Source organism: Prionailurus bengalensis, chromosome C2, assembly GCF_016509475.1.
Source record: "Prionailurus bengalensis isolate Pbe53 chromosome C2, Fcat_Pben_1.1_paternal_pri, whole genome shotgun sequence".
Taxonomy (NCBI): domain Eukaryota; kingdom Metazoa; phylum Chordata; class Mammalia; order Carnivora; family Felidae; genus Prionailurus; species Prionailurus bengalensis.
In genome coordinates this window covers 105,290,196-105,578,553 of record NC_057350.1, presented here as the reverse complement: position 1 = coordinate 105,578,553, position 288,358 = coordinate 105,290,196, and the positions used below count along the sequence as shown (strand labels likewise).

At 37.6% G+C, this 288,358-nt stretch overlaps 4 protein-coding genes and 1 long non-coding RNA gene across 10 annotated transcripts; 2 read left to right on the top strand and 3 right to left on the bottom strand.

The window, feature by feature from the left end:
• The first annotated feature begins 21,489 nt into the window (after positions 1-21,489).
• Positions 21,490-25,974, top strand: CC2H3orf80 (chromosome C2 C3orf80 homolog). The gene is made up of 2 exons (XM_043595017.1): positions 21,490-22,824; positions 25,955-25,974. Exon 1 carries the CDS (start codon positions 21,726-21,728, stop codon positions 22,464-22,466), a length of 741 nt encoding a protein of 246 aa, XP_043450952.1. The 5' UTR covers positions 21,490-21,725; the 3' UTR covers positions 22,467-22,824; positions 25,955-25,974.
• Positions 25,975-53,376: 27,402 nt separating this feature from the next.
• Positions 53,377-192,668, bottom strand: IFT80 (intraflagellar transport 80). 3 transcript variants are annotated; one of them, XM_043595011.1, is made up of 20 exons: positions 192,553-192,667; positions 177,155-177,237; positions 174,465-174,686; positions 164,735-164,845; positions 162,936-163,004; positions 149,805-149,914; positions 146,012-146,101; positions 145,131-145,268; positions 109,896-110,075; positions 99,059-99,177; positions 94,984-95,058; positions 90,392-90,555; positions 74,749-74,813; positions 72,271-72,406; positions 71,832-71,979; positions 70,570-70,741; positions 68,831-68,920; positions 68,575-68,747; positions 63,829-63,952; positions 53,377-54,906 (listed from the first exon to the last, which is right to left on the bottom strand). In XM_043595011.1, exons 2-20 carry the CDS (start codon positions 177,189-177,191, stop codon positions 54,796-54,798), a joined length of 2,334 nt encoding a protein of 777 aa, XP_043450946.1. In that variant the 5' UTR covers positions 177,192-177,237; positions 192,553-192,667; the 3' UTR covers positions 53,377-54,795. The 3 variants fall into 3 exon arrangements, with proteins under 3 accessions (XP_043450946.1, XP_043450948.1, XP_043450947.1); XM_043595013.1 differs by lacking the exons at positions 174,465-174,686; positions 177,155-177,237 and adding an exon at positions 158,881-158,999 and having other exon boundaries at positions 192,553-192,641; XM_043595012.1 differs by lacking the exons at positions 162,936-163,004; positions 164,735-164,845 and having other exon boundaries at positions 192,553-192,668.
• Positions 192,669-192,685: 17 nt separating this feature from the next.
• On the top strand, positions 192,686-239,137 carry SMC4 (structural maintenance of chromosomes 4). 2 transcript variants are annotated; one of them, XM_043595008.1, is made up of 24 exons: positions 192,686-193,158; positions 194,305-194,448; positions 195,329-195,507; positions 195,953-196,144; positions 197,626-197,802; positions 205,556-205,720; positions 205,989-206,116; positions 212,881-213,021; positions 213,811-213,961; positions 215,325-215,489; positions 218,049-218,282; positions 219,255-219,440; positions 221,167-221,328; positions 226,306-226,531; positions 226,852-226,931; positions 227,733-227,885; positions 229,071-229,197; positions 233,714-233,903; positions 235,184-235,328; positions 235,603-235,776; positions 236,215-236,397; positions 236,539-236,771; positions 237,300-237,483; positions 237,958-239,137. In XM_043595008.1, exons 2-24 carry the CDS (start codon positions 194,310-194,312, stop codon positions 238,108-238,110), a joined length of 3,867 nt encoding a protein of 1,288 aa, XP_043450943.1. In that variant the 5' UTR covers positions 192,686-193,158; positions 194,305-194,309; the 3' UTR covers positions 238,111-239,137. The 2 variants fall into 2 exon arrangements, with proteins under 2 accessions (XP_043450943.1, XP_043450945.1); XM_043595010.1 differs by lacking the exon at positions 192,686-193,158 and adding an exon at positions 193,317-193,828.
• A 323-nt stretch (positions 239,138-239,460) lies between these two features.
• On the bottom strand, positions 239,461-253,173 carry LOC122491787. Its single transcript, XR_006299444.1, has 3 exons — positions 253,156-253,173; positions 243,652-243,653; positions 239,461-240,179 (listed from the first exon to the last, which is right to left on the bottom strand). It is a non-coding gene; the product is annotated as an uncharacterized LOC122491787 (long non-coding RNA).
• On the bottom strand, positions 240,355-252,583 carry TRIM59 (tripartite motif containing 59). Of its 3 annotated transcripts, none has more exons than XM_043595016.1 (4): positions 252,293-252,583; positions 251,379-251,859; positions 250,346-250,419; positions 240,355-242,604 (listed from the first exon to the last, which is right to left on the bottom strand). In XM_043595016.1, exon 4 carries the CDS (start codon positions 242,599-242,601, stop codon positions 241,390-241,392), a length of 1,212 nt encoding a protein of 403 aa, XP_043450951.1. In that variant the 5' UTR covers positions 242,602-242,604; positions 250,346-250,419; positions 251,379-251,859; positions 252,293-252,583; the 3' UTR covers positions 240,355-241,389. The 3 variants fall into 3 exon arrangements, with proteins under 3 accessions (XP_043450951.1, XP_043450949.1, XP_043450950.1); XM_043595014.1 differs by having other exon boundaries at positions 250,342-250,419; positions 252,293-252,581; XM_043595015.1 differs by having other exon boundaries at positions 250,342-250,419; positions 251,379-252,581.
• Positions 253,174-288,358: the final 35,185 nt, after the last annotated feature.

Genomic DNA, 288,358 nt, shown 5'->3' with positions numbered 1-288,358 from the left:
GAGAAGGGGCCTGGATCCTTGGGGTCTTCATGACCTGTGGTATCTGTCCTACTGTCTACCCCAGAATTCCTTGGTGCATGAAATAAATTAATCCCTTTACTTATTTCAGCCACCGTCAGTCACATCTCCTCTTGCATACAGCCCAACGCCACCCTTAAATGATACAGAACACGAAAGGTCTTAGAGAGTGTCCACCTTCTCAAGGTCTCAATTCTATAGCACAGACACAGAGTGAGAGACAATTTGCTTAGTTTAAAAATGGCCATTACACCTAAACTACTTTTACTCTTAAGCAAAAAGTCATGTTACTTGCTGTGGAAGGGTTCCCCACAGGGCTTATACTTTGACAGAATCACCTAGAGCCTAGCTACTTGCTTAAGGTTATGGATCTTGAACAACTGTGCTAATATTTAACTACCAATGAGATCCCAAACTGCCTCACCAAAGCTGGCTAGGTGAAAGGCCTAGTGTGCTCAAGCATGTAAGGGTGGGGAGCTGAGAGTACAGTTGTATGGAACAGAGGCTCAATAAACCTCAGCAGCTTTCTTAAAAGATATGATCTCTCTCAATAACTAGCCCCAGAATCTATGCTGCCAGGGTGGGGGTAGGGACAGTTACTTCTCTTGCAGCCTTCACTTCCTCACTTGCCCTCTAAGTCTCCTTTCTACATCCACACTCCTACACTTACAGGGAAGAGACTAAGTGTTAGCCATCCTTATGTCCCCTGCACCTAGCAGAGAATCTGGCAGAAAGTAGGTGCTCACTAAATATTCGTTAAATGAATGAACACACACTTGTCCTCCCTCTTGGCTCACACTCATCTACATGGACCCACCATCTGTGCAGTGAGAAATCTAATTTGTTCTACTTACTAAATTATTTTCTTCTCTTACTACCTTCTCCAGGTGACCCTACTGCCATTCCTACCTTCAATGCTGGTGTTAAGAAAGAGAAATGGGAAAACAATGGGAGAGATTTATAGATTGAGGGAGGTGACTTTTTGTTTTTAAGGACATGTGCATCTGTGGATGGTAGTAATCTAGTAGAGCAGGACAGGTTGAAGATTCAGAGGAGAGAGAGGAGAAACAAAAGGAAAAGGTCCTTGAGAAGGTGAAAGGGGACTTGAGTCAGGGCCCAAGTGGGGGCTGACCATTGAAAGAAGGAAAAGTACTTCCTCTACTGAAACAGGAGAGAAGGCAGGCCTATGTGTCAGTAGACTCGTAAGTTTGGCTTCTATTTTCCTAATAAAATAGAAAATGAGATCCTCAGCTGAGAATACCAGAAGCAGTAAAGGTACGGAAAGTTGAGAAAGAGGAGCTAGTTTCTGAGATCCAGTCAACCCATCAAACTGTCTTAACTGTCTAATACCAACTTACACAGAAAATGGGCATGGGGTTATTTTCTTGCACGAAATCAAAGTAAGTTTCTGCAGTCTCCCCCTACATTTCAGCATCATCAATTCCTACCTTTGTCCTTGTGATGGTAAGGGAAGAAGAGGCAGAGAGTCTAATTTGGGCTACAGCAAGTGAAATTTGGGAAATTCAGAGAAGTCAAAATGAAGCCACCTAGAACCTAAAATATGGCGATTGAGAGAAGCAAAGATTTAATAAGTAGTTTTGAGGTCTCTGGGCATCCTTTGGCAAAGCTTCCAACGCTTCTATAAGACTTATAGTAGAAACAGTAATCTTAACATCCCAAGATTATAGTAATTTTACCTTAGTCAACCCCAATCCATTCTACATGGTGACATTAATAGAGATATTCTAAAATACAGGGGTAGGAGTGTAGGAGGTAGGGAAAAAAACTATGGGGTAGTTTTCCCTGTTTAGACCCCACAAAATTCTCTAGGAATACCTCCTAGCACACTGCAGGGAAGGGAAAGAAGGGAAGGGAAGGGAAGGGAAGGGAAGGGAAGGGAAGGGAAGGGAAGGGAAGGGAAGAAGAGTCATCTCCAAAAAGAGGGTAGGTAGGAATTGCATTCTGGCCCAGAACCAAGAATGAGGAGGGGCCTGAACTTAGATCTAGTCCCGAGGAACCATGATTCTTGGGTTCACTTGTACACAGAGAGAAGGCTATGAGGCCCACAACTTGTGTGCAGAACTGAAGAACAATACTGACTTACATTATTCAAGAAAGCCCATGCCTATCCCCTGCTAATTCAGCCGCTGCTGTGGTTAATTCCCATCTTCTTTCTCCTTTGTCTATACTTCTCCCAGTCAGAACTTCTACATCTTCTTCCCTCTTCTCAAAGTGATCCCAGGGAGGGAAAAATCTAGATAAATCCATAATCTCAACTTAAGTTTCAAATATTTGACCATGCCTCTTCTCCTGTCAAAGTGACTGACACTTGTAACATCAGAAATTTGTGGAGTTTCTGTGGAAGTAGTCTTGTGGTGGGTGCCTTTGTAATGGAATTTTATCCACTTGAAAAGACTGCTATTTGTTAAGGAATTAAGATTAATGAGTTAATATGCTTTTATGATGGGAAAAGAGATAACTTTGAAATCTATATTTGGCCTTCTTTTATTGAAATATAAAATCACTGGCAGAGCATCTGGATGGTCTCAAAGCAGCAGTTGGCCAGAGTATGGGACTCAGTGGCTTTTGAAAGTGCACATTTATGTATTTAAAAAAAATTTTTTTTAATGTTTATTTTTGAGAGCGAGAGAGAGGGAGACAGAGACAGAGGGTGCGAGCGGGGGAGGAGCAGGGAGAGAGAGCGAGACACAGAATCCGAAGCAGGCTCCAGACTCTGAGCTGTCAGCACAGAGCCCAACGTGGGACTCTAACCCACAAACTGCGAGATCATGATCCGAGCTGAAGTCGGACGCTTAACCGACTGAGCCACCCAGGCGCCCCTGAAAGTGCACATGTACTTTTAAACGAAAAATAAAAAGAAGAATGTTGGAGCGTAGGTAGCGGTGGTTATGCCGAGAAAATGTGCCTAGAGTAATCTGACATCATGGGAAATATCCTAGATCATTTGGCAGAGGAAATCCAGTGCTTCCACCAAGGGTGGTAGGAGATAATTCTAAGGAATTTAATGTATTAAAAGAAAAAAAGTAAGAGAGCAAAAGTAGAGAGAAAACAACAAAGGATGTTGAGACACCAAATATATATCTGCCCTTGGATCACAATTTTCTCTGCCACTGGGCATCTAACCACCCCTCTCCCATATATATTCATCTTCATTCACCTTTGACTCTCCAGTGATTTCCAATGGATTGTGGTTAGAATCCTAACAGATCTTGTCCAATGGTCTTCAATCAGGATCCCAATGAAAGACAAGCCAAGAACCCCATTTGCTCCTACTCTATTTGGAATACCTCCACATTCGCTCAACTTTCTATTAATGCCACTGACTTTGGAATTCTGGATAACAAATATAAGAAAGTGGTTCTGTTGTCAAGCATCCTGAATAGCTCCTTGTTATCATCACCAAGATCTTAAGTGATGTGTTGTCCCCCTTGTGAGCTCATTAATCTCTGCTTTCCAGGGGGAGCTGTACAGTTACAAAGAATGACTCAGTGGAGGTCTGTAACAGCTGTCTGACTGTAGTACCACCAGGCCACAAGCACACTTTCCTGAGTGGACCGGGAATGCATATTAGGGGCAGGCAGGGCAGGCAACAGGGGGTTTGAGCTAATCAAAGTACAATGCTTGTTTAGAATTTATTGACGTGTTGTTAAATGTGTTGCAGTTTTTCCTAGTATGATGGCCATTTGTTTATTGATTTTTCAAAAGAGCTTTCAATATTGTGGTTTGTTTATCATGGGGGTTTGAGCTGTTGAAAGTTGACCTCAAAATTGATGTAATTAACTGGTTTTCGTTTGCTCTGCTTAATTGATGTTGTATTGCAGACAAAAAAAGTGTGTGTGGAGGGGGGGGTATCCTTTTATAGTTAGCTGGATATTGTTTTTGGCTTTTAGAGCCTTCTGGTTACTCAACAATAACTTTCCAAATGTTAGCTCCACTTTGATTATTAGCTTTATGATTACTTTGCCATTATGCCTAATCAACAGCTGTGCGGAAACTCATTTTAATCATATTTTTCCTGCTTAGAAATTAGCACATGAAGCATAATTACTACCAAAGAGCTCTCCAGTTCTGATTGGCTGCCTCCTGTCTAGCATTATTGAAAATAAAAAATGAAAACAAACTTAAAGAACACATAAGGCTTTTATTTTTACTTCATAAATAAAGTATGAACTCTTGACTTTTTTTCCCATCTGGAGGCTGACAATGAGTTTCTCATTTCTCTATCCTGAGACCAAACATTTTTACCAGATGACAGTTATTTCATGAACTAGATTAGGTAAACTAGATTAAAGGTGATCTTTACAGCATGTGACTTAAACCGCCACAGAGTTGTGAAGGATGGCAACATTTCTTAATTCCTTCTCCAGAATTTAAATAATGGACTTTTCCTTTCTACATATTTCATAGAAGGATCAGAACTTTGCACAAGACTGGGGCTGGAATGCCTCAGAGAGACCATCGAATCTAGGGCTTGATTGTGGAGTAGATGTACCCCAGAGGGCTTCCAGAAATTCCCAAGGAGACCATGGCTCCAAAGAAGTTAAGACCCATAGAACGAATCCACCTCTTTTGTTTTACAAAACTAGAAGCTAAGAGGGCCTCAGAGTCAGTGGTGGCAGAGGCAGGATTGAGAAGCAAGGTTCTCAGGACTTCCTGTGTCTCAGAGAAGCCACCACTTTCTCTCATCTGGCATCACTGTCAGCACCTCTTCCTGGAGGTTCAGCACCCCTCATGACACTGCCCTCTGACTTCTGCTTTGACAATAAATTTGGATGAGGGTATGATGTGCAGTGAGATCCATTGGACAAATGAGCCATTCCGACCTCAAACAGTGACCAAAGATGATGGACGGTTGTTTGTTTCCCTGGTACCACTGATATTGAGTGCAGTCAGGAATTTATGAGCCATGGTTTATAAAAACTCCACTTCCAAAATGAAATGGTGGGTGTACAACACCATCAAGGACCAGCCATGCAATTAAGCACCGGTCTTTAGATTTAAATGCTTTTGGGATGCCAAAGATTGTCATACTATTAACCAGTAACAGTTTGGAAGCTGTTGGAAGTACAATCCATATAACTTTATATAATTTCCTTGGGTTTCAGAAGTTATTGATACTTGATTATGAAATAATCTTACAACATTGGAATAAACATGGGAAGAATAGGTGAAACCTTCATTGTCTAGAATATCTTTTTTTTTAAAGATTTTATTTTTAATTAATCTCCACACCCAACACTGGGCTTGAATTTACAACCCTGAGATCAAGAGTTGCATGCCCCACCAACTGAGTCGGCCAGGGGTCCCCATGGTCTAGGATATCTTACAGGTCTGAACATCAAAACAAACAAGCAAATAACCTACAGAGCTGATACACTGGAAAGCAACGTTGCTCAAACTTTATGTGTTAGAATCACCAGGAGGTTTACAACACACAGATTGCTAAAGCCTACCCTGAAGTTTCTCATTCAGTAGATCTGGGATAGGGCCTGAGAATTTGCAGTTCTAGCACGTCTCCAAATGAGCCTGATGCTGCTGATCCAGGGATCACACTTTAAGAACCACTTGTCCAAAGCTAATAATTATCAACTGCTACTGGCTTTACAGTACCATCTTCACACTCACATATACCACTAACACTTGAATTAAATGCTTCTGAAATGCCTATGCCTAAGCAGTCATCTGTCTGTCTGCCTCACCTTCCATTATACACACATCTGCCCCTTCCTCTTGTTCCCTCTCCCCAGCCATACACACAGCCTGCATTCCTTTAGGACGGGGGGAAGGACAAGGGCAAAGGAGATTGATTTCTTTTTTGGATCTCCCACAAAGTCTAGCATAGTGTCTGTAAAGCTTGTTGCCTTGATTTGCAATGGAACAAAATTCAAGATAAGGGGGATAAGGGACTTTAAAAATCCACTCAGGCTTTAAGGTTTCATTATTCATCATCTCCATGGCAGGCACGGGTTAGCTGTTCACTAACTCCATTTCCCCCTGTCAATCCAGTGTACATAGCTGGATTATACTTTCCAGCCTCTCCTGGAGTAAGATGTAGTCTTGTGACTGATTCCAAGTCAATGGAATGTGCATCGTTTCTGGGACTGACCCCCAAACACCACCCACACAGGATCCTCCTTGTTCGTCCCTCTCCAGTGGCTGTAGACAGTTTAGCAGATAAAATGCTGGTGAAGGACCCTAACATGAATGCAGCCTGGCTTCCCAAAGCACTGCTTGAAGGAGAATTGCTCCAATCAGGACCTGTTTTGAACTTTCTTTTTTTTTTTTTTTTTTAATTTTTTTTTTCAACGTTTATTTATTTTTGGGACAGAGAGAGACAGAGCATGAACGGGGGAGGGGCAGAGAGAGAGGGAGACACAGAATCAGAAACAGGCTCCAGGCTCTGAGCCATCAGCCCAGAGCCTGACGCGGGGCTCGAACTCACGGACCGCGAGATCGTGACCTGGCTGAAGTCGGACGCTTAAGCGACTGCGCCACCCAGGCGCCCCGGTTTTGAACTTTCTAATGGCTACAAGTAAACTTCTATCGTCCACTAAGATTTTGGGAGTGCCTGTCTATCCTAGCCTTAAATGATTCTACAGCCACAGCTCTTATTTCACAGGTGTCTAGACTGCGGAAATGGCATCTGTGGGGTCTTCTTGTTTCTGACTCTCTCTCTCTCCCTATTTGTGAGCATCCAACTCATTGTGTCTTGATGTAAATGGCTTCCGCTGTCACAGTAAGAAACTCCTCAAAGCCTTTAAGCCTGCCACCAACTGACAACTCTTACCCTGTTTTCCATGCGGTCCACATCCTATGGCTAACCATCTAAGTTAAGCACCTCTTTGAACACAGAACTGTTCATTAAGCACCCCCAATATGCCTATACAGTCCTGGACGTCTTCAGGAGAGGACTTACAGAGAGGTCAGTGCCCTGAGGTCTGCAATCCTGCTGCATGAGTTCTATTTGTCTCTCCTGGCCCTGAAGAATTCAGATTCCCTGGGGCTCTCATTCTGGCTGAAAATATGATTAGGAGGTTTACTCCCTATTTGTGCAAAAGAGTCCAGGAACTTGGCAGAGACTAATTGTTCCTGACTCTGAAGGCCCTAGCTAAGATCCTCTGGAGGCCCTTGTGAGGAAGAGAGAGGAACTATTGCTTTTGCAAGTGTCCTATGTCCAGGTGTTGTACTGGACACTTTATGTGCATTTTTTAAATTAGTGCCTGCCCTGAATCCTTCTGACTCCAAAGCTAGTGTTTTTTTCTAGCATAGCATATAGTTTCTCAAAAATCTTTCCAGGAATATGCCACACTGGGGAAACTCCAAACTCCTTGTGAGAGACACTCTTTTTTTTTTATTCTTTTAAGTTTATTTATTTATTTTGAGAAAGACAGAGAGAGTGTGGAGGGGTAGAGAGAGAAGGAGACAGAGAATCCCAAGCAGGCTCTACATTGCCAGCACAAACCCCGATGGGGGGCTCAAACCCACAAAACCATGAGATCATGACCTGAGCTGAAACCAAGAGTTGGACGCTTAACCAACTGAGCCCCCCAGGTGCCCCTTTAATTTTTTTAATATTTATTTATTTTTGAGGGAGACAGAAGGTGGGAGGAGGATCAGAGAGAGGAGGAGACACAGAATCCGAAGCAGGCTCCAGGCTCTGAGCTGTCAGCACAGAGCCCAACGTGGGGCTCAAAGTGGTGAACTGCCAGATCATGCATGACCTGAGCCCAAGTCAGATGCTTAACTGACTGAGCCACACAAGTGCCCCTAGACACTCCTTTTTTTTTTTTTTTTTTACCACCAGACCCCTAGTTGTGGTTTAGTTAGGTTTAGAATGTGCCCAACTACTAAACTACATGTCCCAGATCTCTTGCCACTAGGGGCTGGGTACACAACTCATCTTAGCTAATATGGTGTAAACACAATTGTTTAGGTAAAGCTTCTAGGAAAGCTCCCTAAGGCAATAGCAGATAGCTAGAATATAATTTTTTTCTTTATTTGTGTATGTCTTTTTAAAAATATTTTGTCCTTCTTTCTTCTTCCTGCCTGAAACTCAGATGTCATCACATCTGGAGGTGGAGGTGATATATTATAACCGTAGGGCAACAAAATGACATCACAGAACCGCATACCAGCTCCATGCTGCCTCCCTCTGGATTTCCTTTACATGAGAAAAAAATGAAAACACATATTTATTTAAGCCACCATTGCTTCAGGTTTTCCGTTACTTGCAGTCAAACAAGATTCTAAGTGCTTCCCCTTTGAAACAATATACTACAGAAATGGTAGTAGATCTCCCGGCTCTTCTTGCTAAAACACATACCAGCTCTTCTGGCTCCTCTTTTCTCCCAAACCACACCCTCTAGAGTTTCTCTGGAGGGTCCCTACTGATGGGACTGTGGAGCGTGCAGGCTGAGATCCCAGCACCGAATAGGCACCAGCCAAAAGGGCAGTGTTTGTCTCCGAATGGATTCACCCTCCCACTGCAACTGAATCCTCCTACCCCACTTGAGCAAGCAGCCAATTATGTATTTAAAAGGACACAGAACAGCACTTATATGCATATGCCTAAACTACTAAATCATGGCATAGGTAATGGTCTTTCAGCTTATTTCAAACAACTATCAAGATTCCCCAGTTACTCAGGAAGTTTTCCAAATGAGACTAACCTGGCTCTAATCATACCAGGGTCCTTGCAATAGTGACAGTAGTGAGGCATTGGACTTTGCATGGTTTCTTCAGCAGCAACCATTGCATGGAAACAAAGATGAACAGCATGAGAAGACTGTTTATGAGACACATTTGAAACGCCCCCAAGGGTTCACAGAAATAACTGGGGAGAGACATTTGCTCTGATTACTATGGCTGTGTAGTAAATCACCCCAAAACTTACAGGCTTAGAACAACAATAAGAATTCAGTTCCAGGAATTCAAATGGGGCACAGAAGGCTGGCTTGGCTTTGTTTCTCAGTGTCCACAGCCTCGGCTGGCAGACTAAAAGGCAGGAAGCTGGAATCATCAGAAGATTCATTCATTCACATGTCTGGTGGTTGATGCTGGCTGTTGGCTGGGGGCCTAGCTTGGGCTGTCATCTGGAGAATCCACATGAGGCCTCTCCATGTGGCCTGAGTTTCTCACAACATGGTTCTAAGGGCAAGTGTCCCAAGAGAGAGGACTGTATTACCTTTTATGACCTAGCCTTGGAAGTCATCCTGAGTCACTTCTCTATATCCTATTGGTTCAAAGGAAGGAACCATAAACTCCAGCTCTTTAGGGAGGCATGTTAATGTCACATTGCAAGAGCACATGAGATGGAATACGCACACACACACACACACACACACACACATCAGTACAGTTATCTTTGGAAAATACAATCTGCCACAACGTCGAAAAAATTTGGATGCCCTACTTTTATACTGGTGGGTGGGGGGTGGAGAGGGGAGGCAAGAGACAGGGATATACGGTTATTGCCATAGACCAAGTGAGAACTCAATGACCTATTCAATTTTATAGTTTGTATGTATTCTCAGGCCCTTGCAATCTTAGACAGTTTGGGCTATTATAACAAAGTACCACAGACTGGCTTATAGACAACAGAGATTTATTTCTCATAGTTCTGGAGGCTGGGAAATCCAAGATCAGGGTGCCAGCACAGTCGGGATGAGGACCCTCTATGGGGTGGCAGATTGCCAACTTCTCATTTCTTACTCACATGAGAGAAGGAGTAAGGGAGCTCTCTGGGGACCCTTTCATAAGAACACTAATTCCATTCATGAGGGCTTCACCCTCATGACCAAATCACCTCTTAAAGGTCTCATCTCCTAATATTTTCACATTTGGGGTTGGGATTTCAAAATATTAATTCTGAGGTGACACAAACATTCAATCCATTACACGTGCATTTATTCCATTCTTTGGACTATAAGATCTGTTGTCCACATTTGCATTATTATGTCTTTTCCTGTCCCAACTCCTCCTTCCAGCTCCGGCTCACATTTCTCCTCCTTGGTAGAGCTGACCGCCCCCCTCGCCCCCTTGCCTCTGCTGCTGCTCCTTGCCCTCCTCGCCAAGCTCACAGAATTCATTTCTGTTACACCTAAATGGTTATATTACTCCTAATCAACAGTAGTTAATATCAAACATCAGTGGGGGCATTATCTGAATATCCATTCTCTGATGTTCTTTTAAGCATCTAATATTTAAGTGTAAATTTCCAATTATATCTAGAAGTATATATTGACTTACTGTAACTACAAACCAAGATGCAGTAAACATGCTCGGAAGAGCTTGCCAAAATGTTACTCTTAAGAGCCTATTAAGGAGCTTTAATATTTTATTTTGGATTATGCAGATAAATTTTATAAACAAGGTTGTTAAAAAATAATGGGGATGAGAAAGCCTTTCTATTTCTTTCTTTATATCTAGGTAGGAGGATTAAAATACAAATCTAAGTCTTTACCCTACTGGGCAAGAAGTGGGGTGATTCTTGTTCAGTCCAGATTGATACAGAGACTCCCTGACTCCACGTCACTTCTCAGCAATGACCAACATCTACCGAGAGCCTAACATGTACCAGTTAACTTTAAGTACATCATCTCACTGCATTCTCACAATGATCTTGAAAAGGTACCATTATCCTAATTTCACAGAGCTAACAAATGGCACCACTTGGATATGAACTCGCACTTGCCTAATTCTAAAGCTCTGTACTTTAGACCACCCTGCACACCCTCTCTACTGATGCTGTGGTAGGTTACATGCTACAGCCTTTTTAGGTGGGAGTTCACCAGGCAGGCAGGGATCTCCAAGCCCTACTGGAAATAACAAGATCAGAGTTCAAATCTTAGCTCTTCTTTTTTTCTGTGACCTTGAACAAACCGCTCTCGAATCTCATTTTCTTCTACATCCTCTAAAATAATTTATTTATTGAGCACTTACTATATATCAAGTACTTTGAATTATCTCATTTAATCCTCACATAACCTTATAAATTATTACTATTATTTACTATTATTACTTCCATTTATAGAGGAGGAAACGGAGGTTTTGGGTAGTTAGGTGACCTGTCCAAGACTGTAGAACTGATGGCAGAGCCAGATAAACCCAGGTCTGTCTGACTCCACACCTTCAACTCCTGACCACCCACATAACTGTCCCTATTAACACTTCCTCATCCATCTTGTTATAACAAACATGATGATGTTTGTGCAAGCATTTTATAAATGTTAAGCACGAAACAAGTGTTAGCGATTATGATTCTGGTTATGATAGGAAAACTGTGCGGGAAAAGGAACATTGACTCTCTGGGAATAAATGTCCACATAAACAGAGAAGTCTGGAATTCTGGAGCCAGTGTTCTCTGGAACCAAACAAAGACCGGCAGCCAGAATGTTGTCTTATTAGACGGTTCCACTTAGCACTATCCATTTTGTTCAGCTTTAAGAAAAAGTAAATCACTGCAAATGTCTTTCCAAACTGCTTTAATTATAGATTAGCCTTGTCAATCTTAATAAAATTGTGCCTCTGTTTGAGGTTTATATATGGAAAAGTGCTCACAAGCAATTACTTTTATTTCCCAAGTCTGTCATTTAAAAAATTCTTACATTCACAGCTTGATCCCCCTAACTCTATTCTTAGACTCATTTTTAGTCTGACTCTGTCTACGACTAATTCATGGCCTCATGATATTGAACAATTTAAATGTCACATTAGTGACATAGTCATTGATTTTATATTTCTGTGCAGACTAGTAGACTTGAAGATGAAAACAGTGAAGACTGTACTAAAAATATGTATTTACTTCTGAATAATCTGATTTTATTATTAAAACAAGATGAACTTTTTAAAATTAAGAAATCTTCAAGATTCACAATTCTAGGGGTGCCTGGGTGGCTCAGTTGGTTCAGTGTCAGACTTCGGCTCAGGTCACGACCTCATGGTTTGTGGGTTTGAGCCCCGTGTTGGGCTCCATGCTAACAGTGTGGAGCCTGCTTGGGATTCTCTCTCTTGCTCTTCTTCTGCCCCTCCCCTACTGGCACTCTTTCTCTCTCTCTCAAAATAAATAAATAAACTTTAAAAAAATAATTAAAAAATAAAAATGTTCATGGTTCTACAGAATGCTCTTAATTGGTGGCGAACAGCCCTTTCAGATTTTCTTGTGGATTTACTGAAAAAGTGGTACTTGCTTTGTTACCCTGGCAAAACCCAGTCCATGGGAATTTAGCCTATACTGAAGAAACCTAGCTTCTTAAAATATTAACTGGAGTTTCAGCTAAGAAAAAAAGTGGCAGTGAAGGAGTGTGGGGGGAGTTCCTTAGTCACACAAGTTAGGAAAATGCTATCTTCTATTGTTCCCTCTTATAGGACCACAATGTACCTTAACAAATTAAAGGTTCTGAAAAATCCTGCAGTAGTGAAGCTCATGTAGGTTTCTATAACTGGACATTTCCCAAACTTATTTGACCACAAAATGATTTTTCCAAATAACAATAACATCACATAGAACTTATCCTCTGTGAGACTTTGGTAAAGGCTATTATAATTGATTCTGAAATAAAAACGTCTGGGGCAGACATCTTGGGATGTTCACCAACCACGTGAACATCCCAAGACATATTATAGCTAAGAGTATAATCTTTTTTATTTTTTTTAATTTTTAAAAAAATTTTTATGTTTGTTTATTTTTGAGAGACTGAGAGAGAGAGAGAGCACGAGCAGGGGAGGGGTAGAGAGAGAGAGAGAGAGACATAGAATCCAAAGCAGGCTCCAGGCTCTGAGCTATCAGCACAGAGCCTACACGGGGCTTGAACTCAGGGACTTCGAGATCATGACCTGAGCTAAAGTCGGATGCTCAAACAACTGAGCCACCCAGGTGCCCCAAGAGATTCACACTGAGAGTACATCCTAAAGGAACTTGGTGATGCAGAGTAACACTGAAAAGCTCGCAGCATACTCTAAAGACCCTACAAATTTGGCATTATTTATTTACATCATAACTTACTCCAGAAAGATTTGTTGTAACTTATTACATAAATATAAATGGCAAAATATGAATAAGACTCAAAACAAAAAATAAGTTGAATTAGAAAATCAAGGCTATAATAAAGAAAAAACATAAATATGGGGGGAAAAGAGGAGGGACCAGCACAAATGTCACTAAACTTTAAATTTAGTTCTGAGCTGTCCAGCAACCAAAGCAAAAAGGGATTCTTGGCCATTTACATAATTAACCATGATGAAAAAGAAGAAAGTTTTAACAGGTCCAGTCTATAAGGAAAACAAGGCTTTTTTGAGCTGAATTCTAAAAGTAATCATTCAAAGGGAGAATTTCATTGGAGACATAATGCCTCCAGCCATTTTCCAAATGCAGTAACAAATTTATGTGGCTAATTCTTATAGCATTGCCAATGATAAAGCTCAGGGCCAAATATTAAATTCTACAAAGTTAATGGGTTCCATTTGTCTTTGGCTGATTCAGGAAGACAAGTTACAAATCTAATAAAATCATGATAGCCCTAAGACAAATTAGCTTTGTACTTCACCATTTTCAAAATCAAACTAACAGGCAAGAAAAGATAATGCACTCTTTTTGGTTAAATAAAAATAGCTAACACTTACATAGACCTCACTATGTGCCAAGCAGTATTCTAAGCACTTTATATATATCCATTCATTTAATCTTCATAACCACTCTGTAAGGTAGGTATTACATCCTTTATTCTACAGATGGGGAAATACACACACAGAGATTCAGTGCTCAAGGTCACAGAGCAGTACTAACACTGTCTACTGTGCAGCAGTAGACAATTGAGGCCAACTAGCAACTGAGGCCAACTTTTCCATGTAGATGGGTGGGAGAAATGGGACTAGTCTTAGGCAACAGAGGGGGAAATACTACTCCCTTCAATCTATAGAATCAGAGGAATCATGTCATTTGTTATCACTGCATCCCGAGAGCTGTAGAAGATGGTTCAAGGCCACTGTATCAGTCAAGGTCCAACCAGAAAAAGAAATCATTCTGAGTATTTAAAACAGAGGGAATTAAATTAAATACAAGAAACTGGTTATGCAGAAAGAACTAAGAAACCCCCAGGAAAGTGTGAAGCAGTCCAGAGATTAGCAACAATGGGAAGGAAGGAGCCTGGGGGCTGGCATTACCTACAGCAAACCTGCCCATGGGAGCCATGATGGGAGCCATCAAAGAGCTCCAGGGCTCCCACTCAAGCTTCTCCCTTTACCCCTCTCCAATCTTCTACTGGCTGAACACTGCCAGAATCCCGATGCCCTCTAGGGATCAGACCTTCTATGATACAGGACAGAGCTGTGAAGGGTGAGAAATGGATCTAAAGCAAAAATGCCCAAGACTGGCCCAGGTGTTAACAGTATAAAAGTGAAATTCTGTCTTCCAGTAGCTGGAGCATATGGGCCCCTCAGAATGGCCAGTAAATAACAGCTTCAGAAAAACCAGGGAATAGTTTCTTAGGAGAGGGGTACATGTTGAAAATATAAACAGGCTCATAAACTTATGTAAATTAATTCCATAAAAATGCATTCAGTATCTATTGTGTCCAAGTTGCCAAGGCAGCCTCCTGCATGGTGTGGCCATGGCCCTTTGGAGTTCTGGAAGCTCTTCATGGATGTGCTCCCAACTCTAATCAACTCATGCTGTCCTATCTGAGCCCCACACCCATATGGTGGTGTCTGTCCCATGGAATGGTGAACAGAGTAGGTCCTGTGACTTGTGTGCAGCAGGATAAACCTTCCTGCAGGAGGTTAGAAGAGTGACCCAACAGCAAATCAGGACTATAGAAAGATGGCTTGCTTACAGGAACATTTGAGAAATTTGCCTCATGAATTTTGAATAGAACACAGGCAGACCGGGAGGAGTTGCATTCAAACAAAAACGCAGCCATGAGTGGGGAGGTAATGTGGGTGCAAGGGAACCCTTCAGGTGAGCCCTGCAAAGTCGTCAAAAGGGTGCCAGTACACAGAAAAATGGGAAACCACTGTTCTACAGAGGCACAGACACAACGCCTACTACTGTGAACTGATTTCTAGAAACCTGAAGATTAAGATATGAACACAACCTCCCGAAGCATGAGGTAGAAAATGAGAATTGCCGCAAATGGGAGATGGTGTTAAGGGGATTCCTAGAAAAAAGAAACAACTTCTAAATAAGGAAGGTGGACTTGGGGATGAGTAGTATAAATTATGGAGGGTAAGTGACATTGGAGTTGCATCTGATTTGGTTTTGACCTGCAGAGATGGGAAAAGAAAATTCCTGGTGGAGGGCACAGCCAAAGGGAAGGGACAACATCTCTAAAGCAGGGAGTTGGAGAGCCGAATCAGGCAGTCACTTATTGAAGTAAAGAGTGCAGGAAGGGAAGGGGTGGAAAATAGAAATGAAAAGGAAGATTAAGATCATACTCAAAAGGCCCTTTTAAAATTCATAGTCAGGTAAATCTACAATGGAAATTGTTAACTCACAATTTGAACGTTTGGTCTATATTGACAGCCTTTAAAGGCAAGTGTCTTGGAACACCATTGTCCGTGTCATTTAACGTTAGAAGCAGGACGCTGGGTACATGTTCCACAGCCCTATCCAGGGATTAATTGCTAGCTCAGAGACAGAGACACCAGTCCGGCTGCCCTGTAGCTATAAAGTCATAGGCAAGGTGCTGAGCAAGAACAAGCACTTCACACTCGATGCAGGTGTGCAGAGAATATTCAGAAGAAAGCATTAACAACCAATATTTCCTCATAATTAAAGGGAGGCAAAGGGTATATTACTAGTTTCAAGTTAAAATAATGGAGTGTAAAAATATTTCACCTTATTCATTTCATGCCATATGATTTTTCTTCCAATGTGAGCATTTGACTGGTACATCAACCTACTGACAAATATATTCTAACTTCAACAATCTGACCATTTAAAAAAAGAATGAGTGAGAATGAATTCATTCAGCTGATATAACTGGAATTCTAATTTCAGATCTTCTGGCTTCACTAAATATATCTCATAATATTTGCGGTTTAGTTTTTATATCTCCAGCAAAAAGGAGAGAGAGAGAGAGAGAGAGAGAGAGAGAACTTGCCATGAGAAATTGATAAATTGCTATAAAGCAAAATTTAAATTTAGAAGGCTACACCACTCATAAATAACATTGTATAGTCATTTTGTGTTTCAGAACCCAGTATAGCCTTACTTTTTCAAGCATATAACTTAGCATTATTGATGAGCACTGGACGGCTTAGTTCATGTATAGAGAATGGAATACAATGAAGGAGGGGAATTTCTTTTTTGTTTACAGAAATGCATACAAAAATGGCTGGCCTGTCATATTATCTAAATCATTATTAATGTGTTACTGAAAATGGCCAAAAAAGTGACAGAAATTATTTCCTCAGAAGAGTCTTGTATTCATGGTCTAGAACACAATCCAGTTCAACCCTCATTTTCCTTATAAATTGGCTGGTCTCTCATTGCAGCAGGGATTGTCAGAGAGATGACAAGTGCCTCCCCCACAGAGGCCCCTGAGCCATGCCCAAGTCAGGGAGTAAGATGCTTACTCACCCTCGTCGAGGAGCCCTGGATTCCACTTTCAGCGCAGCCACCCCTTTGCTCTGGCTCTAACCTCTCTTCACCTGGAAAAGGGGATAAGAATAACTTCAGCCCATCACACAGGAATGTAGTGAAGAGAAAACAAAACAATGCACACGGAAGTGCTCTGAAAAGCTGAAAGATCAAATACAAATGTAGATGTTAGTATCTTCATAAGGCCTTGAAAGTACTCAACATTTTGTTTCCAATTTCAAGCCTGGGAGAAAGATTTCTATTTCCTTGTGCATCTAATTTGAACAAAAGATACAAACATCTCACTTTGACTTTTCTCCTGCTTCAAGCATTTGGCTTGAAGAAGCGTTTTTGTCAGCAAGCTGCCAACTCATAGAGTTGAAAGGAAATCCAAACCTCATTCCAAGTCAGGGGTGTGGAGGTGGAGAGGATAGGAAACATTGCTGGAACTTTCCTGGTGCAAGAAGAAACTGTTCGGACTACAGAAGTAACTATAATCACACAACCTGTTACAGACCCTGCAGAGAACCAGATATGATTTAAAAATTGAACAACAGGAAGAGACGGCTTGACTCTTTCAAGCTAATCAAGGTGAGTATATCAATGTTGAGGTAGAAATTATGTAGGTTTTGCCCCCAAGCATGAGATGACGGTGAATTGTCTTCCCACCTTGGGAACTTGTTATCATGCAGTTTCCTCTGCCTGGAACACACCTTTCCTCTTCACCTTGTCTTTTCTTAAAGAGCCATTTTTTTTTAATTGATTTATTCTTGAGAGAGAGAGAGCAGGGGAGGGGCAGAGAGAGAGGGAGAGAAAGAATCCCAAGCAGGCTCTGCACTGTCAGTGCAGAGCCAGACCTGGGGCTTGAACCCACGAACTGTGGATCATGACCTGAGCTGAAATCAAGAGTCGGATGCTTGGGGCACCTGGGTGGCTCAGCTGGTTAAGTGTCTGACTTCGGCTCAGGTCATGATCTCCTGGTTCATGAGTTTGCGCCCCATGTCAGGCTCTATGCTGACAGCTCAGAGCCTGGAGCCTGTCTCTCTCTCTGCCCCTCTTCTGCTCATATTCCATTTCTCTCTCTCTCTCTCTCTCTCTCTCTCTCTCTCTCTCTCTCTCTCAAAAATAAACAAAACATTCAAAAAAAAGAGTTGGATGCTTAACCAACTGAGGCACCCCCTCAAGGAGCTATTTCTTAGGGAAGACTCTCCTGCTGACACCTCCACCACCCCCCATTCCAGTTCATGTTTCCAGTGTAAAAAATGTGAGCAAGCTAAACTCCTTTATAATCACTGACCATTGTTGGAATTAGTGATTCATTAATTTAACTGATGAGTGTCTGTTGTTCTTTCTCCCCTCTCCAGTAAGCTCTGTGAGGACAGGGAAGAGTTCGACTTTATAGAATCCCCACAACAGAATACAGCATCTCCTAACTCAGAGAGGGCCCTCATTAAATATTTATTAAATAAGTAATCAAAGAAATACGATCTGAAAAGAACGTCAAAGCAGTTTATTTCAGATCACAAATTATTTCTATATAAGCACATTGATGTAAATATATGCTGCATTACAATAAAATCCTTAATTAACTGTTGCTCAGGGAGAACATATTGCAAATGGAGGGAAACCATAAAATGAGAAGGTTAATAAATCAATTTTAATAACAAGTTAATAGTAAGGAAATATGTTGCACGCTCTGAATAAAGATTTCTTATGGATTGGATGGTTTCCAAGGTCCCAACTGCCCATGTTTAGACATTTTGAAGAAGGGACGTGAAAAGGGCAGAACAACTGCTTCCCAAGCTGGAAGGCACATCTCCTTGTCAGTGAACCTCAGAGAGAAACTCCCTTCTGGACCAGGTATCACGTGATAGAACAAAAAGTTACATGATGAGGCCACCCAATCTTTCTCAAGCTATTGGGACAGTTCCCAGAAGCGCAGGTAGGACAGCGGCCAGTTTTGTTGCATCCTGTTTACTTTCTTCTGTTTTAAAAAGTTGAAAAGTAGCGCTAATTTGACATTCATTCATACGAGTGTAAATAAATGAGGAGGATAAAATTTTCGAACAATATTATTTAAGCACTACGGCAAGATAAAAGTGTTCTTAACTGCTATCAAGCTATACTCCGAGACCAGTCTTTTTTTGGATAAAAGTCAGTTCCCACCCCCCTTCCGTCTGTTTTTTTTCTCTTGCACACACTTATTTACACCCAATTTGGTGCCAATTTTCAACAAAATTAGGTTTCCTTTTAATTTTTACATTACGATCTTCCTTTATCTTTCAGGTATTCTATGGGACATAGAACTATATGCTATCTTCCTCACTAACTGGAATTTATAACTATCTGTGAGCCAAGTCTGCCCCCACTCATTTGTGTGTTAAACAAATATAAAGAATAAGGACGCTGAGTAATAAAGATCATGTCTCTTCTGGAGCTTTTAAAGCTATAGTGTTTCTTTTTGTTCCTTCGAAAGGTTGTACGCGATAAATTACATTACAAATAAAAATGAATCAAGTGAGACTGAGAGGTCAGAGAAGAAATACAGAGGCGCCAGTTTCTGTAGAGGGTCTTTAATGGATGGTATTTTGAGGCTATCAATTTGGAAAGAAAAAAAGTAAGTAAAAGTCCATTTCATAGTCATTTTGCAGACCTCATCCTTTTCTTTGTTTTCATACAATTAACTCTGCCAGTGTTTTATTTTATACAAGATCTATGTTGATCTTCTACTCTGTCCTAATATTATGCAAACAAATTCTAACTCCTTAAAGGCAGACAGAAATTAAACCATTCAAATGCTGTTGTTTAGTAACTTCAAAATAACAATAAGTAAGGCATTTTCACCTATGTATCACCAGTCACGCCACTCCCCCTTAATTTTTGTCATTATTCCTACTACTACTAGCAGAAATCCTAAAAGATCAGATAATAAAGACCCAAACAGGCCTTTACATTTTTTTCAATTTCGTAACTAAAGCCCATCTCAAACTATGAACTGCCTTCATTCTTGAACTTACTTTAAAATTGTCAATTTGTTTTTTCTCTGGGAAAGTAAGAATAAGTCATGATCAAAGGGGAAACTGCCACTTGTTGCCCTTGATGGAGTCTCTCCTTCACTCCATCTAATGGCAAATGGGAGTGCAGATCTGGGTTTACTCAATGCCAGTGGAGGAATCCTTTTTTTCCCCCCATAACATCAAATATCTAGCAGAGTTCCTTGAATATAGAAAATGTTCAATGTAAATCTGGCAAAAAAAAAAAAAAGGAAGAGTGAATAAAAGAATAATGCAATTTTCATTGTTTAAAAATGAATCATTTCCACTCCTTTATCTGACTACGATTTGAAACCCATTGATAATCAAGCTTTACCAAATAGTTTTAATGACTCGGTACAGAGAAATAGACCAGGGTACAGAGAAATGTGGCTTTAGGAGAGCTTAGAAAGAAGGACCTGTGCTCAACCAAGTGTCATATGAAACTTGGCAGTGGCATTTCCAAGCTTCTCCAGAAGCAGAAAGGATTGTTTTAGAGTATAAGGCAAAGTAAGGTGTTCCCAGGAGCAGAAATATTTCAAATGTTTTCATTTAGGCAGGGCAAATGGCCTGTTTAAATCAAACGACCACCCCTAACCTTGGCTATTGGGGAGATACAGTGTGACTTACTCTGAGAAAAACCTGCTTTTATCTGGCCTACATCTGAATCCTGCTTGTCTCTATATTTTCCTTTGCTTTTACTTTTTTCTCTCATTGACTATGGAATTTCCTGTTTGATTTTTCTATAGGGGTCCTAGTGTTTAAGGGGTGAAGAAATGAATAAGTTCTAATCCTAAAAAGATAACTGTTTCAATCTGCCTTAATAAAAGCACAAGTTCCTGGCTTCTCCGCGGTGTCACTCTAAGACGCTTCTTGAGGCCACCACCCAGCAGATAAGTTGCTTACTGGTCAGGAACCGCGGTAACTCTCCTCCCTCCCGTGCACTAAGGGTCATCCCCAGGGAGTAGTGACTTCAAGGACAGGTCTTTCGTCCCCTGTGCTAAGTGAGAGCACAGACGTCCTTTAAAGACAAACTTTGCAAACAAGAATAACCTTGAGAAAGACCCTTATACGCAGATCAATGCTCAGGAACGGTGCCAACCACTTACAACTCCCCTTTGACATTTCACAGATGTGTTTCACGCTAGGGAAGAGGCCTCCATCTACACCGAAACCCAAATCCATGCTTTGTGTCTTGGGTGCAGTGGGGGACTTATCGGATGAGCCGCTGGGGAAATACGTGCCCCCTATGCTCTCTTTGGTCAACTAGAGTCACCTTGGCAGAGGGTTCCCCTGCCTCCCAGGGGATACTTCTGTGGTGCCTTGACCTAAGCCTCTCCCGGGAATTCTTTCTGTTCGGGAGGTCTTGTGGAGTGCAGCTTCACAGTCCCACGGATCTGCCCAGAACCATCCGGCGGTCCCCAGCCCCCAAGCTCTGGGACGGCTTCGGGGCTGCGCTAGCCATTAATGGACATCATCCATTTTTAATCAGAAAGATCAGAAGAAAGATGGTAAGCGAATCCCAGTCGCAAGTCAATTTAAATAACATTCCTAGGGAAATCCAATCACTTAAAACTGAGACACCTACGCGAGCAAGAGCCCCCGCCCGACTAGCAAGGAAGAGCGCGACGGCTGAATTAATCAAGATCAGGGGGCTCCAGAGCTGAGCGCGGAGCGTTAACCCTTCCAGCCCCGGAGAGTGACAAGGGGGCTTGCAAAAGCGCGGACGGCCAGGGCGAAGATGCCCACGGCAGCCACGCACAGGCTGCCTCTGCCATCTTGGGCGGCTCCGAACGCCCAGAGCTCTACCCCGGAGGCTGGGCGCTCGCGGTTAAGGTCAGAAGCTCAGGAAGCCGCTCCGGCTGCGAGGAGAGGCCGCCTCCCGCAGCCTCTGCGCGCCTTGGGCTCCTCCTTCCGCCCAAGCGTGGCCAAGTGAGGACTGCTCCGGCCGCAGGTAGCCGAGGCGCGGGAGGCGGCGCGCTGGACCCAGAGGAGCGCCCGGGGAGGGGCCGACGGACACGCGGACAGACGGATCCCCCAACCCCCGCCCGGGACATTAGCAACGGTCTGCGCGGGCCATGTGGGGGCCCGGGGTCACAGCCGAGGGCCTGTCGGTGGCGCCCGCACCGCCGCCGCTGCTGCCGCTGCTGCTACTGCTGACGCTGGCGCTCGTGGCGCCCTCGCGGGGCGGCGGGGGCTGCGCGGACCTGGCGTGTGGCGAGCGGGAGCGCTGCTGCGACGCGGCCAACGCCACAGCGGTGCGCTGCTGCAAGCTGCCGCTGCACGCCTTCCTCGACAACGTGGGCTGGTTCGTCCGCAAGCTCTCGGGGCTGCTTATCCTCCTAGTGCTCTTCGCCATCGGCTACTTCCTGCAGCGCATCATCTGCCCCAGCCCACGCAGGTACCCGCGCGGTCAGGCGCGGCCCGGGCAAGCACGACCCGGGCCGCCGGGGGGCGCGGGGCCGCCGGGGGCCGCGGGGCCGCCCGACGACGACGACGACTCGCCCGCGCTAATGCGCGACGAGGCGGCTGCCGGCTCCCAGGACTCACTGCTGGACAGTGGAGGCGGGGGCCGGGGAGGCGGAGGGCGCTCGGCCCCCTCCTGCGCCTCCGAGCACGAGCTTCGCGTAGTCTCGCCGGTCTTCCTGCAGCTGCCCAGCTACGAGGAGGTCAAGTACCTGCCCACCTACGAGGAGTCCATGCGGCTGCAGCAGCTCAGCCCCGGGGAGGTCGTGCTGCCCGTGTCGGTGCTTGGCCGCCCACGAGGCGGCGGCGCCGGGGAGTCAGACGGCGGGGAGGGCCGCTTCCCGCTCATCTGAGCGTCTACGGCCGCTCGAGGACCGCGCGGACAGAACGGGGCTAGGTGGGCTGCGGGTGGGACGCAACGGCCGAGGTGGTACCTGCCACCGCCAACTGCCTCAGACCCCGCCTGGTACCCGGGCCGAATCGCCTGTCGCTCGGCGACTGGGCTGGAGTCACTCCCGTTTCCCCCCCACCCCCGCCCCGTTCCTCCCACCCCCCCCCCCCCCACACCCCGAGATCTTAAGTTTCCCTACGTTTCATTCGGTTCAAGGAAACGTTAGGCGCGCGCGGCGGGGGCCACAGCAGCGGACAACCCAGGAGCGCAACTTCGAAGACCGTCCCTACCCTCAGCCTCTGCTCAGACTGTGTTCACTCGTAAGTGCCTGCTTTCCGAATCAAAGAGAACACGTGAGCCCTTTCTTGAGTCGGGAGAAAGGTAGCAACCTTTAGGGATGAAGGGAAAGGGACGCAGTTCCATACCTCTCCCTCTTGCCCAGACAGGTCACGGTCTCCGAAGGTAAGCCAAGGGCTAGGAGCCGTGGGGGTGAGCCACCACTGGAGACTGCTGCGCGCGGTCGGGGAGATCAGCTCCTAGGTATGATTGAATCCCTCCCTTACGGAGAACACCCACCCTCCACCAAAAAAAAACTTGCTATCTTCCTGGCCAAGTATAGTCACAGCTGATGGCTCACAATTTGATGAGGAATACCCAGGATATCCAGTTAGGGGGTGTACCTATTGAAGATACAGCATTTAGGTATATTGAAGACCGTATTTGTAATAAGGTACAGTTGGGCTTTTGATTTTTCAATTACTGAGAAGATATTTATATTTATTTGTCTTTTATTTTTATATTTTTACCATGGATTGAACGTATCAGGAGTGTGTGCAGTTAATGACATGATAATCGTCTTTTCCTCTTTTTTAGGTCTTAATGGCCTAAATTGTCATTATTGTTTAATAAAATGTTGGACATTATTTCATTTACAATGGGGGAAAAAAGGAGGCATGGTCAAACGAGAAAACATATGTGACATAAAACACATGACGGATATCTTATTTTCACTATTTGAGATGAATATATTTTATTTTTAGTACTGTGTCATAACATATAACTTTTTGTAATAACTATAGATTGTGTAGTCTAGGTCTCAATTGTGTCATTCACCACATAGTTATATGTAGAAATGATTGATACACGTATGCTGTACCATGAAGCATGATGTCATGCACTTTTCCCTCTATTTTAAAATACATTCCACAACATGATACAAAACATAAGAACTTGTGATGACTTGTGACTTCTCTTCAAAGCCATAATTGTGCAAGTAATGTACTACAGAAGGATTTAGTCAACCTATCCTAAGAAAAAAATAAATGTCATTGTATCAGTTCCACCATCCTATGAAATGTCCTTTAAGCAAATGGTAATTTAAAATAATATATTAAAATGCATATGTATAATGTACATATGTATATTGTCTATGTACAATATACACATTGTATACCATATAATTATTATACTTATGATTGTCATGAAAAGTAGGAAACAAAGGGTTTCTCTGCTTGTGGAAAGATGAGTGTTATTAAGAAAGATTTTACACGGGAACCACACATATGTACCTAGAAACACTGATTTTATGATTGAAAACTTTGACAGTCCTGAAATTGTATTAGAAGAAACTGATGATTAATTTGAGAAATGATTTAATTGAGAAGTTAATGTGAGAAAATGATTTAAACTTTTAAAGGCGAATAGAAAAAGTCTGGCAGTTCTAAGAAATCTTAAAATGTCTGAATTGTAATAGAACAGAATGGTTTACTCTAAAGTTCTAAAAGCTAATGACCCTGTCATTGAAATCATTTGAAGTGTATTAAATAGAAAAACATTAAAATCTTTCTGTAAATTGTATCAGATGTGTGACTATATGGTATGTATTAAAATATGAAATGTGTATCTTTGTTATTTATAAGCAGTCTTAAGCTGTGAGTTGGCAAAACAATGAGTTGAGACTACATGAATTGACAATGGCACAAGATTTAATGAAATCATAGCATATTGAATAATTGCGTATATTCACGTTAGTCAAACACTATAAATCTTAGTTTTACGTGTGGCTATCAATACTACCCACCATTCAAACAAACTGGAAAGTTGCCTTAATCTTTTAAATTATTTATCCTTTGAGGGTACACTGTTTTAGACACTTCTTCCAATTCACTATATCTGAAACATCAACATAAATATCCATATATATATCCATCCTGTATGTTGTTGCTATTACTAACATCTTGACCTTTGCAACAAAATCTTGTAAAAATATACTTATAATATGAATCAAGTATATTTCCTTTGTATCAACTATGGAACAATTCTCTCCCTAAAATTCAGAATGTCTGTAACGTAACACTAATCATGAAGGAGATTACACTAAATTTTAAAATTACAACAAACTATGTTTGGTTTTTTTCCTAGTCATCACACAAGCTTTTATGCACATCCCTCATTTAATAAAAATGAGTTTGACTCTGTGTTTTTCTTGCACTTCATTGATTTACCAAGCACAATTTTGTGGGAAAAAAATTCTTAAAAACTATTTTTATTAACAATGAATGAATGTGTTTCATGGTAACGCAAACACATATATAACATACCATGTTAATACAGAACCTGTGTATTCACATTGCTAAAATATCTGGATAGAAATATTTTTAAGGTACTACGGGCAGTATTTAGATGTTCAATTTTATAGATATTACCTGGAAATTATTTATTACATAGAACTAGTAGAGAATAGAAATGTAAAAAACATTAATGTAGAAAAGTTATTCTCTCACTTGAAAATAATTCATGATATGACGATTTTACTTATTTTCAATCTTTTATATATAGGTCAGAGCACAGGTATATACATATATATATATATATATATACACACACACATATATATACATATACACACACATATATGTATATATATGTGTATATATATTTATGTATGTATAAAATCACCAGTTGCTTAAAGACATGACTATTTTCTGTTTATATTTTTATATATTATATAATTATACATGTGTATACACACACACATATAAAATAATCTACTGCTTAAAAGCAATTTTGTTGTTGGTGTTCAATATCATAACAAAGGGGATAATGTCTTCTTGAGATAGAATGACAGTTTTAAGAGGCCATTAAATCAACCATGGAAAATGGCTTTGGCAATTATGCCAAAGGGCATGAGGTGTACTATATAAGGAAAACAAGATTCAATTGTAAAGGCTGAAGGGAATATTAAGGAAATGGCCTCGACAGTTTAAAAGACAATATGCTAAGTACCTTAATGTATTTTATGTATACAGTTTCTCTCAAGTGGAATTAATAAAGGAAACAGTTCATAGCTGGAACTTATTATGTTATAAACATGATGGTGTTCAGATTTATACAATGTTCTGTACTGATTTCTGTAAAAATTTTATGAACATAATTAATTTGGATTTCCAGATTGAAAGAAACAATGATGAATTGTTTTATTTTGAGCAGCCCAGCGTTAACCATCTCTGCAAAACTGTAAGTTGCTGACAACGAATCAGTGATAGAATATTTGGCAAGTTTATATCTGACCTCAGTTTACAATTTACTTTTTCATTCTCCTTTCATCCATTGGTAAAAGATGAAAAGCTAAGGGAAGGTATTTTATCAACAAAGAATGAATCAACAAGCAGCTAACTGTAAGGAATTAAGATATCCTTTCCTCCATAAAGATGGAGGAAAATTTTTTAAAAATAATTAAGACATCCTTCCATCTTTATGAAGGAAAGGATGTCTTAATTCCTTTTTTAAAATTTTGCCTATAAAGTAATCGAATGTCAAATAAAACCAATACTTTGATTATATTTAAATACATATAGAACCTAATTTTATTCATTTTCTTTTACTTACAGAATTTGCTTAAAAAAAAAAAAAAGATTTTATTTTTAAGTAGTCCCTACACTTGACGTGAGGTTGGAACTCACAACCCTGAGATCAAGCGTCGCTTGCTCCACTGACTAAGCCAGTCAGGCCGCCCTCAGTTTAAATTTTATGACAAAAATTATACTATGACGGACATTTATGTTTGCCATCAACCTAAAGATTATCACTTTTTTTTTCCTCTTCAACTTCTTAGCTAAGCACCTTCATTGTCTTGATTTCTCCTAGTTCTTATTTTCTTTCTTTGTATGTTGTTATTATCTTGCTTTGAATTCTCAGTAGATATTTTCACTGAAACACATCTTGTAGGACTCCAAGTTTCTCTTTTCTGTGATTTAGTATCACTCTGGTTATGGTTTGGCCTTTTGCACAGTTTCTTCTTTTGATAAATGTTATTTTTCTGAAGTGTTTTCTTTGTTTTTCTGTTTGCATCTGACTTCTCTTGGTTTCCAGTTTTGAGCCAGGTAGTTTTCCTTTTATTCATGGAAGGACTGTAAACATATTTTTCATTCTTATCCGTAGAGATTTTATCTTGTCACTGAGCAAATGATCGTATCTTTGCATCTCTCTAGAAAGAATTTTCATTTTTCTGGATCTCAAACGGTAATTCTTGATTTACCTTTTTATATTTTGCTTCCTCACTTGAAATTTTCTAGAGAGATTGTCAGCACTTTTCTCCCTGTCTTTCCCCTAAAAATGTGCCCTCTGCTATATTTATAAGGGCAGACAATTAGACCCTTGAATCTTAGTAGTGACAGGGACCTTATTTTGGCTTCCAAACCTCAAGGACATTATTTGTCCATTGACTGCTATATCTTTACGCTTCTAGGTTTTCCTCACAGGCATCTTTGTGGTTTCCTCTGTGTCTGTCATTTTATCTGAGGAATAGTTAACTGTTTTCTTCTCATTCTTGCTCACAGACATTCTACTTGTTATACTAGATAAAAGATCATATCCTTCTATTCTTATAGAGAGGACCTTATTTGAGCCTTTAGACCTCAAGGATAGTTTGATTTACCATTGATTGCTGTATCTTTTACATTCTTACAGATTTCTGCATGGGCTCTGAACTTCTGTATGTAGTATCAGAGTTTTACTGAGTAGATTAGACACTACCTCTAACTTTACATTTCTTTTATTCCTGCCTCTAGATGATCTTGAAGAATCCCTACTGTAGTGTTTAAGATTTTATCTGAGGAACTGTGAATAGTTTTATCTTCTGCCTCTTTGTTGGCTACGTTTGTTTCATCAGAGAAAGGATTAGAACTCTCCACGTTAACACCTGTTTTATTTTGGTTTGTGAGAATTTTTTTCTTATGTATTGACCAAAGATTTTACCAGATCAAAATTAATATTTATTATTTTTCTGTGTCCTAAAAGTATCTTCTCTTCATTTGTAGGTTTAGCTTTTTTCTTGCAAACTGTTCATTGGTTTGTCACATTTCTCCATGTGCATGACCCCTGTTGAGCTAGCCAAATGATCAGATTCCTATAGATTTACACCAGTTTACTTCTTCCTCTGATGTTACAGTCTGTGTCTTTTTTCCATAGCTCCATCTTCTGAGTTTTTCTCTTGGAAGCTCTTCACAGTATTCTTTTAATTTTTCTTTATTTGAAGTATTTCTGTTGACATAAGCATCTGAGACTCTAGAGTTCTATATCTGTGTCTGGGATATAGGGACAATGCTGACTCAGCTTTGCTTGAAAATTAACCTCATATTTCTTTACATTCATCTCTGCACATTACCTGTTGGACTAGGCAAGTGTTTAGATTCTTGAAACTTTTATGTTTTTTAGGGTAAATCTTGTTCTTTGAGTAACTCCATCTTGCATGTTCTTAGGCCACACATCTTCAGTTTGAGAGGCATTAATTTTGGATTCATATTCACAAGGACTACAAGAGTTTTCTTGGCTGAGATCTGGTCCATCCTTACTTTTGTGCACCGAATCAAACATTTCTTCAAATCCACTATAGTCACCTTCCAAACATCATGTCTTTTGTTTGAAGTCTTCAAGTGCATTTCTCTTTTTTCTTGATGGTTTCGATACAGTACTATTGGCTCCAGGTTTTCTTTGGTGTTTGTTTTTTTTTTAATGTTGTGTGGCTTTCTACATTTTCTTTTGATTGAAAAATATGTACACCATCCCGTGTATGTTCTAATATCTTTTCCTAATACTTGGTTTTCTTTTTTTTTTTTAATGTTTATTTATTTTTGAGAGAGAAAGAGAGTATGAGCAGGGGAGGGGCAGAGAGAGAGAGGGAGACGCAGAATCTGAAGCAGGCTCCAGGCTCTGAGCTGTCAGCATGGAGCCCGACGCAGGGCTCAAACTCACGAACTGTGAGACCATGACCTGAGCCAAAATCAGATGCTCAACCAACTGAGCCACCCAGGTGCCCCTCTACTACTTGGTTTTCCTGAGTATTTTTAACATCTTTTATTATAGCTATTTTAGGTTTTTCTTATAATCTCTCTGATGTATCTGAATCCTTCCTAAGTAAGGTTATGAGGAAGCTTTTAAAATTTGGAGTTGCTGTATCGTAATGCCTGCCGACTCTTCTACTGGCTGCACCTTAGCAGTTTTCCTAAGGTTTTCTTTCATGCCTGTAGGATTTTCTGCCAACTCCCACTTCTGCTTTGGAGCTGTCCTGAGGTTCTTGACACCTGTCAAGTCTTCTCCTGGGTTCTTTTCTTTAGGAGTTTTGTCTGTTGGTGCCCATTGGGTCTTCTCTAGGTTCAATCTTTTCCACAGAAGTTTTCAGAAGTTTCTTGATTGTTGGTTCAGCTAATTCACATTCTCCCTGGGACAGCTGGTAGCTATCCCTAGCTTCTTGTTGATTGTCTTATATTCTAAGGGTCCACCATTTGTTGTGTGATTTTCGTAAGGCCCTTGGTTCCTGTTGAGTCTTCCACTGGGTCCACTTTTCCTAGGTATTCCAAACAAACTCTTGATAGCCCTGAGTGAGGTTTTCACCTTTCCACATTTCCATCTGGGAGAGAAGGAGTTCTGGTTGCTTTTGCTCTCTGGTTGTATTGCTCGCTTTGGTGTTTTTATGAGCTCTTTGATGCCTTCAGATCTTGTATGGAGTCTGCCTTTTCCTCAGTTGTCCCCAGCGGTCTCCCAAGGGTTCTGAGATTTTCTAATGGTTATGATTTGTGCTTTGGACTGTTCTAAGCTTTTTGCGGATGTCACAACCACTTGTTTATTCCTCTAGTCCTGTTGGTGTTTGTAGGAATTCTCTGATACCTGCCAGGTCTCCCAAGGTTCTGGTTTCACTTTAGGTGTTTTCAGTAGCCTCCTGACACCTGCTAGAATTTCTACTGGTTCTGGGTTCAGCTTTCAAATGTTCCTAAGCTTTCTGTGAACATAATCATCATTTATTTGTTCCACTGGGTCTTCTGGTATTTATAGGAGCCGATAGCTGCCAGGTCGTCTTCCTTGGGTTCTGGTTTTATTTTAGGTGACTTAAGCATTCCTGTGAGGATTCGTAGTTTTTGCTGGGTCTGGTTTGTGCTTTGGCATATTCCTAAGCTTTCTGTGAAATGTATCACCATTTAGTTGTTCCTGTTTATTTTGGTGTTTGAGGGAGCTCTCTGATACCGGCCAAGTCTTCCACATGTTCAGGTGTTTGAAACCACTTCCTGAGGAGTGTTAGAGTTTCTACAGTTTCTGGACTGTTTGGGGGTCCTCCTAAGCTTTTTGTGGACACCTAATTTCATTTCAATCTGTTTATAATTAATAATTTCATAAGTGAATTTCTGAAACTTATAGTATTATGTGTGAGTTCTGGCAATTAATTTTGGTAAGTTAAATATCATTTCTAGCAACTCTACCTCAGATTTAAAATTTGGTAGGAATTTATATTGTAGCTATTTTTCCAAAGAGTGAAATGCAAACATGTGCACTATTTTAGACATAAGCTTGGCAGCTGCTGTGAGAAGTGGCACTATTCCCTTGCTACCATGATAATGATAACAATGATAACTATAATTCATTGGATGTTTACATGTGGCAGGCACTGTTCAAGGCATCTTTCATATATTATCTCATTTAAAATTCATAACAGGAGGAGCTAAGGACTAACCCCATTTTATAGATGAGAAAAGGGCAGCCAGAGAGGCTGAGTAGTGTGTCCAAAGTCACAGGGGTGATAAGTAGAAGATCCGGGAGGCAGATCCAGCCTCTCTGACTCCAGAGTTAGTACTCTTAACCACTAAATTTTCAACATGCAATTAATTTAACCTCGTAGAATATTTTATTATTAGAGCTGTGGCTATAGCTGCAAAGCGTCACATTAGAATCGTCTTTATTTTTTCACAAGCAAAATATGGTAGCTATTATTTGTTATTTGCTGCTCAAAGGAACTATTATTAGGGGTGCCTGGCTCAGTCAGTTGAGCATCTGACTCTTGATTTGGGCTCATATCATGATCCCCTGGTTCCATGAGTTCAAGCCCCACATTGAACTAATTCTGTGCTGTTAGCACAGAGCCTGCTTGGGATTCTCTCTCTCCCTCTCCCTCTGCCCCTCCCACTGCTCGCATGCTAGCTTTCTCTCTCTCTCTCTCTCTCTCTCTCTCTCTCTCTCCCCTCTACCCCCCCTAAAATAAAATTTTAATTTAAAAAGGTCAAAATTAAAGGAACTATTATTAAAAATATAATGGAATCTAGGCCAGAAATCTTTAATGACTCATAAAATTGTTTGTGGAAACTCATAAATGTTTTATGGATAAAACCTGAAATGGTCAAGAAAAACAACTCATATTGTTTTTTTGTGTTTCGTTCAGCCAGTTCCTTCAACACCCAAGTGTGCCTCCTTCCTGGTCTGACTTCATTAATTTTAAAAATTGAAAAACATTTCTTTAAAATAGCTGGCAAATCTTGTCCAGTATCTTAAAAAAATAATAAAAATAAAGAAAAAAACCAAAGGTTTTTGTATGCTCAGCATAAAAATGAGAAATGTCGAGTCTAACATTATAACTAAATCCTCAATGCCAGCTAATATGGAAACAAGGACAAAATAGCTTCCTAAATTAAGATTGTATTTATATGCTTGTGGTGGAATATGGTTGGTAGAACCTCCTACAGAATAACATAATGATTTAGAGTTGACTGCCCATGTGAATCTCCAGACTCTAGATTTACTAGTTATGTGACCATAAGCAAGTTGCATGGCTTCCTAAGCCTGTTTTCTCTTCTGTAAAGTGGGGAGACTACCCACCTCAGATGGTTGTAATATTAAAGTATGTATAGGAAGCACTTAACATTCATGGGGCCTGAGACATAAAAATGTATTTCAAGTGCCAGTGTATACACACTGGTTGACACTGGGTTCTTGGTATGAAATTCAGATAAAGTTGTGGAAATTCAACAACTTTCCCAGTTAATCATGGGCATCGATGATTTGTGGATTAAGAGTAGAAACACTTTGGGGCGCCTGGGTGGCGCAGTCGGTTAAGCGTCCAACTTCAGCCAGGTCACGATCTCGCGGTCCGTGAGTTCGAGCCCCGCGTCAGGCTCTGGGCTGATGGCTCGGAGCCTGGAGCCTGTTTCCGATTCTGTGTCTCCCTCTCTCTCTGCCCCTCCCCCGTTCACGCTCTGTCTCTCTCTGTCCCAAAAATAAACGTTCAAAAAAAGAAAATTTAAAAAAAAAAAAAAAAGAGTAGAAACACTTTGATGAAAAACAAAAATTAACTGCACTTTAAAAAGTTGTCACCTCTTTTTAATGACTGGTTTTGGCTGAGGTGATAGGCTGTGGGTGAAAGATTATGTAGGAAAAGAGAAATGGGATTTGGACAGACAAGGAAGAGTTGGAGTGGCAGACTAAATAAAATGGGAAGGGTTGAGAGTGTGGATACCTTGATGTCAAGGAGCAAGTGTAGTGGGAGAAAGGTAAGAAGTGCTAGAGGTAGGCCAGTGGAGTAGGAGACTGGGATACTGGATCTTGAGACTTCACATATAGAGAAGCTGTGGGTGAGGACAAAGTTGAAGAAGTGGTCTTGGAAGTGGGTCCTAGAGAGTGGACACAAGGCCTGTAGAAATAGAAGAGGGTTCAGGTTTCTGGGGGAATATAAGGACAAGTAGAGAAGAGCAAGTCAGTGATGGCAAATGCATGGCCCAATGAACATTGAAACCCACCTCAGGTATGATAGAACTGAGTCTGACATAAAAGTGTTTAGACATTTCTAATTTTTAACCTGAAGAAGAGAAAGCCAAGGGAATATAACTGTCATGAAATATTTAAAAGGCAAACTTATAGAAGTGAAATTAATCTTTTTTTTTTAAATAGGGCTCCAGAAGGTGGAATGTAAAGGTAAAAAAAAAAAAATCAAACTACAAATACATCAATTTTCCCATCTTCCCATCCACTCATCCATACACTATTGGTTCAGCCACCCAACCATTCTGTAACTTACACTGAAACTGATTTGAGGTCGTTTGCAAAAAGGGCACACAAAACAAGATCCTCAAAAAGTAATTAAAGGAACCAAGGCAAAAGGGAAAAGCAAAGCTGCAAAAATAAGGTCATACCTTGGTTCTGAGTTTTATAGCAGGAAATAAAAAGTTCAGTTAAAAGATTCAGTGTTTGTAAGTAAAAACCAGAGGTGCTTGAGAGAAGCATAAATCTTCCTGGTACTGAAATCTGGAAGAAGTTTCTCCTGTAAGTTCTCATAAAGAGGACACTGTAGGGACACCTGGCTGGCCCAGTTGGTAGAGCATGCAACTCTTTTTTTTTTTTTTTTTAAGTTTATTTATTTATTTTGAAAGGGGTGGAAGGGGCAGAGAGACAGGGAGAGAGAATCCCAAGCAGGCTCTGCACTGTCAATAACAGAGGCCACTGCAGGGCTTGATCCCACAAAATGTGAGATCATGACCTAAGCCAAGATCAGGAGTCAGAGGCTCAATTGATTGAGCCTCCTAGGTGCCCCAGAACATGTGACTCTGGATCTTGGGGTCATAAATTCATGTTGGGCGTAGAACTTACTAAAAAAAAAAGGTGGGGGGCACCTGAGTGTCTCAGTTGGTTAAACAGTTGAGTCTTGATTTCAGCCCAGGTTATGATCCCAAGGTTTGTGGGTTCAAGCCCTGCATTGGGCTCTGCATTGATAGTACAGAGCCTGCTTGGGATTCTCTCTGTCACTCTCTCTGCCTCTCCCCCATTCACATGTGTTCTTTCTCAAAATAAATAACTTTAAAAAACACTGTAATGTCAAGAATGACATATTCAACCATTTTTACACTAAGTATGTTACATAGGGCTTTTAAACATGAGATCCTCAGTATAGGCATAATATTGTAGATCAGTACAATTTTGCAAGGAACTTAAATAATGTAGTTCAGTAACTCTTAACTCCGAATGACTTGGTCCAATCCCAAAACAGGTTATAGTCTAAGGAATATATAGTCATATAACTTCCAAATACTTCTTCCAAATATTTCCCCCAAGTGTTTCAAAAGTCATTTTTGTTGTTTTTTAACATTACAAAAATGGTATTTAAATACACACATTGACCCTAAAGACTCTACCAAAAAAAAAAAACCTGTTAGAACTAATAAATAAAGTCAGTAAAGTTGCAGGACACAAAAAATTGTACACCCTTAAAATGAACTATCAGAGAAATTAAGAAAACTATCTCACAATTGCATCAAAAAGAAAAATATACCTAGGAATAAATTTAACCAAAGAAGTGGAAGATCTGTACACTGAAAACTATAAGACACTGATGAAAGAAACTGAAAAAGACACAAATAAATGAAATGATATTCTGCTCATCAATTGGAAGAATTGATATTGTTAAAATGGCCATATTACCCAAAGTGGTGATTCAATGCAATCCCTACAAAATTCCAATGTCATTTTTCACAGAAATAGAGCAGTCCCAAAATTTGTATGGGAACACAAAAGACTTAAATAGCAAAAGCAATCTTGAGAAAGAAGAACAAAGCTGGAGGTATCACACTTCCTGATTTAAAACCATATTATGGGGTGCCTGGGTGGCTCAGTCGGTTAAGCAGCCGACTTTGGCTCAGGTCATGATCTCGCGGTCCGTGAGTTTGAGCCCCACGTCGGGCTCTGTGCTGACAGCTCAGAGCCTGGAGCCTGTTTCGGATTCTGTGTCTCCCTCTCTCTGACCCTCCCCCGTTCATGCTCTGTCTCTGTCTCAAAAATAAATAAACGTTAAAAAAAAAACAAACCATATTACACAACTATAGTAATCAAAACAGCATGGTATTGACATAAAAACAGACAATAGATCAATGCAACAGAATAGAGATCCCAGAAGAAAAACCACATATATATGTCAATTAATTTATGACAAAGGAACCAAAAGTGTACAATGGAGAAAGGACAGTTTCTTCAATAAAAGGTGTTGGGAAAACAGGACACATGTCACATGCAGACGAATGAAAGTGAACCTCTAATACCATACACAAATACAACTCAAATGGGTTAAAGACTTGAACATAAGAGCTGACACCATAAAACTCTTGGAAGAAAACATAGGGATGAAGCACCTAGACATAGGTTTAGGCAATGATTTTTTGGATTTGACACCAAAAGCAAAGTCAACAAAAGCAAAAATCAACAAGTGGGACTACATCAAACTAAAAAGCTGCTTTCTGTACAGCAAAGAAAATAAACAAAATGAAAAGCCAACCTACAGAATGGGGAAAAAATGGCAAATCATGTATTTGCTAAAGAGTTTAATATCCAAAACATAAAAAGAATTCATACTACTCCATAGGAAAAAAAAAATCCTATTTTATTTTTTAAAATTTTTTTTTCAACGTTTTTTATTTATTTTGGGACAGAGAGAGACAGAGCATGAACGGGGGAGGGGCAGAGAGAGAGGGAGACACAGAATCGGAAACAGGCTCCAGGCTCTGAGCCATCAGCCCAGAGCCCGATGCGGGGCTCGAACTCACGGACCGCGAGATCGTGACCTGGCTGAAGTCGGACGCTTAACCGACTGCGCCACCCAGGCGCCCCAAAAATCCTATTTTAAAAATGGGCAGAGGGGGGCGCCTGGGTGGCTCAGTTGGTTAAGTGTCCAACTTGGGCTCGGGTCACGATCTTGCAGTTTGTGAGTTTGAGCCCCGCGTCAGGCTCTGTGCTGACAACTCAGAGCCTGGAGCCTGCTTCTGATTCTGTGTCTCCCTCTCTCTCTGCCCCTCCCCTGTTCACGCTCTGTCTCTCAATAATAAATAAACGTTAAAAAAAAATAAAAAATAAAAATAAAAATGGGCATAGGATCTGAAAAGACATTTTTCCAAAGAAGACATGAGTACAACAGGTACATGAAAAGGTGCTCAAGATCACTACTCATCAGGGAAATGCAAATCAAAATCACAATGAGATATCACCTCACAACTGTTAGAATAGGTATTCTTGTCTAGAATGACAAAAAATAACAAGTGTTGGTGAGAATGTGGAGAAAAGGGAACACTTGTGCACTGATGGGAATGTAAATTGGTGCAGCCACTGTGGAAAACAGTATGGAGGAGCCTCAAAAAATTAAAACTAGAAATACCACATGATCAAACAATCCCACTTCAGGATATTTAACCAAAGGAAATAAAATCACTATCTTGAAAAGATATCTATACTTCCATGTTCACTGTAGCATTATGTACAATGGCCAAGCCATGGAAACAACAGATGAATGGATAAGGAAATTGGATATACATAATGGAATATTATTCAGACATAAGAAAGAAGGAAATCCTGCCATTTGTGATAATATGGATGGACCTTAGGGCATTGTGCTAAATGAAACAGATGAGACAAAGATGAATACTATATGACCTGACTTACATGCAAACCTAAAAAAGACAAACTCATAAATACAGAGAAAAAATGGGTGGTGGGCAGAGTTAGGGAGGGGAGATAAAATGGGTGAAGGTGGTCAAAGGATACAAACTTCCAGTTATAAGATAAGTAAGTCCTGGGGATCTACCCTACAGCATGGTGACTATAGTTTATAATACTGCATGGTATATATATATATTTTTTAATTTCTTTTTTTCAACATTTATTTATTTTTGGGACAGAGAGAGACAGAGCATGAACGGGGGATGGGCAGAGAGAGAGGGAGACACAGAATCGGAAACAGGCTCCAGACTCTGAGCCATCAGCCCAGAGCCTGACGCGGGGCTCGAACTCACGGACCGCGAGATCGTGACCTGGCTGAAGTTGGACGCTTAACCGACTGCGCCACCCAGGCGCCCCTCTGCATGGTATATTTGAAAGTTGCTAAGAGAGCAGATCTTAAAAATTCTTATCACAAGGAAAAAATTTTTGTAACTGTGTGTGGTGATGGATGTTAACTATACTTACTGTGATCATTTTGCAATATATACAAATATCAAATCATTATGTTTTCCACCTAAAACTAATATGTTATATGTCAATTATATCTCAGTTAAGAGAAAACTCACTTCCCAAGCAGTGGACCAGGTTGTTGAGGATCATGATCCCAGATCCACTGCTTGTTAGGGCTGTGGTTTCAGTTGAATTGTTTAACTTCTTTGTGCCTCAATTTCCTCTTCGGAAGCTAGAAGTAGTGCATCAGAGGGTAAAACTCTTAGAGCCTTGCACTCAGTAAAATCTATATGTGAGGTGGCTGGTATTGTCACTGTAAATGGATTTAAAAGAGGAAGGGTCAAGGCTGACTTAGGCCATGAAGGAGTTTTCTTCATTGAGCTCTGAAGAGCTCTGAATTCCAGAATGTGTCAAAAGCCAACCTTTAGTACTTGCCAAAAGCCTTAAAATATACATAGACTTGATTGAGCAGTTCCCCCATGAAGAATATATCCTATGGAAATAATCAAGGGCCTATGCAAAAATTTGATTACAAGAGATACCCATTTGAAACACTGCTCTAATGGTGAAGTATTGAAATATTGAAAACTCCCTAATTATCCAATAGTAGGACACAGATTAAATAAATTCTGCTCCATCACACAGAGTCATGCTTAGCTTTTAAAATAATGTGTAAAGACACCTATTAATATGGGAGAACGTCCATGATATGTCATTAAATGAAAGGAACCAGTAATAAAATCATGTAACAAACACAGACGAGAAAATTTCTGTTTTTAAACCCATATTTCATGCCACTACACTGAGATATTCCAACAAATGTATAGAATTTTCCAGCCCTTTTATGTTTAAAATTTCAATTACTCAGATACTAACAAGTATATCTTCCTTTAAAAAAAGAAAACATTATGAATAATACTTTTAGGGAGGGGCCAAGATGGTGGAGCAGAATAGATGGTCTCTACTTCTCTCTTCCCTGAAATGCAACTACATCAGCAACAAATGATTTTGCACACCTAGAAAATTGATCTGAGGATTAACACAACAATCTGCATAACTTGAGCCACAGAACTCAGCAGGTATGCGGTGTGGAGAGGTGAACTAGGGGAGAGAGAAGCCCTGGAGGGTAGGGAACTGTTTTTGTTTGCAGAGAGAGGACAGAGACTGTGGGGAGAGTACAGGAAAGCACTCCCCCTGAAAGCAGCTGGAAAGAAAGAGAGAGTGGAAACACCCACATGGGCTGAATAAGAAAGGGAGAAAAGAGAAAGGAGAGGGTTTCAATACCATTAGGACTCTATAAATAGGAGACACAGAGTTCGAAATTCCACAGTTCAATACCTGGTGGTGCTCTGGTGGGAAGCAGACAGCGAAGTCCGAAGTCCGAGGGGTCCTGGGCCACACAGGGAGAGGTGGTTTCCCTGCAGGGAGGATATTTTATAGAGAGGGTGCAGCCTCCCCACAGGAAAAGGTCCCGGCAGACCCCAGAGAATAGTCCTGGTGTTGGAACAAGGACTCTGGAGTGAGGTGAAGCCTGGCGCCAGTCTTGTGTTGTGATTTGCCATAATCTCTAAACTTCTGCTGCTGCCCAATTGCGTGAACTTTTTCTGGGGTGGGCTGGCACCAAGACGCAATCTCTGGGCCTCTGCAGCAGCGCGATCACTCGAGTGTTCCTGGGGGGTAAACCGGGACCCGGCCATTGCTCGGTGAGACCCTCCCCTAGAGGATCGGAGTGGGCCAAAGCTGCAGGGCCTTCAGAAGTGAGTGGTTAGGAAACAGCCCCGTTGGATAAAATTTGGGAGAGAGGTGCTGCCTGGCAGGCTGACGGCTTGGACATGGACATGGACAGTGTAGAAGCAGGCGTGGACGGAAGCCAGAGACAAAGGAGGAGTGTCTGGTGGCTAGTCGCTGAGAGCACAGATTCTGATGCTAGCGACTGGGAAACTGGGTGACTCCATTTTCTCTTCTCCCATGACTGCACATACATGCACACGAGCGCCACACCAATCTACCACCATAAGCTAAGAAACGCCACCTAGTGGAGAATGGAGCCGTTACATTGAGCCCCGTCCAACTGCGGCAACCGAGCCCTACAGGACAACCAATAGTCTCTCCACCTGCTTAGTGTACAGACTATAAAGTGCTTCATAGTTTGACTTCTAGGGGAAACTGGATGTAATTTCATTCAGATTTCATCCTGTTCACTGGTCCAACTATTCATTTTTTTTCTTTTGCTTTTCTTTTCTTATTCTTGGATACAGATAGTGAAAATTTTTTTTCTGTTTTTATTAAAAAAATTTAACTATATTCTTTATTTCTTTTTGTAAATTTTCATTCTATTTTACCTTATTTCATTTTATTCTATTTTATTGTATACTTTTTTTTTAAAGTTTTCTTCCTTTTTTTTCTTTCCTTTTCTCTCTATTCTATCAAGCTTCTTTCAGCAACCAGATCAAAACACATCTAGGATATAGCTTCCTTTATTTTATTTTTTGTGTTGTTTTAAATTTTTTAATTTTTAATGTTTATTTTAGTAATTCTTTTGCTTCTTCCAAAATGATGAAAAGAAGGAATTCATCCCAAAAGAAAGAACAGGAAGAAATGACAGCCAAGGACTTAATAAATACAGATATAAGCAAGATGTCTGAACTAGAATTTAAAATCACATTAATAAGAATACTAGCTGGGGTTGACAAAAGCATAGACTCCCTTTCTGCAGATATAAAAGAAGTAAAATCAAGTCAGGACGAAATTAGAAATGCTATAACTGAGATGCAACCTCAAATGGATGCCACAGAGGCAGGGATGGATGTAGCAGAGCAGTGAATCAGCAATATAGAAGACAAAATTATGGAGAATAATGAAGCAGAAAAAAGAGGGAAACTAAGGCGAAAGAGCAGGATATAAGAATTAGAGAACTCAGTGACTCATTAAAAGGAATAACAGCTGAATTATAGGAGTCCCAGAAGATGAAGAGAGAGAAAAAGGGGTAGAAGGTTTATGTGAACAAATCATAGCAGAAAACTTTCCTAAACTGGGGAAAGACACAGACATCAAAATCCAAGAAGCACAGGGAACTCCCATTAGATTCAACAAAAATAGACCATCAACAAGGCATATCATAGTCAAATTCACAAAATACACAGACAAGGATAGAATTATGAAAGCAGCAAGGGAAAAAAAAGTACTTAAACTATAAGGGAAGACAGATCAAGTTCAGAGCAGACCTATTCACAGAAACTTGGCAGGCCAGAAAAGAGTGGCAGGATACATTGAATGTGCTGAAACAGAAAAATATGCAGCCAAGAATTCTTTATCCAGCAAGGCTATCATTCAAAATAGAAGGAGAGATAAAGAGTTTCCCAGACAAGCAAGAACTAAAGGAGTTCGTGACCACTAAGCCAGCCCTGCAAGAAATTTTAAGGGGGACTCTCTAAGGGTAGAAAAGATGAAGCAAAACAAAAAAGAACAAAAGCAGCAAACACTAGAAAGGACCAGAGAACATCACCAGGAACTCCAACGCTACAGGTAACACAATGGTAATAAATTCATATCTTTCAGTACTCATTCTACATGTCAATGGACTAAATGCCCCAAACAAAAGACATAGGGTAACAGAATGGATAAGAAAACAAGATCCATCTATATTCTGTTTACAAGAGACCCATTTTAGACCTAAAGGCACCATCAGATTGAAAGCAGATGAAGAACCATCTATCATACTAATGGTCACCAAAAGAAAGTTGGAGTAGCCATACTTATATCAGACAATCTAGATTTTAAAATAAAAACTATAATAAGAGATGAAGAAGAGCATTATATCATAATCAAGGGGTCTATCCACCAAGAAGATCTAACAATTATAAACATTTGTGCCCCCAACCCACATGCAAGCACCTAAATATATAAATCAATTAATCACAAACATAAAGAAACTCATTGACAATAATATCATAATAGTAGGGGACTTCAACACCCCACTTACAGCATGGACAATAGATCATCTAAGCAGAAAATCAACAAGGAAACAATGGCTTTGAATGACACACTGGACAAGATGGACTTAACAAATATTCAGAACATTTCATCCTAAAGCAGCAGAATACACATTCTTCTCGAGTGCACATGGAACATTCTCTGGAGTAGTCACATACTGGGACACAAATCAGCTTTCAACAAGTACAAAAAGCTTGAGATCATACCGTGCATATTTTCAGACCACAACACTATGAAACTCACAATCAACCACCAGAAAAAATTTGGAAAGACAACAAATACTTGGAGATTAAAGAACATCCTACTAACCAAGAATGAATGGGTTAATAACCAAGAAGGTTAAGAACAAATTAAAAAGTACATAGAAGCCAGTGAAACACCACAGCCCCAAAATTCTGGGGTGCAGCAAAAGCGGTCATAAAAGGGAAGCATATAGCAATGTAGGCTTTCCTAAAAAGAACGAAAGGTCTCAGATACACAACCTAACGTTACACCTTAAAAGTTGGTAAAAGAACAGCAAATAAAACCCAAAACCAGCAGAAGAAGGAAAATAATAAAGATTAGAACAGAAATCAATGCTATTGAAACCAAAAAATAAACAAACAAACAAAACAAAAACAGAAAACAGTAGAACAGATAAATGAAACCAGGGGCTGGTTCTTTGAAAGAATTAACAAAATTGATAGACTCCTAGCCAGATTGATCAAAAAGAAAAAGGAAAGGACCCAAATCAATAAAATCACAAATGAAAGAGGAGAGATCACAACCAACACTGCAGAAACACAATAAGAAGAGAGTATTATGAACAGTTATATGCCAACAAATTGGGCAATCTGGAAGAAATGGATAAATTCCTAGAAACATATAAACTACCAAAACTGATATAGGAGGAAATAGAAAATTTGAACAGAATCATAACCAGTAAAGAAATTGAATTGGTAATCAAAAATCTCCCCAAAACACAGGAGTCCAGAGCTGGATGGCTTTCCAGGGGACTTCTACCAAACATTTAAAGAAGAGTTAACACCTATTCTTTTGAAGCTGTTTCAAAAAATATAAATGGAAGGAAAACTTCCAAACTCATTCTATGAGGCCAGCATTACCTTGATTCCAAAACCATACAAAGACTCCACAAAAAAGAACTACAGACCAATTTCCCTAATGAACATGGATGCAAAAAATTCTCAACAAGATACTAGCCAACCGGATCCAACAATATATTAAAAGAATTATGCACCACAACCAAGTGGGATTTATTGTTGGTATGCAGGGCTGGTTCAATATCCACAAATCAATCAATGTGATACATCACATTAATCAAAGAAAGGATAAGAACCACATGATTCTCTCAGATGCAAAGAAAGCATTTTACACAATACAGCATCCTTTCTTGATAAAAACCCTCAAGAAAGTAGGGATAGAAGGATCATACCTCAAGATCCTAAAACCCATATATGAAAGACCCACAGCTAATATCCTCAATGGGGAAATATTGAGAGCTTTCCCCCTAAGGTCAGGAACATGACAGGGATGTCCACTCTTGCCACCGTTATTCAACATAGTATTGGAAGTCCTAGCCTCAGCAATCAGATAACACAAAGAAATAAAAGGCATCCCTGGGTGTCTCAGTCCATTAGTCATCTGACGAGGCTCAGATCATGATCTCATCGTTCACAAATTCGAGCCACACGTCGGGCTGTGCTGACAGCTCAGAGCCTGGAGCCTGCTTTGGATTCTGTGTGTGTGTGTGTCTCTCTCTCTGCCACTCCCCTGCTTGTGCTCAGTCTCTTTCTGTCAAAAATAAACACTTTTTAAAAAGTTAAAAAAAAAATAAAAGTCATCCAAATTGGCAAGGAGGAAGTCAAAGTTTCACTCTTCATAGATAACATGATACTCTATATGGAAAATGCAAACGATTCCACCAAAATGCTGCTAGAACTGATCCATGAATTCAGCAAAGTCACAGGGTGTAAAATCAATGCACAGAAATGAGTTGCATTTCTATACACCAATAATGAAGCAGCAGAAAGAGATATCAAGGAATCAATCCCATTTACAATTGCACCAAAACCCATAAAATACCTAGGAATAAATCTAACCAAAAAGGTGAAAAACCTATACACTGAAAACTATAGAAATCTTATGAAAGAAATTGAAGAAGGCACAAAAAATGGAAAAATATTCCATGCCCATGGATTAGAAGAACAAATATTGTTAAAATATTGATACTACCCAAAGCAATCTACATATTCAAATGCAATCCCTATCAAAATAACACCAGCATTCTTTACAGAGCTAGAACAAACAATCCCAAAATTTGTATGGAACCAGAAAAGACCACGAATAGCCAAAGCAATCCTGGAAAAGAAAACCAAGGCTGGAGGCTTCACAATTCCGGATTTCAAGCTGTATTACAAAGCTGTAATCATTAAGACAAGTACCGTACTGGCACAAAAACAGACACTCAGATCAATGGAACAGAATAGAGAACCCAGAAATGGACCACAAACATATAGCCAACTAATCTTTGACAAAGTAGGAAAGAATATCCAATGGAATAAAGACAGTCTCTTCAACAAATGGTGCTGGGAAAACTGGATAGCGACATGTAGAAGATTGAACCTGGACCACTTTTTGACACCATACACAAAAAGAAACTCAAAATGGATGAAAGACCTAAATGTAAGACTGGAAGCCATCAGAATCCTTGAGAAGAAAGCAGGCAAAAACCTCTTTGACCTCGGCCACAGCAACTTCTTACTCAACATGTCTCTGGAGGCAAGGGAAACAAAAGCAAAAATGTACTATTGGGACCTCATCAAGATAAAAAGCTTCTGCATGGTGAAGGAAACAATCAGCAAAACTAAAAGGCAACCGACAGAATTGAAGAAGATATTTGCAAATGACCTATCAGTAAAGGGTTAGTATCCAAAATCTATAAAGAACTTATCAAACTCAACACCCAAAAAGCAAATAATCCCATGAAGAAATGGGGAAAAGACATGAATAGACACTTCTCTAAAGAAGACATTCAGATGCCCAACCGACACATGAAAAAATGCTCAACATCACTTGTCACCAGGGAAATACAAATCAAAACCACAATGAGATACCACTTCACACCAGTCAGAATGGCTAACATTAACAACTCAGGCAACAACAGATGTTGGCAAGGATATGGAAAAAGAGGAACTCTTTTGCACTGCTGGTGGGAATGCAAACGGGTGCAGCCACTCTGGAAAACAATGTGGCGATTCCTCAAAAAATTAAACATATAATTACCCTATGACCCAGCAATTGCACTACTAGGTATTTATCCAGAGGATACAGGAGTGCTATTTTGAAGGGGCACATTCACCCTAATGTTTATAGCAGCACTATTGACAATAGCCAAAGTATGGAAAGAGCTCAAATGTCCATCAACAGATGAATGGATAAAGAAGACATCACACACACACACACACACACACACACACACACAAAATGAAGTATTACTTGGCAATCAAAAAGAATGAAATCTTGCCATTTGCAACAACATGGATGGAACTAGAGTATATTATACTAAGCAAAATTAGCCACTCAAAGAAAGGCAAATATCATATGATTTCACTCATATGTGGAACTTAAGATACAAAACAGATGAACATAAGGGAAGGGAAGCAAAATTAATATAAAAACAGTGAGGGGAACAAACCATAAATACAGAGAACTAACTGAGGGGGTGCTGGCGGGGTTGGGCCAAATGGTCAAGGGGCATTAAGGAAGACACTTGTTGGGATGAGCACTGGGTGTTGTATGCTGGGGATGAATCACTGGATTCTACTCCTGAAATCATTATTGCACTATATGCTAACTTGGATGTAAATTAAAAATAATAATAATAATAAACATTAAAAAAATAAATAAATAAAATTTAAAAAAAGAAATTTTACAACAAAATCCCCTCTAACCACTCCTACCCTCAATCCCTGTCCACTCCTTCAACTTGAGATTTAACCACTGTGTAGTAAGTATCCTTCCAGAATATTCTCTGTATAATTTTACTACATAGAGATGTATTCATAGTAAATATACATAATGCTATTTTGCACGTAAGGTTTTGGTTTCCATGCAATCCTATCACATGTGTAGCTTCCTGTAAGCACCACCACAATCAAGATACAGATTTATTCTATTTTTACAGAGCTTCTCATGCTAGCCTTGATAGACTCATAGCCACATACACCCCCACTAATAAATCCTTAACTTTTAGCATCCACTAGTCTGTTCTCCACCTCTATGTTTTGTTATTTTTAAGAACATTATATAAATGGAATCATATAGTAAATAATCTTTACTATAATTCCCTAGACATCTACCCAAGCTGTTGTGTGTAGCAATCATTTTAACTACTGAGTAGTATTTCATGATATGGATGTACCACAATTTGTTAAACCATTCACCCATCTAAGCATGTTTGCATTGTTTTCAGTTCTTAGTATTATGAATTGAGCTACTATGAACATTTTTGTTTCTCTGGGATAAAAAGCCAAGAGTGTAATCATTGGGTCATATGGTATGTGCATGTTTATTTAGTATTGCCAGAAACTGCCTTACTTCTCCTACTAGCTGTAACATTTGTTTTTACCAGCAATATATGAGTGATCCAGCTTCTCTGCATCCCTGCCAGCATTTGGTGTTACCACCAGTTTTTTTAGCCATTCTGATTGTTGGAGTTTCAGTTTGCATTTCCCTAATGGCTAAGATGTTGAATACCTTTTCATGTGCATAATTTGCCATAGTATGTCCTCTTTGGTAAAATGTCTGTTCATGTCTCTTGCCCATTTTATAATTGTTTCTTTATTATTTTATTTTATTTTTTACATTCAGATTTGATAATTCTTTATATATTCTGGTGCAAGTACTTTGTCAGACACGTGCTTTGCATACTTTCTCTTAACCAGTGACTTTTTAAGAATCTGTTTTTGTCAAATTTCTACATGCACATATTTAAGTAGGGAAATAGTTAAGGCTATGAAAATAGTTAAGGCTGTGAAAAACAGCAGGACTGAACTTCTTGATGTCCCCCTCCCTAGAAGCAACCATTTTTAACTCCTTTAGCTGGCTCTTTTGCTATTTATGGCTACATCACTAAATAACATGTTTATTATTTCTTGATTTTTTTGGCATTTACTGCCTTGCCACTATGAAAAATGTAGATTTTCCCCCCTTTTTATTAACCCTTCCATTTATCCCTCTCCAACATGTGCATCCCATTTCCTCCAAAACAAGCCCACAATCCCTTATCCCCAATTCTAGATCCAAAACACTGTTTCATAATTCACCCAACCTGAACTCATTTGACAGCAGAACTGATGAGAAACTACTTCTAATTTTATTCCTATTGCTTAATGTAAATATTCATGTTACACTGCAGAAATATCAATATGGTTGGGTAGGGAGTGATAGCTAAGACCCTTCTGGGGATGTTTTGTAATAAACTATGTGCTGTATTACAAAAAATTTTGAAAAGCCATTGTATTTCTTAAATAAATTTAAATTCTGAAACATGTTTGGCCCAAGGGTTTTGGATATGGGATTATGGACCTGAATAATTATAATTTTAGATAAATATTCAGTGTTTACGTTATTATGACTATGTAAATAAATTCAGAGGTAAGCCACGTTATGTATGATTGATGATACTATTAATGTCAAAACCATGCAGAATTACTTTTATAGATTAACACACTTTAAATTAAGTTAGAGAAGGATAACATAAACTCATAGAATAGGAATTTTATTTGATGGTTTTCCTATATGTTATTTGGCAGAAATTTAAATTGATCATCACTTCCTTGAAGTGTTTGCTCAAATTATATGTTTTTCAGTGACACCTTCCCATTACACACTATTTTAAATCACATTCCCCCAGCAGCTTTCTATCTGCTTTGTGCTTTGTTTTGTTGGTATCTGACATGCCATATTTTTTTAGTTATTTGTTTATGGTCTGTCTCCTTCCCACTAAAATGTCAGCTTCACAAGAGGACCAAAATATTTGTTTTCTTCACTACTGTGTCTCTGTCACCTGGAACAGTGCCCAGGCCACAGTAGGTGACATACTGAATAAATGAATTTTGGTGTTTGAAGTGTAGGTATTCGTCAAGAATGAGAAAAAACAATTTTTTTAAGTTATTTATTTATTTATTTATTTATTTATTTTTAAGTGATTTCTATACCCAACATGGGGCTTGTACTCACGACCCCAGGATCAAAAGCCATATACTTCTTTGACTGAGCCAACCAGGTGTCCCAATAATGAGAAAAAAGATTTTATTCTGGGCAAACAAGTGCCACAAAAAGGAATTTTATTGACTTTTAATTATAACGTTTTTATTCTGACTGCTTTTGTCACTATTTTGACTGAGTAATGTTACTAGACTTATACAACAGAATTTTAGTTTCATTGCAAATACTATTTACTATTTCTGTTAAGTCAGAGACAAATTCATTATACTCCTGAATTCATTAGTATAATGCTTTTTAAGGTTACCTTTTGTGACACAGCCATTCAGAACACATAGCAGGTAGAAAAAGATTATACTTTGTGCATTTTGTTGTGCATATTTTGTTTGCATCGACTTTAAAAACACAGAAAATGAAGAGAAAATAATATGTTAATGGTACCTATTGAAAAGCGGGGGGGGGGGTGATACTGGAAAATTGGCAGATTTTACTATTATGGGTATATAAAAATTCTAACTTAATCTAGCACATTATAAATGTTACTCAATCTCAGTGAGATGACATTCTAACATTTCATGCTAGACATGTGGAGTTTCCTGACTTGCAAACTCTAGTTAAGTGTCCAATGTCTGTCCAGGTCATGATCTCGTGGTTTGTTAGTTCGAGTTCCACATCGGGCTCTGTGCTGACAGCTCAGAGCCTGGAGCCTGCTTCAGATTCTGTGTCTCCCTCTCTCTCTGCCCCTCCCCCACTCATGCTCTCTCTCTCTCTCTCTCTCTCTCTCTCTCAAAAATACACATTAAAAAGAAAAGTATGTTACTTTACAGTAGAAGATTATTAGAAGACCATTTTAGATCATCTAGAATATCTAGAAACATCTGAAAAGTTGTATTACTCTAAAATGTTTGGAAACGGTCTATTGTAGAAATCACTACATTTAAAAAATTATGCACAGTGCATAGTAAGCATATGATGGCCAGACAGTGATGTCCAACAGCTCAAACCAAGTTGTATGGACAGAGAAGTTTTAGAGTAAAGCAAGCAGAATGAGAAAATGACTTTGTTACAGGCAAAGAAGGTGAAAATCTCATAAATTTTTTGGACCAAAGGTCATTTACCACTAAGCAGGAGATACTGATAATATACACGCTGTGGGCAAGGAGAAGGTAAAGATGGGTCTTTTATTTTTTTATTTTTTTAATGGCTATTTTTGAGAGAGAGCGTGAGCAGGGAAGGGACAGAGAGAGAAGGAGACACAGAATCCGAAGCAGACTCCAGCCCCTGAGTTGTCAGCACAATGCCTGACACAGGGCTTGAACCCACGAACCTGGAGATCATGACTTGGGCCAAAGTTGGACACTTAACCAACTGAGGCACCCAGGTGCCCCAAGACAGGTCTTTTTGAAAGAGTTGCTTTCATCACCTTGTCTTTGGCTTCTGCAGATGGTCTTTACAGAAATTCTACAAGTGATTCTGCCACAATTCTATCTACAGATCAACAAATCTGCAGAACAAATAGAAATACGTATATTTTTATTATTGATATTACCTTTTTATGCTGTATACCTTGTAAATTCTGATTTTTTTTCAGTGTAAGAATTTACAAGGAAAATATGATTGAGGTATTTATCTAAACAGAATTTATGTAGCATACATTTTCAGAAATGAATATATTTTCTATATGTACAAAATGGCAGATATTTGAAGATATACTCATGGTAACTGTTTGCTATGGTAATCCATTTTCTAAAATATGCTTGCTTTAAAACTTGCTTACTTTTTGTTATAACTTATGTTCCATATTACATACCATAGTCTCTGTACCAAAGCATTTTTGGAGGGATCATAATGCCCTCAAAATACCATTCATCTGTAACAGGGCCAGACCCCAGGTATTCTGCATAAACAATCTTCTTTAATGTTTATGAAATATACAAAATATTTATACATACATAAAAAAAAACACTAAATTATATCAAGCCACCCAAAATGTATGAAATTATTAGTTTAAACCAAACAAGAAACTTCTACAATAGATATTTTTTGAAGCATAAGACCAAAGAACATATAACTGAGAGTTATATTGTGATTTAATAAAAGAATATCTCTGGTCTTTGTCCCCCCACTTCTGGCACAAAACTTCCAAAGCCCTTGGAATTTCCTGAGAGATGGAAGTGTGTTATGCTAATAAAGTGACTCTAGAAGCCTCTAGATAGCTCCAGGGTGGGTGCTGGTCACCAGAAAAACCAGCCAGGTGATTAGAGGACTAGATCTTCCAGCCACCTGGCCTCCAGGGAGAGGATGAAGCCTGGATATTAATCCTAAGACCAGTGATTTTATTAAGCATGCCTGTGTAATGAATCTCTTTTTAAACAAACAAACAAACAAACAAACAAACCCTGGGACATTGACACTGGGAGAATCCTCCCGGTTGGTGAACACATTGATATGCTGGGAGAATGATGTGACCAGATTCCATGAGGAGAGGGCAGAGAAATGCAAGAGTTGATGGGATTAAGGTGACAATCTGGACAAAAACTGATATATTGGAACAAGCTTTATGTGAAGTGGTTATGACTCTTATCTGAATGAATTATGGGAATGGATATTGTGTCTGGGGAAAATTACCTAGCATTATAAAACAGAAGGCATGTACATCATCCTTCAAGCCATATTCATTAAACATGTAAAATGGGAATGAATGATTGGCCAGGCCCATGTAATATAGAACAGAAGCTAGGGTGCTGTTAGGGACAAATCCTCCACATAATAGCCACATGTGGAATGTAAACTATGCCTTATCACAAAAGCCCGTAAGCACCTCCCAGACATGACTACTGGGATTTTGAACTAGAGAATTTCCATTTGGAGGAGCAATTACTAGCTTGCTATCAGACATTAATTGAAACTGCCTCTGAATGAAGAACATAAAATAATCCTGAAACCTGAAATATCCAGGATGTCTTGGGTGATATCAGACAAACACTCTAATGAGGAAGGCAGTGCCCAGAAGAGTTCTATAACAAAATGGAAATGGTTTGTGCAGGAACACACCAGCAGGGGAATGCACGGAGTTACACAGCATATTCCTGAGCAGGTGGACTCTTTTCCCCAGGAATGACTCTGGAACCATATGAAGAGCTGCAGGATTCGATCATCACTTGAATGGTGCCCTGTGAACAGCTCTCAACTGACTAACAAATAGCTGCTCGGCTGATAGACGGCAGTTTCATCATGAACACACAACATTCTGTTTGGAAGGCCACCACTCTGACTAAAAACGGTAAAACAAATGGGGTTGGTGAGCTGCACTGCATGCTGTTTACCCTTATGGTCAGGCAAAAGGGCAATGGAAGATTAGCCTATAAAGGGGGGTGCCCTTACTGGGCATGGCCCCATGGAAATCACTATGGGAATCCGAAGGGTGCATTAAAGTGGGCCATGTCAGTGCCCATCAGAAGAACCCCCTTCCAGCATCAGAAGATGATTAGAATCAATGAGCAGATACCCTGGTGTGCTCACTTGAGGTAGCCACTTGGGTTAATGAAGGGAGTGGACTGAAACAATGCAGGGATGGGCCAAATCTAGACATATTCCTTTTGTACCCTCTGAGGCACAAAATGACAAGAACTGTTTTGTCTGCCAACAAAGAGAGATTTAGAGGCTGCAGATGGCTATGGGGAAGATTCCTGGGGAGTGGGGGACAGTCCTGGTACAGAGCTGACGAGTCACACTGATCAGACTGATGCCTGTAACCCTGGAGGGCTACAAGTGGGTCCTGACAGAAATAGACACTGACTCTGGGTTGTGCTTTGCTGACCCAGTGGTAGATGCAAATGCTCAAAGTACTATAAAAGAAGTGGAGCAGAAGATATTGCACAGATTTGGACCACTGAATCACATTTCTTCAGACTAAGGAACACACTTTACAGTCCATCATATCCAACAATAGGCAGAGAGATATAGTAGTCTGCCTTTATCCGCAGGGGTATGTTCTGAGACCCTCAATGCATACCTGAAAGTGTGGTAAGTACCAAACCCTAAATATACTATGTTCTTTCCTATACCTACATCCCTATGATAAAGTTTAATTTATAAATTAAGCACAGTAAGGGATTAACAATAACTACTAAGGAAATAGAATTATAAGAATACACTATAATAAAAGTTATGTGAATGTGGTCTCTCTCTCAAACATCTTATTGTGCTGTACTCACCCTTCTTCTTGTGATAATGTGAGATGATAAAATTGCCTCCATGATGAGATAAAGTGAGGTGAATGGCATAGGCATTGTGACATTAGTGTTAGGCTACTATTGACCTGACAGTAGGTCAGAAGGAGGAATACCTGCTTCTGGACCATAGTTGACCATGGTTAGCTAAAACTGGAAATGAACACCGCAGATAAGGGAGGACGACGGTATCTTCCTCAGAGTAATACTTTGGTAAAGTATTAGAACAGGCAATCGAAACACTGGTTGTCCAAATGGGGAAGGGGGAGATAGAGGCAAGGAGGGCTGGCTTACATGCCTTCACAAGTCTGTGCTCACATTCACTATTCAGGATCTGGAGCAAGGTGTGGGGGAAGATGCTGGTATGACAACTATACTTTTTTTTTCCTTTCCCATTATCACACTTAACTTTCTTTTTCCTACCTCATACAGTGGTCCCTGGGCCAAGGCTGCAACTATATTGCTGGAAGCAGGAATGATTCCTAAGCAACAAATTGTTTAAAAATATTTATATCAGAATTCCCAAGGGCCTGACGGGTGAGCTGTGCTTTCACTCTATCTGGCAACATTGGGGCTAATGAATCCAGTTATATTGCCTATTGGTAGAAATAGCCCACTAGTCCTGTACCTGTATAACCCTACCCTATATGAATGGGAGTAGACTGTGGGGTAGGCCTTTGCTAGACTTGTATTGTTGTCTGCAAGCTAGACCAGCAAAGTGGCTGAACCTAAGGTCCCTTCCAAAGGTGAAAAGGTTTGTGTATAAATGGAGAGGAGGAATAGTGGCGAAGAATAAAGGTATGAATAAATGTGTTGTGCAGTGTGAATAAAATGTGTTTCTAATATTAATGCTTGGAAAGAAGCTCAGAGCAAGAGATATTGTCTCTTAACTCAATTATAACAAATGCCTGAAAGTGTGAAGCTGAGACCACTCCTGCTTTTGGAACTTGACAAGACCACATGGAATGAAGCCTGTAAACCTAAGTGCCCTCACTCTGAGAGAAATTATGGTCATTGTATATGATGATTATTGGACTAATTATTAGAGACTGCATGGGATTCTAGTAATGTGCCAGAATCTTTTGGCTCTTATTTTTCAGTTTATGTCTATCATAAGGTGATATGCTATAACCCACTTGGATTGTTGGGAAGATAATACTGATACAGATAACCATACTGGGAACTTGATCAATAGCTCCCTATCCTTACCCCACATTGATTCCTCTAAATCTTGCTACATTTTTTATGCTCAGTTAGGTATGTACCTTTGCCATAGAAGATCCTATGGTCAAAGAGCAGGGGATGGTCTGAATATATCTGGTCTGAGGTGGGGTGTGTAGGGGGTGGGTGGTACAGAGCTTTCAAAATCTTTGGAATTTCCTGAGTGATAGGAGCACCTTTTTTATGCTAATTAGGTGACTGTGTGTGTGTGTGTGTGTGTGTGTGTGTGTGTGTGTGTGTCTGTGTTATGAAAGCTAGATAGCTTCAGGATGAGGACTGGTCAGCAGAAAAACCACATGGTTAGAGTGCTAAAACTTTCAACCACCTGACCTCCAGGGAGAGGAAGATTTTAATCACATGGGCAGTAATTTAATTAATTGCACGTGTGTAATAAAACCCTGATAAGAAATTCAGAACAGCAAGTCCTACAAGAGCTTCCCGATTGGTGAGCACATCAATGTTCTGGGAAGATGACGGTCCTAGATTCTCTTCTCTCTACAAAGAGAAGGCATAATGAAAAACTCTATGCCCCAACCCCATCCCCCACCCCTCCCAGACCTCACTTTTCTCCTAGACTTTATGCATCTCTTCTGCTTGGCTGCTCCTGAGTTATATCTTTTATAATAAAACTATAATTAAAAGTAAAGCATTTCAGTGAGTCATTCGAAGTACCAAACCCAAAGGGGGCGTGGTAGAAACCCCCAAATTTGCTGCCAACTCAGAAGTGTGGGTATCCTGGGGTCCCTGCATGTGGCTGACAATTGAAATAAGAACAGTCTAATTGGGAATGCTGTCCTCTAACTTGTGGGACCTGACACTAACTCTGGGTAGTATCAGAATTGAATTGTAGAACACCTTGTTAGTATCCGAATTGTTAGAATGCAGACATTTTTCATAATATTTTTTAACTATTAAAACTTTAGTAAAATAAATATGATATAAAATTTACCCTTTTAATCATTTTTCTTTTTAAACTGTTTATTGAAATATAACATTATATGGAAAACATTAATAAGTAAGTACAACTTATAAGTAAACTGCTCAATCATATTTCACAAACTAAACTCACTCTTGTACCCAGCATCTGAAGAACAGAATATTTCAACATTCCAGAAAAGAAAAGAAATATGTTGAAAAGACAAGAACATTTTCATAAAATAAATATACATTAATTAAAATGAAAATGAGAGAGGTAATCATTTTCCAGTGAATATGCGTATACCCACTCTATAATATGCCTCTCCAAAATTTACATTATGGAGGACTTTCTAAGGAGTATTTGGGTTAATGTTCAAAAGCTTCTGTGGCAATATTTTAGGACATACTGAAAGTAGTCAAACAGGTTTATCATTTAAGGAGATTGTCACAAATTCAGACTCCAGGACCCTAGTGAGTGAACATTCTCAAGTCAGGAGAGTAATGAGAAAAATATTTCTTGTCCATTCTAGATATATTTCTAAAATTATGGTGCAGATATATATATAACTTACCATTTTAACCATTTTTAACAGTACCATTCGGTGGCATTAAGTATATTCACAATGCTGTGCGATAATCACCACTGTCCATTTCTAGAACTCATTCATCCCAAACAGGAATTCTGTACTCATTAAACAAGAATGCCCCATATCCACCTCCCTCCAATGCCTGGCAACCACTATTCTCCTTTCTGTCTCAACGAACTTCCCTATTTTAGGTACCTCATATAAGTGGGATCATTCAGTAGTCTGGGTTATTTCAGTTAGCATTATTTTCAAGGTTCATCCATGTTGTAGCATGCATCAAAATTCCTTTCCTTTTAAAGGCTGAATAATATCCCACTGTATGTATATACCATATTTTGTTTATCCGTTCATCTGCTGATAGACATCTTTTTTTTGTCCTTTTTGCTACTGTTAATAATCCTATGAATACTGATGTATAAATGTATGTACTGTTATACATTTTCATAAATCCATCCTCATGTATTTTTGTTGTATAAGTAAACTTTTGGAACATCTTATGATTTACTGGTCAAATAAAAATTAATGCTATCATACATTTTAAAGGGTCCAATGTTTTATTATGAGCATTAATATTTGTTCATGCTGATGATTCAGGGATAAAATAATGGACAAAAACTGGAATGTAAGCAATACTACATAGGTGTATCATAAGTATATGAGAATATTTTGCTAATTATTGGACTAAACTATATAAAAGATGAAACTGCATCAATTATTTTGTGCTTAGTCTTTCTGAATGTATTTTTAGTGGTAAATACACAGCAAGTACTTATACTTAAAGATTCTGCCTTTTTCTTTAGCAATAAAAATACAATTATCCTTGGTTAATCAGAATGTTTCAAAAGGTAAAATTTCTTAATGGTAAGCAAGGAATTTAGTGCTTTAGACCTATATGCTTGCTGGACTGGCTGCTTGATGATTGCTCTCGTTCTTTGGTAATTTCCATCTCAATTTTGGCTTTGATTTTCTCCCAATCTATTTGGAGCTGCAAAAGAAGAAAAGAAAAATACTGATATAGTATAACACAGTTTTGCTTAATCCAAGGTAACCAAGAGTAAACAAAAAATAGAATGATGGCTTCTAAATCGCTAGAGAAAAAAGAGAGCATGAAAGACAGGTTAAGGGGCGCCTGGATGGCTCAGTTGGTTAAGCATCCAACTTCGGCACAGGTCATGATTTCCAGGTTTGTGGGTTCGAGCCCCACATCTGTTGACAGCTCAGAGCCTGGAGCCTGCTTCAGATTCTGTGTCTCCCTCCCTCTCTCTCCCCTTCTCCCACTCACTCTCTGTCTCTCTCTGTCTTTCAAAAATCAACAAATGTTAAAAAAAAAGAAATAATGCTTAAATAAAAAATACCTTTAAGAATAAGACCAAACAAAACAATTACCACAATTAAAAGGAAAGATTCTCATCATGATTCAAAACACCAAAATCTAGTTGTAGCTGTTGATAAAACTACATCTAAATAGTCTCATGGAGCCTTCAGATTCTGCATAGGTGCCTCAGGGACAGGGGGAGAAGGTGGACTCTTCTCCTCCAAACAAGAGGAAAAATGGACAGGGCCCTAGCCATGAGGCCATGTTTCAAATGGGTTAGCATTTTACCTTTTTTTTTTTTCACTGAGGTTTCATTAGAGCCTAGGTATGAGTAAGAATAGGGAAGCGTTTGCTTCTCCTGAGCATACTCTGAAAAAGGGACTCCATTACAACAACTATTAAAGTAATACAGACATGGTGATGGTTTAGACAACAACAAAAAGATATTAAAGAAAGTGCAGTGCATAATCAAGGCTGGGGGACATGTAAAAACAATCACTGAAAAGTACCATTTTTATGTTTCCATTTTTTTTAATCTCTATGCCCAACGTGGGGCTCAGACTCAAAACCGGGAGATCAAGTCACATGCCCCACTGACATGGGGCCATTTTTCCAGCCATGCCTTCTACCCTGCCTTTCCCCTAAGCTGATTATACTTGCTGTTAGCTATGGACTCTGCCCTGACATCTGTGAACAATTTCTTTAGGAAAAAGCATTCTATTGTTTAGAAAAATTTGGAGATGACTACTTTAGGAATGTGTGTTGTCCCAGGCAAGGTACAGAAAAATTGGGTCCTAGATTAACCTAATTCCGATTTACAATGAAATAAGCCCCAACCCCTGAGACTGAGCCAAAAGTGAACAGGTTTTCATCTTCATGTAGGGGAGTTGAGTGAAATAAGTAGCATTAAACCAGACTTAGGTACTACTTGCTGCCTGAGCAGATTTATTTTAAGTAACTGGGAGATAAGTTTAACCTTATCAGGGCTTTGTGCCTCTTTTATGCTGGAAGTTGATAAAGTATTGGTTCTTTTTTATTTCAGTATCTTTCATCTAAATTTCTGCATGGTAATTTGTGGACATTTTGGCCACTTTAAAAAAGAGATAATTCCATATACTAGTCTATAATATATAAAATGGATGAATTAAAAGAATCCCTCTCGCTCATAGAAGATGAATGTCTGTGGTAAGATGCAAGTGACCGCTCACTGAAAGGCAGAGCAAATGTTAAGACTATTTGAAAGACCCATTTTTCAATCAGGCCAGAACTTGATGTTTTTAAATGGCAAAACACTCTATGTCTAACAAAACATTTGCAAAGAGAAAGACAAAACTTGATAAATGCCTTGGCCTTCTTCCAGCCTTAAATTGACTTACATGTGTTTCTCAGATCAATCACAATAAAACCATATATTGACCGTACACTGAGCAACTGTTGCTCTGTTGTACCAGAAGTCCATCAAGTAAATTGATGCCATCTATACTATCACTTGTTAGAGTACAAATGAGGGAGCCAGTTGATAGTTATCCTATTGAAAATGAATGCTTCACTTTCACTTTGGCATTTATCCAGTTTTAGAACAGTGTTCTGCTAATTTAGTTCTTGGACTAGAATACTTTTACTAGTGGGTTTTAGATAAGGCTGTACTCATCATGACAGCTTTCAAGTGACTGATCTCTACAGCAAGACACATCTTTTCCTATTATAGGGTGTGTTAGTACTATTTGGCACTTCTTATTCTAGTCCCTGGTAAGTTCTTCTTATTCACATAGAAGTAATTTCAAAATCATACCAAATGGCTTTCCAGAGAATACAGTGGCCATCAGACATGAATTTGCTTAATCTCCTTCTTCACACAAATTTACCTACATTTGTATTCATCTCTCTTTCCCTTCTGTCTCAGGCCAACCTCTTCACATACATCCCTGATCCCATCTTCTTCCACTCCCCTGGGACATCTGCCTTCAGTTATATTACTCACATTTTCAATTTCCTTGCTACACTGGCTGCTGCTCATCATCCTTCCCCCTCAATCCTGTCTTCCTGCAAACTACCACCCTCGTTCTTCTCATTCCTGACTCTCATTTTGTCCTCAGAACACTATAATGTGACTGTGCTCCTACCACACTTCATGAACTTTTCACTAAAGCCACCATCAAGTGTTTTCATTCCTTATCCTACATATGATTAGATTACTCATTCAATAAATATTTAGTGCTTATTATACGCCAAGGATTGTTCTAGGTGCAAGGCTTCAGCAGTGAATTAATTGATAAAAATCACAGTCTTCATAGAAAGATAAGCAAAGACAAATAATAGTGGAAGATATAAAAATATATAAAATGTGAGAAGTGGTAAGAGTTTTGGAAACAGGGAAAGGAAATACTGAGTGCCAGGGGTGGAGTTGGGGGAAGGGGGTGTTGCATTCTTTTTTTATTTTTTTAATGTTCATTTATTCTTGAAAGAGACGGAGACAGAGCGTGAGCAGGGGAGGGGCAGAGAGAGAGAGGGAGACACAGAATTGGAAGCAGGCTCCAGGCTCTGAGCTGTCAGCACACAGCCCGACACGGGGCTCAAACTCATGAACCATGAGATCATGACCTGAGCTGAAGTCAGATGCTCAACCAACTGAGCCACCCAGGCACCCCTTTAAAAGCCTGACGTGGGGCTTGAACTCACAAACTGTGAGATCATGACCTGAGCTGCAGTTGGGGGCTTAACTGACTGAGCCACTCAGGTGCCCCTAAAAATATATAAAATGTGAGAAGTGGTAAGAGTTTTGGAGGCAGGGAAAGGAAATACTGAGTGCCAGGAGTGGAGTTGGGGGAAGGGGGTGTTGTATTTTAAACAGAGTGGTAGGAAAAGATGTCCCTGAGAATTTGACGTGAAGACCTAAAGGAGATTAGTGAGTCCATGGGAATATCTGGGGAAGAGCACACTGACAAAAGGAAGAAAAAGGTCCTGATGCAGAAGCATTCCCTAGATCTTGTTGACCAAAGCTCTTTGAAAAATCTCTGACTGTATAATACCATTCTCTTCTGGTTTGTGCTCTCCTTTCTCAATGTTCTCAGTCTTTTTTTCCTCCTGTTTCTTTTCCCTAGACAACCTCTTTTTTTTAAAGTAATTTATACTTTGTTTTACTTAATTTTTAAAAAATTTATTTGAGAGAGACAGCATGTGTGCATGTGAGTGGGGGAGAAGAGTAGAGGGTGAGGGACAGAGGGAGAGAGAGAGAATTTCAAGCAGGCTCCACTCTCAGCATGGAGGGGACGAGCCATAATCAAGAGTTGGACGCTCAACCAACTGAGCCACCCAGGTACCCCTCTCTAGGTAACCTCTTAGCTGTTAGTATTTGTATTCACCAGGATTCCAACCACAACTTTTTTATACTTTCCTAGGAGATGACATCAACTTTCATACTTTCAACTATGCCTACATGGTCATGACCATAAATTTATTTATCATGCCCTGATTCCTCTTTGTCAGTATCCTTCAATGTTCACAATTATATTTCCAATTGCCTATTAGATATCTCCATCTGGATACCCCACAGGGACTTCAAACAAAAAAAATGTATATTTTCATGTATTCAAACTCAAAAGGTCTAAAACTTGTATATTCTCACTGTTCCTTATCTAGATTAATGGCATCCCTCTCCATCTACCAGTCAACCACACCAGAAATGTTGAAGTTGTTCTCAAATGTCTTGCCTAACCAACCTAACTACCACCCCAACCATCTCCTGGTGAAACTATTATAGTAATCTCCTAACTGATCTCCTAGTCACCACCCTTACCTCTGATCCATCTTCTACACCAAAAGGTATCTTTCAAATCATTCTCTTGATTGCAAACCTCCAAGCCTTCCCATTGCCTGCATTATGAAGTCTATTCTCTTAACATGGTATGAAGACCCTCCAATGTCTGGTCCCAACCAATATTCCAACTACTCAGTACCCAGGATCCAGAGCAGTTACTAGGGACTCCTTCCCATTCTTTCAAGACCTCACACATTTGGTCTTATTATCATATATATCCTTTAACACTGACAAAATCCTACTCAAGATAATTTTGTGGAAAACTCTTTAGTTTCCATTTATTTTGAGGAATCAGGATTTTAAAAGGGAAAAGCAATCATGTTACTTCCTTTTAATGAATTCACATATGTCTTAGCATAGAGTCCAAAATCCTTAATTTGCCCTATGAAACCCTCAAGTTAATCTCCCTTTTGTTCTTTACTGTTTCCCATTTAAGAGCTTTCTCTCTGCCTGGAACATGCCCACCCCCACTTCCTCTCCCACCCCAAATCCAGTCAGCTTCTACTATTTATTCTTTAGAGTTCAGCTCAAATATTGTTTGCCTTGCTTAGAAAGTCTTTGCTAATCCCCACCACTCTAGATTAGGTTCCCTACACATCAAGTTTTTTTTTAATGTTTATTATTTTTGAGAGAGAGAACGTGAGCAGGGAGTGAGCAGAGAGAGGGGGGAACAAAGGATCTGAAGCAGACTTCACACTGACAACAGACAGCTTGATGTGGGGCTTGAACTTCTGAACTGCGAGATCATGACCCGAGCTGAAGTCAGATGCTTGACCAACTGAGGCACCCCCACCCATCAAGTTTTATAGCATCTTCAAGCCAATGATCACAATTGAAATTAACAACTGTATAATTAACTATAGCTTCCACTGAATGCAAGCTTCATAAAGCTGGGGTCAGTGTCTGCCATATTTACTTTTCTATTTGAAATAGAAGGGGAGTACATTGTCTGCAGAAAATACTCAATAAATATTGAATGAATAAGTACCTACCAGATGAGCTATCACCTACCAATATATATGTAGATACATAATAGATATAGATATAGATGTAGATACCTATATATGTAGATACATATATAGATATATATGTAGATATATATGTAGAGACATATAGATAGATACATAGATATATATGTAGATACATATATAGATACATATATAGATACAGATACAGATATAGATATAAATATAGATATAGATATAGATATAGATATAGATATAGATATAGATATAGATAGATACATATATAGATATATAATCATAAGATTACAAGGCCTTAAAACCTGCAAAAGAGCTCAGGTAGTAGCTATGCCTAACGTGGTTTGTCTGAACTAGAGTGCTGGCTCTTCTGGGTCTTCTTCAAAATTCTATACTTTCTGAAAGTCTGTTCCCAAGTTGTTGGTTTGTTTATATTTCCACTGTTTTCTTTCTCCTAGAATAATGTTTTAAACATTTCTTGGTTCTTCTACTTTTCTTCTTGTACACAATATATTTGGTAGATTGTATATTCCTCAAGTGAATTTTATTGGCCGACTTACATATTATTTTACAAATATTTACTGTTGTAGACCAGGTACAATGACTCTAGTTGGGATCTTAGAAGACAGCCCACCTTGTATAAATCCCAGGTTTCCATATTTTAAACTAGAAATGCCCAAATAACATTTCAGGGCTCATGAATACAAACATATATGAAACTTTTCACTTCATATAAGCTTCCACATTATGTACTATGAACCCACCAGAATTCACTAGATATCTAGAATAAATTTCTTAGTTTTTAAAAATGCTCTCTTAACACTTAGCAAATAAAATGTTTATATAATCAAAATTTTGGCTAAGGTAGATAAATAGTGGGAAATTTTTGAGTAAAAAATAATTTTCATCTTAAAATACTGCTTTATAATTTCTAGTTAGCTTCCAAATTACATTTATGAGGAAAAAAAAGGATACTAGAATGTAGCACCATAGGGAGTCAAAGTAACCTATATAGTTTCAGGATTAAAAAAATCTCTGAAAATTTCTGCCACTCCTGTGATTGAAGTATTACATTTTGGTTAACAGTTGAATACATAGATAATAAGAAAGAAGATAAAAATGTTAAATTTTTACTATCTAAAATACAATTTTAATTATAATGATGTAATAATTATAATATAAATTACAATAATTATAAATTTGTGGGGAAGAGTTATACTTTCTATGTCCTCCAAAGCACCTAATGTGAAAATACTGAAAAATATATTGATGGCAAGGATGATGAAGAGGAAGCAGAGTAGTATGTATCTACTTAAAATTATGCCATAAAGTAAATTTAACATGGGTGCTCAGTTTTAACATATCATATTTTCAAAACCATGACAAAAAGATCAGGTGATTGGTGATTCTCTAGGCTGCTTAGCACTGTAGGGGTGATGGCTGCTGTCCTATTCTGTGGATTAGAGTGTAGTCCTCAGAGGTCCCAGGGACCCTGAGTTTGTCCCAGTAGTAGAGCAAGCTCTCATAGCCCAAACTCCTAGAGGATTCATTTTTAATAGTGAAGCTTCAAATGAAACAAATAGTCTGTGGAACATCTGTAAAATACACCTCTTCCTACCAAGAAACAGACAACTTGTGTCTGTCCTGGATCTAGATGCTGAAGTTGCATTGCAGAACTCCAAGAATGGTTTCAAAGGCTTTACTACCTTGAGAGCTGTTCTGAAGTCCAAAACTGCAGATCATGACACTCAGTATTCTAAATATGGTGTGAGGCAATAGAAAATACATATATTGGTCGCTGCTCCCAGTTTCTGGCAAAGAACTCCTAGAACTCTTGTAGTTTCCTAAGTGATAACAGCACTAGGAACATCTTTTGTTCTAATATTTGGTCTTTGACCTCAGTTCCTGACACGGGGCTTTCTGAGTGATAGAAGCATCTTTTGTTTTAAAGAGACAACTCTGGGAGAGTCCTTGGATGGCTTCCAGATGAGGGCTGATCACCAGAAAGACCAAGTCATGATTAGAAGCTAGGAATTTTCAGTCCTGCCCCCATTCCCTTGGGAAGGAAGAAAGGTTGAAAATGGAGTTAATGGCTGATCATGCCTATGTGATGAAGCCTCGATAAAATAGCAAAGTACAGGGTTCAGAGAACTCCTGGGCTGGTGAACACATCCACACTGGGAGGGTAACACACCCCAACTCTGAAGAGACAGGAGTTCCTGAGGGTAGGACCTTCCCTGACCTTGCCCTAAGTATCTTTTCATCTGGCTATTCATCTGTACCCTTTATCATATCCCTTAATAAACTGGTAAACATAAGTAAATGTTTCCTTAGTTCTGTGAGCCACTCTAGCAAACTAATCAAACCAGAAAGGGGGAATGGGAGCCTCTGACTTATAGCAAGTCAGTCAGAAGTACAGGTAACAACCTGGACTTGTGACTTGCATCTGAAACCTAAGGCAGGGGTTACTGGGACTGCAGATCTATAGCTGGTCAGTCAGAAGCACAGGTGATAATCTGAGCTTGTAACTGGCATCTGATGAGGAGTGAGGGCAATCTTGTGGGAATGAGCCCTTTACCTGTGGAATCTGATACTATCTCCAGTTAGGCAGTATCAGAGCTGAGTTAAATTGTAGGACACACAGCTGGTGTTGGAGACTGCTTGTTGGCATGAGGGGAAACCTCCACATGTTAGGTGACCAGAAGTGAAGTGTTCTGTGTGAATAGTAAAGAAGACTTACAGGTGAAAGACTCATAGCAGGGAAGAACTGTTTTTCCCTACATAAGAGGAGAAAGACTGAGTTTATCAAGTCATATGATAAATGTATAATGTTGGCTTTAGTAGAAATTGTAGGTACCTTCTTTCCTCTTCCTAAGGTTCCTCTAATTTACTCTGCCCTTTAGGACAGGTCAGAACATTCCGTTTTATTCCATCTCCAAGGAGCAGCACTCCCACATAGTCTACAAGCTCCACAAAAACAGAAGCCATATCTGACTCAGCATCCAGCATAATACCTGGCCCAGGGTGAGCACTCATAAACATTTTTTTAATAAAATGAATAAAAGGCTGAGAAAATCAACTGGTTCACAGAGGTGGGAGGAAGGTTGCCCCTGTCTTGGGATTGTAAGTCTCTTGGGTCTGCATGGCTAGAGGTGAACTCTCTTTCTGTAGCCTGAGCCGAGATGGATCTAAGCAGGTAGCTACAATAGTCCTGCTCTAGGCACTTGGGCAAAATGCACATGGGCTGATACATACTGGAATGACTTTCTTCTAATTATAGTGATGAAACCTGAGATTCTGGTAGGGATTTGAGAGGCAATGGTTTAGCCTTCTTTGGTTCTAGACAGTGAAGTCTACCTGGGCTAGGCTCCACTCTAGGTGCAAACTAGCTCCCTAGAATTTTGCAAAGTGACAAAGTATCCATTTTCTGATCAATGCCCTCTGTGCTTATATATTTCCCCTGGAGCAGAAGGGGCAGCTGGTGGAAGACAAAATTTAGGAGTTAGAAACCTTTATCCCAGCCATTTATATTGCTTATCTAAAAATATCAGTTAGCACCCAACCTTAATACAAATTAAATACGAAAACAGATTTGAGTTCATCAAAACATGGCTTTAAGATTCCAGAAAAAAATCAGTAATATAATTATATAGTCAAAATAAGACTATAATATCATAAGGCAAAAAGTGATTTTGAGATTATGGTATGAATTATTCCAATTTTGTCTTATTAAGATGAATATTATATATACTTACAAAGCATATACATTATCGTAAAATACTGTATAATACTTACACCTTCTGCATACTGCAAATACCGTTTATTAGTTTCCTGTTTACCAAATGTCTCCAAAAACTTTTGCCGGTAAGCAAGAACTGTATCAACGTGTGTTTTATATTTTACAGCCAATTCAAGTGCCCTATAATGAGAAACAAAACAGATAATCAGCATTGCTTGGATTAGAGTTTTGGGGTAACAGAGTGAGACAAATGGTCTATGATGTTCCCTTTCCACTCATCCTTCAATATGAAACACCATTCCCTACCTCATCCATCTTGCAAATTCCAACTTATGTTTCAAGGTCCAGATCAAACATCATCTCTTCTCCCTGACCAGCCCTCCTTGTAGAAATAAAAGACCATTATCTTATCTGTGCTCCATGACATTTTATGCATACTATTATGACAGCACTGCTTACAGATATTATAATTATTTACGAGTCTGTTTCTTCCATAACCTGTACATTAACTGAAGGGAGATCTAGGTTTCATTTCTCTTTGGTGAGTATACCATAGTCTATGTATGGTAAATGTTCGTTGAAAAATTAATTGAAATCATAATAAAATTCAAGTGAATGAACTCCCCCCCCCCCAGTGTAAGTGGTTCCACTATCTTGACAATTTTTTTAAGTCTATAATTTATTCTGCTCCAGAATTTATTTATCTACAGTCTAGAATGTATTCTGGTCAATATTCAAATAAATACTGATATCCTTTATGTTATAACACAGCAAATTTAAAATATTATAAAACTAAAATTTGTGGATAATAAAAATCTGACAAAATCTTTTGCCATTTGATTCTTAGAATAAGTTAATACCCATTTAAATTTTATAATCCAATTAATATCTTTCAATGTAACTTAAGTTATTTTCAAGGTAATATTTTATTTAAATAGCAGGCAAGAACTAAATTAATTGCTAAAATCAGTGGTACAATACCAAAGACATAAAATCTATGTATTGATAATTTCGAGGGAAATGAAAAGATTAATCTTCAGTTCTTGGCCTATTTGTGTATGTAGGTTTTGGACAGTATCTCAGCCCATGATCCTGTGCATAACTCGTACGAGTTGAGTCAGGAAAAATCCAGTATAGTATAGCTCTCCTACACTGTTCACTATAATCTTGTTTTAAAGTATAGGAAATGGCCATCCTAATACCTAAAGTATATCCTTTTTCAAGTTCCCTTGTTTTCTCATATGATATATGATTTCTGAATAAGCCAGTCATGATTTATGTATCAGAGCCAACTACTGTAAATCCGTTGTTTAGACAATACTGACTACTGACTAGATTTTTGCAACATGTGACCCTTCAGTAGGAAAATGTTTCATTTTTAGCATGCTTTGGTTTGACCTAAATAGTCACTTTAAAAAGTATTTTAGGGGTGCCTGGGTGGCTCAGTTGGTTAAACGCCCGATTTCTGCTCAGGTCAGGGCTCTGTGCTGACAGCTCAGAGCCTGGAGCCCACTTTGAATTCAGTGTCTCCCTTTCTCTCTGCTCCTCCCCTGCTCATGCTCTGTCGCCCTCTCCTTCAAAAATAAACACTAAAAAAAATTGTTTTAAGTATCTTAGATATGCTGTGTATATTAATTGACAGTTGATAGAAAACCGAGAGAAATATTAAGACAATATAAAAAGTTATGAATTTAAGTCAGGTGTAATACAAATGATAATGCCAAAATTCAGCACAATGATTTCTTATAAAAGTATATGTACATATTGCTAAATCCATGGATCAGTATTTGCTACCCATTACAATCTCCTCACAAAGTTCCCTCATTCCTCTGTGACTTTAAGTCTTTCAGAGAAAAAGAGGGACACAGAGAAGAATGTAGAAGTACTGCAATTTAGAGAAACAAGTGAAATGCAAGAAGGCAAAAACCAATTTATAGAGTCTCAAAAGAGGAGAAATAGAAGTAAAGATGCTTTAATCCTTCTTTTTTTAATTTTCAAAATGTTTTTATTTATTTTCGAGAGAGAGAGAGAGAGAGAGACAGAGTGCGAGTAGGGGAGGCGCAGAGAGAGAGGGAGACACAGAATCTGAAGCAGGCTCCAGGCTCCGAGGTGTCAGCACAGAGCCCGACACGGGGCTCGAACTCACCAGCCATAAAATCATGACCTGAGCTGAAGTCAGATGCTCAATGATCTGAGCCACCCAGGCGCCCCATGATGTTTTAATCCTTCTAATCCTCTCCCATATCACCCTCCATATATCCTTAAGGCTCTGACTCCATTGTGGATGTGTGAGTGGAGACTCTGGTGAACCAGTCCTCTGGCACCTGAAAAATGCCATTTCCCATTCCTTTTTTATGACTGAACATGACTGGGGAAGGAATTTTTGATTGTACACAACTAGAAGTATTCCAAGTGGGGAATACGTAACCATTTTTTGGTTGGGACTTTTCAAAAAGAAAATTGTCTCCAAAGAGATCATTGTCATGGAACATTAGTACATTTAATTATGTATGAAGGATAAAATATAATGTCTAATACCACATTTAGATACTAGATGCTAAGCATTATCTATATTATAGTCATTATCATTATATAAAATATGTATTAATTATCTGATTGAAGAGCAATAGCTAAAGGTAAACATTCAAATTATATGTGCTATTTTAAATGTTCTCTAAAAGCATACACTGGGTAAGAAATGTTTCTTTATCACACAGAGAAGGAAATTCACTCCAAATTATATAAGGGTTATGGGAACAGCATGTCTTTAGCTTTAAAATGGTTATTTGGCAACCAAACAAATGTGACATTAGATTATGGGGCTGGAATAAATCCATGTATCCTCTCTGATTTTAAATAGAAGGAAGTTATATAAAAAGATTTTGTAACTTCAAAATATGATCTTTTACATAACTTTAATGAAGCAAAATCACTTTATATAACTGGTAGAAACAGAGAAATTGTTTTTTATTAATACATAAAGTTTCTAGTGTCTATCTCTCTTAACTTCCATTTTTGAGAACAGATTACTACCAAATGTCCAAAGTGAACATCAAGTAGATGACCTGCTTACCTACAACTCTTCAAGGGCTGCAACTTATTAGGTTGCAGGTAATTTTCAAATTCAAATGTGAATAACAGAAGCACAAATCAGCAAGACTGCTTCTCAAATGGAATAAACATGTTAACAAAATGAAATGTGCTCCCTTCTAAAGGATTTAAACAAATATAGAAATTCAGGGATCTTAAAAGAAGTCTAATATATTTGTCATCCGATACTTAAATTCTATCCTTCCAGTATTTTAATTAATTAATGGATCTGGGCAATGATTATTAATGGCTGCTAACATCACAAAAAGAAAGACAACCAGTCATTGTGAAAATATATTCAACACTACCTCTGTGATACGAGGTGTTCCCAAAAGGGGAAAAAAAATATTAAACCTAAATCTAATCAAGTTTCTAGATTCAACACCAATTTATGGTTAATTCAAGCGGCAAAGGAACGTGTCAAATGACACCACAGAGATGCAATCAGCAAAATCCAGATTATAGGAAACTCTAAAGGCCCAGTTTCTGTAGTGGGAAAATTATAAGAAAACATAAGAAATAGGAAAACCTATAGATTAAAAGAAAAGAACATATCTAGGAGTCATAATGTATGGAAATTTTTTTGGATCTTGAATCAAACAAACAAACCATAAAACAAAACAAAACATTTATGAGATGATCAGAGAAACAAGAACACCGAAAGGAATTACTGTTAATTCTTTAAAGTGTGACTGTGATATTGTGGTTAGATTTTTAAAAACCTTGAGATACATACTGAAATACTTATAAATAAAGTGATATGATGACTGGGATCTGCTTATTAACAAACGGTAGGGTAGGGGTAGATAGATAAAAGTGATGAAAGACATGTCAAACCTGAAAAAGTCAGCATGCCAATTTTATAACATAGTAACTTCAGGTGTGTATAAGCACTGCAGCCTCTTCCCTGAGAGATGAATACCTGAGAGAGTGAGGGGAGATACCTGATATGCCACAGCAAAGAGCAGTGTGCCACTCACTCTTAGAAAGCGATGTGTCAAAGCCTCATGTAGAGGAGAAGGCTACTACTGAGCACTCCTCATTTCAAATCTGATGGGCTTTCTTCCTTAGCAACACAAATTCCTCATGGCTCTTCTCTCTGCCTGTCTGACTGCTTTATTCAAATCTTTCAACAGATTTCTTTTCTTTCACCCAACCCATAAACGTAGTTGATATCTTCTCACTCCACACATTTCCTGAGCAATTGTGTCCATTCTTTTTTCTTCAATTGCCCTCCACTTGGCTAATGGCTGCTAAATCTACATCTCCAGTTCAAATCTTGCTCATGAGCTCCGGGTTCATTAATCAACTATTATCACATATCTCTTCACAAAATTTCAAATCCAACATGCCTAACACTGAACTCACTATATTGCCTTCCAAACCTGCCAATATTACTACCATCATCTATTGGTAGTAATTCAATCTGAGTTATTGAATAACTCATTCAATCTGAGTTATTGAAATCAGAAAATTGGAAGACATCCTAGATTCTCTTTTCTTCTTCACACCTCAACTTCTAATCAATCACAAGTTTAGCAAAGGCATAAATCTTCAATGGCTAACTACTCACAAATATAAATGTGAATAAATTCTTCTGTGATGTTAGGAAACTATTAAGTACAGTGGAAAACGTAATTTACCAAGTGGTAGATAGAAGAAACCATTAAGATCAATTGGGTTTTAGAATTGGTGAAGAACATTTTTATTACCTTTCCCAGTTATAGAGATTAATATTGATCTGGATCGCTTGATAAACAAGGCCAGCCTGAAGAAGTACCATTTCAGCCTCCTGTATGTTCCCACTAAACATGAGTATGTGAGCCATTTTTGATTCTTTAGATGGAAGATCTTTTATAGAATTGATGTACTGAACCTTATCAATCTAAAAAAAGTAAAAATATATGAAGTAGAGTAACAGAAAGGGAAGAAAAACTGCAAACATATAGGTAAGTAAACATTATTTACTTCACCAATTGCTGCATAGGCTATTTCTGCGGTAGTCATATCTCTATTAGCAACTGCCATAGCAGCTAGGCAAGCCCACATGGTTTGCTCCTAAAGTGAAATAGGAGAACAATTATTTCAACTAGAAGCAGAACTGCCTTAAAATAAACAGTGACTTAAAATATATAAAAGTTAACATTTTAATGAAAAAATTAAAAATTGTTGAGCATGGCACTGAAAAAACTAATAATTTAATAAATTAATCATGTGGAAATTTCACATGGGTACTTTGTTGAAATATATTAATAACACATAGAGAACTTCTTTTGAATACAAATTATTACAAAATTTCATTTCTAATTATCAAAGATTTATTTTTGAACTTATGATACACTTTTAAGATAATTCAAGGTTATAAACCCTCCAGTATTTCTGAGAGGTCAAAGAATGTAACTTACAAGGAGCCAGAGAAATAGTGAGGTTCTCAGACAATGCTATTACAGCAGATTTCTATCAACGACTCATTGTAAGGGAAAGCATCTAAAGGTCATTTTAAAAGTATTATTTTAAGCAATGCTAACCCATGTAAAATTAAAAAGTTCTGGGGTCAGGGGCGCCTGAGTGGCTCAGTTGGTTGAGCATCCAACTTCAGCTCAGGTCATGATTTTGCAGTTTGTGAGTTCAGGTCCTGCCTTGGGGTCTGTGCTGACAGCTCGGAGCCTGGAACCTGCTTCGGATTCTGTGTGTCATTCTCTCTCTGACCCTCCCCCTTGTACTCTGTCTCTCTCTGTCTCTCAAAAATAAATAAAAATGTAAAAAAAAATTTTTTTTTTTAAGTTTTTTTTAAAAAGTATTTAAAAATACTGGATTCAACCAAGTGGATTCAACCAAGTGGGAAATGCTGGTCTAAAGTAGAGGTTCTAGGGGCACCTGGGTGGCTCAGTCGGTTGGGTTGAGCATACGACTTCAGCTCAGGTCATGATCTCGCAGTTCGTTAGTTCAAGCCCCGTGTCGGGCTCTGTGCTGACAGCTCAGAGCCTGGAGCCTGCTTCAGATTCTGTGTCTCCCTCTCTCTGCCCCTTCCCCACTCATGCTTTGTCTATCTCTCAAAAATGAACAAACTTTAAAAAAAAATTAAAGTAGAGGTTCTTAACCTTAGGTGTACAAATCATCTGAGGAATTTTAAAAATATGCCCAGGGTTCATTCCAGATCTAATAAATTAGAAGCTCTCTTGGGATAAAACTTGGGAATCTGACTTTTTTTAACAAAAGTTCCAGAGAAGATTTCTATATGTGCCAGTATAGAGAAACTACTCATTTAAATTATAGCTTCTTTAAGAGTAAATCACACAGCAATATCTACCCCCCTGTGTTGCTCATGTCTTCACTTATTAAAAAAAAAAAAAAAAGACATGATCTCATTTGCAATTTTCCAGTCCTTAGCTGTTACCATTTCTTTTTTTTTAATAGTTATTTATTTATTTTGAGAAAGAGAGAGAGAGAGAGAGATTGCGAGTGAGTGGGGAGGAGCAGAGAGAGAGGGAGAGAGAAAGAATCCCAGGCAGGTTCCCTACTGTCAGTGCAGATCCCAATGTGGGGCTCAAACTCATGAACCATGAAATCATGACCTGAGCTAAAGTCGGATGCTTAACATACTGAGCCACCCAGGTGCCCAGCTGTTACCATTTCTTATCCTGCACAAAGATATGTGTAAATACACAATATATACACAAACATGGATCTAAAATGAAATAAAGTACCTTAACAAAACGACAAAGTCTTACACCATCTTCCCATTTTGAACTGCTTACATATTCATGGAGAATACCAGGATATGGTGATATGCTGATGTGAATCAGTGAGCCATCAGCTCTTCTTATAGTTACCTGATTTCCAACAAAACTCACAATATGGGGATTTTTACTAAATTCACTGTTGGGAAAGAGCAAAGTATAATTTATATTCTGAGCAAAATCTTTCATATACTAATTAGGGGAGTTTACACTTGACACAGGTATAAAGTCTCCAAATCTCTAAAATTCACTCCCAAAAAAGTTAACTTCAGGGAGAATGTATATATTTAAATAAACATTTGAATCTAACTTGCTCCAGTTGGAGCAAAATATAAAAGTTTAATGTGGCAAAAATTATTATTTGGGAGCTATGCCTAAAAGCATTTGAAATAAAATTTTTTCCCTAAGTCTTAAGGTAAATTATACAAATGATTAAAAAACAGCTTCAGTTTTTGAAAGTATAAATGAATAGAAAATTAAGCTGATTCTAAGATTATTTTCTGATAATAAAAAGAGGTGAACTTAAAGTGACTAACTTCATTAGTTTAAATACTTTTAAAATGATGCTTCTCTGGTTTTGCTAAAGTTGTGAATTGAATATTAAATGAACTCAAAATAGATTTGAAAGTTAAGCTAAGTTTTGGAGTTGAGAAGTTTTGTATTCTTATTTTGTCAAGAGTGAGAGATCTTGCTATTTCCTAGAGAATTTAGGAATATACATGTATTTTCTGAAGCATATAAAATTAAAAAAAAAGGCTCTTCAGTAACCTTATATACTTTTCTATCTTTAATATTAACAGAAATTCAATTCTAGAGACACATAAATTCCTGAAAGTATGACAATAATTAATAATTTATGATAATCTGAAAAAGAATAAAGATTGACACGTTATGTACCACTGAAAAATCTTAAAAATGTCCATATTAAAATCACTAAACCACACTGAAAAAAAAAAAAACACCTGAGTTTTTTTACATTAGGCTTGAAACATTAGGCTTGAAAATTATATTTCTGTAGGGAAAATTATATCCATAGAAGGAACAAATAAATATAATAGTATTATACAACACTTTCAACTTGTCCCCCACACTTAAATCTCATCAAGCTAGCTTTAGCTGAACAATTTGGTAGAGTGAAAGGTACCTTTCAGGATTGACATTAAAGGCAAAAACATGACACTTTAGAGTTATTTATCACTATAAACAATTCCAACAGTAAGTGCAGTTACCTTGCATCCCTTTCATATAATGTTTTAGGCAAAATGTCTCTGTCGACGTAAACTGTATTGGGGTAGTACCACACTGTAAATCGAGTATCCTGAAGTCCACAAAGGATATTGCATGTATCACTCCATGCCAAAGTATGCACCATTGTTCCTTATTTTAAAAAGAATGTTAATGTACGATTAGTTCCACTATAATAAGTATTAAAATATTTTAAAAATCAACTGACACACAGGACCCCATCTAATTTCTGGTAGGTATGACTCTATTTTCTGATTGTATAATGGTGAAAACATTTGCAAAACTTCACTTAAAAATTTATGGGAATATCTGAATATTTTACCTAGAACCATCATGTTTTTAATTTGCAAGTCTTTCTTTCAATGCATTATTCAGAGATTAATTCAAGCAATCAAAAATTTAAATGTATTATAATTATTTTACCAAGTTTGATAATTTGTTCTTCCTTCCCAAATCGTTTCACTGAGGTGATATAGAGATCTCTATTTTTATCAATGAAGGCAATTTTTCTGTCATTGGTAAGTCCTTTTTGATCCAGAGCAATTTCCAAAATTTCATTCTAAAATTTAGAAAAAATGAAAATATTGGATTAGTTTTAGTGCTTGATATCAGATCATTTAAATTATTTAATTATAAAAATGTGTTTATTTAAAGATCAATTAAATATCACTCCCTTACTTAGAATGATAAACTGTCCCTGATAAATAATTTTAAACTACTGATTTAATTCATAAGCTAAAGCACAGTTACTTTTTTTTTAATTTAAAGGGGAAAGATGCCCCTTAAAACACTATAATATAATGTATATATTTTTGAAACTCTGGAAGCTGAGAAATACTTTTGTCCTCCTGTCCCACCTTTATTAGACAAGTGAAAGAGTGAGGCAAGTCTGAATATCACAAGAGAGATCTACTAATTACATTTATGTTCCATAACAAAATGTACTCTAAGAGCCTATATTTTAAAGATTTATAAGAATACATTTATGAAAATATCTCATGTTTTAGACACTTAAATTTTATAGATTCTCTCACATTTATTTCCTGTGAAACAGGAAACAACCTAGTGCTATAGGTATCACCATACTTACTTTATGGACAAAAAGACTGACATGCATAGCCAGTAAGTGATTTTGCTCAGAAAAAGCTGGTAACAAGCATATTTAGAATTTAAAGTCCAGATTTCTGACTTTAAGATTAGTATTTTTGTCCACATAACAAAGTATTTCTGGCATATGATGTTAATCTATTACACTATTATACTAGCTACTGAAATGAATTTCTTTATAACTTGGAAATGGTTCAGTGTGGATTAATTTCAACTAAATCCAAGAGGGATTTATTTACTGCTTACTATGTCTTAAGACTTGCTAAGACTTTAAAAAATATTTTTTTTTACACTTGCTAGGATTTGTTTTGTTTTTTGAAGGTGTTATGATAGTACCTTAAATGTCCATCATTTGAGCACATGTTGAATAAATTCAGATACGTCCATAAAATGTTATGCTGTATGGTTGTGGGAAAAGGATTAGGAAAACACTTCATATATTGATATAGAAAGATCACCAGAAATAGTGTTGTGTGAGAAAAGCAATGTACAGACTTGTATGTTACCTTTTTGTAAAAAAGGAGTTAAAAACATATATCAATTTTGTTTGTATATGCACTAAAAATCTCTGAAAGGAAAAGGGAGTTTAATAATGGTAATTACCATTATTAAATGGAATTGGATTGACAAAAAGGGGTGTAGGAGGGAGACTTTTTCACTGTATACTTTTCTATAATTTTTCATTTCTAAACCTTTTGAATTTATTTGTTATTCAAATTTAAAACTAATAATTACAAAAATTAGAAAAAATATATAGTCAGGCTTCACTAGTGGCATTGAACAATAAAGTTAAAAACATCTTTAGACCCAAATATATCTCTTACTAGAATAAATAAAATGTGTTCCTTTATTTACTTTATTTAAAAATTTTTTTCATGTTTATTTATTTTTGAGAGAAGAGAGACAGAGCATGAGTGGGGGAGGGGCAGAGAAAGAGGGAGACACAAAATCTAAAGCAGGCTTCAGACTCTGAGCTGTCAGCACAGAACCCGAAGTAAGGCTTGAACTCACAAATTGTGAGATCATGACCTGAGCCAAAGTTGGAGGCTTAACTAACTGAGCCACCCAGATGCCCCTCCTTTGTTTATTTTAATTTTTTTAATGTCTTTATTTTATTTTGAGAGAGACAGAGTGCGAGCAGGGTAGGGGCAGAGAGAGAGGCAGACACAGAATCTGAAGGAGGCTCCAGGCTCTGAGTTGTCAGCACAGAGCCTAACGTGGGGCTTGAACTCACAGTCTGTGAGATCATGACCTGAGCTGAAGTCGGACACTTAACCGGCTGAGCCACCCAGGTGCCACCGTCCTTTGTTTATTTTAATGCTAAAAATCAGAAACCAATAAGCAATTCACAATTTGGGGTCTTTTCGTACTTCTATGGAACTTTTTTTCCAGTTTAACTACAGTGTTAAAACCTAAAGAAAATGCTGGCTAAGGACAGGTCAATGAGAAAACTGCAAGATGTTTAGAAATATAAAAACATTTTTATATACTGATAGGTGCTAAAAGTTTAATCAAGATGGGACATTTTATTAAAAAGCAGTAAAGAGCCTGAAAAATAGACATGTAAGTCAGATTCTTTTATCCAATTAATTTGCAATTAGTTTTCTATTACAGAGTTTACTAGTGCTTAGTCTTTATGACATTTTTTAGGCAAAATACTCTATGTAGAATGCATACCAGATTTAAATATAAGACTAATTTCTATGTTTTATTTTCCTTAAAATGAAAACATTAAATTTAAAAAAGGAAGTAAATAGTGGCTAATTAACTTTAGAAATAGCTAATGTCCATTACCTTATGAGAAAGAAGCTTCCCGTCACCTAATGGTTTTCCAGTTGATGCCTCAAAAAGGAAGATTACTTGAAAAAAAAGTAAAGCATTAGTTAATATATTATATTAGAATTTTTATTGGTAAACTTTAATCCTAATGAGAAATTATTTAACTCTTTGGACCATACAGTATCTATCAGAATAGAAGAGCAGCAGCATTAAATTCTTACTTATTAACAGGGTCATATTTCTTAGAATACTTCTTCCTAAACATACATTCCCTAATTAGAATAGTTATTAATGGTATGGCTTCACTTCTCCACAGGATTGACCATGGAAAGTCCAAATCTAGATGTAATTTTTAATTTTCAGAACTCTGATACAGACGAATATAAGATCATAGACAATCATATTCTACAAAAGAAAAATGTGTCAAGTGCCTACTCTAATACTAGACAAGGTGTTATGCACTGTCCCGTTCCCTGTGGTCAGTATACTACTGTGATGTAATTAGTAATTTGCCCGGTTTTTGTCCTGTGTTCCTGGCAGGAAGCTTCAACAACCCTTGGAATATCCTGAGTGACAGGAATGTCCTAGTTATGCTAATGGGGAGACTCTTGGTGGGCCCTAGACAGCTTCAAAATTTGGTGTGTGGGAGGGGGCTGGAAGTTGAGTTCAATCAATGTGGCTAATAATTTAATTAATCATGCCCATGTAATAAAATCCCATAAAAACTCAGTGTTGCTTCCTCATCGGTGACAATATTGATATTCTGGGAGGGTCATGTACCCTGACTCCATGAGAGGGCACAGGAGTTCTGTGTTCCTTCCCAGGCCTCATCCTGTGTGTATCCTTTGTAATAAAACTATAATTCTATGCATAGCACCTTCCTGATACCTGTGAGTCATTTTAGCAAATTATCCAATTTGAAGGGGTCATAGGAGTCCCTGAATTTGTAGCCAGTCAGTCAGCAAAATGGGTGGTCTGAGGACTCCCTGAGACTTGTGGCTAGTGTCCAAAGTGAGGGCAGTCTTGAGGAAAATTTTGCCTTTAAGCTTTTGAGTCTGGATTAACTCCAGGTTATTAGTATGAGAAACTAATTGTAATACACTCAGTTAAGGTAAAAATGTAATAGTTGGTGTCTGGAAGGGTAGGATTCACTACACCAACCCTAACTCATAAAAACATGTGGCTTGGGGCACCTGGGTGGCTCAGTCAGTTAAGTGTCTGACTTTGGCTCAGGTCATGATCTCATGGTTCATGAGTTCGAGCCCCGTGTCAGGCTCTGTGCTGACAGCTTAGAGCCTGGAGCTTGCTTCAGATTCTGTGGCTCCCTCTCTCTCTGCTCCTCCCCCGCTCATGCTCTGTCTCTCTCTCTCCTTCAAAAATAAAATATTAAAAAACAAACAAACATGTGGCTTGGGAAGAGAAAGAATGAAAGAATGGGGATGAGGAATGTCTGACTATTAGAAGCCATAAGGTCACCCATGGTATGAAACAACAGCTAAGTTGCAATTAGCTGTGAGAAGTTAAAAGTCACCTATGGAATTTGAGATGATGGATCCATCTCCTGGGGGAGTTGGCTCACTAGATGCATAAGAAAATGCAAAATAATAAGAAAAGAGAAAAATATACAGTCCCATAGTTATTATAATATCTAATAGGTAAAATGAAAGTAAGAGATGGGTCAAATATAGATTCTGGCCACTCTCAAATACAGCCTCTAGTATCAGGGCCCCCACTGAAGGAATGTGTTCGAGAAGATCCCGATTCTGGTCAGCCTGAGGTACAGCCACTATCCTCGGAGCCATTTCCTAAGGAGAAAGTTATGCTAAAACAAATTATAAAAAAGGCTAAAATAATTAGACAATGACAGAAAGGAACATTAGAGATAAGGCATATTAGAGATAGGACCATCAAGGCCCTCATTCCAGCAGGGTCAAAAACTAAAAAATAGGATGAATACAGCAAACATCGGTGGGGTCAAAAACCAGAGGTTGGGTGAACCAAAGGGAGTCCATGTTCATGTTGGTCTCCCAACATTGAAGGCCTTTAAACAAATCTGCTTTATTCATCCTAGTTTGGAGAAATCTGGAAAGCTTTATGGCAAAATAGCAAAGAAAAACCTCACCTCCAATTGTCTGGGGTTACTCAATTTAATCAATATATGGGTTGATCAAAAGGACCAGGGGCGCCTGGGTGGCGCAGTCGGTTAAGCGTCCGACTTCAGCCAGGTCACGATCTCGCGGTCTGTGAGTTCGAGCCCCGCGTCAGGCTCTGGGCTGATGACTCAGAGCCTGGAGCCTGTTTCCGATTCTGTGTCTCCCTCTCTCTCTGCCCCTCCCCCGTTCATGCTCTGTCTCTCTCTGTCCCAAAAATAAATAAACGTTGAAAAAAAAAGGACCAGTTCCTTGGCTCAAAACTCTATTGGGGACCAAGGTCTTATGCACAGGAGTGGGCAAAATGGCCAGGGGCAGAACAGAGGAGTTTCTAGGACTCCTTGATATGAGAGTCCAATGCACTATGGTACCAAAACCCACTGGTGAAGTTCTAATGGGAAATACAATTAAATTGAGAGAACATAGGAAAGCAAGGGTTAATATGGTTAAGGTGAAGTCTGAATGAACATTGGAGTGTTTAAACAAGAATTATATGAAGAGGCTGTGTCTCCCTTACCTGAATGTTTAATGGGACTGGGATATTATGTCTGACTTGGGAATATTTCTGCTACCTAGTGTTGTAAAACTAAAACCTGTTAAGCCCTACCGGAAGTCAATTACATTGAGAGGATAGAGAAATGCAAGAACTAAATGGGATTAAGTTGAATGTTTAAATGAAAAATGGTATATTGAAGAAGCTTTATGTGAAGTGGTTGTGTCTCCTTTACCTGAATATATTATAGGGATAGATATTGCACCTAACTGGAGAAAGTTTCCCCTATCAAGTATTGCAAAACAAAAGGCATGGAAAATCTACCACTTAAACAACGTTAACAAGACATACAAAACAGAAACCAATGCCTGGATACATACAGGCCTTTAATATCAAATGGTATAGAATAGAAGCTGGAGTGCTAATAAAGATACATTCCCCGTACAGCAGTCTCATGTGGAGTATAGACAGGAGCTTATGACAAAAGCCTGTGAGCACCTCCCAGTGGCAGCTACTAGAACTCTGAACTAGACAATTTCCACTTGGAGGAGCAATTACTAGCTTGCTATCAGACATTAATTGAAACTGCCTCTGAATGAAGAACATAAAATAATCCTGAAACCTGAAATATCCAGGATGTCTTGGGTGATATCAGACAAACACTCTAATGAGGAAGGCAGTGCCCAGAAGAGTTCTATAACAAAATGGAAATGGTTTGTGCAGGAACACACCAGCAGGGGAATGCACGGAGTTACACAGCATATTCCTGAGCAGGTGGACTCTTTTCCCCAGGAATGACTCTGGAACCATGTGAAGAGCTTCAGGATTCGATCATCATTTGAACGGTGCCCTGTGAACAGCTCTCAACTGACTAACAAATAGCTGCTCGGCTGATAGACGGCAGTTTCATCATGAACACACAACATTCTGTTTGGAAGGCCACCACTCTGACTAAAAACGGTAAAACAAATGGGGTTGGTGAGCTGCACTGCATGCTGTTTACCCTTATGGTCAGGCAAAAGGGCAATGGAAGATTAGCCTATAAAGGGGGGTGCCCTTACTGGGCATGGCCCCATGGAAATCACTATGGGAATCCGAAGGGTGCATTAAAGTGGGCCATGTCAGTGCCCATCAGAAGAACCCCCTTCCAGCATCAGAAGATGATTAGAATCAATGAGCAGATGCCCTGGTGTGCTCACTTGAGGTAGCCACTTGGGTTAATGAATGAAGGGAGTGGACTGAAACAATGCAGGGATGGGCCAAATCTAGACATATTCCTTTTGTACCCTCCGAGGCACAAAATGACAACAAGAACTGTTTTGTCTGCCAACAAGACAGATTTAGAGGCTGCAGATGGCTATGGGGAAGATTCCTGGGGTGGGAGGGAATCCTTGTACATAGATGGCAAGTCAGATTGATGTCTGTAGCCCTGGAGGGCTACAAGTGGGTCCTGACAGAAATAGATACTGACTCTGGGTTGTGCTTTGCTGACCCAGTGGTAGATGCAAATGCTCAGAGTACTATAAAAGAAGTGGAGAAGATATTACACAGATATGGACCACTGAGTGTAATTCCTTCCGACCAAGGAAGGAACACACTTTACAGCTCATCATGTCCAACACTGGGCAGAGATATAGTTTCTGAGAGTAGTGGTTTGGTAATCAGAATTAGAATGGGCAAAAAAACAATGATTGTCTAAAATGAGAAGAGAGGGAATATAGGCATGAAGAACTAGCTTACACGCCTTCATGAGTGTGTACTCACATTCAACATGAAGTGAACAAAGAGTGTGTCCATACTAGATAAATTCCTCTACAATTTCAGTGGAAATAGGGAACAGGTGGTGAAGAGGATGCTAGTATGACTATGCAATTTTTCCCACAGTGGGAGAATATTGGTACGATACCTATACTTTTTTCTTTCTTCCCCACATCACCTCAATGTTCTTCTTAACTTGATACAGTGGTCACAGGACAAAGGATACAACTACAATTATCAGAAGCAGAGATGATTCCTAGGCTGTTTTAACCTTCGTGTCTATATTTCTAAGGACCTGATGGAGTAGGTTGTGCTTTCACTCCATCTGGCAAATTTGGGGTTAAATGTGAGTGCAGCTATACTGCCTAGTGGTAGAGATAGCCCACTAGTTCTATACAAATGGAGAGAAAGAGAAATAATGGCTGAAAATCAAAGAATAACTAAATGGGCATGCAATGGGGGAATCCAATTTTATATTAATTCTTCAAAAGAGTCTCAGCACAAAAGCTAGTATTATTTGTTTGTTTTTCCAATATAATTAACTTACAGGGTTATATGTTGTTTCAAATAAATTAAATAAATAAAAATAAATAAAAATTTAAAAGCTGATATGGTTGCGTAGATCAAATACACCAGATGCTTAAGAAGGTGAAGACAACAAAAGACTCACTTCAGACCTAAACACATGTAGATTGAAAGTGAAGGGTTGGAAAAACATTTGTGATGAAAATGTAAGCAAAAAGAAAGCTGGGGTAGAATACTTATATCAAACAAAATAGACTTTAAAAAAAGATTTTAACAGGAGACAAAAAGGATACTACATAATGATAAAGGGAACAATCAAACAAGAAGATATAACATTTGTAAATATTTATGCACCCAACGTGGAAACACCCATATACATAAAGCACGTGTTAACAGACAAAGGAAGAAATCTATGGTAACACAATAATAGTAGGGGACTTTAACACCTCACTTACATTAATGGATAGATCATCCAGACAGAAAATCAATAAGGTAACAGTAGCTCTGAATGACATATTGAACCAGATGACTCTAACAGATATATTCAGAAGATTCCATCCCAAAACAGTGGAATACTCATTCTTTTCAAGTGCACATGGAACATTCTCCAGAATAGATCACATGTTAAGCCACAAAACAAGTCTCAACAAATTAAAAAGGACTGAAATCATATTATGCATCTTTTCCAACCACATGGTATAAAACTAGAAATCAATCAGAAGAAAAAAATCAGGACACAAATACATGGAGGTTAAATAATATGCTAGTAAATAATGAATGGGTCAACCAAGAAGTCAAAGAGAAAATTAAAAAAAAATACATGGAGACAAATGAAACCATAATAGTCTAAAATCTTTGGGATGCAGGAAAAGCTATTCTCAGAGGGAAGATTATAGCAATATACACATATCTCAAGAGCAAAAAATAAATACATAAAAACTCAAGCAACCTAACCTTACATCTAAAGAAGCTAGAAAAAGAACAACAAAGCCCAAAGCCAGTAGAAGAAAGGAAATAATAAAGATTAAAGCAGAGGGACACCTGTCTGGCTCAATTAGTAGAGGATGCAACCCTTGATCTCAGGGTTATAAATTCGAGCCCCACATTTTGGTATAGAGATTACTAAAAAAAAAAAAATTTTTTTTAAACCCTGGAACTCTATACCCATTAAGCAGTCTCTCTCTCTATATATATATATAGATATATCTGTATATATAGATATATCTATATATCTATATATACAGATATATCTAGACATCTATATATATATGTATGTGTGTATATATACATATATATACATATATATGTGTATATATATGTATATGTATGTATATATATATATATCATAGACACTAAAAAACACAATAGAACAGATCATTGAAACCAGGAGCTGGTTCTTTGATAAGATCAACAAATGAATCAGATCAGAAATGAAAAGAGAAATAACAACTTACACTACCAAAATACAAAGGATTATCAGAGGATATTATTAAAAATTATATGCCAAAAATTAGACAACCTAGAAGAAATGAATAAATTCCTAGAAACAAATAACTTTTCCAAATAGAAGCAGGAAAAACATAGAAAACTTGGACAGACTGATTAATAGCCATGAACTTGAATCAAAAGTCAAAAAGCTCCCAAAAACCCAAAGTCCAGGACCAGATGGCTTCACAGGTGAATTCTACCAAACATTTAAGAAGAGTTAATACCTATTCTTCTATAACTATTCCAAAAAAACACAAGAGAAAATATCTTTCCATTTATTTATGTCACCTTCAATTTCTTTCATCAAGGTTCTATACTTTTATTTTTTGTAGTGTCTTTATCTGTTTTTGGTATCAGGGTAATTCTAGCCTTGTAGAATGAATGAATTTGGAATCTTTCCTTCGAGGATCAGGAAGAAGGCAAGGATGTCCACTCTCACCAGTTTTATTCAACATAGTACTGAAAGTCCTAGCTGCAGCAACAGATAAGAAAAATAAACAAAGGCATCCATATTGGTAAGGAAGAAGTAAAACTTTCACTATTTGTAAATGACATGATTCTATATATAGAAAACCCTAAAGACTTCACCAAAAAACTAGTAGAACTGATAAATGAATTCAGGAAAGCTGCAGGATACAAAAATATGCAGGACTCTGTTGTATTTCTATACACTAATAATGGAGTAGCAGAGAGAGAAATTAAGATAGCAGTCCCACTTACATTTGAATCAAAAATAGTAAAATACTAGGAATAAACTTAAGCAAGGAGGTGAAAGACCTGTACTCCGAAAACTGTAAAACATTAATGAAAGAAATTGAAGAAAGATATTCCCCACTCATTGTTTGGAAGAACAAATATTGTTAAACTGTCCATTCTACCCAAAGCAATATACAGATCTAATGCAATCTCTATCAAAATACCAATAGCATTTTCAACAGAACTAGAACAAAAAATCCTAAAATTTGTATGAAACCACAAAATACCCCCAAATAGTCAAAACAATCTGGAAAAAGAAAAAAAAAACTGGAGGTATCACAATCCCAGATTTGAAGATATACTACAAAGCTGTAGCAATCAAAACAATATGGTACTGGCACAAAAACAGACACAGAGATCAGTGGATCAACAGAGTTCAGAAACAAGCCTATACTTTTATGGTTAATTAATATATAACAAACGAGGCAAGAATGTACAATGGGAAAAATAGTCTCTTTAATAAATAGTGTTGGGAAAACTGGACACTAGCTACATGCAAAAGAATGAAACCACTTTCTTACATCATGCACAAAAATACACCCCAAATGGGTTAAAGACCTAAATGTAAGACCTGAAACCATTAAATTCCTAGAAGAAAACACACACAGTAATTTCTTTGACATCATTCATAGAAACATTTTTCTAGATATGTCTCCTCTGGCAAGAGAAACAAAAGCAAAATTATACTATTGAGACTACAACAAAATAAAAAGCTTTTGTACGATGAAGGAAACCACCAACAAAACAAAGACACAACCTAATGAATGAATAGAAGATATTTGCAAATTCTGTATCCAATAAGGGGTTAATTTTCAAAATACATAAAGAATTTATACAACTTAACACCCCCCCCAAGATAATTCATTTAAAAATGGGCAGAGGAAATGACCAGACATTTTTCTAAAGAAGACATACAGATGGCCAATAGACAAATGCAAGATGCTTAACATCACTAATTATCAGGGAAATGCAAATCAAAACAAGATATCATCTTATACCTTTCAAAATGGCTACACACACACACACACACACACACACACACACATGCACGTGAAACAACAAGTGCTGGTGAGGGTATGGAGAAAAAGGACTCTTCATGCACTGTTGGTGGGAATACCAACTGGTGCAGCCTCTACGGAAAACAGTATGGAAGTTCCTCAAAAAATTAAAAATATAATTACCATATGATCCAGTAATTCCAGTACTGGGTATTTACCCAAAGTGTTTATGTTTTCATAAACACTAATTCAAAAAGATATATGCATCCCTGTGTTCACTGCAGCCTTATTTATAATAGTCAGGATATGGAAGCAACCCAAGTGTTCACCCATAGATGAATGGATAAAAAAGATGTGAGATGAAGACAGATAGATAGGTAGATAGATAGATAGATAGATAGATAGATAGATAGATACACAGAACTATAATGGAATGTTAACCATTAAAAAAAATAAAATCTTGACATTTACAACAACATGGATGGATCAAGAGTATATAATGCTAAGTGAAATAAGTCAGTCAGAGAAGGACAAATACCACATGATTTCATTCATATGTAATTTAAAAAACAAAGAAAAAAAGACAAACAAAAAAACACTCAAATATAGAGAACAAACTGGTGGTTGCCAGAGGGGAAGTGGGTAGGGGGATGGGTGAAATAGGTGAAGAGGCTTAAGGGTACGCTTATCATGATGAGCACTGGCTAATGAATTGAATTACTGAGTCATTATATTGTATACTTGAAACTAATACAACACTGTATGTTAATTATACTTGAATAAAGAAAAAAGAAAAAGTGAAGCTATATATTGCTGAGACCCCACCTGCTATTGCAACCTGACAAGACTGAATGTAATTCTATATACCTGAGTAGCTTTGCCTTGGAAGACATTTTAGTTACATAATGTGATGATGGATTGGACTAATTATTAGTGACTAGAGTGACTCTGGTAAACTACCAGTGTCTTTTCACTCATTTTCAATACAGTATAGCACTGTCATTGTTGGTAAGATTGTAATATTGATATTGATGGACAAATGTATTGGAAATATCTGAGTTAAAAGCCTCCTATCCCAAGGCCCCTGAATGGCTCAGTTGGTTAAGTATCCAACTTTGGCTCAGGTTATGATCTCACTGTTTGTGTGTTCGGGCTCTGTGTTGGGCTTTGCACTAATGGTGCAGAGCCTGCTTGGGATTCTCTCTCCCTCTCTTCCTTTTCTGCACTTGTGTTCTCTCTCTCTCTCTCTCTCTCTCAAAATAAATAAATAAACATAAATTAAATAAAATAAATGAATAAATAAATAAATAAATAAATAAATAAATACCTCCTATCCCTAGTCCACACTGACTCCTCCAAATTTTAGGCATATTCATACAAGTACTATTTTTTGAGAATGATCCTTTTGCTATAAGGGATCTATGGTCAAAGACCAGGAGTGGCCTGTGGTGTAAGAAATAATTTGTTTGGTCTTTGTCCCGAGTTAATGGACACAAAACCCTTGGAATTTCCTGAATGATGGGAGTGTCACTGTTACACTAATGAGGTGACTTTCAGTGGGCCCCTAAGGTAGCTTCAGGATAGGGGCTGGTGACCAGAAAGACCAAGCACATGATTAGGGGATTGGGATGTTCAGCTCTCCCCCTAACCCTGACCTCTGGAATGAAGACTGAGTTCAATCACATGGCCAGTGATTTTTGTAATTGTGCCTAATTAGTCATGTAACAAAAACAAAACAAAAAAAGTCTGGACACCAAAGTTCACTGAAGCTTCCTGGTTGGTGAATATATGGATGTGCTGGGAGGGTGACCACTTTAATTTCATGAAAAGAGGGCATAGAAGCTCCTAGACATCTCACTATGTGTATCTTTTATAACAAAACTGTAATCATAGATATAGAAACTTCCTGAGTTGAGTCATTCTAACAAATTATTGAAGCTGAGAGAGTCATGGGAGCCTTTGTATACGCAGCCAATTGGTTAGAAGTAAAGGTGGTCTGGGGATGCACCAAGACGTGCAGTTGACATCTGAAGTCAAGGCAATCTTGTTGAGGACTCTTCCCTTAACATCACAATTTAATTGCAGTATACTCCATTGGGGTAAAAAACAGATGGACTACCAACAATCGAGAATTTCTGTAAGTGACCAATATTATTTTACAAATTAAAATTCATGGCCTTACCACAGAATATTCAATTCAAAGTTCCACAGTACCAGAATGTTTGGTTTCGATCAGAATTTTGTTTTTATTTTTTAAAGTAGGCTCTATGCCTAACACGGGCGAGATCAAGAGTTGTGTGCTCTATCAATAGAGTCAGCCATGGCCCCTCCCCCAAATCTTTGCATCCAGCGTTGGAGAAATCTCTTAAAGAAACCACATTTGTCAGAAACACTTAATTTGAGAGCTCAGCTAGCTTTCAGTCTGAGAATTTCTCTGAACTCCTGAGGGAAGTTTCCAGAACTATCTTTTCCATATCCCCAGCAAGCCCATTGATTTTTAGAGTTACATTAGGAAAAAGAATACATGCAAATAAGATGCAGTCCATAAAATAATTACTTTTTAATTGGATCACCATTATTATAGCATTAATTCTAATTTTTCTTTTTGACGGCTGTTAACAATGATTTCTCTTCCTAACTGATAGCTGAGGGAAATAACTCCCCTATTGAAATGGAGCAGATATTTTGAAATTAAATATTTTCCATAGATTATCAAGAGTTGGTTTTAAGACAGACAAAACATTTGTTTGGAAACCACGAAATATTCAATGAGATCATGTAAATTTTAAAATTCCGCTATATAAAAATGAAACCTTTGGTAACCTGTAACAGCTGAATTTCCCTCCAATTATCTCCAAAGCTACTTAGCCCTGGTCCTTACTTCACATGCTCTGATTTCAGGTGAATGGGTATTTGGTACCCATACTCCTCTACCTCTACCACATTCTTCACCTATACATTGTCATTCTACCTGCCCAGCTTTCTCTAAGATATTACTCTACCAACCATCCCCATTTTCTCCTGGACCTTTACCTGCACCTTTTTGCCTGATTCATTTTGAGTACTACAAACACTTCAAAGTTACCTTAATTCAAAAAAAAATCTTCCCTACTCTTGAATAATCTGTTAATTCCTTGCCTCTCTTAATGCTAGACTTCTTGAAACAATAGGCATTTCAGCTTTTACAACCCCTATCCACTGTTCAACTTATTACAATTTGCTGTTCTACCTTACTACATGATGCAAAGGCTCTTGCATGGATCACCAATGACCCCTATGTTTCCCAATCAAAGAGTCTATTTTCAGTTTTCAAGAGTCTACTTTTAGTCTTTACCTCCCAGCAGCATTGGGTGCTCCTGACCATCCTCTTTCTTGAAACTCTTATGCAGGCTACATATAACACTGTTTTCTCCTGACCCTCTCCTATTTTGGACCATCCCTCATTCTCTTTTGCTAACTCCTCCTTATCTGGTGACCCTTTCTTCTAAGCTTTTGTTTTAAGTCACCTTTTCACAGCACATATTTTCCCTGATTTCATCTACTTTCATGACATCAATCATTATATAAATAATGATAATTCAAAGTTCTCTATTTCCAACCTCAGCTTTACAACTTGAAGTAGGTCAAGTTGTAAAAATTACAGGAGATGTTGTATTGAAGCAGCCAAGAGCAAATTCTGCCTCTGCCCCCTCCTTTGTTTCACCAAAGGCTTCTTCTAATCTCAAACATGACAGTGGTACAAAGAAAAGTGTTCTTTTTTCTTTTAAAAAGATTTTCAGGGGGTGAGGGGAAGATTGTTGGGAGTGTTTTGGTGATTCTCTTTAAGTGATCTCCAAATTACTCCAATCCAAGATTCATCCCCAATGGAGCAATTTCATATGATCAAACATGCAAAAAGTTTACAAAAATGAACAGACAGAAATGGCATGAAACGACAGTGGCATGAGTAGTCAGCCAAAGAATTGAGCAAGTTATACAGATCATAAAAATGCCAAAATATGTATGACATGATAGGTAAATTCCAGAGGTCACACTTCTAGTATATTATTAGCTGTTAGTAAATCTTAGGAATGTTGAGTTTGAGGTCACTGGCTATATTCACAGAGGAAATAATTTTGTAACAATAAGTTATGTTTTAAAATTGCCAATTTTGGGGCGCCTGGGTGGCGCAGTCGGTTAAGCGTCCGACTTCAGCCAGGTCACAATCTCGCGGTCCGTGAGTTCGAGCCCCGCGTCGGGCTCTGGGCTGATGGCTCAGAGCCTGGAGCCTGTTTCTGATTCTGTGTCTCCCTCTCTCTCTGCCCCTCCCCCGTTCATGCTCTGTCTCTCTCTGTCCCAAAGATAAAGTAAAACGTTGAAAAAATAAATAAATAAAAATAAAATTGCCAATTTTGCTCAGAAAAGTTAAAAAGAAAAATACCATAACGGAATTTTTAATTAAGCATGGCAACAAAAATTTTTACATTTTGGCTTCCAACAAAAAAATGCTTTGGGCTTGGCTAAACCCATTTTCTTTTCATAGCTAGACAAACTAGTAACTTCTTAAAAATAAAAGCATTCCATCCTTTGATGACTGCACATATTACAAAGAGATGGAGGTATATGGATGGACTTGCATACTTCTTTCCACAACTGTAGGTGGCCCTGATCTAAGGGAGGCTGGACCTATATTTTAGTGTTAGTATGTAGCAGAAACTGGTAGATAGAACAACTAAGGAGTTGGGGGCTGAAAGAGTTGCTTCTAAACATAAGTAACTGCTCTCTAACTTCTACTCTCCCCTTATCCAGACATTTGTTTCAAAGAGTCATCCAGATTAATATCATAGCCTATCTGTGCAAGTGTTTGAGGAGAAGGAAGTCAAAAGCAGTAGTATCTCCACTACTTAATCAATCACCCAAAGTGGTAGAATACTGTACTTGGTCCAAGAATCCTGCTTATAAAGGAGCTCCCAAATTAGGAAGGAAGCACTGTTTTCGTATGTGAACGGCCCCCCTTGAAGGAAAATTTCATAGGTTAAAGATTCTAGGTACTTCACTTGTGCCTTCTATTATTAGCACATACTTCTATTTAACCATCAATGAATACTAGCTTCTTTTAAAAGAAACATAAGGAAAATATTTTCCTACTCATTTTATATCAGTTTACAATAATAATTTTATTTTGGTCTTTCTGATTTTCTGTTTACAGCCAAACAGAATTGCATGATTATCTTCTTCAACAATCAAAATTTATGTAAGTAAAACAGATCATTTATTGGCAGATAATCCATATTTCTGAAAATGTTGACGATTCTTTCTAGCTCTAAAGTGCTATGAATTATCAAAGTATTAAAGAGTAATGAAATATGTTTCAGATATGAATTAAATATAGAAAAATTCAGAATAGGGATGTCTGGGTGGCTCAGTTGGTGAAGTCTCGGACTCTTGATTTCAGCTCAGGTCATGATCTCACAGTTGGTGAGTGTGAGCTCTGCACTGACATCATGGAGCCTGCTTGGGATTCTCTCTCTCCCCTCTCTCTCTCTGCCCCTCCCCTGCTCATGCTGCTCGTGTTTTCTCTCCTCTAAATAAATAAATAAAATGAATAAATAAATAAATAAATAAATATTCAGAATAAGGTATATTCAGTTGTAAATATAAGTTCCTTATTACACCTTCTGTCTAAAATATGCAGTGTTGAACAAGAAAAGTATAGACAACTCATAATGATCACTGGGATTTTCAAATTTAAGTTTATTGAGAAAAAAATCTGACTTCCAAGTTATTAACAATTACTCAGTCATCGTAAATGTGTCTGCTATCTAGATACTATCTTACTTGATTCTCTTTTTTAGCCAGAAAGGAAGTCCTTCAAAAATAAAACAATCACCAAATGTCCTCTCTCAGAGAAGGTCTAAGGCATGAAGACACAAACTCTGTTTAGGAGAATTATATTTCTACCAGTATGAGACGGGATGGGATCTGAAAGTACTGAAAATTAAAAAGCCGGAGTTTCTTAGCTCCTGAATTAAGGTTTCCACAGCATGAACTAACAAAATTAACCATCACGTCAGATTTTTTTTTGTAACATGTCACAGTGATAAACAACATTTGGCAATATGTACCAAGAGAGAAAAACAATTATTTAATGTTTTTTCCACTAGGCTTTGGGAATAACTCACTCTCACTCTTACCTCACTGGCTCTGCTTCCTCTCATCCATCTCTAAGTATTGATGTGCTCAGTCTTTGGTCCTTTCTCTGCCTATACTTACTTCTTGGATGATTTCTTTCAGTGCCATGGCAGCATCTGTATACCAGTGACTCCCAAATTTGTATCTCTAGTCCCCAACTCTCTCCTGAGTCCTAGGCTTGTCTAACCTACTGTTTACCCTCCATTCCTGCTTGAATGTCTGAGAAGCATTCAAGCTTACCATGACCAAAATAGAATTCGGTTTGTGGACCTCCTGTAAACTTCCTCCTTCCCCATCTTCCATCTCATTCATCCAGGACAAAAATGCGTGCCTCTTCTCTTTCTCTCATCCAACATCCCTACCATGGCCAAGTCTTTATATGATCTGGTTCCTGCTTATCTATCTTTCTGTCCTCTCCTCCCACTCTCTGCCTAGCTCATGTTGACCTAGTCCCATGGACTTCTAGCAGTTCCTTTTACATGCCAATCATCCCCACCTCAGAACCTTTGCACTTGCTTGTCCTATAGTCATTCCCCTACCTCACCTCCAGCATGCTCTATTCCATCACCTTGCATTTTCTTCACAGCACATATCATTAGCTGACTACTTATTATAATTTGTATGTTTATTTGTGTGCCTTATTCACTGTTGTATCTTCAACTTCTAGAAAAATACCTGGACATAGCAAGTACTCAGTATCTGTTGGATAAATGTCATTGAGATAGAGCAATGCCCTAAAAACATCGTGTCACTGTACTATGGAATTCCAAAACATCAGACATATTTATATTTTTTTCTAAATAATAATGCAATCTATATTTTTATATGAAAATTTTAAATTCATAACTTTATTCTATTTAATTAATTCAAAATATATATAAATATAAAAATATTTATAAAAATATACATACATATAAGCAAAATACATAGCACAATGAAACACAATATTTACTGTATTTACTGTTACCAAATGAAGGAAAAGGAACATTTTAAAAGATCACAAAACTTAAAAAGTAACAAGACATTTTTAGGACTCACAATCATGAACTCAAACCCTCTACCAACAGCTACTAAATACATAAAGATTTATTACTTACCAATAAGCTTTGATGTTGTGACAGTACTTATCTGTTCTATCAATTGGGTATAATATGTCAACTTTAGTTCTTTAATTAATTTATGCTTAGGACAAATAGGAAGTTCATAATTCTTTCATATAAAGTGAATATATTAATAGATGAGAAAATAAAAGAAAGGAAATTTTAGTGTTAACAAATTTCATGGAAATGTGACATGGAAAATTATAGAAATACACTTACTTTTTTCATCAGCTTTGTCTTTTATTGCTATGGTATCATTACTCAGAGATACAGTCTGTGCATTCAGAATATCTGTTCTCATTCCAGGAAATTTTGGAGAAGAAATGAACCGGCCTTCATAAGAATATAAATAGATACCACCACCATCTACAAGAAGAAAATGTCTAAAAAAAAGAATAAAAATACATTCTCAAATAGAAGCTTACTCTATTTTCATTTTTATATGAGAGAATAGTGTATTCTTTGGAAAAATCTAAATCAAATTTTTTTCCTTTGAAAATTTATGAACATTGCAAAAAACAATTCAAACAACAAAGAGAAAGCAAAAGATCTCTTGCAATTCTATCTCTAAAGAGATAACTTATGGCAAAGTATGGGTGTATTATAATTTCATTTTATTGTCATTGCTTTTTAAAATTTTTTAAATGTTTATTCATGTATTTTAAGAAAGAGAGAGAGGGCAAGGGAGGGGCTGAGAGAGGGAGAAAGAGAATCTTAGGCAGGCTCCATGCTGTCTGCCTGATGTAGGGCTTGATCTCACAAACCATGAGATCATGACCTGAGCAGAAATCAAGAGTTGGGCGTTTAACCGACTGAGCCACCAAGGCACCCCTATTAACTCAGTCCTGATAGACGTTTATTTTATTTCAAATTATTCACTGTATTTTTTTGTTTTTATTTTGTAATGTTTATTTTCACAAGAGACAGAGTGTGAGCAGGGGAGGGGCTGACAGACAGGGAAACACAGAACTCGAAGCAGGCCCCAGGCTCTGTGCTGTCTGCACAGAGTCCTACCCAGGGCTTGAACTCACGAACCATGAGATCATGACCTGAGCCGAAGTTCAACGCCTAACCGACTGAGTCACCCAGGTGCCCCTAAATTATTCACTGTTTTAAAGAATGCCTAGTGTATACACATCTCTGTATGTCTACCTTATTTCCTTAGTGTAACTTCTAGAAATGTAGTAATTGGATGAAAGGGCATATACTTAAACAATTTTATTTATTTTTTTATAAAATGTTTTATTTTGAGAGAGAGAGAGAGAGAGAGAGAGCGCACACATGAATGGGGAAGGGGCAAAGAGAGAGAGAGACAGAGAAAGAGAATCCCAAGCAAGCTCCATATGTCAGTCCAGAGCCCTACACGAGGCTTGAACCCACAAACCATGAGATCATGACCTGAGCTCATGACCAAAATCAAGTCAGACGCTCAACTGACTGAGCCACCCAGGCACTCCTACTTAGAAAATTTTAATCTTTATTGTTAAACTGCCCTTTGAAAGGCTGTAATAATTTACAATCATACCATTGCTATATTGGAATGCCTATTTCCTCAATGCTGAACACAGTATTACTTCTTAAGATCTTAAGTTCAAAAATTTAATATCCTTGATTCAGAACTATTTCTTGATCCAGGAATTGCTCATTGTTCTTTCTTGCCATGGAACAAATATATACATTTTAATTAAATTAATACTTGAGTACTGGTATGTAGTTTATTTGATTGAAGGCTTTGGCCCTTACCCATTAGTGTATGAAAACAATATTTGTTAATGTTGACAAATGATACATCATATTAGTATAAATTCTTTCTTTGTTTCAATACTAAAACCTTTTTCTATCCTGAAAAAGACACTATAAGTTTTTTTTTGGGTTTTTTTTGTTTTTTTTTTTTTATATATATATGAAATTTATTGACCAATTGGTTTCCATACAACACCCAGTGCTCATCCCAAAAGGTGCCCTCCTCAATACCCATCACCCACCCTCTCCTCCCTCCCACCCCCCATCAACCCTCAGTTTGTTCTCAGTTTTTAACAGTCTCTTATGCTTTGGCTCTCTCCCACTCTAACCTCTTTTTTTTTTTTCCTTCCCCTCCCCCATGGGTTCCTGTTAAGTTTCTCAGGATCCACATAAGAGTGAAACCATATGGTATCTGTCTTTCTCTGTATGGCTTATTTCACTTAGCATCACACTCTCCAGTTCCGTCCACGTTGCTACAAAAGGCCATATTTCATTTTTTCTCATTGCCACGTAATATTCCATTGCGTATATAAACCACAATTTCTTTATCCATTCATCAGTTGATGGACATTTAGGCTCTTTCCATAATTTGGCTATTGTTGAGAGTGCTGCTATGAACATTGGGGTACAAGTGCCCCTATGCATCAGTACTCCTGTATCCCTTGGGTAAATTCCTAGCAGTGCTATTGCTGGGTCATAGGGTAGGTCTATTTTTAATTTTCTGAGGAACCTCCACACTGCTTTCCAGAGCGGCTGCACCAATTTGCATTCCCACCAACAGTGCAAGAGGGTTCCCGTTTCTCCACATCCTCTCCAGCATCTATAGTCTCCTGATTTGTTCATTTTGGCCACTCTGACTGGCGTGAGGTGATACCTGAGTGTGGTTTTGATTTGTATTTCCCTGATAAGGAGCGACGCTGAACATCTTTTCATGTGCCTGTTGGCCATCTGGATGTCTTCTTTAGAGAAGTGTCTATTCATGTTTTCTGCCCATTTCTTCACTGGGTTATTTGTTTTTCAGGTGTGGAGTTTGGTGAGCTCTTTATAGATTTTAGATACTAGCCCTTTGTCCGATATGTCATTTGCAAATATCTTTTCCCATTCCGTTGGTTGCCTTTTAGTTTTGTTGGTTGTTTCCTTTGCTAGACACTATAAGTTTTTAACCTCCTTGTGAGTAAACAGTTTTCAAGGAGCAAAGTTTTCTCAGTACAGAAAGAAGACAAGCCAATAGGTGGTAAGGAAATTATTCTTTAACTGCCTAATTAGTTATGCCATTAACAAATGCCTTTACTAAGAGCATATTCAATAAATACACTTATAAGTAATGTGTAAATGAATAAATTTGGAACTATTTGAATAAAAATAATTTCAGAAATATGGTGTTTTAGATAGCTGAAATCTTACCTTTCTAAGTGGCAAAGATGTCTTTTTCATATTAAAAGTTTATGATATAACTAAATAAAGAAATATATTTCAATTTCATTAAACAGATGGTACAAAATTTGACACAATTTTCTTGATCACTCAAGGTCATCAATATGATGACCATACTCTTCAGTAACTGTTTAACTGACAGCTTTAGTATACAGGAGAATCTGTTCATGCATCAGAATAATGAAGCTATTCCGCTATACAGTTCTGTGCTTTTAGTTTTCTCTATGCTGCTTGCCAGGCAGTCACTTTTCTTCTTGTCCTTGTGCCAGCCTCTAACAGCCCACGAGCATTCCCCTTCTGGTTTGCTATTTATAAAAGGCCGTGGGCTAGAAAACCTGATAACAACACTATTAAGAGACTGCCTAGGTGGTGAGTAAAGGAATAAGGAATAAAGTACACGGTTTTAGTGCAAAGATTTCACAGGTAGCTATATTAGGTAATTGTTGATTCTATTTTCAAACTTTATTCCAGGTTTCATTGGATTGTAGCTTTCTAAAACTGATGGTTCAGTAGGATATCACTGTACTTGATTGATGACAGTTTTCATGAAAAAGTGTGGGTTCCTGAGCCATAGCTATTTCAACCTTACTCTAGTTTGTTGGCCCGGTGTTTTATAGTCCTGTATACACTGAAAGTGTGGGTAAAGAATATTATTTTTGAAACTTCAGGTCACAGCCTAGTAGTGGCTCATAAAATCAATGTGTTTCAACCAATATTTAAAACCAAAAATAAGAACAAAGGGGCACCTGGATAGCTCAGTCAGCTAAGCATCTGACTTGATTTTGGCTCAGGTCATGGTATCACTGTTTGTGAGTTTGAGTCCCGTGTTGGGTCTGCACTGGCAGTGCGGAGCCTGTTTGGGATTCTCTCTTCTCTCTCTCTGCCCTCACTCTGTTCTCGCTCTCTCAAAATAAATAAATAAACTTAAAAAAACAAAAGGTTTTTTTAAAGCCCTTTTTTTAAAAACCTTGTTTTTTAAAAAAACAAAAGGTGTTCAAAAAGAACACCTTTTAAATTTCTCAATTAAAAATTTTAGTGTAGTAAATGCTAATATATATATATATATATATATATAAATTTGTGTGTGTGTGTATATATATATATATATATATATATATATATATAAAACCTATATATAACCCTCAAGAATTTTTTAAGAATGTAGAGAAATTCTGAGAGCAAAAAGTTTCAGAACCACTGACCTAACAGCTTATTCTCTTACTTTTTCTTCTTTAAAATAAATAGAAACAGGGGCGCCTGGGTGGCTTGGTTGGTTAAGCGTCCGACTTCGGCTCAGGTCATGATCTCACGGTCTGTGAGTTCGAGCCCCACGTCGGGCTCTGTGCTGACCGCTCAGAACCTGCAGCCTGTTTCAGATTCTGTGTCTCCCTCTCTCTCTGCCCCTCCCCTGTTCATGCTCTGTCTCTCTCTGTCTCAAAAATAAATAAACGTTAAAAAATAAAATAAAATAAATAAAATAAAATAAAATAAAATAAAACAAAACAAAATAAAAACAGACTGACTCCAAATGACTAATATACCATTCTGTAAATGACATGCTTTATACAGTGTTTTACTGCAATCTGAAATATTTCAACCCCAAATTCAATAGTCAAACAAGATAAACAAATTACCTTTCTGCCTGCAGAATTAAACTAACAGTTCCTTCTTTTAGATCAAATATAAGAGGTGTATTCCAGTTCTTCGTACTAAAAGACAAATAAAAAGGACACTTATTAACATTTAAAATACCAAATGCTTTTTAATAAATAGATATGTATTCATTTTAAATAGTGTCTTCAGTTTCACAGTAACTGTATATATTTCTATTACAGCACTTGGCACATTGTTCTGAAATCATTCACTTACATGTCTGTATCCCTGACTAGAAACCAAATTCTGTGTAAGTAGTAAGTACTCAGCAGTAAACATTCAATAAATGTTTACTCTAGGCATCACAATATGTGAATTGAGGAATCGTAAGTGCAAGTTCTGTCATTTATTAGCTATGTGGTTTGGGCAAGTCATTTTATGTTTCTTATCTGATATAGTAGCGGCATGGTACGGTGAGGAAAGGATCAATTTTTGGCTAGACAGATCAGGATTAGCAATCCGGTTTCACCACCTATTGTCCATATGATCTTAATAAGGTCAACCTCCTAAGCATCAATTTCCTTATTTGTAAATTGAGATAATGACGACTCAAAGTGTCTAGCTAACTGCCTGTTATATACTAGATAGTGAATAAAGAGACATTATAATAACAATTAACATTATGAACATGAATATTTTTCCTGTAGCTCTCCCAGTGTCATTGTTGGGCTAAATGAAGATTTCTGTGAAGCATTCTGTAAACTGTAAAATACTATATAAATGTAGGCAATGATCATACTTATTGAATAAATTGATAAGTAAATAAACAAACAATTCCTTTAGTTTTTATAATAGGGATTCAAAGATAGGAAAGGGGGAGAGAACATTTACAAACTGAAAGACTCACCCCAAATAATCAAAGTTGCACAGTTTAAAATATTGTATCATTCCTATATATTCTGACTTCCTCTCAATTATTTTCATGGAACCAATTCTTTAAATCAGATTAAGTCTCATATTCAGATCCAGAAAATGGGGGAAGGGAAAGGCTGCAGTAAGTGGGCGCACTGGTGGGAAATTAATATTGGCTAATGCAAAGAGTCTGATACCTATTTCAATAAGTAAAGGCATGCGCAAAACAAAACAATGAATAAACTATTAATAATAACTAGGCCTGGGGTCACAGGTATGATAAAAATATGTGCTTTTGTACATTAGAAAAAATATCATAGCATGCTTCATGTACATAGTCGTTAAAACTAACCTTCATTCTTTGATAAGAATAGTGATTGTGGATTTTTTTAATGTCCCCTTGCAAAATATCTGAGAGTTATGACAATGGAGATAGGTGTATATATATATATATATATATATATATATATATATATCTGCCACAGAAATATAAGCTCCTTAAACCACACTGTCAAATAGAGCAAGAGTATTTTCTATACAATGATATGAAACTTCAAATGAAAATTTAACAAAGAATACTTATATATCATGTTCCTTTTTCTGGAACTTCTTTTCATATAAACCACTATACTGCTTACATGTTTGTCTTAAAAATTATATTTTTATTACTAAAAAAGGGCAACAGTTATTAAGAACTTGGACTCAAACCCTAGCTCTTCCTTTAGGAAAGAAGTAATCTGATCTAGAGTGAGTTACTTAAATACTCTCTGTGTCTTTCAGTTTCTTCATCTTGGAAAATGGGAACAGTCATACTCAACACACAGGGTAAATTAGACCATGACCAAAAAAGATAGTATGATAGAGCTCAATAAAAGATGGTTTTTGTTATCTAAAATACTAGTAGGTTTTACAATTTAATGAAATATATTTTGGTGACGATCAGTCTCAGCACTATCTCATTCCCACTACTGCTCCCTGGTATTTCACTTTCAGAAATATTTTGTGCCTTAATAAATGTCTTGCCAAGAGAGGGGAGGCAAGACTAACTTATAAGAAAATAAAAGCAATCTTATATTCTGTCACATATTAACTGGTATATGAAGATTAGGGTGACAAAAAAAAGTAAAGAGACAAAAAAAATTAAATAACAGTGCTAAACTTTCGGTAAATATTTTAAAAAGCCACCTCTGATGCAAGTAACACATGATACTAATCCTCCAGATTCAAACATTCTGTCATTGCCAATAAACTAGCAGAATAAACCCCTCACATGGGGTGGTTAAGAGACCTACTGTCTTCAAACGAACCCTAAACTGAAGAGATCTTCTCTATTTGACTCAACCCCATGAAAATTATTCACATTACTATGTGAGCTAAGTGATTGTGAAATTTCTTCACATCCGATAATCCCTTCCCTATATATCAACTGTTTAACTAGGTATCTTTCTTGACTTTTCCCAAAGTCATACTGTTATTCACTTTCATGTAAGAAAAATATTTCCCTTAAATTGAGCTGCTTATTTCTTTATCCCTCTCTTCTCTGCTTCTCCCATTTAATTCTTCCAGGCTTGGCTGCTGTCCTAAGTTGTACATTCTGATTAGTATTAGACTTATGTATAGTGAGTGAGAATTTTTAATAATTAATTATACCAACTTTTATTATTAATAAAACTGCATACCTTTGTCTTGCACATTACTGGGCTTAGGAATTCAAGACACTACTACCCTTCATGTTTTTTGATTCATTAATTTATCCAAAAACATTTATTTACTAAGTACCTACTACATGTTGAACACTAGGTGTATAGTTGTGACTAAGACACATGTAGTCCCTATCTTCAATTTTATATTCAATGATTATAACCATATAATGTTACAAATAGAAGCACAAAATGTAAAAAACAGTCCCTAACTATTCACAATTCTTGAAAGTATCAGAGTGCTTACATTAGTTTTCTGGATAGTTGAGAAGTCAGCTGGTGGCATGCTAGAGCCAGCTTGTACCAAGTGGTGTATTTTCAGGAAGTTTGTAAACCAAGTATTAAAAGCTATTATTGGGGCACCTGGGTGGCTCAATCAGTTAAGCCTCTGACTCTTGATTTCGGCTTAAGTCATGATCTCACACTTCATGGGGTCGAGCCCCACACCAGGTTTTGTGCTAACAGTGTGGAGCCTGCTTGGGATTTTCTCCCTCTCTCTCTGCCCCTCTCCCACTGGTGCTCTCTGTCTCTCTCAAAATGAATAAACTTAAAAAAAAAACTATTGTTTAAAACTAAATTATATAAACTTATACTTAACATATTATATTCAAAAACAAAGATAATAATAATCCAAACTTATTCCTTCCAGATTATTTAATTACATTTTACTATTATCTATGCACTTGAGATTATATACATCTGTTGTGTCCATATGGTGGCAATTCTATATAACGGTTTGCTACTATGCATCTCTTTTCAATTCGGCCTTCAGTGACATCATAATGGTAGCTTAAACTGGCCACAGTAGAAGTATTTACATTATAGAAGTAGGTAAACACTGCAAATTGGGTTTGTTTGTTCATTTCCAGAAAGCCAGTTCAACACTTTTCAGCACATATTGAGTTACACTTTGAAAAATACCATGTATATTTGTTTTAGGCACAAGTTTCTTGGATGTACTGAATTATTCTCCATTTTCAAATACAGGTAGATTGAATATATTTTCTTCCATCATTTCTGGACAACTCTGGATTATCATTATGAATATCCATGATTACTTTGGGCTATGATATTAAGCTTGAAAACTTCCTTGTATCCCTATTGAACATCTTTCAGCCTATTGTCAGGCCACTAACTGTCTCTTCTCTTCCAGTGGTTAGGTGGGTCTTTTTCCCACTATTTATCAGCTGCTCCTCTGGGCTATGAAGTTATAGTCATTGTACTAAATTCCTTAGAACTGTGAGTAAAGTAAGAGTAAACACTATCTCAGAGAAGGTATTTTCTATTATAAAAATGATTATTAACTGATGCACAAACTTTATTAGATCTATTTTTAGTGCTCATAGCTCATTTTTAAACCATTTCTTGGCTGGGAGTTAAGTTTGGAATAAGTGAGGTTTTAAGAAAATTAAGTTTAAACCAACCCATGTTGATGTGAAAGCTTGAAAATAAATACCTCATCACAGACAAAACTCTGGATTTTTAAGAAATGCAAGATGCTTACGAGAACACATAACATTGAAGAGATGTTGAAACAACTAAGTGTGCATAGTTCAAAGATGCTTTAATGACTCTATCACGGAATTCCAGTAAATCCACTGCATCATTAAGAACGTTACGAACCTAAACAAGAAAAAATGAAATACCAACAAACAACATTAAAATACATCAAAATTTTAACCAGGTAAATTAGTAAGATTTTGAAGCATAAAAAAATTCAGGAGCACCTGAGTAGTTTAAGCATCTGACTTGATTTCGGCTCAGGTAATGATCTTGTGGTTTAGGTCATGAGATGGAGCCCTGCATTTGGTTCTGTGCTGACAATGTGGAGCCTTTTGGGGATTCTCTCTCTCCCCCTCTCTCTACTCCTCCCTTCCTTGGGCATGCATGCATGCATGCACGCACACAGTCTCTCAAAATAAATAAATAAACGTTAAAAAATCAACCAACAAAAGAAATACACAGAAAATGTCCTAGAAATAAGTAGAAATAAGTATATTTCTAACCTGAAAGCCAATTTGAACGGTCTAGCAATGGAGAAATAAGGTGAAAAATGCTATAACATTGAGATATAGCTATATATATATATACATATATATATGTATATATATATATGTGTGTGTGTGTGTGTATATATATATATATATGCATAGGAGTTGGAAAGAGACTGTATGATTTCTGCCCCAAACAGAAAAATATCTTCTTAGGGCTAGGTTTTACTTTAAAATTTAAGTTCGAAAAAAAAGAGATACAATAATTTTAAAAAGTTAAAATGGAGTAGGAGGTATTAGTAAAGAAACCAACTGCACAGTCAAGCTGCACAGAGGGGCACAAGTATTTCCACATGTAAAAACACAGAGATAATGTATAAGAAATCTAAGCACCAACTAACAAAGATTTCACCTATAATAGTCAAACTGTTACAAAGTCAGTAACAGAACAAAGTTTGCAAGGATTTTAATACTTGGCAGTATCTGCTAACAACCTTGATATTAATGGGATAATCTGCAGCAAATGAAGAAAAATGTTGAGCAAGTTAAATTTATCTAATCTTTTGTCAATACCAGAATGGGGAAGACACTGTAGCAAGAGGTAAAAATAGAGAAAAAGAGATTAATTGTACCTATAAGTTAGCATTTCTTTAAATTCCCCTCAAAATATTATCATCTTTCTAAATATAATATGACAATTACAGTATTAATGAAGAATGAATGGGTATGGAAAAAAAGAAAGATAAAGTCAAACTTCTTTTAACTGCTTCCTTAAAGCACTTCTACCTATAAGGCATATTGTGTTTTTATTATCTGCTCAACTCCCATACTCACCAAACTAGTAAAACTGCTATAACCATGATGGAGATAGCAACATTACATATACATATATTCCTTGACCCAGAAATCTTACTTTTAGAATTCTATCACAAAGATAAATAAGCAAAATTATGAAATAACACACACACACACACACACACACACACACACACAGCTATTACTACATACAGCACTAGTAGTAATAGCAAAAGACTGAAGGGGCCCAAATGTCTGTCAATAGGGGTAGATTGAATAAACTATGGTATATTCACAGAGTGGAATACTATACAGCTCCAAAAAAGAAATAAGATTTATGGAATGATCTCCAGGATATGGTGTAAGGTGAAAAATGCAAGATAAAAAATAATGTGTATAGTATAATACTTTTTATCTAATAAAGGGAAGGATATGAAGATATATGGATTTGTTTATGTTAAAAAACACAAAATGAGGGGCACCTGGGTGGTTCAGTCCATTAAGTGTCTGACTCTTAATTGTGGCTCAGCTTATGATATCAGAGTTGTGGGATTGAGCCCCTGCCTAAGATTCTCTCTCCCTCTGCCCTTCTTCCCTGCCCACATGTACCTGCACTCTCTCTAAAATAGAAAAAAAAAAAGAAAAAAGAAAAATAAAACAAAAAACAAAGCAAGAAATCTAAAACAGTATTTAGTAACATATTATTAGAATAATATTGATGCTATTTTAAACTATATTTTGGGATATAGTTATACACACACACACACACCCACACACACACACACAGTACCACTAATGTCTTTAGAAACCAAAATTTTCTTACAAAAGAGCTATAAGTAAGAAATTAAGAGTAAAACTCTATAATCTTAAATTTGAATTTGAAACTTCAGTATACACTCATGATGTATTTTTATCTGTCAAAAACAAATACACTTTGGGGCTCCTGGATGGTTCAGTTGGAAGAGCACGCAACTATTGATGCCAGGGTTTGAGCCCCATGCTGAATGTAGAGATTACTAAACAAACAAACAAACAAGCAAACAAACAAAACAAACACATTTTATCTAGAAGTAATTATCAAACCAGCAGCAAGGAGCACACCCAGCACACACCAGGATTATGGTCTCTAGATAACATTTCCCTCCCAAAAGGAGCAAGTCCTTCTTGTAAAAATTGTTGATTCCAAGTCTGGGACAGGAAATATATGAGAAGCCTATAATATCTTATCAGAAATACAAGCAAGTTATTGAAGTCATCTCAAAAGAACATAGGAGCCAATTGGTCAAAGATGGGACCATTTGAGCATTAAATAGAATAATGACTGCAACAGATTGAAACACAACAAAAATGTTAAAATCTGCAAGTTTATAATGATAACATCAACAAACAATAACAATAGCAAGATACAACAACAATAATAACAATAACAAGATTCGTTGGGAAATCAACTCATTATCTGAAGAATGGTAAAAACAGAAAATACTTCAGAACTGTCTCAACTCAGGGTAACCAAACGGTTGAAAAGGCAAATGTCTTATGGGAGAACTTTACTAACAAATGCGGAAGGAATGATAGAATTACAAGACTATCATTTTGCAAATCCCAATGAAACATAGTTTTAGACCAGTATTATCAATGGCTACTAAAAATATTAAAGTAAAAGCCCAATGGGCTTTTCAGGCTTTTTCTTCATGTTAGATGAATCAGACTCACAACACCTGGAGACACTGATTCATCCTAACATCACTAAAAGAGAGATAAATAGACATGTGTGTCTCTTGATGTGATGCAATAGGAAGTCCACAGCATTACTTACAAAGTGTTCTTTATACTTATCAAGGTTCTCAATCTAATAACCAGTCTACAAATACTGGGCCTAGATGAACATGTTAAATGGAATCATCCCATAGAGATGCAAACAGGTAAATGTGAAAGTTTTAGCAAAACAAACCACCTGGTTTCTTAAACAAACAGATAAGAACGAGGAGAAATTGCTTCAGATTTAAACAGACTGAAGAGACAAATTAGCTAAATGCAATGTGGAACTTTGTTTCCTGATGTAAACAAACCAACCATCTAAATATATATTTAGAAAATAATTGGAGAAGTGGGACCTATTATCACAGAAAGATATATTTAGGAAACAACTGGAGAAATGTGAAATGCTACCATGGTTATGTTAAAATAAATTTTCATCTTTTAGAAACTTTTTGAAAGTCTTAATAAAAAAGAGTAATGCTAGACTAATGGTAAAAAGAAAAAAGACACTGATATGTTTGCTTCACTCTTGAATGAGTGGGGGAAATGACTGCAAAATGAAGAGTAGTCTGATGGTAGGTGCTTTAAAGGAGCTGGGGTTGTCTTGGGAGGAAGAAATTATTGTGGTCTGAAATCAGCAATGACGGATAAGGAAGACTCTCACCTAATCTCCAAACCCAGTAATACATGGCAGAAAGAAGAAAAGCACTTTTACTTGAAAAGGCTGTTGAAGTAACACCAGTCTCAGGAATCAGCCAGTTTTTACTTGGAACAAAAATGTGAAGAGTGCTTTCAATGAAAAGGCTGGGTTGTGTCTGCAAAGCCACAGATGTGTGCTGCAGGTTGCATACTGCTCAACTACAGGGCTCTAGAATAGGTCCCCTAGAACTAAGCAGACCATGACTGTAGGTGGTGACTCTGTGACTCTCCCTAAGTCCAAGGCTTTTTTAGGTCTTTCACAAAGGGGAGACTACAACCACCTTACAGATCCCCATGTTCTAATTTTAAAGAGACCTAGATCAGCCCACTTGTCTCACATCAAGTACTTTTAGTTCCACTAGCCAGCAGAGCCACTCTGCTGAGTGAGAGCCACTCACTGCCTTTGCCTCCCTGCTTCTGGACCAGGAGTCAAGCACATTGGAGACGTCACACTCTCCATTTTTGTTCCATCTCTGGACCTAAGAGATGTTTCCCTTGTTTTTGAGTCCAGATGAGTCTTTTTAAAAATTACCTTTAAATATTATATTAAATTGACATATATTATTGATCTCTGTGGAGCCATAGGTATGTCTCTTTTTCCAAGTGTGAACTTATGACACCATCATAAACCTAGACTCCCAGAGACCTTTTTAAAGGTCGAAAATACCAACCTCTCCTAGAAACATTTTAAAGCTAATGGAAGAATATGAAAGTGTTTTTTTTTAATGTTTATTTATTTTGAGAGACAGAGAAAGACATGGCATGAGTGGGGGAGGGGCAGAGAGCGAGGGAGACACAAAATGCGAAGCAGCCTCCAGGCTCTGAGCTGTCAGCACAGAGCCTGACGCAGGGCTCAAACTCAGGAGCTGTGAGATCATGACTTGAGCTGAAGTCGGACGCTCAGCCAACTGAGCCACCCAGGTGCCCCCCACTTTTTTTTTAAGTAGGTTTTACAACCAGTGTGGAGCTCAATGTAGGGCTTGAACTCGTAACCCTGAGATCAAAACTTAGACAGTTAACCAACTGAGCCACACAGGTACCCTGAAATGAACGTTTTTAAAGGAAGTTATATGTTAGTTTCTTTATAGCAATATGATACTCAGTGAAAAAAACTGGCTGTTAATACAAGTTTAGGAAAATTCAATATTTAATAATACAATTGTATAGGCCTCTGCCATTATTCAACTTACAAACAGATTTCTTAAAATTCATGTTTGCCTAAAGCTTCACATGGGGGAACTCCCTTTTTTGTGAATCTGGAACACTAGAACTTAAACAGGAATAAAACATCCCAGTTATAATAACAAAACTAAAGACATTCTGATAATTGCGGTTATAATTTCAAAACTATGGTAATCCCACATCAGAAAGGTCCTGTGCTGAATTTTAAAATGCACCCGTTTACTCTGTTCAATTCAGGGAAGCTCCAGGATTAACCTCTTAATACTTGTGTCACCCAATACTTCTACCTGACCACAATATTTAGACTCCTCAGATTGACATAAATCTAAAAATTCTGTTTCCACATTTGTAAAATACTCATTTAATCCTATACATAGATATAATCATAGTCATAGTTACCATTTATTATTGTTTTACATACATCAACTCATTTAATCCTCAAAATCACTCTATTGTTAACTCTTACCTTTACAAAAGATAAGGTAAAATCAAATAATCTTGAATTATAGCAACTATTAGGAGCCAAAGCTGTGCCCCATGCTAAACTGCGTGTCAGCAGAGAGAGAAAAGTAAAGTTGAAACTTGAGAAATGCTTCATCTCCACCTGTACCTTCTCCCTTCTAGGTACTTCCTCCTAACGGAGACATCAACTATCTCTTTCAGAAAGAATCATCCATTAAGATTAAGCCTGAAGGCAAGGGGAAGAGGAAGAAAACTCCTCACTCTAGGTTATTGTACACAGAAAAGTTGAGGTCCAAGGAGACAGGTAAAGCAATGAAGCATTGCCGGTAGTAACTGCCAGGTCAAGGTCTACATGTAACAATTAGGACTCAACATAATCTCTGATTTCTCAATTAATGAAACACAAATCAACCAACAGTCCACTAAGCTTCTAAGGAAATTGTAAAACGCTAAACCAGGCAAACAAAAAATGTGATTGTTCAGTCCCTGTGACAATCTGTGACCCCATCTTACAATAAAACTAAAGGGTGAATAAAATGTATAGTCCTCAGAAAGGGAATTCTCCCAAGCAGGAGATCTTCCCAGAAGAGCATACCAGAGTTGCTAAATTAACCAAGCAACTAATTCTACTGCAAAGAAAAAGAGTTCTCAGTATATTCCTGGCCAGCTGGATTTTAGCTATGAACCTGGTAATCATGGTGTGTTGTTTTCTCTCTCCTCTTTTCCAAACTGTTTTCATTGCAGCTGTTCTGTTTTCCCTTCATTAGTGTAAGTTAGGAATATGGGGAGAGGGAGGAGAATAATTAAAACTCACATTTATTTATAGTTTTCTAGACCAGAGATTTAGAACTGAACGGAGTAAGTAGATGAGTCTAAATTATCTTCTTTTAGGGAGGGATGGGTTTGTTTTCAATTGCATACAGAATAGCTGCATTAGTTAGTAGTGCATTTCTGAATTATATGTATATGAATAAGTGTAAGTATATCTGGTAGGTAGCGGGTAAGGTGGTGGTCAGTGATCTCTACCTATTGTTATTCACATCAGTGTAGAAGTCTCTCTACTTGTGTATGGATAGGATCTAGGAGCTTGCTTCTAGTGAACAGAATATGGTAAAAGTGATGAGATGCTACTTCTGAGTTCAGGTTATAAAAAACTGTGACTTATGGGGTGCCTAGATGGCTTAGTCAGTTGAGCATCCAACTCTTGGTTTCGGCTCAGGTCATGATCTCACAGTTTCGTGGGTTCAAGCCCTGCATTGGGCTCTGTGCTGGCTCAGAGCCTGCTTGGGATTCTCTCTTTCCCTTTCTCTGCCCCTCCCCCACTCAAATTGTCTCTGTTTCTCTCAAATAAATAAAAACTTAAAAAACAAAACTGTGACTTACATCTTGCTCACACTTGCTCTGGCCCTTCTCACTTGCTTGTTCTGATAAAGCAAATGGCCAAGTTGTAAGCTGCCCTTTGGAGACGCTACATACAAGGAACTGTAGGTGGCCTCCAGTCAACAGTCTAGAAGAAACTGAGTCTCTCAGTTCAACAGATCATGATAAACAGAATCCTGCCAATAACCATGTCAATGAGCTTAGAAGCAAATCCCCCCCCCCCCAAGTTGAGCCTTCAGATGTGACTAAAGCCCTGGCAAACACTTTGATTGTAGCCTAGTGAGAGACTCTAAGCCAGAAAACCTAGCAAAGCCATGCCTGGATTCCTGACCCACAGAAACCGAGAAATAACAAATGTTGCTGTTTTAAGCCACTATGTTTTAGAGTGATTTATTATGCAACAATACATAACTAGTACAGTAGGGTTGCTAAACAGCCGAAGGATAAGCCATAGCAGATAAATGTTGGTTTTTGTCTTCCCAGAATCAAATGCTCTTTTCTGGTAAATATGCCTTGGTTTCCCTCTGGGGAACCATTCTCTCCATTATTCTCAGTAACCAAGAAGTTTAGATGGGGTTGATTCATCCTCCCCTCCATCTCCCAACTAAATACTCTAGACCTAGACTTGACACATGGGACCCAAGGCTGAGATTTCTGTTGAAATTACTGGAAGGAGAAAAAGCACTCTTCTTGATGGATCTTAAGTTTATAGAAATATCAAGGTCACCAAAGAGGGAGAGGTTTTGTAAAAAAAAAAAAAAAAAAAAAAAAAAAAGCCAATACAGAGAAAAAGAAAGTCAAGGAAGAAAAAAATGATGAAATCTTGTTATTTAAGCCTTTGAATTCAGTAATTCCTCAAGTCAGTCCATTTCTTGACTTCACATAAAGAAATAAGCTTCTTTCTTCATTGCTTACCTTAAATCAATTTGAGATGAATTTATGGGGGAAAAAAGAGATTTTCAACTAGGAGGTTCCATGAAAAGGGGAACCAAATTTGTTCTCATCACAATTATATTTCCCATTGCCTAGTCCAATGCCTGGCAAGTAGGGATCACTCAATAAATATCTAGTGAATGAGTGTATGAAAGTATTTTAAGAAAAACCACTGAATAGGCCCAATTTAGCAAAAATGCAATACAAATGTTTTATAATCACTGAGAAAGTAAAAACAATAAAAACAGTGTTCTAGTTCTAAAATTTTGAAAGATTATTTACAAACATTATTGTAAGTACAAAAACAATTTGGATTAGATAAGTCATTTAAACACCTCCACTGCTCATTTTATCTCATGTAAAAATCCTCTAATCTCTAGGATGACTCCTTTTTATTATGGGAGAAGAACTCCTCTTTCTAGATATATTCTCATCTTGGGGCATTTTTGAAATTAAGGCTAGAATTTATTTTAGCAATACTATTAGCTAATAGCCCCCCATGCACTATATGGATAAAATAATTATGTCCCCAAATCAATTGATTAGAACTCACAAGGCATCTTTTGTCATATACACAACACTGTAAATAATGCTTTAGTTCCCAGGTTAATTAACAGAAATACCTACTTATATATAACATCACCTAGATCCAATAACTAATTTACAGGAAATACAGAAGATAGAGGAGTATGTCAAACCACACCATAGGGACACAATCAATAAAGTCCAGACTGTGGTAAACTCTGCTGGACAAACAATTTGGTTCCTTCAGCAAATAAACTGCAGGGGTAAAACCAGAGATGGAAGGGGAACCTATATATTAGGAAACTTAAAAGACATGTCAACCAATTGCAACATGTAAACCATTTTGGATCCTGATTTCAAAACAAACTTTTAAAAATGTGACACGTGGGAAACAGCTGAAAATTTGAACACTTCCTGCATATTTGATAATATTAAGGAATTATTTTTAAGGTATAATAATGGTATTGTGGTTATGTTAAAAGAGTCCTTCTCTTAGCTGTATATTGAAAATTTCACAGATAAAATATGATATCTGAATTGGCTTCAAAATAATTGGGGAAGGAGGAAAGTAGATATGGACAATGCCTGGGGCAAGCTTGGTCATGGGTTGGTTGTTAGGGCTGGGTGATGAGTACACAGTGATTCATCACACTATTCTGTCTGCTTCTGCATATGTATTAAATTCTCCATAAAAGGGGAACCTGGGTGGCTCAATTGGTTAAGCATCCGATTTCACCTCAGGTCATGATCTCCTGATTTGTGAATAAAGCCCCATGTCAGGCTCTGTACTGACAACTCAGAGAGAGCCTGGAGCCTGTTTCAGATTCTGTGTTTTCCTCTCTCTGTCTGCCCTTCCCGCTCACTCTCTGTCTCTGTCTCTCTGTCTCTGTCTCTCTCTCTCAAATACAAACATTAAAAAAAAAATACTCCATAATAAAATGTTTAAAATTTAAAAACTAAGTAAACAGAACAAAGAAAAACTATAACATACCTAATTATTACAAATCTAGTGACCATATTATCCAAATAAAAAAAAATCTGGATACTTAGGCTAAAGAATATTTGAGTAGACCTAGAAATTATGATACATGCTTCCAAATAATTATAATAGTCTGAATTCTGAATATGAAGACAGAGGCAATTGATACAATAGGAGGAAGAAGAGTTAGAAGGTACAGTTCTCCTTTCTCTGGCAGAGGGTTTGCCATTGGTACATTGTCTCTGGCCTCTTCCTTGTATCTTTTGTCAACTAACTTTTAAAATATTTGTTGACCAGGCACCTGGGTGGCGCAGTTGGTTGAACATCTGACTCCTGCTTTTGGCTCAGGTCATGATCCCGGAGTCGTGTGGTCAAGCCCCCTGTCGGGCTCTGCACTGAGCATGGAGCCTGCTTAAGATTCTCTCATTCTGGGGCTCCTGGGTGGCTCTGTCAGTTAAGCATCTGACTTTGGCTCAGGTCACGATCTTGCAGTTCATGGGTTCAAGCCCTGCGTGGGGCTTTGTGCTGACAGCTCAGAGCATGGGGCCTGCTTCAGATTCTGTGTCTCCCTCTCTTTCTGTCCCTCGCCCACTCTCACTCTGTCTCTCTCTCAAAAATAAATAAACATTAAAAAAAAAAGATTCTCTCATTCTCCCTCTGCCCCTCTTGCCCACTTACACTCTCTCTCTCTAAAATAAATAAATTAAAAATTTTTTAAATTATTTGTTGAGCATTTATTATATGCAAGACACTGGGCTTGAGTGAAATAACAGTATTGTACACTTAAGAAGCTTATAGTGCATAGATAACCCCCCTACTGGAGTTCTCTGACCTGAACAACATTTCCCTCAACTTTCTACTGCTACATCCCAACCTTCCTGTCCTTTAAAAAATTTTTTTGTTTAATCTTTATTTATTTTTGAAAGAGAGTTTGAGTGGGGGAAGGGCAGAGAGAGAAGACACAGGCTCCAGGCTCCAGGCTCCAGGCTCTGAGCCATCAGCATAGAGCCAGACATGGTAATCAAACCTACAAACCGTGAGACCATGACCTAAGCTGAAGTTGGACACTCATCCAACTGAGCCACCTAGGTGCCCCCCAACCTTCCCATCTTATTTCACTCCAAAAGTACCTGTTTTTCACTTCCTACCTCCCAACAAGAATTTCCCACTGTTTTCCTACTTTGGCTAGCCTTAGGTAATTCTTAAAAGGAAAAAAAAAATTTGTAAACAGGTTAAATAAGCTTATACAATTATAAATTAATAAAATAATGTAACCCTGACAGTGACTAGCAGGCTAGGCCTGCCATGGGGTCAGGTCCAGGAGTTAAATCTAACTTGTTGCAGCTTCTTCCCTCCTTCCAGAACTGAATCCACATAGTCCCTAAATGCTTCAAGTTTCACCATCCCTGCCTCAACCCCATAACCACAGTAGCTGTGGGTACTCAAGTTCTGTATCAGTGAAAGGTTCTTATATTATGTCATGAAAAAGTCACCAATGGCATTGGTGAAATATATTTAATATGACTGAATTTTTATAAACTTGGTTTAAATACAATTAGTGAAGATAACTCCATATTCTGTATAGTGAGCTAATGTGAAAAGAGGCAGGTTTAATCAACCATGAAACATAATCATACCTGCATGGTCCTTCGTTTAGTTAATGTTACTTGAAAATTTTTCCACTCCCAACGCTGCTCCACCACATGTGCAAAAACAACATGCCCATTTCCACAGGCTCCAGCGATCTGAGTGCCATCAATTGACCACGCGATGTTAAATATACTGCCGGTGTTGGGCTTTTCCAAAGCATATGACCACTGGGGAAGAAAGAATGAGAGTAAAATCAATTCACTGGGAAAAAAAAATTTAAAGGAGTTTTAAATTGAGCATACATTTTAAGATAATTTTTTAAAAGAATGTGGTTTATCCTAGAATTGAGAAATTTTTTTCTTGATAGATACAGATGTAATTTTTAAAGTACACTGTAGAATAATATGATAAAAGTGTATAAAATCTCTCAAGAACTGCAAAACACTCACACTGTTTCCATTCACATCACTACTTTTAAGTAATAATGCTGAATTGGTAAATAAAAAGTCTGTAGGAAAAAAAAAGACACCTTACTGTTCTTAAGGACCTCTATAGTCCTCACACTGAAAAGCTGATTATAATAGATCAATAATTTTTTTTTATGAAATTTATTGACAAATTGGTTTCCATACAACACCCAGTGCTCATCCCAAAAGGTGCCCTCCTCAGTACCCATCACCCACCCTCTCCTCCCTCCCACCCCCCATCAACCCTCAGTTTGTTCTCAGTTTTTAACAGTCTCTTATGCTTTGGCTCTCTCCCATTCTAACCTCTTTTTTTTTTTTCTTCCCCTCCCCCATGGGTTCCTGTTAAGTTTCTCAGGATCCACATAAGAGTGAAAACATATGGTATCTGTCTTTCTCTGTATGGCTTATTTCACTTAGCATCACACTCTCCAGTTCCATCCACGTTGCTACAAAAGGCCATATTTCATTTTTTCTCATTGCCACGTAATATTCCATTGTGTATATAAACCACAATTTCTTTATCCATTCATCAGTTGATGGACATTTAGGCTCTTTCCATAATTTGGCTATTGTTGAGAGTGCTGCTATGAACATTGGGGTACAAGTGGCCCTATGCATCAGTACTCCTGTATCCCTTGGATAAATTCCTAGCAGTGCTATTGCTGGGTCATAGGGTAGGTCTATTTTTAATTTTCTGAGGAACCTCCACACTGCTTTCCAGAGCGGCTGCACCAATTTGCATTCCCACCAACAGTGCAAGAGGGTTCCCGTTTCTCCACATCCTCTCCAGCATCTATAGTCTCCTGATTTGTTCATTTTGGCCACTCTGACTGGCGTGAGGTGATACCTGAGTGTGGTTTTGATTTGTATTTCCCTGATAAGGAGCGACGCTGAACATCTTTTCATGTGCCTGTTGGCCATCCGGATGTCTTCTTTAGAGAAGTGTCTATTCATGTTTTCTGCCCATTTCTTCACTGGGTTATTTGTTTTTCAGGTGTGGAGTTTGGTGAGCTCTTTATAGATTTGGGATACTAGCCCTTTGTCCAATATGTCATTTGCGAATATCTTTTCCCATTCCGTTGGTTGCCTTTTAGTTTTGTTGGTTGTTTCCTTTGCTGTGCAGAAGCTTTTTATCTTCATAAGGTCCCAGTAATTCACTTTTGCTTTTAATTCCCTTGCCTTTGGGGATGTGTCGAGTAAGAGATTGCTACGGCTGAGGTCAGAGAGGTCTTTTCCTGCTTTCTCCTCTAAGGTTTTGATGGTTTCCTGTCTCACATTTAGGTCCTTTATCCATTTTGAGTTTATTTTTGTGAATGGTGTGAGAAAGTGGTCTAGTTTCAACCTTCTGCATGTTGCTGTCCAGTTCTCCCAGCACCATTTGTTAAAGAGGCTGTCTTTTTTCCATTGGATGTTCTTTCCTGCTTTGTCAAAGATGAGTTGGCCATACAGATCAATAATTTTATGTCACTAAAAATTGAAACTGAAGACACAATATAACTAAGACATCTCTGACACACATTTTAAATCATGAAAGAATAGGTTAATGGACCTTTTTTTTCTTGTTTTTTCTTTCATAATGTAGTAATATAACCTCTTCTAGAATCTACTTATCTCTCTGAGAAAGTTATCTAAAGGTATCAAGAAGCATCATCTAAGACAAAGGAGACTTATGTGTGTGTGTGTGTATATGTGTGTGTGTGTGAATAAGACAGTCAGAAAAAGCCTTTTAAAAGATGGCATAACATGCATTTTCTTTCATTTTTCAGATGCAAAATATGTATTTGCTAGAAGGATGATTTATTTATTTGACTAAATTTGCATACATTCCCTTTCCATTCTTCCAACCTTACAGCTTAAAGTCAAATTGAGTCTTGATTTTTTTGTTGTTGATATTTTGGTTGTTCTTGAGTGCATATTTATTTTGCTGTACATTATTGTTGCTTCAAATATATTCATTGTTAGCTACGGGTTCAATGACAAAAAATGTGGAGAAAATGGAAAAAATATAGAAAAATATTCATTAATTCATAGTACTATCAAAAAAGATTTTAAATTCTCAATAAAGTTCATACATACAATAAAAATGCTGAATGACTCTTACTACTCACTGACACTTTTTTCAACTGTCCTTCAAACCTCTACCTATTGCTTAAGTAAAAGGCCCTATAAGAAAGTTATCGAGGAGGAGATAATGAACAAACTTTCCCTTCAGCAGCAGCATAAAAATGTTAAAAACCTCCTTTTCTGAAATTAAGAAGAGTAAGTTCAACAAAGGAAAATATACAATAGTTGAAGTCATCTTTTTAAAAATAAGTGAAGACAATATCAACAATACAAACAATCTACTTCTGGCAATAAAAAAAATTCATTTATGTTTGACAAACAGAATTATGACATACTGCATGACTACTATTTTACATAAAAATTATGTGGTTGGTATAGACAAATGAAACTCAATTTATTAATGTGTAATAATAGATTGGACTAGGCTTATGGCACATCTATCATTCTAAATTTATTCTCATGGTGTAGATGCAAGAGAGATCTTATTTTATTTTTTAAAAATGTGTATTTATTTATTTTTGACAGAGAGAGAGAGACAGCACAAGTGGGACAGGGTCAGAGGGAGAGAGAGAGAGAGAGACAATCCCACGCAAGCTGCTCACTGTGAGCACAGAGCTCGGAGTGAGGCTTAAACTCACAAACCATGAGATCATGACCTGAGCTGAAATCAAGAGTTGGATGCTTAACTGACTGAGCCAACCAGATGCCCCAGAGATCTTATTTTAAATTGTATTTTAAAACCATAGATTCATATTTTAAAACTATTTACTTTAAAGTATGATTTTAAACTACCAAAAGAACCAAATCAGCCAGAAAGAAACATTTTACTAAAATTAAACATAACAAAATGTATCTAAGAACTCCTAGAGGCCTGATCCTAGCTAAGAGGAGAAAAGGGAAAGGGATGTTTAGATAATACTTTCATCACCCTATATTCCTCTGATGTCTTTCATACTCCAGGTACAACAAATATAAAATCTGCACAACAGGGACTTCCACTCTCACCACTGTTGTTTAACATATTGTTGGAAGTCCTGGCCACAACAATCAGACAACAAAATGAAATAAAAGGCATCCAAATTGGCAAAGAAGAAGTCAAACTTTCACTTTTTGCAAATGACATGATACTCTACATGGAAAACTTGAAAGACTCCAACAAAAAACTGCTAGAACTGATACCTGAATTCAGCAAAATTGCAGGATATAAAATTAATGTACAGCAATCAGTTGCATTTCCCTACACCAATAACGAAGCAACAGAAAAATTGATAATTGCACCAAGAACCATAAATAATTTATAATTATTATTATTTATTATATTTATAAATAATAATTATTATATTATTATTAAATTATAAACCATTTATAATTGCACCAAGAACCACAAAATACCTAGGAATAAAACTAACTAAAGAGATAAAACATCTATATGCTGAAAACTATAGAACGCTTATCAAAGAAACTGAAGAAGACACAAAGAAATGGAAAAAACATTCCATGCTCATGGATTGGAAGAATAAATATTGTTAAAACGTTAATACTAACAAAGGAATCTACACATTCAATGAAACCCCTATCAAAATAGCACCAGCATTCTTCACAGAGCTAGAACAAACATATAATCATAAAATTTGTATGGAACCACAAAAGACCCAGAATAGCCAAAGAAATGTTGAAAAAGAAAACCAAAGCTGGAGGCATCACAATCCCAGACTTTAGCCTATACTACAAAGCTGTAATCATCAAGACACTGTGATATTGGCACAAAAACAGACAAATTGACCGGTGGAATAGAATAGAGAACCCAGAAATGGACCCACAAATATATGGCCAACTAATCTTTGACAAAGCAGGAAAGAGTATCCAATGGAAAAAAGACAGTCTCTTCAGCAAATGTGCTGGGAGAACTGGACAGCAACATGCAGAAGAATGAAACTGGACCACTTTCTTACATCATACACAAAAAAAATTCAAAATGGATGAAGGACCTAAATGTGAGATAGGAAACCATCAAAATTCTAGAGGTGAACACAGGCAACAATCTCTTTAACCTCAGCTACAGCAACTTCTTACTTGACATATCTCTGAAGGCAAGGGAAATAAAAGCAAAAATGAATTATTGGGACCTCATCAAGATAAAAAGCTTCTGCACAGCAAAGGAAATAATCAACAAAACTAAAAGGCAACCAATGGAATGGGAGAATATATTTGCAAATGACATATCTGATGAAGGATTAGTATCTAAAATCTATAAAGAACTTACCAAACTCAACACCCGAAAAATAATCCAGTGAAGAAACGGGCAGAAGACATGAATAGACACTTTTCCAAAGAACACTTCCAGATGGTTAACAGACACATCAAAAGATGCTCAACTTTGCTCATCATCAGGGAAATGTATGAATCAAAACCACACTGAGACCGGTCAGAGTGGCTAAAATTAACAACTCAGGAAACAACAGATGTTTGGCAAGGATGTGGAGAAAGGGGAACCGTCTTGCATTGGTGTTACAAATGCAAACTGGTACAGCCACTCTGGAAAACAGTATGGAGGTTCCTCAAAAAATTAAAAATGGAATTACCCTATGACCCAGTAATAGCACTACTAGGAATTTATCCAAAGGATACAGGAATGCTGATTCGCAGGGGCACATGTATCCCAATGTTTATAGCGGTGCTACCAACAATAGCCAAATTATGGAAAGAGCCCAAATGTCCATCAACTGATGAATGGATAATATAATACAATATACAACATATGTATTATTATATTGTATTATATAATATATATAATATATACATATATGTACATATATGTATTAATACAATATACATATATTATATGTACAATACATATTATATTGTATTATACTGTATTATATATTATATTATAGTATAATACAATACATATATTGTATTATATAATGTATATATAATATATACATATATATGTATACATATATGTATTATTAATACAATATATATACATACATATGTACATATATTAATACAACATACATATATAACATATACATAATATGTATATGTAATATATATGTATTATATAGTATGTAATAATGTGTATATAATATACACATATATGTATATATTATATATGTATTATGTATTATACATATACATGTATACATATACATACATGTATGTATACAATATATGTATATTGTATTACATGTATAATACATATTGTACATATAATGTACATATACATATACGTATAATGTACATATAATGTGCACATACACAAATGTACATATAATATTAATACAATATACATATATAATATATACATACATGTATGTATAATATATGTATTATTAATACAATATACATATATTGTATTATACGTATAATACATATTGTATTGTATTATAGTGTGTTATATTGTATGTATAATATATTACATATATTGTACTATATAATATATACATATATATGTACATATATGTATTATTAATACAACATACATACATATACACACACACACACAAAATGGAATACTACTTGGTGATAAAAAGAATGAAATCTTGCCATTTGCAACAATGTGGATGTAACTGGAGGGTATTATGCTAAGTGAAATAAGTCAGTCAGAGAAAGACATCATACGTTTTCACTCATATGTGGAATTTGAGAAACTTAACAGAAGGCCATCAGGGAAGGGAAGGAAAAATAAGTTACAAACAGAGAGAGGCAAACCATAAGAGACTCTTAAATACAGAGAACAGATTGAGGGTTGATGGGGGTGGGAGGTTTGGGAGGTGGGGAAAATGAGTGATAGACATTGAGGAGGGCACTTGTTGGGATGAGCACTGGGTGTTGTATGTAACTAATGAATCACAGGAATCTACTCCTGAAGCCAAGACCACATTATATATTAGCTAACTTGACAAGAAAGTATTAAAAAAAAACCAAAACCCTATGACCAAATGTTTATAGTGACATTATTTATAACAGCCAAAAACCTGAAAGATGCAAATGCCCATAAAATGATGAATGGAAAAACAAAATGTTATATTCATATAATGTTTAGCAGTATTATTTGGCAATAAAGAGGAATGAAATAGGGCGCCTAGCTGGCTGAGTGACTCTTGATCTCGGGATTGTGAGTTCAAGCCCCGAATTGGCATAGAGCGTACTTCAAAAAAAGAAAAGTAAAGAAAAGAAAAGAAAAGAAAAGAAAAAAGAAAAATGAAAAATGAAAAGAGGCACCTGGGTGGCTCAGTTGGTTAAGTGTCCAATTCTTGAGTTTGGCTCAGGTCATGATCTCTCAGTCCTGGAATTGAGCCCGGCACTGGGTGTGGAGCCTGCTTGAGATTCTCTCCCCCTTTCCCTCTGCCCCTCCCCTGCTCAGGCACATGCACGTGATCTCCCTCTCAAAAAAGGAATGAAGCAATAAAACATGCTGCAACATGGATGAACCTTGAAAACATTATGCTAAGTGAAAGAAGCCAGTCACAAAAGGCCACATACTATATTATTCCATTTAGATGAAATAGCCACAAGAGAAAATAAAAGAAGATTAGTGGTTGCCATGAGACATGGGGAGGGGATTGGAGTGACTGCTAATGGGTATGGGTTTCTTTTTGTGGTGATGAAAATGTTCTGAAATTCTGAAATCAGTCAGTTGCACAGCTCTGCACTAAAAATGACTGAATTCTACATTTTAAAAGGGTGAACTTTATAATATGTGAAATATATCTCAATAAAATTGTCATTTAAAAAGAAGAAAATAGGTTTATGAACAAAAGAATGTAAAAAAGAAATTTTAAACCTCTTTGTAGTGTTGGTATGGCTATTCTGAGCATTTTCACTAGTGTTTTTAAATAACTAGGATTTTTGGCTAGGTGAAAGCAGATACTGAAGTAAGACTGGTGAGGGTAAATAAAATCCTATAGTTTCTGGATTTGAACTGGAAGTATCAGTTTGAGTTTGTGAAAAAAAAATTCCTAGCTCTGTCCACTAAAAAGGGCTAGAAAAGCAATGATCAACTTAGTAACAGTGAGCACCCCTAACACTTTAGGGTTTTCTCTCAATATCATTTTCCATGTTTCCACAAAATAAACCTGGGCACACTAAAGAAAAAGCTGATAGGAGATGTGGGTCAGAAAAAATAAAGTATGAATTTGGAACATTTTGTCATACTTAGAAAACAAGGGAAGTGATAAAAGCCTACAAGATTCTGACAAAAAAAAAAAGGCTGGCTAAAATTGGGCTAATTTGAGCATTATATTTATTGGAATACACCAATTATGTTAAAATTAGTGAGTTTATGACCTTAACAATAACATTTATTGGTTGTATTTGGAGACTACAAGACTACAAGGCTACTGGTGTAATGAATCCCCATTTACCCATTACCCAGTTTCCAGCAGTTACCAACTAATGGCTCATTCTTAGCTCATCTGTACCACCACCTACTTCTCCATGGCCTAGATTATTTTGAGCAAGTCCCTGACAGCATATCATTTCATCACTAAATATTTTAGTATATTTAGTGATGAACACAAAGACTTTTTTTAACTTAACCTCAACAACATTAAACAATAATTAACAATAATTACCCAGTCACTGTTCAAATTTATATTTTTGGAAACTAATAGTTAAAGAGAAATAATCAGGAATTTATTCTGCCTTTGTTATATGAACTACACCCCAGGGTAACCAACAGTCAAGGAGATGTTTCTTTTGTAGAACTACTGCAGTTAGATGAAGAAATAAGAATTAGAATATTACCATTTTATGAGGTACCTGGGTGGCTCAGTCAGTTAAGGGTCCAACTTTGGCTCAGGTCATGATCTCACGGTTAGTGAGTTCAAGCCCTGGGTCGGGTTCTGTGCTGACAGCCCAGAGCCTGGAGCCTGCTTTGGATTCTGTCTCCCTCTCTCTCTGCCCCACCCAACTCCTTCTCTCTGTCTCTGTCTCTCTCTCTCTCTCAAAAATAAATAAACATCAAAAAAAAGAATATTACCAATTTGCAGTTGTAAGTGAATTAGTAGATCTAGACAATGATCATCATTTGCTAATAACATAAGAGAGACAATCAGACATTAAATGCTTCCTGCTGGAAGTATACAATATCACCTATGAAGTTCTTACTTTTTTTTCTTAGTTTTTTTACTTATTTTTTTCTTGCCAAAAAAATCAAACCTGATTCTGATCAGGACTCTAGATCTAACTACCAATTTACAGGAAATAAAGGAAACAGAGCAACATGTTAGATGACACCATGAGACTGCAGATGGCAAAATCTAGACTGTGGGAAAATATAGGATATGACCAGTTTCTTCAACTACAGAAAATTACAAGGGGAAAAAATGTGGAAGGGGAACTTACAGATCAGCCAATCACAATGATTGTATCTTATTTGCATCTTAATTTCAACAAACTGAAAAAAAAATTGGAAAAATTTGAACAGTGACTGGATATTTGCTAATATTAAGGAATTATTGTTAATTGTTTTTAGGTTTAATAATGGTATTGAGTTTAGGTTAAAAGTCTTTGTGTTCTTAGTGATATATACTGAAATATTTAGTGATGAAATGATATGCTCTTAGGGATTTACGCAAAATAATCCTGGCCATGGAGAAATAGGTGGTAGTACAGATAAGAATTAGTCATTAGTTGATAACTGCTAGAAACTGGGTGATGGAGGTTCATTATATAGTCATTCTCAAAAAGTGATCACTGGGCCAGAAGCTTAAGCACCATCTGGGAACTTATTGAAAATGCAAATTTTTTGGCCCTACCTTATATCTACTGTATCAGAGAGACTGGAGTGGGGCTCAGCAATCTATTTTAACCATAACTCTAGGTAATTCTAATGCACACTAAAGTTTGAAAACCAGTGCTTTATGTTATTTTCCTACTGTATTATCTGAAAGTCTAATAATAAAAGTGAATGAGGAAATAATAATTCACTAATAATAAAAATGAAATGAGGAAAAAATGAAGTTGATGAATGTGTAACAGGGAAAAACTTAGCATGTCTCACTCCATATTGCTTCTCCTTCTCTTGCTACTGTGACCTATAGCTTAGAACATTCTGCTTAGCCCCGCACTTAGGCGTTTTACAGCTAAGGTTTGCAGAAACTACTTTTTACCCAAAATCTACCACACCCAAGTAGATAAGGAAGTACATAACAGAAATGACTTGTGGTGTTTAAGATTTACAGAAACACGATGACCGGATTCCTGTACGCAAAGATCAACTAAGAACAAAGAAGTTACGTGACCTTTCTCAGATGTCTACTGGTGTCAGTCACCTTTTAACTTCACCCCCCTTTCAACTTCTCCTCTTCCTAACATAAAAGCAACTCAAATCTTATGCTCTGGGGAGATGGCTCTTTGGGACAATAGTCCACCATCTCCTTGATTTTCTGACGTTCCAAACAGAGCCATTCTCCTTGCCCCAATATCTAGCCTCTCAATTTATTGGCCTGTTGTGTGGTGAGCAGAACAAGCTTGGACTTGGTAACAAATATAAGAAACCAAGTTTACAATGTAACTACGAGAAGCTGGATTAGTAGCTAAGGCACAGGTCATGTAATTTTTCTCAAGAGTTGGCAGATGAATTGGCAGAGAATGAACAGTGAGCCAGTTGCTAATGATAGTCTTAAACGAAATCACAGATTTTGCTTTTCTTATAGAACAGTGACTGTATGTTAAAATCATATAGAGAATATTAAAAAATAGACCCAGATTCCATCCCAAGAATTTCTGGATTTAATTAGTTGGAGTCCTGGGTTTTGGTATCTTTTATAAAAGCATCCCAGATGATTCTAATGTGCAAACAGAATTAAGAACCAGTGTTGTAACTTTTCAGTGTTTAAGAATCTCTGGAAGAGGGGTGCTTGGGTGGCTCAGTCCGTTGAGCAGACGACTCTTGATTTCAGCTCAGGTCATGATCTCAAGGTCGTGAGATCGACCCCCATGTCAAGCTCTGGGCTGAGCGTGGAGCCTGATTGAGATTCTCTCTCTCCCTCTCTCTCTGCCCTTCCCCCACATGCTTGTACTCTCTGTCTCTCAAAAAAGAAAGAAGAAAGAAAGAAAGAAAGAAAGAAAGAAAGAAAGAAAGAAAGAAAGAGAGAGAGAGAGAGAGAGAGAAAGAAAGAAAGAAAGAAAGAAAGAAAGAAAGAAAGAAAGAAAGAAAAGAGAAAAAGAAAAGGAAAGAAAAGAAAAAAGAAAAGGAAAGAAAAGTAAAAGAAAAAGAATGTCCAGAAGAGCTCAGTAAATTTCCTGGCCCTCATATCCCAGAGGGTCAGGTTCAAGAGGATGGGGTGGGGTGGGGCCCATTAATTTCATCCTACAAGCAGGCAATATAGATGCTGCCAGCCTGAGTATATCCTAACGTAAGGAATAGTTTGGTTAAAGAGAGAGATAAGTGTTAAGTGAGAGGGATATTTAAAAATTCATCTTCAGGGTTCTTATTAGTATCACTAAATTACACCTAAGGAGGTTCCCTCATTTCTTTCTAGAGGTTGAAACACAAATGTGAATCTAATATTCCATGGCGTATTTGGGGAAAAGAAGAGACTTAGAGTGTTAAAAGTCTCTTCAGGGGTGCCTGGGTGGCTCAGTCGGTTGAGCGTCCGACTTTCAGCTCAGGTCATGATCTCACAGTCGTGAGTTCGAGCCCCGCATCGGGCTCTGTGCTGACAGCTCAGAACCTGGAGCCTGCTTCAGATTCTGTGTCTCCTTCTCTCTCTGCCCCTCCCCCGCTCATGCACTGTCTCTCTTGCTCTCTCTCTGTCAAAAATAAATAAACATTAAAAAAAATTTTTTAAGTCTCTTTAAAGCACAAATGATAAATAGATCTTTTTGACTTATCAATAATTGTTAAATTATTATTTATGGACAAATTATTATGTATGTACATGTGGACATATATATTATATATGGACAAAATAACCTTATCATCCAACCCTCCCTCCCAAATTTCTTAACTATTAAAGACCCAAGTTCTGATGATTTGCTTGTATTTTTTTTTTGTTACTAGAGTCATCAAAAAAAAAATCACGTCTTAATTTTATTATTTTTATTTTTTTAGTTTTATTTTTTTAAATAAATCACTTCTTAATTTTAATAAAGGCATAAAAATTTTTCAAACACTTTTTTTTTTTTAGTTTTTTATTTCTTTATTTTGAGAGAGAGCAAGAGCTCAAGTGGGACTGGGGACAGAGAGACATAGAGAGAATCCCAAGCAGGTTCCACACAATCAGCACAGAGCCTGAGATGGGGCTCAGACTCATGAATTAGGAGATCATGACCTGAGCCAAAACCAAGATCCAGATGCTTAACTGACTGAGCCATCCTAGTGGCCCTGAAAACATAAAAATTTAATGTAACTTAAGTATCATGATATATATTCTTTGAAGTTTGTTTTTAGGGATAAGTTGCATGTTGCAGATTTTATTTTACTTATTTATTAATATTTATTTAATAATTTATTGTCAAGTCAGCTAACATACAGTGAGTGTATACAGTGTAGTCTTCACTTTGGGAGTAGATTCTCATGATTCATCACTTACATACAATACCCAGTGCTCATCCCAACAAGTGCCCTCCTCAGTGCCCGTCACCCATTTTCCCTGCCTCCCAACTCCCCATCCCCATCAACTCTCAGTTTGTTCTCTGTATTTAAGAGTCTCTTATGGTTTGCCTCCCTCTGTGTTTAACTTATTCTTCCTTCCCTTCCCCTATGGTCTCCTGTTAAGTTTCTCAAATTCCACATGAGTGAAAACATATGATATCTATCTTTCTCTGACTTATTTCACTTAGCACAATACCCTCCAATTCCATCCATGTTGTTGCAAATGGCAAGATTTCATTCTTTTTCATCACCAAGTAGTATTCCATTGTATGTATATGTATATATGTGTGTGTATATATATATATATACATATATATATATATGTATATATATATATATATATATATACATATATATATATATGTATATATATATACCACATATCTTCTTTATCAGTTGATGGACATTGGGCTCTTTCCATAATTTGGTTATTGTTGATAGTGCTGCTATAAACATTGGGGTACACGTGCCCCTACAAATCAGCACTCCTGTATCCTCTGGATAAATTCCTAGTAGTGATATTGCTGGGTTGTAGGATAATTTTATTTTTAAATTATTTGGGGGTGCCTGGGTTGCTCGGTTAAGAGTCCAACTTCAGCTCAGGTCATGATCTCGCAGTTCGTGAGTTCGAGCCCCGCATCGGCTCTGGGCTGACAGCTAGGAGCCTGGAACCTGCTTTGAATTCTATGTCTCCCTCTCTCTACTCCTTGCCCACTCACACTCTGTCTCTCTCTCTCTCTCAAAAATAAAACATTAAAAATTTTTAAAAAATATTTTGAGGAACCTCCATACTGTTTTCCAGAGTGGCCGAACCAGTTTGCATTCCCAACAACAGTGCAAGAGGGTTTCCCTTTCTCCACAGCCTCACTAACATCTGTTGTTTCCTGAGTTGTTAATTTTAGCCACTCTGACCGGTGTGAGGTGGTATCTCAGTGATTTGTATTTCCCTGATGATGAGCAAAGTTGAGCATCTTTTCATGTGTCTGTTAGCCACCTGGAAGTGTTCTTTGGAAAAGTGTCTATTCATATGTTCTGCCCGTTTCTTCACTAGATTATTTGCTTTTCGGGTGTTGAGTTTGGTAAGTTCTTTATAGATTTTAGATACTAACCCTTTATCAGATATGTCATTTGCAAATTATCTTCTCCCATTCCATCGGTTGACTTTTAGTTTTGTTGATTATTTCCTTTGCTGTGCAGAAGCTTTTTATCTTGATGAGGTCCCAGTAATTCATTTTTGCTTTTATTTCCCTTGACTTCAGAGACATTTCAAGTAAGAGGTCAAAGAGGTTGTTGCCCTGAACATAGGTTTTTGTGTGGACATGTTTTCATTTCTCTTGGGTATATACCTAGGAGAATTGCTGTGTCTACTGTAACTCTCTTTATCCTTTAGGAGAACTGCCAAACTCTCTTCCAAAGGCAGGACAATTGTCTGAATATCTACTGTGAGCACAAGGAGCCAACAATCAAATCATTTAAAGTCATTTGTAATACCTTCTCTCTAGGTAGACATACAAACAACTAAATACATAATTAGGGCCACTTGTTTAATATCCTTTTGAGTTTTAGGAACTGCTTTCTAAAAATTTCATTTTGTTTTGGGGTACGTGGGTGGCTCAGTCAGTTAAGCATCCAACTCTTTATTTGGCTCAGGATATGATCTCACAGTTCATGAGACTAAGCCCCAACTTGTGCTATGAGCCGAAAGCAAGGAGTCGGCTTGGGATTCTCTCTCTCTCTGCCCCTCCCCACACTCTCTCAAGCATCTACTCTCTCTTTCTCTCAAAATAAATAAAATTTTTTTAAAATTCCATTTTGTTTTGTAATTAAGTAAAATATTTACATGGTTCCAAAGTTCAATTCACCAAAAAAATTATAGAGCAAGGTAAAGTCAAACAAGTCTCATTTCTACCCTTTCTCTCCCCCATTCTCCTTCCCCACACAGATGACTATTTTTTATTTTGTTTTATCCCTTACATCTTTGTCAGTGTGTGTGTGTGCACCAGCTTTACCTAAGAAAGGGGTGTGGGTCTATTTTATTTGCTCTCCCTTTTTTGGAATATATTCTAGTATACAGGAAGGTTTCTATTTTTAATCTTATGATTACCTTTATACAAATTACCTTTGTAAAAATCCCTTTATCTTCATGCCACCTTTGGGGCATTTTTCTGTTGGTTGTCCACTATAAGCAACATGAAAATTAGGAGATATCCTCCCCCCCTCCCTTTTCCCTACATCTGATTTTAAGTAATATATTTTTATTAAGAGAGCAACTTTGGCTCTTCATTTACTTCTCATTCTACCCCATTTTTGTAATGTTGATGCCTAGAGCCAATACATACAATACTGTATCCTTCAGAGACACATTTTGTCCTGGTTCTACAGATAAATCTATATCTAAGCTCACAATCAGTACTTATTTTACTATAAGCCTAGTCATATTGTTAACCTGAAGCCAAGTCTCCAGTAGACTCCTTGAAACACTCACGGGAACAATATTCCTTGAGTTCTCATATGTTTATACCAGCTTGCTTATTATGATCTGTAAAGTTCAGAATGGCTAGATATAAAATCTTTGGCTCACCTATTCTTTGAGTATCCTATGTTAACTTACTGTCTCCCTGCATAAAGCGTTGTTATCAAAGTCTGATGACATTTTTATTTTCTTCCTTCTATGAGTGACTTAGTCTTTTCCCTGGATGCCCATAAGATTTTTTTCTTTTTCTTGTAACTCCTATAGTTTTATTAGCATATACAAGGGTATTGGGTCAATTCTCCTACATATCTAGTATGACATTTCAATATCAATTTTAAATCTCCTATGTTTGAGGAAATCTTTCTTCAATGGTAGCTTTTAGTATTTGTTCTATTCATTACTTTGTGCTTCTTCTTTGACGACTCCTATTATATATACTTTGGATCTTTACCTTCTGTATCTATCACTTTCTAACAAAACTTTGTATCTCTTTTGCCATTTCCTGGCTTCCATTTCCCATTCTATTTATCCCTTAAGGCATTTTCCATTGTATTTATTTGATCTTATATTCCTTCTAGTTTTGTCTTCACTTCTGTAATAATTTTACCATTTTTGTAATTCTCTTTTGAGTTCTGCCATCTCTCTTAAAAATTTCCTTTTCTCCAGTCACTTCAATTATTAATTTTCCTGGTTTTGACTTACATGGTTATTTCACAACTTTTGTCATGTTTTTAATATCCTTCAACTTGTTTTGAATTATTTGGCAGGGCTTGCCTGTTTATGGTATGCCTTCATTGTCTTTCACAACATTATGTAATTTGACTATGATCCTGTTCTAGGACTATGATACTACAGATTTCTGCCCAATTTCAACTGCTGTTCTCAGATTGGCCCATCTCATTTTTCGGGATTTGTTGGTGATTTGGGAGTTCTTTCTTCATGGTCTTAGAAGCCAACTGATTTTCCTCTGCTTCCTCACACACAGATGCTGATACCACGTATACCTGTTAATGATATTTTGGAAAACCACTTGTATTTGGAAGCTTACAGTAATATAGCATCACCTAAGTTTTGTTGTAGTTGCTACCTGTGGGTTTTTGGTTATATTCTCTTACTTTCTCTGTTTTATGAGAGAGAAGTTGAGAGGATTCAAAAATTTTGCCACTATACCTATAGATAAATCTCATAGACATATGGTTGAATGAAAAAAATTAGACAAAAGTAAAAATACTGTATGATTCCACTTACAATAAAGGTCAAAAACAGATAAAACTAATCTATGGTGACACAGTGAGAACAGTAGTTACAATGGAGGAGTAACTGATTGGGAGGTGGCACAAACAAAGTTTCTGGGTTGTTGATAATATTCCATAACAATATGGGTGGTTGTTTCTTGGATATTTACATATATAAAAATTTACTGAACCGTACACATAAGAAACGGTATATGTTATACCTCAAGTTTTAAAAATGCTGCCTCTATCATTATCTTTCCCTTCAACATATTTTATTGAAATTATACTCATGTTTTGCTTTCTTAGTTTGAGTATTTTGAGACATAACATAATATTGAGCTAAAATAAGTATACAAAAGTAAAGGACACACAAAAAATGTATTTACAGTAATCATCACCATGTAAAAAATACATCCATTCAGGGGTGCCTAGCTGGTTCAGTGAACACAGCATGTGACTCTTGATCTCAGGATTGTAAATTTGAGCCCCATGTTGGGAGTAAAGATTATTTAACAAAATAAAAATTTTTTAACGTTTTATTTATTTTTGAGACAGGGAGAGACAGAGCATGAACAAGGGAGGGTCAGAGAGAGGAAGACACAGAATCTGAAACAGGCTCCAGGCTCTGAGCTGTCAGCACAGAGCCTGACGCGGGGCTCGAACTCACGAACGGCGAGATCATGACCTGAGCCAAGGTCGGCCACTTAACCAACTGAGCCACCCAGGCGCCCCAAAATAAATTTTTTTAAAAAAATCTGTTCAAAGATTTGAAAGGTACATAGATACATACAAATATGAAAATATTTGATGTTTTTGGAATGATTATGGGAATGATTTTTTCTATTTTTTTGTTTTCATTATTTTTATTATATTGCTTTTTCTTCAAAATACAAGCTTTTCTGTATATCTAATTCAACTATTTAATATTATCACTATTTGTGCCTTCACAATACTGTGAGGTTTTCTATTTTTTTCCCTAATTCAAAGCAATAAATTGATTGCAACTAACAGTTTTCTAGGATATGGAATGTGAAAAGGTAAGTAAAAATAACTTTTGGCTTGGTTAAGTACAAATAATTTCTAAAAACAAGATAAGCAAAGAACAGAAAAAATAGAAAAAGCAGTAATTATAAAAGAAGTTTATAGAACACAAATGTGACCTGTATTCACAATATGATATCCAAGTAAAACATCAATGTTATTTTGAGTTGCCTATAAAGAAGCACTATGTCACTGAGCAAGAGCACAACAATTGATTGCTGGTGTGCTTTTGAGAGACTTAGCAATGTATTTTTTTTTTCTAAAGGCAGGCTTGAAAAATTGTGAGGCTGGCCAGTTTGGTTTTGGCTTTGGGAAAATATCACTGGCACCTCCCCAAATATCCAGAACTTTGATCATGTTCTATGGCCAGTCAAAATCCTCCCCACAAAGGGCCATCTCCCTGGGTAGTAGTATTTTATGCTTTTCTCATCCAAAATCTGCTCTCAACTGGCCAAATTACTTAGAAAAGGACCTGATAAGAACAGGTTTAATGTGCTACTCTTATAACACTAATATTTTTTAAGAAATAATAATTTCTTAAGTCAAGCAATAAAGTTAAGGGAAATTTTATTATCAATAAGAAGGTGGCGAAAGCCTTACCCAGGACATCTCTACCCACATAACTCATTGCTAAGATTGGCCTGGAACAGCAGTTGCAAAGATACAGTTTTCTATTACTGTTGTAACAAATTACCACAAACTTAGAACATTTCATAGATCATAAATCCAACACTGGTTTTATTGAGCTAAAACCAAGGTATTGTTGGGGCACCTGAGTGACTCAGTCAGTTAAGTGTCCGACTTCAGCTCAGGTCACTATCTTGCGTTTTGGGAGTTCAAGCCCCGCATTGGGCTCTATGCTGACAGCTCAGAGTCTGGAGCCTGCTTCGGATTTTGTATCTCCTTCTCTCTCTGCCCCTCCCCCACTCAGGTCTCAGTCCTCAGTCTCTCTCTCTCTCTCTCTCTCTCTCTCAAAGATAAATAAACATTAAAAAAATATTTTTTTAAATCAAGGTGTTAGCAAGGCTACATTCCTTTCTGAGGGCTCTAGGGGAAGATCCATTTCCTTGATTATTCAGGGTGTTAGCAGAATTCAGGTTCTTATAGCTGTAGAATGGAGGTCCTCATTTCCATGCTGGCCATTGGTAGCTTCTAGAGGCCACCTGAATTCCATTGGCTGTAGTGCCCCATTCAGAGAAAATATGAACATCTTAGAATCCTGATGGGAAAGTCCTTAAGGATCAATTTTAGATTATAAATCTATGGACCCTAAAAAGATGTTACTGCAAGTAATTAGACACGGCCTAAAAGTATGGAAAAATCTATAGAATTTCTTTAAAAGGGAAAAGAGGGAAGAAAGGAAAGATAATTTAACAGAAATGATTTAATAAAAGGAAATAATATCTTTCCTTAAATCAAAATAAAGGATTTAAAAATTTTTACATGATTGGTATCTCTGACAATGCCTAATCAGAATATGTGAACATTAAGAGTTTAGTTCATGAGGCATTTATATATGTAGAAGATAATATGAGAGAGATTTTAGAAGAGGAAACTGTACCACTTCTTCCCCAAATGGAGGGTGGAGGAACAACGACATACTGTGTAGAAGGAGTCATACTTACGTGGATTGGTCCATGCATAATGGGAGCATATGTGCATTGAAAGAACATTTGTCAACAAAAGTAAACTTCTGTGTTTGTAGATGTAGGTAATTATATTTAGATTTTTTGGTACCAAAATCAGAAAAAGGCAAATTCAAATTTGTGCTTCTTGGTTAAAAAAAAAAAATCTCTAGTCATTAAAAAAAAAAAGATGTTTTAATGTCTTTAAGTTATTCGATCAGAGAGAATGTTTACTTTAACCAAGTTTAGTCTCATCCTAAATAAGTACAGATATATCTAAAAATTTACCATTATTCTATTCCTTCTCTATTCCACAATAACGATAACCTCTGCAATTAAATAACTATGTTATTTAATTATCTGTTTACATATCAGTACTCTCAATAGAGGGTGAGTTACTCCTAGAGGACAGATATAGATGTTATTCTTTTTTTAATTTTTTAATTTTTTTAACGTCTATTTATTTTTGAGAGAGACAGAGAGTGAGTGGGGGAGGGGCAGAGAAGAGAGACACAGAATTGGAAGCAGGCTCCAGTGAGTGGGTTTGTGAGTTCTAGCCCCAAATCAGGCTCTGTGCTGACAGCTCGGAGCCTGGAGCCTGCTTCAGATTCTATGTCTCCCTCTCTCTCTGCCAGCTCACACTCTGTCCTTCTCTCTCTCTCTCTCTCTCAAAAATAAACATTTTAAAAAAATTAAAAAAGAAATTTTAAAGTAGCCTTCTCAAAAACATCAACCAAACTGATTAAATGGATCAATTCTAGTAATGACCTAGTCAAAATGCTCCAATGTAAGTCATTAATTGAGTAACATTAATTGTATTAAGTAAATGTAAGTCATTAAATCCAAAACAGTATCTTTTGTTTGTACAATGATCCATTAAAATGCAACATTTATGGGACACCTACTACGTGTTAGGTGTTGATTTTAAGATGATTAAAAGTTAATTCCATAATAGAACTCTGATTTTGTTTTGCTTGGTAAATTTCTCAGTTCTGGACAACAGTGTCATGCTGTAAAGGAAGCACAGTTCTTTGACCTGGCTTTTGGAAGATATCCCTGTAACCTTTTAGCCAATTCTTCTTTTTGGTTAATGGTTTCTGCTACTTGTATCCAACTATAATAAAATGTAGAGTAAGTTTGAAGTTATAGGATAAGCCATACTTCTCTAGCACTGCTTGAGTTTTTCCCACTTCTAGTATGCCATGTGCAGTGCTGCCTCTTCCTATGTGACAACCTAAGTATAATAAATATTAAAACACAAAGAAACAAACAACACACTACTACTGCTTAGGAGAGGAAGCAAGCAGTATGTCCAAAGCCCTTGGAAGAGATATCACAGAATGGTGGAATTGAAAGGAAAGAGGCAATCACTTAGCCTAGCCCATTTAACTTTGTGAATTCACCACTAGAATCTTAATTCCAGAGCTCTACAACTATGCCAATACTACTCCCACATTAAAATAAAATAAAATAAAATAATTAAATTAAAATGAAATAAGCAATCACACTGGACAGTACAATATGGAGAACAATTGAGAATGCATCTATAAAGTATTGACCTATTTATTAAAGGATGTTATATCCCTTTAAGAGAAGAAACCATTTTTTCCACTGTATTCTGTCAAACTGCTTAGGCATTCAGTTTCCCACCAAGGAAATAAGAGATATTTATACTAAAAACATGACTTGACTATAATAACTTACAAAAGTACTTCCCAAATGCCAACCTCACCCTTCTCTTTACTACTCCTATATAAATATACTACTAAGTTTAAAGGATTCTCAAAAGCATATATCTTTAGCCAAGTTGGATGAATTCAATTCATAAAATTGTGTGTTCACAAATTAAGTTTAGGTAGAAGAGAAGACAGATGAAAAGTTTCTTACATTTCTTCGTTACACTAATGATTTTTAAAATCAATATTCTCTCTCACACACCAGGAATTAGCATATTGCAGGCTATCTTCAATTACACATGTTGGCATATATAATTGACAATGAAAAGTTACATACAGCAGTAAGACCAGTTACTGCAGGTGATGAATCATTGCAATTATCTTAATTGAATGGAAGAATGAATGAACAGAGGGGAAGTCTTTTTATTACAATGACTGAATATTCAAGAAGAGACAAAATGAGAATGGCAAGTTATCCTACACAAGCAATAGCACCACCTGCTGATTAACAAAAGCAACAACATCGGTTAATTTAAAAATCTGGCCAAAGGTACCTTATATATTCAGATCTTTTCCCTTGAATTCTGCCCCACTTAATGTAATATAATGCAATTCATTAATATACTCTGTATTATTTGTTTATAACAACTAATTTAATTTGAAAGTTTCTACTTTACATGTTTGAATCATGCATTTCTTCAAAATCAAAGGTAAAAAACAAAATTTATTATGAAATCTAGGGAAAAATTATGCTACTATGGCTTTTAATTTTTATTCCATAAATAATTTACTTATAACATAATTTATTTTACTAACCCTCAATAATGTATATTTAATTTGTGTCTGATATTCCCTGACCACCTCACCCATCTTCCTTACCCAGCCTTATTTTTTTATGGCATGCATTACCACCTAACATATTAAATATTCATTTTATTTGTTTGTATATAGTCTTTCAACTGCTGGTATGACATTCTCAAAAGCAGGGAATTTATTTTGTTTACTACTGTTTCTTTAACACCTAGGACAAGTGGCTGGCATATAACAGACTCTCAATATATATTCATGAAGGAATTAATGAACATGAAAATAAACGAACAAATGAATACACAATGCATTTTTAAACTTCCTTGAAAGGGTCAAAAGTTTCAGAGATCTTAATAGATTCTGTCAAATTATACTTCAGAAAAGTTGTACTCCCTTTATTGCTCCCTTTATTGCTTTTTGAGGCCCATGTTCCCATTTTCTGATGAGTGAAAAATGTTACTACACTGTGAATTTATTTGTATGACACTCATTATTGAAGAGACTGATCATATTTTTGGGTTCACAATATAATTCTTTTATAACTCATTTTTTTTTCAGTTCAAGATTTTCTATTTGATTACTTTTTGTAATTTCTGCTTATTGATATTTTCTATTTGTTCAAACCTTGCTCTGGTTTCTTTTAGTTCTTTATGGTTTTCTTTAGCAATTTAAGCACATTTAAAGTTTTTGTTTAGGGGCGCCTGGGTGGCTCAGTCAGTTGAGTGTGTGACTTTGGCTCAGGTCATGATCTCACGGTTTGGGATTTTAAGCCCCCCCCCGCCCCCCCCCCCCCCCCCCCCCCCCGCCGTCAGGCTCTGTGCTGATAGCTCAGAGCCTGGAGCCTGCTTCAAATTCTGTCTGTCTGTCTGTCTGTCTGTCTCTCTCTCTCTCTCTCTCTCTGCTCCTCCCCCACTTGTGCGCACGCGCACGCTTTCTCTCTCTCTCAAAAATAAATAAACGTTAAACAATTAAAAAAAAAAAAAGTTTTTGTCTAATCCAGTGCTGGGCTTCCTCAGGGATGGTTTCTATTTTTTTTTTCCTTGTTAATGGGCCATACTTTCCTGCCTCTTTTGCATGCCTTGTGATTTTTTTTGTTGTTGAAAAATGAATGTTTTGAATATTATAATGTGGTAACTCTGGAAAATAGACTCTCCTCCCGCCCTAGGATTTGCTGTTGCTGCTTTTTAAGGGCTACATTAATTTGCTTATTTAGTGACTTCTCAAACTATTTTTAAAAATTTTATTTATTTAAACAATTTTTTTTAATGTTATTCATTTTTTTTGAGAGAGAGAGAGAGAGAGAGCTAGTGGGGGGAGGGACGGAGAGAGAGGGAGACACAGAATGCTGCTTTGGAAAAAGCAGGCTACAGGCTCTGAACTGTCAACACAGAGACCAAAGTGGGACTTAAACTCACACACCACGAGATCATGACCTGAGGTGAAGTCGGACGCCCAACTGACTGAGCCACCCAGGAACCACTTTTTTTTTTAAGTGATTTTTCAAACTATTTTTGCAAGACTGTATTTCGTTCATGTATGGTCACCTAAGTCTCCATTCCATTATCTAAGTAGTCAGTTAGTGATCTGACAAAGCCAAAAAGAAAGAAAAAATATTCTCCTACTCTTTGCCAATTGACTGTGAGCTGGGGTACTCCTTCAATACTTAGCCAGACCACCCATAATTTTCCTTTGCCTTCACCACCTGCTTGTGCAGAGCCCAAAGGTCTGCCAAAAATACAAGCCTAGCATCCTCTCAAGTTTTTTCTGAGTGTATATCTGGCCCTGGGCATGCGTTTTGTATTACAGAATCCCCAGTATTTGTAAGAGCCCTATAAAACCCTTACTTTTCCATTTACCTTCCTCCTCAGGCTCCTCTTTTCCAAGCTTTTTGGTCTATCTGCTACTTGCACCATTCACCATCCCTTGCCCCCAGAAGCCATGGATAGTATGCTTTCAACAGATGCCACCTGGGAAGCCACTGCAGCTCAGAGATATTTCCAAGGGAGGCAAAACAAAGACACTCCTCTGTGCTGGCCCCTCAGGGAACCACCAGACAGGTCAAAAAGCATAACCACAGTTTTTTGAAAACATAGCCCATATTGTTCCCCCTGGCACTAACAAGCCACACCTGAATGCAGGCTGTCATCCCCGTAGCCACTGCCAAGCTGGGAACAGGGGATGGTAGGCAGGTAAACCAAAAATGCCACAATGGTTTCTTAACAAATTTAGCAGCCTCTTCCTTTATTAAACATTCCCCTTAGTTGTGGGAAGTTTTGAATTAGATTCCAGAGCTCTGAAAAAGTTGATTCTGACATTTTTGCCAGTTAATTGTTGTTTGAGTGGAGGGAACAATTCTTGGAGTTCCTTAGTCCACCATTTCTGCAACATCGCTCCTCCTTTGCTAATTTTTATTGAAGAACTTTTTAAAGACCTGTACTGCATCTGTACAATTGATATACTTTCATTAAGAAAGGCTCACACTTGGGGTTCCTGGGTGGCTCAGTTGGTTAAACGTCCAGCTTCGGCTCAGGTCATGATCTCACAGTTCATGAGTTCAAGTCCTGTGTCGGGTTCTGTGCTGACAGCTCAGAGCCTGGGGCCTGCTTTGGATTCTGTGTCTCCCTCTCTCTCTGACCCAACCCCGTTCATGCTCTGTCTCTCTCTGTCTCAAAAATAAATAAACATTTTTAAAAAATAAATTAAAAAAAAATTCTTTATCCAGCAAGGCTGTCATTCAAAATGGAAAGAGAGATTAAAAGTTTCCCAGACAAGCAAAAGCTAAAGGAGTTCGTGACCACTAAGCCAGCCCTACAAGATATTTTAAGGGGGACTCTAAGTAGAGAAAAGAGAAAACAAAACAAAAAAGACTAAAGCAACAAAGACTAGAAAGGACCAGAGAATGTCACCAGAAATAGCAACTCTACAGGCAATACAACGGCACTAAATTCATATCTTTCAGTACTTACTCTAAATGTCAATGGACTAAATGCTCCAATCAAAAGGAACAGGGTAATCAGAATGGATAAGAAAACAAGACCCATCCATCCATATGCTGTTTACAAGAGACTTGTTTGAGACCTAAAGACACCTACAGATTCAAAATTAGGGGATAGGAAACCATCTACCATGCTAATGGTCATCAAATGAAAGCTGGAGTAGCCATACTTATATCAGAAAAACTAGATTAAAAAAATTTTTTTTAATGTTTACTTATTTTTGAGAGACAGAGAGAGACAGAGCGCAAGCAGGGGAGGGGCAGAGAGAGAGGGAGACACAGAATCTGAAGCAGGCTCCAGGCTCTGAGCTGTCAGCACAGAGCCCAACACGGGGCTTGAACTTGTAAACCTGCAAGAATATGACCTGAGCTGAAGTAGGACTCTTAACCTACCAAGCCACACAGGTGCCCCCAGACAAACTACATTTTAAAATAAAGACTGTAACAATAGACGAAGAAGAACATTATATCATAATTAAGGGGTCTATCCACCACAATCTAACAATTGTAAATACTTATGTCACCAACGTGAAAGCACCCAAATATATAAATCAATTAATCACAAACATAAAGAAACTCGTTGATAATAGTAGGGGACTTCAACACCCCACTTACAGCAATGGACAGATCATGTAAGCAGAAAATCAACAAGGAAACAATGGCTCTGAATGACATATTAGACCAAATGGACTTAACGGATTTATTCAGAACATTTCATCCTAAAGCAGAATACACATTCTTCTTGAAAGCACGTGGAACATTCTCCAGAAAAGATCACATACTGGGTCGAAAAGCAGCTCTGAACAAGTACAAAAAGATCAAGATCACACCTTGCATATTTTCAGACCACAATGCTATGAAACTCGAAATCAGCCACAAGAAAAAATTTGGAAAGGTAACAAATACTTGAAGATTAAAGAACATTCTACTAAAGAATGACTGTGTTAACCAAGAAGTTAAAGAGGAAATTAAAACGTACATGGAAGGCAATGAAAATGAAAACACAACAGCCCAAAACCTCTGGGATGCAGCAAAGGTGGCCATAAGAGCAATCCAGGCCTTCCTAAAGAAGGAAGAAAGGTCTTAAATACACAACCTAATTTTACACCTAAAAGAGCTAGAAAAAGATCAGTAAATAGAGCCCAAAACCAGCAAAAGAAGGGAAATAATAAAGTTCAGAGCAGAAATCAATGATATTGAAATAATAATAATAAAAAAGTAGAACTGATCAATGAAAGCAGGAGCTGATTCTTTGAAAGAATTAACAAAATTGATAAACCCCTAGCCAGTTTGATCAAAAAGAAAAAGGAAAGGACCCAAATTAATAAAATCTAGAATGAAAGAGGAGAGATCACAACCAACACTGCAGAAATAAAAACAATAATAAGAGAATATTATAGGCATTTATATGCCAACAAATTGGGAAATCTGGAAGAAATGGACAAATTCTTAGAAACACAGAAACTACCAAAACTGAAACAGGAAGAAATAGAAAATTTGAACAGAACCATAACCAGTAAAGAAATTGAATCAGTAATCAAAAATCTCCCAAAAAACAAGAGTCCAGGGCTGGATGGCTTTCCAGAGGACTTCTACCAAACATTTAAAGAAGGGTTAACACCTATTCTTTTGAAGTTGTTCCAAAAAATAGAAATGGAAGGAAAACTTCCAAACTCATTCTATAAGGGCAGCATTACCTTGTTCAAAGACCCCACAAAACCATACAAAGACCCCACAAAACAGAACTACAGACCAATTACCCTGATGAACATGGATGCAAAAAATTCTGAACAAGATACTAGCCAACTGGATCAAACAATACATTAAAATAATTATTCACCACAATCAAGTAGGATTTATTCTTGGAATGCAGGGCTGGTTCAATATCTGCCAAACAAACAATGTGACACATTACATTCATCAAACAAAGTATAAGAACCACATGATCCTCTCAATAGACGCAGAGAAAGCATTTGACAAAACACAGCATCCTTTCTTGATAAAAACCCTCAAGAAAGTAGGAATAGAAGGATCATACCTCAAGATCATAAAGGCTATATACTAAAGATGCATTGCTAATATCATCCTCAATGGGAAAAAACTGAGAGCTTTCCCCCTAAGGTCAGGAACACGACAAAGATGTCCACTCTCACCATTGTTATTCAACATAGTGTTGGAAGTCCTAGCCTCAACAATCAGACAACACAAAGAAATGAGAGGCATCCAAATCAACAAGGAGGAAGTCAAACTTTCACTCTTTGCAAATGACATGATACTCTATGTGGAAAACCCAAAGACTCTACCAAAAAGCTGCTAGAACTGATACATGAATTCAGCAAAGTTGCAGGATATAAAATGAATGTACAGAAATTGGTTGCATATCTATACACCAATAATGAAGCAGCAGAAAGAGATATCAAGGAATCAATTCCATTTACAATTGCACCAAAACCCCATACCTAGGAATAAACCTAACCAAATAAGTGAAAAATCTATACACTAAAAACTATAGAAAGCTTATGAAAGAAATTGAAGAAGACACAAAGAAATGGAAAAAGATTCCATGCTCAAGGATTGGAAGAACAAATATTGTTAAAATGTCAATACTACCCAAAGCAATCTACATATTCAAAGCAATCCCTATCAAAGTAACACGAGCATTCTTCACAGAGCTAGAACAAATAATCCTAAAATTTGTAGGGAACCAGAAAAGACCCTGAAGAGCCAAAGCAATCTTGAAAAAGAAAATCAAAGCAGGAGGCATCACAATTCCAGAGTTTAAGTTGCATTACAAAGCTGTAATCATCAAGACAGTTTGGTACTGGCACAAAAACAGACACTCAGATCAATGCAACAGAATTGAGAACCCAGAAATGGACCCACAAATGCATGGCCAGCTAATCTTTGACTAAGCAGGAAATAATATCCAATGGAAAAAAGACAGTCTCTTCAGCAAATGGTGCTGGGAAAACTGGACAGCGACATGCAGAAGAATGAACCTGGACCACTTTCTTACACCATTCACAAAAATAAACTCAAAATGGATGAAAGACCTAAAGGTAAGACAGGAAGCCATCAAAGTCTATAGGAGAAAACAGGCAACCGTCTCTTTGATCTCAGCCACCACCACTTACTTGACATGTTTCTGGAAGCAAGGGAAACAAAAGCAAAAACAAACTATTGGGACCTCATCAAGATAAAAAGCTTCTGCACAGCAAAGGAAACAATTAGCAAAACTAAAAGGCAACAGATGGAATGGGAGAAGATATTTGCAAATGACAGAAAGGGTTAGTATCCAAAATCTATAAAGAACTTATCAAACTCAATACCCAAAAGACAAATAATCCAGTGAAGAAATGGGCAAAAGACATGAATAGACACTTTTCCAAAGAAGATATCCAGATGGCTAACAGACACATGAAAAAATGCTTAATATCACTCATCATCAGGGAAATACAAATCAAAACCACAATGAGCTACCATCCCACACCTGTCAGAATGGCTAAAATTTACAACTCAGGTAATGACAGATGTCGGTTAAGGATGCAGAGAAAGAGGAACCCTTTTGCACTGCTGGTGGGAATGCAAACTGGTGCAGCCACTCTGGAAAACAGTATGGAGTTTCCTCAAAAAATTAAAAATAGAACTACCCTAAGACCCAGCAATTGCACTACTAGGTATTTATCCAAGGGATACAGGTGTGCTGTTTCGAAGGGGCACATGCACCCCAATGCTTATAGCAGCACTATCAACAATAGCCAAAGTGTGGAAAGAGCCCAAATGTCCAATGACGGATCAATGAATAAAGAAGATATGGTGTGTGTATATGTATATATATATATATATATATATACATATACACACACACACACACACACACACTCACACACACACATAATGGAGTATTATTCGGCAATCAAAAAGAAAAACCTTGCCATTTGCAACTATGTGGATGGAACTAGAGGGTATTATGCTAAGTGAAATTAGTCAGAGAAAGACAAAAATCATACGACTTCACTCATATGAGGACTTTAAGATACAAAACAGATGAACATAAGAGAAGGGAAGCAAAAATAATATAAAAACAGGGAGGGAGACAAAACATTAGAGACTCTTAAACATGGAGAACAGAGGGTTGCTGGAGGGATTGTGGGATGGGGGATTGGCTAAATGGGTAAGGGGCATTAAGGAATCTACTCCTAAAATCATTGTTGCACTATATGCTAACTAACTTGGATGTAAACTAAAAATAAATAAATTAAATTTAAAAATAAATAAGTGAAACCATGACTTACATGTGAAAAAAAAGAAATGTTGAACATGTAGGTGAATATAAGACTATCTTTATTCTCTTAATTTCTTTAAAATGACTATGACTTTTAAAGCGAAAATTATAACATGCTGTGTAATGTGATACTTATGACAACTATAGCATAAAGAAGTAGCTAAATGGAGCCATATGGATACAAGATTCTTATATTTTACACAAAATGGTACAATATTAACTCCAAGTAGTGTATGAGGCAAAATAAGCACCAAGAAATGCCCATTCTCTCTAGGTAAGGGACCAGGAAGAAGGAGGCGTTGCAGAATGGAATCCTTTTGCCATAACTACCCTACTTGGGCACACACCATGAAAGAGGCCATGGCACTCTCCTACAGTGTGTGCATAAGAGACATTGGGATGGAACCCTATGGAACATTCCCACTCTGCACACAAAGAACAGAGGTGACATCCCTCCTCCTCCCCACATGGTGCTGCCAAGGCTATGAGGTGGATCTTGGTTAGACCATTCCAGCCCTGCAATACTGAAGCAGCAGCCCTCCCCAATGAGCACTGTGAAGACTGATAAGTAGGGTCCTGTCTCCTATCCCCAGTTTGCACTAATGATAGCGAAGAGGCAGCACCGACTCCTCTCAACAAGTTAGGGTAGGATTATGGAGAGGAGGGAGCAAGAGAAAGGTATTAAGTCTGTGTCTGAAGGCTTTGCAACATCATCAAGCAGCCCATCCATACATGCAACCCACTAAAATCAACACAGTAACACTACGACAACTGTACTGCAGTGCAGAAGCAAATACCACTTAGGTTTCAAATTTGCCTCTGGGTTAAAAACAGGGCAGACCAGAATAGCACTACAATGGCTTTAAAAATGAAACTGATATTTGAACCACAGTCCACAAAAGTGAGCCAGGACATGAGTTCTGAATCGATATAGGTAACTGCCTGATTAAATAGAAGATGTAAATAGAAACCAGAGTTTCATATCAGCTTAGTCAGTCTTTTAAAAATAAAAATTCTAATTTTATGGTGAAATTTAATGGGAATATTAAATTTATTGTATAACAACTGAGTTAGAGCAGTATACCTATTCACAAAAATAGAACAACTTCTGCTTTTTCAGCGTAGGGAATATAGTCAATGGTACTGTAATAGCATTGTACGGGGACAGTAGCTACACTTGTAGTAAGCACAACAGTATATACACACAGAGTGGCCAAAGCACTATGTTGTATGCTTGAAACTAATGTAACGTGTGTCAACTATACTTCAATTTAAAATATCTGCTTTTTCAAATATTCCTGTCATCAATCTAGTTACATACTTGTATTGCAAGAAATATATTCAAACCAAAATCTAATCTGTCATTAACAGTCTTCAAGCAGTTGAGCCTTTTCCTCTCCACTAGAAATATTTCTTGAAAAACATTAAAAGACAATGTTTACAAAAACCACATTTTCTCTAGACCCAATATTTCACAGATAACCTGAAAGTTAATATCACCTTTATTCTTTGAAGCTTTTTTTTTTAATGTTTTTATTTATTTTTGAGAGAAAGCATGGAAGCGAGGGAGGGGCAGAGAGAGAGGGGATACAGGATCTGAAGTGGGCTCTGTGCTGACAGCAGAGAGCCTGATGCAGGGCTCATGCCCACAAACTGTGAGCTCATGGCCTAAAGCCAAAATCAGACGCTGAACTGACTAAGCCACCTAGGCACACCTGAAGCTTTTTTTTTTAATGTTTGTTTGTTTATTTATTTTGAGAGAGAGAGAGAGAGAGAGAGAGAGAGAGAGAGAGAGAGAGCAAGTGACAGAGGGGCAGGGAGAGAGGGAGAGAGAGAATCCCAAGCAGGGTCCATGCTCAGCATGGAGCCTGACAAGCATGACAGGGTGATCGATCCCATGAACCTGAGATCATGCCCTGAGCCAAAATCAAGAGTCAGATGCTTACCTGACTGAGCCACCAAGGTATTCCTCTTTAAAGCTTATTTTGTAAAATTACTAATTTTTGTTAAGGAATCCTAGGTAAGAATTTTTAATAAAATGTTAGGAAACACTGCATTCAACTAAAAATTTGTGAAGAGCTCTCAAAATAGAAACCTGATAAATTTGTAGCAAATGTGAGGGTACAGATCTTTCCTGAGGACCAGATTCTTATATCTAATATTGAAATTCTTCCACAAAGCCAGGCTCTGGATAAATGATTACTACTATTTAAACTTTAAGTTGCAGATTATGAGAGAAACAAAAAAGAAATAAGGAGATAAGAGTGACATTTCCAGGTTGAAGAGAACACGTACTTCTTTTTTTTATGTTTATTTATTTATTTTGAGAGACAGGGAGAGTGCAGGCACAAGCAGGGGAGGGGAAGAGACAGAGGAGAGAGAGAATCCCAAGCAGGCTGCACACTGTCAGTGTGGAGCCAATGCGGGGTTCAAACCCACCAGTTGTGAGGTCATGACCCGAGCCAAAGTCAAAAGCGAGGTGCTTAACCCGCTGAGCCACCCAGGTGCCCCTGTAGTTATTTCTTTTTGTTTTTTTTTTCAAAAGTGTGTTTATTTTGAGAGAGAGACAGACATTCGGCCACAGAATATGCCCCTGGGTGAATGATTACTACTATTAATTACACAACTTTAAGTTACGAATTATGAGAAAACAAAATTATTATAGCCCCAAAATAATTTTTCCTTTTTTTTTAAGTTTTATTTATTTATTTTGAGAGAGAGAGAGAGAGAGAGAGAGAGAGAGAGAGAAAGAGAGAGAGAGAGAGGGCATGAGCAGGGGAGGGGCAGAGAAAGGGAGAAAGAGAACCCATGACAGCATGGAGCCTGATATGGGGCTCAAACTCCTGAACTGTGAGATCATGACCTAAGCCAAAATCAAGAGTTGGAGGCTTAATCGACTGAGTCACCCAGGTACCCCTATCCTCAAAATAATTTTAAGTGAGACACATGCTAAGGAAGAATCAGAAGGATAAACTGTATGAGATTTTTTATCTTTTTAATTAGACTACTCTTTTTGGTATCACCTTCATTACCATTTACTATTTCATCTCTAAAGCGTTTTTTGTATACTAGAGCAAGCTTTACCACTTTTAGAACTCAGAAGAAATAATCAAATATCTCACATGTTTTATTTAAGTGTTCCTTCACTTAAATTGTCTGAGGAACACCTAACAAAGGTAACCAGGGAACTTCTTAAAAATACAAATCCCTGGTCCCCATTTTACTGAGATTTTGATTCATCACATTATAAGTGGGGGCCCAAGAAGCTGCATTTTAGCAATGCCCAGGTGATACTTATGAATGTTAAAATCTAAGTAACTTGTTTTATTATTGTAATGATTGCACAGGGATCTTAATAAAATTATGTCACACAAACCCAGTGCAAATTATACCACACCATAAGAAGGTGTTATCCTCAGGCCAGCACCCAGACAATAAGGTACTCAAATCGAAACCCCAGTAATTATTCTTGACTCTTCCCACTATCCCTTTAATGTTTTTTTTTAATGTTTCTTTATTTTTGAGAGAGAGAGAGACAGAGAGACAGAGCACGAGCTGGGGAGGGGCAGAGAGAGAGAGAGGGAGACACAGAATCCAAAGCAGGCTCCAGGCTCTGAGCTGTCAGCACAGACCCCAACGTGGGGCTTGAACTCATGAACCACAAGATCATGACCTAAACCAAAGTCAGATGCTTAACTGACTGAGCCACCCTGGTGCTCCAGACTCTTCCCACTTTTTATAGGAAGAGTTCATCTCCTGAACCTGTCCACTTCTTCCCATCTCCACTGCTATTCCCTATCATTCAGGACAACATCACTTTCTTGTACTACTGCAAAAGCCTTTAATTAACCATCTTGCCTACAGTCTACTGTCCCTCTAATCCATCCTCCCTGCTGACCTCAGAGTACACTTCCCTAAAAATGCCAAATCTGATAATGTCATTACTTAAAGTGAAACAGTGGCCCAGTACTGCATGAGGATAAAATGCAAACTGCTTCTAATTTTTCTAACAGACTATAATTCCTTGCTTTTGCATGTTCTCTTCCCTCTCCTGTACCACTGCTCCTTTGATACCAAAGCAATATTTCCAATATTTGAATATTATCATGTTACTACCCACCAGCCATGGCTCTCTACTGACTGACACACACCATTTTTCCAATTTCATTGTTTTAGCTGTTCAAAGGAAATCTTATTTTGATGTTCAACTAGTAAAACTGATTAATGTAGAGCTCTTCTGATTTTGGCTGGAGAAGAAGACTAGGAGCTCAACCCCCTCACCTCTTTTCTACCCTACAGCAACTCCTAAGAGTGCTCCACAGAAAATAATTTGATTTTTAAAAGCCAGACTCTTTTACATGGCAAACACAGATCGGGTCCAAGAGTATCTTATCTCCTGGTACTATTCCAAGCAAAATCTTATTGACATTGCACAAAAGGCACCATACTGGGATACATGCAGGTTCTTTCTACCTGCAACTCTCTTCCCCCAACTTATCTCCTTGAAGGACTACTAATTCTTCAAGTCTCAGCTCTCCAATCAATATCCACAGGCAAAATTAAGTTCTGCCACACCTTCATAGTGCTTGCACAAAATAAACCTCTTGTATAGCATTTATCACACTGTAGTATGAGTCTTATACCGATTCTCTATTAAACTGTCACAACTTGAGTGAAAATCTTTACATCTCCCTATCCCCAGTTTCTAAAATACTCTCCAATGAGCAGTATACAATGAGCAGTATAAAAGTAACATGTATTGAATAAAAGAACATATTTAAAATGCTATTCAAATCCTTAAAATATTATTACAATATATTCAGTCTATTCAGTCAAATAGGGTAAAAAAAAATCCTTTTAGAAAGTTTAATTTTCCAGAATAGTTAATATTCTAATAATAGGTTTGGTATTTAATGAAGTAAGTCATTAATTATTCAAATCAATTCAACACCCACATTTAAAAAAATTTTTTTTTAATTTTTTTTCAACGTTTATTTATTTTTTTGGGGGGGACAGAGAGAGACAGAGCATGAACAGGGGAGGGGCAGAGAGAGAGAGGGAGACACAGAATCGGAAACAGGCTCCAGGCTCTGAGCCATCAGCCCAGAGCCTGACGCGGGGCTCGAACTCACGGACCGTGAGATCGTGACCTGGCCGAAGTCGGACGCTTAAACCGACTGCGCCACCCAGGCGCCCCACATTTTAAAATTTTTAAATATTTTCATCAAAATAGCAATTTAAAATAATCATGTTTAAATCAACTTATTGGTGAATTATGGGGTATCTACTGTGTTATACAGATAACAGAGACCCATTGAGCTATGGGATCTTATAAACTGTCTAAGGAGTCAACAATAATATACATAAAATTAAAATGGAAAATATAAAAAGATAATACATTGTGAAAATGAGTATATATTCTATAGACTTAGAATCATTGCTGAAAAATCAGATAAAAATGAGATTATCTGATATAACATCTTGATGTTATAGCTAAAATAAGAGAGACCTTAGGTAAGAGGAAGTTAGAAAAATGAATACCTATGGAAGGTATCAGGAAAGGAAGTCAAACAAGAGATGGGCCTTAAAGAATGGGTAGGAGGTGCCTGGGTGGCTCAGTCAGTTAAGTGTCCAACTTCAGCTCAGGTCATGATCTCGTGGTTCATGAGTTTGAGCCCCACGTTGGGCTCTGTGCTGACAGCTCAGAGTCTGGAGCCTGCTTCAGATTCTGTGTCTCCCTCTCTCTCTGCCCCTGCCCCACTTGCTCTCTCTCTCTCTCTCTCTCTCTCTCTCTCTCTCTCAAAAATAAATAAACATTTGGGGCGCCTGGGTGGCTCAGTTGGTTAAGTGTCGGAGCTCAGGTCATGATCTCGCAGTCCGTGAGTTTGAGCCCCTTGTCGGGCTCTGTGCTGACCGCTCAGAGCCTGGAGCCTGTTTCGGATTCTGTGTCTCCCTCTCTCTCTGACCCTCCCCATTCATGCTCTGTCTCTCTCTGTCTCAAAAATAAATAAACGTTAAAAAAAATTTAAAAAAAAAATAAATAAACATTTAAAAAAATTTTTAAAAAAATGGGTAGAATTCAGTAACTATAAGACAGAGGTGAGAGCATTCCACGAAAGGAAAGATAAGTAAGGATGTTAATGATGGGCAGAGGAGATTCATGAGACTGATTTGAGCACAGATACAAGTTAGGGAGCTGTGGGGAAAAAAGACTAAATGGATTTTATGGCACCAGGGTTCAGACAGTTTATAAAGCCAGGCAGAAGACTTCATATTTTATGTGACACAAAACAAATTACCAGAAAACTTAATAGATCATTTATAAAGCTTTAATAATTGTAAGTTAACTGTATCATTTTGCATTCAAGGAAAATAAGCCACAGAACAATTATGTGATTTCCTCTTATTTAGGAATAGTACAGAATAACCCTACTCCAAACTCGGCTGCTTCTGAAACACTTTGATGAAATAACTCATTATTCAACTACAGTGGGTAAATGCTCTTGAGCTTCACTGTTTGCCTAATTTCTAAACAGAATTTGGATGAAGAGCACTCTCTTGTGAGGAACAAGTCTCCCATGTATGCAAACATGAATTCTTGACAAAAACCCAATTTCTCTGGTTTTAAGATGATCATTTTTAAAATTTACTATCAATTCCATACCAAACATATGCAAAATTTCTATATGAAACATATTGACAGTTTAAAAAAAAAGTTTAAAATTGAACACTCCCTTTTGATTGAGTAGAAATCTTTACTTCTCCATCTTTCATAACCATGCTTAAAGTATTTCCAGAAAGAAAAATAGTAAAGAATATACCCATTCTTCAAACTGTATGGTCCCATAAATCTGGAATTGACTGAACCCGTATATTCAGAAGACAAATCAGAAAAATGCAGTCAAATGCATTCACTGAAAATATTTTTTAAAGATTGAGAACCAGGTGTGTTATGCATTACCACATTTATGACAGCACATCTGTGATTGTTCACCATTATAACTTACCCCAGTTTTATCACACAAGCGTAAAGTATGAAACGATCCAACAGCAAATAATTCTCCATCTGGAGCCCAGGCAACTGAGGTAATAGGATGCTCATGAGGTTGTGAATTGTACAGAGGACGGCCATAACTATCCCATACCTAAAACAGCAAATTAAAAAATCTTTTATAACAGTCACCACATTATTACAGACAAGTTTGTCCTACAGTAAGGTATCAATTAAAGACTCATAAATCATTACTTTATAATAATAGTAATGAAATGTCTTTACTACCACACAAGGGGGAAAAGCTATATTCTTTAAAACCTATATATCGCAAAAAATACTTTATGATAACATAATAATTTTCCAATTTCACCACATCTTTGATTAATCATATAAACTACACACCTTGAGTCCTTTTAAATTTAACAATAAATTTTTGAGATGTTGTTTTTTTGCTTAAATTTTTTTTCTCAGTAAGTGCTCTATCAACTTTCCCTACAAGTATTTATTCCAATTAAATTTCCTCTAATTCCAGTTACATTAAATCTTATTCTTTATTATAAATGATTTTGGTCTGAAGCTAAATAAACAATGTTTAATAAGCCAGTAAAAATTATTTTTAAAACTTCAACTGAGTTGATTTAAATATTCAGCAAAACTAGAAGTTGCATTTATGTTGCTACTCATTAAATCAAATTCTATGGGTCAATGAGAGAGGTCAATGAGAAAGTCAACACTTTAAAATATCACTTAAAATTATAAAATATCAATTTGTTGAATTATTATAGTTACAAGATATAGCTAAAGTGAAGGACTAAAAGCATATTCTTATATGCTGAATACTTTTCACCTAAATTCAATTCTTTCATCCAGGTGATAGATTCAAATGTTACATACCTTATATTTACAATCCTCACCAGCAGATAAAATTAGATCATTGACAGAGTTCCAATCTACTTTTAAAATAATGCCATCATGAGCTTTCCACTATGAGAAAAAAGTAAGATATTAATTATAACTTCAAGAGCACTGAAAAGTTGTTTGCTTTTTTTTTAATAAAGGACATTTTGCCTAATGATTCTCTCATCCTGTCCTTGGAGATTTCTATCTTTCTTTCATAGCTGTTATGTATAATCTCATTTTCTTGTTTGATTTCTAATTTAAAGTAATGAAAACACTTAGCACTATGACATCCACTATATAGCTTACATCCTTATAAATCTCTTCAGTTGCCTAGACTCCAGATGGAAAATCTCTTGCTGTTGAACTATTTCAAGTTTGACATGTATGTGATAACAGTGTTATGAATCCAAATCTTGCTTTCTTTTATACAGTTTATCCAATCAAAGATAATGCCTTTATTCTTATTTACTAATTTTCTTTTTTTTAACTTTTATTACATGATCATCTTCTTTAGTACTCTGTTCATTCTCCTCTGTGTATTTTCCTAAGCTTCATTCTCTTTACCTGAATGTCTCTAGAGTAGTCACTGAACTCTATAAGAAACTGCTACTGCATTTACCATATAACAAAAGGATGTTTTCCACAGATACGTACATATTGTATTTTATATATATATAGAGAGAGAGAGAGAAAGAGAATGCCTACATATATACATATATATATATATATATGTATATATATATATGTGTGTGTGTGTGTGTATGTCACCCAGAAATTGGCAATCTAGAAAGTAAGCATGGATGCCTTCTTGCTTTTTAAATACAATCCATGTGTCAATTTAGCTATTACCACACATAATTAAAAAGCTATCTTTTATCATGTTTAGGCAGAATAATACAACTTAAAAAGAATTAATTTTCCTTGAAGACCATAAGGTACATTTTAATGTCTGAGCCAATTAACTTCACATCAAAGAGTAACCAATGTTAAGGGCTCTATTGACCCTTCCCAACCTATTGTTCTTAATGTACACAGAGTAAAATTAAATTAGGGTCAAATAAGCTCTAAGAAGAAGCAATAATTCATAGCTTGTTTACTGAAGATATATAAAAAATATGCACTCTCAAAAACAAATGTATTGATAATATATTTTAAAAAGCAGTAATTCACACAATTTACTGCCAACTTAATACAATGTCCTCAAATAAACTTCAAGGACAAAAACAACAAAACATAGACACTGATATGGGTATATACAGATACACACACACACACACACAGATTCTCAAGAGTCTCATTTCAAAGCTGTAAAAATAAATTTTTGCATATTCAAAAGTTAGGAACAAAATAGGATTTAAACTTTTCTTCTATGATTTAGGATTATCAGTTTATATATTACATATACTTACATACTATACATAAGGCATAGACAGTTTTCAATTATATCTCCATGAGTTGCACAATCTGTGAAATTCCTTTGAACAGAAGCAAGCTCCTTGAAGGCAGGAACTGTTCTGTTTCACTTTGCATTATGTCACACACGGCACGGTGCTTGGTATATAGTATGTATGCACTACATTTTCACTGATTGAATAAATTTTTAAAAAGTCTCTTCACTATAAAACCAACTTCTGGGTCTCTAGAAGAGTCCCTAGAGCTTTAAAGGAAAATCAGGTATTTACTTTTGAACTGTATTCTACAAGCAAGAATTAATTAGGCGTTCCTTTTGTGGACAATACAAATTTTAATGTGTTTATGCCCAAGGAAAACTGCTGCAGCTTTAGTTTACCAAAAAGAAAAAAAAGAAAATTTGCATTAAGTTACTAATTATACTTCAACTCTTCTTCCATTCTAGCTGAATTTTGACAATGGATACTTTTCTTTCCCTCCACTACATGCTGGCCCATAAGTTTTACTAGACCACTAAACTATAATTTAACTTCCTGAGTTTCATTTATATAAGCCTAATTACAGGTATCTCAATAAATTACATAACTACAAACTACAGATTCATCTTGCCTGTTTTACTGTACAATTTCAAAGTAGAGTTTTGGAGTCTGAGTGGTGTGGAAGGAGTTTGACTAAAGGCAGGCAGAACTAGTTCTCTTTTGCAGCTTCTTCTGTTTGCCCAAATTTTTTACCTTAGTTGCCTTAGAGCAAGGACCTGTATCTTCTATTTCTTGTTTGTCGCATAGTTCTTAGCAGAGTGTTCTGCATGCAGTAAAAATTTAAATGCATGTTGACTTTATAAAATATATATAACATAGAAGTTGTAGAAACTCAATACATTTGTAGAAACTCAATATGGAAACTCAATAACATTTCTATCCCCTTACTCCCCAAATCTATTACCTACTCAGCTATTAAATCTGATGCTGCTTCTTAAAGCACTTTTTTTTTTTAATTTTTTTTTTTCAACGTTTTTTATTTATTTTTGGGACAGAGAGAGACAGAGCATGAACGGGGGAGGGGCAGAGAGAGAGGGAGACACAGAATCGGAAACAGGCTCTAGGCTCCGAGCCATCAGCCCAGAGCCCGACGCGGGCTCGAACTCACGGACCGCGAGATCGTGACCTGGCTGTAGTCGGACGCCTAACCGACTGCGCCACCCAGGCGCCCCTTTTTTTTTTTTTTTTTAATTTTTTTTTTCAACGTTTTTTATTTATTTTTGGGACAGAGAGAGACAGAGCATGAACGTTAAAGCACTTTTATACCCATTGTAGTTGGTCAGTCTCTAACACCAAATCCCTTACTCAAGACCAAGTCATTTCTACATCTTTTTTTTCTGACCTCCTTGGCTCTAATTTACTGGAGGCTGACTAAAAGGTAGAGATGACATAATAACTCATAATAATAACTATAGTAATGAGTACTCTATATTGAGTGCTTACTCTATGCACTCAATATGCTTATTGTATACACTGTCCTATGCACTTTGCAATTTAATTCATTTAATCTTCACAACAATCCTACTAAGTGGGTATTAGCATCACAACTAAGAGATGAGAAAGCTGAGAATCAAAGATATTTTATAACTTGCCTAAAGTTACATTTAGATAAATAAGTGAACATCCTAAAACCATGTGACAAACTCCAAAGCCTATATTTTTATTACCAACACTACACTGTGTCATTATCAAAATAAAATATGATTCTGCATTTTAACACTGAAATCAAACATCAAAATACTGAATATAGGCTTAAGGTTTCCCATTAATTTGTCCTACTCTGACTTGTCTTAACTGCCACCATTGTTTTGCTTCTATATAACTGGTAAAATTATATATACCTAATTTGTTCTAAACATTACATTTATGACCTCTCCACTCTAAAAATACCAAAGAATGCAAGGGTCTTAGAGAAAGCTTAAGTGTATTGAACAGATGATGTTGAAGAGGAGGAGGAGGATGCTAGTTATAATGATAAAAAAAAACACAGTCTAAACTTTTAAAGTTTTATGATTTCACCCTGTTTTGTCTTAAATCTATACATGTGAGGCTGATTGTGCTAAATTTAAAGATGCCTGCCATGCCAAATCATGAGACAATTTAGTAACTCTAAACACATTTATGATTTGCTAGAATAATGTAAATTGGATAAGGAGGAAGTGAACCTTGTTAGAAACATAACCAGATATCCCCTATTCTGTAATAAAGGCTAATAAAAACACACACTTAAAAGTCAGACATAAAAAGACCACCCAGAAGAAAGAGACTCCTAAGAAAGTGACCTCTTATTTAGCAGTCCAGCAGGTCCTGATAACAATTTGCAAATACCTGAGAAGTACCTGTAAAACTTTAGCATTTGGTTGAAGAGGTTTAATGATCAGCTGCTTGCCTGCTGTGTAAAGAACCTTTTCTGAATCAGGGCCCCACACTACTGAATATACTGGTGTTCCTGTGAAAAGGAAAAGAAAAAAAAAACTGATAAATTTTCATTATTATGCCTTATAATAAAGGAGCTAGTTAAGAGGATCAAAAAAGCGCATATTTTCAGACCACAACGCTATGAAACTCGAAATCAACCACAAGAAAAAATTTGGAAAGGTACCAAAAACTTGGAGACTGAAGAACATCCTACTAAAGAATGAATGGGCTAACCAAGAAGTTAAAGACAAAATTGAAAAGCATATGGAAGCCAATGAAAATGATAACCCCACAATCCAAAACCTCTGGGACACAGCAAAGGCGGCCATAAGAGGAAAGTATATAGCAATCCAGGCCTTCCTAAAGAGGGAAGAAAGATCTCAGATACACAACCTAACCTTACGCCTTAAGGAGCTGGAAAAAGAACAACAAATAAAACCCAAAACCAGCAGAAGACAGGAAATAATAAAGATTAGAGCAGAAATTAATGCTACTGAAAACAAAAAAACAGTAGAACAGATCAATGAAAACAGAAGCTGGTTCTTTGAAAGAATTAACAAAATTGATAAACCACTAGCCAGTTTGATCACGAAGAAAAAGGAAAGGACCCAAATAAATAAAATCAAGAATGAAAGAGGAGAGATCACAACCAACACAGCAGAAATAAAAACAATAATAAAAGAATACTATGACCAATTATATGCCAATAAAATGGGCAATCTGGAAGAAATGGACAACTTCCTAGAAACATATACACTACCAAAACTGAAACAGGAAGAAATAGAAAATTTGAACAGACCCATAACCAGTAAGGAAATCGAATTAGTAATAAAAAATCTGCCAAAAAACAAGAGTCCAGGGCCAGATGGCTTTCCAGGGGAATTCTACCAATCATTTAAGGAACAGTTAACACCTACTTTCTTGAGGGTGTTCCAAAAAATAGAAATGGAAGGAAAACTTCCAAACTCTTCGTATGAAGCCAGCATTACCTTGATTCCAAAACCAGAGAGAGACTCCACTAAAAAGGAGAACTATAGACCTATTTCCCTGAAGAACATGGATGCAAAAATCCTCAACAAGATATTAGCCAACTGGATCCAACAATATATTAAAAAAATTCTTTACCACAACCAAGTGGGATTTATACCTGGGATGCAGGGCTGGTTCAATATCCGCAAAACAATTAACATGATTCATCACATCACTAAAAGAAAGGACAAGAACCATATGATCCTCTCAACAGATGCAGAGAAAGCATTTGACAAAATACAGCATCCTTTCTTAAAAAAAGCCCTCAAGAAAGTAGGGATAGAAGGATCATACCTTGAGATCATAAAAGCCATAAATGAACGACCCAACACTAATATCACCCTCAATGGGTAAAAACTGACAGCTTTCCCCCTAAGGTCAGGGCCACTCTCGCCACTGTTATTCAACATAGTATTGAAAGTCTTAGCCTCTGCAATCAGACAACACAAAGAAATAAAAGCCATCCAAATCGGCAAGGAGGAGGTCAAACTTTTACTCTTCGCAGATGACATGATACTCTGTATGGAAAACCCAAAAGATTCCACCAAAACACTGCTAGAACTGATTCATGAATTCAGCAAAGTTGCAGGATATAAAATCAATTCACAGAAATCAGTTGCATTCCTATACACCAACAATGAAGCAACAGAAGGAGAAATCAAGGAATTGATACCATTTACAGCTGCACAAAAAGCCATAAAATACCTAGGAATAAATCTAACCAAAGAGGTGAAAATATACACTGAAAACTATAGAAACTTTATGGAAGAAATTGAAGAAGACACAAAAAAAATAGAAAAAGAGTCCATGCTCCTGGATAGGAAGAACTACCCAAAGCAATCTACATATTCCATGCAATCCCTATCAAAATAACACCAGCATTCTTCACAGAACTAGAACAAATAATCCTAAAATTTGTATGGAACCAGAAAAGACCCCCAATAGCCAAAGCAATCTTGAAAAAGAAAACCAAAGCAGGAGGCATACAAGCTGTAATCATCAAGACAGTATGGTACTGGCACAAGAAGAGACACTCAGATCAATGGAACAGAATAGAGAACCCAGAAATGGACCTACAAACGTATGGCCAACTAATCTTTGACAAAGCAGGAAAGAATATCCAATGGAATAAAGACAGTCTCTTCAGCAAATGGTGCTGGGAAAACTGGACAGCGGCATGCAGAAGAATGAACCTGGACCACTTTCTTACACCATACACAAAAATAAACTCAAAATGGATGAACGACCTCAATGTAAAGCAGGAAGCCATCAAAATCCTCGAGGAGAAAGCAGGCAAAAACCTCTTTGATCTTGGCCACAGCAACTTCTTACTCCACACGTCTCCAGAGGGAAGAGAAACAAAAGCAAAAATGAACTACTGGGACCTCATCAAAATAAAAAGCTTCTGCACAGCAAAGGAAACAATCAGCAAAACTAAAAGGCAACTGACAGAATGGGAGAAGATATTTGCAAATGACATAACAGATAAAGGGTTAGTATCCAAAATCTATAAAGAATTTACCAAACTCAACACCCAAAAAACAAATAATCCAGTGAAGAAATGGGCAAAACACATGAATAGACACTTCTCCAAAGAAGGCATCCAGATTTCCAACCGACACATGAAAAAATGCTCAACATCACTTGTCATCAGGGAAATACAAATCAAAACCACAATGAGATACCACCTTACACCTGTCAGAATGGCTAACATTAACAACTTAGGCAACAGATGTTGGCGAGGATGTGGAGAAAGAGGATCTCTTTTGCATTGTTGGTGGCAATGCAAGCTGGTGCAGCCACTCTGGAAAACAGTATGGAGGTTCCTCAAAAAATTGAAAATAGACCTACCCTACGACCCAGCAATTGCACTACTAGGCATTTATCCACAGGATACAGGTGTGCTGTTTCAAAGGGACACATGCACCCCCATGTTTATAGCAGCACTATCCATAATAGCCAAAGTATGGAAAGAGCCCAAATGTCCATCGATGGATGAATGGATAAGGAAAATGTGGTATATATACACAATGGAGTGTTACTCAGCAATCAAAAAGAATGAAATCTTGCCATTTGCAACTACGTGGATGGAACTGGAGGGTGTTATACTAAGTGAAATTAGTCAGTCAGAGAAAGACAAAAATCATATGACTTCACTCATATGAGGACTTTAAGAGACAAAAGAGATGAACATAAGGGAAGGGAAACAAAAATAATATAAAAACAGGGAGGGGGACAAAGCAGAAAAGACTCATAAATATGGAGAACAAACTGAGGGTTGCTGGAGGGGTTGTGGGAGGGGGGAGGGCTAAATGGGTAAGGGGCATTAAGCAATCTACTCCTGAAGTCATTGTTGCAGTATATGCTAATTTGTATATAAATTTTAAAAATAAAAAACAAAATTCTGACCCAGTTACCTATCCATTAGGAAAGTGAATGAAGGTTATACAATTAATCTATGAAATATTAATCCTATTATATTTCTAAAGCCAAGCTTTTAAAATATTGTCTGGAACTCCTAAGTCAGACTATTGTAGCAGTTGGCTTTCTGTGAATGAATAAATGAATCTTTCTGTAATTTACATTTTCACTAAAATGAAATCTGAATCTGAGGATTATGGGCAATCAATAAGATTTAATTGTTTATTTAAATGCAAACCCAACTGATGCTAGTCAACAGGGAGTAATCAGTAATTAACAGGGAGTAAATTTCAGTAAGATAAATGTTTGTGTTCAAGTGGCACCCTACTTCCTTTATGCCATTTTCTTCCTAATCAGAATATAATTCAGCTGTAAGTCTCAGTGGTTTAAGGGATTTACAAAATCTAGTTTAGACCTAATCCAAAAAAAAAAAAAAAACAAAACACCATAAAGTATGCCTTCTATTTATTGAGTTTTATATTGGGTCTTAATATGCTATTCAATCTATGACATCTAGGATTGTTCTCTATCAGAGGAACCTACAGATGGCCAACCTCAGAAGGCACTTCTTCGGTACTTGGTAAGTATGTTCTCTTGTAATATTCTCTGGAAGTAGCCAGGAGCTGACCTGGCTGGGCTTCACAATTAAATCTCCAAATGAACAGAATTCCTCTCTAATAAATTTCTCAGAAAATGTAAATCAAAATTTGAGATATTTCAAATGTGGTTCTTGATGATTACTGGAAGGGAATAGGGGCGGAAAGATTATTTGATACAATGAGAAATATAGGTACCTTCTTTATTCCCAGTATTATAGTTGTAATTATTGTTCAAAAAAAGTAACTTAATATGTTTTAATTAAAGATCATCATGAATATATTCAGTAAAATTACACTTTCCTGGGGTGTTTACTAAACTATGACAAACATCTATCCTCAAGGAACTAATTCAGTAAATACAACTCCCATTGAGTTATACAGGATGTGACTCTAGCCCTTTAGTTGTGGTAAAAGGCAAAGTTGGGGTATAGGATGAGGAGCTATGGACATTTTTGTCCTCTTTAACACTGAATCTGTGGCCTCATTAAGTCAGCTGTGTCACCATTTCCTTGCTTATAAATCTTACAAATCTTCAGAATTCTTATCTTCCCTGTTGGAACTTAGTGATTATTCACTTCCTGTTTAAAAAATATTTTTTAAACAATAATACTGTTTAAAAACAGATATAATAACGTATTGTATAAAACAAAATAAGCTTATAGAGGAAAAGTTAAGCAATTCCTTTGTAATACATGAGGCTTTTAATCACATTTGTTCAATCAGAAAACAAATATAGGGTTATGATAGGTAAGATTAATAGCCAAGTCTCATTAGTTAAATCTTCTTAACCACCAATATTCAAAATGGGTATAACATCAAGAACTAAGAGAAGTCTTCATTTTATTCAGCTCTTATATTTATAATAAAATGTTAAGTGTAAAACTAGTATATTCATGAAAGTTTTCTTTCCCAAGAGGAGACATACAATACAATTTCCAATTTGGGTAGTTCGGATAAAGATTATTACTGAAAGTAGATAAATTAGCTTCATAAAGAAAATTATGGTTTCTATTATGATGAAATCTATCCCACTTGCACTTCAAAGAAATCTGTAATATTTAAAATGTTTTTTAAAAAATATCCTTATTAAAGCATTGACTTACTCCCAGAGCCACACTTCACTTCGCAAAGTCAGTATGAAAATAACAAATATAGCCTTCAGGTTGAATAAGTTTACTATAAAAAGTTTAGCAAAATATGTAATAAGATGTTATTAATTCAAACATTAACAGAAAAATGGACAAAAAAACAAAAGTAGTTTCAGAAGAATTAAATAATGTCTTGCTTTTTATATTGGGAATTTTCATTTATGCTCCATTTCAGTTAAGACACTCAAAAAGATCTTGTTTTTCTGACTTTGTACACTAAGATCACATGACCCTTTTGACATTTTTTAAGAAACCACATGCACCTGGGGTTGTGTTAAATGTCAGACCCTTATCTCTCTGTAAAACAAATTATCTAAATTCTTTCAACCTGTTGAAGGCATTTTAAACCACAGAAGAGGAGACAAAAATGTATTTCGATTGTTTTAAGGAAGTGCATGGTCAAATATACCATGTTTTTCACACTCATACTAAAAAGTAGCCCCTAAAATGTTGTTTTTGTATGTTTTTAAGAATGCTTTGAAACAAACTCTTCACTACTACACTGAAGAATTAGCTATCTTTGCCTTCAATGTAATATAGGTCTACATTGGGTATAAGTAAAGTACTCAGAGCAGAGTCTGATACTATATAAGCACTATCTGTTAGCTACTACTACTAGAAATTACTTTGTAACACAATAAACAACCAGCTGTTTATTGTGTTGTTCACGATAGTAAGAACTCAATGTTTTGGGGTTGCCAAATCATTAAGAATTAGAACACCAAGAATTATTCCTCTTTCATTCTACTTGTAGGGACATATACTAACAATAAATCAAGTGGGATTTATTCCACACAATAGCAACTTTTGGGTTATATATGTCACTGGGTCGGTACAGAGAAAAGTTTAAGTGAATGCATTTGCATCTTTAGTTTCTAGCCTCAGCCACCTCTCCCTTGGGGATTGCAACTTCCCCTATAGCTTCATCTTTCACCTTTCCGTAACTGACTCTCACTTTAATATTTCAGCCTTTACCTCTGAGCTCTAACACAATATTTCCACTTGCCCTGAAGACTTCAAACTCTACATATTCAAAACTATCATCCTTCCACACTAACCCCTCATTTATTCTTCTGTCTGAATTTTTTCCCTTTTACAAGATACCCATTCCTCTCAGCCACTAAGAACTATTCACTTTTTTCAACTACTATCATCGCTGCCTCTGTTCAAGCCTTATTGCACACTAGCATAGAACATTCTAATAACCTCCGTACTGGTCACCCCAATTTATTTTATTTTTTGGTTATTATTATTTTTAATTTTTCTGAATGTAGTTGACACAGTGTTACATTAGTTTCAGGTGTACAACACAGTGATTCAATTTCTCTATATGTTATGCTATGTTCACCACAAGCATAGCTGCCATTTGTCACCAAACAACGCTATTACAATATCGTTGACTATATTCCCTATATTGTGCCTTTTATTCCTGTGACTTATTCACTCCATAACGGGAAGCCTATTATCTCCCACTCCCCTTCCCCCATTTTTCCCATCCCCTCACCCCCTTCCCTCTAGCAACCAACTTAGCATAATACCCTTTAGGTCCACCCATGTTGTCTCAAATGACAAGACTTCACCTTTTTTATGGCTGTGTAATATTCCATTGTACATATATACCACATTTTCCTTATCCATTCATCTATCAATGGACGCTTAGGTTGCTTCTGTATCTTGGCTATTATAAATGATGCTGCACAGGGGAGCATATATCTTTCTGAATTAGTGTTTTTGTTTTCCTTGGGTAAATACCCAGTAGTTGAACTACTGCATCACATGGTATTTCTATTTTTTAATTATTTTTAATTTTTTTAATGTTTTATTTATTTTTGAGAGAGAGAGAGAGAGTGTGTGTGTGTGTGTTTGAGTGGGGGAGGGGCAGAGAGAGAGAGGGAGACACAGAATCCAAAGCAGGCTCCAGGCTCCGAGCTGTCAGCACAGAGCCTGACGCGGGGCTCGAACCCACGAACAGAGAGATCATGACCTCAGCTGAAGTTGAACACCCAAGCAACTGAGCCACCCAGGTGCCCTTATTATTATTTTTTATTCTAGAGAAAGAGAGCAAGAACGGAGGAGAGTGACAGAGCAAGGAGTTGGGGTGGGGTGGGGGGAGAGAGAGAGAGAGAGAGAGAGAGAGAGAGAATCTCAAGCAGACTCCATGCTCAGCACAGAGCCTGATGCAGGGCTCAAACCCACGACCCTGGGATCATGACCTGAACAAAAATCAACAGTCAGATGCTCAACGGACGGAGCCAGCCAGGTGTCCCTATTTCTATTTTTAAGAGGAACCTCCATACTGCTTCCTACAGTGGCTATACTAACTTACATTCCCACCAATAGTGCATGAGGATTTCTTGTTCCTTACATCCTCACCAACACTTGTTGTTTCTTTTCTTTTTTATTTTAGCCATTCTGACAGATGTAAGGTGATATCCCATTGTGGCTTTGAATTGCATTTCCCTAATGGACAGTGATGGGAAGCATCTTTTCATGTGTCTCTTGCTGGCCACCCCATTTAATCTCTATTTCCTCTCATTTATCCTACATATTACCGCTAAGGTTATGTTCCTAACAGATAGTCTTTATCTCTTATTCTTTTGCTTATTTTTTTAAGGTTTTGTATTCTGATAGAATAAGATCAAAACTGCTTCATTTAGCATCCAAGACCATCAATGTCTTGGTCCCTCTAGCAACACTATCCCTCATACAGCCTACCCCTGGCCCAAGGGGTCTGTTCACATTCACCTGACTTCCATGCTTTATGCTATTCTGCCTCTATACCTTTGATCATCTAACTTCCTCCACAGCCCCACTCCATTGCCATTTTTTTTTTCTGTTTCGATAGCTTTATCGGAACATGGTGGTAACACAGAACATGGATTTGGGGACCCATCACAGACACTCCTCCTCTAGACAGCAAGTGCCTCACGTCTGTAGCCAGCAGAGGCTCTAGGAAGCCTCCAGAAGGGTGGGGGCAGCTCAGAGACAGACCCGAAGGAGGCCCCTGCAGTGGCAGGTGGTATGTGGGCATGATGGGTTGGAGCCCTGACCAGCTGAGACCGTGATCAGCCAGACCAGTCTTATGGCTCCAACTACTTGGCCATGACTTAGAGATCCACCTGCCTTAGACTCCCAAGAAAACTTGAGGAGGGGATCCTGGGGCTTCCAGATGGAATCCAGACAAGAAATTGAGCATCTCTGAGGGCCACTAGGGCAAATCAGCCCCACTCCATTGCCAACAAGCCCATTTACTTCCCTAATTTATTCATCCTTCAAAGCCCAATCAAAATATATTCTAGAGGCGCCTGTGTGACTCAGTCAGTTAAGTGTCCAACTCTTGATAGCTCAGGTCTTGATCTCAGAGTTGTGAGTTCAAGCTCTGCATTGGGTTCCACACTTAACGTGAAGCCTACTTTAAAAAAAGCGGAGGGGCACCTGGGTGGCTCAGTTGGTTAAGCGTCCCACACTTGGTTTCTGCTCAGGTCATGATCTCACAGTTTGTGAGTTTGAGCCCCACGTTGGGCTCCACACTGACAGCGTGGAGCCTACTTGGGATTCTCTCCCTCCCTCTCTGTCTGCCCCTCCCCTGCTTGCTCACTCTCTCTCTCTCTCTCTCTCTCTCTCTCTCTCAAAATAAAAAAAACTAAACATTGGAAAAAAATGTTTTTTAAGATATTCCAGGAATATTTGCCAGGAAGCCTTTCTGATACTTTCTTTCCTCCCCAAAGCATTCATCTCTGTCTTCCTGTCCTCTCACAGCATCCCGCATTGTGTAACAGTTATTTATATTTCCAGTTTACCTCCTGTACTAAATTCATTGTCGATAGATTCCATTTTTGTCATTCCATTCTTCCATTTGAATATAATATAGGAGGAATGTCCTCAAAGGTGTGCAGTATTACTCTATTCCAATTTTAGCCTATAATTAAAATGTACAATGTAACACAAGATATGGTTTAATTATAATTATCATTGGCCCATACATTATTTTTCTCTAATAAGGAAAAATGACTCCTCATAGGTACCAGTAAGAATTGTTTCTAAACTAAGTCAAATTTTTCAAGAAAAAAAACCTTTAGAATTAATGCTTTTTCTGTATTAGAGAAAAAGGTGATGACTACGACTTTTTCTATGGGTACATCTGGCTCCAGTCATTAAGAAATGAATTCAGAATTTTTTCTATGCATCAAAAATAAATACAATTAACATAAACATGTAGTAAAAATCACAAAGATGCTTTCAACATTGTTTGCTGAATTCCAAGTTTTATGATAACTCAGGTTTGTGTTATTTCATTTTCGTACCAAAATTTCCAGTTTTTATCCTAAAAGGAGGCTGGAGTCCCTGACCCCACCTACTATGGCCTCCTTACTCGTGCCTTCAGCATCCAGCTCTCAGTAGTTCATACTTCAGGTTTATAATCACCCTCAAAACTTGTAATCTCTAATAAATCAAATATACCTTATAAGTAACCTGATATTTTTCCTTCAATGTTGTTATAACTTAATTTTTCCAATGATTTTTCCCAGAGATAAAATGGGAAAAGTCTATGCCTTATTAGGAAAGTGTGGGTGGCACCAATGATCAAAAACTCAAAAATTAGATGCATAGTTCTACAGTAAATCTGTAATTCTTAATCTAAAAAAAAGATATGATTATTCAGTTGAAATACCAATAAGTTAACCAAAATAAGAAAATCTATATAATTTATTTTTGCTAATTAATCTCATAATTAATATAAACCTTGAGTGAGGAAAATAAATAAGATTCAAATAAGATAAAAATGATCAGCCCTTTCACAGCCATTTGATGTTAAGAAAATTATAGCTGGGGCACCTGGGTGGCTCATTAAGCGTCCAACTTCGGCTCAGGTCATGATCTCACAGTCTGTGGGTTCAAGCCCCATATCGGGCTCTGTGCCGACAGCTCGGAGCCTGGAGCCTGCTTCAGATTCTTTATCTCCTGTCTCTCTCTGCCCCTCCCCTGCTCATGCTCTGTCTCTCTCTGTCTCAAAAATAAATGAAAATATTTAAAGAAAGAAAGAAAGAAAGAAAGAAAGAAAGAAAGAAAGAAAGAAAAAAAAGAAAGAAAATTATAGCTATTTGGAATGTCAATGGAAAATATATTACTATATACTATAGTATATATATATATATAGTTTTTATATATAGTATATATATATTTTATATATAGTATATATAAATATATAGTATATATATAATATATATATAGTATATATATATTTTTTATATATATAGTATATATATAGTATATATATATATTTTATATATAGTATATATATATATATACTATATATAAAATACTATACTATACACTATTTATATGAATATATAATAAATACTATATTATATGACCTAAGCAGTATTTTAGCTTTTAAGAGAATCTATTTACCCATCTATTTGGAGGAAGAAAAAAAAGGAGTACTACCCATCCCTCTCTAAAATAAATATCATACACAAAAACTAACTCAAAATGGATCATAGACCTAAATGTAAACACAAAAACTATAAAACTCTTAGAAGAAAATATAGATGTAAATCTTCATGAATTCAAGACAGAAGACCAAATTTGTATGTGAAATGTCCTGATTTTAATATCGATCCTGTACCATTCTAGTGTGCCAGATTCAGCCCATAGACCACCTGTTTGTGACTTCAGATTTATAAAACGCCCTTAATTTATAAACATATTATGCTTCCAAATTGCCATTGCAAATTTGGGAACTCTGAATATATTTCTCCATAAAAGTAAAATAAGAGGCAATTTGGTTTCCAGACCCATTACACAGGTAAACCATGGTACCGAACTAATAATACTATGTCAACTATCCTCCATGATTAACATTGTTTATATCAAAAAACACATTCTAACTTTCAACTTTAGACTTCAGAAAGTCCAAAATGGTAAATGCAAGGGCAGTAGAAGGGCAGGAGATGATTGGGAAGAATTTAAGAAAACAAATAAGTAACCTTACAGGGCTACTAGTGAAGAAGGGTCTTAGACAAGGATTCCAGTTGCTATAATGGGTAGTGAAAGAAACTTCTGGAATTTCTCTAAAGATCTGTGGCTTCTGTAAACAACAAATTTTTTTTTCTTTTTTCTTTTTTTTTTTATTTTTGGGACAGAGAGAGACGGAGCATGAACAGGGGAGGGGCAGAGAGAGAGGGAGACACAGAATCGGAAACAGGCTCCAGGCTCTGGGCCATCAGCCCAGAGCCTGACGCGGGGCTCGAACTCCCGGACCGCGAGATCGTGACCTGGCTGAAGTCGGACGCTTAACCTACTGCGCCACCCAGGCGCCCCTGTAAACAACAAATTTAATAAAAGAGAAAAGAAAGGAAAAAAGGACGTGTCTCAGCAGCAGCAACAGCTGAAAAGAACCATAGCCCCAGCTCCAAGGGGGCAATAATTTCTAGAAGAATTTTGTCAGTTGCTTATAAGTCAGACATCATATAGTGAGAATGCCAAATAATTAGCCCTAACAAAAATTATAAAGCCAAAAATAAATCCCCATTCTTACTAAAAAATCTAAATAAAATTTATTTTCTAGAGGTACATTTTATTGCTAAAGTAAGAATGGATTGACATTTTTTCCTAACTAAAATTCACCCATATATGTTTCTATGAACTCATAATTTTCTATTCATGGATAAATATTCTATTTGGAGATTATCTGTAGCAAATATTTAACCTCAGGAGATAACCATTACCTAGTATTTATGATTACCTAAATAACTACTACCTATTATTTATGGTGGCCCTTTGCTAAAATTTGGTTAATGTGCAGCTAAGGAAATGTAACTATTTTAACACTATTCTAAGAGTACACATGACTTAAAAAATTAAATCTGGAAATTTTTGGAAGTCTTAACTGGAGATACCTCACAATATGACTTTATCATATAATTCTAAAGAATTATCTACAACCTGTCTCTAAAGATCAGCTGATATGTGTTCAGATCAACATTAAAACTGCTTTACTATTACTAGATAAAATCTAATTAGGAAAATAAATCTGCTACATGCGCGCGCGGGCACACACACACACACACGCACGCACACACAAAATCCCAACGGGAATGACCACTGGATTGATTTTATGGGCACTTCTTTCCAATTAACATAGAAAACTAAGATGTTGCTCTAAGTACTTGTAGTTTACCAAGTTTTGAATCTTCAAGGTATCTGCTCCCTTCCATGAGTAGACACCAAATGTAGAATACAATTTAGAAAGGATGATAATATTATGAGCTTATTAGGACTTTTTAAGTACGGAGATACTTTCAGTGTTTTCTATTACTATTATTTACTTAAATAGACACCCAATCCTATTCCAGGTAGTATATGCTCATAAGGCCTCAGAATTATTTTTAAAAGAATCATTAGCCTTTAACTGCATTTATATAGATTGACTAAAAAAGCTAGGGCACCAGGGTGGTTCAGTCGGTTAAGCGTCCGACTTCAGCTCAGGTCATGACCTCACGGTCCATGAGTTCAAGCCCTGGAGCCTGCCTCTGGATTCTTTGTCTCCCTCTCTCTCTGCCCCTCCCCCACTCGTGCTTTATCTCACTCTCTCTCCCTCTCTCAAAAATAAGTAAACATTAAAAAAAATTTTTTTAAAGAAAAGAAAAAGCCCTTGAGTGTTTCTTCTATTTCTTGGCTCAAATAATACAGTTATCATGGCCTATCAGGCAACATGGAAAATAAGAGGAAACAGTGTAAACAGAAATAAGAGATTTCAGGTTTTGAACCCAACCTAAATCTGTCTTAAGAACTATAATAGTCTGTTTTTAAAAGAAACTGTTAAGACATCTTAATTGATTATTATATGTACCTTGCTGAGCTAAAGTTGATCTTAGCATCCCAGTCTTTGACCAGATTTTTATTTGTCCATCTTCTCCAGCTATAAAGAGAGAATAATAATTGATATTTTCATCTATATAAAACAAATTTAAACATTAAATGTGCATATAAAAATCAATATATCATATTAACACATATTTAAAATTCGGATACAATTTACTCATTAAATGACAGTGCTTCATAACTATAAAATTTATTTTTTAAAAAAATTTTTTTTCAACGTTTTTTATTTATTTTTGGGACAGAGAGAGACAGAGCATGAACGGGGGAGGGGCAGAGAGAGAGGGAGACACAGAATCGGAAACAGCCTCCAGGCTCTGAGCCATCAGCCCAGAGCCCGACGCGGGGCTCGAACTCACGGACTGCGAGATCGTGACCTGGCTGAAGTCGGATGCTTAACCGACTGCGCCACCCAGGCGCCCCCATAACTATAAAATTTAATTGAAGTTACTCTGAAACAATTTTATCAGAGTAAGCCCAACTTCCATGCCCAAAATTTTTATTTTTTTTCCTTTAATCTTAGAAGATTTATGAAAATATTATTCAAATAATACTTTCATTTTCACTGAAGTCTCCACCCTACAATTCTAAGAAAAGTGCCTTCAGTGCAAAAGAAGAGTTGCAGGCAAATTCCAGTGAAGTGGGGACAGAATGGAGTGAAGTAGTAGCCTTCTCTTTTGAACAGCTTGCCTAAAAGAAAAAAGAGGAAGTTGTATCTAGAGAGAATTACTTGTTAAAGGCAGGATTATTTCATTATTCTCATTTTCAAGATGGAAAATATCTGAATACATTTATATGCTGAAAAAGAAACCCCTGGAAAAGGACAAGTTGAAAAAATAGGCAAGAGAAGGAACAACTCACTGAAAGAAGTCCTAAAAGAAAGCCCAGGGAATAGGTCGGTGGTTTTACTATGTATTCACAAACTCTTTGTTATTCCTCCTTTTAATAGGTGGAGCTTAATTTCTCTCTTCTTCACAGTGAGCTATACTTAGTGACTTTCTTCTCATAGAATGTGGTAGAAATGATAGAGAATGACTTCCCAGGGTGGTTCAAAAAATATATTGTGTCTTCCATCTTGCTCTCTCTTGGATCACTCACTTATGAAGCCTGCTGTCATGTTGTTACAACACTCAAGCAGCCCTACGGAGAAGACCGTGTGGCGAGGAAGTAAGGCCTGCTGCCAACAGTCAGAGAGGAACTAAGGCCTCTTGCCAAGAGCATGTGAGTGAGCCATCTTGGAAGCAGCCCCAATCAAGCCTTCACATTATTAAAGCCCTATCCAACAACATGAGTCTGAGACAGAAGTACCCAACCAAATTAAATCTTCCTTGTCCCACAGAAATTGTAAGATACTACATGTTTACTGTCTTAAGCCATTACCTTTTGGGGTAATTTGTTAGGCGACAATAGATAACTAATACCATAGACAAAGATGAGAATACTTGCAGTAAAGCAGAAGATGGGAGAGAGATGGAATGGGGGTAAAGGTCAGTTCAATAAGAATATTTTGAATTTTAAAATTTTAAAGAATTACAACTTTTATTTATCTCATAACTGACCATTTCAAAAGTCTTGACAGAATATTCTCCATAAATCATATATTATTAATATGACATTCTGAATTATAACATTATCTAGCAGGTTAGTTCAATGCTTTGCCAATTATCTGCTCTTAAACAATGAAAGACACTATTACTAAAGAAAATATGATTCAAAGAAAATTTTCCTTTAAAAAATTCGTTTAAAATGTCATTTTTGCAGACAACTTACCTGTAACTAATGCTGTTCCTTCATAATTCCATCTTCCTGCAAGAACTGCTCCACAGTGAGCTTCTACACTTTTTTCCACTCTTCCTAACTTAGAAATCAGATGAAATTTACCTAAAAGAAATTATACTTGAGAAATCTATTTGGATTTTCTCAATCAGCAAATATCTGTTGAGTACCTACTGCTAGATTAGCATAGTGCTAGGCACCGGACACATAAAGACAAATAATATTCCTACTCAAATACTTGTTCCTACTGTCTTTTTTTAATGTTTATTTATTTATTTTTGAGAGAGAGAGAGAGAGAGAGAGAGAGGCAGAGAGAGAGGGAGACAAAGAACCCCAAGCAGGTTCCGCACTGTCAGCACAGAGCTCTATGAGACTCGAACTCACGAATTACAAGATCATGACCTTAAGCCAAAATCAAGAGTCCGACTCTTAACCGACTGAACCACCCAGGCACCCCAATTGTTCCTACTTTCAAGGAACAAACAAATCTATTGGTAAACAAGCCTGAAAACAAAATTAGAAAATCTTGAAACAAGTGGTGTAATAGAAATATGTACATGATGCTATTATGATAGATTAGAGGGACAAGAAGACTTCACTGGGATATGGCCAAAGGGGGCCAAGAGAAATGTCAAGAAAGCCTTCTAATTCAGCAGGGTTTTGCAGTCTTTGTTGTTGTTGTTGTCATTGTTGTTGTTTGCAAGATACCAAAAAGCTGGTAAAGGTGTAGAGGACAGGAACCAGGACAGTTAAATGGTGTTAAACAATAAACTGAGGCATAACAAAAAATTTTAAGAGTTTATTCGAGCAAAAATCTATTCTAATTGGGCAGCACTTAAACCAAAAGTGGTTAAGAGTATTTCACCAACAGGAGATCAGGGAAAGACTTTTATAAGGAAAAGGTAGAAGCAAAGTACAGAAATTATTGATTGGCTATAGCCTAAGGCCTAGTTGGCTGTTTATGACTGGTTGTGCTTTGGTTTCAATTTCAAAACTTTAAAGTGTTTACAGACAGATTTTGGTTGGCTCAGGCCAGCCAAAGGCATTAGGGCCATCTCTGTTTAATGGTCTTGTTGTTAACTAATTTAATAATTGATAATTCCAAATTTCAAAATACTTGCTTTATATGATTTTACACTGTGCCAGGCACTAGGTAGACAAAAAGGAGCAGGCTACTTGGTTGCTGTCCTCAAAAAGTTCACACATATACAGGCAAAAAGTAAAAACTGACAACTTTAAAGGACATAAGCAAACTATCTAAGCGATGTCAAGGGGATACATCAACTGTACAAATAACTACTACCGAAAGCTGAGAAAAGATCAGTGTGGTTTTGAATAATCATGAAATCTAGTAATACATAGCTCATAATAATATAATTAAGTACAGTGAAATTAGAAACTTCCCCCAAATCAAAAAATATATTTTTCACAAAGAATCAATGTGGCTATCTAATCAAATTTTGCTTGCAAAAATTTATTTTGTTTGAATTTACTTTTAGTTTAAGGCTTTTCAAGAATCTGGCTTAATATTAACAATTCATTAAAAATATATCTAAGCTGCATAAGATGTCTTTAAAACATTTCTCTGGAAAAGTCTCATACAGATGACTTTGAAACATTTAACACCTAGCACCCTGTGGTTACTTCACTAACCACATACCCATTCTTACCAACAAAGTCATTCCCTCTTTTTTACACACAGTGCACATTATTTGCAGTTCTGTTGCAGTTTTTACTGGGCTGTGATTCATATCAGGGCAGAAGGCCATATTTTAGTCATATTTTTATTTGCAATAAAACATTTACATAATCAGCATTTGTTAAGCTTAACTAATTCAGTAACCATCTCCTAACTTAAAAAAAAAAAAAAAAGACTGGCATCTTTTTTTTGTCATTCCATCCGATAGCTTTCTTTTCTCATCATTCATTTTCTAGGACCTTAACAATAAGCTACCGTTTTCCTTCATCTAACTATCCACTAGCAGCATCTACTTTTCCCTATACATTTTTCAATGTAATAAAAATACTTTGAATTCAACTGTCATTATTCTCTTCATGAACTAACTCAAAATTATATGGGATTTACTTTTTAATGCATTGCTTTACAGAGAATATGCAAGGGGGGAAAGCCTCAAAAGAGGAAAACTGTAAAGATGACAAAGTGGAAAGCTACTTCTGTGGCCATTGTTTACTTTACCCAGGTCTGTTCTCACTAAAAGTTAGCTTACTGCCTAGCACAGAATATCCACATACTAAACAACTGTTGCATATAATGAATGAATCCATCACCAAAGAGATTAACCAAATAACTCTTAAACCAGAAATGAAGGATCCAGAAATTTCCTTTCAATCCATTCCATGTTTGAAAAATTTTATGTATTTAGATTGTTGATATTTTTTAAAGTTTGTTTATTTATTTATTTATTTTGAGAGAGGGGCAAGGAGGGGCAGAGAGAGAGAGAGAGGGAGAGAGAGAATCCCAAGCAGACCTGAATCAATATCAAGAGTCAGATGCTTAACCAACTGAACCATCCAGGTACCCTCGTTGATATTTCTTATCCTAAAATACCTAATATGGACTTTCTGACAAGTGCTAAAAATTATTCTTGCTTCCTATGACCTTACAGAAGACGTACACTGGGACAACTAGGGTCAGCTCTTTGCATAGATTTGGCGCTCAATAAACCTTTGGCCTTAATATTTTGTCTGGTTACAAATTGCTTGAATAGCTTACCCAGAATAAAGCATAAATATAAAATTACATATATAAAATATTTTTATTTTTTTTAATTTAAAAAAAATGTTTAAGTAGGCTCCATGCCCAACATGGGGCTTGAACCCAGGACCCTGAGATCAAGAGTGACAAGCTCTACTCATTGGCCAGATGCACCCACATATTAAATACTGTATTTTTAAACTCCTGATTATCCATTTAACTATTTTGGTTCTGCTCTCTAACTTTTCTATAATCTTTTTAAAATGCAAGACCAAACTAGAGATCAATTTATTCCCAATTATTTACTAGGGGTAGGGTTGAGAAGAGAGTATAATCAATATGATTCATTTACTGATTTATTGAACAACAAATGGATTTGGATAACAAACTTGGATATTTATATCCTGAGGTATAAAATTAACCTTTTGTTCATTAAATAAAAAATAAACTTTTTAAAAAGAAGGAAATGTTATAAAAGAGAAAAAGAACAGAGGAAACATTAAAATTATATAAAACACATTTCTTGGGGCGCCTGGGTGGCGCAGTCGGTTAAGCGTCCGACTTCAGCCAGGTCACGATCTCGCGGTCCATGAGTTCGAGCCCCGCGTCGGGCTCTGGGCTGACGGCTCAGAGCCTGGAGCCTGTTTCCGATTCTGTGTCTCCCTCTCTCTCTGCCCCTCCCCCGTTCATGCTCTGTCTCTCTGTCCCAAAAATAAATAAAACGTGGAAAAAAAAAATTAAAAAAAAAAATAAATAAAACACATTTCTTAAAGTTAGAAATGCCTTAGGAAATGTCCATGGAAACATGAGAGAGCTTGGAATAGGGTGTTAGGAAAAAGGACACATGAGCACTTTTGCAGACTGCTTAATAGAAGAAATGATTTGGCAGACGGTTGCAAAAAGCCACAGAGATCTGTAACCAACCACCAACTTATGATAAAAAGAAATGAACACACAAATTCTTTTTCAAGTGAGATTTTTAAATGGACAAATTAACTAGTAAAAAAATATGGGAATTACTTCAAGATACCTAATACAATGTATTAAAAAATCATCTTTTGTTGGGGGGTCTGAGTGGCTCAGTTGGTTAAACATCTGACTTCTCTATTTCTGCTCAGGTCATGATCTCACAGTTCGTGAGTTCAAGTCCCACATCAGGCTCTGCACTCACAGTGCAGAACCTGCTTGGTGTTCTCTCCCTCCCTCTCTCTGCCTCTCCCCCGCTCATGCTCGCTCTCATTCGCTCTCTCTCTCTCTCTCTCTCTCTCCCTCCCTCTCAAAATAAATTAATTAAAAACTTTTAAAATATTTTAAAAATAAGAAAAAAATTATCCTTCTGTAAATATAATTTAAGAAGTGTTTAACAGCTTTACAAAAGATTTTATACCAGAATTCCTTTACATGGCAGCTCCCCAAATCTATTTTACATAATTCAATTATTTTTAAATGTAAATCTTTTAACACATTGTTATAGAAATAGATCTTCTAAAAAGTAGTATACAGCTGCATGAAATATTCAAAAAGAAGTAGTAATGTTGGGAGAGAATTACTGGTAAGATAAAACGCTTGGCAAAAGCCTGCCTTCTGTATTTCAGGACCTGCTGGCGAATTTCAGGGATCTCTTTTGGAATGTTACCACTACAAAGAAGAGAGAGAGGCTGAGGGGGAGGGAACACTGAAAGAGTGAAGAGCAAACTCAAAAACACTACCTTCTCTGCCAACATTGGGGGAGAAAGTTGGTGGCAACTAGAAAAGAGAATCTCCTGAGCAATAAATTAAATTTTGAAAAAAAGAATTTTTTTAAGAACTGGGTTAACATCATACAAAATGAAAAAGTCCTAGAGATCTGCTGTACAGTATTGTGCTTATAGTTAACAATACCACACTGTATATTTAAAAATTTGTTAACAGGGTACATCTCACGTTATATGGTTTTTTAACCAGAATAATATTTTTTTAAGTATCATATAACAAAGAATATAGCACTGATATATAAAATGACCTCAAGTGTTTATCTGGCAGAAAACCCCTTGACCACCTCCCATTGGCATCTACTTTATTCTTTTTTGAACATTTCTTTTTCATTTATGGATGATCCTTTCTATCTTATCCTTCTATTTCTTTTCTTTGATCTACCATACTTTTCCCTCTCTTTCATAAGACCCCAAATATTCCTCATCCTGGCTTAGAAGAAAATACTCAACTACTCTGCTTTGGTTCTCTTTTCTTCCCACATCTAGTTGTGGCATGTTATGTTACTTGTTTTTTTTTTTATACAGTAAACCTTAAAAAAATGAAATGTTAGTTTCTCATAAGTCATAATATAGTTATATTTATATATTTAAATAAATTTTGCAAATTTATCTTTTAAATTACATTTTTAATTTTTTTCCCTATCATAAAGTGTTCTATCTAAAGCCAATTTGATTTTTTTATTTTAAAAAAAAATTTTTTTCAATATATGAAATTTATTGTCAAATTGGTTTCCATACAACACCCAGTGCTTATCCCAAAATGTGCCCTCCTCAATGCCCATCACCCACCCTCCCCTCCCCCCCCCACCCCCCATCAACCCTCAGTTTGTTCTCAGTTTTTAACAGTCTCTTATGCTTTGGCTCTCTCCCACTCTAATCTCTTTTTTTTTTTTCCTTCCCCTCCCCCATGGGTTTCTGTTAAGTTTCTCAGGATCCACATAAGAGTGAAAACATATGGTATCTGTCTTTCTCTATATGGCTTATTTCACTTAGCATCACACTCTCCAGTTCCATCCACATTGCTACAAAGGGCTGTATTTCATTCTTTCTCATTGCCACATAGTACTCCATTGTGTATATAAACCACAATTTCTTTATCCATTCATCAGTTGATGGACATTTAGCCTCTTTCCACAATTTGACTATTGTTGAGAGTGCTGCTATAAACATTGGGGTACAAGTGCCCCTATGCATCAGTACTCCTGTATCCCTTGGGTAAATTCCTAGCAGTGCTATTGCTGGGTCATAGGGTAGGTCTATTTTTAATTTTTTGAGGAACCTCCACACTGTTTTCCAGAGTGGCTGCACCAATTTGCATTCCTACCAACAGTGCAAGAGGGTTCCCATTACTCCACATCCTCACCAGCATCTATAGTCTCCTGATTTGTTCATTTTGGCCACTCTGACCGGCGTGAGGTGACATCTGAGTGTGGTTTTGATTTGTATTTCCCTGATGAGGAGCGATGTTGAGCATTAAAGCCAATTTGAAATAGAGATCCAAGCAACTATTCTTTGAGTGTAATTAAGTAATCTAAATTCAGAGAAACACTCAGACAACAGAAATTATCAAGACTAAGTATACTTACTGTCCATATTCACCAGATAAAAGTCAATCCTAATATACTATTGAGTTAAAAAAAAAAGGGAAAATGCAAAGAAAATATATGGTATGCTACCTCTGTGTAATACAAAAGGTGAAAGGAGAAAATATGAACTATCTGTTTACTTTTGCCAGAAGACAAACAGGAAGGATGAAGGATAAACCAGAACTAAAGAAATTGTTTACCTACAAGGAGTAAACAGAAACAGGATGTATAGGATAGGGTGAGGAGGAGTAGTGACATTGCTCTGAGTATATTTCTTTTTTTTTTTTAGGTAATTTATTGTTGAGTATATTTCTTAAATATAGTTTTGTCTTTGTGGAATGATGCATATTAATGTTTTACATATCCAAAAAATAATCAGATCAACAAAGATGGGGGAGAAAGGAAACTTTAAATGGAAAACAAACACAAATAATACATTTAACTATATTCTAAATGAATAACATACCAACAGTTAAACAAAGGGAAAATGCAAGTAACTTTTGAACACAGGACTTTAACTCTATATACTCAGTATAAAGATAAAAATGAAAGTAAACAAATATTAAACTCTAGTTTTCTGCAGTAGTATAGGTTAGCCATTCTGAAACAATCTACTGTGTATTGTAGAATTGAGCAAGTGAGTAAATATATTGAGAATAACAGGAGCCAGCCTCCCTCACTGTTTCCAAGTATAGAAAAAAGAAAGACTCGAATTAACCCTGTGGTGTTGAATTGGTGGCATCAGAATGAACTTATGATTTTTAGTATAGAAAGGAAGAAAGGAAAGAAGGAACAGAGGAAAGGGAAGGAAAGAAAACAAAGAGAGGAAAGGAAAAAGAAGGGAAGAAGCGCAGGAGAAAGAAATCAATAGCTATAGATACGTATGGATTTTTGTTTTATTTTGTCTTGTTTTAGAGTGAAAGAGTGCACATGTCAGTGAGGGGAAAGGAGCAGAGGGAAGGAGGGAGGAAGGAAGAGAGAGAGAGAGAGAGAGAGAGAGAGAGAGAATGTTAAGCAGGCTCCATGCTCAGTGTGGAACCCTATGCAGGGCTCAATACCACAACCCTGAGAAACCTGAGCTAGGAACCCTAGGAAACCTGAGCTGAAGCAAGAGTCAGACACTCAACTGATTGAGCCACCCAGGCACCCCAGATATGTACATTTTTTAATATACATTTATATTCCTATTTCTTAGCTCTCTGAGAGGCCCTTGAAGCAAACACACCCCATGGAAATATTTGCTAGCACTCTCACCTTGGTTTTTAAATACCAATAAGCACCAAGAAAAGAACAGGCGTCCTTGGAGAAAAGGATAGTTTGGGGACTGGGATTGAGAAAGTACAAGATGAGCCCGAAACATTTTGTACCAGCAAAGAAGTGCTCAAAAAATAATGAGGAAACATTACCACACCCCCCCCCCCCAAAATTCATTGGAGCTGGCCTGATGGGTCTCCACTGGCCAAATCTGGGACAATTTTCACATTAAAATTTAAAAAATGATAGCAACAGGAGACTCAAGAAATAAATAAGATTATGAGTCTAATCCGACATAAGTAAACAAACACAAGTGAGAGAGGGGAGGCTCTTCTTGCAGAATACCAACTAATCAATATGGAAGGAATTATGAAGTTTTAAAAGAATCACCATTTGGCAACCATCTTAGTAATAAATGATTCAGCCAAATATCATCAATAGATGTTTAAATAGTGGGAGGAAGTTTAAGGAGGAAGAGAACACTTTTATGCAGTCTGAAAGTATCCTCTCGCAAGTGATTTATTAAAACAGAAAAACGGTAACTTTACAGTGGCTTGATTTAGTGAATACAACCTTTCAAAGTGATCAAAGTTAACATCACCAATAATAATGCTGGGTCAAAGCAGCATCACAAATCTCTCAATCTGATACCCTAATTATTGTTGCTAAAAAATATGTAAACTGAATCTAATTATGAGGAAATATCAGACAAACATAAACTGAGGGACACTCTGTAAAAATAACAAGCCTGTATTCTTCAAAACTGTCAAGATCATAAAAAAAGACTGAGGAGGCTCTAGATTAAAGGAGGTCAGAGAAATATGACAAAAGCAATGTGTTACTCTGTACCAGAAAAGAAAACAAATTTCTATAAAAGATATTATTAGGACAATTATTAAAATTTGAATATGAACTATATATTCAATTTAACATCAATGTTAAATTTCCTGATTTTGATCACTGTATTGTGGTTATATAACAGGAAATCCTCATTCTTGGGAAATGTACTGAAGTATTTATGGTTAAAAGGGCATGTCTATAAAATAACCTTAAATACTTAGGAAAAAGACATGTGTGTGTTTGTTTGTGTGTAGTGTCATAGGGGGTGGGGGAGAAGAGAGGGAGAGAGCCAATGATAAAGTATATGGGACAAAATGTTAACAATAAATGAATTTGGATAAAGATATGCAGGAGTTATGTGTATAATTCTTACAACCTTTCTGTAAATGTGAAATTATATCAAAATTAAAAGTTTTTTTAAAAAAGTCAACCCTTCATTTTATCATCTGAGGTAAGCCAAATTCTAGCTGTGGTTCAGAATTAATCTTCTAAGTGCCAATTACTTTCACACAATATCTCATATAATCAACATTCAGAAAAAATAAGGTTAAAAAAACTATCATAAGTTGTGTCTGTAAAAGAAGTGGAATCTGATGTGACCGTTTGTCATTACATGCCTTCCTGTCCTCGTTACAAAAGCCCTCTTCTCTTCTCTTTCCCTTTCCATGGTGGCCTGGGGCCTGTTGTATTCAGTCAACCAGTATCCCCTTCCCTTGACTAAAGTGATTCTTTCATGGGCACATGACCCAAGTTTGCACTTGCCTGCAAGAGATAATGAGGATGCAGCACCCTCTCTGCTGACATTTCTTTTCTAGGATGAGCCTTGGGCTGCTGGCTGCCATCATGCTCACCTTGTGGGGAGAGCCCATCCAAGAGATGGTAAGAACAGGGGCCTAATGCAGCTGTGCTTGAGGATCTACCCCTGGAGTTAGATGAACCAAAAAACTCTATCTGTGCATAAGTTAGCCACATAAGTTTCCATTACTTTTGATGAATGTATTTTTAATTGACATAGTAGGTAAAGTGTAATACAGACAAAACAGTTCAAGTTGTTTCTATGAAAATAAAAACATTCCTTCAAAAAGTAGAAAAGTCATGCTTTTTACTCACCAGTAATAAAGCTACAGTCAAATTAAATAAATCTCCAACTCTGTTAAGTAGAAATTAACATGTACTAGAAAATAAAGACAATATTTAATAGCTTACTAAATGTTGCATTGTGCCCATGTTTTTTTAGTATTGTTATGTTATAAAGTTAAACTTGAAGAAATTAGGAACCAAAACTTATAATAGTTTAACAATTATTTTCTGTGAGATCACAGAAAAAGTAAAGGCAAAAGAAAGCTCAGATCAAATCCCAGGATATGCCAGTTTAATTCACTTCTTTTCATGACAATAGTTTTATAGCCTATACACAAAGCAAATGACTTCACAGAATATGGATTAAATGTGTAAATGAAGGTATGCAGATCTACAAATATCAGCTTTGTAAAACAACTAAAAGCATACGTCATACTAAGATATTATGTCTTTTAAATACAAAGATGAGCATATAACATTTATCAAAAACTTACCATCAGAACTTGTAAGGACAAAGCTTTCTGCTTGAGTTTGCTTCTTTATGCCTAAACTTTTTGGAAACCAGTGAAGATCTATTGGGTAAATATCATCAGGAAGCTTTACTATCTGACTTGTTTCACTTGTTAACAAGTTCCACTTCACTATCTGGTGGTCATCACTACATGAATACAGTTCTTCAGCAGTAGTCCAGCCCACACAGCTGACTAATTCTTGATGTGTCAACGTGTTAAGGAGACATAAAACACACAAAAGCCTTAAATCTTAATAAAATAATTCACAGATGCAGAGTATAAGAAAAAATAAGGTCAAATGTTTCAAAGTTCTATATATATTTCCATTTCATGACTTTCATATTTTCTCCATAAAAAGGAAAATAAGTATCTACCACAACAGTTGTAAGAAGAATGGAAAGCAAGAAATCCGCATGCCAAAAGAGGAAAAAAAGAAAGATCTGGTGACATGAAAAATTTTAAATTGTGGTATGAAATATTCCATAAATAAAGCCAAATGATACACAAAGACATCTAGCAGATCAAAAGGTATGAAAGGATATACACTAAACAGTTGGGGGATAGGTGAGAAGAAAAGGGAACTATAATTTTTAAATTTACATATATCTGTATCATTTATTAGAATAAACATGTATTATTTTGATAAGTTTTAAAAAATCAAGGGTTGAAGACTGAAATCTAACAGTAAAATACCTGCTTAACTTACACATTATAATAACAATTTACGTAGGAAAAAACCTACAGCCTAACTGCCAAAACTAAAATCTTACCAAATTTTTTTACATTAAATTCAGGAAACAATTCAATTATAATTTACTGCACCTACATGGTGCATAGCACTAGATAGATATGAACCCTAAAATTTCCACCTTATTTAACCCATTTGTTCAGTCTCTGATTTATCACAAGGATTTCTACAAATTGAGGTGTTCAAGTTTAGCCCTCTCTTCCTCCATCAGAACAAGCTGCTTACCCTGGCAGAACTGTGTATCTAGGGAAGGCATTTCAGTTCATCATTTACGAGGGACCTTTCTCTTCCTTATATCTAGGTTTCTGTATTACCAGATCATTCCTAGTTGGGTTGTTTTTTCTCTTGTTATTGTATAATCCTTTTTACTTCCATCGCTTCTCATTACTGGTTTTTATTGGCTTATCTGAGCAATCAATAAACTCCAATGGAAAAAAAAAGACAATGTGCTATAATTGTTCTGGAATATTCTAAGATTTTTTAATACTTAAAAATGATAGATTAAGAAAATAACCAAAAAGATAAAAGAGAAATTATACGAAGAGTTTAACAGTTTGTACAAATAGGTAATAATGTGGCATTGTAATATTCAGAACTCAAAATATAATCTAAATAAAAGGACCTGAATATCACTAGATCATTACTGAAAAAAGTGTTCCAATACAACTGCTATAGCCTAAACAATGTCAGGTAAAACCAAGAAAGGAAGAAAATACACATATGGGTGTGTGTGTGTGTGAGCACATACACACACACACACACACACACACACACACATACACACACACAACACACCCATTCCAAAACAAAAAAACATTAAGTTTACCCTTATATAAAGTGATGTGAGTACATGTCAGACATGTGTGATGTATCTTCAAGAGTATGGGAGAAATGAGGGGACTAACAGACTCAGAAAGTTTAGAAACTCATCATTCTTCAACTTGAAAAGGTAAAAGCAAACAATGGACACAGTCAAAAATCTGTAAAATTGTATAAAGCATAAACTCCTGAAGGCACATTTTGAAAAGACAGTAAACATGATTTAAGGAAAAACAAAGGGAATTGTATCTTCACTCTAAAGGTAAAATAAGATAATATAAATTTTTAAAGTTTGATCAAATGTCCAAACAGTCCTTTGCTATCTCTGATGAAGGACCACATTTTTCTCTATTTCAAATATATTGTAAAACATTTTGTAAGATAAAACATAAATGAATTATTAGAAAAATGATCTTATATTTGGGTGTTGTGACAATGTCAAATTGCTACAAAAATTTCTTACCTCTTACCTTCTAATTTCTGTACGTGTCCCTTCACAGACCTGCAATAAAGTCTACAGATGATTCTTATAGAAGCACTGATATAAATAACTAAGAATGAAGATAGAGAGGCCTGTCATATTTTCTTGACACATTTTTAGGTATTCTTACTAACAAAATATAGGGTCATGCATTTGAGAAAATATTTATAATTGCTACCTTCCCACATGAAATAATAAAGTTCTGACTGCTCAGATTTCCCCAGCTTATCCTCCACTTTATCATGAGTATGAAGAAACAGAGCAGAGCTCAATGAAAACATACGAGATCACACTAGCAAAGAAATTATTTGGTTTTAAAAAAAGCTGCTCTTCAAGATCCTACTAGACTAAACAAAAACTGTGTTTTATGTACTTAAGCTTAGTACTTAAGTAGGGTAAGAAAAATGTCAATAAGAATTTGAAAGTAAGATTTAGAGCAAATAGTTTGCTTTGGAAAATTACCTGCAAAACATGATCTCAAATATTTCAAAAACAATGTAGCTAAATTGCCATTAAAAAGAATTTTTAAAAATCCACTCTTTAGAATATAAAATAGAAAAAAAAACTTTTAACAATACTCTAGTAAGATGATCACAATAAGGTTTGTAAGTATCAAAAGGATATGTTTTGGTTCTTTTAGAAGAGATATCTTCAGTCTCATGTCTCCACTTTCAGCAGAATTTTAAAATGCCACTTGATTGCATTCACTGTAAAAATAAAAGTTGAAGGGAAAATATAAAATCTGCATTAAAAACAAACACATGTACACAAAAAAAATAAAAGCAAACAAAAGATCTTAGCACTCTAAGGACACTGAAACACCTTTAATACCGTTGGCATCAAATACACGGAAAGAGGAAGAAACTAATCCGTGTGCTAATCCTGCCAAGGAGTGACTGGAAGCCTTGGGTTGGACTCCAGAGGTCCTCTACAACCTGCCTGAACATACTAAATCTGACCAGGTAAATAATTTCCAAATGCTGTCCTGGGGCCAAATCAAAGGACTCTGTAAACTGGAAACCCCTTAATGGCAGATCAATATTGGTCCTATTGAATGGTTTATACATTAGAATAAATTTCCAAGGTCAGATCAAGGGATCAAGGCCTTAATTTTAATGGGCTTAATTCTGGACCCCACATGGAAATATTATGACATCAACAACCTAGTGGTCTAATCTGAGTGTACATTCTTCTTTTTTTTTTTTTTAGTTTATTTACTTATTTTGAGACAGAGAGAGAGAGAGCGCACACGCACGCCTGCATGCATGAGCACGAGTAGGGGAGGGGCAGAGAGAGAGGGAGAGACAGAATCCCAGGCAGGCTTCTCACTGGCAGTGCAGAGCCCAACATGGGGCTCGAATTCACAAACCATGAGCTCATGACCTGAGCTGAAATCAAGAGTCAGAAGCTTAACCAACTTAGCCACCCAGGCACCGCAATCTGAGGTGTACATTCTACTGGAGGTAGATACACTGCCCAATAGTTATGGTTGCCATGGTGGCAATGTGAAAAATAAGTGAGTTATTTAAGGAAGAGGTAATAAATCTCTTATAAAAGTTACATAAAAACCACAATATAATTGCCAAATAAAAATATGGAAAAAGAAGAGTAATACTCCCCCAAATAGCCATGTCATCAAACAATATAAATCAAATGGAGCTTCCTCAAAAAATTAAAAAAAGAATTACCCTATAATCCAGTAATTGCACTACTGGGTATTTACCCAAAAAACACAAAAACACTAATTTGAAAGGATATATGTACTCCTATGCTTATTGCACCATTATTTATAATAGCTAAATTATGTTAGGAGCCCAAGTGTCCATTGATAGATGAAAGGATAAAAAAGAAGTGAGACAAATATGTATATATAATGGAACACTATTCAGTCATAAAAGAATGAAATCTTGCTATTTGCAGCAACATGGATGGGTCTTGAAAGTATAATGCTAAGCAAAACAAGTTGGTCAGAGGAAGACAAATACTATATGATCTTACTCATATGTGGAACGTGGGAAATAAAACAAAGGGGAAAAAATGAGAGAGAGAGGGAGAGAAACCAAGAAACAGACTCTTAACTATAAAGAACAAACTGATGATTATGAGAGAGGAGGTGGGAGGGGTGATGGGTAAAAAAGGTGATGGGGATTAAAGAGTGCACTTACCATGAAGAGCACTGAGTAATGTATAGAATTGTTGAATCACTATACTGTACACCTGAAACTAATATAACACTGTATGTTAACTATACTGGAATAAAAAAAAAACTAAACAAAAGGTATAAACTAAGAAAATGCTAAATTGTCTGAGTCTAATTTATAGTGACAGAATTCTGAGTAATATCACTAACCTAAAAAGAAAAAAAATGAAAGTGTATTTAAAGGGAAAAAAAAAACACCCTTCACCAAGTAGAAAATTACTGCTAAGTACATTAAAGGAGGTGCTGAGTATAGATTAAGTATTCAGTAGGCCTCCCTTAGATAAGTTCTCATTCTCCCAAATCCAAGAAGACTTTTAGATCAGCAAGGTAGTAAATACAGCTGTATTTCAGAGCACCTTTTTCACTTACTCTGCTCATAAATTTGTTAGACTAGGTCGGGGTGAGAGTAGCAATAGGGACTGTTAAAAAAAAAAAAACACAGAAAAAAATCTGAAGTTTTATGGTCAACCAATATGTTATTGGGGTCAGAAACCTTTCTCCTCCTGCTAGTTCACCTAGGGAGATTTCTGTTCTTCAGAAGTATGCATCTGTGTATAGTAGCCAGAGCAAGAACACACTTTCTCCTAGGCATTCTTTCCAAGCTTACTTTTTGGTCCTTAGGAGCACCTTTTGTACTTTTCTCAAAACTCCTTCCTCCCTTTCATCAGAACTTCTCTAATTACAGGGGAAACGAGCAAAAACATTTATAAAATGTTGCTTTTTCACAATAATTCAAATTCGCCAAGCTTATAAGGATTTTAAAAGAATAAAGGCAGAGAAATTGTTGCTTCTGGAAATGACAACACAATAGATAAGAAAATATATATACAATCTGAATATATAATTACACTCAGACACTTAAAAGATCGTTAGCAAAGACATGATGTATCCTACATCAAAATACCTCAAATTGCTGAAATTCATAACAATTAAGAATAATTCCTTACCAAAGATATTATAATCCCATATAAATAGTAAAGGCAGTATGGTGTTTACAAGAAAGGTATCTGCAACCATTCAGAAACGTGGTGCCAAGGAATCAGAGGGTGGCATTCTAACACTGGGAAGATTCTCCCTTGCTCAGACAGATTTTCCCCATACATCCTATTTAGCTGAGATCATCAGCTGAGATCATCTGCATGATATGTGCATTGTGATGTGAGACTGGAGAGAGGAATAATGGAAAAGTAGTATTCGAGCATAGACAATTTGGGGAAGTGCAAAGCTGTCTGAGGACTGCACTCAGGCTTTTTTTTCTGATCACCAAGGATCTGACCAGTCAATAGTATTTGGGGAGAGGGAGTGGCTGGGGTAGGGGAGATAATTGTAAGAAAATCTCTAGAGGATAGCTAACTTGATTTATTTTGCAACTTTATATGGGAAGCAGATGGGAACAACTATGCCTTTGCTACTAAAAACCATTGATCATTGATAATTTGCTTTTGGTCCAGTATGGGTCAACATTCATGGGGCTTAAGAGGAAAAAATATGCCCAGCAAACGCTGATAGTCCAGCTACCAAAATATACTCCAAATCTGGTCACTTCTCTGTGCCTCCATCATAGTCCAAAGCCATCATCATCTTCTACATCCATTACTGCAGTAAACCCAGAACTAATCTTCCTGCTCCTACACTTACCACTTCAAATTCTTCTAAGTACAGCAGCCATAATGCTTTTAAGGTTAAGTCAGATCACAACAGCCAGTATTAGTCAGTATGGCTAAGACACAAGTGAGTGAAGGGAGTGGCAGGAAATTGGGAACGAAGAGGAGGGACACACAGATCATGAAAGGGCTTGGAAAACCACGATAAAAGCTTTGGGTTTTCTTCTGAATGAATGGAGAAGCCAGTAGAGGGTTATGAGCAAAGAAGTGATATGATCTGACTTACATTGTTAAAGTGGCAATATGGATGGTATGAAAAAAAAAAGATCAAGGATGAGCAAGACTGAAAGCAGAGAGGCCAGTTAAGATTTCACTAATCCACAAGAGAAATCAAAGTGGCTTGAATGAGGAGGGTAGTAATGGCACAAATGGTATGAAGTGGGCACATTCTGAAAATATTTTGAAAGACGATTCCACAGGATTTGTTGATGTATTGGGTTTAAGAGAAAGAAGAGCCAAATAATGACTCTAAGGTTTCAACAGGTAGAATGCAGTTGCCATTCACTGAGATGAGGAAGATGGAGTGAGAAACAGGTTGGAAGGAGGATATCAAAAATTCTGTCTTGAATTTGTTAAGTTCAAGGTGTCCATTATACATCCAAATGGAGAATTCAAGGAGAAAATGGATATCCAAGTTTGGAGTCAGGGGAGAGGTCAGAGCTAGAGATCTCAATGAGATATTAGTTTGTGGGTTATCAGCACAAAGATCATATTCAAAACCACGGTGTAAGATAAGACTTAGAACATAAAAATGTGGTAGCTTCAATGGTCTAGAAGTCCTACGAAAGTCTGAAGAATTGTCAACATTAAGATTCAAGAGGAAGTGGGGCACCTGGGTGGCTCAGTCAGTTAAGTGCCAGAATCTTGACTTCAGCTCAGGCCATGACCTCATGGTTCATGAGATAGAGCCCCACATCAGGCTCTACACTGACAGCACACAGCCTGCTTGGGATTCTCTCTCTCCCCTTTCTCTCAGCCCCTTCCCCGCTCAAGATAAATAAACATTAAAAAAAAAGATTCTAGAGGAAGTAAAACAGAGAAAAATAAGTGGAGATACATAGACAATGGGATGCTTAAAACAGATTTGGGGAGAGAATGTAGATATTGGTAATGATAAGGTAGGTTAAGACTGTCAAAGTGGGTGTATGAGATCAAGGAACCAAGAGGCCAGGGAAAGGAATGGATTTATTTGTGGATGTTAAATCACTGAGAATAATGATAATAATAGTGGTGGGGGATAAAGACAGCTAGCCAGGTGCTAAAATATTCATTGAATGAGGAAAAATAGAAAAGAGACCTACAGCTGACTACAAAAGACAGGATAAAGAATGGTTTAATCTGGTAGAACTCCTTTTAAAGGGACTAGGGAATTTTAAAGAGGAAGAGAAAGAGACTCAATTGTCCAGATACATCAGTGAAGAACAAGGCCCTTTGACATATAGGATTCTGGGAGGCAAAACAGCCTCCACTTGATGAGGCCAGGGGGAAAGCAGTTTCCTTAGATTTAAGGAGATTTCCTTAGATTTAACCAGATTTAGGTTAGACTAACAAGGTAAAGCAATCATTCAGAGTAAAAGTTGAGGATGTAGATTTGGCCAATGACACACCGTGAGTTCAAAAAGGTCGAGTTTTAGATGGGGAGGAACTAAGAGTTTGGGACAGATGGTGGGAAATGGTAGCTGCCCCTCCAATATTCACTCATCCCTGCTTCTGTGGTAGTAGAATCTGAATTTTTGCTGTACACCTTGCTACCTAGAGTAAAACAATGTTTCCTAAGTGCCCTCAAAACTAGTGTGGCCACATAGGGCATTAACAATTCTGAAACCCACATGGAGACACTACAGCATCATCAACTTAGTGTCCCAATCTGGAATTTACACTCTGGGGGGTTAGATAGCAATGCCCAACAGTTGTGGTTAGCCACAGCAGCAATATGAAAAGTAAATGAGTTACTTAAGGAAGCCATTTTATTAACTTTTATAAAAGTTTTATAAATCACAATATAACTGACAAATAAAAACTTGGAAAATAAGGGGTGCATGGGTGGCTCAGTTGGTTAAGTGTCCGACTTCAGCTCAGGTTGTGATCTTGCAGCTCGTGAGTTCAAGCCCCGCGTCTGACTCTGGGCTGACAGCTCAGAGCCTGGAGCCTGCTTGGGATTCTGTATCTTCATCTCTCTCTGCCCCTCCCCTACTCTCTCTATCTCTCTTTCTCTCTCTCTCTCAAAAATAAATAAACATTAAAAAAACATTTTTTTTTTAAATCGGAAAATAAAAGTAATACTCCTGGGGCGCCTGGGTGGCTCAGTTAGTTGAGCGTCTGACTTCACCTCAGGTCATGATCTCACATTTTGTGGGTTTGAGCCCTGCACCAGGCTCTCTGCTGTCAGCGCAGAGCCTGCTTTGAACCTTCTGTCTCCCTCTCTTTCTGCCCCTACCCTGTCCTCACGTGTGGTCTCTCTCTCTCTCAAAATAAATAAATAAACTATAGTTTATTTTGAGAGAGAGAGCGAGAAGAGGGGAGGAGCAGAGAGAGAGGGAGAGAGAATCCCAAGCAGGCTCCACACTGTCAGCATGGAGCCCCACACATGGCTCATCTCATGAGCCACGAGATCACAACCTGAGCCGAAACCAGGAGCCCAATGCTTAACCAACTGAGCCACCCAGGCACCCATCAAAAATAAAGACATTAAAAAAATAAAAAGAGTAATACTCTCAAGCCATGTTATCAAGGCCATGTATCACAAAGCAGCAACAAGATAGAAGGAACCAAGATTCTTGACCTTGTGGAGAGTCATATCAGCCTTGTATCACCTATTCACAGATAGAGAATAAAGTTTTATCACGTGTAAGTTACCATCATCAATGGCTAAACCTAATAATGAACTAACACAGGGAATTAAGAATCATAAATGTGGAGACTGATGTATACACGGATGTAAGGTATGCTGGAATAGTTCCAATGGTCTTTCAAGGGAAGGTGGATAGGCAATTTAAATGGTTGCCTTCTTTCTGGAACTGGCCTCTTAGGTAGTTTGTAGTTTGATGCAGCATTTTGTAAGGGAGGAAGAAGCAACCTTCCTAAGAGCACATGGAACTCTGTGGGATTCCTTTTCAATCTGTTAGGATCAACTTCCATGGGCAGTTTAGGGAAGGAAAGGAATTGCAGAATTATAGAGTAAATAAATTTCACCAGCCTTTTCTCCTAATTTTCCCAAACTTAAACTGTGGGCTCAGTCTCTGTACCTCCTCTATAACTACACTCATCACCATGGTGATATCACCTAGTTTCATGGCTTACTATAAAGTCAAATATATTGACTACATAGTGACAACTTACAATTTCTTATCTCCAGTTCAGACCTCTCCACTGACCCTGACTTTTATATCTAACTGATTATTTGACAACTTATCTGAATGTCTAACAGACATCTCAAACTTGGGATCCAAATAAAACTCCTGATCTTTCCTCCAACTTCAGTCCTTCCACAGCCTTACCCATCTCAGTAAATGGTAATTCCTTTCTTCCACTTGCACAGGCCAAAAACTTTAGAATTACCACTGACTCTTACATCCAAATCCAATTTTTAAAAATGAAAACTTTTACACTTTGTCTTCAGAATATCTGATTTTCACCACTCCCAATGCTATGACTCCAGTTCAAGGTGCTACCATTTGTTAACCTAAATTATAATAACCTCCTAGTTGGCCTCTAACCCCTCATGATCTGTACTCACCATGGCAGCCAAAGTGACTGCTTTAAAATAGATCACAGCATTTCTCTGCTGAAAATACTCTAATGGCTTCCTATCTTACTCAGAGTTAAAACAAAGTTCTTACAATGGTGTTCAATGCTTTTATTAATCTAATTCCTCTAATGGTTAATTTTATGTGTCAACCTGGCTACACAATGGTGCCCAGCTATTTGGGCAAATGCTAGTCTAAATGTTGCTGTAAATGTATTTTTTTGGAAGTGGTTAACAGTTACATCAGTCAACTTACAGTAAAGCAAATTACCCTGCATACTGTGAGTGGGCTCCATCTAATCAGTTGAAGGCCTTATGAGCAAAGACCACAGTTTGCTAAAGAAGGAATTCTGCCTCCAGACTGCAACACAGAACATTTGTCTGAGTTTCCAGCCTTTGGACTCAAGACTACAACGTCAACTCTTCTTTCTCTGGAGAGCCCTAATATACCCACTATTTCTCTGACCTCACCTGTTTCCTCACTCTTTTCACTCAAATTGCTCCAACCACATGAACCTCTGTTTTTCTTCTAACATACTAAGCATGCTCCTGCCTTGGGACCTTTGTACTTGTATTCTTTGTCTGAAATCCCTGCCCCTCCCCCATAGCTGCGTGGTTTACTCCTCTACCCTCATTTACATCTTTCCCCCAAAGTCACCTCAGTAAAGCCTTCTCTGTATACCCTATTTAAGGCCATTTGCCATATTAGGCATTTTACTTACCATTTCCCCTTCTAAAATGTAAGCTCCTTAAGTGTAAGAATTTTTGTATTTAGTTCATTCCTATATCCTCTGCAACTAAAACCATCCTTGCATACAATAAAATGGAATCAGCAGGCATAGCTCATAAGTGTAGAAGTTAAAGGTATATGAGTGTACATATAATGATATTTAAGTGTAGAGGCTAAAGGAAGAAACAGAATAGTAGCTATAAAGGCCTTTTAAACTAGGAGAGACCTCAGTATGTTTGGGAGCAAAGGAGGAAGTACCAGTGGAGAGAGAAAGATTGGCAATACAACAGAAGTAGAGGGTAACTAAGACAGCATGGTCCCCCATGAAGTCATTTGATCATGGACACATAAACACATAAATGAACAGTTCACAGAAATATATATACAGACCATCAGAAGGCAAGCAAAAACATGAAAATTAAAGAAATGAAAACTAAAACAACTAGATACCATATTTCTGTTATCAGAGTAGTCAAGTGCAAAATACCCAGAATCCAGGGCTGGTGTATGGAGAAACAAATACTCCCATACATTACTGAAGGGCAGGTAAATTAGTGCTAATTGTCATTCATTCTTTTGCTCTCCACTCCAAAACCTTTGACTGCTATGAGTCTTTTCCCCATTATAAAAAAAAATTATTACCTCTCTAGCCTTCCTTACAGCTAGGACACAGGCAAGTAGCCCAGACTCCACCAATCTGACACATCTGTGCTTTATTTTGGGTTATAAGCTACCGATTCAATGGAAGTATCATATAAGGAATCTACCTCGGGAATAATTCCTAGTCACAGGAATTTATCATATACATACAAATGTACACCAAGATATCTATGCAACTACATAAGCCTGTTTATTACAGAACTCTGTATAGTTCTATCAAAAATGAAATTAAAATGTTTACGACAAATCACACACTCATGTTGTGGATATATGTACTTATAATGTGAAACACGGTTAGAACCAAGAAACTAGAACTAAGAATTAATGTTAAGAATTAGACTTAACATTGTGCTAATTGAAATAATCCAGTCACAAAAGAACAGATAATATATGTTTCACTTACATGAAGTACCTAGAGTAGTTAAATTCATAGGGACAGAAAGTAGAGTGGTGATTGCCAGAGGCTGGGGGCAGGGGAGAAGAAGAATGAGAAGTTATTATTTAATGGGTACAGAGTTTCAGTTCTGCAAGATGAGAAGAGTTCTGTGGATAGATGGAAGTGATAGTAGTATAATAATATAAATGTACTTAATGCCACTGAACTATACACTTAAAAATGGTTAAATGGTTTACAAAAAATGGAAAAAAAGAATTAGATTTAAGAATTAAAACTAAGAGGTAGAATCACTAACAAAATGAGAAAAATTTTAGGCAGGAAAGAGGGGAGGCATAATTTATCAACTTATAGATAAGAAATAGACAAGCCTCAGTAGTGAACAGGAATGTGAAGAATAGATAAAGCACAAGAGCTAGATCATACCAAGTTCTGTTTGGGTCATTTGCATACTGGCTAACCCTTGGGTATTGATATTAAAACTAATACCCAAGTCCTTATTTTTGACTACCCAAGTCCCTATTTTTAAAAGCGCAATTTTTATGAACAGTTTTCTAAACTGATAGCTCTGATCAGACTCCTGTGACTCTTTCCTAGGAAAGCAAGGAGGGAGAGAGAGGCAGATCTCTTACTCAGGCTTGTCCCACCATAAAAATACTTGCAGACTTGGGGCGCCTGGGTGGCCAAGTCAGTGAAGCTTCCAACTCTTGATTTCGGCTCAGGTCATGATCTCACAGTTGGTGAGATCCAGTCTGGCATCCAGCTCTGCACTGACAGTGAGGAGCTTGCGGGATTCTCTCTCTCCTTCTCTCTCTGCCCCTCCCCTGCTCGCTCTTTCTCTCTCTCTCTCAAAATAAATACTTTAAAAAAAAATCACTTGCAGACTAGAGCTAAGATTTCTTGCCTGGCAGGGAAGAGAGAAGCAGGCTCATCATCTCCAGGGACAGATTCAAAGTCATAACAAGCAAAGGAAGCAGGCTTGTGAAAGGCCATAGAGTTCAATTACTGAAGACCTCCAACCCCATCCCACTCCAATTCCTGTATGCATTTGCTAAAGTATATGTGTCTGCTGTGGTACTTACATTTCCCTGCAATTCTAGCTATGATTATACCTAGCTCTTGCCAACCAGACTTTTATTATTCTTGTTTGCTATATTTATAATCCTTTTGCAGGGTGACCTGATAAATTCTAGCCTATAAACCATGTGATTCTCAAATCTGGAATAAGTAGTCATCTTTCGTTTATCCTTTTAATTCATCACCTAGCATAAAAGAACCGCAGTCAGCAATATGCTAAAGTGCTGTGCAACTATTTAAAAAATGAAATGAATCTGTGTGTATTGAATCTGTATGTATTGATACAGAAAGATGTCTATAATGTTTAATGGCAAAAGCAAAGTTAGCAGTATTATATAACACACACTTTTTTGTATAAATAAAAAGGGATATATGTTTAAGCTCGTGTATTTTAAAACATTTTTCTAGGAAGAGGAGCAAGACAAAGAAGACCTCTGTGAGGGTAGTGACATTGGGATGAGAAGGGAGGCTTTTAATGATCATTTTATGTTTCCATACTGTTTAAAGTTTTTACCATGTTCATAGCATTTTATATGTCTATACACTTATATATTTAGCATAGGATTATCTGATTGGATGATGGCCCAGTTTTCTTTACGCATTTCTGCATTTGAAAAAAAAAAAACTAATAATTTTTTTTCATAGGATTACCATTCTCATTCTCTTTAAAGTCTCTACTGTATTTGACCCTCTTATTGAAACTTTTACCTACTGATCTTCCAGATACTGTATTGTTTTCTTCCTTATATAAAATAGGGCTAACAATACCTACTTCACAGGTTGGTTATGATTAAATGTATATAAAATATCCAGTAAAGTGCCTGGAACATAGTAAGAACTAAGTAATTATTAGCTATTCATAGTGAAAATTGGTTTTTGTCACTCTACATATATTCACTCTTTTCCTAGCTACAAAGAATTTTTCTCCACTACCCCACTTTTAGCCCATGTGGCTTCAGTGAAGCCAGCATGAGAGAGACTAAAGCCAATTAGAACATTCCATTCCCTTTGCACAGAGACTGTTTCACAGGTGGCCCAGGACTTTTATTCAAATAAATGATGGGGAAGAAAAACTCTCCTTACCCCTGGTCTTTAATTTTAGAAGATTTGAGGCTGGAGTTACCATAGCCATCTTACCACACCAAGGGAAGGGCCTGTAGGTGCCAGAGACCACTATATGAAAGTAATGCCAAGACAACGGAATGCAAAGCAGAGCAAAGAAATCCTGTGTCTTTATTTGAACACTAAATCCAGTGACACTCACCTGATTTTTCGATTATGGAAGCCAATTTATTTTTTCTCAAGACAATTTAGATTAGGTTTTCTTATTACCTATAATCTAGAATCCTGAGACATTACCATAATCATTTCTTTCTAGATTCTAAGAAGTGACAGTTTCTGGTGCTATTCTCTCTTTATTTACAACCTTAAAAACTAATCTATTTTTATGTTTCAACCATTCACATAGTACCATCTCATCCTATTTTCTTCCCTAACCTATATTCTCTTTCTCTGCTGCCCACTGGATATATCTTTCCTAATTCCAACCTACATGAATAAAAGCAAACTCATTTTTCAAAACAGTCTTTCCCCAGAAAACCATTCCACTTCCTCACTTCCTTTTTTTTGTGTTAAGATAGGTGAGAATTTCAATAACATTCATGTACTAATATACGAACTGCATGTATATACATATATATATACACACACACGTATTATACATATGCATATGTGTCATATATAAAATGTATAATATGTAAATGTATAACATTATATTATCAAGATGAATATACACCATTATCTATGCTGTTCTATAGTCAATTTATTAATCTTTCCTTTTTAAAGATTTTATTTTTAAGTAATCTCTACACCCAACTTGGGGCTGAACCTTGACCCTGAGGTCAAGAGTCACACATTCCACTGACTGAGCTGGTCAGGCCCAATCAATTTATTAATCTTGAACAAATTCTCTAAGTATTTATTCATTACTTACATAAACCCATGTTTATTCATTTTTATTTATTTATTAATATCTAATTAATCCAAATATTTATAATTAACTAAAACTTGATTAATATTTTTAAAGGTTTATCCACAAATCTAATATCAGACTTTATGAATGTTGAAACCACATTAGAAGACAGACAAAAAACATTTTTCTTTTTTTGGGGAGTGAAAGAGAAAGAGGGAGAGGGAGAGTGTGCATGGGGGAAGGGCACAAGGAGAGGGAGAGAGAGAATCTTAAGCAGGGCTCAATCCCCTGACCCTGGGATCATGACCTGAGCCAAAATCAAGAGGGGGCACCTAACCGAGCCACCCAGGAACCCCAAAAAACATTATTATGATGACGACAAAACTTAACTGTGCACTTAAGGAATTGCAAATGTGGATTTGAATTCTAATTCCCATTGTTCTCTTTGAATTTATTCTTATTTCTTCCTATATGGTACAGTTTCACTTTTAAAATGTAAAAAGCGAGGGGCGCCTGGGTGGCGCAGTCGGTTAAGCGTCCGACTTCAGCCAGGTCACGATCTCGCGCTCCGTGAGTTCAAGCCCAAGCCCCGCGTCAGGCTCTGGGCTGATGGCTCAGAGCCTGGAGCCTGTTTCCAATTCTGTGTCTCCCTCTCTCTCTGCCCCTCCCCCGTTCATGCTCTGTCTCTCTCTGTCCCAAAAATAAATAAACGTTGAAAAAAAAATTTTTTTAATGTAAAAAGTGAGGGTTCTGTTCTCAGACTGCCTGAAATTACACATAATGGTTGTTAGTAGATGATTTTGGATCAGAAAGATGAGACTTGCTTTACTTTCCCAAATGACTGTAAATTAGTCATCCCAATCTGACCAGCTTCTTTTTATAATTAAACTGTTAATTTCATGAGAAGTATCCAAAGTATTGGAAGGGATCAATCAAGTCTTTTTTCTTGACTCTAATCTCTTCCCAAATCACTTCTTCACCTGTTCTAAGTGTCCTACTTTCACTTTAGATTTAAGTCTACTCTGTAGCTGTTTGCTATGTCTTTGCTACATCATACAATCTGGCTTAAACATGTTTTAAAAATACTTGTTCTGGGGCGCCTGGGTGGCTCAGTCAGTTAAGCATCCGACTCTGGCTCAGGTCACGATTTCACGGTTTGTGGGTTCAGGCCCTGCATTGGGCTCTGTGCTGACAGCTCAGAGTCTGGAGCCTGCTTGGGATTTTGTGTCTCCCTCTCTCTCTGCTCCTCCCCCACTCACACTCTGTCTCTCTCTCAAAAATAAATAAACATAAAAGAATTAAAAAAAAAAAAAAACTTGTTCTGAGCGGGCATGGTTAGGTTCGACTAAATCTAAAGCCATAGATAACTTGATTTATTGAAATAACATTTCTTTCTCATCTGTCATTAAGACCTACTGTTATTTAGAGCAATCATCAAAGAGAGTAAAACCAAGAACTCTCTCTAACTTATTTTTCTTTCTATCCCCTCATCACTAATTCAGGAATTCACCAACAAAGAATAGTATCTGACTGACTTTAAGTGTTTAGACTCTTAACCATTAAAAACTAGAAAAGCTGTATATTTTTCCTCCTAAATGTGCCTGGATTTTTTCCATTCTACTCTGTAAGCACTTTTCACCTTCCACATAATAAAGCTATGCCTGATCTACATCTTTTTCCTGTCTTAACACATCCCATATAACTGCTGTTATTTTTTTTCTTTTTTATCAAGTCATTCCTTCGCTCAAATTTTTTCTTTTTTTTTTTTTTTTAATTTTTTTTTTCAACGTTTATTTATTTTTGGGACAGAGAGAGACAGAGCATGAGCGGGGGAGGGGCAGAGAGAGAGGGAGACACAGAATCGGAAACAGGCTCCAGGCTCCGAGCCATCAGCCCAGAGCCTGACGCGGGGCTCGAACTCACAGACCGCGAGATCGTGACCTGGCTGAAGTCGGACGCTTAACCAACTGCGCCACCCAGGTGCCCCTCAAAATTTTTCTAATAGGTGTTTCCTCTATATCATATCTACCATCCAAAATCTGGCTGTCAAGACCCTTCATAAGCTGATCTTTTAACTTGACATCCCATTATTCATCCTTAGCACATGCCCTAATAAGGTCAGTGTTGTAAACACAGTAATATCAAATGCTTACAGCATATGTGTTAGAGAAAATTATAAATAGTCCTATGAGGTAGGCATTATATCCTGATTTCATGATAAATAGTCTCAGAAAAATTGATAAATTTTGTAAATTATCCAAGCATATGGTTAAAAAAAATGATGGGATTTGGGATTTTGTTATGTTACATCTTTCTACTACATTGTGATCTGTGACCCTTATACACCACTCAGTTTGGTCTAGTTTTTGCTTTTTTTCATGGTTGATCTCTCCAACTCAGGTTTTGTAGTATTTTACAAACTTCAAAAATCCAAATGATTCCAGAAACTTTCAAAGAGAATCACTACATTTTCTTGATATAACCAGCAGTCAAATTTTTTTTCATTGAGTTTTATTGTCCATACTTTGTCATATGAAAACAATAATTATTTTTTTCAATTTTAAAGGAATAGTATAGTATGGAGTCAATGCTCCTGCAAACCACACCAGTCTCTCTGAACCTCACCAAATTCTTACAGTTGGCAGGGAGTGTCCTCTACACCCCTCTTGAGAATCACTGAACCTGACATAATGCTCCTGGGGTCAGATTTAACAATACTTACTTAGAATGTTAATGCAAATTCATTCATAAAGCAGACTTATCAGTGATTCAGTATGTCAGCCCTAGATATGCAAAGGTTAAGGGGGGTAAAACGGCTCCCAGTTCTCAATGTCAACTACATAAGCGTCGCTGAATAAATACTTATAGGAGATAGTCAAATCAACCAGTGGTTAACATAACGGGGGATTAGGATTTGGGAATCTGATCAAAGTGCTGGGAAAACTAACTCCCCAGAAAAATGCACAAACACACGGAATTCCGCATACAACTTAGCGGGGGACCGTGGGAGTGTCAGGAACTCCACTGAATCTCAACCACTTTACCACCAGAACTACAGACTCCAGGTTAAAAATTGACTAACAAAACTAAATTCTCTAGGAACAGGAATATTTGCTTAATAATCCTTATTATACCTTGTACAGTGTAACGCATTCAAGTTGCTTGAGAAATATTTGCCCACTGATAATTTTCTCATAAAGACAATCAGATGACACCGACAAATCATTTCTTCCATTACGAAATCTTTCAAATGATTTTAAAAGCCCGAAATCTCCTTTCACTAGTGACACTAATGACCTAACACCAATAAATTCGAAATTACTTTGCTATTCACATGTAGACTATACTATTATTCGCCAATCCAGGTTTTCTGTTCTTCTTGTCCCTCTACTCCCTCCAAACTCTGGGCTTCCTGCTTCGGATCCCAAAAGCTACGTCCAGAGCCCCACTCCTTCCAGGGAGACGGAAAATAACTGATGCCCTATGCCGCATGCACTATTAAAACAGGTATGGTGGGATCCACTGATGGCCACAATTTCCAAACCCTTTCCTCACTAAGTCCAGAGGTAAAGAGATTTACCTTAAGTTGCAGGAAAGCAGTGGCGATTATTCCCACAGAGCTGGGACCACTTACCAAGAAGCCTCCCAACCTCCCTGTCACCATAGTGATTTCTAAGAGCTACGCACACTCCTTCTTCTCGCGATACTACCGCGCCGCGGGTCACCCAAGCCCGCTCTCTCTTTAAGGGACGTTAGGGGACGACTGAGCCCCCCCTCCACCTAGGGGGTGGAGCCCTACATTTTTTTCCCTCTTGTTCAAACCTCTACAGTTCGAGGTGTTTTTTTTTTTTTTGTTTTGTTTTTATTTTTATAAGAGTACTGTTGCCGTAGGCCTCAGGCAAAACTGTTTCGCTCCGCGTTTTCACTTAGAAACGTCTCCGGCCGCCAGGGTCCCGCCAAGGATTCACGCAGGCGTGTATGCGACCAGAAGATGGCGGTGGTAGTCGCCGCATTTTTTTCAAATTAGTGATTCCCAGAAAGCACTGCGCGCATTTGTAACGAATTTCCGTTCGAGTTTGTATTTTAGGCGCCATTTTCGAGTGAAGGACCCGGAGCCGAAACACCGGTAGGAGCGGGGGTGCTGTACAACGGTTTCCAGCTTTGATCTGCCTGGGTTGCCCCGCAGGTAAAGTACTTCTTTTCCTGATCAGGTTGTCACACTCTTACTTCCTGCCCCGTCTGCGGGCGCCTGGAAAGTAGAGGCCTTGAGCTGGAGCAGCCGAAGTCTGGGCTGAGGCTGCCGCCGGGAGATTTCTCTCGCTGTCACCCCTCCCCCCTCGGCCGCCTCCCCGGCAGTCGGGACTCCCGCGCGCTTCGCGCGGGCGCCACTTCCCTGAGCTACTTAAGCGTCTGTCGGCGGGGGTGCGGGACTACGCGGACTCTAAGCCTTGCGGATCTCCTCTCAGAAATGCTGGTCTCTCGGGGAAAGGGCGTCTCCCGTGCCCCGGCCCCCTGACCTCTCTTCTCTCAGGGGACTAATCACCGAGTCTTGAGCCCTTACTGGTGACCTTTTGTAGTTTATTGTCCAACGAGACTCCGCAGCGGGCCCCGGAGAGACAAACCCCACCACCCCAAGACGATTGAACTGGAGCAGGCGCTGCCTGTGTCCGATTTAGAAGTCGAGAGTGGTCCACCCCAGTCTCCGGCCGCCTTTCCGGGTCGGACGGTGGCGAGGAGACTTGGAAGCCCCCGGGCCGTCAACGGCGCCAAGAGCTAAATGGCGGGGAAAGTGGGCGGCGAGTCGCCCGTTAGTCTTAGGTACCTTAGGAAGAGTTGATGGTCCCTCAAACCTGAAGGTAATAGAACTCTCAACAAAGTCTGTGCGCTTGCTTCCCTAGCCCGAGAGCGTGGGAATGTCAGTAAATGCCGGCTTATGGGAATTATTTCGTTAGGAAATCAAAGGAAAATATTCTTACACCCTTACACTGTGGGAGGATGAGGTTGAGGAGCCATTAGGAAAATATAAAGAACTTAAGCAGTTCTATCCTTGCTTGATTACCGAGCACGTCTAGGTTTTCCCACTTGATTCGGACTTAAGACGAATCCCGCCTTTTTGGCACTTGGGTTTTATGTGCCTTGTTTAACGAGCACCCGCTGGCGTCGAGCGGGGATTATTAAAAAGGGGCTCTCGGAAACGGATGGACGGAGTTTCCTCCCGAGTCGGGTGGGGTAGGGGCTTAGTCGGTTGCAACGCGGGGGCCGGCGGGAAGTGTACCGGCCTGGTCCTGCAGCCCGGCGGGCTGACTTGCTCCCGGCTCTCCCCCTGCCCCAGCGACCATGCCCCGTAAAGGCACCCAGCCTTCCACCGCCCGGCGCAGAAGAGAAGAGCCGCCGCACTCCCCGGACGGCACCAGTAGCGACGCGGAGCCGGAACCCCCGCCTGGCCGCGCGGGCAGCCCGGCCCCTGCTACCGCAGGTGAGTACCCCGCCGCGACTCGGCAGGAAAGCGCGCTGGTAGACCCGGTGGGTCAGCGCCCAGCCCGGGACTGGCTGGTGTTTGGGGACGCGGAGGTGAGGGGCTGCGGAGTTGACGTCTGTAGGTCAAGAGGAGCAGCTCAAGAAGCTGGTGGGATTTTCAGAGATGGAGTGGTCGTGCAATTTCGCTTGTAACGGTGCCGGAGGGGATTGGGGCAAGTTGTGGCTGCAGTTAGGAATTTCTGTTTGTGGCCTTTTATTTCCGCGGAAATCGACATGGTCAGCCAATAGCTAGTGGACTTTGTTCCAGACAGAATTAACTTCGTTGTATGTTAAAGTTGTTTGACGCTAACAACCTCCCAGGTCTTAAATTGTTTTTAAAGAGATGATAATTTACTCGAAACTACTGTAGCTTTTGTGAGTACAGGAATTGGATGACATTAGGCAGCCCCTGTGACAGTGCCGCTGGAGCTCTTTGAGTGTCCAAAGTGAGGGTTCCTGGTGCTCAGAGATACGGAGAAAGTTGGATCTAGAACCTTAGGATTTAACCACCTGTTTAGACGTGGAACAGAGAATCGGGTTGTTGTGGTTTTCCCAGATTTGCTTTATGTTGTAGTGTTTTGACTCTTAAGAGATACATTTTTGTGGGATTTTGTGACTGGTGGCGTTTCTTTTAAGAATTTCTTTTTATATAAAACTAAGCTGAAATTCTCATTTCTCCTGAGTTTAGGATAATACTACATTTCAAGTGGAAAATACAGATTCCTAGGGTTCATAAATAATATTTCCCCAAAGATTAGCAGTCAGTAGTCCTCCGAACTAATTGCACTAATGCAGGCTTTTTTTCCCCCCTTGCCCTCCTTTTCCTTTGACTGACTTAGAGACACCAAGTGAGGAAATTGATAATAGAAGTTTAGAAGAGATTTTGAATAGCATCCCTCCTCCCCCGCCTCCAGCAATGGCCAATGAAGCCGGAGCTCCTCGGCTAATGATAACTCATATTGTAAACCAGAACTTCAAATCCTATGCTGGGGAAAAAATTCTGGGACCTTTTCATAAGGTATTTGACCATTTTAAATAACTATTAATAGGGTAATGTGTATATTTCAATTTTTATCATATATATCCTGCTTGATAACACATGGTATGTTTCCTGTGTTTTTTAACAACTGAAATTGGTTTTTGTTTATCCTGGTGGTTATGTTTGGTACCTCTTTGGCTGTTAAGTTTTCCTCACTGAGTAGAATTGGTGAGTTTTTTGTTTGAAGGCACTATTTTCTTTATTAGAATGAATTTTATAAAGAAAATAAGCTAGAATTAGGTGTTTTTTTTAAAGCGTTGAAGCTTGTTATCGAGAATATGATATAAGTAAACAAGTTGAAATGAAAACTTTTACTTAATAGTTTCGCTGCAAGTAAAAAGCACAAGCGTTTTAAATTAAAATCAGTATGGTATGACCTTTTCTTTAACTTCAGTTTAATTTTTTTACTGTTCTTTTTATGCAGCGCTTTTCCTGTATTATTGGGCCAAATGGCAGTGGCAAATCCAATGTTATTGATTCTATGCTTTTTGTGTTTGGCTATCGAGCACAAAAAATAAGATCTAAAAAACTTTCAGTGCTTATTCACAATTCTGATGAACACAAGGATATTCAGAGTTGTACTGTAGAAGTTCATTTTCAGAAGATAATTGATAAGGTAAGGGACTTCTGACTGTTTTAGTTATTTACAGCCTCAAGCGTGGAACACAGGATTTCCATACATTGCACATTTATTATTTTTGGCTTAAATAGGCTTTTAAAAATTAGTGTATGGTTAAAGCAGAATGGAATGATACTGATTTCGTTACTTCCAAGATCATATTTTCTTTGAGTAGTGGTGGTGGCAGCCATTAAAATATTAAAATTTTTAGCCAGGGCAATGAATTATAAGTAGCTCATGATAGCTACTTTAGAATAAAACATTGAGCAGTTTTAGTATCTTGAGTGCCAACACAGGCATTCTTTCAGTATAAAGTTATGTTTTTATTGCTTTCAGATAAATTACCTAAACTTGAAAATGTAACCGATGACTAATTTTATCATCTCCATTTTAATTAATATTAGTAGTCTTGTGTGTCTGTAATGTGAAAGAACTCTACTTCAGTTTACCCTTTTAAAACAGGGGAAGGGTTAATACATGTGTTTTCTAGAAAAGGAAACAATTTTAGCTAAAGTGTCTATATTATCTACGTGATTCTGGTTCGGTTGGTATTGGTTTTTTTCTCATCTAATAATTAACTTTGGAAATTCATGGCTTAAAAATGACTAGTTGAAACCTAAAAATACAGAAAACTCCATAATGAAGCAAGGATGTGATTTGGATTCTAAGTTATGTATTTTAGATTTTTTTTTATATATATATAAAGGGCTTTAGTTAAATTTACATGGTATCTATATTAATTTTGTTTTTTAGTGCTTTTCTATTGTACAATTTAGGTTGGAAAATTAGATTGCCACTAAATCAGGTTTGATTTCATTGTGTGTTATAATCATGTTCGATTCGTGTAAATATTAAAAGCCATTTGTCAAAATGACAAAGCTTTTAAGGGAAAGCAAGTTTTACTATTAAAGTAGATTTGCACATCATTTTTTAAAATCCAGTTGATTTTTTTAAAAATTGGGGGAATGTAGTTGTCAATTCTTTGCAACTGTTTATACCTTCCAATGGCATATTGTTTACCAAAAAAAAAAGACAAAAGCTAAGCCAAGTTACGCCATTCCTACCTTCCTTTCTTTGGATCATTTCTTGCAGCTTTTCTAAGTGGACTAGTAATTTAATCTGTCAACATGGTTTAATAGTTGGAGTGAGTTTATTTCAGATATGGTGAGATTCTTGTACCCCTTCAAATACTCTTTTTCAGTCAGTAGAGTTTTAGGCTTGTTTGGAAGTGGGTTTTTTGTTTTGTTTCTGTTTGTTTGGCTTTTTGGTTTTTGTGATCTATGAGGAAAGGGATCAAACAACTTGGAAACTATTCTTTGCTAAGAGGGTTATTTCTGAGAAATATTGCCAGTTTATGTGCATGTTCAATTGAAGTTTTTAATCCATAGAATTAGTTTCAATATGAAGAGTGAAATTTGGTGCAGATCTGTGACTTAATACCAACAATTGTTTTCTGGTTTTGTTTTTCCACAAAACAGGAAGGGGATGATTATGAAGTCATTCCTAACAGTAATTTCTATGTATCCAGAACTGCCTACAGAGACAATACTTCTGTCTATCACATAAGTGGGAAGAAGACAACGTTTAAGGATGTTGGAAATCTTCTTCGAAGTCATGGAATTGACTTGGACCATAATAGATTTTTAATCTTACAGGTAAGTTTATTAAAGATTTTAGACATCTTCTTACTCGTTACTTTTTTTTCTATAAAGTTTAGAGGGGTATCCCCCTGTTGGATGCATCCTGTACTTTTTGAGGCCTTAAAGTACTGTAGCAGCACATCATGGTTTACATACTACAGTCAAGATGCGAATCATTATTTGCTGCTCTAGAAATTTAAGGAAATTCATTCAAAATTATTTTTTCACTGTGAGATGCACATTTTATGTTTGGATGGACTGACATACTTGTTCCGCTCTAGCAGCACGTAAATATTGGCGTAGTGAAATAAGTATTAAACACCAATATTATTGTGCTGCTTTAGCGTGACAGGGATATAACAGCTATTTGTTATTACTGATTGTATTTTCCTTTAAGATAACATTTTAAATGAGATTCATTATCTTTTTATAGTCCTTTAATTTTATTTTTTCTCTACTAATATTAAATAGCAAAAACATGAAAAGAACTCTGTACACTTAGTGTTTGACAATTTTACTTGAGCACCTTACTAATTTTTTTTTTTTTTTTTTTTTTTTTTAACACTACAATGGTTAACTAAAAGCTTACCCAAGCTGGTTTTTGTTTTGGTTAGAATGGCCTGTTTGAACCACTAAATACTGAAAGATCAGAAAGTAACTGACATTTCATTCTGAAGTATTACAACTCTTGAAGTCTTCTTAAGGGCTATAAAACTAAGTACCTGGTCTTAGGTTGAATTTTATTAGAAACCCTGTCTTCTTTATTAGAGTAAAGATATGTTTTACCAGCCTTGCTTGGTAAGAAAAATACTTTTTCTTCCCTATCTTACCTTTAAAAAAAAGTTGTCAATGTAAAACATGACTTTATCAGGTACATTAAAATTCCTTTTTGATTGGAAGCTACTTTCTTTTCCTGTGTTCTATCCAGAATCTCTCAAGAGAATAATAATAAAAGCAAACCTATATTGTGATTTAAAATAGTTGCTAATATTATTTAATAAGTCTTGTGACTGATTTTAAAGTAAGTTGGGAATTTTGATACTAAAAGTTTCATTAGGATAACTGAGTGTTCTCAATTGGTTCTCATTATTCTGGAATGACTTATATTGCTATCTTTTGTTACCAGGCACAGTGCATTTGTAATACTTCTGTAACCCAGACTTATTTGAAAATGAATGTTAGGGGAAATCAGCTGCAGATACAATTCTAAACAATTGAATTTACATAAATGTGGAATTAAAGGTGTGTGTGTGTGTGTGTGTGTGTGTTTAACCAAATTGAACTGTTTTATGGACCTTCATATTATGGGATTTGGTTTGGTTAACTATGGATTAAAAGTTATTTCATTCTGTAATACTGTATTTGATACTACCATTTTGCAGCAACCTATACTCCTGTTTATTTTTTATTTGCTATTTACTATCCTGGGATAATTGGTCAAAATTTTACACCTGTGCCAAGACTCCTTAAAGTGGACTGCATTTTAACCCTTGCAAGGGTAAATTTTTTTCCCCTTGGTGCAGCCTTTCTGTACATAATTCAGTAATAAAGAAAACTAAATAAAGTCACAATTTCCTGAAGAAGTAAAAAACAGTAATTTTTAAATTGTCAACTTTATATTAAATATGTGCCTCTGAAGCACGTAGGATGCTTAAACCATTTGTCCTCATAATAATTTCACCCTTTTTGTGTCGTTTTAACAAATTATTTAAAACATTTTTTTTTTTTTTTTTTAATTTTTTTTTCAAAGTTTATTTATTTTTGGGACAGAGAGAGACAGAGCATGAACGGGGGAGGGGCAGAGAGAGAGGGAGACACAGAATCAGAAACAGGCTCCAGGCTCTGAGCCATCGGCCCAGAGCCCGACGCAGGGCTCGAACTCGCGGACCGCGAGATCGTGACCTGGCTGAAGTCGGACGCTTAACCGACTGCGCCACCCAGGCGCCCCTAAAACATTTTTAATGTCAAGGTAAACTTATTTCCCATGTAATAGATTCATTTCTGTTTGATTAAGTTTACAGATAGGAACCTTAGGAGTTCACCTGTTAGGAAAAAGAAACAGGGATTGGACCAGTAGAACTAATGATGCCCTATTTAAAAGCTTGAGGGAAAGTGGCAAAATCTATAGATTTTTATTTAGTTCCTTATCAAAAACTTAGACTCTTGCACTAGTTTAAAGCAGTTGGAGGTAAGTAAGAATATGGTTTTTTATTAGTTCTCTCCTACATCTCTCTTAAAAAACTAGCTGGTGAGGCGCCTGCGTGGCTCAGTTGGTTAAGCGGCCGACTTCAGCTCAGGTCATGATCTCACGGTCTGTGAGTTCGAGCCCCGAGCCCCGCGTTGGGCTCTGTGCTGACAGCTCAGAGCCTGGAGCCTGTTTCAGATTCTGTGTCTCCCTCTCTCTGACCCTACCCCCTTCATGCTCTGTCTCCCTCTGTCTCAAAAATAAATAAACGTTAAAAAAAAATTTTTTTTTTAAACTAGCTGGGATTGGAAGGCTGGAAACTTGGAGTCATCATAATATCAAGAACATAAATGATTAGTTTGAATAAAATGTATAGATGTTTGGCCAGTGGTAGTACTTAACAGCCTAAGTAATCTAAAGTAAAGTGAAAATTTATTTTTAAGATGAAACACCACTAAATTTGGGGCACCTGAGTGGCTCAGTTTGGTTGACTATCAGCGCAGGTCATGATCCCAGGGTCATGGAATCAAGCCCTGTGTTGGGCTCTGCTCTGGGCATGCAGCTTGCTTAAGATTCTCTCTTTTTCGGGGCGCCTGGGTGGCGCAGTCGGTTAAGCGTCCGACTTCAGCCAGGTCACGATCTCGCGGTCCGGGAGTTCGAGCCCCGCGTCGGGCTCTGGGCTGATGGCTCAGAGCCTGGAGCCTGTTTCCGATTCTGTGTCTCCCTCTCTCTCTGCCCCTCCCCCGTTCATGCTCTGTCTCTCTCTGTCCCAAAAATAAAATAAACGTTGAAAAAAATTTAAAAAAAAAAAAAAAAAAAGATTCTCTCTTTTTCTCTCCCTCCCCCTCCCCTTCCTCTCTCTCCCCCGTCTCCCTCTCCCCATGCACACAATCTCTCATCCTGTCTCTAAAAGTTAAAAAAACAAACAAAAAAAACACTAAATTTTAGAAGCCCATAAGGGTAAAATTTTTTACAGTGTTTAGTTGGTTTAGTGGTTTCTTGAAGTAGGCATTTCTAGTATTTGAATTCATTTTAAATTTCATTAGTTGACTATTCAAACGAATACCTAATGGAGCACTATGCTAAGATGCTGTGAATGTTAGAGATAGTTAAAACCCTGTTTCTTGTTCTTGAAAGCACTTACACGTGCCTTCAGAAAGTGTTAAGATTATAACTGGCCATGGTACTTTTCATGTTTATACATGTCCGCATTTATATATACCTTAATTTGAGAGCCTTTGTCACATTGTAATAACTATTGGTGAAAATAAGTAGGATTTTATTAGCTCTCCATGGCATTTCATGGTAACTGTGATTTACAAATGAGTTTTAATTGGTTTTGGTGCATTTGCACCAAATGTTAAAAGAATGTTAACTTTCAAATGTTAAAAGTTAAAAGAATGACAACCTTCATGCTTTTATTATGGTTCAAAATTACATTAAAGATTGCTGTTTCAGGAGTGGTTTTGTAAACCCCTAAAAGCTACAACTGTTAAGGCAATTTTAGTTTTGTCAGTTTTCAACTTCATATGGTTTTTGTCTTTATTATTATAAAACCTGAATTAGAACTTTAAATAGGAACCAAGATTTTTTTTTTATTCTACATTCTTCTAATAAAGTTTTATTCTCATTTGCTCTTTGTGAGCTACCAGAGGCCAACAAACCAAATCACCAAGGTTAGTATGTGCCTAAAATTAAGTACATCAGTAGAAAGGAACCTATACCCCTGTTAGTAATTTTCCAAATTAGTAATTTGGAAGTTGGATTAATTTTTACTTATATTTCTTCTTCCTTTTTCTTTCCTGTATACTTCTAAGGCTGGCATGTCCTACAAATTTTTTGGGTTGTGGTCTTTTAGCCTGTACAAATAAATTTGTGCTATATCAAAAGAATTTTTAGCTCTATCTGTAGCACCTAAGTTATCCAAGTGTTTGATTTAATAGCCTCAGCTTGAAAAAAAGTAGGAAGCTACTCCTAAGCAACCAGGATATCAAGCAGCCCACCCACTAAAGCGTTACCCTTTCTGTTGATGTACTTATTTGAGGCAGATACTACCTTGGTCATTTGGTTTGTTGGCCTCTGGTAGCTCACAAAGAGCAAATTAGAATAAAAATTTATTAGCAGAAGGTAAAGGACAATAATAGTACGGTGGAAAATGGAGAAAATAAAAAGATTATCAAGAGAAAATAAAAACTCAAAGCCTAGTAATTTGGGGCCTTTTAGTTTTAATGCAAATACCCATAAGAGAAGAATCCTTCAGGTGCTATTAGGAAAAAAAATTTGATAGCTGTGTACTTGAATTTCTTATGGTTCATGCTTGCTAAAATTTGGATTCCATTTGTATAAGAAGAGCATCACTATTTCTCAGATTTTTAACCTATATTTTGTAAAATAGATTATTAAAGAAATGGTGTAACTGAATCACAGTATCCTGATTTGTCACACTGTAAGAAGTTAAGATATAAGCCCTTGGTATTACAAATATTGAAATATGTTTGCAGTTTTTATGTTACTCTTAAAAATGATAGTTGATATTTTACAGGGTTGTGTAATGTCTCTAATACAATATGAATATAACTTAAAACCATAGGAAGTTTGTAGTAAATAACAAAAAAAGTAAAACCTTATTCAGGTCTACTGAAGCTAAGAAACTAGAGATAACTATGGAGACCTATAAAACTTTTCAGGCTTCAGATGCTAGCATGATAGTAACTTGAGACTTTGTGTCTTCATGCTACCATTATTTGTGATTTAGAGCCTTAAACTTTAAATTCAGGTTGATGCTTTAAAAAATTTTTTGAAATGTATGGAGCTTATTGCCCTAAGTTAAAACTTAAAAAGCAAATAGTAGCAGGTGGTAAGGCAGGCAAAGGACATCAAGGAACAGAGCCATAAGAAAGGTTCCAGGCTATAATTGGAATACCAGTAATGTGAATCTGACAATTACTGGTTGAAAAAAAATGAGTGCCGTTATAACAATCTAAAACTGAACGTTATGTGGCACTTGTAATGGAACTATTTTGGTTCAGATATGTCCTTAAGCATTTTTATCTTCAACCAACTGTGCAACCTTGTTAGAATGAAAAGAAATCGTAATTGTATATCCGCCATTTTAACTAGGGAGGAATAAGTAACTCAAAAGAGGCAGCCACTCTGCTTTACCCAAAGCTAGGCAGTTTCCTAATAGTGTTATTCCATCCTTGAGCAAGTAATTCGGCCAGGAAGTGTGATGCCTTTAGGAATATTTTTGTCAATGTAAACTGCTACACTGAGTCCTAACTTCTGGCTACCTGAAAAATGTATACTTAAGTAATACTTTATGCCCATTTGACTGTGTTCACGGCATAGATTTTCATTCATCTTAAAACAGATGTTCAAATTGAATTAGGGCAATATATTAGAATATCAAGTGTCAGATAATTTTTGTTGTTTGGATAGTGAACCCAAAAGAGTTAAACCACTACCTCAACATGAGTGGTTCTCGGCTGGGGGTAGTTTTGCATCTCTGTCCCTGGGACATTGACTGTTGTCTGGAGACATTTTGGGTTGTTACAGCTGAGGGTATGGGGGAATGGTATTAGGATCTGGTGTGTAAGAGGTCGGAGATGCTATTAAACATCCTGTGATGCCCACCATAGACCCCTGCAACAAAGAATATCCAGCCCTAAATGTCAGCGTTGCTGTTGATTAACCCTGCCTGGTTAAAAACTGAGTAAGACTCTTCTTCAATGGCTGGCATTTGCCCTGTTGTAATCCAAAACTTTGGACATAATTCTAGGCTTAAATCCTCTCTACGACTTGAAACTAATACTGCATACATTTGGAAGGACCTGATAATTGAAAGAATAAAATGTTTTATATAAATATATAGTTTAGTTTAAATACTAACTTAGTTTAAAGCAGTAATTTATACATAACTGAAGGTAATAGAGAAAAAAAACAAGTTCTTTGGATAGTGTTTACTTCGTGTTTGATAATCATGTTCGTTGTGTTGTCAGACTACAGAAGAGTGACAGTATATAAAAATATTAAAAGTTATGCCTTTCAATGACTAAATTTAAGGTGAGCTGTTTTATTTTTAAGGTTGGGTTTTTTGTTTTGGGTTTGGGGTTTTGTTGTGTGTGGGATTTTTAATGTTTATTTTTGCGGTGGGGGGAGGGACAGAGAGAGGAGGAGTCAGGATCTGAAGTGGGCTCTGTGCCAACAGGAGAGAGCCTGATGTGGGGCCTGAACTCACAAGCCATAAGAGCATAACCTGAGTCAAAGTCAGGTACCCCTGTTTGTGTTTTGTTTTTGTTTTTAAGTATACTTCATGACCAACATGGGGCTTGAACTCAAAACTCTCAGATAGAGAGTTGCATGCTCTACCAACGGAGCCTGCCAGGAGCCCCAAGGTTTTGTGTGGTTTGTTTTTGTTTATATTTATGTGGGAGCTTTTGGTAACTTTGACTCTTTGTCATTACATTAACAAGATACACCCCAGGTTTTTGAGGTTTATTCATATTTAAATATTTTGAATATTTAAATTGAGGAAGTAATAGGTTTTTTGTGTGTTTTTCTTGATTTTTTTTCACCTTTGCTATTTGCTGAAATAAAGGCCTGTATTTTTTTTTCTACTTGCCTTTTCCTTTTCTTGTGTTGTAATAGCACAGGCAACTACTCCTGTGAAGTAAAGTAGCAGCATTTTGCCTGAGCATGTTCAGACAAAATTTTCTCCACCATGAAACTAAATGGCTGCCTGGCAGTCAGCCTTGAAGGTTACTGATTGTGGGGTTTTTTTTCTTCTTTTCTGTTTGTAATTGAGTTGCATAAATACAAATATATAATGTTAATCTAAGAATTTTAATCACACTTCAAAGCTGTTCTATTAATGATTGCAAATAAAAGTTTTCCAATTTCATATGTACCAGGAGCTTTCGTTAGTTTTCAGTCAGTTGGTTATCTTCTCTTATTACCATGAGGAATAGGTAATTTCCTTTTTTATTTAATGGTCTTGTTTTTAGAAAGTTTTAGAACATTAAGTTTGAGACATCCTTATAAATCTTAGCACTTCTTGAGGAGCTCATAACCCCAGGTTTATAGAGAAAGTTTAATAATAAACCATCTTGGGACAGGATTCCTACTGCAGTTAAGCCATGAAGGATCTTGAAAATTCTTTGTTTTAGAACAGGAGCTCTAATTATGTTAACTAACAATTGGTAATGTTGCCAAAGTAATTATAGATTATATGAATACCTTGCTCAGTTTTGCCTTATACAAAAGTTAATACTTTTTTTTTATATATATATTGAATGAAATTTTAAGCTAGAGAATCTTTCTTTGGCTGTATACATGTATGTGAATGTATATTACAATTTGGTAAGAGTTTATGTAAGGGAGTATAAACATACATTTCTTACCATCAGGGAAAATGAAAACTATCAAAAACGTTTTTGTTTATATCTTATTAAATTTCTTTAAGCTACTGGTTTCTATCATTTATTTGTTCATTAGTATTGGGTTTGTTAATTGTTCCTAATTCTCACTTAAGATTGTTGTAGCTAAACATGAAGTGAATGTGTAATACAACTTTTTTTTTTTAAGGGTGAAGTTGAACAAATCGCTATGATGAAGCCAAAAGGCCAGACTGAACATGATGAGGGTATGCTTGAATATTTAGAAGATATAATTGGTTGCGGACGGCTAAATGAGCCTATTAAAGTCTTGTGTCGGAGAGTTGAAATATTAAATGAACATCGAGGAGAGAAGGTGAATCTTCTATAGATTGTTCTTGTAAATCAGACTGTTTTGCTTATTGAACAAATTCTACTGAGTCAAATATTAAGTTTATAATAGATCATATTTATTGAAAAAATCTTTACTGTTTTAGATTGAATTTTATATTTCTTATTTACCTTTAATTGAGCAGTGTTTTATTAATATGGTAGATATTTTTGCCTCATGTTGGTATATTTGAAATTCAGGTATATACATGTGTAATATATTTGAATAATCCATACACTTTAAATTTTTGTAGTTAAACAGAGTTAAGCTGGTAGAAAAGGAAAAGGATGCCTTAGAAGGAGAGAAAAACATAGCCATTAAATTTCTTACCTTGGAAAATGAAATATTTAGAAAAAAGAATCATGTCTGTCAATATTACATGTAAGTACATTAATTTATCAATTTTTATTAGTTTCTGACATTAAGCCCTTTTTTCTGTATTACAGAAAAATAAAGACTGAAGTAGAAAAAAAACTAAAAATTGTTTTGTAATGAATATGTTAAATTAATTTTTTACCATAGTACTAATGGTAATTGGTTTAATTTTTAATTGTTTTAATTTTTGTAATTTTAATTCCAGTATAATTAACATGCCATTATATTGGCTTCAGGTGTACACTGTAGTGATTCAACAATTTTATACTCGATTGAACAATTTTATACCCTGTACTCGTCATGATCTGTATACTTTTAATCCTCTTCACCTCTTTCATCCTCCACCCACCTCCCCTTTGGGTAACCATCAGTCCTCTTTAGTTAAGAATGTCTTTTTTGGTTTATCTTTTTTTTTCTGTGTTTGCTTCTTAAATTCCACATATGCATGAAATCATATGATAGTTGTCTTTCTCTGACTTATTTCATTTAATGTTATATTCTCTGGATCCATCCATGTTATTATAAATGGCAAGATTTCGTTCTTTTGTGGCTAATATTCCTGTGTGTGTGTGTGTGTGTGTGTGTGTGTGTGTGTGTGTGTGTGTGTGTGAGAGTATATCACATCTTTTCTATCCATTCATCTATTAATGGACACTTGGGCTGCTTCCATAGTTTGACACTTGTAAATAACGCTGCAATAAACATAGGAGTGCATATATCATTTCAAATTGGTGTTTTCAGATACTTTGGGTAAATTGCAGTAGTGGAATTACTGGGTCATATGGTGATACTAGTTTTCAATTTTTTGAGGAATCTACATACTGTTTTCCACAGGGGCTGCACCAGTTTGCATTCCTACCAATAATGCATGAGTGTTCCTTTTTACCCCACATCTATGCCAACATTGTTATTTCTTGTGGTTTTGATTTTCATTCCCCTCATGATGAATGATGTTGAACATCTTTTCACGTGTCTTTTGGTCATCTGGATGTCATCTTTTGAGAAATATCTGTTATGTCTATTTGGTTTTTTAGTGTTGATTGGTAGAAGTACTTGCATAAGTTCTTTATTTGGATACTAACCCTTGATCAGATACGTCATTCACAAATATCTTCTCATATTCAGTAGGTTCTCTTTTAGTTTTGTTGATTGTTTCATTTTTTGTGAGGAAGCTTTTTATGTCTTCGCAATAATTTAATTCTGTTTTTGCTTCCCTCCCCTCAGGAGACATACCTAGAAAAATGTTGCTACTGCCAAAGTCATAAAAATTACTGCCTGTGCTCTCATCTAGAACTTCTGTGGTTTTAGGGCTTTAATCCACTTTGAGTTTATTTTTGTGTATGGTATAAGACAGTGATCCAGTTTCATTCTTTTGCATATAGCTGTCCAGTTTTTCCAGTACCATTTGTTGATACTGTCTTTTTCCCATTGCATGTTTTTCCCTACTTTGTCAGAGATTGACCATATAAGCAGGCATTTATATCTGGGCTCTCTGTTCTGTTCCATTGATGGATATGGCTATTTTTGTGCCAGTACCATACTGATTTGATTGCTACAGCTCTGTAATATGTCTTGAAATCTGGGATTGTGATACCTCCCGTTTTGTTCTTTTTCAAGATTGCATTGGCATTCGGAGTCTTTGTGGTTCCATACAAATTTTAGGGAGTATTCTGCTCTGAAAAATGCTGTGGGTGTTTTGATAGGAATTGCATTAAATCTATAGATTGCTTTTGGTATTATGGACATTTTAACAGTATTTGCTTTCAGTCCATGGACATGAGATATCTTTCCATTTGTTTGTGTCATCTTCAGTTTTTTAGTTTTATAGTTTTCAGAGTACAGGTCTTTCACTTCCTTGATAGTTTAATTCCAGGTATTTTAGTTTGTGGTGCAGTTGTAAATGAGATTATTTTTTTTAGTTTCTCTTTCTGCTGCTTCATTATTAGTGCGTAGAAATGCAATGGATTTCTGTATATTGATTTTGATCTTATGATCTTAATGAATTCTTTTATCACGTCTAGTAGTTTCTTGTTTAGAGTCTGTTAAGGTTTCCATATATAATATGTCATCTGCAGATAGTGAACATTATACTTCTTCCTTACCAATTTGGATGCCTTTTACTTCTTTTTCTTGTCTGATTGCTATGACTAGGACTTCCAGTACTATGTTGAATAAAAGTGGTGAGAGTGGACATCCTGAACTTAGGAGAAAAGCCCTCCAGTTTTCCCCACTAAGATGTTTGCTATGGGTTTTTCATATAAGTCCTTTGTTATGTTGAGTCTTGTTCCTTGTAGACCTACTTTCTTGAGGATTTTTATCATGAATGGATGTTGTACTTTGTCACGTGCTTTTTTTGCATCTGTTGAAATGATCATGTGGTTTTTATCCTTTTTCTTATTCATGTGATGTATTATGTTGATTGATTTGCAAATGTTAAACCACCCTTGCATCATGGGAATAAATCCCACTTGATCATAGGGAATGACTTTTTAAAATATATTGTTGGATTTGGTTTGCTTAATATTATGTTGTACATTTTTGCACCTATGTTCATCAGAGATCTTAGCCTGTAGTTCTTTGTAGTGCCTTTACCTGGTTTTAGTATCAGGGTAATGCTGGTCTCATACATAGAATGTATTTGGAATTTTTCCTTCCTCTTCTGTTTTTGGAATAGTTTGAGAAGAATAAGTATTAACTCTTCTTTTAAGTGTTTGGTAGAATTCACCTATGAAACTGGTCCTGGACTTGCATTTGTGGGAGTTTTTTGATTACTGATTCAATTTCATGGCTGATAATCAGTCTGCTTCAAATTTCCTAATTCTTCATACTTCAGTTTTAGGAGATTATGTTTCTAGGAATTTATCTATGCTAGGTTGTCCAATTTGTTGGCATGTAATTTTTTTCATAACATTATCTTAATAATCCTTTGTATGGTGTCGGTTATTTCTCTTTCATTTCTGATTGTGTTTGAATCCTCTCTCTCTTTGATAATTCTCACTAAAGGCTTATCAATTTCATTGATCTTTTCAAAGAACCAGCTCCTGATTTCATTGATCTGTTTGTTTTTACATTGATCTATTTTGTTTTCACTCTAATCTTGATCATTTCCTTCTACTGATTTTGATTTTGTTCTTTTCTAGCTCTTTTAAGTGTAAGGCTACATTTTTTATTTGAGATTGGTTTTGCTTCTTGAGCTGGGTCTGTATTGCTCTAAAGTTTCCTCTTAGAACTGCTTTTGCTGCATCCCAAAGATTTTGAAAACACTGTGTTTTCATTTGTCTTCATGTATTTTTTTTTTTTAATTCTCTCTGATTTCTTGGTCAACCCCATTAATTGTTTAATGAATGCTATTTAACTTCCATGTGTTTGTGTTCTTTCCACATTTTTTCTTGTGGTTGGTTTCTGTTTCATAGTGCTGTGGTCAGAAAAGATGCATGGTCTGACTTGTATCTTTTTTAACTTCTTGATGATTGTTTTGTGACCTAAAATGTGATGTGTTTTGGAGAATGATCTGTGTGCACTTGAAAAGTGTTTTCTGCTATTTTAGGATGGAATGTTAGGAATACATCTGTTAGATCCATCTGGTCCAATGTATCTTTTGAAGCCACTGTTTCCTTGTGGATTTTTGTACATCAATGGATAGATGTAAGTGGGGTGTTAAAAATCTCCTACTGTTGTTGTATTACCATTATTACTTCCTTTATGTTTGTTAACAGTTGCTTTATGTATTTGGGTGCTTGCTGTTGGATGCATAAATATTTCCAATTGTTTTTATCTTCTCCTTGGATTGTTCCCTTCTGTAGGATTATATAGTGTCCTTCTTTGTCTCTTGTTACAGTCTTTGTTTTAAAGTCTATTTTGTTTGATACAGGTATTGCTACGCTTTCTTTTCACTTCCATTTGAATGATAATTGCTTTTCTATCCCTTCAGGTTCAATCTGCATCTTTAGGTTTGAAAGGAGTCTCTTGTAGCAGCATCTAGATGGTCTTGCTTTTTTATCCATTCTGTCCCCCTATGTCTCCCCTATGGGAGCCTGCAATCCATTTACCTTCAAAGTACTTATTGACAGATAATGTACTTGTTTTATGGTTTTTTCTGTAGTTCTTTTCTATTCTTGCTCTTCTCAAGAAAGCTTGCCAGCTTTTGTTAGTAATATACTTGGATTCCTTTCTCGCGCATTAATGGTCACTTCAGTGCACACATTCTTTACTCCTTTCCTGCCACATTTTGGGTATATGGTGCCATACTTTACATCCTTTTATTTTGTGAATGCTTTGACTGGTTTTCATAGATATACTTAATTTCCTGCTTTTGTACTTCATACTTTTCTTACTGACATTTCTTGTCAGGCTGGTTTAGTGGTCATGAATTCCTTTAATCAAGTTTGGGAAACTATCCTTCTGTTCTAAACGATAGCCTTGTTGGATAGTTTTCTTGGCTGCAGGTTTTTTCCGTCAGCATTTTTTGAGTATATCATGCCACTCCATTCTGGCCTGCAGTTTCTGCTGAAAAATCTGCTAATAGCTTTATGGGGTTTCCATTTTATGTAACTTTTCTTTTCTCTTGCTGATTTTAAAAGTCTTTCTTTATCACTACTTTTTTCTATTTTAATTACTATCTGTCTTGGTGGGGATCCCCTTGGGTTTATTTTTGAGGGGCTCTCTGTGCTTCCTTGATCTAGATTTCTGTTTCCCCAAGTTTGGGGAATTTTCACTATTCTTCCAGTGCAATTTCTGCCCCCTTTTCTGTCTCTTCTCCTGAGACCCCTATGATGTGAATGTTATTTCATTTGATGCTGTTACTGAGTTCCCTAAGTCTCTTCATTTACTATTTTTTTCTCCTTTTCAGTTTGATGTTTTCCATTACTCTGTCTTCCAGGTCAGTGATCCTTCTGCTTCCTCTGTTCTACTGTATATTCTCTTTAGTGCATTTTTAGTTTCAGTTGTTGAGCTCTTCATCTCTGATTGGTGCTTTTTTAGGTTTTCTGTCTCTTTGTATTGAGGGTCTCAGTGAGATTCTCCCCTCTTTTTCTCAAGTCCAATTAGGATCTTTGTGAGCATTACTTTAAATTATCAGGTATATTGCTTCTCTCGGTTTTGTTTAGCTCTCTTGTGATTTTGTCCTGTCCTTTCATTTGGGACCTATTTCTGTGTCACCTCATTTTGTCCAACTCTCTAGGTTTTCCTATGTGTTAGGATAGTCAGCTACGTCTTCTGCTCTTGGAAGTAGTGGCTTTATGAAGAAAAGGTCCTATAGTGTCCTGCAATGCAGTGTCCCCTGTTCACCAGAACTTGGCACTTCAGGGGTGTCTCATATGTGTTGCATGTAACGCCACTGTGGGTCTGAGCTGCATGTGCCTTCAGTCCAGTCATGTGCAATGGCTCACTCTGCCTGTTGGGCAAGGTTTGTTCCCTGTGTTGTTAGTGGGCCAATCTGGGGCCACTTGAGTCAGACAGGCATTTGCCAGAGATGCAGTAGCACCAAACTGCAGGACACTTTCCCTGTTGTCCCTTGAGAAGTTTTCATTGGTGGGCAGGGCCTGCAGCCAGACCAAATGACTGCTCCCAGCCCACTGCTGAGGCTCAAGTCAAACTGGTGTGTGTGGTTACCTTCCCCTCTCCTCAGGACAGGTGGCACTTTGGTGTGGTGCTGGCTCCTGTCTGTGCTCCTTGCACATTGCCAGGCTTGTGGCACCACTTTGGATAGGCTTTGGCCAAGGGCATGCTGGAGGGGGCAGGACTGGAGGAGAATCGGGGTGGGGGTGGGGGTTGAGGAAGCTCTTCGCAAGATAGATGGAGAGTATTGGCACTGCACTGGTTCCTGAAGGTGTCTCTGTATCTAGGCTGGGAGATAGGGGAGAAAATGGTGCCTGCCAGCTCTCTTGTTTCTCCTTAATATATCTGCCCTCCGTTACATGCTCTGAAATTAGTAAATAAATTTCTTTCACATATACTTCAGTCTTTCAAACTGTTGCTTCTATGCTCTATCTCCATGGGACTTTTTGTTGTGCTGTCTCTTTAAGGGTCGCAGTCTCTGTTTCCTCTCAACCTCCCATCTGATTTTTCCAGGTGTGACATCCCACTGATCATAAGAACTCTCAAAATTAGTTCCCTCTAGTTTTTAAACCCAAATGGGGTGTTGTCTTCCCCATGCCTGAGATTCTTGTAGTGAGGGTCTGTTTTTCTCCCTTTTTCATGCTCATAGCATTCCTCCCTCCCAAGAACAGTTCCAATGGGTCCCTTTAGCCCCAACCACCTTCTCCACCCTTCCCACCCTCTTTAGTGTGGCCTCTTCTCTACATGTAGCTGTGGAGAGTGTTCTGCCAGTCTTCCTCATTTTCTGGGTTTACACTGATAAGGGTGTTAATCTAGTTGTAGCCTTGGGACAAGGAGAACTTAAGATCATCCTACCTGCCACCTTTCCCTGAAGTCCTCAAAGTTGACTTTTAAGTATTCTACTTTAAGTTGGGAGGTGGGTTCACAAGTGTTTATTAATGTACTTAATAGTTCTACACATACATTCTCTATAATGCATGTAATAGCTGATCTAATTTTGTTTGTATGGAACCAATTTTGTTCCTAATTCTAGCTTTGACCCTGAGTTAGGTCTGTACTGCAGTACCCCCTGTGCTTCACCCTGTAGCCCTAGGTAGTTAATTGTAAATTGGTTGTAGTTAAGAATACTGTAGAAACCACTAATTTTACTAAGTTATTACACAATTTTAGAAATGGCATTTTAGGATCTCTGATTTTTCTTTTCCTTTTTCTAGTTATGATCTGCAGAAACGAATTGCTGAAATGGAAACTCAAAAGGAAAAAATTCATGAAGATACCAAAGAAATTAATGAGAAGAGCAATATACTGTCAAATGAAATGAAAGCTAAGAATAAAGCTGTAAAAGATGTAGAAAAGTAATAATCTCTTGGAAAGTACTAAAGTGTTTAGGTTGAGTTGTTTTTACGTGTGTGTATTTTATATATATATATATAAACTTTCTGCCAGCACATAAATGTAATGCCAACTGTAATTTGCCAACTTATAAAATGGTCTCCTTTTTCAGAAAAAGAATAAAAAACTTAATTGCCTTGCATCCAGTTGATCATCACAAATTCAGTGCACAACACTGGTCCTAAATTAACAGAAGATGCTGCCTCCTAGTGGCAGAACACAATAATACACGGCAAAAAAAAAATTTAACCTGGCAGCTTAGTTGTCTTAAGAATAAACAGTCCACACATCTTAAGAATTAGGTTACTCTAATTCTTAATTAGTAATTAGGTTACTTTTTTTTTTTTTTTTTTTAAGTTTCATCATGACCCTCTCTATGCCTTCTCACAGTATTTGGTGACACCAATATCTCTTACCTATGTGATCTTTTTTTCTTTAAAATGAGTTTTACATTGTGGTATTGTATTTCTATACCTTGACTCTATAGTAACCAGGAAATGTAGTATTTCCCATCCAGTTTAGAAAGGCAAAGCAACTCTTGTAATCATATTTTAATGGCTCCCTCAAATTTAGTGGAAGGAGAGGACCAGTTTGAAAATGGTTAGCTCTAGAATCTTACCTTGTAAGAGCTTGGACACATTTACAGAGGCAGTGTCCCAGGCAGAACATGTAGCATGACTTTGAAATAAATGAATATCTAAAATAGTGACTAATAATTCTCTTTATGACTAATAATTCTCTTTATTTGTTAGGAAACTGAATAAAATTACAAAATTTATTGAGGAAAACAAAGAAAAATTTACACAGCTAGATTTAGAAGATGTTCAAGTTAGGGAAAAATTAAAACATGCTTCAAGTAAAGCCAAAAAACTGGAGAAACAACTTCAAAAAGATAAAGAAAAGGTAGGTTTTGAAAGAAATCTTACAAATTTCATATCTGAATATCAGATTTAATTTTCATTATTTTTCATGGATGTGCCACTCCCTCATTTTTTAAGAAAATGAGTTGGGATTCTGAATATTAAGTGTTCTAGGATTTATCTCTGATTGTGACTTTTTTTTTTCTCCAAAGGTAAATTTTGCATTCATTGGCTTTGAGATTTAGAGTTTATGTTTCTGTGGCATATATTGTCGGGAAAATACTTATCAAGTCACCAATTCTGTTTGATAGTAAACAACATAGTTTTCCTTTTCTTAATGTAATGGTTTAAAGAGATGTTTTTGGTTATGTATTCTGAAATTTTAAAAACATTACCTGCCTCCTAGAGAGTATCAGAATAAGAGTTCTCTCTTGGAAAGGAGGGAAGGGGAAACTCAAAAATCTACAGAGGGTGGATTAGCTATTCTGAGGTTTTAAAAACGATTAAGTTTGGAACAGAACGCATTATTTCCTAGGAATCAGTCCCTAATGATCAATTGGCAGTCTTTCAAACTATTTTCTTAACTAACAGATATTAATAGATATGACATCTAAGTCCCTTCTCCCAAAAAAGGCTTTGTACCATATAATTACATGTTAGTTATAATATAGGCTCTCCTTTATGTTGTATTTTTCCAAATGCATTTGTTTACAAAATACTTTCCATTCAGTATGGGAATAAATCTTGTGCAAATCAGTGTTTGAGGGTCATCATTTTGGGGAAATGTTGAACTCTGGTGCTGGATAATCTGAACAAACCAACGTGGATTTGAGGGTAATGCTTAAATTGGACAGGCTAAGCCAGCTGTAACTATTATAGAGGTATTAGTCTTTAGGCATCAAATGTCAATAAGTGGTTATTACCAAAGGTATTAATGGAATAAGATATTACTCCTACATGGTGACTCTGGAAGGGTAATGTTGTGAAAGATTTTAGGATTTCGGGGAGGCCACGGGGTGTAAAAGTCATCCATGGTAAGTTTCAATATACCATGAAGGACAGTTTAGGAAATTCCACATAGCCAGAGTATATTAATTGGTGAAGAAGGATAGTTATAGCCTGAAAGTAGAACAGAAGGAAGAAAGACCTGAACGCCAGCCAGGGAGAATTCTCTTCCATAACAAATGAGGAATTCGTAGAATTTACTGTTAAATTAAGAGCACAGAAATTGCAGTAAATGGTTAAGAAAGTATTTGCTAAAGCCAGCTAGTTCAAGTCAAATTACAAAGGAAACCACAAAGACTTAGAGGATACTGAGAAATGCTTTTAAATAAGCCAAATACTGATGATACTGGATAGCCTAAAGGTACGTGCTCCTCCAAGTTTAATTTGTTTTACAATCTTAGGTTGAAGAATTTAAAAGTATACCTGCCAAGAGTGAGAAAATCATAAATGAGACAACAACTCGAAATAGTGCCCTTGAGAAGGAAAAAGAGAAAGAAGAAGAAAAATTGAAAGAAGTTATGGATAGCCTTAAACAGGAAACACAAGGGCTTCAAAAAGAAAAAGAAGTAAGATTCTTTATCAGTTGGTGTCTAGGTGACTTTTTTTTTTTAACTTGAAGAATGTTTTTGTGTGGTAATAGTAAAAACTCAACTGTTAGAAAAATTTTGGACTTAACAATATCTAGCATTCATAAAAATAGCTTAAATTCTTTTTGTTTTCTACTTTCCCGTTTTAAAAAAAAAGTTAACTAAATGAGAATTTATGGTGGAGGCAGGAAATGCCCTTATTTGATTTCATCAAATAGCTTTTTGTCTTCTCTTAATTAGTTAACACCTGTAAAAACATGGAACCACACTAACCACAAGTTGATAAGTACCTTTCTTTTCTCCTGTAGCACTTGTATAATAGTTTATGGCTCTTGAGTCAGTTCTTGGTTTGAAATCCTACATCAGTCATTATCTTTCTGTATAGGCTGTTAGGTCTCAAAGTCCTCTTTCTCAAAATGGAAGAAAATATTACCCATCTTGTGAATCTTTTTAAAAATAAAATGTACATACTCTTACATAAAGTGCCTAGAAAGTAAGAAATTAATAAAAATGTTAGCTATTTTAGCACTTCATTAATAGGAGTATGAGGTTGTCATATTGATATGTCTTATCAACCCAATGAGAGTATAAAGCATGAAGCTTAGCTGTCTTTGTTTATATTCACAGCCTTTTTTGACAGAACTGAGTATGCTGAGTAGAAATTGTAAAAGGTGAACCTGGGTGGCTCAGTTGGTTATGTCTGACTTGATTTGGGCTCAGGTTGTGATCTCACGGTTTGTGAGTTCAAGCCGCACATTGGCCTCTGCGCTGACAGGGTAGAGCCTCTTGGGATTCTCTCTCCTCCTCTCTCTGACCCTCCTGTGTATTCTCCCTCTATATCAAAATAAATATATTTTTAAAAAGAAATTGTAATAGATAATACTAATGAGTTGAATTGATTTACGTTCTATAAGTTATGTAAGACTTAAGTACCTAAGTTATAGACTTATATACAAACTTTGTTAATTGTACTTCAGTAAAGTTGTATTGGGTTTGTGGGCTTTTTAAGCTACAGATTTAATAGATTCTGTTTTGGAATGGGGCATGTTCTAATGCCATACTACAGAACTTTATAAGTAACATGCCCATGTGATAAAATGGCAATAGGTAATGCAATAGCTTTCATGAATAGTATATATGGATACAGATTTTCACATTTGCTCATCTAATACATATTGAGTACTTCTGTGTATCTTGGCAACGTGTATTAATGACAAAGCCAGGACACCCATCCAAGTGTCTTCATTCCTCAATATAGTAGCTAAAAAGAGAGGTTCTGCCACTTGAGTGATTGCATGACTTTGAGCAAGTTACTTAAACTGTAGCCTGTTTCCTCAAAATGAGCATAATTATGATATTTACCTCATGAAATTGTTATCTTCAAGAATTCATATAGAACATTCGTAATAGGCCTAGAACATTGTGAGCAGTGTGTACATGTGTTAGTGTTCATGATTTTTACCATTTGACATTTAAACTGATTATCTGATGATTTTGCACATAACCCCATGGTCCTGGGTCTGTTCCCTTATGTGCAAAACAAAAGGATTAAGCTTTTGTAAGTGCTTCTCTTATGCCATTATTCTAATAAATAGATCCTTTCTACATAGTCAGTTATGGTAGCCCCAAATTTCTGCCCACTTGTCAAATATAACCAGTTTCGAGTATTACCTGGCCTTACGTCTAAAATTTACAAAGGTTCATGGGGTGCCTGGGCAGCTCAGTCAGTTGACCATGTGACTCTTGATTTCAGGTCATGATGTCACAGTTTGTGAGATCAAGCCCCTCGTTGGCTCTGTGCTGACAGTGCAAAGCCTGCTTAGAATTCTCTCTCTCCCCCTCTCTCTGTTCCTCTCCTCTTCTCTCTCTCAAAATAAATATATAAACTTTAAAAAGTAAAATTTACAGGGGTGCCTAGCTGGCTCAGTCATTTAAGCGTCAACTTTGGCTCAGGTCATGATCCTACAGTTTGTGAGTTCGAGCCCCGCGCTGGACTCTGTGCTGACAGCTCAGAGCCTGGAGCCTGCTTTGGATTCTGTGTCTCCCTCTCTCTCTGCTCTTCCCCCACTCATGCTCTGTCTCTCTCTCCTTCAAAAATAAACATTAAAAAAATTTTTTTTAATTAAATAAAATTTACAAAGATTCTCAACATAAATATACTTGAGGAAACTTTCTGCTGAATAGTCTTTACACTTTGCCATTTCAGGTAAGGTAATGTGGAATACCATGGATCTAGAGTTTACACTCAAATTTTTGTTCTTTGAACACTCATTTTTGTTGGTGTTTTAATTTCTAAAAAGCATATTTACATCTAGTTCATTAAGTGCTTGTGAAATCAATTGGGAAGTGACTATGTACAGTGAACATTGGCAACCCGGCAAAAACTATTAGTGTGTTCAGCTTGTAACAATTATTTATAATTTTATGTATTATGTTTGTAGAATCTTTAAAGTTGAATTCAAGATGTATGGTTTCCGTTTCAGCTTAGGTTTGAAAACATGTATTTCAGATTTAATGGAGTCCATCATATTTTAACAGAGTCGAGAGAAAGAACTTATGGGTTTCAGCAAATCTGTAAATGAAGCACGTTCAAAGATGGATGTAGCTCAGTCAGAACTTGATATCTATCTCAGTCGTCATAATACTGCAGTGTCTCAATTAAGTAAGGCCAAGGAAGCTCTAAGTGCAGCATCTGAGACTCTCAAAGAAAGGAAAACTGCGATCAGAGATATAGAGGCAAAACTCCCTCAATCTGAACTGGAATTAAAAGAGGTAAATCTTTGCTTCTGTTTTTTTTCTGAATATTGTTTATCAATCCAAGTTTTCAATTTATATGTTTGTATTTATATATTTTTTAATCTAAACATCTGAACTGGCGTAAATGTGTAAGAATGAATATATAAACCAATTAGTGTATTTTTTTCTGATACTGAATTTATGGAAGTCATCAGGGAATTTCATGACCAATTAGAATTTTAACGTAAACTTAAATTATATTCAGTGACCACTTCTGTCTTGTTGGTAACTCAGTTTATTTTGGGGGTAAATTATATTTGTAACTTGAGCTTTTACTTTATACTCTTGACTGGTAATAGAGGTAATAATTTAAAGCCAGGAGGGGGGAATAATGTCAGGAAAAGTGGCTGGTCTAACTTAAGAGATTGAGAAACTGAGAGTTTGGGGGTTTATGTACGTGTGTATGATTCCTTTTGTTGACAGCCTGGCATTTTTGTATAGCAATAGTGCTATTCACCTACCATATTCCCTTTCATTTCAAAGCTATGATTTTTTAAAAAGAAAATTACATATATAATAAATATCTTTCATTATTTAGAATGCAAAGCACACTATAACCATAGTCCTGCCCAGTCCCTTAAATTCTGGGTCCTATACCAACGTCTGTTTTTGATTAGTGCAGACCTTAGGAATTGGAACACACTTACACATAACTTTGTGGTATGGAACTGAGATTTCCGCACACTAGCTTTACTCATTTTATTAATCAGTTTACTACTAGAACCATATTGCACTTAGGGTCCTTGTTATTGACCCAAATAATTTATATTCCTTTAAAATAGAAAACCCATCCATATTTAGAAACCCACACCCTGCAGTTTGGAAGTTTAGTTCTGGTTCAGGTGTTTTTTATTGGTCGTCTTTTTTGAGGGATTACAACTAATTCTATGCTATTAGAATTAGGTTGGGCGTATGTTTCTGGGATTCATTTTTTTTTCTCACTTTTAGAAAGAAAAAGAACTTGAAAAACTTACACAAGAAGAATTAAAATTGAAAAGTTTGGTTCGTGATCTTTTCCAAAAAGTTGAAGAAGCAAAGAGTTCCGTAGCAATGAATCGAAGTAGAGGGAAAGTCCTTGATGCAATAATTCAAGAAAAAAAATCTGGCAGGATTCCAGGAATATATGGAAGATTGGTAAAGTAGATTTATTCGGAAATGGCTCAAGATACTGTAAATAATTTTCTTTCTTTGACTTAACTATAATACTGAGTTGCTGTAACATTCATTTTTGTTTAAAAGACCTTTTTGCTCTTAGTACTCAGTCATGGTAAAATTCTTTGTGGTATGGATTATCTCATATTAAACGTAGTTTTTATTTTTTAGTTTTAGATAACTACCATTTAGTACCAAGAAGAAAAAAAAACTAGCAATGATAAGGAAATTTAACAAAACCACTTTATTCTTTTTTTAAAAAATAAAGAATTTGATAAATTCTGGATTTTATACCATTATACTGAAGATTGTGGCTAGAGTTTAGGGAAATCGGGATAAGGCAGAAACCCAAGGCTAGCAATAGTGGAGACCATTACTGCTCTTGAATTTGAAGAGGGAAGGGAGCTGTAGCCATGGCTACAGGGTGGCCAGAAGGAAATGGGGAAAATATTTCAACCCCCTTCAACTCCTACCCTGCCATCTCTAGCTGTTACTTCACATTTTCTAAAGCTTAGAAAACCAAGGACCCAGTTAGTGCAGTCCCTGAGTTAGCCTTCCAGAGAAAGAAGGAGAAAAGAGAATGATTTGTAAGTGCAAATGAAGATTACCGAGCAGAGTTGCTTCCATGTCTCCAGGCCGTGTGACTTACACCTTATTTACTTGGGCGATATAATTTGAATCTATTCTTTTGCTTTCAAAGAAAAAGCTAGTCTGTATGAATGCTGCTTCATGGCTAATTAATAGGTTGATAAACAGGCAAATATGTTTTATGGGGACTTACATAATCTTAGCTGGCTTTCAATAGTTCAAAAAAAATTTTTTTTCTGTTTACTTATTTTGAGAAAGAGTGCACACAAGCTGGGGAGAGGCAAAGAGAGGGAGAAAATCCCCTAACAGGCTCCATGCTCAGCACAGGATTTGATCTCCCCACTGTGAGATCACAACCTGAGCTGGCCACTTGACCAATTGAGCCACGCCGGCGCTCCAATTTATTTATTTATTTATTTTGTTATTTTTTAGAAAGCAAGCAAGAGCAAGGGAGGGAGAGAGGGAATCCTAAACAGGCTTCACACTGAGTGTGGAGCCCAATGCAGAGTTTGATCCCATGACCCCAGGATCATGACCCAAGACGAAATCGACTCAAATGCTGAGCAGTTGAACCACCCAGGAGCCCCCAAATTTCATTATTTTAGGAAGTTATTTTGCTTATGCTGTAGGGCTTTTAAGGTTGACAGATTTGAAAATCTTTACATTGTATGTTTTCGTTTTCATGAAACAGTTCATTTTGTGCTCATTAAAAATCCAAACTTTGCATATCTTACAAATTTTTTTTAAAGGTGCATTAAAAACTAGTAGTGATTGAAAAAAGGGGAAGGTTGAGTGAGAGGAACACATAACTTTTCATTGAGTACCTTTTGTGTTTTTAAAAACCATGTGTAGGGGCGCCTGGGTGGCTCAGTCAGTTAAGCAGCCGACTTCAACTCAGGTCCATGATCTCGCGGTCCTTGAGTTCGAGCCCCACGTCGGGCTCTGTGCTGACAGCTCAGAGCCTGGAACCTGTTTCAGATTCTGTGTCTCCCTTTCGCTGTGTCTCCCTTTCCCTTTTTCAAAGTAACTTGAAAAATATGTAGGAATTATAATGAAATGATCCTGTGCCTAATTATTGATTGTGCAATGATTTTTTTTTCCCCCTGCCTCTTATTATTAGGGAGACTTAGGAGCAATTGATGAAAAATACGATGTTGCTATTTCATCCTGTTGTCATGCATTAGACTACATTGTTGTTGATTCTATTGATACAGCTCAAGATTGTGTGAACTTCCTTAAAAGACAAAATATTGGAGTTGCAACCTTTATAGGTTTGGATAAGGTAGGTATTCATAATAAACTACCTCTAATTTAATTTTAAAGTACTAAATTGTTTTCTGCATTTGAACTCTAGCTTTTTTCTTTATAGTTATTTAGTGAACAGCTGGTAGGTTTTGAGGATATTTTAGGCTGTGGGTTTATATAGTTGTAAGAAAAAACCTTGCAATGCCTCCCTTAAAGGAATATACATTCTGATATTAGAGTGACTGATAGCTTGGCGCTTCTAACTTCCATCATCAGTAACTGCTTTTAATAAAACAAAAACCTTTACAGAGATAGAATTCACGTACCATAAAATTAACTATTTTAAAGTGTAGAGTTCATTGGTTTTAGTGTATTTATAAGATTGTTAAATTATGACCACTAATTTCAGAATGTTTTCATCACCCCAAAAAGAAATCTCATACTCATTCCCAGTCAAAACCTATCTCCTGCCACCTGCAGTTTGTAATCTGCTTTTTGATTTACCTGTTGTGGATATTTTGTATAAATGGAATCATACAGTATGTAGGTTTTTGTGTATGTTGTCTTAGGTTTTCAAAGTTTATCCATATTGTAGCATGTATCAGCAGCTCATTCCTCTTTATTGCCAAATGATGCTCCTTGTGTGAATATACCACATTTTGTTTATCCATTCAACAGTGATGAACATTTGTGTTGTTTCCATGTTTGGGCTATTATGGCTAATTGCTGTTATGAACATTCATACACAGATTTTTGTGCATACCTGTTTTCAGCTCTCTTTGGTTAATATCTAGGAGTAGAATTGCTGGGTTACCTGTTAACTAACATTTTGAGGAACTGCCAAACTTTCCCATTGTGGCTATACAATATCCTACCTGTAATGTATAGTTTCCAGTATCTTTACATCCTCACCAACACTTGTTTCTACGTCTATTTTATTATAACCATCTTAGTGTTGGGTATGTAGTGGTCTCTTACTGTGGTTTTGATTTGCATTTCCTGATTACTAACGTTGAATATTTTTTCATGTGCTTATTGGGCATTTAGTTTATCTTCTTTGAAGAAGTATCTATTCAAATCCCTTGCCTATTTGTTCATTGCTTTATTTGTCTTACTAGTAAGTTTTAAGAGTTTTTTCATATATTTTGGGTGCAAGTCTTGTCAGATGTATGTTTGCAGATGTTTTCTCCCATTCTGTGCATTGTCTTCACTTCCTTGACAGTGTCCTCTGAAGCACAGTTGTTTAAAATTTTAATCATTTTGTCGAATTTTGTTTTAAATGTTTTGTTTAAATGTTCTTATGTTTTGTGTGTCATATCTAAGAAACTACTGCATAATCCAAGCACATGGTGATTTACCTCCTGTTTTCTTTTGTGGCTTTAGCTTTTACATTTTGGTTTTTAGTGCATGTTCAGTTAATTTTATAACAGAGTAAAGTGTACCTCTACTCTTAGATGTAGATATCAGTTGTTTCAGCACCACTTGTTGAGAAGACTATTCTTTGCCCATTGAATTTTCTTGGCATCTGTATCAAAGATTAACTGACCATAAATCTGAGGGTTTATTTCTGAATTCTCCATTTGTCTATATATCTATTCTTATGAGTACCACACTGTTTATTTTAAATTATTTTATTTATTTTTTAATTTATATCCAAGTTAGTTAGCATACAGTGCAATAATGATTTCAGTAGATTCCTTATTGCCCCTTAGCCATTTAGCCCATCCCCCCTCCCACAGTCCCTCCAGTAACCATTTGGTCTCCATATTTAAGCATCTCTTATGTTTCATCCCCTTCCGTTTTTATATTATTTTTGCTTCCCTTGCCTTATGTTCATCTGTTTTTTATCTTAAAGTCCTCATATGAGTGAAGTCATATGATTTTTGTCTTTCTCTAATTTCACTTAGCATAATATCCTCTCGTTCCATCCGTTTAGTTGCAAATAGCAAGATTTCATTCTTTTTGATTGCTGAGTAATACTGTATTGTATATATATACCATGTCTTCTTTGTCCATTCTGTCCATCAATGGACATTTGGGCTCTTTCCATACTTTGGCTATTGTTGATAGTGCTGCTATAAACATGGGGGTGCATGTGTCCCTTTGAAACAGCACACCTGTATCCTGTGGATAAATGCCTAGTAGTGCAATTGCTGGGTTGTAGGGTAGTTCTATTTTTAGTTTTTTGAGGAACCTCCATACTGTTTTCCAGAGTGGCTGCACCAGCTTGCATTGCCACCAACAATGCAAAAGAGATCCTCTTTCTCCACATCCTTGCCAACATCTGTTGTTGCCTGAGTTGTTAATGTTAACCATTCTGACAGGTGTAAGGTGGTATCTCATTGTGGTTTTGATTTGTATTTCCCTGATGATGAGTGATGTGGAGCAGTTTTTCATGTGTCGGTTGGCCGTCTGGATGTTTTCTTGGAGAAGTGTCTATTCATGTCTTTTGCCCATTTCTTCACTGGATTATTTGGTTTTTGGGTGTTGAGTGTGATAAGGTCTTTATAGATTTTGGATACTGACCCTTTATCTGATATGTCATTTGCAAATATCTTCTCCCATTCTGTCAGTTGCCTTTTAGTTTTGCTGATTGTTTCCTTTGCTGTGCAGAAGCTTTTTATTTTGATGAGGTCCCAGTAGTTCATTTTTGCTTTTGTTTCTCTTCCCTCTGGAGACGTGTGGAGTAAGAAGTTGCTGCGGCCAAGATCAAAGAGGTTTTTGCCTGCTTTCTCCCTGAGGATTTTGATGGCTTCCTGCCTTACATTGAGGTCGTTTATCCATTTTGAGTTTATTTTGTGTATGGCATAAGAAAGTGGTCCAGGTTCATTCTTCTGCATGCTGCTGTCCAGTTTTCCCAGCACCACTTGCTGAAGAGACTGTCTTTATTCCATTGGATAGTCTTTCCTGCTTTGTCAAAGATAAGTTGGCCATACATTTGTGGGTCCATTTCTGGGTTCCCTATTCTGTTCCATTGGTCGGAGTGTCTCTTCTTGTGCCAGTACCATATTGTCTTGATGATTACAGCTTTGTAGTATAGCTTAAAGCCTGGGATTGTGATGCCTCCTGCTTTGGTTTTCTTTTTCAAGATTGCTTTGGCTATTGGGGGTCTTTTCTGGTTCCATACAAATTTTAGGATTATCTGTTCTAGCTCTGTGAAGAATGCTGGTGTTATTTTGATAGGGATTGCATGGAACATGTAGATTGTTTTGGATAGTTATTGACATTTTAACAGTATTTGTTCTTCCTATCCAGGAACATGGAATATTTTTTCCATTTTTTATGTCTTCTTCATTTTCCTTCATAAGCTTTCTATAGTTTTCAGTGTATAGATTTTTCACCTCTTTGGTTAGATTTATTCCTAGGTATTTTATGGGTTTTGGTGCAATTGTAAATGGGACTGATTCCTTGATTTCTCCTTCTATTACTTCATTGTTGGTGTATAGGAATGCAGCCGATTTCTGTGCATTGATTTTTATATCCTGAAACTTTGCTGACTTCATGAATCAGTTCTAGCAGTGTTTTGGTGGAATCTTTAGGGTTTTCTATATAGAACATCATGTCATCTGCGAAGAGCAAATGTTTGACCTCCTACTGGTCGATTGGATGCCTTTTATTTCTTTATGTTGTCTGATTGCAGAGGCTAAGACTTCCAATACTATGTTGAATAACAGTGGCAAGAGTGGACATCCCTGTCTTGTTCCTGACCTAGGGGAAAGCTCTCAGTTTTTCCTCATTGAGGATGATGTTAGCAGTGGGTCTTTCATATATGGCTTTTATGATCTTGAGGTATGCTCCTTCAATCCCTACTTTCTTGAGGGTTTTTATCAAGAAAGGATGCTGTATTTTGTCAAATGCTTTCTCTGCATCTATTGTGAGGATCATGAGTACCACAGTCTTAATTACTATAGCTTTGTAATAAGGTTTGAAATCAGTAGTTCTCTAATTTTCTTGTTCTTTTTTTAATGTATGTATGTTTATTAATTTTGAGAGAGCGTGTGAGCAGGGAGGGGCAGAGAGAGAGAATCCCAAGTAGGCTTTGTTCTGTCAGCACAGAGCCCGATGAAGGGCTCAGTCTCACAAACCATGAGATCATGATGTGAGCTGAAATCAAGATTTGGACGCTTAACCAACTGAGCCGCCCAGGCGCTCCTAATTTTATTCTTTTATATCAAGATTGTTCTAATTTCCATATGAATTTTAAGATTAGCTGGTCAGGGGTACCTAGGTGGCACAGTCAGTTAAGCATGTAACTCTTGATCTCTGCTCAGGTCATGATCTCATGGTTCTTGAGATTGAGCACCCCTTTGGGCTATACACTGATGGTGTGGAACAACCTTGGGATTCTGTCTCTCTTCTCTGTTCTCCCCAGCTTATGCACACTCTCAAAGTAAATAAACTTTAAAAAAAAAAATTAAAGATTAGTGGGTCAGTTTCGGGGGGAGAGGGAAGGCAACTGGGATTTTTGATGCAGGTTGAATTGAATCTGGAAATCAATTTGGGTTGCCATCTTAATTCTAAACCTTAACAATCCAGGAACTGGGGCTGTCTTCCATTTATTTAGGTCTAAATTCATACTATAATATTTTACAGCATTTAGTGTATAGGTCTTTTGTTGTTAAATGTATTTCTAAGTTTTGGGGGGTTTTCTGTCTTGTTTAATATGATATTATAATTGGAATTTTTTAATCCCACTTTTAAGTTATTCATTACTAGTGTGTACAAATACAATTAATTTTTGTACATTGGTCTTGTATCCTACCAATTTGCTGAATTCATATTAGGTTTAATAGTTTTGTGTGTGTGCATTCCCTAGGATTTTGTATATATAAGATCATGTCATCTGTGAATAGAATTTTATACTTTTTAAATAACGGCAAAATAATTATGCAGATATTCAGAACCTTGTATACATGTTCTTACATGTTACATATGTATATTATGTAAGTAATACCCTAAAGAAATGATACATTCTGTTTTTCTTTCTTTTTTTTTTTCTTTTTTTAACTTTTAGATGACTGTATGGGCGAATAAAATGACCAAAATTCAAACTCCTGAAAATACTCCTCGGTTATTTGATTTAGTAAAAGTAAAAGATGAGAAAATTCGCCAAGCTTTTTACTTTGCTTTACGGGATACCTTAGTTGCTGACAACTTAGATCAAGCCACAAGAGTAGCATATCAAAAAGATAGAAGATGGAGAGTGGTGACATTACAGGGGCAAATCATAGAACAATCAGGTAATGAAAGTGTTTTTCCTGGGGCGCCTGGGTGGCTCAGTCAGTTAAACATCCAGCTTTGACTCAGGTCATGGACTCGCGGTTTGTGGGTTCTAGCCCTGCATCGGGCTCTTTGCTGACAGTTCAGAGCCTGGAGCCTGCTTCGGATTTTGTGTCTCCCTCTCTCTTCTGCCCCTCCCCAGCTTCTTCTTCTCTTTCTCTCTTTGCCTCTCAAAAATAAATAAACATAATTTTTTAAAAAATTTTTTAGTTCTTTTCCTGACATTGAGTTTATTTAATCTTGTTGGAATACAGCTAAGTCTGACTTCTCTGTTTTATAGGTACAATGACTGGTGGTGGAAGCAGAGTAATGAAAGGAAGGATGGGTTCATCAGTTGTTGTTGAAATCTCAGAAGAAGAGGTGAGCATATATAAAATTAGAGTCAGACTTTTTTTAAAGCCTTCTGATGTGTAACATACATACTATAAAATTAAGCCTTTTTAAGGATACTCAGATTTTAAATTAACAGATTGTATTTTGTATAAATGATATATGTAAGCTGTGGGATTTTTTAAATGTAAAATCCTTTAAACTTCTAAAAATAAAACATGTTAATTTAGAAAGTATGTGCTCAACATATGTATCTTTCTAATACTACATTTGGATCATATGGACATTTCATAATTTAATCAATCATTATTTAACATTTAATGTTTTTCACATATAATTGGTATAGTCCATGATTGTTTTTTCTATTTCAAAATAAGTATAGCAAAGATTTCTGATATGCATTTCCAAGTTTTATTTCAAAATATTTTACATGCCCACAAGTATGAGAACGTCAAGATGCCTAGAAAAAATTACTGTGTTCCGTTATCAGAACACTATACTTTTTCCTTGGATACTGAGCTTTTTCCAAAGAGGTGTACCTTGATTTTTTTCCCCCATATTTTGAAATAGTTTATATCCTTCCACTTAAAATTTTGAATGGTATAAATAGGTGACTGTGCAACACTTAAAATTGTCTTTCCATCTGATTCTGTGATACAGAAATTAGTTTGACCATCTCCTAAGCTTTAGGATTGGGGTTTGGAATGGGGATTTTGGTTTTGTTCTAGGCTTTAAAATCAGAAGTTGGGGTTTTCTTCATTCCTAAATTAATTTCGCTATTAATCTGAAATGACTCTTAGAGAAAACTTATTTCACTGGTACTCTTTGTAGGTAAATAGAATGGAATTACAGTTGCAGAAAGACTCTCAAAAAGCAGTGCAAATCCAGGAACAGAAAGTACAACTGGAAGAAGCAGTAGTTAAGTTAAGGCATAATGAACGAGAAATGAAGAATACACTAGAAAAGTTTACTGCAAGCATCCAGGTACTCTTTTATTAATATTAGCTAAAGCTATTGGAATTCAGTAGCATTTGGCAGAAGCGTTTTGTTGTCTGCTTATAGTTTTAGAAAATAAGGGAGAAGAATGGTTCTCTAGGTGGAAGGCCTGTCTCTTGATTTCATTTCCCTGAGTGTTAAAGTCCCTGTTGCAGTTTTCCTCCAGTCACGGCTATTCTTTGTTTGCATTTATACACCTTGGAAATGTGTCTTCCCTTAATATCTGTGTAACCCTTTAATTTCATTCTCTTTTCAAAGTAGAATGTTTCTTAATTATGAAAAAGCAGTGCATACCCCACTGATTTAAAAAACAAAAAACAATTTGCCAGAAATATCCAAAAGATGATTGCCCTTACAGTTTATGTATATTCTTCAACTTTTTGGTATAAATACCTAGTCTGTGTTTATGTCCTATATTTATACAGATATGTGTATAGATTTTTACTGAGTCATGTTAATTTTTCTTAGTAAATTGTGGTTTTCTTTCCAAGCCAATGTAAATTTACTTTTACAGCTGCATTTGAGTGTGTTCTTTATGTCACAATTTGATAAATGCTTTTCTATGTTGTTATGAATACTGCTATGTTTAAAATATCCTAGTTAGAGGCTTCTGGCTGGCTCAGTCAGTGGAGCATGCAACTCTTGATCTCACTCTTGTGATTTCGAGCCCCACATTGGGTGTAGAGATTACTTAAAAATAAAATCTTTAAAATAAATAAAATATCCTTGTTTGGTATATCTTTATGCACCCAATTATTTCCTTAGGTTAGATTACTAAAATTATGGTTATTATCCACTATGTGTACAGTGTTAAAGGTATTGTTGTATGATGCCAAATTGTCTTCAAATGGATGGTTCCAATTAATTTACTTTTAGTAGTATATGTAAATAATTATTTTTCCAAGTCTTTGAAAACTAGGCGGTCTTCACTGTGTCGTGAGTTTGCTACTCTGTACCTAAAAGTGGCATTTTAACTTATATTTGTGATGAATTTCAAATTTCATGTGTGTGTTGGCCATTTTCATGTTTTATGTTAACTATTCATGTTTTCTGCTCTTTTCCTATTAGTATTTGTCTTCTTCTTAAAGATTTTAAGTGTCTTTTTGTTTAAGGCAAATATCATTGTTATAGTAAGTTAAAATAATGATCTGTAATGTTAAAACATTTCTGTAGCGTTTAAGGGAGCAAGAAGAATATTTGAATGTCCAAGTTAAGGAACTCGAAGCTAATGTGCTTGCTACAGCCCCTGACAAGAAAAAGCAGAAGTTACTAGAAGAAAATGTTAGTGTTTTCAAAAAAGGTATGTGTATGTGTTTAAGGGTACACACTTCCTTCTTTTTTTTTCTTTTTTTTGAGATTGCCAAAAATAGGTTTTTAATATTTGAAATGTTTAAAATAGTTTGTAGAATAAAAATAGCAGTTGTGTATTTATGTGCAAGTCAGCTGCTCTGTTTTATAGTTTCTATTATTTCTTTTTTTTTAATAATTTCTTTTTGAGAGAGAGAACGCACAATTTGGGGAGGGACAGAGGGAGAGGGAGAGAATCCCAGGCAGCTCCAACACGGAGCGTGACCCCACGAACCATGAGACTATGATGTGAGCCAAAATCAAGCGTTGGAAGCTTTAACCAACTGAGTCACCAGGCACCCTCTATGATCTCAATCTTAAAAGGTTATAAAGTAAGTACTATTAAGTACTTCATTTAGCCAATAAGAAAACTTAAGGCACAGAATGGTTTATATAATTTGCCCAAAGTCGTCATATATATAGCTTGTAGAGGAATTGAGGACCAGAGCAATCTGATTCCAGAACCAGTGCTCTTAATTTTATACTTTGTGTAGTTTGGCTCAGTCTTACCCTTCAAGATAATAGTTATTTTATGGATTTAGGAAACTGAGTATCTGGGGAAGCTAAATCACTTTAAAGCACACAAGAAATAAGTGGTATACACATGAAGAAAAACAGTCTTTGAAAACTTAAAAAACATGTTTTCCTTCCAGAACTTTTTTCTTTTGTACATGTAAATATTGTAAGTGTTCTACCAGTATACATAAAGCAAGAAAGGGAATTCATAAGCTTATAGCCAAAATTGGCTTTGAAATTTAAATCCCCTGATCATGCACTTGAACAGCCCTGCTTCTCTTTTCATGTTAGCTTCAATCAAACAGATGTGCATCTTATTGCAGGAGGGGGGAATGACAGGTTATAATTAGATCCCTTCCTGGCTTACAGTATTTTAGCTAGTGAACAGCAAACACAGCCTTTTGTCACATCCTCAGGAAAGACCCCTGTTACAGTTCAATTTGTGAACCCAGGAGGGCACATACTGATTGTCCAACCAAAGAACTAGTTGGGGGCTAGGGCACTTGGATGGCTCAGTCAGTTAAGCTAAGCATCCGACTTCAGCTCAGGTCATGATCTCACAGTATGTGAGTTCAAGCCCCATATCAGGCTCTGGGCTGGCAGCACAGGTCCTTCTTTAGATCCTGTCTTCCTCTCTGTCTGACTCTCAAAAATAAATATTAAGCAAAGAAAAGAAGAACTAGTTGGGGTGGACTTGTAGTAATTATTCAAATGCTCCAAAAATGAGTTTTCTTCCAACAGAAAAAGAGATAAAAAGATATTAAGTAGACCTACTTTGCACATTGAATATTCACCAGTACCCGTATTAACTTTATTTTTTTTCCCAGATCTTTCTTTTTTAAGTTTATTTCTTTTGAGAGACAGGCTAGGTGGGTCAGAGAGAGAGAAAGAGAATCCCAAGCAAGCTCCGCACTGCCAGTGCAGAGCCTGACACGGGGCTCAAACTCATAAACCGCAAGATCATGACCTAAGCCAAAACCAAGTGTCGGACAATCAACTGACTGAGCCACACAGGTACCCCTGTCTACATTTTTAATATTAAGACATTCACAGGGTGCCTGGGTGGCTCAGTTGGTTAAGCGTCCCGACTTGAGCTCAGGTCATGATCTCACGGTCTGTGAGTTTGAGCCCTGCGTCAGATTCTGGAGAGCCTGCTTCAGATTCTGTCTCCCTCTCTCTTTGCCCGTCCCCTGCTCACGCTCTGTCTCTCAAAAATAAATAAACGTTAAAAAAAAATTTTTTTTTTTTTAATTAAAAAAAAAAACATTCACTCAGCATCTGCTGCTGGCCATGACCAGGTTTGTTTAAGTGCGGTGATTGAGCAGTGAACAAAATGAAGTCCCTCTTTTTAAGGATCTCACGCTTCAGATTAGGAAGCTGAACAAATACATTGCTTTTTGTATTGGGTGGTGCTGAGTGATAATAAAATCAGGGTTCACAGGACAGGGTGGAGATAGGGAATCACAGTGGTTAGGCAGGCCTCTACTAGAGAGACTTAAGCAGAGACACAACAGAAGTATGAGTGCTATGTGATACTTGGGAAAAGAGCATTTTAAGATCATAGAGGTACATAGGCCCTGAGGCAGGAGTATGCTAGGAGTCTCCAGGAACACAAGGAAGCCAAAGTGGCTAGCGGAAGAATCCAGATAATGTAGGGCCTTATAGGCCATGTCTCTGAGAGAAATAGCCACCAGAGTGATGTACGGTGGAAGCGGCCTCATGTGACAGGTTTTTTTTCCCCCCCTTGCATTTATTTTGGATCTGTATTTTGTTCTTGCAGACACATTAGCTTAACTCTTTCTCCACACAGTATTTGTTGTGACTGGTTTGGTGGTACCCAATTGTCAGATGAGCAGCCAAAAACGTATGTGTGTCATTTATAACAACATTTTCACAGAGACTACTGGAATCTGTATTTCATTCTTACTTGAAAAGGAAGCTTTGACTTTATTAGGAGCCCTGTATATATATATATAGCTCCTCTCATGGAAATACTGACTATTATTAATAGACTAACACTATTGGGTAATATCAATACTGTTAATATCTTCTGTGAAGTACTCATTTCTGCAAGTATCCCTTTAAAATTAAATTTCATTTTAGAATTTAAAATGAATTTAAAATTAAAAATTTTTTAGAATAGCTGTTTATAGAGAATGGGGGGGAGGTGGTTATAGAATAAAGGCTTCAAACTTATAGATGATATATGCCACATAGTTTTTCCTTCTACTTCTAATAGACATGCTACTATAGATATTAAAAAAGAAATGCATGGTAGATACATACTTAAGAAAATGTTCTGCAAGTTGGACTCTTTCCAGGGGCATTCTGGCCCACCCCCAGTATAAGTTGTGGTGCCAGCACACATAGTAGCTGGTGTTTTGACCCATAAGTGAGCAGAGCACGCAAGTAGCTTAATGGAATTTTAACTTCAGAGAACATTGCCACTGTGAGCAAAATAATTCATTAAATAGAGTATTTTGGGGGTGGAGAGGGATTACGAGTCTTGGCAATATAGAACTTTTAAATGTGTGTATTTAATAACCTTAGGATAAAAAGACGCTACAGAAGGCCAAAAAGAAGACATGAATTGTTTTTTGTTTCAGGAGCCAAGTGGTGATTTCAGAAATGTAAAAAATGAGTTGTTGGAATCCAACTCTGATAATGTAGGACAAAAAGGGGAAATGGTAAATTAATGAGATATGTAGACTTGTTGGAATTAACAACCTACCTGACAAAGAAGAGACAGTGGAGGGGGAGCAGTCATTAAGTCCTCATGCAATCCTGTTTTCAGCAAATCCTGCCTGCCTCCTATGCCAAATGTCCATATTCCTCCTGTAGGAGCTTTGTGGGATTCTTTCCATAAGTTAACATTTCTGTTTACCTTTCTAGACATAAGATAGCTTGAACTCATCTTTTTGCCACCTGTCATTCTTTCTATATTGTATAGTGATCAGAATTCAAATATGGAGAAGAGATTCCACCCTGGCTAGTGTAATCGGGATCTGTGTAGTGTATGTGTGTGTTTAAGAGAGTATTAGACTGTTTACAGAATCACTGGGTGGGATAACTAAAGAAGGAAATTCTAGGTTGAATATCTAAGAATGATATCTAGAGCCATTCTGTAGAACCATCAAAGGAACTATACTGCCTCTTTTATAATTGGAAAGTCATCTCTCAAATTGGGAAGATGGCACTGCAACTACCAACAATAGAAGCACATTGCATCCGTTCCAATTCACGCCATCAAAGTTAGTGCTATTGCCTGTCAGTATTCACAGAGCTTTTGACTGAACACCAGAATTTCTAATGCCACCAAGAAAATACAAATTTCTGTCACTGCTTGCCAGCAGAAACATGTTCATCACATATGCCTTCCAAATTATGTGAATTTTTTCAATTGAATGGACCCTAATTATGTCTGAAGCCTAGATATGAGGGAATCTGGGAAATCAAATTTTAGTTTTCTGTGCCATAGAGAAAACTGCCAGTTCATCCTCCCTCCCCCACTTTGTTACAACATGTGAGGGAGTACTGTAAGTTAGGTTAGCAAAATAAAACCGCCACAGTTCTTTTTTATCACAGACAAGTTAATAGGCACATAGTCTGAGGGCAGAAATCATTATGAGACCAGTAGTCAGTCAAGGAAGTACGTGAGAAAAAGTTGCAGAGATTTTTGGAAAATGCCTGAGGGCATGAAGCCATTAAACAGGTTGTGCTTATGGCTAAGCCAGGTAATTTAACCATGTGTTATAATACCATTTGTTCTGACATGGGGTATTCTAGTTTATTTTGGGGGGAGGTATTCTAGTGGGTTTTTTGAGATTCACTTTGCCCAAATTTGTAAAATTTCTTTTGCATGCATCAGGTTAAGTCATATGACTGAATAAGTTTACATCTAACAAGTGATGTGTGTGAACCTAGAAACATGGAGTTCTTTCTTTTTATTTCAGAATATGACAGTGTGGCTGAAAGAGCTGGTAAAGTAGAAGCTGAGGTTAAAAGATTACACAATATCATCGTGGAAATCAATAACCATAAACTCAAGGCCCAACAAGACAAACTTGATAAAATAAATAAGCAATTAGATGAATGTGCTTCTGCTATTACTAAAGCCCAAGTAGCAATCAAGACTGCTGACAGGTAGAGTATGTGTACTACCTAACTTGTCATCTTGCTACCTCCACTGTGGATAAGGGGTTTATATTTAAATGTAATGCCCTTCAAACATTTCCACTGTTATTTATTAAGCCTGTCTGACATGTTTTTACCTAACAGGACTTTAGTAAAGGGAAGCCTATAAACATTTATTTTATGACCATTTTTGTGTATGTTTTAAGTGGTAAACAGGTATGCCGTGACATACAGAACTCCCCAGTTATTGTGTGCACATAAAAATTAGAGTTTTGTTTCTCTGGCTTAGAGGAATAGATGGTTTTTAATTTAAATAGATTTAGATCTTAGGAAAATAAGAGGTAAAAACGAGACCTCTTGGCAAAATTGTCTTGGTAACTTTCTAGTTTACGTGATTATTCCATTGTCCCAACTCAACAAAAAGTTATTAACCATTCATAGATTTTTTTTATTTTTTTTAATTTTTTAAAATGTTTGGGAGAGAGTGTGAGCGGAGGGAGGAGCAGAGAGAGAGGAAGACACAGAATCAAGCAGGTTCCAGGCTCTGAGCTGTCAACACAGTGCCAGATGCAGGGCTCAAACCCATGAACTGAGAGATCATGACCTGAGCCAAAGTCAGAAGTTTAAACGACTGAGCCACTCAGGCACCCCTCATAGATCATGTTTTTAAATTAATTTTTAGAATATTTATTGTTGTTTCTAAAGAATTAGAGCTAAATTTAGGTATACAAAATGTTGAAATGTAAACAACTGTTTCTTTTATCTTAAAATTATAACAGATTGCATATTGATTACCTGGTTCATTTGTGTATTTGGTTCAGAGATAAAGCACTAATAAGCCATTTGTTTATGTTAGGAGCAGAAGTTTGCCTAAACACATTTGTCAAAGTAGAAGTAACTTTTTTAAGGGAAAAAATAGTCCTTGTTGCCCTCCTTGGGAAGCACATGTTGCCCTAACTGGGAGGTATTTTTTTATTTGAGTGTATAACTTCATGGGTGTAGAGATTTAAGAATCTCCAGTCTGATAAGACAAGACAAAATAATAATTCAATGGACAACTTTGCTTCATGATCTAAGTTTCATCACCTTATACTGAGAGGTTAATATACAACATCTCAGAAGTGTTATGTATAACATAAAAACCAATTCAAGGATGGTTTTAGTAAATCATAAATTTTAACATCTGTGATAGAAAAATGTCTCATTAATACGGCATTTGTTGGTAAGTTGTCAGAAGCAAGATAAATCACACGTTACTACATCTTTAATACATCATTTTGCTTGTTTAGAAATCTTAAAAAAGCACAAGACTCCGTCTTTCGCACAGAGAAAGAAATAAAAGATACTGAGAAAGAAGTAGATGATTTAACAGCAGAACTAAAAAGTCTTGAGGACAAAGCAGCAGAGGTTGTGAAAAATACAAATGCTGCAGAGGTAAGATTTGAAGACAGGAGTGAATGGTATTTGAAGCAATTTAAAGGGTTGGGATATGTGACATCAGCTTACACAGTAATAAGCACACAATAGGTCAAAACTTTTACAGCTGTATTGTACAATAAAAATGAGTACTGTATTGTAACTTTTCTGTAAATAAACTGTAAAATGCATGGGACATAGGAAGAGATTGCTAACTTCATCTCTAATGTGAAAATACCTGTTCTTTCCATTTGGGAGGGTCCTACCTATAGTAGTTCTTCTTGGTTTCTAGGAATCCTTACCAGAGATCCAGAAAGAACATCGTAATCTACTTCAAGAACTAAAAATAATTCAAGAAAATGAACATGCACTTCAAAAAGATGCACTTAGTATTAAGTTGAAACTTGAACAAATAGATGGTCACATTGCTGAACATAATTCTAAAATAAAATATTGGCAAAAAGAGGTAAGAATGTTATCATTTAGTTAAATGTAACTTTAAAATATCCTTTATGAAAAAGAGCTGTTTTTTGTTTTGTGTGTGTGTACTTTTGAGACGTTATGATTCTTAATTCCGAGAGAAAATCACTAGATTTATAGAGAACATAATCAATAACATATAGTAATTGTTATATACAGAAAAATCTGAATAATGGGTACATTACTCACCATCTTCACCCCAAGGCTGATTCAGAGATTTAACAGAAGACTTCATGAACACTTCGGAACACTAGAAATATTTTTCTTGAAGTCTTTTGAAAAATAATTGCTACAGAAATTAGCCACAATTCCTTAGAATATATTGTTTTAGTAGATAGGTAATTTGTCATATTGATATGATTTTTTTAAACAATAAATTACAGTTCTGTGACATCCCTAATGCTCATCTACACTGAACTTTTAGATTTCAAGAATATCATTGCATCCCATAGAAGATAATCCTCTTGAAGAAATTGCAGTTCTGAGCCCACAGGATCTTGAAGCAATCAAGAATCCAGATTCTATAACAAATCAAATTGCACTTTTAGAAGCCCAGTGTCATGAAATGAAACCAAACCTTGGTGCCATTGCAGAATATAAAAAGAAGGTATGAATAAACTGTTAATGATTTAGTCAGATTTTTTAGTTCTTAGCCTAAATTGTCAACTTTAATTTTATATAATTAGCAGCATTAGCTCTCATCTCAAATAACTGAATAGGTATTTTTCTCATGATATTTTTTTCATAGGAAGAATTATATTTACAGCGGGTAGCAGAATTGGACAAAATTACTTGTGAAAGAGATCATTTTAGACAGGCATATGAAGATCTTCGGAAACAAAGGCTTAATGAATTCATGGCAGGTTTTTATATAATAACAAATAAATTAAAGGAAAATTACCAAATGCTTACTTTGGGAGGTGATGCTGAACTGGAGCTTGTAGACAGCTTGGATCCTTTCTCTGAAGGAATCATGTTCAGGTTTGTAATTTGTACTGAGTTTTGGATCCTCTTGTTAACATATCTCTACATATTCTCCAGACTCTATATTTTAGGGGTGGGATGTGAAGGTTAGAGCTACAGCTTGAGTGTTTTATTTGATGATAAATACTAATTCATTTACATACTGGCAGTTTGTTAGCACAAATCTTGGGCAAGCGGCAAATATTTAATTTTACACAATATTTGTCTAGTTCATCTTTTAATTTTTGAGCCATTTCAACTTAACATCAAGATTTTAAAATTGCAAAGCAAAAAAATATGTGCTGGAAATGGAAGAATAGCAAGAAATATTTACTGGCTTGCTATTTAAATCTTAAGATTTTGGTAGGTGTTCCTGTGTATTCATCCTCCAATAACATTTTTATAAAATAACCCCAAAAAGTTTAGATTTGTGAAAAGCAAATTAGAGATCCCTGAGGAAGGTGGTAGAAGCCATTTATGGAAAACCGACCATGAAGTCGTTACCTGTGCAAGTAATTTGACTAATAAGAGATTTTTTTAATTCAGTGTTCGACCACCTAAGAAAAGTTGGAAGAAGATCTTCAATCTTTCAGGAGGAGAGAAAACACTTAGTTCATTGGCTTTAGTATTTGCTCTTCACCACTACAAACCCACTCCCCTGTACTTCATGGACGAAATTGATGCAGCCCTGGATTTTAAAAATGTGTCCATTGTTGCATTTTATATATATGTAAGTAATCATTTAGAGGTTTTTGTTCTGAGAATTTTATTAGGTTCCCTTACAATACACATGGAATTCATGGACTGACTTCTTACTTTTGAGCTTTTCCCCTATACTTTAATTCCATGTCCTATGATATCAGAGACCAGGTCCTTTATTTGAACCAAGTACTTCCTTTTTGGACAAGTAAAATATAAATTGATAATGTAAAGTAGCAAAAAACACAACTAGAATCTCTGATCTTCTGCCTAGATATTATCTCCACTAGAAGACTTCTGGCAACCATGCTTCCAAAAATAACCCAAATGCTTCTCTTAACTACTGTGTCATGAATTATCCATGCCATCACTCATGTTCATGTTAATTATCAAAGTAATGTTGAATTGCAAAAAACACCATTTCAGGGAAGTCAAATTTAGATGTTGATTACAGGAATACTTGTTATTACTGAACACTTCTAACCTATTTTTTTTTCCTCTTTAGGAACAAACAAAAAATGCCCAGTTCATAATAATTTCTCTTCGAAATAATATGTTTGAGATCTCAGACAGACTTATTGGAATTTACAAGACATACAACATAACAAAAAGTGTTGCAGTAAACCCAAAACAAATCGCATCTAAAGGACTTTGTTGAACTCGTTTATATCCAGGATTCCTCAAACTGAATTCACATAGATTCAGCCTATTGTATTATTGAGATTTTCTCTTTGTAAAGGATTATAATATTAAGTACATACTCCTAAACTGGATCATGTAACTGGTTTTTATGCTATTAGGAGACATGTTATAAGTCTAATAAAATATTCTCTGTACCTGCTTCTTAGGCTGTAAGAATCTGACAGTTTGGTAAACAGCAGCAGGCTATGGAGAAAGTAAGATGCCTGCAGGGTGAGGTGATTTGTCCTTAGTCCCAAGTTGTTGCCAGCAGAGTTAAAAGGAAGTTCATTGATGAGCAATAAAGTTCTGAACTAGAGCATATTAACCAAGAGGCAGCAAGCATACCATCATGCATCTTTGACCTACACGGGAAAAGCCTACCAGCTACTTAATTGAATAAATTCTTAAGGTATTCTATTTAATTTACTAATTTAGACAATCATTGTATCTACAACCCAAACACTGGGAATGTTTTGTTTTTTAAACCGTTGTGAATTCTGCATGATGAGAAGTTAGATATTTTATGTGCTTTTCTAAAACTTGTGTTTAAAACTTCCAAGAGAACCAGCAAACTGAGACAGTATCTGAGATAACTCATCAGTTGAAAAGGAATGAATACCCACTATCTTTGCCTCATAAAAATATGTAGGGGTTAACAGCTTCCTTAGTATAAATGGAAATTATATGCTGTTTGTCTATCCAATTACCAGGGTTCCCCCCCTCCCCGCTTTAATTTTCTACACTGCATTAGCTCAGTGTTATAGTGCTACTGAAAGTTGGCAACCACTTGGTTTTCAAGAGGAATTTCTTGATATTGATTGAAAAGTCTTTGCCCTATTTGATTTCTAGATATTGATCCTAAGGAATTAAAACTAAAAGCTCTCTATTCAATGATGATTGTTTAGGTACTAAAAAGATCCAACAAAGATGGTTTGTATCATAACAGTCATTAAATATGTAAATACATTAGCATGTACTTAAATAAAGTAAAATCTGAAACTCCAGTATGGTCATTTGTTTCAAATCAAGATTATATAGAAGGGAAAAGTAAAACTATAATCATGCTTTTTCAGTGGGTGAGAGTAGTGGTAAATGGAATTTAACTCTTACTACATGTAGAGTTAATTCCCATAACCTATATGAATTCCAAAGATACCACTCCTGAGTTTGAGCACCTTATTATGACACTCAGTGCAAGTAAAGTAGCAAAATAAGTTTATTAAAATATTTTGTTATACATAAAACTTAGAAATATATCAAGATTATATACTTTAAATTTTATAATTTCATACTCCTGGTAAAAATTACAAAACAGAGGCAGCATGTGTAAGAATCAGTTATTTGTATTTGGGACTATGTTCATGCATACTACATAAAATTTGTAAATAGTTTTGTCTACTAAGAACTGCCAAGTTACAAAATGTTTGTCAAACCTAAAATGTTCATAGGTATATGCTTCAATTTTTAGTTATGAATGATTCTTAGATATAAATTAGAAGCCTTAATTTAATAAAAATAAAACTACTGGCTTAAAGTGTTGATACCATGACAGCAGGACTTTCAAAATAATTATCAAAATAATACATGGGTTCTCCTGCTGGCTGTATGGCCTTGGACAAATTACTTTGGGGTTTCCTTATCTATAAAAAGAATACCTACTTCACTAAGTGCTTGACCCATAATAGCTAACAAATATCAGTGCTTACTAATTAATACATGTACTCAAAAAATACATGGCATTTTTGTGTTGTGACTAAAATTTAATGCAACTTCAGCGTAAAGTTACTATGTTGTATATTTCGATACTTCAATCTCTCTCCCCTCCACTTCCATTAATACCCTGCAAATGTTCTTTGCCCACATGACTTTATTGTGCTAGATAATTCTGATCATAAATTTAATACAGCCAGCCATGTTTGTGTTAAGACTTCTTCTCAGTAGGGGCACCTGAATGGTTCAGTTGAGCATCCGACTTCAGCTCAGGTTGTGATTTCACAGCTAGGGAATTCGAGCCGTACGTCGAGCCCTATGCTGATAGCTGAGAGCCTGAAGCCTGCTCATGTTCTCTCTCAAAACAAATAAACAGGAGTAATTTAGAACTATAGTCCTATTAATTCATGACAATTTATATGTAACCTAGGACCAGGAGCATTCCCTAATATGACCTGAAAGTCTGAGCTAGGTAGGACTCCTAGGGAATGGATCCAAGAGCAACAGCTGATTTAGGATTTCTGGAAAGCAAATAACCTTATATTTACAGTTCCATGGACAAAAGAGCCAAAAGTCCTACCACAAGCACAATTCCAGTCCCTGTTAATAAGGGAACTAATTAAAGGGATTTGACTTAATAACTACAGACTCCCATTTAAGCAAAATTCAAGAAAAGGTTAAATTATTGGTACTTTGATATTCACATAAGCAAATTGCAGAAAACTTAAGACCATTTTTAAGACGAATATAGTTAACATGATGCCACCTAACTCTAATGAGGATGGAATATATCAACAATATACTATTCTAATAACATGTTTTTAGAGCTTTTATCCAAAAATTGGTAAGACTAAATAAAGCACTAACCAAAAGTCATTTACACAAACCATAAAGACCATTATTTGAAAGGTCACTGTTCCCTAACACATTTCCAAAATCAGCAGTTTGTTAGGAATGAATGTTGATAGATTTAATGCAATGTTTATCTAAAATACATTAATGTATCATGTATGTTTGATCAGAAATAACCTTAATGTAAGCAATCCCTTACCACTTTTAGACTGCTGCTTGAATTAAAACCTCTACTCACCCTCCTGGTTTTGCCCAAAGGCTCCGGGGCCACATCAAAATACAGGTATATATGCACTTGAGGGATTTTGCCATCTTTTAACCTAAAAGCTATGTATACATAAAGAACTGCAACACTAACCAACCACTGCAGCATATGATGATGTAAAAGAAATAATAATGCTAAAAGACAGGATTGGTACAGAAATATTTCAATGTCACAGCAATAAAGTCAGCATCAAGCAAAATAAAATAGGATAATGTATTAGTTACTAGATATTCTAGTTTAGACACATTCTGTCATTTCTGACATATTTCCATCTAAGACACATGGATGGTTTAACATTTCTATGTATTTGTATTTGCAACTCTGATAATTTAGTTTGCTATTTATCCATGCTACCCTGTTTCTCCCTTTAGCAATTGTTGGTCTCTGCTGTACAGAATAAGCCTATTTAAGCAATTCAGATTTGAATTTTCAATGAGAAAATATTTTCCACATGCATTCCTTCAGTAAATATAAAGTGTGACATAGCATATTCTTTAAATCATGCAAACTGTTAGATAAACTTTGGTAAACAGATAGAGAGACTTCAGAAAAACATATTGAAGTGATTTCATTTAAAAAGGTGATTATGTGTTGGTTAAAAAAAAGGATCAACATCAGTATCACTGAAATTAATGTAACTATAACGATGTTTAAAATCTTAAAAAATTCGACTTCTTTTTCATCCTTATCAGGCCAGGAACATGGCATCCTCTTTGAAGAAATTTTCATTTCAGGAATGAGAAGTTTCTTAATTTGTCCAATTTCTGTCCTGCTCCAATCTTCTTTCAGTATTTGGCTTACTCGAGGATAAATTTCAACAGGGTGAACCTCAGGAAGTGGTCTTTGTTTCAAAATCTGTACATGTTGGCGGATATCATCAACTTTTTCAAGAAATTTCAGTGGAGACTCTTCCTGTAAAGATGTTGTCAGTGTCATTAATTCAAGCTGCTGCTCTCTTATTTCTTTCATTCTTTCAATTTGTGGAGTGTATTCTTGATTAATCAGATTGCTAACATTACCAAGAGCAGCTAGGAAGGTTTTTTTTTTCTGTTCTAATGTATCACTAAGCTCCTTAAAATACTGGAGAACAACTTCCTTATCACTTTGGACCATCTTCTCTGAATGAGATTTCTGTTCTTCCAGCTTTTCAATAAGACGAGTAAGATCTGTCCAGTGTGTGTCAGTTAACTGTTCAAGCAGTTTTTGAGGTGTATCCTTTTCTTTCAGATAGGCACTCTGAAGATCATCTATGGGATGACCATGATGTTGACCTATGGTAAGGCAATGACCACAAACTAATTTTTTATCTAGGAGACAGTAAACATTTAATGGTTGTCTGTAATGTTCAGGACAGGTAACGATATCTGGATGGTCTTCTTGCTGGTACTTTTCAATTATAGCCCTTAATGCAAAATTAACAGGTAAAGATTCAATACCACTTGGAGCAATTTCAATAATACTTCTGCAATTGGGGCACTTGAGTGGAATTCGTAAAGGTCTCCATATATAAAAGTTCCCAGATGCTTGAAGAACATTTTCCAAGCAATTTCTACAAAACGTATGAGAGCATGGTAGTACACGAGGATCTTCAAAAATACTGTAACAAATGGGACATGTTAACTCGTCCTCAAAATTGTGCATTTCCTGTCAAGAGAAAAAAATATTTTAAGCCTACTTACAACAAAGATACCTGTACATACTATGTAAAGTTTCAGGTGTTAACCTCAAAACTATTAATATATTGTGCTTGTCATTTAAAAGACAATAAGATGTTTAAGATTTTTTAAATGCAGCTTTCTGAGTAATACAACTCCTAATATGTAACAAACTGATCATTTTTAAAAATTTACTCACCTTGGGACAAAAAAACATGCTAAACAATTCTAATTTATAATTCTTCAAATTAAAGTTATTTAAGTTTGTTGCTATGCAAAAGTAAAATTCAGTGTTCTACTGGTCTACTTAATGATAATCTGTGCAACTTTTTACATCCTAAGTGCTAAAATCAAAACTGCACAAATAACTGGAAGTCCTAGCCACAGCAGACAGGAATAAAAAGCATCCATATTGGTAGAAAAAGTTAAAATGACACAATACTTTATATAGAAAACCCTAAAGACTCCCCCAAAAACTGTTAGAATAAATGAAGATTCAGTAAAGTTGCAGGATACAAAATTAATGTTGTATTTCTATACGTTTATTAAAGTAGTAGAAAGAAATTAACACCCACATTTACCAGAATAAAATGCCTAGGAATAAGCCAAGGAGGTAAAAGACCTGTACTCTGAACACTATTCAACACCAATTGAAGAAACTGAAGATGACATAAATTGAAAAACATGCCATACTCCTGGATAGGAAGAATATTGTTAAAATCTATACTACCTAAATCAATCTATAGCTTCAATGTAATCTCTATCAAAATACCAACAGTACTTTCCATAGAACTAGAACAAGCCTAAAACTTGTATGAAACCACGAAGGTCCCTGAGTGCCAAAATAATCCGCAATCCCAGATTTCAAACAACTACAAAGCTGTAGTAATCAGTATGATACTAGTATAAAGCCAGACACAAAGGACACTGACATGGGCAATCTATGGACAAAGGAGACAAGTACATACGATAAGGAAAAGATCATCTCTTTGATTATATTAGGAAAACTGAACAGCTATGTGCAAAAGAATGAAACCACTTTCTTTACACCATATACAAAAATAAAGTGGATTAAAGACCTAAACATAAAACCTGAAAACTCCCTTAAAGAAAACAGAAAATAGTCTCTGGGACATCAGCTTTGGCAACGTTTTACTCAATAGGTCTCAAGAGAAACCAAAACAAGTAAATTAAAACTACACCAAAATAAAAAGTCTCTGCCTAGCAAATGAAAAGGCAATGGAAGAAGACATTTGCAAATGATACCTGATAGGTTAATATCCAAAATATATCAGGAACTTCTTTAACCCAACACCAAAAAACAATCCAATTAAAAAATGGGCAGAGGACCTGAATTAACAGTTTTCCAAAGACATCCAGATGGCCAACAGACACAATGTTCAACATTACTGCTCATCAGGGAAACGCACCTCAAAAACCACGAGACCTTAAGTTTGTCAGAATGGCTAGTATCAGACAAGAAATAAGTGTTGAGGATGTGGAAAAAGGAATCCTGCATTGTTGGTGGAGTGTAAACTGGTACAATCACTGGAAACCAGAATGGAGGTTCCTCAAAACACTAAAAATTGAAATCCAATACAACCCAGTAATTCCACTACTAGGTATTTATCCAAAGAAAATAAAAACACTAATTCAAAAAGATATATATACCCCGGGGCGCCTGGGTGGCTCAGTAGGTTAAGCGGCCGACTTCGGCTCAGGTCATGATCTCGCGGTCCGTGAGTTCAAGCCCCATGTCGGGCTCTGTGCTGACAGCTCAGAGCCTGGAGCCTGTTTCAGATTCTGTGCCTCCCTCTCTCTGACCCTCCCCCGTTCATGCTCTGTCTCTCTGTCTCAAAAAATAAATAAACGTTAAAAAAAAAAAAAGTTTAAAAAAGATATATATACCCCATGTTCACTGCAGCATTATTTGCAATAGACAAGATATGGAAGTAACACAAGTGTCTATCAATACGTGAATGGATAAGATCTGGTGGGTATGTGCATATGTATATATAGATACATGTATTTATATATGTATGTGTATAATATATATAGATACACAATGGAATAACAATCAGCCATAGAAAAATCAGATCTGGCCATCTGCAACAAACAACATGGATGGACCTAGAAGGCATTATGCTAAGTGAAATGAGACTAAATACCATATGATTTCACTTACATGTGGAGATCCAAAAAAACAAATAAGCAAACAAAAACACCAAAACAGACTCACAAATACAGAGAACTGGTGGTTGCAGGGCAGGGGTGGGTGGGATGGTGAAATGGGTGAAGGGGCTTGGAAGGTTAGGAGCCTTACAGTTGTAGGGTAAGTCACAAAGATGGAAGATACAGCATCGGGAATACACTCACTGGTATTGTAATAGCATATTACATGTATTAGCATGGTAGCTGCACTTGTGTGAGCATAGCATAATATATAGAGTTGTTGAAACACTGTATTGTATACCTGAAACTAATGTAATATGCATCACTTATACTTAAAGGTTAGGATTTTTTTTAATGATGCAAATACAAGCAAGATTAAACATTTCGCCTAAATAACAAATTGGCATTAGCAAAATTATAGTCTTTAATTCAAGAGAATTCATATTCCCAGTTGGCTCAACAACAGTTTCTAAAAAACAAAGTATTAATAATTTCTCTAATTACTGCTACTATAAATTTCCTAGCTTCTTGAATTGAAATACTAGTATGCTTAAAGCCCAGAATCAGCATAGTGTAATATTCCAAAGTAGTAATTTGAATATTTGGAAGGGGAAAAAAATTTTTAATGTTTATTTATTTTGGAGAGAGACAGTGCAAGTGGGGGATGGGCAGAGAGAGAAGGAGACAGAATCTGAAGCAGGCTCCAGGTTCTGAGCTGTCAGCACAAAGCCCGATTCAGGGCTTGAACCCTCAGTCCTTCCAATAAAAATCAGTTTTCAAGATGAAGTGTTGGTTGGGGTTAACTATGAATTACTGACCAGTAGAGTGTTAGTGGTAAAGAACATCCTCAGTCCTCTTTCCTTAGTGAAAGAAACCCAGCAGTGGTAACCTCTTGGCAAGATATTTTTGACATTTCCAACAACAGAAGCCTGAAATTTTGCACCCTACCTCCCCTCTTAAAGTCTTAATTTGTACCGGTTTTCAAATGCAAGCCACAATCTTCAGGACCTACTTAGCCCTGATAGAGAAAGATCAAGTTACAACACCATTTAGAGAACCTTAAAGAGCAAAACAAAAAAATCCAAGTCCCATTCATGTAAAATATAAAGGTTACACCAAATCATCCCCTACAAAACTAACTTTTAAAAGTTTAAGAAGACATCTACAAATAATTCTGTACTTTTAATTATTAAAAACCTCTTTAGATTTTTTGGCTCTATGCTCTTTCATCATTTTGGAAATCAAACTCTTATTCAAGTCTCATTGGGCCCAGCCTCCTCCCCAAATTAGATCCCGTATTAATCTCACTGAATGCTGTACTGCCAATTTACAGCACTTAACTGGAGTTTATTTAAGAGAATTTTGTAACATTTACCTATATATTAAGATGTAAGCCTGCAATAAGGGCAGGAATTATGTCTAAACACAGAACCTGACACATAGTAGGTATTACTCAATATTGGTTGAATAAATACTCCCTCTTAAGACAGCAATGTTAATGAAATGTCAGATCTTAGCTTTGTTTTTTAAATAGCAAAATCTCTATTTTGTTTAGGAAGAGCTATAATAGGAGAGTCTACAAGTCTATCAAAAAATACTCCATTCAGACTGACAATATTCAGAACCCTAATGCGCCAAGATGTGTCACATAGATAGTAAGCTTAAACTGTGAAGCATTCCAGGAAACTAAAGTAACTGGGCAACAGTACAGAAGATGACATTCACTGCAGGTAAATGCAAGTGAATGCATGTTGGGAAGCCTTCGTGACAGCTCTAATCACACAAAAACAATCCATGAAAAACAAACCTGTTCTCAGAGGACTTTAGTGATGTCAGAATTCATAATGAAGGAATAAACAAAACAGCACTTTGCAGGGAAAAAATAACATTTGAGCAGTAGACACATATTCAATTTAGATTTAATATTAATGTTTTAAGTACCAAAATTAGGCCTAAAACAGAATCTAACCCTTCCCTCCAAAGTCCCCTATTTGTCAAAAGCTAGAAAACATTTTCCCTGAGAACCCATCTGGGGACCCCAAAAGCTCAACTTCGTTTAGAATGAAGATATTCACAACATTATTGAAAGAAAATGTCAGCTCTTGAGTTCACATAGAAAGCAAATATGGTCTCAAAAGTTAACTTTCATATAATTAGAAATTTGTGGATAACTTGAAGATACATAAATCAAATTCCACTCTTGGAATTTGGAAGACTACCCTCTTGCTGAGTTATTAAAAACGGGTTTTAGGCAATAAATTTATGACAAATCAGAACTGGTTAACAGAAGCAAGCCTTGCTGAAAATAACTCTGTAAAATAACTGGTTATTGCCTGAGAAACATAAGATATGGGTGGTTATCATGCTTAGAAGCTAATTCTTCCAAAAACTAGTACAGCATTTTATGCACCAGAAATTTTCCATATCCAGCCCAGACTTTTGGGGAGGGTGGAGAGGAGAAAAAAACTTCACCTATGTATATTTTCTAGGATGAGTATCTTAGATTTAGCTATGCTGTATGTATGATACAACACTGGAAACTAGAAGGCAGTGAAGGAATGGCCTCAAAGTTCTCAGGAAAAAATGGCTTCCAACCTAAAATTCTATACCCAGAAGAATAAATTTTGAGGGTAGACTGAAGACAGTTGACATGAGAGGCCTAAAAATGAACACTCATCCACCCTTTCTAAAGAATCTACCTCAGGGAAATAAGAAAAGCAAGAATTCTCACTCCGTTAATGGTGAAATTAAATCCAGGACAACTGTGCAGCAAGTATAGGGAACAAGTCATCTGGAAGAAGATGACAGATCCAAAAGGAAGGTCTTTGAGAAATGGAACTGACAGACTATCTCATCTGAACATAGAGGTAATGACAAAACTAAATTTTGGGAAAAGTGACTGAATTACATGGGGCACCTATATGTCTAAGTCAACTGAGCACCTGACTCTTGGTTTTGGCTTGGGTCATGATCTCATGGTTTGTAGAATCAAGACCCCACATAACTTGAGCCTGCTTCGGATTCTCTCTCTCTGCCTCCCACCCCACCATCTCTCTCAAAATAAAGAAAAAAAAAGTTTGCCATTTGTTCTGAAGAGAGATAATATAACAAGACTCCAAAACCTAACAAACACAAACTAAAAATCAACAAATTTCAAAAATGGATACTGTTCTAAAATCCCGGATACAGTATTAGCAAAAACAAATCCAGAGTACATTAAAAGAATACAGAACAATGACCAAAATGAGGTTCTTCCCAGAAATGTAAAATTAATTTAATAAAAAGGAAATTATTAAGTCAAAGGAGAAAAACTGTATGATCATAAAGGATGTGGAAAATACGAATAGAAGATAGTAAACAATTCACAAAGATAGAAAGTGAAATAGTGCTAGAGGGAGACAAGATGGAGAGTTATTGTTTAGTTCCAGTTTGGGAAGATGGAAGAAGTTTGACGCCAATGGATCGTGACAAGTTGAACAAAAATGTGAATGTATCGAATGCCACTAAACTGTATACTTAAAAATGGTTATAATGGTAAATTTTATGCATATTTTCAGCACAATAAAAACTTTCAAGTTTTTGCCTATTATCTAGTCTTTCCTCTGCCAAATTAATTGTAGAATCTATGTATATTATTTTACACTTTTAGAAAGCAAAGAAGTAAAATAAAAGTAACCCATGTAAAATGTTCTTTTCCTCCAGTGAGTACTAAAACCCCCCAAAACACTAATAACTTATTTCCAGATTTCCTGCTTCCCTTTTTAAAGTCACCAAGAAATAAATATAATAAATCTTTTTCAGAAAAAAATTTGAGGCTAAATCATCTACTTAAAAGTCATTTCACAAATTTCTTGTGTTTCAGTGTCAAAAATAAACACACTTCTGAATTTCTAAACTTTTTATGCAGTCTTTCTCCAGAAAGCTGATTTCCTATGGAGCCTCCACAATGTCCAACTAGCATATTATGGATGGTCAGTACACATAATAGATTATGGAGAATTAAGCAATACAAAAAAAAATATTTTCCATTCAATTAACAGTTTAGTGTGTAAACTACTTTTTAAGTTTTAATTCACTAATAATGCCTTTCATCTCTACACATGAACAGTAATAAAACATCCATTACATTTTACAACCTCTGAAGAGAAATTATGTTTACCACATTATAGAGTTAAGTGACTTGCTCTAGAACTTATAGTGTGAGTCAGCTATAAGTCTGGAAAAATTTTGATTGGGTCTCACATATTTTGGCCCTGATACTATGCATATGTAATGCAATTTAAGATTACTTTAGAGGTGCCTAGGTGGCTCAGTTGGTTCAGCATCCGACTCTTGATTTCAGCTCATGTCATGATCCCAGGGTTGTGGGATCAAGCCCCACGTTGGGCTCGGTGCTAAACGTGCAGCCTGCTTAAGATTCTCTCTCTGCCCCTCTCCCCAGCTTGCATTCTCTCTCCAAACTAAAAAATAAATAAATGCTTTAAAAAAAAAAAAAAGATTACTTTAGAAATACTACAATTGCGCCATCTATATACATAGGGCAAGATTTTAAAAATACTTTTATACACATAAACATACAAAAATAATGAAGGATTCCCATAACACTTTCAAATTAAAAAAAAAAAATCCTATGGTCAGACAGGACTTTAACTCTGCCCATTTGCACTGTTCTTGTATTTTCACATTAACCTATTTCCCCAACCTAATATATATATATATATATATATATATATATATATATATATATATGCAATTTAACCAGGAACTGAAATGAGAAATTAAGGTTTTCATTGCTTATTCCATAATACTTTTCACAGTGAAAATCTATTTGGTGGAAAACATCCAGCAATATGTCTGCTGAAAGGCAATGTTTAACATTACCTAAAATCAAAATTTCACCTTGCCAGACTAGGTAAATTATGGTACCTTACTTCAAAGGATAGCTATATAATCATCAAAAAAATGCAAACCAGTATGTAAATGGATAGTAAAATGGTGTCCAGGTAACAATAAATGCAACCTGCAGATCTGTATGCATAAGATGATACCATTTGAGGGGCGCCTGGGTGGCGCAGTCGGTTAAGCGTCCGACTTCAGCCAGGTCACGATCTCGTGGTCCGCGAGTTCGAGCCCCGCGTCGGGCTCTGGGCTGATGGCTCAGAGCCTGGAGCCTGTTTCCAATTCTGTGTCTCCCTCTCTCTCTGCCCCTCCCCGGTTCATGCTCTGTCTCTCTCTGTCCCAAAAATAAATAAACGTTGAAAAAAAAATTAAAAAAAAAAAAAAAAAAAAAAGATGATACCATTTGAGTGTTTAAATGTACACAAATCCTTGTAAAATTTCTGAAAGAGTATACAAAAGTGACTAACTACAAGTTATAAGTCAAATGAAGGAGTTGTTTACTTTTCATTTTATGCTCCTCCTAGACGGCTTGAATTTTATACAACACGTCTTTTTTTAAAAAATTAAAGAATCTCAACTTACACTTGAAATCATACACTTAGTAAAAAATTTACTGAAAATTTATTTTGTATTCACTTACTGGTTCAGAGCTTACCTACTTTGTTGATCTTCTGGCTTAGCGACTGAATATACTTTATCTTCTCCAACTTTTTCAGATTCTTTTATTCGTATTCTAAAATTAAAATAATTTTATCTGAATGTTTTCAATTTACATTCTCAAAAAATGTATTAAATATGACATCATAGGAATGGTTATTTCACTCTAATGTTTATCTCCTCTATGCCTCATTGTGTTTTTATAAAAATAGTGACAAATATCAACAGTTGGTGCAGGAGAGGTATCACCTGTACCTTGAAAAGCCCAACAATTCTGTGACCAAATAAATTGTCACAAAGGACCTCTTTTTGTAACGTCAAGTATCTTACGAGCTCTTAAAAATGTTAGCCAACAATGGTGATGACGGAGCAAACATTCACGCTCATTTTAGACTGCTTAAAGTTAACCTGAAGACAAGAAACATCCATGGGACTGAAAGATCTTGCCAGCTTAAAATAATAAACTCTGATTTAGGGTATCCCATCATTATTACGTCCGTACATCTCAGTTCTGCCATTTAAATGTTGTGGGACCCTGGGTCAGTTTTTCCCAATGCCTCTCAGTACTGAGGTTTCACACTTGTAAAATGGGCATAATTACACCCACTCTGTTAAGTCTCAGGAGAACCTCTCACAACGAAGGGCCTCAAAATAACAGCCTTCTCTTTCTCGAAGGTTAACGACAAATCCTCCCGAGCCTCCCTCCTAACGCACTTCCACCGCCCCGGCGCCCTTCGCCCCCCAACCACGCAAGGCAGACCAGTTCTGTGGAGTGCCGCTCTTCTCACCCTCCACCACAAAGGGCTGCTCCCTCACAGAGAAATGCAGTTCCATACCGGAGGGAGGAACACGAGATTCTCCAAACTCCCTACCTGGGACAAAAGAGAATAAACGCAGTACTCATGCCCACCATCTCCATCAGCAAGCCCCTGGACTCTCCTCCAAATACACCCAGTATACCAGCCTGTGCTACAGGGAAAGAACAGAGACCCAAAGTCGCATTCTCGGACCCAAAGGCACGCTCCTTAGACTCACCCCGGGGAGGAAGAGACAGAGCTAGTCCACTGGCAGAAACAGCTCTACGGCCTCCAAGCTAGGCGTCCCCGAGATGCTCTGCGTCCCCGCCCTCCTCCGCCCTGAGGGATTTCAGGTGCCCAGATGGGGCGGGGCCTTGCGGAGCCTCAGGGCGCAGGCGCAGTCTCCTGGCAACATTCAACTGCGTAGCATCCGCCAATGGGAAAGAGCGCGGGGCCCCTGTTCAAAAGTAAACTGCTCGCAGCGCCTGCGGAGGCAGGGACGTAATTGCGAGGGCCTGGCTCCAAACTCCGGGCCAGCTTCCTGCACCTGCGCAGTGGGCGCGGGCCCGCCTCTCAGAAGCTCTGGAGGCACGCGGTAGGAGGCGCTTTAGTGCGTGCGGGCGCTTCTAGCTGCCAAAGTCGTGGGCTGGGCTCCCTCTTGGGGCGGTGAGATGTCCGCGGCTCCGGGAGAGGTGGGGCCTGGCGGTGACTGACACTTTCTACAAGAACGTTTCATAGGACTGTGTTTTACTTGGAGCCAATCCGGCACGTCCAGATTCTGGACTTTGACGCGCAGCGTCTCCCTTTGTTACCTCACAAGTGCCCGGTAGCGGGACGTCACCGACCCTGAGGGCACACGCACACCGGTGCGCAAGTTCCGTCCCCCAGCCCTCCAGTCGGACCTGGACCCTAACAGTACTTGGCTGAGCCTAGAGGATGGGTCTTCTGATTACCTACAGTTTTCTTAAAGAGAACTTACTCTGTGACAGCTAGTGGGACTACAGGACTCATCAAAGACCGTCTCCCCCACCTCCTTTTCCAACTTCATGAAATTAATCGACTAAAGATGACTGTTGCTCAGAATTCCTGATTTCTGATTCAATCTCTTCACCCTATTTCATCTTCTTAAGCCCCTAGACTCAAAAAACATACAGTTCAGTAGTCCTCTTCCCTTTTTTCTTGAGAAACTTTATCCAGCTGTAGCTCAAGACTCATCACAGCTTCCATCTCTTTAACTGTACTGAGAAGTCATTTACCGCTCTGCCAAATAAAACAGCCTTGGTATACTGTATATTGCCAATACATTCAGGTATTAGGCTCTCATACATTAAATAATAGAAAAATATTAAACATAACATAAAACAAAATAATAGCGTGAGTCCCAAATTTCAGATGTCTTCACCAATCCAGTTACTGAAAGTTTTGCTTATGATGTATGGATTCTGCCAGTATCCCAAGATTCCCACCGTTACATGATGGTATATATTCATTTCAGCTTTATTATGCATATACATTTTCCATCAAAACACTGGTGTCATTGATAGATTTTTAGTTTTCTGTCAAAATAATATGGATATCTTTCCTTAGCAATAAATGCACTATACTTCTATAAAAATTATTCTCTTTAAAAGAACTGAACCAGTAATATTAACTATGGATTTGGGGTGATTATGATGAGTCAATGTAGATTCATCATTTGTAACAAATGTACTATTGTGGGAACTTGGAATGCAAAGTCCAAGAAAGAATTCTTGAAACGTGTGGTACAATTTAGTAAGTTTATTTAAGTAGCTGGGGGTCAGGACCCATGGGCAGAAAAATCTGCACTTTTGCTCTATGAAGTTGGTGTTATATGCTTAGTGCTCAAGGGGGAGGGGATGTACATAGAGTGTTAAATCATAAATGTTTTCTTTGAGGGGCGCCTGGATGGTTCAGTCGGTTAAGCGTCCGACTTCAGCTCAGGTCACGATCTCCCGGTCCGTGAGTTCGAGCCCCACGTTGGGCTCTGTGCTGACGGCTCAGAGCCTGGAGCCTGCTTCAGATTCTGTGTGTGTGTGTGTCTCTCTCTCTCTGCCCCTCCCCCACTCGCACAGTCTGTGTGTGTGTGTGTGTGTGTGTGTGCGTGTGTGTCTCAAAAATAAATAAAGATTAAAAAAAATTTTTTAAATAAATGTTTTCTTTAAATTTCTACTCCTAAAACTACTTTCCCAAGATTTCTCTGGTACTTATCATTCAGCTCAATATTAACTAATGGTGAGATGTACAGGCAGTCATGAAACCCTTTAAGAATGTAGCAACCAGCATGTATTTGATCCTTATCAAAACTATGCAGGCTGTAGGTGAGCCTACTGGCCTAAAGGTGAACATTTTTCTGCTTCTATCCCTCATTTCTCCCCTTAACAATGTTGGTCCTTAAATCTTTAAGGTTGTTGAAGGGTGAAGGGCTCATCTTCTGAACTTCTTCAAGTTCAGAAAAAGATGGTTGTAGAGATGTCCCTATAGACTGAAATTGGTCACTATCTGTTTCTACAAGTAGATTACAGAAGGCCACTGCTGTTGAGTCCACAGTGAACATCCGGGCAGTAGTAAGCTGTCAGCTGGGTGAAGGAGTCAGGAATTGCTTGCTTGTATCTTGACAATAGGACAGAACAAAGCAAATGAGACAATGCATTAGTATTAATATTATAATGAAAATAAGAGCAATGAGAAGACCATTTGGCATAGACCATAGTCCACTTCCTGACCAGGAATATAACCAGTCATTAAGTGGCAATGTAGAGTCTTCAGAAGGAATAGTTTGACTATTGATATCAGTAAGTAATCCTGTTATATTTTTGTTAAAATCTGGAACATAGACACAACATTCCACTTTAATAATGCCATTCATTCCTCCTTGTGCTGCTCTTAAGACATTTAATACCATTCTATTTTGTAGAATTGCTTTACATATTTGAGTTACTTTAGTGTTTAATAATGTAATGCTATTTTGAGAATCATTTGAGGCCTTAATTGTGTATTTATCAAGGGCCTCTGTGTGCCATCTTCTAAACCTACTGATGGAAGAAAAATAGATGTCAGATGCTCATACCAATGGAACATGGATCTTTTCCATCGTTGCTTTAAATATGGAAGATTAGCTGGACTTATGACAGTCCTAGTGCTATGGCCGTGCATCTGGGCATAACCTATAGTACATCTTCCAGTCCAGCCTGGTGGAAGCCAGGGCCACAAATTTGGGTCACATAACCACTGATATCCATTGTGTTTCATTAGGTGCAAGCTATCTGATGCCTGGTTGCCTTATCTAATCAGTAGCAAACCAAAACATTGCCTATAAAATAATGGTATGGTCACAGACTTCTTGGGGGGAGACGTTCCATTTGGCAAGTCTATTGGCCATGAATCAGGGGTATGGTTTTTCTGTTCCCATCATAAAAGGGCCTTTTGGCTGAGTTGTCCTATCATAGGAGTAAGCTACATATATCTATCCCATATTTGATATAATCCTTCCAGGATGTATCAATAAGAAGGACTATGTAGTCAAGAAATTTGTTTCCATGAGCCTATTTGTGGGTTGGAATATTCAGTTAAAATTTTGAGAGTTTGAGGATAAGAGAAAGGCCTCCAATAGCTCAGAGAGTCCCATGTAACATTTATCATAGGCCAACAAGAAACATTCTTTTTAGTAATAGAAACATGCCTATATGTGCTGGTATGGGGGTGACTTCTTGGGTGTGGTTAAAGATGGCCACTGTATGCTTTGCAAGAGGCTCTGCTTGTAATTTTACATCAATAGAGGTGGCTCCTGGGACAAATAGGACTAAGGGATAAAACCATTAAGAAGCCTTCTTTGCCTGGTGTCTAGCCTTAATATCCTAATTACAAGGAATTGCTGGCAAGTGGGAGATGACTTGTCCCAGGAGATAAGGGCATTCCCAAGTGCATTCTCCAATCCAATTATAAGGAAGGTGGGGGCCATCCATTATCTCCGCAAGTTCGTAGTTAACTCCATGGAGTGGGGTATGCTCTGACTTTTAAGGAGAAATTTTGTTATTCCAGCCACATAGAATTGATCAAGGTGATAGCTGAGTTACTCATTTGTTGGGGAGTCCATCCCATTGTCCAGCTGTTTAAATAGTCATATGCCCATGATGTCCCTTTTATTATCTCGATAGAGTAATAAGCAGAAAGATTATATATGAGTTATTATGGCCATCGGTCTGAAATTCTCAAGTAGTCCAACTTAGGCAAACAACAAACGTTTAAAGAGAATTAATCAAACCTAGAATCTAACATCCATAAGGATGCATTATTGAAAGATAATATTTCTAAATTCACCCTTATTTCTAGAGAGGGCAAAATCAAGACTAATTCATTTGTAAAACAAGTCCAGTTATAACAAGGTTGGCCTGATTATTTACACAAGCTGAGCAACAATAGTGATTGATCACACAGATTCTTTAAAATCTGCTTTGCTAGGACTTTATATAAGGAATCCTTTTTTATTATTATTATTTATTTTGAAAGAGAGAGCTCATGGGCAGGGTAGCAGCAAAGAGATTGGGGGAGAGAGAGAATCCCAAGCAGGCTCCACACTGTCAGCAGGGAGCCTGATGGGGAGCTCAATCCCATGAACTGTGAGATCATGACCTGACTCAAAAGCAAGAGTCAAACTCTTAACTGACTAAACCACCCAGGTGCCCCTATAAGGAATCTTTAGATTAAACTTTTAATAGCCTCTTGAGGCCAGAGCCAAGCTAAATATTTGCCATCAGACTTTCCTGCAATACCTATAGATTTGGGTGTATCCCTCTTCTCAAGGTCCTCAAAATATCCTGAGGTTTCTTGCACCGGGCAGGAAGTAACATTCTCTACTCACCTGTTAAGGTTGCTGGGAACTCTGTAAGCAAGGTATCAGGCTAACATTCTCAAGGAGCTTTATTGGCTCCATAAATTCAGCATTAATTCCTTAGAGCTGTCTGGTCATACCTCAGTCTCTGCATGTCTTTCTCAAATATGACATTCCAGTCAAAGCCTTGGTAATCTAACCAATGTTTCCAGTGGTGTACTATTACAAGAAGAATAGATGCTTATTCAATGTACAAAAATAATTATAATTGCCATGGAAGAAAGAATACTCAGTTTCTGAATTCTAGAAGGTTCAGGTAGGGAAAAAAAATTAAATGGACAAATTCCATTTGTCCATAATGGAATATTTTATCATCTTTCTCAGTTCATTCAGTCCTATGTTATTAATTTTTGCTCAGTTTGAATGCAACTTTCCCATTACTTCTGGAAATTCTTACCCAGTTCAGTTTTATGATTTTACAGGTATCAAAAACCTGTATTTGTCAAAAGTCCTTTTTATGAATCTCCTTGAAGACAAAACAGATTTTGCAAGTGCATCAGAACAATAACCATAAATGACCAAAAAACAAACACACAAACAACTCAGAAATGGACATGGTTAAAGATCTGATATGAGAGCTCATTTGAAAAGGAAATCCGGTTATTTCTGTAATGCACATTTCAATAATTCAAGTAATGACCTTATACCAGCAGATATTAAAACTTCAGGAATTTCATATATTTTCTAGAATAGTTGGAGCAACAACCTAAGACTAATTATTATTGGTTTGACAGTGCTTTCCAAGTAACTTAACATACCAAATAAACAAGCCTATTTAGTAAAAAAGACTTCACTTACAATTCAAATCTGAGGGGATTTTGTTAAAAACCTCAGAAAGTTTTAAAGCGAATGCCTCAATTGGATTATAGATCATTAAAAATTCAATATTTACATTTAACCAAGGTGGCAATAAGGGATTCTACAAAAGATTATACAATTGTTAGTAAAACTTAACTCCTTTAACATTGAGAAGTTTTAACTTTCTTAAGTAATCAAAGACCTAAAAAGGCAAAACACAGAAGTTGGGTTTTCTGGGCAGATGAAGTAAAGAGAAGAAAAAACTTTGTTTACATATTCTTATCAAGAGCAGTCCAACAATCTAAAAAAACTGTCATTTTATTTTTTTTATTAAAAAAAAATGTGTTTAATGTTTACTTTTGGGAGAGAGACAGAATGTGAGCAGGGTAGGGGCAGAGAGAGATACACACGCAGAATCCAAAGCAGGCTCCAGGCTCTGAGCTGTCAGCACAGAGCCCGATATGGGGCTCGAACTCACAAACTGCAAGGTCATGACCTGAACTGAAGCTGGATGCTTAACCAACTGAGCCACCCAGGAGCTCTGAAAACTGTCATTTTAACAGAGAGAGAAAAGAATTTCAATCCTACACCAGTGTACTTTTAAAATCCATTCATTTCAACCTTAGTACTGACCACATATAAAATTCTTTTCCAAAGATTTCTCTTACAAACTTTCTACAACTTCCTTTTTCATTCAGATTTTGTCCTAAGTATTTCCTATGTCCCATGTATTTCCACTCCTTTTGTCTTTCTTATTAAAAACACATCTTTTCTTGCACAGAGTTGCTTCTCTTACTTCCATCAGTCTTCATGACATTTAGCAGAATTTTACCTCTTAGAAATTTTAGTGTCCAGTGAAAATTAAGTAGTAACCAATTGCAAACTGCTATACCAGAATTCTTTAGATATGAAATTTGTAAATATATTTCATAATTTCTTAAAACATGTTCTTCCATACTATGATCTCTCAACAAAGCATAAAGCACGTTTACCAACAGACCCAAGTATCCTCAGTTTCTCTGCAATAAGAAGCTAAAAGCAGACAAACCTACAATCAGTAACCAATACTTTAGTATTCTGTCTTATTTGGAAAAGACTTAGATATCCAATGAGTTTAACCCAATTTGTCATCTAACTTAGACAAACTTTAAAGTTCCAAGTTCCCAATTATTTTGACAGCTATTTTATTTTATTTTTTTTTAACATTTATTTATTTTTGAGACAGAGAGAGACAGAGCATGAACGGGGGAGGGTCAGAGAGAGGGAGACACAGAATCTGAAACAGGCTCCAGGCTCTGAGCTGTCAGCACAGAGCCCGACGCGGGGCTCGAACTCACGGACCGAGAGATCATGACCTGAGCTGAATGAAGTTGGACGCTTAACCGACTGAGCCACCCAGGCGCCCCTGACAGCTATTTTAACGATTACCCATGAGAACTTCGAGACACACAAATTTAGCTATCGTAGTAAGCCATCTTTTCCTGACAGATTGCAACAGAGATAACATGAGCTTATTTGCACTTTAGTAAGCCTTGGTAGGATAAAAGTTTTACATTTAATGCTGGTAACTCTAAAGACATGTCTATCTTAATTAAACTAACAAATTTAAATTAGGTTACTATGTTGCACCTGGGGCCAGCTAAAAATTAATCAATTTGTTCCTCACTATAAATTTTCACCTGGGGCACCAGTAGGGAAATGAAGTGGGCAGTTTAAGTGCAGGGAGGGGTGCTCTTTGTTCCTTGATAGAGAGGGTAGGGGAGCAGGAGCCATTGGCACGGGAGGCCTGGGGATGGTATAGGAGCAGGTTATGCAAGCCCCGTGCATGATGGTGCAGAAATGGGGGGAGGGGGAGGGGCTGCAGAAGAAGTGAGGTTAGGCCAGGAAGGCTGGAGGTGGATAAAAGCCCCGGGGGGGGGGGGGGGGGGGGGCGGAGGGGGTGTCAAGAAAGAGGACTCATGGTCCTAAAGCTTGTCAGTTTGGACAGATGAACAGACACACGTTTTCTTTCCACACACAAAAAGTGAAAATAAGCAGTCCATGCCAGGCTGGAGAAGACAGGGAACCTCCAGGAAACGAACAGAGTTTCAGCATCTGCTTGGGAATATTCCTTAAAGTCCCTGTCCCGAGGTAGACTAACCAGACATTCGACTCCAATTATTATAGCCATTAGCCTGGGAAATAGAGGAGGCAGGAAACCCCACGTATATCAAGAGTCAGGCAACATTCATCCAGTCCTCTCAAGATATATTCCAGATTTGACACACAAAAGAAGCAAACAAAGAGGAGATGAGTGATTCGGCAAAAACAGAGGGAGGCAGGTACAGGATCTTAGCAGCAACCTGGGCAGGGGGTGGGACACAGAGAGAACAGGACAGAACACAGAAAAGGTGGCAGATTAACAGAAGTAGAAGGGCCTGAGGCAGCTGAGCTGATGGTGGCTTCAGGGCGGGAGGGTCATATCCATATCCCTAAGGATAAGGGAGTATCCTTAGGCCCCCTAGAGGACTATGGACAGATCAAGGTTTTGGTACAGGGTCATAAAGGCCTGACCATATGGGATTTCAGACCGTTTTCCCTGACACCTACAAAAAAAGGTCCCATTGGTAAATAGTATTGAAATTTAAGGACCCATTAATGGGCCATTTTTCATCATCCTCCAGAGAATATTGAGGCCAGGCATTATTACAAAAGAAGATGGGAACTTCTTCTTTAAATCCTGTTGTCCAACTTGACTCCAATGTGTTAGGAGACGGCCCAAAGGGGAATTGAAATTGAGGAAGTTGATCCCATAGTCAATTCCTACAAAACTAGGAGAGTACCTCAACTAAGTAGGAGTCCATTACCAAAATCCCCCTCAGCTTCTGACTGGATCCCATTAGGAATATTGCCAAAGGTCCTGGGGTTCCAAGTGGTGGGAGGCATCCCTCTTTCTCAACTACTCTGATAACTTTGTACTACATGAGAAGGGATGTCGACCTCCCTTCACTTCCCCTTTGCATTCTAGACTACCATGGGTGCCAGTGAATGGACTGAAACTATGTAGAGACTGGGGCTGCCTCTTTCCATTTTGGGGGAGTTGATATATTTGATGACCAATAATAATACCCTTTGTAAGCCTCTAGATCTAGTACTAATGGATGGGGTAAAGGTCCTGGACTTTGCCAAGAAGGGGCAGCTATTTTACATCATATTAAGTTATCCTGTATCTAAGCTAGAAGTACTTTCAATCTAGAGAGCAGGATCAAGAACGCCAAACAACCCATGGGTAAGGACAAATGAGAGACATGGAAAAAAACAAAAGTATGGAACTTCTATCTAATCCAGGCTTTATCCACGATCCATGAGCTTTAGCCATGATCCAGTCCCAAGGGAGCAGTCCCCTATTGGGTGAGTGTCCCAACTGGGTAATAGTTCTGGCCAATTCTTTTCGGGAAGCATGCAGTCAGACCTATCTCGGATTTTATGCTCATCGAGTTATTTAGGAGGAAACCTTACACAGAAGTCTTGAGATAGGTGGACATCCTAATGACACATGTGGCTGTCCTGTGCCTGACAAGAATACATGCATTAAAAGAACAGAAAAAAAAAAAAAAAACAAGGAGAATCTGATTTCTGAGCTTAGTGCTGTTAGGGCTGAGGTAATAGTCAGGAAGCAAGAGTCCATTCCTCCCCACAGTGTGGCCACAGGCAAGAGGTTCTCTCTTGAGCACTCAAACAAGACATGTTCCAAAGGGTCAAACTACTCAGGACATCTCTGATAAAGAAAAAAAACAAACAAAAAACAACAGGAAGGAAACAAAGACTGGGGGTAAAGAAGACTTACCAAGTTGCACTGATGCTCTTGGATTCACCCCATTGTCCCCATACGGGCCACCAAAAATACCGTGGGATTGTGGAGCACAACTGCCAAGAAAGAATTTGTAAGACATTGTATGGTGCACCTTAGTAAGTTTATTGATGTAGCACAGGGACAGGATCTGTGGCCACAGGTCAGCCAACTGGGCTAAAGGTGAACGTTTTTCTGCTTCTATCTCTCATCAGTAACACTGTGGTGGAGGATGTTGGTAATGGTGGAGGCTATATATGGAAGGTGTGGTGCAGGAAATATATAAGAAATCTCTGTACCTTCCCCTCAATTCTGCTGTGAACCTAAACTCTAGGGATAACAGTCTTGATCAAATTTTTTTTTTAATTTTTAGTGTCATTATATCTAGAATTAGTTACTGTGACTAAATAATGCTTTGAGCTACTAAATTTTCCACCTGTGTCTTTCCCTCTACCTCCTCACCTGAAAAGAATTCTACAGCAAGAGAGAAGGAACTCTTATTAGACCTAACTGGCTTCTGTTTTCCAAAGAGTCTCAGCCCATTGAGGAAAATAACGTATAAGGGAAGAGGCTGAATGTTTGGGAGAAGCAGAAAGAAGTCTGACAGCCACTTTAAACTACAGATTACTCAGGTCCTAATAAAGAAGCTATTGCACCTAACTAAAAGGGCTACATCCATTTCTGCAGGGAGACTGGCTTAGAGGCCCATGGGTTCCCAACTCTGCCAAAGATTTCTGTAACTCAGCACGGCCGGGAAGTGGCAGAGAGCTTTAGGAGCCAAACAATGGCAGCCTCAGCAGTGACAGTCAACTTGCCATACCTGGGCTTGTGAGCTGTGCCCTGTGCACTCTACACAAGATAATGTTGGCCTGGAAAGGTTGGATAGAAGGAAACATTCAGATGCAGAAGTACATACTTAAAATCCATAAGCTGAAAAATCTGAGGTGATAAAGTGCTCACCTACCAAAAAAAAGGGAGGGAGGGAGAAAGTTGAGCTTCTTTGGGTCTCTGCCTATATACTTACATCTATCTCCTTTTGACAGAATACAGGAAAAGGATCAAAGATGATAAATTTGTGCCATTATTAACAGGTTATCTGAAGAGGAAGCAACGAAACATGAACTTTATGTCAATCTTTGGTGCTCAAGTTAAGGTTCCCTGCTCAGACATTCTCGGTCTCAAGCACCAAAAGAGAAGGCCGCAGTCACAGAGAAGTGCCCTACAGGCGAGCTCAAACGCTTTCTGATTTGAGATCTTAATAGCTACAGAATTTAAACAGCCCCCTGTTGTCTCCCATTGTATTGCCCTCATCAGTGTTATAATAAAGACAACCTGTGATTTCCCAATGTCGGGAGGCACCTGTGGTTCGTCTCTAGGCCTTCAAGGAAAGCACAGCAGCAGCTGGTGCCGTGATTACAGCAGCAGCGGCAGCGCATTGAGGACAAGAGTGAGGAGGGTTTCCTAACAGTCCAGAGAAGTTCACGTTAGCTGCAAAACCTCATTTTCAGAGGAAAAAAAATCTACCAACCATGTGGGCATCGTTTTCATGATGGCCTTAATGCTGAGTTTGAGCCCAAATTTAATACTACTACCTAAAAAGATATTACCTATGCAATTTTAAACGCTCAGACATAGAATTTATTTTCACACAGCCCTTTCCAGCTGTATCTCTAATTAATCCTAATTAGTCTCCCTTTCATTTACTTTTTATCACTAAGAATCATTTTATTTCAGTGGTGCCCAGGTGGCCCAATCACTTAAGTGTCTGACTCCTGTTTTCTGCTCAGGTCATGATCTCAAGGTTCTTGAGATCAAGAGCCTGCTTGGGATTCTCTCTCTCCCTCTCTCTTTGACCCTTCCCCTCTCATGTTTTTTCTCTCTCAAAATAAATAAACTTAAAAAATAAAAGAAGAATTTTATTTCAAATGCCACCTTTTGGGGGCCATCAGCTTTCAAAAAATTGAGATATAATTGATATAGAACATTATATTAGTTTCAGGTGTACAATATAATGATTTAATATTTGCACATATTGCAAAATGATCACTGCAATAAGTTAACATCCATCACCACGCAGTTACGATTTTTTTCTTATGATGTGAATTTTTTTAAATTTTTTAATTTTTATTTATTTATTTTTTTTTAATTTTTTTTTCAACGTTTATTTATTTTTGGGACAGAGAGAGACAGAGCATGAGCGGGGGAGGGGCAGAGAGAGAGGGAGACACAGAATCGGAAACAGGCTCCAGGCTCTGAGCCATCAGCCCAGAGCCTGATGCGGGGCTCGAACTCACGGACTGCGAGATCGTGACCTGGCTGAAGTCGGACGCTTAACCGACTGCGCCACCCAGGCGCCCCTATTTTTATTTTTTTTTAATTTTTTTTAATGTTTATTTATTTTTGAGACAGAGAGAGACAGAGCATGAACAGGGGAGGGTCAGAGAGAGAGGGAGACACAGAATCCAAAGCAGGCTCCAGGCTCTGAGCTGTTAGCACAGAGCCCGAAGCAGGGCTCAAACTCACAGACCGCGAGATCATGACCTGAGCTGAAGTCGGATGCTTAACCAACTGAGCCACCCAGGCACCCCACGATGTGAATTTTTAAGATCTACTCTCTTAGCAACTTTTAAATACACAATAGAGTATTATTAACTATAGTCACCATGCTGTATGTTACATCCCCAGGACTTATTTGTTTTATAAACTGGAAGTTTGTACCTTTTGACTCTCTTCACCCATTTTGCACCCCCCCCCCATCCCCCTGCCAACCTTCTACTTCTGGCAACAACCCACCTATTCTCTGTATCTATGAGTCTGGCATTTTCAAGGGGATTGTTTGTGTTTTGGGGAGGGAGGGGAGTTAGATTCCACATGTAAGTGAGATCTTTCAGTATTTGTCTTTCTCCACTGACTTATTTCACTTAGCATGATGCCCTCAAGATCCATGTATTTTGTCTCAAATGGCAAGATTTCCTTCTTTTTTATAGCTGAATAATACTCCATTATACATTTATATATCTCATAACATCTTTAGCCATTATCCACCAACGGATACTTAGTTTGCAACCATACCTTGGCTATTGTAAAAAATGCTGCAATGAACATGGGGTACAGATACCTTTTTGAAATGGTGTTTGTTTTCTTCACATAGATACCCAGAAGTGGACCATATGCCACTAACTTTTCTTAAATGCTCAATTTTAACCTTAAAGGGTGTCTGTAACCTTACATAAATTTGGGAATCTCTTAATTTAGGCACCTTTCTAGGACATTCTGTTTGTAATTGTTATGCCATCATCACATTTATTTTCATTATCCAAACTTCTTTAATTTTAAGAATGTTTTCCTGTAACTCATTCATAGAATTTTAATTTTGATTTTGCTTCAGTCTTGTATGATTCTCTAATTTCATCAAACTAATTTTTATTATTTGCCTAATAAATGTACAGCATGCAAGATGCTAAGAACACAGGTCCTATTTGCCTAAACAAGCTAATCCACAGATATAGTAGAGTTAAATGTAGTATCAGATAAACTGTAATGTACAGCGATCATCCAAGGGGCCCAGACCTGATGCTGCAGGACGCCCCAGGTTGCTGGTGACTGGTGACCAGGTAGTTGGAGCTGCACGTATGTGATCCAGAGAGAGGTTTCTACAGTAGACACAAATCAGAGTGGCTGACCGCGACTATTCAAGGAGATAGTCAGATCTCCTTGAATCATGGCTGTACTACACAACCTTTCCAGGTTATGGTCTCTGTCAGAATGGTACTCAGAATGGCAAGATAAGTCTGGGATTGGCTGACGCCTTCCCACCGCAGCTGGCATCACAGCTGAAAAATCAAGAAACGTTCTCTTTTAAGTTTTAGAGGTAGGGAATAACACACCCCTGTTGTTTAAATCCTCCGCTGAGACACTGCCCTGTTTTCTTTTAAAGGAGAAGGACTAGGACTCTGAACCAGGCACTGGACGAAGTCATTTAGTATCTATCTCACTTTATCTTCACAACCACCCTATAAAATAGTTACTATTTTTTTCTTCTTTACTTCTTTCTTCTTCTTCTTCTTCTTCTTCTTTTCTTCTTTTTCTTCTTTTCTTCCACCCTATAAAATAGTTGCTTATTTTTTTGAAAGAGAGACAGAGCACAAGCAGGGGAGGGACACAGAGAGAGGAAGACACAGAATCCAAAGCAGGCACCAGGTTCTGAGCTGCCAGCACAGAGCCCGACATGGGGCTGGAACTCACGAACCGGGAGATAATGACCTGAGCCAAAGTCAGGTGCTCAACTGACTGAGCCACCCAGACGCACCCTCATCTCAAGATTCTTTTTTTTTTTTAATTTTTTTCTTTAACGTTTATTTTTTGAGACAGAGACAGAGCATGAATGGGGGGAGGGGCAGAGAGAGAGGGAGACACAGAATCAGAAGCAGGCTCCAGGCTCTGAGCGGTCAGCACAGAGCCCGACTTGGGGCTTGAACTCGTGAACCACAGGATCATGACCTGAGCCGAAGTCGGACACCTAACCGACTGAGCCACCCAGGCGCCCCTCAAGATTCTTAATTATATCTGCAAAGACCTTTTTGCCGAATTAGGTCACATTTCTCAGGTTCTGGGTGCCAAGATGTGGACACATGTTAACCCACCATACCTTCCTACTAAGATCCCTGAACATTGTACTTGTCACATATACAGTGTTGAGGGCTTCACAGACTCACAGAAAACTAGGTAATGAATCCCAGGGATCATCTCTTATTTTCAGCAGAATAAAGTGAGGCCCAAAAGAGAGGTGCCTTGTTCAAGGTGACACAGCAAGTTCACAGCAGATTCAAGGCCACAGTAAACTTTCTGAAGCCCCATCCAAAGGCCATTTCACATCATCAGAGGATGATTAATATACATCATTGTGTAATTAAAAACGTTTTCATCTGTCAAAGAATCATGATTAAAAACAATGATCAGGGGGCACCTGGGTGGCTCAGTCAGTTAAGCATCGATTTCGGTTCAGGTCATGATCTCACATTTGGTGGGTTCGAGCCCCATGTCAGGCTCTGTGCTGACAGCTCAGAGCCTGGAGCCTGCTTTGGATTCTGTATCTCCCTCTCTCATTCTCTCTCTCTGCCCCTCCCCCATTTGTGCTCTCTCTCTCTCTCTCTCTCTCTCTCTCTCTCTCTTTCTCTCTCAAAAATAACTAAACTTTAAAAATAAAAATAAAAACAAGCGAAAAAGAACAATGATCAGGGGGTGCCTGGGTGGCTTTGTCAGTTAAGCAACTGACTCTTGATTTTGGCTCAGGTCAGAATCTCAGTTTATAAGTTTGAGCCCCACGTTGGCTCTGTGCTGACAGCACTGAGTCTGCTTGGGATTCTGTCTCCCTCTGTCTCTGCACCTCCCCCACATGCTATCTCTCTCTCAAAATAAATAAAAATAAACCTAGAAAAATTGTTAAAAACAATGATCAGTACTTCTCTGTGGCAAATTTCTCTCAGATCTCAGGCCCGGGAAAAAGTTTTTTTTCCACAGCTAGACTATGGTTCACATAGCTATGAAAGTTAAATAATTATATCTATTTGTGGCTGGCTGCTAAGGTATTAGGTCCGAATCTGACCAATTTCCTCTTCCCCAGCCAAAAAATTACTTTTCCTGAAATGGCTTTTGTATTAGAAATTTCAGTTACAGCTTCAGGGGTGCCTGGGTGGACCCATTAAGTGTCCAACTCTCAGTTTTGGTTCAGGTCATGATCTTACAGTTTGTGGGACCAAGTCCCGTCCTGCTCTGTGCTGACAGCACAGAACCCACTTGGGACTCTCTCTCTCCCTTTCTCTGCTCCTCCCCTACTTGTGCACTCTCTCTCTCTCTCTCTCTCGCTCGCTCGCTCTCGCTCGCTCTCGCTCTCAAAATAAATAAGTAAACATAAAAAAGAAATTTCAGTTATAGCTTCAAGATACAAGATATTAAATACCAAACTGAACCAGGAGGCAGACCACCCTGGAGAACTTAGGGAATACAGGGGTTTTGAGAACTGGTGAGGAGTATTAACCTCTCACCTCCGGAGAAGGTGTGCAGGGCTGGGAGATGATATGTGAGGATTCCCTTTATAAAGGTCTGTGGGGCTACTTTGATACACGCCTCTCTCACCTAGTGTCTGCCCCTCACCACCAGGCTGGTGAGAAGGGCTCAACTATGCCCTGCCCTGCAGGGTGGGAGTGGACTGGCATTTACTAAGTCCCACAGAAATCTGAGCAGTGACTGCCAGCATGAGAAGAACTGGGCTGCCGTCTCAGAGGTGGTGGGCGCTACGGAAGCACAAGTGTCCCCGAGGATCAGAGGAGCTGGTACGGTGTTGCCTAAGGTCCTGCCCACTGTGCCAACCGGACGGGCAGAGGAATCTCAGCAGGGAAAGGCTGGAAGTGTCCTGGCACTCCTAGAGGCTGCAGAAAGAGTAAAGGAGGAGCTAGAGGGGAATACATCCACCAGCCCAGCAAGGTCCCTGTGAGAAGCCCCCACGGATAGACTCCAAAGAGCTGATGAAAGAGCTCCAAAGTCTCCAAAGAGCTGCAAAAGAGTCTCCATGAGAAAAGAGTCCGCTTCAAACATCTCCCAGGCCAAGAGAATTCACAGGTTTCCCATAGCATCAGTCAGGTGAGAACTTTCCCTCCCTTCTACCCTAGCCCCGACACAGGAAAGATTAGAGATAGTACGAGATAGTACATAGCTGGGGGTGGGTGGGTGAGAGGAGGTAATTTATAAAGAAGCCAGCCCTGTACCTTCCCAGGAGTCACCGGGCCTCCTGGAGCAGGATTGGAGGAGGAGGGAGTAGCTTGCAGTTTCAACGGAAGTTAGAAACTTGGACAAATGGGACTAATTGTTGATATGAGACTGTGTTTTGTAATTTAAAGGAACCCCGGGACTTTTGGTACCAAACTATGTGTGTGTAGCCAACCAGAACATTCAGGCCTATTGGCATTTTCCTCCAGGATCATGGGAAGAACTTTCCCCACTGAGTGCATTTTAAAGGAACCTTCCCCAAAGAACAAAATTTTTAAAGTTTGCTATGTAGTTGATACGTTCCTGTTCAAATTATCAGTCACGTTGCATTGAAAACAAAAGTCACAATCTCCACCACCTTCCATGAACAATTGGAGATCTATTACTCTTAAACAAAAAGATGTTTGTTCCAGGGGCACAATGTTGGCAGTGATGTCTGCCAGCTTGTGATGGCTTCAGCAGACTGCCCTGTTCACCACACATGGCCTTGCCTCCCTGGTTTCACTGGACCTCACTTCCAATCACCATCTACTCACTTTCTGCATAGAGAACAGCTTAAACTTTTTTTTTTTAAGTTTATTTATTTTTGAGAGAGACAGAGACAGCGTGAGCAGGAGAGAGGCAGAGAGAGGATCCCAAGCAGGCTCCACGCTGCCAGCTCAGAACCCGACAAAATCGTGAGATCGTGACCTGAGCTGAAACCAAGAGTAGGACGCTTAACCAACTGAGCCACCCAGGCACTCCAGCCATTTCTTATTTTATAAGCTTCTGACTTCCATACTCACAGAATAAGTCACTTTTCCTACAATGAGTGATAAAACGTTCCTTCTCTAAAAGTAATTCTGGCATCAACTGAAGGGACACTGTGGTTTTCATCCTGTACCCACTTGATGGCAACCAAAAGTGAGTCATGCATTTATAAAAAATAACCCACTTTGTGCCTTTATAAGGATAATTTTTCCTTTTCAGTAAAAATTACACAGCTGTCAAAACCATGAAACTCACATATATGGGGAGACCGTGCTTGACTACAGTTCAGTGCTTTTGGTTCCTAGCAGTTTTTAGTGTGTTATATAAACTTCCTATTCACTCACAACTTCTGAATCCCTGTTCTTAAAACCTACTCAATCCAGCTGCAGGATTGACTAAAGTAAGTACTGCCATATTAATAACCAGGTTACCAAAAACGAGTAGCTAACATTTCCCAACAGAACAAGGATCTGGATCTTATAAAACTGGGAAGCTTTCTACTATTTAAAACTATTCACCTGAAGAATGATCCATTAGTAAGTCAGAGGATTGACAGGATTATTTTTATAACTCAAATGATCTTAGATTATGAAGAATGACATATCATTTGCAGCTGGCAAGGTAGTTACCACAGGGGGAGAAATTCTTGCCGAAGCTCCTTCTAGCTCTGGTTGTAACATCCCAGAATATTTCAGATTTCCTCGATGATTACTATAACATTGCAAAATATTTTCTCAGCAGATCTTTTTTACTTCCATTTTTTAAATATGCATGGAGCATTTGTAACCATAAAGTAGGTTGTATGACTTAACTTTTTAACAATCCATACCAGATGCATTCAGATCAGTGCCAGGCCTCTAAGTTACCTCGGGAGACTCGAGTGATTACACTAACATTGCTCAAAGCATCTATGGAACTCTTCTTTGGAAACTTTTTTTTTACATATAATTTTTTTTTTTTTGGTGTTTATTTATCTTTGAGAGAGAAAGAGTGTGACCAGGGAAGGGGCAGAGAGAGAGGGAGACACAGAATCTGAGCTGTCAGCACAGAGCCTGATGCGGAGCTCACACTCACGAACTGTGAGATCAAGACCTGAGCCAAAGTTGGACGCTCAACCGACTGAGACACTGAGACACCTCTGGAAACTGTTTTTTTTTTTTTTTTTTTTTTTTAAATTTTTTTTTTTCAACATTTATTTATTTTTGGGACAGAGAGAGACAGAGCATGAACGGGGGAGGGGCAGAGAGAGAGGGAGACACAGAATCGGAAACAGGCTCCAGGCTCTGAGCCATCAGCCCAGAGCCCGATGCGGGGCTCGAACTCACGGACCGCGAGATCGTGACCTGGCTGAAGTCGGACGCTTAACCGACTGCGCCACCCAGGCGCCCCTGGAAACTGTTTTTAAAGTTAGTCTATGACTCTTAAAAACTGAGAATAAACTGAGGGTTGATGGAGGTGGGAGGGAGGGGAAAGTGGGTGATGGGCATTGAGGAGGGCACCTCTGAGCACTGGGTGTTGTATGGAAACCAATTTGACAATAAATTTCATATTAAAAAAAAAGAAGTTAGAAAAAACAAGCCATAATAAATCTAAAAAGTAGACACAAAGGACAAAAAAAAAAAGGTCTATGAACTAGACCAAAAAACAAACAAACAAACAAACAAACAAAAAACAAAAACATTAAATAGGTGCATCTTTCCACTGGTCTATTTTATATTTGTTATTTTATTTTATTTTATTTTATTTTATTTTATTTTATTAAGTTTATTTATTTTGAGAGAGAGAGAGAGAGAGAGCATGAGCAGGGAGGGGCAGAGAGAGAGGGAGAGAAAATCCCAACCAGGCTCTGTGCTGTCAGCACAGAGCCCAATGTGGGGCTCAATCTCACAAACGGTGAGATCTTCATGACCTGAGCTGAAACCAAGAGTCTGATGCTTAACCAACTTAACTGATCCACCCAGGTATCCCTTATATTTATTTTTAAAAAGAATTCAGCAGGGGAAAACTAGCCCTACCAGACATTACAGCATATTAAAAAGCCTTTATATTAAAAGAATGAATTATGATGCAAAAGTAGACAAATAGACCAGTGGGATAATCTACAACAGGGGTCAGAAAACTATGGCTGTTTTCGCATAGACAATGTTATGGCATTGTCTATGGCTGGTTTTGCCCTAAAACAGCAGAGACTTAAGGGCCTACAAGCCTAAATACCTACTATGTAGCACTTGAAGAAAAAGTTTGATGACACCTAGACTAGAAGGTCCTGAAATAGTTTCAGATGCATATGAAATTTAGTATATAATAAAGTTGGCATCTTAAATTACTGAGGCAAAGATGGATTTTTAAATAAATGCTGCTGTGACAATTAATTAGCCAATTGGAAAGAGATAAAATTATATCCATACCTCTCATCATACATAGGAATAAATTCCAAATGGATTAAGAGTCTAAATAAAATAAAAATTAAACCATGCATGTATTACACAAAAATGTGGATGAATATCTCTTTATGCTCCAAGCAGGGAAAAGCTTTCCTTTTTTTAAAAGAATATTTCTTTTTTTTTAAGTTTATTTATTTATTTTGAGAGACAGCAAGCAAGGGAGGGAGAGAGAGGGTCCCAAGCAGGCTCTGCACTGTTAGCACAGAGCCCAAAGTGGGGCTCTATCTCATGAACAGTGAGATCTTCATGACCTGAGCTGAAATCAAGAGTTGGGCACTCAACCGACTGAGCCACCCAGGCACCCCAGGGAAGGGCTTTCTAATGATTCAAAATCTAGAGGCAATTAAAGAAAATATTTATAAATTTCACTACATAAAAATAAAAACCTTGGCATGGCAAACCCACCATAAACAAAGACAAAAGACAACTGCAAAACTGGGAGAAATATTTGCAACATATTTCATAGACAAAGGGCCAATAGCCTCACGGATAAAGAACTAAAATTTGAGGGACAAATGACCGTATATCTGATAGAAAATTGGGGAAAAGATGCGAGCAGACAATTCACATAAAAGATATAAAAATGGCACTTACACATAAAAAAGATATTCAAAGTCAATCATACTTAAAAAAATGCAAATTCTGTATAACACTTCTCATGTATATATCTGTAAAATATCATGGGAAATTAAAAGTTATGACAGCACATTCTGTGATAAGGCTCTAGTGAGTCTCATACACTGCTGATGAGAATGCAGATCCTTTTGGGGCATAATATGGCAATATCTAACAAAACTAGATATGCACTTACCTTTTGATCCAACAATCCTAGGAATTTACTTCAGGAGACACCTCCAACAATATAAAAATACATATGTACAAGGCTGTATGTTGTGGCACATTAGCAGTTGTTTGTATTTGCAAAATGCTAGAAACAACCTAAATGCCTATTCACAGAGAGTGGTTGAATAAATTACAGACGTCCATCTAGTGGAGTAGTAACCGGCTGTAAAAAAAGAATGAGGAAGATCTTTATGAACTGATATATGGTGATTTCCAGGATATAACATCAAATGAAAAAAGCAAAGTTCAGAAAAATATCTATAGTACACTACTTTTCATGTAAAAAAAGAAGAGGATCTAAGAATATTCATGTATCGTCGCATTTGTGCAAAAAGAAACACAGGAAATGTAATCCAGAAACTAGTCATTGACTGGTTATGTACAGGGCATAGGCGGGAAAGGAGGGAGAAGAGTGAGGGATGGAAAATGCAGGTAAAGCGCCGTTTCTCTGAGTATGCCTTTGTGTGTAATTTTGTCTGGAGAAGCAGTTGCCTCCCACCCTGCTGACTCCCCTGGAGTTTTCATCCTGCCGCTGACACCCCTGCTGCTAAGCTTTCTGCACCAACTCCTGGCCTGCCGGACCCAAGGGTATTACTCATTTCTCATCTCACTTTGCTTTCCCGTCTGCCACAACACCCATATGTGACTCTAAATAAATTAGGAATTATTTTGGTTGCAAGTAACAGAGAAGCAGCTCCCAAGTAAGGATTAACAAGTGTTAGACAAGTAAGGTTTTCATCTACTCGCATAACAAGAAACCTGGAGGTAAGTGGTGGCCTGTGTTCATTCAGCGGCTCAGCTCTGCGACATGGGGACCAGCGCTCTGCAGTTCTCTTAGCCTCTCCCTCAGGGGGCAGGAAGATGGTCCAGCTTCAGACACCTGGCTCAGTCAGTTGAGTGTCCCTCTCTTGATTTTGGCTCAGGTCATGATCCCAGGGTTGTGGGATGGAGCCCCTTGTTGGGCTGTGGAGCTTACTTAAGATTCTCTCTCTCTTGGGGTGCCTGGGTGGCTCATTAGGTTAAGCATCCAACTTCGGCTCAGTGATCTTGAGGTTCGGTTTGTGCATTCAAGCCCGCGTTGGGCTCTGTGCTGACAGCTCAGAGCCTGTGTCTCCCTCTCTCTCTGCCTCTGCCCTGCTCATGCTCTCTCTCTCTCTCTCTCTCTCTCTCTCTCTCTCTCTCAAAAATAAACATAAAAAAAAAGATTCTCTCTCTTTCCCCCTCTCTCCTCTGTCCTTTCTGCCCCTCCCCTGCTCACGCTCTCTCTCTCTCCCTCTCAAAATAAATAAATAAACTTAAAGAAAAGAAAAAAGAAAAAAAGGGAGGAAGGGGCAGTGCCAGTCATGGCTGTCTCTTTTACCAGGAAAGAAAAGTTTTTCCAGAAACTCCTCAACATTCTTATATGCTGTCTTCTTAGCCAAGGGGGCCAGGATGGACCCTAATAGCCTTTCCAATATAAATTATTATTTAAAAATACATGTACATACAGTGATTTGAAAGAAGGCTATTTATGAACGAGACATTTTCTGGACTTCTGATGAAAAAAAAACTAAATAATGAAACCAATTTTGTTTCTTACAAGAAAACTCTGAACATTTAAATTTGAAGGAGTTGGAAATACAAAGCAAAGTCAGCATCGGTCCCTGCTTGAACTGGATTTATACGTGCTAACTGTCCCGTGTGAGAACCATTTTGAATGTTACTGAAATGTTCTCATCTTTGTTAGCAACCAGCCCCGAACTGTGAGCCAGTGAGCCGAGGGCCATGTGGTGCCACAAGGTGACACAGCCATCAGGAAGGGCAGTCTGTGTGCCCACACGGCAGCAGCCATCACAAGTTTCAGTCAGAAGCTTGTTAAAATAAACTTGTTACGAAACAGGTTAGTTCAGTTCCATGTCAAACACTCACGTGCAAGGTACTCCTCTGCACCTGCTGAGTATCGACACAGCAAACTTAAACTTTATTTCCGTTTCATCTTTATGTGATAAAGCTGTTTTACCCTTTTTCCTGTTTCAAGTGAGAAAATAATCTCCAGGATCAGGAGATGGTCAAAGACGCAAGTATGAAATAAAATCGGCTTTTTAAAAATATTTTCTGATTGCAAAAATAATGAAACTCCCCATTTTAAAAAAATCATTGGTACAGAAATGAAGAAAGTAGAAAACGTAATAATCCTACCCTTTAGAGTGACCACTGGTTATAGTATGAGACGTATAGAAATCTCCTTACATGGCAACATTCACAAATAAGGGGGGAAATGGACTCAGAGTGGAAGGAAGCCTCACTGTCTCTCCCAGGCAGCAAAAGATGCAGTGAGTGGAGACTTGCAGAGTGCACTTAACATACTTAAGGACTTTGTGAACAGGTCATATATATATATATATAGTCAAGTTGGCTAACATACAGTGTATACAGTATGCTCTTGGTTTTGGGGGTAGATTCCCATGATTCGTGGCTTACCTACAACACCCAGTGCTCATCCCAACAAGTGCCCTCCTCAGTGCCCATCACCCATTCCCCCTCTCCCCGGCCCCTATCCGTTGAGTTTTAAAGTGCAATTCCTGGGGCGCCTGAGTAGCTTAGTCGGTTAATCATCCAACTCTTGATTTCAGCTCAGGACATGATCTCACAATTCATGAGTTTGAGACCTACATCAGGCTCTGTGCTGACAGCACGGAGCCTGCTTGGGATTCTCTTCTCCTCTCTCTCTCTGCCTATCCCCCTCTCAGTCCCTCAATCCCCGCCCCCTCAAAAATAAATAAATAAACTTTTTTTTTTAAGTGCAATTCCTTTAGACTACCTCCCACCCTCAATTTCCAACACCTGGGAAAATTCTCAAGGTTCCTCAAGATTTCTGCATTTAGCTTTAAGTCCCCTTGTCCCCATGGGTGATGTCTCTATTTCACCTCCCATGTCATCCTAGAAGGCAGAGCTCAACCCCACTTCTGGTTTGCACAAGAAATCTCTTCACCCAACGAATGTTATGTTTGAAAGTCCTTACCAGGGTTTGGAGGACGGCATCGTACAGTACCCAGCATTCTGCCACTTCCTTTGCCTCCCTCTGCTCTCCTTTCCTCCTGAACCTCCCTTCCCCAAATTCTTCCCCCTCAGTTATTCAGGCAATCTCCTGTTTCTTGTAAGCCAATGGTTCCCAAAATTTGGGGAGGCCAAACTGTTCTCTCCAAGCTCTTAAATAGAGTTCACTGCTTTGCAAGCCATTAGAGGTTGGTCCTGGTGCTGCACCACCCCCACTGCTCTGTGGGCCCAGCTAGACAGTGGTCCTCAGTGCTGCATAGAAATGAGGCCCCATCTCCAGCCCTGTACCCCTTAGATCCCAACGTCTCACAAGGTCCCTTATCATCCAGTCCTGCAGCTTCTACCTGAATCGCTCAGGGTCAGCAGCATCAGTACCACCCAAGAATGTGTTAGAAATGCAAACTCTCAGGCCCTATCCCTGATCTACCACATCAGAAACTCTGGGAGCAGGAACTGACAATCTGTTTTAACAAGCCCTCCAGGGGGGTCGATGCATGCTAAAGTTTTAAGCATTTCTGCATTCACATCCAGGGTTTTAAGGCTACCCCATATATGCCTGTAAAATTATTTTGTGAATAAAGGAACACCCACCCCCCACCAAAAGAGGAATTTTCACACCAGCTACTGAGAGAATAAGAATGTCCCCCTCTCACTATATTCCACATCCATCATAATACATTTGCTTCTTGCTTGTCTCAATCTTCCCCTCTGATCAGATACCTTCTCTGCTTTCTGGAGGGAGGTGGAACCTGAGACCAGCCGTCCCTTTGACCTTTGAGCACAGCCTGATTCACCGAGTGGCCAAGCCACTCCAGAGTAACCTGGGTGGATCCAGCCCGTGGGTGTCTGACAGGCAGGGGATTCACAATAGGACACTTAGGTGAGGGCAAGGTGTGCATAGAATTAACCAGCAAACACCAAACTTTAAGATGCGAGGTTGAAAGGCTAATATAAATTAGGAGCACTCCCCCTAGCTAACAGGTAATTAACTTAAAGGCTTTGAGTTATTTTGGAGGAGCAGAGGAGAAATGGGAAGGGAAGAGCAGCCCCTCCCCTACCCCATCCTGCCCAGAAGCTTACAGACCAGGTCATAGATAAATTCCCCCAAGAGGTGGGGGACACCCTATTCTGCACAGACTGATGGTCTTTCCAGAGAATGGAAAGAGGCCTGAACTTCTCTGGGCCATCGCCTCCTAAGAAGCCCAGCTGTTCTTTATGAGATCCGAATTTGCTTTCTCATTCCCACCTCCCAGTCTGCCTCTTCACCCCTCAAGTCCTGATTATCTTTGGTTGCTTCCATCTCTCATCAGACCTCCTCTTATGCATATTCACCACCTTATTCTTCTGGTCCTTCTTTCCTGACCTAATTTTCTACCATTCCACTCCCTCCAGAACTTTCCTTTCCCCTGTGACTTCTGGAACGTCTGTTTCCAGGAAAACAAACTCTCCTATAAACTCCTCTTTTCCACTAAAAGTTCTTTCCATTTCCGAAACTGGCTATTCTCAGAGGAGCCATGTCTCCTGCAGCTCCCTCCGAGAACTCTGCTCTCTCCCACGCCCAGGTACCTGGGCCCCCTCTCACCAGCTGTGGACACAGATGAGAACACTTTTTGTGCTTGCTCCTTCGTTCCCCAACAAAAGCAAACCCTCAGCTTCCAAAGCTTCCCCAGTGATGTGCTGTGGCCTCAGAGGGGTCATTCACATGTACTCTTGCTGTTCCATCCGAGCTCTTACGTAGAGTTCACTGCTTTTCAGGCCATTAGAGGCTGGTCCTCATGCTGCCCCTTACCCACCCCCACACACACTGCCTGCTGGTCTCTGGGCCCAGCCGGCGGTCTTCTGTGCTGCATAGAAGTGAGGCCCCATCTGCAAACCCCAAAGTCTCACAGGCCCCTCATCATCCGTCCTACAGCTTCTACCTAAACCTCTAAGGGTCTCCATTTTCTTCATCTTTCTCCATCTCCCACACACCCAGACAACAGTATCTTTTTCCTACGTTTATTGTTCTGTTTTTTTCTCCAGCTTTATTGAGATATAATTGACAAATAGCATTGTGTAAATGTAAGGTGTATGAAGTGATGATTTGATATATGTATATATTGCATGATGACCACAAGAAGGCTGGTTAACAACATACATCACCTTACATAATACATTTTTTTCTTTTTCCTCTTTTAGACAAAAAAAAAAAAAAAAGTTAAAACCATCCATGCATATTGAGATACAAATGGATTCCAGGGGGTGGGGGTTATTTACAGCCCCAAATGGCAAGTTTTACAGTATTTTACACCCTTAAGCATCTCTATCTTCTAGAAAGTATCTCAGTTTCAGCTTTCAGGATACCACGTGCTTTGATCTAACTCCTCCTCTCTGGCCGTGTCTTCTCTTTTGGGAGTCCTTTTCTGTGCCCGTGTCTACAGGTCCATGTTCCTTTCTTGGGCCCCCCTTTCCTTGCGCTCCACGCATTTCTCTCTGCCAGCCACACTTATTGTCCCAGCTTCCATTACCACAGGTAGGCTGAGGATTCTGTCCTACAGCTCTAGCATGGACTCCTTTCTCCACCACACAGCTGCATATTTTCCTGCTCATTGGACATCTATCTCTTCTTGGATGCCTTCCAGATACCTTATCATTAACATGTCCTAACTCACAGCCCTTCCCCACGCAGTAGCTTTTTGCCTTTGTTCCCCATTCCTGCACATGGCCCCATTTGGTTACCCTGATTCCTACTTTCTGCTTTACGACCATGAGTTACAAAGTCAGGAATCAAATCCTGACCTCATGGTTCAGGTCAATATGATTCCCTCTTGGATTTCCTATGTAATGGGGCTCCCCACCTAGAGTTTTGCTCTCCTCCAAGGCGATGCTTTCCAATCCATTTCTCATCAAGGACTCATGGAAAATGACAACTTCTGTATAGCATACTGGGATAACTATTTGAGGCTTCTCAAAGAAACCACCAGGTTTTGCCTATTGCCCCCAAAGCTAAAAGGTTCATAATCTGGGCTCTCTTTAATGTGATTCCTGCCACACTGGGAAGCTCTGGGCTAATCTAAAATTTCCTCCTAAGATTATTTTCATTTCTTTTTTTTTTTTCAACGTTTATTTATTTTTGGGACAGAGAGAGACAGAGCATGAACGGGGGAGGGGCAGAGAGAGAGGGAGACACAGAATCGGAAACAGGCTCCAGGCTCTGAGCCATCAGCCCAGAGCCCGACGCGGGGCTCGAACTCATGGGCCGCAAGATCGTGACCTGGCTGAAGTCGGACGCTTAACCGATTGCGCCACCCAGGCGCCCCGATTATTTTCATTTCTATAGTTCTTTTGCTTTTACAGTGGTATTTCACCTTCACTCACATTCGCTTCTTGAACATTTTCCTAATACATCGAATAGAGTAGTAGACAGGACTTGAGATTTGGGGGTGGGACCTGAGAATGAGATCAGGCAGAACAGTACAGGAGGGAAGGAAGTGCAAGTTAAAATGTGTTCCTGCTTCAGCCAGTTATCATTTCACAATATGTGCCCCTGCAGATAAGATGATTTTTCTTCTGGCTTTAGAATGAGGGGTGCCAGGGTTGTTTCGATAAGCCCGCCTTGCGAGGGTGGCTGCTTGCAGGAGGATGGGCCCAGAGCTCTGTTTTCCAGGAGGTAGGGGCATCAGTCCCCTGGGCTTTAAGGGTTAGAACTGACCGCCCTAGAGGGAATGGGAACAGCGGTCTGGGTCCCCCGGGGTGAGTGCCAGAACACAGCTTCCAATGCAGGGAATGTCCCCCATGGGTCCTACAGACAGGAAAGCTCGGGACTGGCACCTGGGAGCTATCCCCAAGTGAGGCCCTTCCTTGGCTAAGCCTAGTGCCGAGGGAAGGAGTGTCCTGCTTCAAAGGGTCACTTAGCCTTGTGGCCCACCTGGGTTCATGGGGCACAATCACTCAGAGGCCAACAGTAATAGTCTATGCTAATGCAGGACCAGCCTCAAAAAATGACACTAAATACCAGTGAGACACTATAGCAGCAATGGCTGTCTGGATTGAGGGACATGAGTGCTTTCCCAGCTTGAGGGGGCTGACACCCCTTCAAACAGGGCAAGCCCTTCTGCAGTCAGAGTGGGCCTTCTAATGCACAGACTTTACCAGATCACTGTCCTGCTCAGAATCCTTCTGTGATTCCATCAGCTCACATAGCTCTTCACGATCTGCCTCTGCCTCCTTCTCTAGCCTCCTCCCTTGTTTTCTCCTCATCCCCTTCCTTGTGTTCCAGTTGATGACATTAAGAAATTTTGGGTTCAGAGTGAACAGCTAAGAAAGAATTCTCCAGATGTTTTGGGTGCAAAAAGGTGATTTTTTTATTATAGCACAGGGACAGGACCCCTGGGCAGAAAGAGCTGCACTGGGGTTGTAAGGAGTGACTGATTATATACTTTTTAATTAGTGGGGGTTAGAGATAGCATAAGTGCCTAAGGAATTTGGAATCAAGGCTTGCAGGACCTTGAGGAGCTAACTGCTGTGAAGACAAGTTTACTTTTAGTCGTTAATAAAACATAAACATTAAAGCACTAAGGTAGCCATGTCCCTGAGGAAGGTCATGCTCCGCCTGTCTCAGGCGTGTATCTGTGGGCTGCAAGCTGTTAGGTAATTTAATTTAAGCTACATTTCTCTTGCCTCTGTTTCCCTCATCACAATCACACCAAAATTACTTGCAGCTCCTGGCCTCTCCCGTAACACCCCGTACTCCCCTAAGGCTGGCACTTGCTGCCGTCCAGCAAGGAAATTCATGGAGGGCAGGAACTATGCCCACAACTGTGCCTGACACCCAGTGAGAACCTAAACACTTCCTGAAGCGTGTGAGTGAATGCATGAGTCTGCTTTTGTGATAAAGCACCAAACCAGAGAGGAGAAACTTGGGTCCCTGCTGTGCCTCTGACCCACTACACCACCCTAGATACCTCCGTCTGGGCCTCAGTCTTCTCATCCATCAAGCGAGAGGACTGGTCTCTGAATTCCTTCCCAGCTTCAAAGGCCTGTGCTCCCCAAGGGCTCTCCGATCCCAGCTGTTCTACAAAACTGCCTAACTCTTGACCCTTGCAAATAATGGAGGTTTAAATTTGTAACAATTGCTACAAATTTCCTCACCAGCAGAAACTGGAAAGTAACTAGATGTAAACAGTATATTTTTATAATACTTTTTAAAAATTCCACATTTGGGGGAAGTCAGCAATACCTGGCTTCCCCACCTGCCCCCCACCCCCACCCCCACTGCACCAAACTCCTAGTGTTTGGGGTTTAGCTTGAGGACATAAGGTTGTGACTGTGGAGGAGAGAGGGTGTCAGAGTCTCTGTGCCTCCTCTCTTCCTGCTTTCATTCGCTTCCCCTCACTCCTCTGCCCAGTTCATTTGGTTGGAGGAAAGAATAGATACGCTATCGGTCTCAACGCTGACTGTGAAGTAAGATCCAAGTGAAGGAGGTGAAAAGGTAAGTAACACAAGGTCAGGGGCAGGCTCTTCTGTAAGTCCTTTCAAGATTATACTGATCTTCTCAGACCATAGTCACCAAACAAAAAGCTTTAGTCATCAGGAGGAAAATGGGTCACATTCATGCTACACTTTGTATTGGGCAGTGACTCTAAATTGAAAATGAAGCTAATAAATGACCCAACTCAAGAAGAAAAGAAAGGTCAGTTTTGCAAGGGAAGAGAAACTCGGCCATTTAAAAAAAATTTTTTTTAAGTTTACTTATTTATTGTGAGAGAGAAAGAGAAAGAGCACAAGTAGGGGAGAAACAGAGAGAGGAAGAGAGAGAATCCTAAGCAGGCTCTACACTATCAGCACAGAGCCCGATGCAAGGCTTGAAGTCACGAACTGCAAGATCATGACCAGAGCTGAAATGAAGAGTCAGATGTTTGGGGCGTCTGGGTGGCTCAGTCGTTTAAGTGTCCGACTCTTGATTTAGGCTCAGGTCATGATCCCATGGTTTATGAATCTGAGCCCCACATTGGGCTCTGTGCTGACAGTGCAGAGTCTGCTTGGGATTCTCTCTCTCTCCCTCTGACTGCCCCTCCCTCTCTCTCTCTTTCTCTCTCAAAATAAATAAATAAACATTAAGAAAAAAAGAGTCAGATGCTTAACCACTGAGCCATCCAGGCACCCCAGAAACTTGGCCGCTTTTAAGGACCTTTCATCCAGAAACTCTCTTAGTGTGTTTAAGACGAAAATTAAGTCTTAAAGTGATTGCTCCCATTAGGGTTTCTGCCAGGTAGAAATTTTATAATTGAAAGACCTTGCTAATAACCGCTAATCAAAATAATATTGACCATCAAATACTAAAGCATTGAGTTATTGTATCTATTGTGGGCAGGCTGAAGTCTGTGCTAGGGTGCATTCTTGTTCCTCTATATATTTGTTTCCTATATATTTTGTTTTGTTTGAGAGAAACTAGTGCTATACTAATAACTTAGGCACACACCTACACACAAATACATGCATGTACATAACTAGTCCTCTGGAATATAATCTAAATTTTCCTCCTAATAATTATTTTCATTTCTATAGTTCTTTTGCTTTTACAGTGGTATTTCACCTTCACTCACATTCGCTTCTTGAACATTTTCCTAATACATCGAATAGAGCAGTAGGCAGGACTTGAGATTTGGGGGTGGGACCTGAGAATGAGATCAGGCAGAACAGTACAGGAGGGAAGGAAGTGCAAGTTAAAATGTGTTCCTGCTTCAGCCAGTTATCATTTCACAATATGTGCCCCTGCAGATAAGATGATTTTTCTTCTGGCTTTAGAATGAGGGGTGCCAGGGTTGTTTCGATAAGCCCGCCTCGCGAGGGTGGCTGCTTGCAGGAGGATGGGCCCAGAGCTCTGTTTTCCAGGAGGTAGGGGCATCAGTCCCCTGGGCTTTAAGGGTTAGAACTGACCGCCCTAGAGGGAATGGGAACAGCGGTCTGGGTCCCCCGGGGTGAGTGCCAGAACACAGCTTCCAATGCAGGGAATGTCCCCCATGGGTCCTACAGACAGGAAAGCTCGGGACTGGCACCTGGGAGCTATCCCCAAGTGAGGCCCTTCCTTGGCTAAGCCTAGTGCCGAGGGAAGGAGTGTCCTGCTTCAAAGGGTCACTTAGCCTTGTGGCCCACCTGGGTTCATGGGGCACAATCACTCAGAGGCCAACAGTAATAGTCTATGCTAATGCAGGACCAGCCTCAAAAAATGACACTAAATACCAGTGAGACACTATAGCAGCAATGGCTGTCTGGATTGAGGGACATGAGTGCTTTCCCAGCTTGAGGGGGCTGACACCCCCTTAAACAGGGCAAGCCCTGAGGTTTTAGCAAATTGTATGCTTTACAATTCTTTCAGTCTGTGTGAAAGCCCATCTTCAAGTATTGAGAGAGTTCTTTTAAGGTCTCAGTTACTCTTGCTTGTTACACTATAAACAACCTATTTGAACAGAAAAACTCTGTGAGAATTCTTACAGTAAGGCAGGAAGTAAAGGTGACATTGGAGTGGAAGCAGTCTGGAATTTACCAGAAAGCGCATTTTATCACAGGTAAATACCATTCTCTCTTTCTCTCAACCCCCCCCCCCCATCTCTCTGTTTAAAAGAGGGAAAAGGACAAGAACCCTGGAGAGAACACTGTGGCCACCTGAACACTAGTTGGGGTCACTTAGAGGCCTTCACCTTTTCATCCTCTGGTGAGCTCTTCTCCATGCATCCAGTCATTAAATCTCAACGAAACCACTCACTCCAACAAAGACAGAAACATTGTAAACAAAAAACATTGCCCTGAATTTCTGCTTGTTCTCTCTTCCTCAACTTTCTTTTGGAGGGGGTGATGGATCAATTATTATAATTTACTTTGAAGGTAAGGAATTGTAATAAAAATTTTAAACAAAAAGTTTTAAAAGTCACAACGAAAAAAAGTATCCCAAAAAGTCATAACGGGGTACTTGGTACTATAGCTCTGAGCTCTGATGACTAAAGGTATATTAAGATAAATAAGAAAATGAGTTCTTTGAATGTAGAGAGAAAATTCTTGACTTCCAGATTGGCATATTTCAGGTGTTTTTAAATGTTTGGAAGTCAAAATGTGTTTTCCTATGGGTGTGGCAGGAAGTAGACAAATGAAGGAAGAAACATCATTTAAAAAAAAAAAAGTAGGTCTCTACATATTAGAACAGAACTAGTTGGGATTAACAACTTCCTGCTATGGAATTTGAGGGAAAGAAAGGAAAGAGTGGAAGGGTGGGGGCAATTCTCAGAGCAGGTCACGAAGCACAGAACCACTTAATTGCTCTCCAGAATAATGGTTTACACAGGTAGCCACTTTCTTCATCTGTTGTCATACAAAGGTCTTTTATAAGTCACATTACTGTCCTTTGGCCATCACTGCATGGGCCATCCAAAATCCCCATTCTAATCTCCAGTGTGGTTAAACTTGATACAGAATCTCTTCTCTAGTCTCATACATTTCCCAGAATCTTCATCTATGAACAAACCCCTCATTTTTTGGCACAATCACCCTTCTCCTTTAGGGTACAACAGAAATCTCACTTTTATAGAAAGAACCTTTCTGATTCAGGCTACAGGAACATCTCTACCACCATATTTTGACTCTACCTACAGAGAGGTAATCTCTATTTTTGTACATATTGCTTAGGTACTTATGCTTCTTCTTCTTTCATTTTTATTTTTTATTTTAGAGAGAGTGTGTGAGTAGAGGAGGGAGAGAGAGAGAGAGAGGGAGAGAGAGAGAGAGAGAAAGAAAAAATCTTAAGCAGGCTCCATGCTCCACGTGGAGCCTTGTGCAGGGCTCAATCCCCCGACCCTGGGATTGTGACCTGGGCCAAAATCAAGAATTGGAGGCTCAACTGACTGAGCCAATCAGGCACTCCTCCTTGTGCTTCCTCTAATCTATATGGCTTCACAGTACTCTTGGAAAGCTTTTTTGCATCCTAGAGCCACTTAAGTTAGGTGAGCTTTCAAAGAATAGAGGATTTTTTTAATAGAACCATTTCTATATTAATTTTTTTTCTAAAATGAACTTTATTTCAAAGGCAAATATTAAAAGTTGTTAAGTGTCTTATAAACTATCATTAATTATTTATTTATGATTAAAAACTAATCTTTAGGCCAAATACACAGTGGAAGGGGTAGATAGATCCTTCTAAGGCTACTATGAATAGATAACAATTATTACAAATTATAGGAACAGCATTTAGAAAAAACAATCATGCTAGTCATCACACTAGTTATTTAATGGCAACACATTGGCTTATTTAACGCCTAATGGTTTCTTCATATTCCATCACACAAAAGTACAAAAGCATGTAAGTATATGTAGTGAGTGGACTCCTCATTAAATTGAATCCAAGGAGTCATTAGGGAATCACTATATGTAATTTTATTTGTAGGAAAAAATCAAATTAGTAACCCCATCACTCCTGTTTGGGATTATTGAAGAAGATGAAAATTACATAAATATTTTTAAATGGACATTAGTTTTAGTAATAAAAACTGCTGACTTAATTTTGGATAAACCAAATCTTAGTTGGTGCTAAAGGATCAAGGCCAGCGGGTTGACATCTACTTGATGCTCATTACTCAGAGATTTTTTTTTTTAATAGCCATTGTCCCTCTGAATTATTCCCTCAGAAGTATGTGCCTGTGGTCAAGGGAAGCTAGCAGTGAAAAGCATGAAGGTGACTGAGAAATAACTCCAAGTATCCATCTTGAATGAATAGTCTTTGGTGCCTCCATATATGAAGAACATGTCATTTTGATTTTTGCATTTATATGGACATCCCATCTCATTTCCCAAAGGGTTTAAGGCAAACCACCATTCTTAATCCACAATTTTAAAACTGATACTTGAGGAAGTCATTAGACATGAGGGAAATATGAAAACAATTTTAAAAGTTGAAGTGTCTAGTATTCAACTGTCTGGGGTTCACCCTTGTGTATGATTGCTTCCCTCCCCTGAGTATGGGTAGGACCTGCGATTTGCTTTTTTTTTTTTTTAACACATTCATTTTTTTGAGAGACAGAACATGAGCAGGGGAGGGGCAGAAAGAAAAGGAAACACAGAATGTGAAGCAGGCTCCAAACTCTGAGCTGTTAGCACAGAGCCCGACTCAGGGCCCAAACTCATGAACTGTGAGATCACAACTTGAGCCAAAGTTGGACACTCAATTGACTGAGCCACCCAGGTGCCCTGATTGCTTCTAATCAAGACTATGGCAAAGGGGATGGGATGGCACTCCTGTGATTACATTATGTTTCTAAGATTCCAACTTGCTGGCAGGCTTGTTCTCCATCTCCTGCTGGCTTTGAAGAAGCCATGTTATGAACTGTCTGTGAAGGGGCCCACATGGCAAGGATCTGCAGGTAGCTTGTAGGAGGCCTGACAGCTTCAAGGAACTGAGTGATCCTCGAGGTGAACCCTTTCCCAGTCAAACTTCAAGATGACATTATAGCCCAGCCAACACATTAGTTGAGTCTGGTGAGACCCCAAAGCAGAGAACCCAGTTAAACCACACTTGGACTCTTGACCTACAGAAACTGTGTATGTTGTTTTAAGCTGGAAAAAAAAAAAGTGAAACTAAATAGGAATATTTTATTTTTCAGCAACTCTATATGCAGAAGGATTTTTAAGTTCCATAATTCTATCCTGTCCAATTTCCTAAAAACCTTCAGGCCTATGCTAAGAGAAGAAGAAGAAAGAAGGGAAATCAAAATGGCAAATATAGAAGGTAAGCTTAGCAGTAATATTTAAGACATAAAGGAGACAGAACTAAGAGGGATTCTGTGAGATGACTAACCATGGTCATTCTTGGTAGCCACTTTTCACTATGTTTTTTTCTTTTTCCTTTTTCTCTTCCTCCTCCTATGTTCCAGGAAGGATGCTTGGCACTTTCATATATTACCTCATTGAATCCTACCATGAGATAGAACACATGTATTTTTCTCAGATTAACAAATTGAGACTTGGATAGATTAAGTAGTTTTTCTTGTCTAGCCCGTAAAGCAGAGGTAGGATTCAGGCCTGCTGAACACAGATGCCCATGTTCTTTCCACTGCACTAAGGTCTAAGCAAGGAATCAGAAAGTCTTAGTGTCTGAAAATACACAGGGTTTGGTAGACCGTCTCTACTTCCATAGAAGCTACCTCTTTCTTTTTTTCTTCCTCCCTTCCTTCCTTTTTCTTTCTTTCTTTCTTTCTTTCTTTCTTTCTTTCTTTCTTTCTTTCTTTCTTTCTTTCTTTCTTTCTTTCTTTTCTTTCTTTTTCTACCTATAGCACTTTGTAATGATTCTGCCTTCAGACCAAGAGTGTGTTGGAATAAGGACTGCTGAATGCAAAAGTTGCTTCAAAAGGAGTTTACGTAAGTAAGAATACATATTTATACTTAAAACAATATTTTCAAAATGACTAATATGCATTATACCTTGCTTTGTGAATATATGACCATTAGAGTTAGCCCTGGACATCCATTTGCCTGGAAGAGAAATTAGGAATATTATTGGTAATATTAGCTTCTGACATTCAAAAATAAAATTCTGAAACAAGAGAATAGCCTTGTAAGACATGCTACACTATAGTCTTGAGAGAAACAAAGCATCTACAAATCTTTTATCTCCTCCATTAGCATATCAAGGATCATACTTGGCCAGCTTTATGAGTGGGATGTCCAGAGAGGAAGAGGAAGGACCACAAAGTAGACCCTTTCCCATTTCAGTGTTAAAAGAAAATGTATCTGTGATGCATTAATTTGTGTAGCATCTTGCGGGCCATGAGATATCCAGATATCTAGTTAAACATTATTTCTGAGTGTGTCTGTGAGGATGTTTCCAGGAGAGATTAGCATCTGAATCAGTAGACAGAGTGAAGCAGATTGCCCTCTCTAATGTCGGTGGGCCTCATCCAATCCACTGGGGGCCTGAATATAAAGAACAAAAGCGGGGAGGAAGGAAGAATTTACCCTAATTGCTTGAGTTGGAACATCAGTCTTCTGTGCTCAGACAGGGATTTATACAATTGGCTCCTGGTCTCAAGCTTCAGGCTTGGACTAGAGCTAAACCATGGGTTTTCCAGGACCTCCACCTTGCAAACAGTAGATCATGGGACTTATCAGCCTCCATAATCTACTGAGCCAATTCCTCATAGTAAATCTTGCTCTCTACATATATGTATGTGTGTGTGTCTGTACATATATATGTATTTATGTGTATACACACACAGACACATGCACATTCTCTCTCTCTCTATTGGTTCTGTATTTTTGGAGAACCCTAATATAATATCCTATAACTTGGATATGCAGAGAAAATGTACCTTCTTTATTTTAATCTCTAGCTGATCTAGCAGATCTGGTGATCTTCCCAATGAACTTCCACCCACCTGTTACAAACATAATATTTTTATTAAAATTTTTTAAAATATTTATTCATTTTTGAAAGAGAGAGAGAGAAACAGAGAATGAGCAGGGGAGGGTCAGAAAGAGAGGGAGACACAAAAATCAAAGCAGGCTCCAGGCTCCGAGCTGTCAGCACAGAGCCCTAAGCAGGGCCCTAACCCATGATCCACGAGATTATGACCTGAGCCAAGGTTGGACGCTCAACTGACGAAGCCACCCAGGTGCCCCACAAAAACAATATTTTTAAATAAAATTCCAATTTGAAGTTTAGTTCAATCTTGTCATTTAAAAAGTCTCTTTAGGTAGTGTTTGGTCTTGGAGAAACAATTGCTGAGGCTCCTTCTCTCTCTAAGGTGGGTCTGGATGATAAGGAGAGAAGTATTCCTCTGTAACTTTGTGCAGTCGGTTGGGGGAAGAGGCAAGGTCCTTAGAAACGTGTTCAGGTTTTGCTTTTGTACCTGGAGGCTCTGCAAAATCCATCATCTACTCAGTCCCTCTCTGTGCAGCTGGACTTCGTGGCTGAAGTCTGAGGCTGGTGTGAGTGGGGCCTGGGCTCTCTCAGTGTAGGCAGTGCTCCCCCGGCTCCCCTAGCTGCCTGGCTTTCCCAGACCTTTCCCTGGCCTGCAGACCCCAGAGTCTGCCATATTCACTCTCCAGTCTTTTAGCCTTGTTCTCCACCCCAGGCTCTGGATGAGGGTGAGTCACCTTGCTCTGCCTAGCTGGGACTCAGTGTAGACCTGCAGCTCCTGCTTCCTTGTCTGTCCTGCGTGGGAGCGGAGAGTGGCAGCTAACCTGTTTCCGTCCAGCTGTGCTGGTCACTGCACTGACATGGAAGTTCCCTTGTGGGTGTAGGCAGCCTGAGGCGGGGGTACCTTCCACGAGTCTGAACTAAGTTGTGTGTCCATCTTCCTCCCTCCCTATTTCCTTTTTGTTTCCACTTGAAGGATTTGAGGGAAAGCAGAAGTAATAAAGACCATCCAGTGTACCCACGAGACTCTGTCCGTGTTCTCAGTAGTTGCTAAACAACTTTTAGGAAAACTGCTAGGGACCATGTTAAGGAGCCTTCATTAGGTTTTCAAAATCAAACTCAAGACACCACAGGATTTGACTGAGTAATCAAAATAGTCATTGGAAAAATCGCAGTTGGGCATCTGACTTGATTTCCGCGCAGGTCGTGATCTCAGGGCATGTAGGATCCAGCTCCACCCCCACCCGCATTGGGCCCTACACTGACAGTGCAGAGCCTGCTTGGGATTCTCTCTCCCTCTACTCCTTCCCAACTCACACACACGCGCTCTCTCTCTCAATATAAATAAACTTAGAGAAAGAGAGAAAAAAAGGAAGTGCAGCTCTCTAAGGAAAGGCCTGCAGGAAGAAGATGGAACAGTAGGAGAGGTGAGCAGGTGGACCTGAGGTGGTGCTATTCTTCATAT

Bases quoted from the DNA above. Each gene is read 5' to 3' on its own strand.
- CC2H3orf80 (XM_043595017.1), top strand. From the start codon at position 21,726: ATGTGGGGGCCCGGGGTCACAGCCGAGGGCCTGTCGGTGGCGCCCGCA.
- SMC4 (XM_043595008.1), top strand. From the start codon at position 194,310: ATGCCCCGTAAAGGCACCCAGCCTTCCACCGCCCGGCGCAGAAGAGAA. The intron at 195,508-195,952 runs GTATTTGACCAT...CTTTTTATGCAG, and splicing joins TTCTGGGACCTTTTCATAAG to CGCTTTTCCTGTATTATTGG. The intron at 235,777-236,214 runs GTAAGAATGTTA...CTGAACTTTTAG, and splicing joins TAAAATATTGGCAAAAAGAG to ATTTCAAGAATATCATTGCA.
- IFT80 (XM_043595011.1), bottom strand. From the start codon at position 177,191: ATGAGACTGAAGATATCTCTTCTAAAAGAACCAAAAC. The intron at 68,748-68,830 runs GTAAATAATGTT...TACTTTTTTTAG, and splicing joins CCTATGCAGCAATTGGTGAA to ATTGATAAGGTTCAGTACAT. The intron at 54,907-63,828 runs GTAAGTATTATA...CTTCTTTTGCAG, and splicing joins ATTTGCAGTATGCAGAAGGT to CTCCAAATAGATTGGGAGAA.
- TRIM59 (XM_043595016.1), bottom strand. From the start codon at position 242,601: ATGCACAATTTTGAGGACGAGTTAACATGTCCCATTTGTTACAGTATT.